Consider the following 241,668-nt stretch of genomic DNA (forward strand, 5'->3'; position numbering starts at 1 on the left):
TACCAACACCAGAAGCGGTAAGCTGATATGTAGTGCTTATACGAGTCCCGAGAACGCACGCACGTTTCATGAAGCCGTGTGCATGCGTGCAAGAAGTTCTTGACAGTTCTTGAACAAGGGCATCACCACCGTGATCAGTGAGCACCAGCAGCTGGTCATGACTTGTTATAGGATCCGGTCGTGATCGTGGTGACGAGGGGTCCATGTGTAGTGAAGTATGTGGTATAGTAGAGCTGTTGGAATTCGTGGATGCCTCGGTCATTTCGTCGACAAATTGTCTGTTGACGGAGCCGGTGACATGTCGCAACCCGAAGCCACCCTTCGCGTTGGTAAAGTATAGGCCGTCGAGGCTGGTAGGCCTGGATAGTGCTACGTAGACCAACATCAGTGGATGGCGTTTGTCGTATTTGTAGACTATCTGCGCGTATGTGGCCTACGTATCCTAGTCTGCAAAGCGGCTGTCAATCAATCTGGCATCATCCTCGGTCAGCATGAGGCCATCGTCCATCCTCATAAGAAATGAAGAGGACCCTGCGTCGTTCTGGTGGACGAAGTGCACTTTACGGTGCGGTGATGTAGATATCATATGTAACTTTCGTTAATGTATACCTCCGCGGTCGAGCAATGCTTCAATATAGCTTGCTGAATCATAGAATACTAACGTAATGTTTATGAGACTGCTATAAAAGCGGAGCCAACACTGGAACTACAGACGTTAATCTGATATGACGCCTGTATCGTAGGAGTACACATCGTAGGAGCATCATGTAGTGTTTATTGCTTTCTTGTAAAATTAGATAGCCAGCACCACAACCACAATTGACGTTGAACCGGTATTACGCCTGCGTTGGCTATTTTTCAAAACCAATTTATAGACCTGGCGTGGCTCAGTGGTAGAATACCTGATTGCCACGCAGAATGCTTGGGTTCGATTCCTGCTGGGATCCTAATTTTCATTCTTTCCAGTCGTTGAGTCAAATGTGCCGATGTTGGTTTTCCTTAACGCTCTAGCATTTAAGTTACCAATGTCTGTTCTTGCCGTTGCTGGCCAGATATAAACTGTCAATCACCTGTGGCGCATACCCGTGCACCGCGGCCCGGGGTAAACGGGTATGTGCCACACGTGTCTAGTGGAAAGGGTTTGACGACGTACGCGACAGGCTTTTAACGTTATTCATGTCATGACCCGGCAATCATATTTGTCAAATCCTCTTACCCTCTCATGCAAATTTTGGTCTACACCAAGTTAAGGAGGCGATCATGAGAGTAGCCAGACGTATGGGGCTAGATAGATAGATAGATAGATAGATAGATACGTAGATAGAAACGCTCAAAGTACCAGAGGTTCGCTAAGAAATGCTTCGCATTTAAAAGGTGCACCTTTACCAACCACCAACTGTAGAAACAAAGTTGCAGGTGCATTCACACCACTGATACACCCATGCGACATGAATGAAAGCAGTCATGCTGCTTCTCAAAACATTTCGCTTCTCTTTATCTACTCACCATGTAGAGTAGACGTATCCTTGTCATTGTATGTGCAAATATTGAACACTAGCAATCTGATGTAACCAGCAGTTGCAAATATTTCTTATTACCACCTGGCGTCTAAGGATCCTGCTCGGCTCTTTTTTTATAGAAGCATGGACACTTTCATTACTTTGAGTGCACGTGCCCTAGATTTTTAGCATCAACTATATTAAAATTCAATCACATGCGCGGGCAGAATAGCTATTGCAAGTACTACCGGTGACACGCAGGCAGTTTTGATTGCAGTCAAGGTTGACCCGGACCGGATTTCTTGATCACGATCATCAATCATTTGCTGCTGCTCGGTCCAGACTAATCCGGATCGAGTTTGACGCAGACATCAGTCAAATCGCGATCTGGGAGCCAGATATCGATGCGCAGATCGCAATTAAAAGTGACCGTGTAGGTACACCTGATCAGGATCGAGCCCAATCCCGATCGGTCGTGATCGCGATCAATTGCCCGCGTGACACCGGTATAACGATCAGCGAAGTGCTTTCGTTCATGCCAATTTCCAAAAAAAACGCACAATATTCTCAGCTACACTGATAATGGCAAAGAAAACGCATCTCGAGGCGTTCGACGGGATTAAAGACAAGGACGGACGGTAAGTGACAGCGCCAACAGCGCGACTATGGTGGCTACCATAGCGCGACAGGGCTACATGGGATCATACACACCCGGCGAGCACCGACGCGCCGTCCGCCAGCAACGTCAACAACACTAGAGTCACTGTAAAGGTAGCATATACAGTAACTCTAAACAACACAAACCTCGCGCGCCACAGCAAACAACGAGCAGCCATGGAGCAGCTGAGCAAAGCTCTCCTAGGGATAAAAAGAGCATTGCACGTGTTCCTAGGTAGTACCCAGACATAGGGAGATCTTCAAGAAGCAAACGGGGAAAATATCCCCAGATCCAAGTTACCCGGATGGAGTCTGTGAGAAAAGAAACGCTCGTGTCCTCACCCGCGAAGCGGTAACTCCAGGAGGGTGATCCTCGCTCTCATTGGCTAGTTCGATGCAGACGTCACCGCTCCGTATAACATCGCTTTCTGGGGAATTCTAGGGACGGTGCATCGTCAACCACGAGAGAAATCAAGAGCTCGATTATTCCCTATGAGGCGATGCCAAGTTTTCCCAGTTTACCTACAGTTCCTGCCGATACCGCAAAAAGTGAGCCTCGCGTTCCCGTCCCCCGAGTTAGCGGAGAGCGATTCTTTTCTCCTGTCGGACGCTCTCGATGGACGGCCTGTCCAGACAAACCGAACAGATTCTCGCCATGATGCGACGGGTTTCAAACAGGCGCTCGGGACTGCAAGAGCGGGACCTGCTGCGATTGGTACAAGCCTGTGTGATCAGTCGCATCACCTACCATCTCCCCTTCCACAGACTTACCCAGTCCGAGCAGATGCGGATTGACGTAATGCTGCGAAAGGCGACCAAGCTCGCTCACGGACTCCCACACTACACCGCCACGACACGTTTGCTAGCCCTAGGGACGCATAACACGCTCAGTGAGCTCCTGGAAGCTCAGTGGACCAGCCAAAGACAACGCCTTCTGCTCACACCCACTGGGCGGCACCTCCTCTCGAGACTGGGATACCCAGTCTTGCCCAATGACGTCGAGGACACCACCATCGCTCTCCCTCCCTGGGTCCGTAGAACCTTAAAGGTGCACCCGCTACCCCGGAACATGAGTCCTGAGCATGACGCGGGACGCCGGCGCGCTCGTGTTCGGTACCTGGTGCGCATGCTCGGTGACATCCCTGAAACAAATACGCTATACACCGATGCCGCACGTTGCTGCAACGGGTATTCTGCGGTAGTGTTGGACGGCGGTGAAACTTTACTTACGGCCGCCTCTCTGCGGAGTGCTACACCTACAGACGGCGAAGTCCTTGGTGTCGCGCTTGCTGTACAACAAGCTCTTCAGATTCCTGGAGAGGTGTACATATTAACCGATTCCCAGCAAGCATGCCGAGCCTTTTTGATGGGACGCGGAATCCCCAAGGCGGCTCACTACATCCTACACAAGTCGTCAAACATAAACATAGACACATCCAGCCCACAACGTATCCACTTGCTCTGGACTCCTGGCCATGCCTCATTGCCGGGTAATGACCACGCTCACGCGGTCGCTCGAGAAATTGCCCACCGAGCTGCCCGGCATGGCGAGGCCGAGAGTCCAGATCAAGTGGGTCCTCCACTCACATACCGAGACATATTAACATACTACACCAGAGCTAGACAAACCATGTCCCCGCCACCACCGTCGTTCTCGCGAGAGGAAGAGGTGGCACTCCGCCAACTTCAAACGAATACTTTCCCCAACCTCCTCTCCATGCATAAATTCTACCCTGACCGCTACGCAGACTCTTGTCCGGGCTGTGGCAGCTCCCCAACGGCGTTCCATGTCACGGTGGAGTGCACCGCAAAATTATTCCCTCCCCTTCCAGTCATCCTGTGCCCCTTCCGCACCAAAGAGCTGTGGGACGATGCCCTCTGCGACGGGCCTCCCGAGGTCCGCCAGGCATTGGTTGGACGGGCCCGTGTCGTCGCTGCGATCATCATAGGGACCCCGGACTAGGGTTCCCTCCCACATGCTTGGTTTATATATTTTAATAAAATGTTTTCTCTCTCTCTCTCGATGGACGGCAGCGAAAGCGCCGGGGCGCGCGCTAGCACCTCCACGAGACTTGACAAGATCTGCACTTTCTGCGACAAGGCTTTTTCAAATGCGAGCAATTTAAAAAGGCACATAAAAAATGTCCATGGAGAAGAGGCCTTGGCAACAGCAAAAACAAAGGAGTAAACAACCGGAGTAAACAACCGGTTAAACTGTGTCGGGAGCAAGGCGTAACGTATGAAGTCCTTCACTGGTCATGAAGCACTTGTTATGTCTGTGCATCATCAGATGCACTACCTTAGACATTTTCTATTGCACTGCGCTACTAGTACTCACGTCTGCAAAATACATATATCGCACATGTCCGCATCTGCCAATAACTTAGACCTAGCACGAGCAAGCGGAATAGCACATACTGAGACAGCGACGCAGCAAGCAAGACAACACACGCTCTCGTGTCGACTTGCTTACACCGTCCCTGCCTCGGTGTGAGCTATTCCGCTTGCGTTATGTATGTACACGAACAAGCCCAAGCTACTCTTCTTGCGTACAAGCATTTCTACGGGACACTTAAAATGTGTGCAGCTTCATGCAATACATGAAGGGAAAAAAAACGCAAAACACTTCTCAAACCATTCACGGAAACTACGTAGAGTCAGCACACATGACACCAATGAAAATGCCTCAACCTAGAGCTGTTGCCAGTACATTTGGTTCATAGGCGCATTTGGTTCATAGCACTGCACATTGCGTTTTCACACCTCACTTGCCTGTATTTCTTTTCCCAAGAATCGGTTTCAGTGCTAATGAAGACGTGCTTGAAACGACCTGCCACGTTTTAAGTGGTAACGAATTAACGCAACTTTACTAGCTCGGAAGCTGTGGACACACGCCCACCCCGTTCATGCCTCTCACACACACCCATCACGCACCACGCGATTGTACTACGTGTTCCGCGTGTTCGGTGGTTGTACCTAAACCGTCCCTAGACACACTCTCTGCTCCTAGGTGAAGATGTACCTAGATGAGCTATCGCTTTGATCACGTGACTTTATGCCCACGTGACCTGAGGATCGTTCTCCTGCATTTACCTCCTCGCTCCTCGCCCTCAGCGGAGCGCGCGGGCATCCACCCTAAGCTAGACTAAAATCACTGTAACGGGAAAAGTACCGCGTTCCTTTTCTCTTCGCCGCCGCGCCCTTTCGGCGGCTTCGCCACCTAAAGGGTCCAGCCCGCTCGCCTCGCTAGTGTCTCCCGGGCGCAGACGCACGGCGCTTTGGAGGGCGATTGTTTTTATAGGCTCAGGAAAGCGTGCAGGGACATTACGACATCCCGTATCGTTTTGAGACTTCATCGAAAGCCTAACGAGGCATCGAAGAATGCCCGGGTAAGGCCCTCTTTGCTATTCCCGGCGGCAAAAAGGATGCCAAACGACGGGCTGTGTGGCTGCACAGAATTAGGCGGGAAAAATTTGTTCCCACGACTGATACCCGCATTGTCAGGTAAACGCTTCATTGAGAATTCGTGAATGTTTCGGGGAATGTTTGCGCCTACCCTGCACTAGTGCAGCTTGTTTCGCGTGGTTGTTGCAGGAGGTTCATGCACAATAACATCTTATTTTGTTTGGCGTAAAATTGACGCCTTTGGGTTCACATATAATGATCAGCGCGCTATGAAAACTGACTGCTCCACATTGGTACTGCCTGACGTGACTGTATGACGAACACAAATAACAGGTGGTAGCATGAAAATAATGACTGATGCTCTCGCGGCCGGTTCGCTTGCTTGATATGCACCAAAATCGGTATTCCATGACGTGACTGTATGACGAACATAAATACCCTGCGGTAACATGAAAATAATCGTATGCATGTCATGTAAGGCATGATTTACATGTCATGCTCATGATTCTCTCGCGTCCGGTTCGCTTGCTTGATATGCACCAAAATCGGTATTGCGTGACGTGACTGTAATGCGAACGTGAATAACAGGTGGTAACATGAAAATAATGGCACGCATGTCATGTAAGGCATGATTTACATGCCATGCTCATGATGCTCTCGCGGCCGGTTCGCTTGTTTGACATGCACCAAAATCGTATTGCGTGACGTGACTGTATGACCAACATAAATACCGTCCTGATTTTCACGTTACCACTTGTCATTCGTGCTCGTCATACAGTCACCTCACGCTATACCAACTTGGGTGCATTTCAAGCTAGCGAACCACCCGCCATCGCAGCATGAGCGTGGCAAGTAAGTCATGCCGTACATGACATGGAAGTCATGATTTTCATGTTACCACATATCACTAACGTTCGTCATACAGAAATAGCTCGTCATAAAAGTTTTGGTATATATGCATTTCATTAAACGACCACGAGCGCCCCGAAACCATGTAATGTAAATCATGTTTTGCATGGCATGTCTGTCATGATTTGCACATTATAACCAGTCACTTATGTTCGTCATACACTCTTGTCACGCCATACCAATTTTGTTGTGTATCAAGCTATCGAAGCGGCCGCGATCGCACCCTGAGCGTGGCATGTAAATCGTGCCGTACATGGCATGCATGTCATTATTTTCATGTTATCACCTTAATTTAAATTCGTCATACAGTCATGTTATGCCATACCAAATTTGGTGTACTTCCCATTAACGAAGCGGCCAGGACAGCACAAAGTTGGGGGCGGATAGATAGATAGATAGATAGATAGATAGATAGATAGATAGATAGATAGATAGATAGATAGATAGATAGATAGATAGATAGATAGATAGATACGTACAAAGTCACAGAAATTCGCTAAGAAATGCTTTGCATTTAATAAATGCAGACAGCCGAGCGCGTAAATGCCGCGCAATTCGCATTTCTTTATCGCGTTAGTACGCGTGCGTGAGCATGTAGGCGAGTGAAAATTGCCGCTATTTCTTTGCTAATCAGTCAGAGAACAACGGTATGCTTCATTCGGGGCTGCAAAAGCGCACGCAATGCGTAAAACATGCGTTACTTCACGTCAAATCAACACCGCACCGCCGCAGCTTCTGCCGCGATGGACCAAATATGGCGGCGCGCACGACGGTCGCGGTACTTTTCCCATTCCAGTGATTTTAAGCTAGACGTGACTGCAGCGCCACTAGTTCTCACGCCACGCGGACCGCCTCTCCGGCGGAGCTATTAAACTGAGTTTGTTCTAGTAACGTTGTTTGAAGGTCTCGTGCCGTCATCGCAGCAAACCAATGGAAGAACGGTGGTCACTTTTGCGATGACGCCATCAGTAGGGCGCCACGAAAAAAAAAAAAAAACGGTGTGCTCAGCGCGCGAAATTTAAATCGGAATCGCGAGAATTTCTGACGTTCTTGGCTCAAATAGTCATGTAACACTATTGAAACTAAATATATTCGCAAGATTTAAACACTTAAACACATTTGGTTGCATTATTGCAATAAATAAAGATGCTTCTGTGTTGTCTGAGCTTGAACAATTTCTATCGCAGAGCAGCGTCCCGAATCGTCTGCATGCTTACTGTTTTGATTGCAAAAGGCACAAAAAAGCACATCGCTGTTCATTGCATGCATATGTATGCGTGTCTAGCTATCACAGTAATTTGAAGTCATGCGTCGAAACACACGAGGAGGTCCGGAAGGCTAACATTAACAGCATCAGGTGAGTTGCACGACCACCAGTTACCTGCATCAACCAGAAGAGCAGTCGCAAGGTTGTGGACAGAAAAAATACAACGCTCAATGACGAATGCTGCTCCATTTCGTTAGAGATTTTACTCCTCAAAGGGGCGCCAAAGCGCAGGAATGCACCGCGATGCATTCGGGGTGTTGGATTTATTTATGTGAATAAGTCCGTAATTCCAATCGGTCAGCAAAAACTTGAATGCATCAGGCTTCCTCAAACACTGAGCCTTCGAGGCAGAAGGGAACAATAAACAAATTTTCCACGTACACGCACGAGCAGCGCGGCAGCTACAACTACCGATCTCGGAGGCTTTGTACTTGCAGCTTACCATAAATTACTTCAGGGGACGGTGTCAGGTGGCGACACAGTAGTACGGTGTGCTCTGGCACTGCAGGCTGTCATCGCAAAAAGAGCCACGTTTCCGGTGCCAGACGGCACACTATAATATGCTACCAGGTCACGCTACCGTTTTCTAGAGTTACTGTATAATACAGTAACTCTACCGTTTTCTGTTGCACAGCGGTATCTCTTGGTCGGCCACGGCCGGGCTAGACCGCACGCGCGCGCTCGCTTCTTACGGCCTTCGCATCGGGTGTAGTACATACCTCTCGCCGCTGCTTTGAGGGGGGCGCTGCGACCCTGACCCTCCTCCGCCGCTCCGTGCAGCGCGCGCAACGTCGGCACATGAGTTCGGGAGCGCTTCTTCACTCACCGCGCGTTGAAAAACAAGTTGCCTAATCGTTGAAGACGCACAAATGGTTTATTCTGACTTCTTATATGCGCAATGTGCATCGAGCTTAAGCTTATCGAAAAACGTATAAATGCAAGAGCCGGGAGTACAGCGCTCCGCCATCAAACGTGTATATAGACATTCTGAGGTCTGGAAATAAATATCTATTGCTCGTAAGCACTCGCAAATAGTTGAACGCTTTCAAGTGAAAACTTTGTCGGACTTCACAAATGTCTCGTTGACAACCTAAAATGCTTCCTAGTCCGCTTGTGTGCGTAGGTGGAAGGCTTGTCGTTCGCGTCAGTCACTTGGTTTGTGTGATTGACGAGGAGAATTCTTAGGAATTTTTCGGCTCTGAGATCTGCGGATCGTCGGGATTGGCTGTCGTCAACGCCTTCAGGGCAACTTAAGATGGGAGCGCGTTGCAAGTAGGGCTGGACAGCTGTTTCCAAAACTCCTAGCACATTCCTGCGTGGCAGCTGTTCAGAGGCCTTATTGAAAAAGACCACTATCTTGTCCAAAAGAGCTAGAAACTCAGGCCTCGGGTTGTGTAGTTCGTTTCTGTCTTGTGCTCGCAGTAGCTTGTACAGCTGATGCTGCCTGTTGTTGGTCGTCAGTAGCGCAGTGGAAGAGTCAAATCCGAGGTAATAATAATAAGCGACGAGGAGAGTCTGAAAAGTGCGAGCGATTTGAGCGGTTGTGCGTTTTAGCGGTGCGATTAGAGCGGTTGTGCGTTGTTAGCAGTGCGATTTGAGCGAATATGCGTACGCGACTTTGTGTTATGAGTTTTGCGTTGTAACCAAGTTGTTGATAATTAAATGTAAACTTCTTTTTCCCTTTTAACTGTGTGTCGTGCGTTGCGTTTTCTATTGTGTCTTATTTTACGGCCCAGCCATCCTGACGCTAACAAAAGGAACGCAAAAGAGCTCGGAGTCCCTGGAATTAATGTTTCCAGGTGGTGTTAACACCAGGTACCACTCTCGGGGCGTGCCGTCCGAAGGGGTTATTCAGCAGCAAGAGTCCTCTCTGGTTTTTTTTTTACTTTCTTCCTCCCTATACGCAGTTATTTTCAACCATTAGATATACAACTCACGTACATATTTCAAGGAGCTGTCATGCTGCAGATCGCAGCATTTTGCCCTGAAAACCACTCCAAATGTATTTGGAAAAATAAAGAAATAGAAAATAGCTAGCAAAGGGAAGGCGAGCTCTCTTAATTGCGGCCTCATTGTCCAACAAGACCAAGGGCCAAAGGTATTTGGTGCTCTCTGCTTGCAGAACAGGTGCAGCGTTGTTTATCTCTTTCTCTGATCGTTGCCAGTGCTTCATGCCTCCTGCATTATGCCTCATGATGGTTAGCGCAAACGCAACACGGACGAAAAGAAGAAAAAACGACGACACAATTGAGCGCTATCTATAACAACTGAATGTTTATTGGAAAAATCAGAAATATATATGTCTAAGAAAGAGAACTGCGTGAGCTGCCCTTCTATCGCTTTGATTGATGAGGAAGTGTCTTTCCTGGAAAGGGCGTAGTTTTGTTAGCATACACGTTTTTATCTGTCAATTATCTTTGGCGCATGTGCGGGTTTGTTGTTTTTTCTCTTTCTTATACATATATATTTGTGATTTTTCCTATAAACATTCAGTTGTTAGATAGCGCTTGTGTCGTCCGTGTTGCGTTTGCGCTAACCATCGTGAGCAATTTCCAACTCGCCCACTTCGCTACCCTCCTGCATTATGCCTCGTTAGCCGATTCTTCCGTAGTTTTACTGAGTTTAAGCTTGTATTATCCACGAGCACATGCACACCGACATTATGCGGAGAGCCGTCTGATAACATTAGTTTTTTTTAAAGGAGACGATCCTCCCTCTACCCCTGACTTCTTGAATAATCCCCCTCCCCTTTCTCCGTCGAGAACCCCCCTTCCGCGGTTTCACATCGAGCACCGCTCTTGTGCCGAGTGCGCGGCGCAGGAGATGCACGGTCAGGGTCGCAGCGCCCCTACCGCCGACGGGCGGCGAAACATACTGAGAAACTCTCCCATTGCTTTCGCGACGGGTGAGAAGGCCGTAAGGAAAGGAGCGCGCGTGCGGTCTAGGGGTCGGCTACTTTAGTTCACAACGCCACCGCTACCCTTATTTCTGTTGCACTGTCAAAGGTACAGTTTCCGTTCTCTAATTGTATGGGTGTTGGTGGCGCACGTGTGCGGTCGGTGATGGGCTGAGTCGTTGGAATGCGCAGGCGACTTTTGCGGAGCACGGCGAGTCTACTGCTGACGTATTGTTGCTTCCTCGTGGATGTGCTGGCGAACTTGGGTGGGTAGTGGCAAATGCCGCCGCCGCGTAACTTCTCTGACGACAGCGTTCTTCTTTCAGTGTCATCTGATGGCCTAAAAGAGGACATCTTCTTCGAAATACTTGAACCAGAAAGCCTGCGGTACACGTTTCGTCTGAGACCCGCGCACGAGTTCGGTTCGTCGTTTGTAAGTTTTGGTTGATATTATTCAACAGTCCAGAGACATTCGTTCGGAGAGCAGATACTGCTGTTAAGAACAAGGTTATCAGCTTAAAAGCACAGAATCAAGGAGTGGTTGAAGTGTCACATTACAAAGTGGTACAAAAGTAACAATCGAGAAATGGTAAAGAAAGCTTAACGAATAAAAAAAAAACATAAAAAGGGTGAAAAACAATCGTACAACCATTTAACATGCAGCAGTGCAGAAGATATGTCTAGAAAGGGCAGCAGTCGATATCATCACAATGAGCATGCTCATGTAGCCGCCATTCAAGATGGGACGAGTCATCGACAAATGCACGCGACAGCGACGCGCGACGCGACGTAGATCGTCTTCGCGCAAGCGGTCGCTTGGATGGGCAAACTCCATTCACGTAATTCACGCGACGGCCTCGGCGAGCATGTCGGCGAGCGATCTCCACTGTTGCTGGCATGAGGGCGTTTACTCCTACCAAAAATGGCCCGTTGTCAGCGGTATGCAATGTAAAATACGATGTTTTGTTGCATAATAGTACATAAAATGTTTATCATTGTCTTGCAGCATTTTTTTCGAATGTCCCGTAACGCACGTTCGCGTTCAACAACGTCAACGTTGCGCTCGTCGCGGTTGGCCATGTTGATCAATGATGAACGTTGTTGCTGAAGCGCGTCGATAAGAAAGAGTGGCGGCAATCAGACACTTGCTGCTTCCCTAGTTCTGTATGGTTTGCTTTCTTAATGGTGCTGTTTTTATCGTTCCTGCCCATTATCATAAACACCAAAAACCATAGAATCACAAGTGCAGTGGTGTGGTAGCTGCGTCATTTGCGCTAAACTGTGCCAAGGAGTGAAGCCTGCTACGTCCTGCTTCATTTTTCCGAAAATCTCCTAATTTATGCCGAGCTTGTGCCAAGACTTGTGGTCTTTCAGAGAAAAAGAAGACTGAACCATCCTTAGGTTAGCACCTTAATATCTAGTGGTCATTGTAGCATACTGGTGAGTGCTGTGTAGTTGAAGTAGTTGTGAAACTGTTCATTCCATCATTTGGAATGCTGCTAGGTGCAACTCTGCCGAACAATTTAGAGTGGCCCATACTGTGTAAATAAAGTTTTCTACTGGTACTAGACCATTGTGTGAGATTACATTCTTAAGCTCACTAAACTAGCTTCTGTTGTGGACCAAACTAGACACCAAGCTCTTTGATTTATTCTCTTAACTACAGTGAGCATACGTGTATGTGCTTGTTATGGCTTGTTTGTTTTACAAAAAACTGTACTATTTGTCGTAATATACTTCCATGAAAGTTTGTGCAGGACGCTTAATTTTTAAGTCTGACCTTACAATGACCATTATGCCATGCACTGCAGTCAACTGTGGGATTTTGCCGAGAATGCATGGTGTCCCAGCATCCCGGTATCTTGGTTCTGTTTCTCAGCCGCAGCAACAGTGGGTGTTTGAGAACTTGCTGAATATGAAGCCTCCCATTGCTGCAAATTCCGTGCAGCACAACTGAGAACAAGACCAGGATCTGAATGATTTTCTCCATAAAGCAGAACAGCATGCACTTCACAAGAGCTTGTGTAGGGGCTACATGATGGATGAGGAAGGCAGTGCTTCACAGTTAGGAACAAAGTCTGTGTCGTTCCTGCCTGCCGTCTTTGTGAACTTTGCAGCGCTGCCTTTATCACCACACAGTGAAGCCCTAGGTTGTTCTTAAATGTCATCACAATAGTTCTTCTCGATGGTAAACAGAATTTGTGGGATATTTACATAGCTTGTGCTTCCAGTACTGTAACTGAAGCATCAGGGAAAGACATGTTCATTCACAAACATAACGTGGATTCCGGGAAAATGCTAGGTGGTCTCAAGTCACGCCCCTAAAGAAAACTTAGGGCTGTCTGTAGAAACGCGACGAGCAGTAAGTTAATTTCATCTTTTGGGGTGTCCTAACTAAGGAGGCCTGTATTTGTGCATAAATTGATTTTGTTAAATGTGTAGTACAACTGGTCTAGTTTAGAGACAAATATTTGGCTTTGAGAAAGTTTGTTTGGTAACTGCTCCAAACAGTTATGCTGCTCCAAAGTGAGATTCAGTCGATTGCATTGCTGCAGGTGGTATTTCTCGGCAGTGGTAACTGTCGCTGGTGCCGTTAACTGCTTGCTGATTTTTTGTATGTCTTTTTGATCAAGAAAGCGCAAGGAAATCATATTTCTGCTAATCGGCCCAGTCATTTTTGTTGTTCAAATGCAAAACAGTTATCTACCACTGGATGCTTTGAAGGGGACAGCAGAGTGCAGTGCAAGAAGAAAACATGACAAAGCACACCTTCAAGTACTTATGAGCCATATGCATAGTAATTTCATGCTTTGTGATAAACTCCCATTTCGTGCTAGCAATGCGGCGGCCATATCCCTAATGTGGTTCCATTCATGTACAGGCGGCCACTCGCCAACGGAGCACGCCTCTGGAACAATACAGCCATGATCTCCCTAGTGCATCTGTACTGGCGTTGGCTTGGGGCTTGCGTGGGGTGAATCTGAGCACTGTCGCAGGAGGGTTGCGCAGAACGTGCTGTGTATGCATGCGTGCAAGTGCTATCTTTTGATGAACCACACAATGCGAGTAAACAACGGGGACACAGGAAGGGAACGCACAGCGCTGACTTACAACAAAATTTATTGAAGCAACATTTCACATATATACAGGGGATCAGCCAACCACTGCGCATGTCATAGCAGATAACTTTCTGATCAACTTGGAAAAGCACAACGAAGAAATTGCATTTCTTTATCTGATAAAAATATCGACGCCGAACTAACACATTCGTCACCCAACCTTTGAATCATCTTTGCTTCAGTTATTTCTCGGACATAATTATTTCTGTGTTTACAAACCACGTCAGCTTCCTGAAAGACTGGTTTGCACGTGCAGTCATTACAGTGCAGAGCGAGAAGGCCTCCCTGTCCTTTTGTGACATTGTTGCTTGCTCATGGAACCTTTCATTGATACATCGGCCAAACGGGCCGATGTATCAATGCGCTTCACTTGAGTCAGATGTTGCTGACATTCTTCATATGACTCGGGATTGCTTCAATCCCTTTAAACATTACCCATGAACTTCCGGTTGATGGAAAACTGCGCTTTCTTGATTTGTTGTTGAATTTTGGTGCTGAGCACGTATGTTGGCAGTACGATCCTAGGGCCGGTAAACCACTACTACCTTTTCAGTCAGCTCACTCCAAATTGGTGAAAAGAAGTGTGGCTTGTTTTTGTTTCAGAAATGCTGTGTCAAAGTCATGTGCCCATCTAATGATAGAAGCAGTGCAGCTCCAATCTGAGCGCTTATCTCTAGCGGGCTATCCGATGCATCTGCAGTTTCAGTAGCTGAAGGACTACTCAAAAAACTGGTGCGACCACCTCAGGCGCGACCAGGTAACACGAAGAAGAAAGTGGTCATCCCTTACATTCAGAAGGTGGCACACAATCTTAAACGAATCGCTCAGAAGTCACATGTTCCAAATGCATTCTCGGCCCCGCTTAAGTTGGCCTCTTTGTGTAGATTAACTCAACCAGACAGAGCTATCGACGAAGAAGTTTCTTGTGCAAAGAAACAGCGAGCGGCTTTTCAAGACTGTGCAGTAGGCGTAGTTTATTCTATACCGCTAAGTTGTGGTAAACATTACATCGGCCAAACGGGCCGATGTATCAATGAAAGGTTCCATGAGCAAGCAACAATGTCACAAAAGGACAGGGAGGCCTTCTCGCTCTGCACTGTAATGACTGCACGTGGAAACCAGTCTTTCAGGAAGCTGACGTGGTTTGTAAACAGAGAAATAATTATGTCCGAGAAATAACTGAAGCAGAGATGAGTCAAAGGTTGGGTGACATATGTGTTAGTTCGGCGTCGATATTTTTATCAGATAAAGAATTGCAATTTCTTCGTTCTGCTTTTCCAAGTTGATCAGAAAGTTATCTGCTATGACATGCGCAGTGGTTGGCTGATCCCCTGTATAAATGTGAAATGTTGCTTCAATAAATTTTGTTGTAAGCCAGCGCTGTGTGTGTTCCCTTCCTGTGTTCCCATTGTTTACTCGCGCTGCGTGGTTCATCATGCTTAACCAACACGCCCAAGTTCACTCCATTGCTATCTTTTGTTGCCATTTATCTTGTCCTCATCACTATCTTTATTAGTCAATGTATTTATGGTACGCAACTGTGAATAGAACTGGCAAAGCCTGCCATTTTGCTTAGCGCTAAGAATCACTTAACACTAGCTTTATTGCACAATACCATTCCAAATGCACGGTGGAGTGAGGCTTGTTCACTAGGGATGCTGTGCACATTCACACCGTGGCACCATTTTTTTTTTCCGTCGGTGCGCTTCGCTGGCCAGTGCCTGCCTGTCCGTCATTCCAAATCTTTCTGTAAGCACCTGAGCTTTTTTCATTTGGGACGCAAGCTTATCACGTTTCTTGCTGCACAGTAACATAAATCGGAGGACAACTGTAGTATTAAAGGAGTCCTGACACAAAAATTTTCGCCCTGCGTTTTTTTGCTGCAATGTGTTGCTGGGTGCCTGTTAGTCATAACACGGCACATCGTTTGCTGCAACGCGCGACAGATAATTAATTACAAGCTCCTCATTACTGACACAGCCTCAGTTTCGGCTTGACAGAGCTCCAAAAACAAGCCGCCAGGTGCAACTATCACCCCCTAGCGAGTGAAACGCTCGGTCACGTGAGCACACAGAACAGTGATGCATTTCCCGCGGTCTGTCGTCGTCGGGCTCATCGTCGTCTGATGGCGACGATTTTTTTGCGGCGGGGATGGAAGGAATTTTCGACGTGGCGAATCACTTCAGGTTTGACCCGCCGGCGAGGAGCGATTGGTCGGGAAGCGCGTCAATACAGAAATGGCGGCTACGACGTCATCATAACTTGTACCGGCTGCAACGGTTACGTAGGGGAAGTAGGGGGGTCACCTCGGGTCACCTCCGAGGGTGTCAATGCACCAGGTGCGGCCTATAATGCTGGATCGCGCTCGCGAACTTCAAAATTCATATAAAATGCCTTCCAAGCTTTATTTGCTGTCGATATTTTGCAGATGGTACACGCACGTACACGGGAATCGATCCAGCAGGCTATCTCGGCCGCGAAATTTTATGTCAGTACCTCTTTAAAGGAAAGCTCTACCCACCACTGCATGTTGGTGGTGTTGCGATTGTGACTGCCATGTTGCACAGCTGCACCTCCTGTGGAAGTTTGGAATTTTGTATGCATTCACCTATTGACGAGATTTGATCTCTTGTTATTTGCAGCACTCGTCCTATTTTGTTTTTCATAGCTGCACCTAGCTATGAGAGCCTTACCGTACTGTCTGCCATGTTGTATAAACAGCTGGACCCAGGTAGCCATTACGAGGCAGACAATGGAAGTGTAGAAACAAAGCCAATGACGGAGTAGTTGCCTACGTAGAGCAATTTGTGACACTATTAGGGCACAAAAGGTGCTCTGCAAAGATCTATGCAAAGCTAAAATAACAATTTGGGAAAATTTTTGGAACCAAACGGAAGAATAATTCTAGATTATTGTCTGAGCTTTGTTCTGTAGAAAGAGCTCTAAATATTTCTGTGGTCTGCCTAAAGTAGTGTGTAATTTATTAAAGGTTTCAAATATGTGCATCGCTATGTATTTCCATGGTGCTGCCAGTTAAACTTTCAGCCGCTCCTGCCCGTGGCCTCTTTCATGGTTGAGCAACATCACAGATGACTGATCTGATTGGCTGTTTCACTAATGTGACGGATAATTTTTTCAGTTTGTCAGCAAAGGTTCGTAATAGTTTGAACACTTTATAATCTGTTGTATTTGAGAAAAAAGTAATGAAAAGTTAATGTGCAATCACCGTACAGTTCTAACACCTGGCAGTCAGCAAGTGTCATCGGCCTGTGTTACAATGTGCTCCATGTTGACGTGAGCTGTTTGACCACTGCTGATCTTCACAAAAAGGTTCAGGGGAAGATGGAAGAGATGACAAGTTCATGAGCTGACAAGTTGAGGCTGCCACTGCTTTCCTTATCTAACTCAAACAAAACATGAAGAGAGGGCAGTGTTCACATGCATACTTTACAACACAATGAAACCATTTGTGAGATGTCCAGCTGTGACATTGCGAGGTGGCTTTGCGCCAGGGTGAGCAGCACATTGGTATACTGAGATATCTGAAGTTTTTGCACTTGATGCCACCACTATTCCCATATCTTCACTGCCAGTGACCATTGTCTACAAGCTTGCCAGCGGCTTACTGCAGAGGCTGGGATTTTTGGGGAACCTGTAGAGGCTGAATTGGTGGGTGACCACTGATCTCCAGTGACCACCAAGAAGGAGGGTAACATTTCATTGCCTATATGACACAAGGTGTTTTGCCTAATTTGTAGTCAAAGAAATCCAAAGTTTGATGGAAACAAGAAAATGTATTACCGGCAATGGCAAATCGTTAGAAAGAAAAACACACTTTGGCCCCACTACAGGGGCCTTGTTCACAATCTCAAGGCCCACGTGGCGGGGCTCAAATGTCTTGTTATTTTAATGATTGGTTTGTGCTTGTCACTCCTTGCCTTAAACATTGAAAACGTCGTAGCTTAAGTGCTTGCACAAATTCAAAACTCTGCTTCATTATTTGTGGGTCCTTCCTAGTGAAAATGCCATATCATAGGCTCACCATGGTTGGTGTGGCAGTGCATCATGATTATTTTCATGTTAGATGAGGCACATTTGAACCGCATTCTCCTTGCTTGCGCACCATCATAGGGCTTTGTGGCGGCTGTTGCTTGGCGGCTTGTATTCTTTGAGGTGGTGCCTGTCTCAGACAGACCTATCGTATCAAGGGAAGGCTAAACTTTTTTCGACATGAAAAAGAAGAGGTACTTTTGAAGGAGCAGCATTTCATTGGTAGTGGGTATGCCAACTTTGAGAAACAGGTGCCTTTCTTCTCTATGCCAGGGGGTTGTTCATCCTGCCTTCATTTTGAGAGAATGCAATAATGCTTGTGTGCACTGAGTGGACACATCCAAATGGAAAGGTCAACAGGAACAAACATTCTGCTCTTTGTTGCACCTCGCCTCTGACACAAGCGCACCAGCTTGGGCAGGCCATTGTTGGCATTCTGTTTGTAATGAGAGGCACACTTGCTGGGTCTCTAACCAGCACCACACACCGTGTACTTAGATTTAGGTGCACGTTAAAGAACCCCAGGTGGTCGAAATTTCCGAAGCCCTCCACTACGGCGTCTCTCATAATCATATCTTGGTTTTGGGACGTTAAACCCCAGATATTATTATTATTTAACCAGCACCGCACACTGCATGTGTGCACCGGCACGATCTCATATGTGGCTGTCATCTCACACATAAGCCCTGCATGTCGGCATTGGCACATTGATGCCAGGATTGCCATGCTAAAACTGGTTATTCATTCTTGGCCTACAGTACAGTTGGGTGTAGTCCTTGATCATGGCATGATGTGTGCACAAGAGATATAAATAAAATGCCACAAATTTTAACCCTACCTTGTTTCTGTCATCCTTTCCATGTTGTCCTTGAAAAACGACTGTCGAATATTGCACAATATTTTGCTGCCACTGAATTGCCTTCAGGTACAGCTGCATGAGCAATGGCAGTTTTAAAACACATACTCTGTCTGACCTCCAGTGGGCCTGATCTGGGCCTGTTAATGCAGACAGTTTGGTCATCGGGCTACTTGGAACAAATTTATGATGGTAGGTAGCTTCTACAGAGGCACAAGCACTTACTTCAGTTGGGATTTACTGCAGAAACTGCTTGCCTATATATGGGTTCTACTAACAAAATGAGGCGGGAAGGTGGGCGTCCGACCTGCTCAAGTGGTGCGCCAGGGTAAAAGTGGCAAGCTACCATTTAGTCTAATAAGTGAGAAGGAAGGTCAACAATAAAGGTACTGTATAGGCTCCCCCCCCCCTTCCACCAAGCATAGCTGCATGGCTACGAAAGCAACCATGTAAAGTGGAGAAGCCACCACTAAGGTGATGGCATTTATTTATTTATTGATACGAGTGCCCTAAGGGGCACTGTAACCAACATCTTCCAAAATTAGCCTTTCTTTTATCGATCACATCATTAAGTGCAGGATGAACCCCAGTGACCTCTTAATATCTACTTGGATATTGGCTACCTTCTTAGAGTTTTCTATTTCTCCTGTGGGAATCGAGCGCGCCCTCCCCTTTGGCGCCTCGTTCCCCAGCTAGCGCGTGTGTTGGCCCCGCGCGGCTCGAGCGCCGGGGACCGCCGTTAATCGGCAGCGCCAGGCCTCTTTGTCTGGTGCGAGCCGTGCGCGCCGGCTTCCCGGCGCGCGGCCACGCGTCCGGGCATGCCTTGACATGCTCACGCCACCAAGCTAGCTTACGTCACTGCGCAACGCCTGTTCTCATTGGCCGCCAGTGACAACTCCCTTCCCCCTTGAGCTCGCTTCTGTCTGGCGCGGGCTTGCCCGCGTCAGATGCTCTCAGCACTCTCAGCGCGCGCGGCCTCCGCGGCCGGCGCGGGGTGCACGGCTTTGCCGGCACGGCGGCAGGCTGCCATTGGCTGCTTTAATTTTGAATCTCCATGAACACTAGCGCCAATTTCACCTTCAGTTACGGCCCCTTTCAAAAGGCCGCCGAACTAGCAAATTATTCAAGATGGTGTCGGTGACGTCATCATGACGTAATTCTTTGGGACGCCGGAGCGGCAGTGTTTCCGGGTATTGTCTCAGGCTAGCACGAGAGGTTGACGCGCTGCTCTAGCAGGCGGCTTCTCGTTCGTGTGCCCGACCGCTGCCCTTTGTGTGGTAGTCTTAGCGCCGCTGGCAAGCGTACTCGATCGGTCCTGCGGAGTTCCCCTTCCGGCCTGCAAGCCTGTGAGTGTCGTACTGTGCTGCATCTTGGGTTAATAAACCCGTTGTTGTTGTTACCCTGCCTCGTACGTGGTTTCTGCGCCGTGTCGGAGAAAACGACGAACCCGGCCGCAGCGTCGTCGCACGCAGCGGCAGTGGAGAACGTCGCGTCCCTGCACGGTCGCGCTCGTAGGGTAAGCGTCTCGCAATCCTACCTCCACATAACTGGCGCCCAACTTGGTTTCGGCATGGCTTCAGAGCAGACCCCCTCGAGGCGCTCGTTCCTGTTCGATCCTGTGGCGACGGACTTGATCTCGTTCGAGGCGGACGGCGGCGACAGCACGGGGTACGGCCCTCTCGGCGACCCTCTGCTTGCGTTCACCGGGAGAGATCCCTTTTTCGGGGCCCCCTACAGTGATGCGAGCCGCTTGAACGAGGACCACAGTCGTAGGCAAGCCAGTAACGGGCTGTATCAGCTGTTCTAGACTCACGCGCTTACGGGCCCGTCCCCGGCGCAGTCGCCGCTCGCTGGCCTTTCCTTGTCAGCAGCGCAGTTGACGGCCCAAACCGCCGCACCCGCGCCTTCCTTCCCAGGCCACTCAGGTGTCGGCACGCACGATCTCACTGACCCACCTTGGTCAGGAGCGCAAAGGGTTGACAACGTCGTGCGCGAGCCAGCTCGCTTGGCCGACAACGTCGCCGCGTTTCCCGACGCTTGCATGCCTCAGACTCACGTAGGCGGTACTTTCGACAGACGTGGGCCACCGTGCTCCGCGGTCGATCCGCTTGCCTGTCGTGTGAGGCCTCATGCGCCCGTCGGAGCGGAAACAACCCTACACTCCTCCATGCCGTTTATTGGCCCTTTTCGGTCTGACGTGCATGCCGGAGAACAGGCGCGCGACCCTGTTACGGCCGCGCCTGCGTCGGAGCAATCGCCGCTGCACGCAACTGTGGCACAGCTCCTAAACGTCCTGTTGGAAGCGGCGCGCTCGCAGCCTTGTGCTGTAAAGGGAGGCCTCGAGTCCCCTCAGCCAGGCGCACCGAGTAGCCTAAGGGTACCTCTGCCTGAGTACAGCGGTTATTCGGACCGCATGAGTGCCACAGAGTACCTCGAGGCGCTGCACCGCTATCAGCGGGCGATGGGGCTGAGCGACAGCGTTATGCTCGGTAGCGTATTGCCTGTATCGCTGACAGCCCAAGCGGCGCGGTGGTACCGACTTGTCGGCCACCAGGCTCGTTCGATGGAGGAGTTTAGGGTGCTCTTCCGTAGCGAATTCCTTCCTCCTGACTACGAGCGCCGCATGCGTCGCGAGCTAGAGCTTCGAACACAGCATCCCGACGAATCTCTTCTCGAGTACGTCCGGGCTTTGCAGGAGCTCTACCTCCTTGCCGATCCTACGGCATCAGACGCCGAGAAGGTGGAGCGAGTCATACGTCAGGCTCATCCAACCTTCGCCGCTTACCTTCGGAGCGCCCGTTATCGTGACCTAAACGAGCTGGCATCCGATGCGAAGCGTATTCAGGGCGACATACTGGCGGCGAGAGCCTACCGCCCGCCGCCACCGCCGTCCGCTTCTCTCGAGCCTCGTTGTGCGTCGGCTGGTGGTGACTCGTCACCCCGTAATCCCCCTAATCACGAGGTGGCCTCGGCCGTGAGAGAGCAACGAGACGCGCCGGACGTTTCGGACCGCGCTCTCGACCCGTACTCGTACGCCCGGGCGTGCCCCTTTGCACTGCAGGGCGAACGAGAACGGAACCCCCGTGCCCCAACGCACGAGAAGCGATCCGATCGCGGAGCCCCCCCTGCGGCTAGCGAACGGAGGCCTCCTAGCTGTCCTAGCTCTCAAGGGTCGCCAAAATCCCTCACTGATGGGGGAAAAGGCGTCGTCTGCTACCGTTGTCATGAGCGTGGCCACACCGCGCGATCATGCAACGCGCCCCACCCGACGCAAGGGCCTGCTCGCCCGTCGGGAAACGGGGTGAGCCGTCGGTGAGCTCCCCCTCGCCGGCGGCTACAGCAGTACGAGAGCATGGGGGTGTAACCCAACCTCTGGCACCGATGGCGTGTCGCGCTGGACATGACTTTCCAGCCACGCCGGCGCCGTTCATCGCCCTTACGATCGCTGGTCGAGAGTTTGCGGCGTTGCTGGATAGCGGGGCTTCGATCTCGCTGTTCGGCGAAGAGGTTATGGCTCATTTGCGCGACCGCTCTGTCCGCATTCGAGCTTGCGACACTGCCTTCCATCTCGCCAGCGGTACCGCCACCTCGTGCGGCGCTGTGCGGTTGGTTGTGCGCTGGGAGAATCGCGCGCGCCGACAGCGTTTCGTGCATCTCCCGGGTCTTTCCGTGCCCGTGATTCTTGGTCGCGACTTTCTCGCGCACACGGGTATCGTGATAGACGTCGCGAGCGGAGGCTACAGGAACGGCCCTTCCGGCGCCCTACGGCCATTCGCTACACCTCCCGTGGTCTCGGCTGCCCGTAAGTCGCCGGGCGCCACGAGAGAGCAGGAGGAGAGGAGACAAAGCGTGGCCCCCTCGGCCCGTGTCTCTCACTCCGGCGCCAAGACTGGCCCTTTGGCCGGCGCGGCGGAAAACGGTCCGTGCCTACCGCTTTCTCTCGAGCATAGCGCTACCGTGGTGGACGAGGTCTCGGCTACGCCGGTGACCACCCCGGTAAGCAGCAGCTCGGATCGCTCGCTGCCGCCTTTGCCGGACAGCTTGTCGACACATGAGAAGGCACGCCTGTCGTCGCTGTTGACACGTTTCAGTGACATGTTCACGGAACGCCCGGGTTGCACCTCTCTGGTGAGGCACCGGATTGACACAGGCGACGCACAACCGTGGAAATGCAATCCTCGCCCCGTCAGTGCGGCAAAGAGGAAAGCAATTGACCAGGCATTGGATGAGTTGATTGAGACCGGAGTTGTCCAACGCTCAAACAGTCCCTGGGGTTCACCGGTGGTAATGGTCCCCAAAAGAGACGGCTCTCACCGGCTCTGTGTGGACTACCGCCGGCTGAACGAGGTCACGAGGAAGGATGCCTATCCTATGCCTAACGTTGACTCGATCGTGGCTGCGCTAGGCGGTGCTTGCTACTTCAGCACCTTGGACGCTAGCCGCGGTTACCTGCAGGTTCAGATGGAGCCGGCTGACGCGGAGAAAACTGCGTTCACCTCCCACAGAGGTTTGTACGAGTTTACCCGCATGCCGTTTGGCTGTTCTGGAGCTGCAGCTACGTTCCAGAGACTGATAGACCGCGTTCTCGGGGACGCTAAATGGCAACACGCCATGGCGTACCTCGACGACATCGTCATCTTCTCTCGAACGTCCGAGGAGCACCTCCGCCACTTGGAGGACGTCCTCGAGAGGTTGCGTGCCGCCGGGTTGACCTTGAACCCGAAGAAAGCTCAAATAGCTGAGACTCGCATTTCACTGTTGGGCTTTACCATCGAGAGCGGTCGCGTTCTGCCGTGCGAGGAGAAGGTACGTGCCATTGTGGAGTACCCGTCGCCGGCAAACATTCAGGGCCTGAGGCGCTTTTTGGGCATGGTGAACTACTACCGGCAGTTCATCCCAAACTGCGCGGACCTCCAAGCGCCCTTGACCGCACTGTTGAAAAAGTCGGCACGATGGAGCTGGGGGCCAGAGCAAGAGCGAGCCTTCAAGGCTCTATTTCAAGCTCTAGTGGCCACAGCCGATCTGAAGCTGCCCGACCTCAACAGGGAGTTCGTTGTCCAAGCGGACGCAAGCGACCTGGGTCTCGGAGCGGTACTGCTTCAGGAGCACGACGGCGTCCTCCGGCCAGTCGCCTTTGCGAGCCGGTCACTTAACGCCGCCGAGCGCAACTACAGCGTGACTGAACGGGAATGTCTCGCTATAGTCTTTGCTCTTCGGAAGTTCGACTGCTACGTCGACGGCGTGTCATTCGTGGTGGAGACGGACCACATGGCACTCACCTGGCTTAAGCGCTTGCGCGAGCCCTCGGGCCGCCTCGCGCGCTGGGCGTTGACCTTGCAGCGGTACAACTTTGTTGTGCGCTACCGGAAAGGGAGTTCGAACGTCGTGGCCGACGCCTTGTCGCGTGCCCCCGTTCTGGCATCTGACACTTACGTCCGCCACTCCCAAGAGCACTCGCACAGAGTAGACTCTGGGGCCCCTGGCTCCAATGGGTCAAAAGGCGCGAACCCCGACGGCGCAGTGACCTTCGAGTCGACCGCCTCGGGTGAGGACGCATACCTGGTAGACCCTGTAACGTCCGCCGGTATCGTCTTCAGCAGAGAGGACCTACTTAAGGCACAACAGGACGATCCGTTTTGTCAGCAAATTGCTGACGGGCTCAAAGAGCTGAGCTCCCAAAAGGAGCGTGGCGGTCAAGCCGCCGGGCGCAAACGGACAGCTGGTATTGCTGTCGGCGCCGAGTGCCGGACGCAGACTGGTATTGCTGCGGGCACGTTGGATTCGTATCTGCTTGATGCTGATGGCGTTCTCCTGCGCTATGTCCCATCTGAAGAAGCTCCCCAGGAGTCTTTCAAGGTGGTGATACCCCGCAGTCTAAGGAAAGCCACCCTCGGCTATTTCCACGACTCGCGGTTGGCCGGACATGCGAGTGGCCTTAAGACTTTTCAAAAGTTGTGCCGCTCTGCTACCTGGCCTGGCATGAAGCGTGATGCCCTTCACTACGCCCGCTCATGCCGCGTGTGCCAATGCGTGAAGCCTCGTGGTGGCAAGCCTCCCGGGCTCATGCAGCCGATCGACAGCCAACAACCCTGGCAAGTCACGGCCTGTGACATTATGGGACCTTTCCCAAGAAGCCGGAGAGGCCATGTTTTTCTCCTGGCTGTCACAGATCACTTCACGAAGTGGGTCGAACTGTTTCCCCTTCGGAAGCTAACGGCACGCGCAATCTGGGACAAGTTGATCGAGGTCTTTACCCGGTTTGGCTTTCCGGCGGAGTTGATCACGGACAATGCGTCCTACTTCACGGCCAAGGTGTTTGTGGATGCGTGTGCTGCCTTTGGCATTAAGCACCGCAAAACAACCACGTATCACCCACAGGCCAACCCGACTGAGCGGATAAACCGAAACCTCAAGCCCTTGCTGACCGCCTTTGCGCAGCAACACAGGGATTGGGATGCCTGTCTTAACGAGATAGGCTTCTCCTTGCGGTCCACGGTGAACCGTTCAACCGGGTACACGCCCGCTTTCCTCAACTTTGGGAGAGAGCTGCCTAACCCCATGGACCGCGTTCTGCGGGGCGGCAGCGGGGCGTCCGCCACAAAAGCCGGCCCGTCTGGCTACGCGGCGGAACTGCGCTCACGGATGGACGCAGCCCTCGACCTGGCGCGTTCCAACCTGGCAAAAGCGCGAGCTGGACAGAAGGCCCAATACGACCGGTCGCATCGGGAAGTGCACTACGATGTCGGCGATCTTGTCCTCAGGCGCAATCACGTCTTGAGTGACGCCGCCAAAGGCATCTCGGCCTCCCTGTCGGCCAAGTGGTTGGGCCCATACCGAGTGCAGACCAAAGTGTCGCCTCTGGTGTACAAGCTGGCTGACTCCCAAGGGAGGCAAGTCGGCGGTCCAGTTAACGTCTCCGACCTCAAACCTTTCGTTGCCCGCAGCAACGACTTGGGAGGGGGGGAGGCGGTCACTGAACCGCAGGAAAGCCGTGAGAAGGCTGGCTCCAAGCCACGCCATCGGTACAACCTGCGGAAACGCACCTAAGCAACCTTTCTCCCACTGACAGGTAGCTGGACGTTATTCCATACCATGGCAGTGAATGGAAAAAAACCGCTAAGGTGCGGCGGCACACGTCTGGAAGTGGTAGAAGGCCCTCTTGGCTGAAAATACCCTCTTACGTGTTGTCCAAGCCATAACCTGGCAAGCGCCCCCTTTGGTGGGCAGCACTGTCAGGCAGGCACCATTTTTGGCAAGCCGGCTATGCCGGGGGCACTCCTGTCCACTCCTGCATCGCCCCGTCGTCTCCCTGCGCCTGGCTCTACCGTGCCACCAGCCTGTTCCTGACCAGCTGGCCTGCTGTTCCCTGGTACCTCCTGCGGTGGCCTGGTTCCTGCCTTTTGGCCTGCAGACACCTCCACCCTGCCTAACCCACCTGGCAGCTTCGGCAGCCGCCCTCGGCGGCTAGTCCGCCCACCGAAGCTTCGGCCCAGTCCCGAGCGTGGTCGCTCCGGCTCCCGTTTCCTGGCTGCCTGCTGTTCCTGTGAGGCCCCCCGCCCCAGCGACTTTCGGTGGTTGGCTGCCGCACGCAACTAGCAGCCACGACTCGTACGTTCCCGGCTGCCAACCTCTCCAGTCCGGCGAACTTCAAGCGGGCTGGCTGCCCGCCCTTGTGCAGTCTTCCCCGTTCCTCCTGGGCTGCGGACCTTCTCCCGGCAGTGGGCTCTCCCCGGTGGTGGAACTTGTGGTGAAACTTTCGGTGGAACTTTGGCGTGGCCATGGCCGACCTATGGACTTGTACCTTCGGGAAGACGGCACCCCCCTGTTGGACTTTGCCCCGTTGGCCAGCCCCCTTGCGGCTGAGCTGACCTTGCCACTTGGCCTCGGACAGCCTCTTTCACAGGCTGGCCTCGGTCTTTAGGAGGGGGGAATGTGGGAATCGAGCGCGCCCTCCCCTTTGGCGCCTCGTTCCCCAGCTAGCGCGTGTGTTGGCCCCGCGCGGCTCGAGCGCCGGGGACCGCCGTTAATCGGCAGCGCCAGGCCTCTTTGTCTGGTGCGAGCCGTGCGCGCCGGCTTCCCGGCGCGCGGCCACGCGTCCGGGCATGCCTTGACATGCTCACATGCTCACGCCACCAAGCTAGCTTACGTCACTGCGCAACGCCTGTTCTCATTGGCCGCCAGTGACAACTCCCTTCCCCCTTGAGCTCGCTTCTGTCTGGCGCGGGCTTGCCCGCGTCAGATGCTCTCAGGCTAGCACGAGAGGTTGACGCGCTGCTCTAGCAGGCGGCTTCTCGTTCGTGTGCCCGACCGCTGCCCTTTGTGTGGTAGTCTTAGCGCCGCTGGCAAGCGTACTCGATCGGTCTTGCGGAGTTCCCCTTCCGGCCTGCAAGCCTGTGAGTGTCGTACTGTGCTGCATCTTGGGTTAATAAACCCGTTGTTGTTGTTACCCTGCCTCGTACGTGGTTTCTGCGCCGTGTCGGAGAAAACGACGAACCCGGCCGCAGCGTCGTCGCACGCAGCGGCAGTGGAGAACGTCGCGTCCCTGCACGGTCGCGCTCGTAGGGTAAGCGTCTCGCAATCCTACCTCCACACTCCCCAATACTTCTAGACAAGCAGTGAATAACAGTTGAGAGATGGTACCTCCTTGACGGACCCCTTTCTCAATCAGGATTTGCCTGCTTTTCTTGAGGAGGAGCAGAGTAACTGTGGTATTCACATATGCTTCAAGTACACCTTGTCGACACTCCTCCAGAACCACTACTAAGTCGAATGCCTTTTTGTTACCTATGAATGCCATATAAAGGGGTTTTTTGTATTTGTCAGATTTATAAATTATACTGTTCGCATGAAGGTGATTCATGTACCCTTTCTTGTTCTCGAGTATGATTAAAGGAACCATGCCTCGGGCATTCTACAAACAGCAGACACTGCTATGAAGAACTCAGTCAAAATTTGTGGTCGTGCATGGCACGTAGAGTTTACACGTGGCACGTGAAGCTGCCACTTTGTCAAGCATTCTCTCTTCATTCAAAGGTCCGTCCCTGTGCTCTTGAGAAGTTGCCAGATTTCATCATTTAGCACGGGTCGGCAACCTTTTGAGGGCTGAACTTTGCAGGCAAGGAGAAAAAATTCGGTGACCTGACAATAATGTACGAAACTGCCTAAATTTTGGCTAAATTCTGGAGGCGATCTTTCATTGTTCCTGTCTTGCCCCATTTGATGCCAAAAATGCCCTGTGGGCTGTCAGATAGGAAGTGACCAGAGGAGGGGTCCTGACGTCGTGCCGGGGGCCACATAACACTGCCTCGCGGGTTGCGGACCTTTGGTTTCTGTTGGATGAGATGCGCTTATTGCCACAGGGTGCTGCCACATGCTAGTGCCACATTACAGAGGAGCAACTCGCACCCTGAGCGGGTGAACGCATTTCAAAACGGGTGCATGACGCATGCTGACGTAGCCTCTTGCCCCTGTGTTCCAGCACGCCCGTCGAGATGAAGGCGCTTCAAGCATGCGACAAATGCCCGCAACTCGTCTCGTTCTTGACAGATTCAAAAACTTTGTGACAGCGACTTGTGAGGCAATCAGTCAACTAGATACTGAGGTTGTTCGATGATTTCTTGCACAAGTGTTTCAGGACACCTTTTACGTTGAGCGTGGCTCTTATCCTATTCAAAATTTTCTTGTAAATAGACGCGTTCCGTCGTCACAATATTTTGTAAAATTCAGAGGGCTGATTGGTCTGTAGTTTTTCAAGTCTTTCAGGTTTGTGTATATTAGTAAAATACGGACATTTTCTTAACTCACTGGTACATTTCGATTCTTTAAAGGGGCCCTGCAACACTTTTCCAAGTGATCATTGAATGGCTCCATTAAAGGAGTTTTATTGCTTCATGAATTGACTGCAGCAAAAATTTTTACAATTTGTCGAGTACGAGCAGAGTTATTTGTAGCACGGTTTAATTGCTTTCTCCTTCCCAACTCGTACGAGTGGGTTGAAAGCTACGCAGTGGGGAGCGAGAAGCTACATCAGTACGCATCATGACCGTGACCTTTTCTTTTTTCTTCAAACGCGCACCTTAATTGCGAGGAAACGTGCAGGCACGACACGGCAGCCGCAGTAACTATGCAGCTTGCAATGCTCACTTCAAACAATGGTCGTGGACTTTGTGTTTATAGCACAGGTTTATGGCATCATTTGTCGAAAGCAGAGCGAGCGATTTCTAGCTGACTTTGAGAGTTAAGTGGAAATTTCAGGTTGCGCTTTAATGTTTGTCTCACATGTTCTCAGGAGCCTCGACTACCGATCAGCAGTGTTTTCTCACCATGTTGAAAAAGTGTTGCAGGGCACCTTTAAGGCATAGTATGTGGGGTGTTCTAAAATACAAGTCAAATCGATTGTTGTCTTCCCTGGTACGAGGGCCTTGTGGGGCCTCTCATCTATAGTTACGCTTGGGACGACATCAGCCTATTCTATGTCCACTGCAGGATGAAATCTCTTGTGCCAGCTGATTCCATTTTATCCTTGCGAACTTAATTTCGTTGGACCATCTAACTCGCTGCCGTCATTAGCAGCATTTCCCATTCCTTGGTGAGCATTCCGTTGCTCTAACTGGCCACTGGTTGCCTTTCCTACGCATTATGTGGCCGACCCAGCGCCAAGTCTTACGCTTAGAGGAGTAGTGACAAAATATCGCGGCCGAGATAGCATGCTGGATCGATTCTCCTGAACTGCGTTCATCATCTGTAAAATGTTGTCACGGGGTCATGACGTCGACAAAGGCAGCAGTCGGCGTGTCGATGATGAAACACTTTATTTGGCCGAACTTGTGGCCGGGAAACGGAAAGTCAAAGTACAGCAATACATGCTGTACACTGATAGCGGCGAACAGTGTCTGCCGTCGATAAAACTGATCATGGCTGGGACATGCCGTCTTTTATACATCACACGTCGAACTTTCTAGCCTTATCACTGGTGGTTGCGCAAGCTCTGGAATAATCTTGACTATTTGCGTCATGTGCGCAATCTTGACAAAATGATCTACTACAATCTGGAATGTTCCCAGACATTCTGGCGCGGCTCTCGCAAGACAGCGATCACACGTGCAAGGGACCAGTTACAAAAACATAGAAAAGAAACACGCGTGGCATTGCCCCCCTCTGAAAAAGCATCGTCCCAATGCTCGTAACAGAACATGGAAGGGGAAAAAGAAGTGCATACACATATAAAGTGCAATGATAAATGCAAAAGCAGACCTAAGGTTTGCTAACGCGTATAAAACGGCTTAAGGCGCACGACGTGGACGACTTCAGGTCGTGCGCGGCACCGCTGAGAGTTCGTGATGCCGTCCGGGATGACCTCGTAGTCTAGAGCGCCGAGATGTCGAACTTTGTATGGCCTGTAGTATCGCCGAAGGAGTTTTTCGCTAAGCCCACGTCGGCGTATCGGCGTCCAGACCCAAACACGGTCGCCGGGCTGGTATTCCACGAAGCGTCGTTGAAGATTGTAACGGCGGCTGTCGCTCGTCTGCTGATTCTTGTTGCGTAGGCGGGCGAGTTGTCGGGCTTCTTTGGCGCGCTGAAGGTAGACAATCACGTCGAGGTTTTTTTCGTCGGTGACGTTGGGTAGCATGGCGTCTAGCGTCGTTGCCGGGTTCCTTCCATATTCCAACTTGTATGGCCTCATTTGCGCCGTTTCTTGCACGGCCGTGTGTATGCGAAGGTCGCGTACGGAAGGATGGCATCCCACGTCTTGTGTTCTACGTCGACGTACATGGCCAGCATGTCGGCGATGGTCTTATTTAGACGCTCGGTGAGGCCATGAGTCTCACCGAGCGTGGTAGGCTGTGGTCTGGCGGTGGCTTGTTTCACTGTATTTCAAGATCACTTGAGTAAGGTCAGCAGTAAAGACCATACCTCTGTCCGTGATGAGGACTTCTGGGGCGCCATGACGCAGGACGATGTTCTCAACGAAGAACTTGGCTACCTCGGCGGCACTGCCTTTGGGCAGGGCCCTTGTTTTAGCGTACTGGGTGAGGTAGTCGATAGCTGCGACGATCCATTTGTTTTCGGAAGTCGACGTCGGGAACGGCCCCAGTAAGTCCATCCCGATTTGCTGGAACGGCCGGCAACGTGGCTCGATCGGCTGAAGAAGTCCGGCTGGCCTTTTCCACGGTGTCTTCCGTCGCTGACAGTTTCAGCAAGGCTTTACATAGTGGGTGACATCGGCAGTGAGGCGAGGCCAGTAGTACCTTTCTTGTATTCTCGCGAGCGTGCGGGAAATACCGAAGTGTCCAGCCGTCGGGTCGTCGTGTAAAGCTTCCAGAACCTCTAGACGTAATGCTGGAGGTACTACGAGGAGGTAGTTGGCCCGGAGTGGCGAGAAATTTTGTAGCGCACCTGCCTAGCCGGAGCCGATTTCGCATGGATCCTCATAAGCCATGCTGCGCATGCGCGAGGATCAGTGATGTCACACAGCTGGCTCACCGCTCTCCGCGCTCTCTGCCACCGCGCTCTCTCCGCCACCGTGAACTCACGCGCTCTCCGCCACCGCCGCGCGCGACTCGCCGCTGCTGGTGTGCGCATTCGAGAGGAGTGACGTTGTAGCCATGGTAGACACACTGGCGCCAGCGTGCGCGCAGCTATTCGCCTTCGCTGTGCAGTTGCCGTCTGACACTACGCTAGAGCCGATTGATAGCGCCTCTGACTGGCGTTTGGAGGTGATTAACGCCATGGAGAAGGAGAGCGCAAATGCTGCTCAACGGCGCAGAATTGCCGAGAAGCTTATCTCATCGGATCCCTGGCAATTAGCGGTTCAGCATACGAAGAATGAACAGAAGAAAGCTAATAATCCTAGACAACCTGGAAAGCTAAAAATAATCAGCTGAGCCTTTTCTAACGCTACGTATATCCTGGCATAGCCAAGCTAAGCCATTGCAATTTTTTTTCTTTAGGAGCACGCCATTCCGCAAGAAAAAAAACACCAGTCCTCGCTTGAATACCTTTGGCACAACAGTGGCGTTGTCCTCGAGGTATTCCACAAGACCCTTGAGTTCCGGGTCGGATCGCTGTTGTTCGGCGAAGTCACCAGCACTTAAGGCTCCCAAGAAGTAGTCACCATCCTGGTCGTCGTGTGGCGGTAGGTCAACGGAGGCACGGGACAGGCAGTCGGTATCGGAGTGCTTTCGTCCGGACTTGTAAATGACGGTAATGTCGAATTCCTAAAGTCGCAGACTCCACCGTGCGAGGCGACCTGAAGGGTCCTTCAAATTACCGTATTTACTCGATTCTACCGCGCCCTCGATTGTAACGCGCACCCATTTTTCGTGAGAGAAAAGAACAAAAAAAGTCCGTAGGAGTTAAACTTCGCACATTCAGAAGAACAAGTATTTGGGTTTTAAAAAACTGAAGTTTCAGAAAAGTAAAACACAAAGTCAAAAAGCAGGCCTTGCCGCTAAAACTGTCACCACTACGGCGGCGATACGAGTCGCGTAGGATCAGTCCTCGTCGCTGTCAACACTCTTCGATTTCGGGAAACCGGCCCTGCTTTGGTCCACTGAAACCTTTTCGTGAAGCTTTGCTGTAAAAAATCTTCTGCTTCTGTTTGCGCCAGTCTCGCACGCACGTTTTCGGGAACTCCGAACTATATCCGAACGACCGCGATGCGGCCCGATTTCCGTCCGTCTCTCTGCACATGTAAAAACTATTCTTTTAAATGCGGCATCGTGGTACACTCGTCGAGTATTGGAGTCGGCACTTCCATACCGTCGATGCGAACGCAGAACGGGATGACAATCTCCTCAGCACACGTACGAACTGAAAAAATGGCAGAAATGGCCAAGGCGCGTAGGAGGCGGCCATTTTGAAATGTCGATGGCAATACGATAACCGAGTTTCTTTTTTTTTTTGCGGTACTCGATTCTAACGCGCATGCGATTTTTGGACTCGTTTTTTCGGAAAAAAGGTGCGCGTTAGATTCGAGTAAATACGGTAGCTAGCCAACACAAGGCGTGGTGGTCGCTCACAACTTTGAAAGGCCTGCCGTAAAGATAGGGGCGGAACCTTGACGTAGCCCAGATGATGGCAAGGCACTCCTTTTCTGTTGTGGAATAGTTGTCTTCCGCCTTAGATAGCGACCGGCTAGCATAACTGAAAACCCTTTCTAGTCCATCAGTCCTCTGCACTAGGACGGCTCCGAGCCTTACGCTGTTTGCGTCAGTGTGGATTTCCGTGTCAGCATCTTCGTCGCAGTGCGCAAGTATCAGTGGCGTCTGCAGGCGTCGTTTAAATTCTTGAAATGCTTCTACTTGTGCCGTTACCCACTTGAATTCCACGTCGGTTTTCGTGAGGTGCGTCAGCGGCTCGGCAATCCTTGAAAATCCTTTGACGAAACGCCTTTAATAGGCACACAAGCCCAGAAATTGGAGTACGGCGCGGTGGACGGCAGAAAGGCAGTGATGGCAGCTGTTTTCCGCGGGTCCGGTTGAACTCCAGGCTTGCTAATCACATGGCCCAAGAACAAGAGCTCCTCATATGCGAAGCGGCACTTTTCTGGCTTCAGGGTTAGTCCAGAGGTTTTGATTGCTTGGAGTACAGCCTCAAGGCGCCGGAGATGCTCGTGGAAGGTTGTGGCAAACACAACGACGTCGTCCAAGTACACGAGGCAAGTTTGCCACTTCAAGCCGGCCAGTACTGTATTCATAACGCGTTTGAAAGTCGCAGGAGCCGAGCAAAGACCCAAGGGCATGACCTTGAACTCGAAGAGGCCGTCTGGTGTTATAAAGGCAGTCTTCTCTTGGTCTCCCTCGTCGACTTCGATTTGCCAGTAGCCAGTATTGAGGTCCATCGACAAAAAGTATATTGCGCTGTGCAGTCTGTCCAGGGTGTCGTCTATACGTGGGAGAGGATACATGTCCTTCTTTTGTTTGTGATTTTGTTCAGGCGACGATAATCGACGCAGAAACGTCCATCCTCCTTTTTCACTAACACCACGGGTGACGCCCATGGACTCTTGGACGGCTGGATGATGTCATCGCGCAGCATTTTGTCGACTTGTTTCTTTACGGCCTTGCCTTCTCGCGTCGAAACTCTGTACGGGCTCTGACGGAGTGGTCTGGCACTTTCCGCTGTAATGATGCTATGTTTTGCGACTGGGGTTTGCCAAATTCTTGACAACGAAAAGCAGCCCTTGTATTGCAAGAGCAGGGTTTTGAGCCGTTCTTGCTTATGCTTCGGAAGGCTAGGATTGACGTCGAAAGCTAGTTGAGGCGCTTTGTTTGTTGGAGTAGGCTCAGAAGAATCGGCGAGGGCGAGAGCATTGGTGGCTTCCACAATTTCTTCGATGTAGGCTACCGTCGTGCCTTTGCTCACGTGCTTATACTCGTTGGTGAAATTCGTGAGCATCACTGTTGCTTTCTCTCCCCGCAACTTGGCTACTCCTCTGGCGATGCAAACCTCGCGGTTAATCAACTGGTGCCGGTCGCCTTCAACGACGCCTTCCAGGTCTGCTGATTTCTGAGTGCCGACAGAAGTGATGACGCTGGAGCGAGGGGGAATGGTGACCTGGCTTTCCAGTACATTCAAGGTGTGCTTTTCTGGCGGAGTGTGCGGCAGTAGTGCTTTTTCTGTGGATAGTGTTATCGACTTAGATCTCAGGTCGATGACTGCACCACGAAGGCTTAAGAAGTCCATGCAAAGGATGACATCTCTCAAGCAACGCTGCATGACTACGAAGTTCGCGGGATTAATCCGGTTGTTACTGGTGAGTCTAACTGTGCAGACTCCCTCCGGCGTTACTAGATGACCTCCAGCTGTCCGGATTTCGGGGCTTTCCCTGCAAGCTGTCCTAACTTTATTCAGCTTCGTGGCGAATGGTCCACTGATGACAGAATAGTCGGCTCCGGTGTTGACGAGAGTTGTGACTGTGTGGCCATCGATAGGAACGTCGAGGTCACTAGTTTGTCGTCTCCCGTTGCAGTTAGGTCGTGGCGTCGGGTCACGGCTACGTCGGTCTGTTCCGCTGCTTCCCCGTTGCGTCGTCAGGTCTTTTTCTGGCCGCGAAGTTTCGACGTCAGGGCTTCGTTCGGCTTGTGCGTGTTATTTAGATTTTGTTGCGGCGGTGTCGGCGAAGGATCTTCGGTATTTCGTCGTACAGCAACTGCACCTCATCGGTTGCTGCCCTTAGTTTTCCGGATATGGGCTATGTGACCGGCCCCGGGTTGGGCTGGGCGGCGCTGTGGTGAGACATAGCGGCCTGGCGATGGCGAGCGGGAAGGTTGTCTTACACTTCGTTCCTGCGCGATAGTCAGTGATGTCGCGTGGTCTTTCACCCCACTGTGGACGTGGCGCGTCAATGGCGAACCCATGCAGTCCCATATGTCAATACTGGCAGTGGCGGTAGGTGTGGCCAGCTTTTCCGCAATGGTAGTAGAGTGAGCGGAGGTCGGGGGCGTGCCAAATGTCTGTCTTTCTCGGTGTGTATTGCTGGCCGGCTGCCGGGTGGTATGACGTCGGTGGTGGCGACGGTGGTGCCTGACGGCGGGACTCTGGGGCGCTGCGGCGTCTTGACATGGGCGAGGAGGTGGGTCGTTGCGTCGGGCTGCAGCAGCATTGCTGATTGCTTGCAGCTGCGGCTGCGCTGACTCGGGCGTGCCCAACGACTGCTGGATTTCCTCTCGGACTATGTCTGTGATCGAGGCAACTTGAGGCTGCCACGACGGGAACATTCGACGAAGTTCTTCGCGCACTACAGCCCTTACAGTCTCGCGCAGATCATCGAAGCCGATAGCTTGAACCGCTGCGCTGTCTTGGATCAAGCGGCGGCTGTACTGGCGGGTTCGCATTTCCAGCGTCGTCTTGATGGTTGTTGCTTCTGAGACGAATTCTTGGGTGCTGCTTGGTGGGTTTTGCATCAGCCCCGCGAAGAGCTCCTGCTTGACTGCTGGCATAAGGAAACAAACTTTCTTGTCCTCGGGCATGGCAGGGTCAGCATGGCGAAACAGTCTGGTCATTTCCTCTGCGAAGATGGCCACGCTTTCGTTCGGGAGTTGGACCCGTGTCTCCAGCAAGGCCCTTTCCTTTCGGACGACGCTCGTGAACGTCTCCAAGAAAGCGCTGCGAAAGATGTGCCAGGTTCGAAGGGTGGACTCCCGATTCTCGAACCAGTAGCCTTGCTGCATCTTCCAGGTAAAAGTAGACGTGGCGCAGCTTGTCCTCGGAGTCCCAGTTGTTGAATGTTGAGACCCTTTTGAACGTCTCGAGCCAGGTTTCGGGGTCTTCATTCGGCAATCCATAGAAGGTCGGCAGCTCTCTGGGTGGCTGCATCACAATCGCTGCAGCGGACACCGCGGCCGTCATCGTGCCTGTTGTCTTCGTCGCGGTCTTGGTCTTGTCGGGTAGGGGTCCGTATTCTGGTGGGAGACCTTGCTGCCTGCGGCTGGCCCACTGGTTGGGGTCGGATGTCTCTTTGACTGTGTGGACTTGGCTCACGGCTGGAGGGGGGCGTTCGGTACATGGACCGGGAAGCACCTCCACTAGAGGTTACGGGGTCGTGACGTCGACGAAGGCAGCAGTCGGCGTGTTGAAGATGAAACACTTTATTTGGCCGAACTTGTGGCCGGGAAACGGAAAATCAAACTAGAGCAATACACGCTGTACACTGATAGCGGCGAACAGAGCATCGGCCGTCGATAAAACTGATTGTGGCTGGGACGTGCCGTCTTATAGACATCATACGTCGAACTTCCTAGCCTTATCACTGGTGGTTGCACAAGCTCTGGAATAATCTCGACTTTTCGTGTCATGTGTGCCATCTTGACAAAATGATTTACTACAATCTAGAATGTTCCCAGACATTCTGGCGCGGCCCTCTCAAGACAGCGATCACACGTGCAACGGACCAGTTACAAAAACGTGGCAATATGAACAGCGAATATAGCTTGGAAGGTATTTTATTTGATCTTTAAAGTTTGCGTGCGCGATCCAGCGCTACACGGCGCACCTCGCGGCATTGACACCCGTGAAAGTGACTCGAAGTGACACTCCCTACTTGCCCGACGTCACCACGCTGCAACCCGTACAACATGTTATGATGACATCATAGTCACAATTTTTCTTTTGCCGCGTTTGCACGGGCAGACTACTTTTCTGCGGCTGTTTGCGTGTCCGTGGGCGCGGCGCACATATCGTAAGTTTTGTTTGGCAAGCTTTCGCGTTTCCTTTTCGAAAAGACTTCTTGATCGAGCAGACGATGCGGACTGCGTGGAAGTGCGTCTTCTGCGTGCTGACGTGGTCGAGCATTGCGCTCGCTAGGTGGCGATAGTTGCACCTGGCGGCTTGGCGTTTCTAGAGCTCTCTCAAACCGAAACTGAGACTGGTCGGTAATGAGGGGCCTCTAATTAATTATCTGTCGTGCACTGCAGCAAACGATGTGGCATGTTATAACAGGCCCCCAGCAACACATTGCAGCAGAAAAACGCGGGGCCAAATTTTTTTTGCAGTACCCCTTTAATGTCGGCTAGAATATCCGCTACTCCTGTTTCTTCCTCGACTGATTTTACTGTCTCCCGAGCTCTTAATGTTACGCCTACCATTTCTATTGCATGCTGCGTGGTCCTTAAAGGGGCCCTGTGACACAAATCAAGCATGTCATTTTCAAAGCTTGTTTCGGTACTGTGGAATGCGCCGACATCATTGTGCAAATGGCATCGCCAAAAACGAAGCTGTTATAATTTTACCGGATAAACTACCTTGATTTCAGACTACAGCAACACACATTGGCTATTTTTGTTATGGGAAGTGACGTTTCGTCATGTGGCAGTTACGACAAAGGCCGTGTGTTTTGATTGGTGACATGACAAGTACCATGTAATATTCATATGGTGGTAGCTAGGCCATATTACTGAGCCCTGAAAAGAATAAAACCCCTTTTTTGCTTACTCGAAACAAATCATTTCTGTCTCTAGCTGATGTACTTTCAAAACAACGGACATGACGCTAGGTGGGCTGCGGAACTGGTGGGAATGGTAATTGAACGATACTCTTCCGCGTTTTGCCTTTTGAGGCATCAGGTGACATCGGCCACACCGGCACCTGCGAAACACGCAACGCTCAGTTCGGCACATGCTGTCGACGAAAAAAGAAAAAAAAAAACTCTTGCCAACCGACGCCTTCCGCGTCATCGGGTGGTAGCATTTCGTCCGGGCCCTCGGAATGCATCCTCGCCTTGCGCGGGGCTCAGCGACGCACTTTCAATTTACATTTGTGTGTACGGATGCGGCACAACATTCAGGGCATCGCTACATTGCAAGAGCTCGTGCTCAAGGTTTGTTAGATCATCCAGACTCATTGTGTGCACTACACGACAAACCATGGAACCGTCTGCTAGTCGACGCACGTGGTTCGTCGTAGCTGTTGAATCTACCGCGGGAAAATGTTGGTGGGAAACGCCCTGCCACGCACAAGACACGCGAAGAAGCGGGCGTAAGGCGGGGTTGCTCGTGAGCACGCAATAAAAGAAAAAGAAGTGTTCAACCAAGGCAACACGGGTGTCGGCCATAAAAGAAAAAGAAGTGTTTAACCAAGGCAACACGGGTGTCGGCCACTTCTTTGTCTCTACAGTAGCCATGGTTGCAACGCCGTCAAAAAGAGCTGTGACAAGGCACTTTGTGTAGGCCACCATGAGGCGAGACTTCCGGTATGTCTCTGTAAGAGGTGCGCGGTGATTTGAAACGGCCTTTAACGTCAACAGGAAAGTGAGATGCGAAAGGGAACATTTCTTGTCGTCGTCTGCTCATGTTCTGAACTTTGAAGACCGATAACATCACTTTTCGTGCACCAATTTTCGTAATTCTTTTTTGCTTTTTTGTCTTGGCATTCATTACTGCATGCATTCCAGCGCAAAATAAGACAGTCGCAAAAGCGTCGCAGGGCCCCTTAAAGGGGTCCTGCAACACAAAATTTCGCGGCCGAGATAGTCTGCAGGATTGATTCTCTTGAACATGTGTATATCATCTGCAAAATATTAACAGTGAATATAGCTTGGAAGGTATTTTAAATGAATTTTGAAGTTTGCGTGAGTGATAGACACCCTCGCTCTATTGACACCCTCACAGGTGACCCCCCCTACTTTCCTCATGTGACCACGCTGCAGCAAGTTATGATGACATCATAGCAGCCATTTTTTTGTTTTTGCAGCATTCGCTCCAGCAGCCCATAGAGTTTCCGAAAATTAACTAGAGGAACAGTGTTTTAGAGGTGACTCTGGCACTGCGATCGTTCAGCCACCATGGGATTCATGTGTAGTACATGGATTTGCCTTCTCTTCATGCTTGCAGGCTTCGAACGCACTTGTGGCTTTGTTTATTGTTCTGTTTTGGTTTTCTTTCGGGTAAAAGAATGGATCGTTATGAACTTCGTGGCCAGATTTGAATTGGTGAGCGTAAAAAGGTAAAGGTAGTGAAGTGGAACTGCTGACTTTTGCTGAACTTCGTTTTGCGACAAAGCGGATGCAGGCGACGCGGAGCCAGACGGAGCTGAAAGAACGAAGTTTAGACAAATCCATGTACTACCCATCATTACCATCATTCCCATGCTGCAGTGCCTAGAATATACTGGCTAGTGTGCTGAGTGCGCGCTTTGGCGTGGCCACCGCGCTGATGCCTTCCCACGCTCACTGCATGGCGGCGCTGCGACTCGCTAAGGTCTAGAGTTACTGTATATGCTACCTTTAGGTAGCAGAGTTGCGCATAGGTCCGGCTAGCAACCACAGCCATGTGGTGAAGTCGCACTCCGCTTTTGCAGGCGGCATGCCTACCGTGTTGCAGATTAACCGGTCTGGCGTGTCGAAGACCGGCGATAAACATTGGCTGTCGATGACTAGCGTTACCTAAATCAGTTCGCTGCAGCGACGGCGTCGAGAAATACAAAAATACAAAAGTTAGCACCAACACAACCCTCAAAGGCGCTGACTGGGCGTCGCAGCAGCATCTGCGGTCCCTTGTCGTAGGCCTGTTTATTGCTGTCACATCTTTGGGGGCCCGACAGCCGTGTATAACCCCGATCTCACACAGTGACAAACCACTAGGCTCAAAGAAGAAGGCTGCCTTGTTCATTTCACGCTGCCATGTGGCTGCGAACCGCGCAAACACAAAGAAGTGTCCGCTACTGAACACTGAGACCTGCAAAGAAGCCCATTCAAGAGCAGCGGAAGGCTACCGAGTGTGAATTCGGCAGTCGGCGTTTCACTCACTTTTTTGTTGCCGCTAGCGTTGTGGCGGGAAGTGGGTTCCTCTGTCTCGTGTACGTCACAACACCAGATGCGCTCTGCCATCCCTGGCATTCAAAGACATCGCGGAACTGCGGCATCCGTAGTTCAGGCCCATGCGGTGGAACCCGCAAGCATGCTGCAAGGAAAGGAACGTCTGTACACGTAATATTGGTCGTTTCAAACTATCCTAGAGCGCAAGTGCCAAGTGCCCACCATGCCATAACTGTTCCTTTAGTGAATTCTCAAATTGCCCACCATGCTTCCATAAGGCAACACACGCACCTGCACAGCTGCATACTTTGCTAATGCCGTTGCTGATGAGACCGGAATTTAGGCAAATGCCTATTTTGTTCCTTGCGCTCCTGTCGTGCCACTTTGACATATGAGCATGAATTAGAGGTTAGGAAGTGCTTTTATATTGTTCTTATGGTGCTTGTAACGAATAACTGGTTCCCAGACGTGAAAGAGAGACGTCCGTTTAATGGCTATACTAACGGCGAACTGCTCATCTGGCCACGTGCGCGTGCCCTCGATGCCGCCTCGGTTTCATCCTCTTCGGTACAGTCTGGCACGCTCCAAGTTGCTCCGTTCTGCACTGTTTTGCAGTATCCTCCCAGGGGGGCCAAGGTGAATTGTACGCGTCGAGGGTGCAGCTTGAGCGGCGACAGTGTGGCCGCAACAGAAATAGGTAGGCTCGCTGGCATCTTTTTCACAGTTCAGTTGCTAGGAGCTGGCAGTGACAAACCTTGTATTGCAATACAGGTGCATTCGCGAGCCCTGAGGTGGAATCACGTTGTGGCAGTGAGATGTGTTGACTTCCCAGTAGGAAATGGGACGGGAGCAATTGCTGGAGCTCGTCGAGCTCGCTCTCGAGACGTCTTCTCGGTGTCAACTGAGAAGACGTCTCGCTTACAACTGAGCCGACTGTAGGGGGACGATTTAAACGGTCCGTTGCTGATCATGAGACGTATGAGGTTGAGGTTGTTGATTAACTGCGGCAGGCTGACGTATGAGTTCATGGCCTTCTCAGCAACCGTATTCTCATTGTTCTCGTTAATGTGTACGACGTTTGTGTCCATGCAAATCTCGCAGTTCACGTTGAGAAGTACTTGGCAGTTCCACAGTTCTGTCACCTTTGTCAAACTGTGAAACAGTTGATCCACTGAGCTGAACATTTCTTTCAGAGATTCCAGTTCCTCTAGGGGCTTTCCCTTTCGTTGGCTAATAATACTTTCCTTAGTCTTTGGGAATGATTGTTGCGAAATTTCCATGCACGTCTCTTTTAGTCGATCAGGACGTCTTGAGGTGCTAGTTGGTTCATACTATGCAGGAAAATTTGTGCTAAACTGGAAAAGGACAACACAAAGAAGGAACACTTCAACAGATCGAGCGCACACTGCCAACTGTTTTTATTGAACGTAGAGCATCGGTTAAATAGGGAATCCCGAACTGCGCAGACACCCCGTGGCTGCGCATAGCTGCACAGACACATCGAGGAACATCACATGCTAACGTACCTTATTCATCAAAAAAGACACTTCACCGTAGAGCACTACCGAGGCCTCACTTACACAGCTGTCTTTTTTCCCGTTAATGAAGAACGCTTCCAAAACCTCCTGAGCACACGTGTTTTTGCTATGTCCCAGTATCTTAGTCTGTTGGAATCGTGCTTCGCATCCACATACCTGCAGTTCCCACTCCATCCCGGTATGTTCATTGGCAGAGAACCACTTTTTAAATATCAGTCTCTCTTCGAATTTTTAAAAGATGTACATAACTTCAATGTTATTTTTCCAGGCGCTCCGTAGCGCGGCCTCATGATTGACGCTGCTGCTGTGGTTTCTATCAAAGGAAGCACCTGCCTCCCGGCCTTTGGGCTCAAAGGTCTTGAGGAGGCATTCGTGCTGTCATCCCGCCTCTCACTTGTAAATACCATGCTCACTCGTCATTTATCCTACACCCATAGATCACACCACTTGTCATGGCCATAATTTTATACTCTATACACATCTTTTACGCTTCTTTAAAGCGCTTGATTTTAGGCCTCTATACAGCCACAATACACCCGGTCATCGTAATCATTGGTCATCGCTAACACCACATAACAGACATGGCGCTCTTTGGCCACCCATGGCCCTTGCGCCACAAAACCCCATTAATTAATCAATCGTGCTTCACATCCACAGGCAGCGCAGTGAGCTTCCATCGCCATTTCTTTATTTTTGATCGACAGCTGGTGTTCACGTGCGCAGTCATTTACGCAGCGGCTTGTTTGGCCCACATAAGACCTGCCACAGGAAAGCGTAATCTCGTACACCACTCCTACATCGCATTGCACAACCGGGTTGGCATGCTTTTTGCTACACAGGCTACCGCGCTCTTCGTTGCTCGAAATGTGCGCGCACAGCTTCGAAAGCTTCTTAGGCGCAGAGAACACCATGCCAACGCCGTGGCGATTGGCAACCTTTTTCAGGTTGTGTGTCACCCGGTGTATATAGGGAGGAAAGAAGATGACTTTTTAAGGGCTCGTTTTTCTTTGTTAGACACAATATTAATGAAAACTAACAGACAATAATGCCAAGGAAAGTATAGGGGATGTTATTTGTAATATTGGAATATAAATGTGAAGAAAGTAAAGTGGATGAAAAGATAACTTGCCGCCGGCAGGGACCGAACCTGCGACCTTCGAATAATGCGTCCGATGCTCTACCACTGAGCTACGGCGGCGGTCATCCCCCCGTCCACTTTATAGGGTATATATGTGCATTTAAACCTAGGAATGTTAGTCAGCGCCGATCGCAGCCATGGCGGCGAGTGTGGAACACTCTTTTTCTGCCTTTTTGGTGTCACGTAGCACGTGATCTTTTTGCGAGCTGGCAGCTGACCAATAATCCCTCGCATACTATACTGAAGGCATGAAATCTGCCAGAACGAGACCCTTGCTATAAATGGAGGAAAGAAGATGACTTTCTAAGGGCTCGTTTTTCTTTGTTAGACACAACATTAATGAGAACTAACAGACAATAATGCCAAGGAAAGTAGAGGGGATGTTATTTGTAATATTGGAATATAAATGTGAAGAAAGTAAAGTGGACGAAAAGATAACTTGCCGCCGGCGAAGTAGTCGGTGTGAAGAATTTCGAAGATGCGGTCCTCGTCGTGGTAGTCGCACAGAAAGTGGCCGGTCTGGTACAAGTCTCTGTTGACGACGCGCGTGGCCAAGACGAGTGTCGACCTGCTCGCCTGATATCTCAGCCTCTTCCAAGTTCCTGCCGCTGGTGACGGCGTCGTCGACTTCATGACGCTTATTTCCTTTGGAGGTGCCTTGCTACAATGCAGATAGGTGGAGCTGACACTCTAAGGTTTGTAAATGTGTCCCATCAAACCTGATGGCGTCAAGATATGACATTTAAGAGCTGCGACTCGAGACGAACAGTGCGCTAGACGGGGAACGGATGTCGAACTGAATAGGGCCTTGCACCATCCATCCAAAGGCAGTGTCAGTCGCGGTTATACTTGTGCTGATGCGATCGATTTTCCCAGTGGTAACTTGCCAATAGGTGTCAGATCCGATGAGGACAATTATCTCTTCTGGTTGCCATGTATTTGGTTGAAAGCTGTCAGCTACGTTGTACTCCTTTTCGACAAGCGGTGCAAAATCTTGGGGTTGAGCGGTGGACTTGTTATGGCGCATATTTCAGGAATGGTTAATGCTTCCAGGGTGACTGTTGATTCGTCAAACTGGCTGCGGAGTCGCACATTGACGCGCTCGGTGCAGATTCGTCTTCGTGACTTGGTTCTTAAGGTGACGAGGGAGATATGACCGAGCACTTAAGAATCTTTGCCTCGTCTGCACGAAGGTACGTGCGCTGACTGCCGCTCTCCAACAGTATCCGCACAAGGAGGCGCCGATCTCCGGACTCTCCTGTCTGCAACAGTACAGGAGTAGATTTGACGTGACTACTCTGGGCGGTTGTGATGGTTCGCATGGTTGGCGGTGGTGGTTCATGAAACGCCGGGGATCCAGCGTTTGACTATGGATCTTCGGCTGGCCTCGATAACTCGCTGAGAATCGTCAGGTGGCGTCGCTGGCAGGTATCACACTTGAGGTTGATGGATTTTCTGCACAACCTGGCAATGTGGTTGCGTGTTCCACAGCGGAAGCAGCAATTGGTGTACCCTTGCCCGTTTCTCCTCAGCCGATAGGTTGGGGTTGCAGACAGTGATCATATGATCGTTGCTCTGGCATAGTGGGCACACTGGTCTGACAGGCAAGGTAGACCCGGTTAGGGCTGATGCTGACGCTACATAGTGATTCCACTCCTTCGCCAACTGCGCCAAAGTGCGCCTAATTGTATTTACTGTGCCATCCTGATAATATCGACGGAGATTGCACCAAACTGTGCCAGCCTTGAGTTTGGAGGTGTCTATCACTGGCAATCGCACCGCCAGTGCGTGCAGCTTCATCTTGGGCCACAACCACAGACCAAGAATTATTCCGCTGAATAAACAGTGCCCGTGCGTGCGTCCCGAGTAAACCACGGTGCCATGCACGGTGCCGACGCAGCTTCTGTTGTACAAGTCGGCTCGACGTCAAAACACGCTCTCTGCAGAGGCTCGTGGCATCTCCGCCAATCGATAGTGAGAAAGTGGGGCGGTGATTCATCGGTGGACGTCCTCTGTTCCAGAAACGCTGCTGGTAGCTCGTTTCAAGTGTTGCACGGCTCGTATAATTAATGTTCAGTAATAACTACACGCGTGCCGCTAAAATGTCTCTCACTTCTGTTTCTGGACACCGTGGAATGAAATTTGGGAACGCTGGCAATAGATATATGGAACAATATCGAATTTCTCGTGCTTCGCACGTCCATGGAAGGGCATGTGAACGGTGGGAACACGTTGACACTTTTCCTCAAATATAATTTATTCATGGATGTTCATCCAGGAGAGCTTTTTCGTAATTCCTTCCACCAGCACATAGACGTCGGACTCTGCCCAGGCGGCACTGCGAAGAACACCGCCACCAGCCCCCTCATCGCAGCCCTCGCTAACTGGGTTAGTACAAAGAGAGCAAGCGAATATCCATAGGCCCCTGTTTTTGTTGGAGTAGAGGCACGGTTTCCTGAAAATGAAGGACCTGGAAAGAGTCTTCCGCCAATCCACGCTTAAAAAAAAATAGGACGCTCATCAAAGCGAACTGCGGGTACTATTCAAAAGAAGCTTGTTATTCCGGCGCTCTGCAACTCCCAAGTACAAGTGAGCATCGCACGACATCGAGTTCGAGGCAAGCCCTCTGACGTCCATTCTCTCGTGCCTAAATGGGTTAAAATTGGGTATATACGTAATGCCAAAGCGATGACTTACATACACGACCAATTTACTTAGCTGTGTATCTTAGCGGTACAGAGCTAGTATTATCAGGGACGAATGGCCCCGGCAATTTTTGCCTTTTCAGTTGCATCCTGCCTTCATTTCTTGCTTCCCATGCGTTGGACTGTTTTATTACGCATCCTCAAATGGTCTCTTGATGGTTGTCTTCCGTTTGCAAACACGTGCGTGTCCATATCGCAGGGTACAACCAAAGGCAAAACCGTGGCCTCTGAGATGGCTACGGCAATCGCGGAGGCTACGGGCAAAACTAACCTGAAGGTGGTCACGACCAGCATTTTGCGATTTACTTGTATTACGCACGTGTTAGCTAGTTAGAACCGGAACTCTGAGCCTTCAAAAAGTACATGCGCGATGCTGTGTGGTGACAGCGTGCGCATCACGCATCTTCAGTCTGCCTCTAGCTGCTCACTCTGTGTTACACGGCACGCACCGCGGTCAGAGCCTCTGCTGAGCTTCATGGTCAAGGTTAACACTGTTTTCCGCCAGGGCAATGCAAAACAACAGCAGAGCTGGCAGAGCCACATTGTCACACTTTCTCATGCGACCGGCTGCGGAGAACGCGGGTATTTCGCTTACCCAACACGCTTGCTACGGCCCATCGCTTTTGCCTTTCTGCTTCGTATGACAACTGTGGAAATCGGTAAAACTGAACATTCTCGGTAAAACTGAACGTTCTTTAGTCCTTTACGTCCATGGCAATTCACAACGCAACAGTAGCGTCGACTGCGGCGTTTCTTAGCAGCATGCGGAGCGGTCTCGTCTGCTGTTGTTTTCACCGTAGTTCTGGCGAGTGATCCAGCAAGCACTTCATCGGGGTTCTGTGGCGCGTCCGACTTACGGAGAGAAATCCACAGCTCTCTTGTTGAGTGTTAAATGCGGCAACACACACAATATTAAGCTTTGCTCTGCACTCTCTAGTTGGACCTGCTCCTACAGCAAACTGCGAGGTAGTCGGTCTTTGTACTACCCAATACTGCTCCGACAGGTGGCGCCATGCATCTTGCGAAACTCCAGAGTCTGACGTCTATTCGGGATTGTATTCGCTCTTACGGTAAATACCCCCTAAAAGGCCTTGCCCTTTCGAGCTCGTGAGTGCTATAGTGCTTTTTTAAATGTAGTCTGATTAATAAAAGCATGCCTCCTGGTCGGAGGATCCGCAATTCGGTTTTAGTATGCGCAGCTGTCAGTAGCGGGCCCGTCGCTGACGGCCCTGGCGTCGAAAGGCCCACTGTGAATCGGCTACACCGTGTTACACGTCCGCCCCTCACTTTCCAGGGTCAATAGCTGATAGAAAAAAAATCAGTTTCGCTTAAGGGCGAAGCAATGAATGTGATACCAACAGATTGTATTGTTATACGAAGTAAGGCTAGCAGCTAACTCTTTTAGATCCGATCTCGCGTAACTCAATAAAACTCTGGTTTAAGGAAAAATGGCCGCTCCAGAGACTGAAGGGGTTTTTGTGCTGTCAGTTCTCTAAACTCGAAGTAAGTGTTGAGAGCCCAGCAAGCTGACAAGCAGTCTCCTGATGCCTCAAGTAAGCGCGCGCGCTAGCCACTGCGCCCTTCGAACGACGCAGCCCTCCCCCCCCTCCGCAGGCGTCCCTTTGTGTTACGAATGGCGGGCGGGGCGTTCCCTCTATGCCCTCCGTATGACAGACGGCTGGCTTGTTTCATCTCCTCTTCAGCCGCGTTCGTCGCCAGCGCTCGTGAGCTTTTACTCGTGGGTAGAACATACGATGCACGTGGTGATGTTATCAATTTGGACTTTATATAGAAAATGACGGCAATGCTACTGGCAACGGCAAAAACCTGCCAAGAGTGTCCATATAATTGATATCGCAATAAAAGAAAAAAAAAGATTGAGGAGCCATTTTGCTCTGTGAGGTGATGGTCACCGAAGCTGTTCATGGTGACATGGTGGAGGCCAGTTTGGTATGTAAGGCCTTGTTGTTAACGGCCAAGCTGTTAACGTTCAATACGCAATATTAATGCGAAAGCCTTACATGCCTCATCAAATACGAAAATTGACCGTCGGCGTCGGTGACGTCAACGCGAGTGATGCAAGAAATCATCACGTGATTACGTCAGCATGACTTCATAGACCCCTAACTAGTGACGTTATCATGATGGCATACACTGTGACATCACATGAAAATGTGATCACTAGAGACCGGATTTTAGGCAAATGCCTATTTTGTTCCTTACGCTCCTATCGTGCCATTTTGATATATGAGCATGAATTAGAGGCTAAAGAGGGCTTTTATAGTGTTTCTATAGTAGTGCCTATAAATGCCTATTTTCAAAACTAGCGCCTGTATGAACACCATTTAGGCCCAAGTTTCGCTTCCTGCTGCAGTTTGAGCCCGTTATTCATGTTACCGCGCAACGCTGGCTGTGTTGTGCGGTAACCTGGTCCTCTAGTTCAACCAATTCCCGGAAACAACCGATAGCAGCAGCGAAATGGGACGCGCCGGCGCATGTACGCCGCCGCGCTGACACGGGGCAAGCGGTTAGCGAATGCGCAATTGCGGATAGCCGTCAGGGGAGAGTGAAGAGCAAAAGAAGAAAGAAAAATGTTGTGTGCGCACGGCTTTTGTTTAGTTTATAATTTACTTTTTAACCCTTTCCCTACCGAAGACGAGCTGGGCTCATTCGCGCTGAAAAAAGAGCTTGCGGACAGAGAAGTTAAGCCACCCTGATTCATTCTGCCGAGTTCATCGCCTTAAACAGCTGATGCAGCAAAAAAAAATATAAAAACGCGCTCGAAGCATGCATTTTTGTCAAGGAAGTACTGAATTCTGGTAACCGGAATTAGAAAATGGCGTCTTCCTCTGGGCCGCTCGTGCCGGCAGCAGCTTTTTTCAGAAAAAAGAAGAACACTCTTGTTCGCCGAGGCTTTGTGGAATTAATATGTACGTACTTTCAGTTCTCCTGCGAGTGAAGCAGCAACTGCACAGAAAAGCACATTTTTTGTAAGTCATCAGATTGGGACGAAGACCGCGTCCCAACATTCTGACAGTAGGCGCCGACAGTTGTAAACAAACCCCCACCGACGCGTCCAAAACTTTTTTCCGCGGGCTTCCTTGTCCCTGCGCATTATCTTTTAAATTTCAGAGACGTTTTCTGCACCGAAAACAGGAGAGGTTGGGCACTTTTCGTGGTGCAGTGAAGTGAAGCTAATCCTCTGCATACTTTGAAAAAAGAATATACATACCTATATATATATATTGTGGGCATTTATTATACACATCTTCATCTGTACATTATCATCATCATAATGCATTTGGTTATGCATCCTCATCTTCGCCGTATATCATCATCATCGGGGTGGGTTGACCGTGCCTGTTCGCTGCTGCGTCTTCGGGCCAAATGTGTGTGTATATATATATATATATATATATGTATATATATATATATATTGCTTGTATCTTGTGAATAAAGTACCTTAAAATAGTTTTTTAGTTGTTTCAAGACACGCAGAATAAATTTTTGTTTCGTTTTTGGCAAAAAAACTCGGTAGGGAAATGGCTAAGGTGTTCACCGCCAGGGGAGAAACTGGTTGTACGCGATTCGACCTGACCAATAGGAAAAATCCCCTCCTGCTGGTCTTTTAGCGATCTGGATGTCTACTCCTGCTCTACTCTTCTGAGTCGTGCCGAAAAGAAAGGCACAGAGGTGTGTGTTGATTTGACAGTGGACACTTGAGTCACCAGGCTACAGAATAGGCGGAGATGCCGTAATCTTCAAAGCGTGCAAGTCAGAAGACAATTGCGCTGCTACGTTCAACTGCTGGTGCCTGTGTGCCACCTTAAACAATAACATTTCTTGTTTTCCTGTCGTAAATAGACGTCGCGCACGTCTTCCTTTGAAATTATTTGCATTTATGCAAAAACTTGTTGTGCCTATATTTACGATATTAGAGGCCTAAAACATTGTTTTGCCTGCCTATTTTAGGCGCCTAAAACGCGCTTTTTTAAGTGCCTAAAAATCCGGCCTCTAGTGATCACATGGCATCGTCGCTTTGCACTGCCTCCACGATCGGTGCACCGATCGTGAAGGCAGTGAGGTGCAGAAAGCTTGCAATGCCTCTGATTCTGGAGGTGGTGCAAAACCACGTTAGGTGCAGAAAGCTTTGAGAAGGGGAGGATCAATGCATCGGGTTAGATGAAAAAGAAGACATTAGCTTTCGCCTTCGTGTCGTCTTAGGCGAATGCATGAGTGACCCTGTGAGTTTTTTTTGCACTGGACCCCAGAGCACGCTAGAGGGTTTTCGGCATACAAACGGAATGTCCCAGGCATTGACAGCTTCGCTGTGAAAGGAAAACGAAGTTTGTTATATCATGTTGTCCCCCGCTGAACGCACTTCCAGACGCTTTCGTGGAATCTCGACCTGAAGCGGATCTCCATCTTCGAGGTAACCCGGCGCATGCGCTAACTATAGTCTGGAAACACTGCGAGAGTGCTCTTGCTACAACACAGATATGCCTCAGAAAGATGGAAGAAAGTGTCGGAGGAGGTTGGCTTTTTGAGGATAGCTAAGTGACGTCCTGTTGCACCCAGCACTACAATCAATCAAAAAGAACAAGAAACTGGCTTTTGCCTTGGAGTAGTCTTAGCAGAATGCATTGGGGCACTGTGACTCTTTAGCATCGAGGCACTGTTGTATGACGTGGTGTCTGTCTGCTGTGTCAGCTGATAACGACGTAGATGTATTTAGTGTTATTTCGTAAAGTACAATTTTATTGATGCAGTATTCCGTTTATTTGCTAGTGTCGAAAATAATTGCTGAAGGTGTTATTGCACAATACTCAACTGCATGACGCCCTTATTTTTGCATCATCGAGTGAAATATGGAATGCTCCTCAGATTATTTTCCCCATGAGTAAAGTGCGTTGTGGGGCTAGTTGGTATGACATTAGAACGGTAAGGAACTGCGCGACTGACGGAACACAAGAAGAAGTAGTACACAGGACAAGCGCAGACTAACAACTCCAGTTGTTAGTCTGCGCTTGTCCTGTGTACTACTTCTTCTTGTGTTCTGTCAGTCGCGCAGTTCCTTACCGTTCTAATTTCCCCATGAGGTTTGCAGTCAATCGAAATATTTCTAGCTCTTCATAAGAGCCCCATAATAATTATTCGGGTGCTTAAATGTAAATGCAACTTGTTTCTCCAGTGTACTCCAGGATGCGAAACTAGCTGCTCCAGAGTGCTCGCAGATGGAAATGTTTTGCTGCTCCAAAGTGCTACAATATGAAAATTTTGCTGCTCCAAAAATTGCTCCAAATCGGAAGTCCTGAGTACCATCACTGTACATGTTCCACGCCATACATTTCTTCAGATATGTGGGTCTTGCGCTCGTCTTGTGGTACACGACGTGACTGCAACCGGCCCTCCTTCCGAATTTTCACTTGGATGTGGAGGAAGGTTAACATCTCCTTGGCTAGCTGCGTTCTGTCTTCAGGAGTTTCGGCGTTGTTGGATGCGCAGTTCGTTTCTTTGGTCTTCTGCCTGTACATGATGGCGAGATCCTCTGGCAGACATCGCATAAAGACACGGTTTAACACTACGGTATACTGGTCTGCTGAAACTCCAAGGCCTTCTAAGGCACTGACGTGGAACTGGATGTTGTCGTGAAGAAGACGGAGCTTCAGGACCTCCGATGAGCTTTTCACGGGGCTTAGCATAAGGAGATGATGGACATGCTCGTTCACAAGCAGATGCCGGCATCCAAAGCGATCTGTGAGCGTCTTGATCGCGAGGTCGTAGTTTTGCTCGGCTAAGCGGATGCCTTCGATAGCCCGCTTCGCGCTGCCAGTTAAAGGGACTGTCTACCGCTTAGAAAAATTTTTCTGATTGGGCTGAAAATAAGAAGATCGTCACATCGGCGGCAACGAGCATGCTTTTGCCCCATAAAAAAGGCATTATATCTTTAATTTGATGTTGAAAATCGTGAAAGAATGACCGCTAGCGTCACCCAACGGCGATGTGGTTCAATGTACTGGTATGACAAGAAATCCTCGTAGGTAGGCTCATTTTGCTTAAAAACAAACAAGTATAACTTGAAATTGCATTTTATGCACTTGTGGCACCTTTCGGTTGTGTCAGACAGTAATTTTTTTGCTTTTTTTTCCTCACGCCTCCAAAAAGGCACCCGGTGGCGCTGCTTGCGGCGCCGTCTTCGATTTCGTCTGCTTCAACTTATGCGCTATGCCATGCGGCTCTCTGCGCTGGTCGTACTGTGCCGCTGTATTGTTGTTAGGATGTCTCACATGTGCTGCGCTGTGAAGGTGCGCATTTATTGTCTCTTTTTGATGGAGCGACTTGGCTTGGATTATGGCAGCAGTGCTAAAATAAACGCATAGACTGCGCTTACAGCAAAACAAGTGTTCTGTAATCGTATAATAAGGCTTCATTTAACCGCTAGCATGCTGAAAACGACTGTTACATTCATTACAATAGTGTTCAGCGAAAATAAAGTAATCCTACAGAAATCACACGTGCTTTCGGTTTTACTTTTTACTGGCACTATAGTCGTCATCGCGTCCACCAACCAGTGTTGTGGGCATGTTTCACGCCAATGGAAGAACAAACGCAGATCGAAAAATTCTGTTTTAAAAATTTCTACTCGCTTTCCGGATAAACCACTGTAAAGGTGGACACCTCAGACGGTACGCTTTCTATTGTGGTACAAAACAGAAAAGCGATGAAGGACGGTAGACAGTCCCTTTAAGTAGGTGAGGAGGTACTTAAACTTTCCAATGCGTGGCAGCTCGGTGTTCTTGTGGATTGTGGCGTCGAAATGATCCCAAAAAGACTGCCATCTGCACAGGCTACCATTGAAAGTTGGTATCTGGAGCATTGGTTGTTGAACTAAGCTGACGGTGCTCGCTCACCTGGCCTGTTGCGTCACCAGAGTTCGGAGATCCGAGGTTACTTGGCCCGGGTTTAGTTGCTCGAGCCTGCATTCTGGCTGTCCTCTCATGCTCTTGTAGCCATAACTTGGTGCGTGACACGGCGTAGAGAATCTTTTCGTTATAGTTGTGCATGCGCCGTTTCTACTTGATCGAGGTTTTTTTCGTCCGTGGTCGCAACGATGAGATCGTCAAGTCTCGGTAATCCATGTGGCTGCTAATCTGAGAGGCGTCCGGATCCAGTTGCTGCAGCAGGTCCGTTAGAAGTGCTCTCGTGACGCCAGCCTTGAGTGCACCACGCTTCTTGCGCAGCTCGCCGTGACGTGAAGGCGTCTCTCGAGTCCTGGGTTTTGCGGCACCAAGTGCAACGAATAACTGGTTCCCAGACATGAAATACTAAAGGCGAACTGCTGCACAGGCCACGTGCGCGTGCCTTTGATGCCGCCCCTGTTTCCTTCTCTTAGAAAGTCTGGCACGCTCCAAGTTGCTCTCTTCCGCACTATTTTGCAACAGTGCCTATAAATGCCTGTTTTTGGCGTTTGTGCCTAAATACTTATAAATGCCTATAAATGCCTATATTCAAATTTGGCACTTTTATGAACACTATTTAGCCTGAAGTTCCGCTCCCAGGTGCAGTTTAAGACTGTTATTCATGTTACCGCGCAATATTGCATGACTGTTCGGATCTACAGAGTTGAACCTAGTCCTTTAGTTCAACCAACTCCTGAAAACAACGGCTAGCAGCAGTGAAGTGGGACACACCATCAAGCATTCGCTGCCACACTGCCATGGCGCGAATGGTTGATGAATGCGAGACCGCGGAGAGCTGTCAGTGTAAAAGAGAGTGAAGAGCAAAAAAGGAAAGAAAAATGCGATGTGCACGTAGCTTTTTTTTTTTTGTAATTTACCTTGTCAGGTGTTCACTGCAGTAGTGTAGGCAGAAAACTATACATTATGTAATTTGTGCATCTGTTTGTATGTGTGTGTGTATATATACACATGCAAAACAAAAGTTTGGGGGGGGGGGTGTTGAACCTATAAGACCCCCCCACCCCCACCTCCCTGGCTGCACCAGTGGTGCACGGCAGGGCCTATATGCGATTCGACTCGGCCAGTAGGAGAAGTAGGACAAATTATTTTTAGGCATTAGGAACAGGTGCTCAGAGTGTGTGATTAATTCCCTGGCTAGAAAATCCGTGATTGTGTTTTCTATGCTATTACTATATTCTTGAGTCGGGTCCGAGGCTAATTTTCGATAGTGCGTGTTGTTGCTGCATACATACATACAGTAATAGCATATGTACAGTAATAGCATACAACACATGATCACGGATTTTCTAGCCAGGGAATTAATCACACACTCTGAGCACCGGTTCCTAATGCCTAAAAATAAGCAAGGAGGCCGCTTCTACTTCCGAAGATTCATAAGGTGTCTATAGATGAACCGCTTATCGCGCAAATCCCTGGCAGGCCTATAGTACCTAACAAGAATACACCTACTGAGTTGCTATCAACGTTTCTAAATCATCATTTATCTAAAATATCATCTAACCTATCGTCTTTTGTTCAAGATACACCTCATTTCCTTCGAATAATAGATTCTATTAACGAAACACACTCTCGGATCAGGCCATTCTGGTGACATTAGATGTCTGCTCCTTGTGTACGAATATACCTATCGCTGAAGGGAGTGAAGCGGTCTTGAAATCACTCATAGAAAGCAAGCAAACACATAATGCTGAAGTTTACCTGTCGTTACTGAAATTAGCCCTGACGCTAAATTATTTTGAATTTGATTCGTCTTACTACCTGCAAACTTTCGGCACTAGTATGGGAACCCCTTTTGCGCCTACATACGCCAACATTTTTATGGGACATTTAGAATCAGAGCTGTTGGAATCATGTCCAGTGAAGCCTTCCACCTATCTCAGTTACATAGACGACATATTTATCATCTGGGAACATGGCGTAAGTACACTAAATGCATTCATTGACCACTGTAACAAGTTTCACTCTAGTATTAAATTCACCATGCACCATTCTTCCAGTGAAATTAACTTCCTAGACACGACGGTATCTATTGAAGCAGGAAAATTAAAGACGACACTTTACAGAAAACCGACAGACAGCCAGCAATACCTAGATTACACTAGTCGTCACCCACGACACTGCAAACAAGGGATATTAGTAGGACAGGCGAGGCGTATAAGAAGGATCTGTAGCGATGACAGTGACTACGTTCACCACTTAAGCAACCTAAAGGAAACATTAGTTAAAAGAAATTACCCGCAAGATGCTCTAAACAAGGTCTACAACGAAGCATGTCAACTAGTTAGGAAATCATCACTAGCTCAAAGGGCCCCCGTAGCACAGCCCAACCAGCCGCCAGCATTTATAACCAAATACTCAAATGTGCTACCAAACATCAATAATATCCTCCGTAAGTATTACCCAATACTGGCAAGCAACGAGCGCCTTAGAAGAGCGTTTCCCGGAGCACCAAAGGTCGTGTATCGCCGCAATAGGAATTTTAAGGACATGTTAGTGCATGCAAAAGTAAAACCTCATTCTACTGCCCACATAACACCTTGCTGTCGTCCAAGATGTGAGACTTGTAAACACCTTCAAGATGACGTTATAGTTAAAAGCACTGGAAGTGATTACGTCCATCATATAAAATCTAGTTTTACCTGCACTAGTTCAAACGTTATCTACATGATCAAATATTCATATTGTCAAAAACGATACATTGGCGAAACGGGACAACCTGTTAATGTTAGATTAAACGAGCATCGCGCGGACATGGTGAAGAAGTTACCCAAAGCAGTGGCACAGCATTTTCATGTAGCAGGTCACAATTTCGAAGATCTCAAACTTTACTTCAGTCAAACTTCCGGTCCCCAAGGGACAGAAAATATACAGAGTCATACCTTATACAAGTTCAATACACTCCAGCCAGCAGGCATTAACGTTTCTAAGGGGGCTCTTGAATCGATTCGGTATGGTACACATACAACGAAAACCAATGAGATTTAAGCCCTTCTTCTAGGAATTTCGAACCTACTATTGTTAAAATGCCACGTGCTTCCACTGACAATCATTCAGTGAAACGTACACCCTCCCCTCTCCCGCCCCCTCCCCCGCTTTTTGTTCCTATTTTTTTTCCCTCCCATGCTCCCACTCTGGAGAGGGCACGAAGCATATACACACGATAGGTAAGGAAATCAGTTCCAGCCTTGAAGAAGACAAGTCCACTTGTCGAAACGTCGGCTCGAGCGCCCACCCCCTGTTTACGGATTTTTTCAAACATAAATGATGGGTCACAACATGAAAATAATGACATAATCGACATGCAGTGATCTTGGTGCTCTTGCGGCCACTTCGTTAACTTGATATATATCGAAATTGCTATGGCGTGACAAGAGTGCATGCCGAACATAAGCAACAGGTTCTAACGTGCAAATCGTGACGCACATGTCATGTAGAGCATGATTTGCATGACATGGTCTCAGGGAGCTCGTGGCCGTTCACTTAAATGGATATATACAAAAATTGGTATGATGAGATATTTCTGTATAAATGACAGTTGGTAACATGAAAATCATGACATGCATGTCATGTACGGGCTGCTTTACATGCCACGCTCATGGTGCGCTCGCGGCCAGTTCTCTAGCTTGATATTGTAACGCACAATTCAGGCAGGTTGAGAATAACTATTTATTAAGGGCTAACTTGTGTCCGAAAAGTAAACGAGAGATGTTGGTAGAGTTCCTTGCCGGAGACCAAGAAGAACAAATCTCATCAAAGTCCTCGAGCGGGGCGTCACTTCTTCTTCACCGCATCTCGCGCTGAGAAGGCGCGTGCTGTCACGCCCTTTTCTTGTTTTTTACCATCGGGCCGTTGTTCTCTTGGAGTGCGCACAAACCTGCGCGCGTAGTTTGAACATGGTGTCTGTCTTGCATCATTATCCCTCCTCCCAAAACGCATCGTCCCGATGCGTACAGCGGGAATGTTGTTGAGAAGGTCTGATGCGTGATCTCCATTGGGGAAAGTAGTATTTGTGCAGATTGGAGGTGTATAGTACAATATTCATTGCCTGTCATAGTATGGCTTCATCCTGACAACATGCACAGTTTCTGTGCGACGTCGGCATCTTGACGAGCTCACTTGTCCTTCGGGTGTAACCTCGTAGTTTAAGGGGCCAATTCGACGTAGGACTCGGTAAGGGCCGAAATAACGACGCAGAAGCTTTTCGGATAGGCCAGGCGTCCGTATGGGAGTCCATATCCAAACTCTGTCGCCTGGTGTGTAGTCGACTTCTCTCCGCCGCAGGTTGTATCGGTTTGCATCAATGCGTTGCTGTTGTTTAACGCGGTGTCGTGCCAACTGCCGTGCTTCTTCGGCTCTCTGAGTGAACTCGCTGATGTCAGGCTTGTGCTCTTCATTTTCACTTACAGGCAGCATTGCATCTAAGGGCGTGGTAACTATTCGACCATACACAAGCTGGAATGGCGTCACCTTAGTTGTTTCCTGCAATGCAGCATTGTAAGTGAATGTGGCATACGGCAGTATGTTGTCCCATGTACGGTACTCCAGGTCGACGTAAATGGACAACATATCAGTCAGCGTTCTGTTGAGTCGCTCGGTTAGCCCATTCGTTTGAGGGTGATAAGCAGTTGTTTTCCTATGACATGTGTGGGTAAGTTTCATAATCGACTGCGTCAAATCGGCTGTGAATGCAGTTCCTCGATCCGTGATAACAACCCTGGGGGCACCATGTCGTAGTACTATGTTAGTAACGAAGAATTCAGCTACTTCTATGGCTGTTCCCCTGATGAGAGAGGCTGTCTCGGCATATCGGGTTAAATAATCTGTCGCTACTACTATCCATCGTTTGCCTAATGACGACGTCGGAAATGGGCCAAGTAGATCCATTCCTACTTGTTCAAATGGGGCTTCTGGAGGTTCTATTGGTTGAAGGTGGCCTGCGGGTTTTAATGGAGGCGTTTTGAATCTCTGGCAATCCCAGCATGTCCTCACATAATGCTGTACACCATCCAACAACTTTGGCCAGTAATACTTGGCACGAATGCGAGCGAGTGTTCTACTCACTCCGAGGTGTCCTGCTGATGGGTCATCGTGGCAGGCTTCCAGGATTTCAGATCGCAAGGCCGAAGGGATGACGAATAGGAATTTCTCTCTGCTGTGCTCGAAGTTTCTCTTGTACAGGACGTTGTTTCTCATCAGGTAAGACGACAATCCCCGGGCGAAAACTCGTGGAACACACACGGGTTGTCCTTCCAGGTGCCTGATGAGTGAAAGCAACTCGGCGTCAGATCGTTGATATTTAGCCATGTCTGTTGTAGTGACGGCTCCAAGAAACGGAAAGTCGTCTCCATCTTCCACAGGTGCAGATTCGACCGGTGCGCGTGACAGGCAATCGGCATCGCTGTGTTTGCGGCCAGTCTTATTACGACTGTTACGTCGTATTCTTGCAACCTGAGGCTCCATCTAGCAAGTCGCCCAGAAGGGTCCTTTAGGCTTGCGAGCCAGCACAACGAGTGGTGGTCGCTCACTGCTCGGAATGGTCTACCATATAGGTACGGTCGGAATTTTCTTATGGCCCATATTACCGCCAGGCATTCTTTTTCCGTCGCCGAGTAGTTCGTTTCAGCCCTCGAAAGAGTGCGGCTAGCATATGCGACCACTCGTTCCTCTCCGTTTTGCCACTGAACCAGCACGGCACCGAGTCCCGAATTGCTTGCATCCGTGTGAATGTCTATGTCCGCTTCGTTGTCGAAGTGTGCAAGAATTGGATGGTTTTGGAGTCGCCGTCGTAGCTCATTGAAAGCATCTTCTTGTTCGCTTATCCAGACGAAAGGCGCATCTTCTTTTGTCAGTCGCGTGAGTGGTTCCGCTATCTTCGAAAAATTTTTGACGAAGCGCCTGTAATAGGGGCAGAGCCCTAAGAATCGTCTCACAGCCTTTTTATCTGTTAATCTAGGAAACTTTTCTACGGCTGCAGTCTTCTCAGGGTCAGGGCGAATGCTTTCAGAGCTAATGATATGACCGAGGAAAAGCAGTTCATGGAAACCGAAATGACACTTCTGTGGCTTGATCGTCAGTCCTGCTGAACTGATAGCTTTGAGCACGGTGCGTAGTCGTGCCACGTGCTGATCGAAGGTAGCCGAAAAAACCACGACATCATCGAGGTAAACAAGACAGGACTGCCATTTTAACCCGGACAGGACAGTGTCCATCATCTGCTGAAACGTGGCGGGTGCGGAACACAGGCCGAAATGGAGCACCTTGAACTCGTATAGCCCATCTGGGGTGACGAAGGCTGTTTTCTCGCGATCTCGTTCGTCCACCTCTATCTGCCAGTATCCGCTCTTGAGGTCCAGAGAGGAAAAGAACTTCGCATCCCGTAGTCTGTCAAGGGTGTCATCGATCCTTGGAAGTGGATAGACATCTCGCTTTGTGACAACATTCAACTTTCGGTAGTCAACGCAAAAGCGCAAAGTCTGGTCCTTTTTCTTTACCAGCACCACAGGCGAAGCCCACGGACTGGCAGACGGTTGAATTACGTCGTCCCTAAGCATCTCTTCAACTTGGTTTCTGATGACCTCTCTCTCTTTTGGTGACACTCGGTAGGGGTGCTGGCAAATAGGCCTCACAGATTCGTCGACTATGATGCGGTGTTTGGCGATCGATGTTCTCTGTACTTTCGATGACGTGGAGAAACGCGAGGCAAATTCTCGTACAAGGCCCTCGATTTGCTGCTTCTGGTTCGATGATAGCGCTGCTTCGATGTGGATGGATGCGAGTATGGAGTCTATGGTGTCAGAGTTGAGTGATGCAGTCTCGAAAGGATTCAAATCTGTAATCGGAACGTAATCATGCAGGCGGCCAATGACAGTTCCCTTCGCAAGATGTTGCACCTCATTTCCGAAATTTGTCATGCAGGCGGCCAATGACAGTTCCCTTCGCAAGATGTTGCACCTAATTACCGAAATTTGTCAGAAAAACATTCGCGCACCCATCACGCAGCCGAACAATACCTCTTGCCGCACATATCCCTTTTTCAAGCAAGAGTCCACTGTTGCTTTCTGCTATTCCTTCATAATCGGTGAATACGTTGCTTACTTCAACAGCGATGCTGGATCTTGGAGGTACAGTTACGTCGTCGTCTACAATCTGTAGCGCATCGAATAGTTCTTCACACTCAAACGTCGCGATGGCGTGCTTCGTTGAGAACGACACGCACGTTTCCTGCAAGTTTATAACTGCACCATTCGCCTGCAAAAAGTCCATTCCAATAATTACATCTCTTGAACATTCTGATAGAACAATGAAAGTGGCGACATAGGTGAAGCCACGTATTCCGATTCTAGAGGTGCACCTGCCTGCCGGGTCAATAAGATGTCCTCCTGCGGTTCGCACTTCAGATCCTGACCAAGGAGTCGGCACTTCCTTGAATTTTCTTGCAAGTTCTCTGCTCATGACTGAATGGTCTGCCCCTGTATCTACCAAAGCAGTAGTTTCGTGGCCGTCTATAATTACACACAAATCTGAAGCGACGTTACTGTTTCCGCCCATACACTCGTGTTCATCGTAATATTTCAGAATCGGCACTGGAGGTTGTTTTCTTGCGTTGGCAGCGGCCTTACCTCCACAGGTCGCCGATTCTAGTTTTCCCGAAGCGGGCTTTGGGAACGTCGCCTTGGAGAGTTTGAGGATGGACGCGGACTCGGTGATCGATACCTCAGTGGCGCCGTTGACCGAGGTTGATGCTGCTGCGAGGAGTGAAAACCTTGGCGCGTTGACAAGTACTCCTCGATTTCAAAAGGGCGTTCACCATTCCGTGGGCAAGGAGCGTTTACGGGAAAGCCCCGAAGTCCCGCTCGGCGATATTCGCACATCCGGTAAAGATGGCCAGCTTCGCCGCAGTGATAACAAAGCGGGATTCGATCAGGAGTGCGCCATATGTCAGCCTTCTGGAACCTCGTCTCAGGTGGGTGTGGCGAGAACCGAGGTTTGGGCAAATGGGTGGTTGCTGCGGCGAAAGTACGTCCAGGGGCGCCTCTGAGTACCTCGGCGTATGAGATCGCTGGCTGCACCGGAAATGACGCTTGAGGCTGTGCTTGTGGCTGCTGTTCCCAGACTACTTGTCTCACTTCCTCACGAACCACTTCCGCCAACGACGAGACCTGTGTCGGGTTGCTGTTGAGCCTCTGGAGCTCTTCTCGAACAACAGACCGAACGAGCTCTCGTAGTACGTCGGTGCTATCCCCGAAGACTGCTGACACCGCGCCTACAGATGCGACGTTCACATCCCGGTTGTAGTGCCTTGCTCTCTGTTGCAGTGTCTTTTCCACCGCTGTCGCCTCGGAGCGAAATTCGGCAACGGTTCGTGGAGGGCATCGAACCAAACCGGCGAAAATCTCCTGCTTGACACCACACATCAGATGCCGAAGCTTCTTCTCCTCACTCATATTTGGATCGGACCGGCGAATTAAGCGGGACATGTCTTCGACATACATTGCCACGCTTTCGTTGTTTCGCTGGTTTCTTGCTTGCAAAGCGGCTTCAGCTCTTTCTCTGCGGTCCGTGCTCAGGTACGTGGCCAGTAGCTCCCGTCGGAAAGCATCCCATGTGCGAAGGGCACCTTCATGGTTTTCGAACCACGTTCGTGCACTGTCCTGCAGAGCGAAATAAACGCGGCGGAGCTTCCGGTCTTCGGTCCATCTGTTGCAGTCAGCGACATGCTCAAAACCCTCCAGCCAGTCTTCCGCGTCTTCATAGGGGTCGCCATGGAAAGGCTCGGGCGTCCGCGGCTGATCAACAACGACATGTGTTGCGGCAGTCTGGGACGTCATTTCGGTACTCTCACTGCAGACAGCTGGTGCTACTCTAGGCTCTGGCAGAAGGGGAAATTCGGGTGGCTCACCACGTAGACGACGGCTTGCGCCGTCGTCTTCTTCAAACCAATCTTCTTCAAACGGTGGGATACCGAGTGCAGATAAGGGATAACAACGAACTTTTTTCCCTTATCCGAGTTCGTTGTTATCCCTTATCTGCACTCGGTATCCCACCGTTTGAAGAAGATTGGTGGTCATTATGACGTGAATGTTGTTTTTCGCGCCGGCAAGAAGCTAGGGAGCGTTTGCGCAAGAGTTGAAAAAAGAGCGCAGGAGAGGCAGGCCGCTGACAGCACTGAAGGTTGCACCATGAAGCACTCTAAGCGATTCACTGAATGCGCGAGCGGAGTGGTGTACGCCATCCCTTTGTCATGTGGTGGTGCGTACATTGGGCAGACGGGTCGTTGTCTCAACGTCCGTCTAAGGGAGCACGCTAGCTCTCTGAAAGGCACACCATCTACGCATCTTTCCCTCCATTGCCGGCAGTGCGGATGCGCAGCCGAGCTAAACAAAACCACCGTGATGATGAGGCACAGGGACCAGCGCACGCGTGAAATAGCTGAAGCGTTTGAAATTATAAAAGCAAGAGACAGATGCGTGAGCCAGCCTTCAATCGCTCTCACGGAGGCTGAGATTACCTATCTACAGCATACGTGAGTATACATGCCTGGTGGGGGATAAGATTTTCTGTTTGGTTTTTGTGGTTTTTTTGTTTTCTGTTTTTGTTTGTTTTTTTTTGTGCTTATATATGATACGTTTCTTCCATTAAAATTTCAGTTGTTAGACAGCGCTTGTGTCGTGCACTTCCTTGTGTTTCCGTGTTCCTTTTTTTGCGCTGAACATGGCGAGTATGTTCCAACTAGCCCAATTTGCCACCTTAATTAAGGGCTAACTTGTGTCCGAAAAGTAAACGAGAGATGTTGGTAGAGTTCCTTGCCGGAGACCAAGAAGAACAAATCTCATCAAAGTCCTCGAGCGAGGCGTCACTTCTTCTTCACCGCATCTCGCGCTGAGAAGGCGCGTGCTGTCACGCCCTTTTCTTGTTTTTTACCATCGGGCCGTTGTTCTCTTGGAGGGCGCACAAACCTGCGCGCGTAGTTTGAACATGGTGTCTGTCTTGGCGTCAATATACACGAAAATTGGTATTGCGCGATGGGACTGTATGGCGAACATGACAGGTCCCAACATGCAAATCATGACACGCATGTCATTTACAGCACAATCTACATGGCACTGTTGTGGTGCTCTTCCGGCCGTTTTGTTTACTGGATATATACCAAAATTGGTGTGGCATGGCGTGAGTGCATGATGAACATAATGACAGGTCGATCATGTATTGTATGTACCACAATATACGCTTCATTAGCATGGTATATACCAGATTGTACATGCACGTATGCATGACAGACATGCGATATATAGTGAACTAGATGTCATGACGGGAATGACTTCATTTGCCTCAAAGACAAACGAGGTGATGTATGCAGCTCTTTGCTGGCTGCTTTGCATTACATGGATTCCCACCGTGTGTGGGATCTGGCAGATTTTTTCGTCCATTTCTATTTACTTTAATTTTCGTCACAATTAGTTCAGAGACAAATTTATGTCCTCTATGCTTTCCCTGGCCTAACTGTCTGTTCAGTTTATTTGGTTGTCTCGCACTGCATGACTTTGCTATTTGTTTTTTTTGTTTTCGAAATAGCTCCAAGCACTGGCGTGGCTCTGTGGTGGAATGCCTGCTTGCCACGCAGAAGCCTGGGCTCAATCCCCACTCGAGCCAAAAATCTTTATTATTTATTTATGTACATCTTCTTTGAATTTTCACTTGCGGGAAACGCCGATTTCTCGCTCACAACCAATGATGCCGACACTGGAATTTCTGAAAAACAAGCTTCTTAATGCTAGAGCATTAAAGCGACTGCGACTTTTGAGTTGGCCGAACACAAACATCAACAATGTGCAAAAGAAAGCACATGCTTTTCAGATGACACTCTTAGACTAGTCACAAAAAAAAATATATATAACAGAGAACTCATGAAAAAAAAAACACGCACACCATAATCACGTGGCAGGCAAGCGGTAGTTCTTTGCGCGGTCGTGCATCCCCCTGCATGATGTGCTGCGTACATGTCTTTTCAGTGCCGTGAAAAGTTTACAGAAAGAACACTGTTCCCTCTGCCGTTCCTTCGTAATCGAAACGAATAACCGTTACAGTTCTACTGATCCTTAATGGAACAGTGGCATTCCTTCGTTCCTCCCAAAAGGAACTAGTTCCAGGAATGCCATTCCTTGGAACCCCGCTCCGTGCAACACTGATCCAAATTACTCACTGGCATATCTTAAGGGGGGACGTGGCAATGAGAATGGTAAATTTGGTCAAAATGTTCAATTTTTCAATTGATTTTTTTCTGCAATCCTAAGACCGTGTTTTACATTGTGGTGAAATATTAGACCGAAATAAGCAGTAGAAGTTGAAAAGAAAAGCATTTTACTATTGCGCTGTCATCAAAAACTGAGGAAATTGGGTTTTAGAAAATTCAAATATGCAGTTTCCCCTTGACACAGTGCCACCGTATTGGGGTCATCATTGGCGTCATCATAAAGAGGACAGATAGAGCTCAAGATAGCCGCAAAGCTGCGTTTCTCTAATGAAAAATAAAACCAGCTTCCTTCTGAGTTCCATTTTCTTAGCTTTCATTTTTTTAACAGTTGCTGTCAGTCATCCCTGTGGCATTTCACAACAGATAAGAATATAACCATTCCATTTTCTGCGCTTAGATCCTGAGACATTGGTGAGTACCGTAAAGCTGTCCATATTTGTCTGCACGTCATACAGATTTTTATAATTGGTTTTTTGTAAAAGTTGTTAGTAAGACAGCATGTAAAAGAAATTTCAAAAATTTTTGTGTATGCTTATCTGAATATTAAAAAATAAACCAACAGCTTTACGGCACAGAATGAGCCCTTGTGAATATCCTTACGCAAAAATCTTGATGAAATTATGTTTCATTCATTAATTAATTTTGGGATGACAATGAGAGCTTATCAAGTGTTGTAACTCAAAAACTGCAAAGATAGCTCAAAACCAGTTTCAGTTATGATATCAGCACAACATATCACATCTGCATGCCAAATTTCTTCACTCTATCACCATAAATAACAAAGATAGTTTTCATTGCCACATCCCCCCTTAAGTGGCAGTCCTCACAATCCTACACACACAACCCACAAACAAGTGTCTTTACGGCACAAGGTGGTAAAACAAATCGGCAAGTAAACAAAGCAGTAATATAAGGACTCATTAAGCGTTGTACAGGTTTTAATGGAACCCCATCATTTTTCTGCCTTACTCACTCTTTTGATGCATCTCGTCAACAAATAATACGGTGCCTGGCCATAGAGGCATCGAGGGCCAATCATATTGCCACGTACGTTAAGTACAAAACAGCATAATTTTGCTATAGGTATATTTGTAACACATTTGAAGGCTTTTATACAAAGGAAACTGAGAAGCTATTGGCAGTGTTTGTGGGATGCTGAAGGCAATGATAAGCTTCACATTGTCAAGCCAGACATTGGTCACCAGTAACAAAAGTTGGATGACCCAATGTGAGAATAGGCCACATCACTTGCTAACTTGTAGTGAACCTCCAAAGTGTAGCAGGTCTGGGGAGACACTTCTTGTGCTTTATGATTTCTCACCGTGTCGCGAAATGGAAGATGAAAGAAGAAAGCGCTTGTCATACATGCAACACATGCCTTTTCAACCAGTGTAATGTTCCTTGGCATTGAGTAATTATTTGACACTAAATTTGTTTTAAACTTTTTGCAAGAAGCTGGTTTATTGCAAGTTGAAAGCACAAGAGATTCCTGTCACAATGTTTCACATAGCACGTCTCTGTGCTGTTGCATTTCGGGTTTGTGGAGAGGCGTATATACTGGTTGTTGTGTGTGTGACTGCATCATCGTTTAGTAGTACTAATCACTACATACTAGTTTTACACAGTGTTTGAGATCCCTATACTGCCATAATTCACGTACCATTTTCCATTCTTTGTTATATTACATATTCATGATCATGTGCGTGGCGCACTTTGGCCAGACCTGGCCATAGCGCAATAAAAAATATATATCATCGTCACGCGATTTTCACTTACTGTCAATGGTACAGTAGACTCTCGATAATTCAAACTTGAGGGGACCTCAGGATTTTATTTGAATTATAAGAAGTTCTCATAAATATGACTCAGGGCAACACACCAACTAACACTGCGATGTTTATTGTTTCTCAGTGCCGCAGCAACATCATAGACTGCTCTGCATGATTGCCAGTAAAATTTTTATACATCGGTGATAATAGTACTGGTTTTTGTTATTATACAAGGCATGAACGGGTGTGTAATTAAGGGACGAAATATGTTGCGTCCCATGACAGTTGCTAGCCCCTTCTAATTCTTGGGACGCTTTCTCGCATGGCATACCGCAGACAAAGTGACTTTAAGAAATGTTTGGCATGCGATAGATCAAGGCCAGACCGTACATTTTTTTTTTCATTGGTCAGCAGGAGATTATTGGTGCGCAAGGTTCGGCTGGTTTGACCGTTTTGTAGGCAGGCAATCCGCTTTCTTTGCGCTTGTTAGTAGGAGAAAAACGTGAATGTTCAGCTAGAAGCAACAAAGGCAGCAGATATTTCCAGACGTGGACAAGCAAAAAGTTTGAATTAACCAAATTTGTGCAGTGAGGCAGTTTGAATTAAGCAGCTTTAAAATACATAGAAAACATAGTGGGCCAACCAAAAATTTAAGATTTGTTTGAATTATCAGAGTTTGAATTATCGCGAGTCTACTGTAGATATTTTCTGTACTTTTTTCCATAGTACTGTTACTACCCTCAACAACACATCTGTATTGTGTTTTTTTCTTGGGCATAATATTAGACCGTGCACGATGTTGTGCAAAGAATTAGTTTGTACCTGGTGCTGACTGTTGCAGTGCCAAGCCCTCCAGTAGAAATGGGCTGAGCTCGTGGTACTTACGCAGGCCACCCAGCTGTCCAATGTGGGCTTGGTGCTGTCTGAGCCACTGCAGGGCTGTGCCAGCCTCGTCAATCGTCTTGAGCTCCGCCACAATGTGGTGCTCGTCGAGCGCGGGTGAGTCCAGCATTTACTTTGCTCTGCACAATCGTATTGTCATGTGGCTGTGACCACCGGTAACGTTGAAACACTTTGTTGGGCAAGCACAGTACGGGACGCTTCAACACTCCAAGTGCAGCACAGATCTGATGTGTCAGGTTTTATACATGCGTCGCAGTACATTCGCGTGCAATCTGGAAATACACGCGCATCTGGCATGCAGTGTTTGTAGAATAGACGGCATCATTCGGGACGTTGAAGGGCGGCCTGCGCTGAGCAATAAAGCGCGTCACAAGAAAGTGAAAATGCGTTTCGTGTGAAATAAAAGAAAGTAAGTACGCATGTCAAGAACATGCATTGTTCTTTATATATAAATGATTAGAACTGTTATGTGTGTTCAGCGCCTTGATGTATCCAGACCTTCTAGACTGTTTTTGATGTTTCTAATCAGATTGCGTGCATGTGGTGGAGTGCATTTTGGAATGTATACGACCAGCAGAGGTTATGCTAGAATGACGCATTCATAAAGAAATCGCCACCTGAGATGCAGCCGCAAGCCCAAATATCCAAGCATCTAAAAGCTGCAGCTTTTATGGTGCACCATGGAACCCTCGGACACAGCACGCAATGCCGCCATGCTGCTGCGACGCGTACTTGTGTGCTTAGGTAATTTGACATTTGAGTTCTGCGGCCTCGTCCTATATGTCGCTACAGGAAAATCTGGCAGATCCCACGTACTGTGGCGCTGCTTACACTGCGTTGTTTGGCTTTGCGACAAGTCGAGGCATTCATGTCATGACATGTTGTTCACTGTCATATGTTTCTGATGCAAGCATGCATGTATATTCTCCAGATCAGTAGACTACAGTTATGTCATACTCGTGAAAACGAAAGCTCCAACAACCGAGGCGGCCTGATTGATCTCGGATATTGGCGAGTCAACAAAGCGAGTAGTGGTCACTGACCGCTCGAAATGGCTGGCCGTATAGATTGGGTCGAAACTTACTGATGGCCCAAACGACTGCTAAGCACTCTTTTCCGGTGGTAGAGTAGTTAGTCTCTGCTTTTGCGAGACCGCAGCTCACATAAGCGATCACACGTTCTGCGGCGTTCGGCCATTGAACTAGAATGGCTCCGAGCCTACGTTGCTTGCGTCCGTGTGAACTTCAGTTTCCGCAGTATCGTCTAAATGCACTAGCACTGGAACTGTTTGAGGTTGTTGCATAAGTCTACGAAGGCCTGTTGTTGCTCTTCTGTCCACCCGAACGGGACATCTTGTCACTTTAGTCTCGTAAGAGGTGCTGCAGTTTCGAAGAATCCTTCAACAAAATGACGGTAGTAGGCGCAGAGGCCGAGGAACCGCTGTACAGCCCTTTTGACTTCGGGATGAGGGAACTCGGCAGCAGCAGCCAGCTTCTCTGGGTCTTGTCGAACACCCCGAGGGCTCACCACGTGGCCTAGAAACTTGAGATCCTGATAGTGAGGTTTGCCTTGCGTATTGCAGTGAGGAGGCTTGTTAGTTGTGTGAGATGTTCGTCGACCGTGCTTGAAAATACAGTGATGTCGTCCAAGACACGTCTGCCACTTTAGTCCAGCGAGCACATCATTTGTTGAAATGTCCTTCATTGAAACAGAGACAGAAAGGCAGTACATTAAATTCATACAGCCTGTCAGGAGTCGCGAAAGCGGTTTTCTAGCAGTCGTGCTCGTCAACTTCAATTTGCCAGTACCCTGACTTGAGGTCTAACGATGTAAAGAACTGAGCATCGCGCAGGCGGTCCATGGGGTCATCAATCCGGGGCAGGGGATAAACATCGTGTTCAGTGTTCAATGCAGAAGCGATGTGCGATGTCTTTCTTCTTTACTTGTACAACAGGCAGTGGCGTAGCCAGGGGTGGGGGGTGCCCCTCCTCTCCCCGAAATTTTTTCTGCCATGTGTTACAGAGCACGAAATGACACTCGACTGCACTTACCTGCCCGGACCCCACGTCAGATCAAGGGCGTGCCCCCCCCCCTGCGAAAAAATTTCTGCCTACGCCACTGACAACAGGCGATGCCCATGAGCTTGTCGATGGTTCAATGGCATCATCATTAAGCATGTCTTGATGCTTAATCGCCTCCCTTTCTTTTGGGGACACGCGGTATGGATGTTCTCCGTAACAATGTGGTCTTTGGTAGCGAAAGTGTGCTGTACTTTTGATTCTGTAGAGAAGTAATTAGAGAATTCTGTCACAAGGCCTAGCAGCCGCTCTTTTTGCGGATCTCACAACACAGCATTGATGTGAATGCAGCTGCCCAGGTTAGCGCCTCCAGTTGTTGCATCCAGTGAAGTCACTTCCAGCGTCTGAGAAGTCGGCGATTTTGCTGAGAAAGGTGACAGCGGTGCCTTGCTGGAACTCCTCGCTGAAGTTTGTCAGCAGGCCTCGAGCTATGCAGATGTTGCGTTAGAGCGGAATATATGCCTCGGCAATGCCTTCATAGGCGTCGAATTGTAGACTGCTTCACAGCTTACGAGGGTCAGGATGCTACTCTTCAGCGGTAACGTGATGTAGGTCATCAACAGTCCTCCAGGCATTGACATAACTGTTGTCAGTGCTGCTCGCTAAGGCATGTGCCGTTGCAAGTTAATCACGGCTCCATTGGCCGGTAGAAAGTCCATCCCTCGAACACCTCGGCAGTATAGTAAAATCTCCCCGAGATACGTGAACCTGTGAATGCTGTTAATCTTCCCACCAGAGTTAGGTGGTGCCTCCTGCCGTGCGAATTTGCGACCCAGTCTGCTGGCTAGAAACCTTCTTCAGCTTGAAGGCCCATGCTCATAAATGAGGTGTCTGCTTCTGTATCAATTAGCGCAGTCACTTGTTTGTCATTCACTGTTACAGTAATGTTTTACGTTGCCACTTTTCGTACCATGTTTGACTGCATCTGTATGTCTGCCCAGCACCTCCTGTATTTCTTCAGTGCCTGGGCGAACGCTCTCCTCGGGCTGTCGAGCGCTCGCTCCATCTCCGCTCACCGCTGCCGTGTGGTGGCACTGTGCGAGTAGACTACGGGAAGCTGGCGCTGAACGGCCACGCATATTACGAAGCTCACGAATTCGTGTGTGCATCTGAGTTTAATTGCCCCCGCAGGGGCGTCTGCGCAAGCAGGCGTTTGGTGTGTAGCGACACCACGGACCCGAGCTAACGGGGGGTTTCGACCCCTCCCACGTCTCGCCGTGCGTGGCTTTGCCGTGTCCGGGGAAAAGGGGATCCTGGGGGTTGAGCCGACGCCGGGTGATTGGACCTTTAATGCCTCCCGGCAGAGGCAACACACCCCTTTGGCCCCGGCTTCACGTAGACGGCACCCCTGGGCTGACCCACCCAGGGGAATTCGGCAGTCGCCTTTTCCTATGTCTCTCTTCCTACATCTTCGTCTTTCGCTCTTACTTTAAATTTATCCTGTCATCTTCTCTCTTCCATTTACTTCCCAATTTTCCAGGCGGCGAGGGTTAACCTTGTGTAGTTATCCAACCTCGGATAGGTATATTTGGTTATAGCGGCGATGCATGGCTGACGTCTCCAAGTGTTATTCAACCTTGTAGCGTCCCCTTGTTGGGCTCGGTGGTGGGTGGCCACCATCGCCGCCGAACTTTACCAGTCCCTCATGGCAAACGCTCTGCCCTCACATCCTGATCGCTCCGTCAAAAGGTGGCGCACCGAAGATACATCACTTTTCGCTAAACAGAAGCAGGCTTTTCCCAAGTTCCACGTTGTGCACAGTAATCATGAAACCAAAACAGTCCGAGCTATGTCACCATTTCTTGTCTCAAAGTTGCTGACGGATGCAATTGGCCCAGGCTATAAAGCTACGAAGATGGGAAGCGGAGATCTTCTTCTTGAAGTCCGCGACAAAGAACAGTATGATAAACTAGGACACCTTGTGGCTTTTGGCAGTTTTCCGATCTCTGTGACAGCACATCGCACAATGAACACTGTGAAGGGCGTAGTGTCGGACGAAGACCTAGTAGAACTCACTGAAGCAGAACTCTTAGATGGATGGAGAGTTCAAGATGTAGTAAATGTCCAGCGCATCACAATCAGGCGAAACAACAACGAAATCCCGACGAAACATTTAATACTCACTTTTAATTCTACTACCCTACCTGAGACTCTAGAAACCGGCTATGTGAAACTTCATGTTAGACCATACATTCCAAACCCGCGACGTTGCTTTAAATGCCAACGGTTTGGTCATGCGTCACAGAGCTGCCGAGGGCAGCTTACTTGTCCTAAATGCGGAACAACGGGCCATTCTGCCGAAGAATGCACTCACGATGAGACACACTGCGCGAACTGCGATGGAGACCACCCTGCGTACTCCAGAGCCTGTCCAACTTGGAGAAAAGAAAAAGAAATAACGCTAAAAGTACAAGAGAACATAACGTTCCGTGAAGCGCGACAACGTCTTTCACCGTCCTTCGCTTTCAAAACGTCTTTTGCCGAAGTGGTGCGACAGGGGGCGGCACCACAACGGCCTATCGCAGTTGCCCGGACCACGAGCAGCGTGCCGAGGCAAACGCCACCCGCTCCCACGGTGGGAGTAGCTTGGCTGCCCTGCCCACTCCGAATACGACCACACCAAACCTGACCACACCGGTGGCCACTACAAGCTCTAGCACCGTAGAGGCTAAGGAGGGCACGTCGACCTCCGGCGCGGTGGGGTCCAAGACTTCGTCGCCTCAGACGAAGTCTACGCGAAGTAGACATCAGTCTTTGGAACGGGCGTCCAATGCCCCGCAAGAGGCTATGGACACCAGTCCAAGTCAAATGGCGCAGACAGCGCCGAAGGAGCGGCGAGCTTCGCTCGACCGCTCCAAGAAAGACAGAACACCAATTACAGGGCCTGGCAAGGGCCCTGTTAAGTAAGCCTTAATCTACCACTCTTGAGACACACAGCACAATTTTTATTTTTTTTATTTTTTTTTTCAACATGTACAAAATCATGCAGTGGAATGTCAGAGGATTACTGCATAACCTAGACGACATCCAAGAACTTCTAAGCGAATTTAATCCAAAGGTGCTGTGGGTCCAAGAAACACACTTAACATCTAGGCAGACAAACTTCCTCCGACAACGCTTAATTTTCCGAAAAGATCGCGAGGATGCTGTCGCATCTTCTGGCGGTGTAGCCATAATAGCTGACAAAAGTGTGGCATGTCAACATCTCAAGCTCCAAACGGCCCTTGAGGCAGTTGCCATCCGAGCCTTAATTTGTGATAAGCTTATTACCATCTGTTCCCTGTACATACCACCACATTATCACCTTCAGAAGTGCGAATTAGAATCATTAATAGGGGAACTCCCGGAACCATTTTTGGTTCTTGGAGACTACAACGCACACAGTAGCCTGTGGGGCGATTCTCGCTGCGATGCGCGAGGTCGTCTTATTGAGCAACTTCTGTATTCTTCTGGAACATGTCTACTGAACACGAAGGAGCCCACATACTTTAACCTCGCGAACAAATCATACTCTGCCATAGACCTTAGTATTTCATCACCGACGCTTTTACCGTATTTTAAATGGAGTGTTTTTAAAAACCCGTATGGGAGTGACCACTTCCCGATAATCCTAAGTATGCCGAAACAAAATCAACTTCCGCCGCAAGTTCCTCGATGGAAGCTGGACTCAGCCAATTGGGAAGAGTACCGAAATCTTACTCACGTGACATGGGCTGAGATGTCCGCACTAACCATAGATGATGCTGTAAAGTATTTTACAGCTCTTATAATTTATGCTGCCTCGAAATGCATTCCCGAAACGAGCAGCACATGTCCCAAACGGCGTGTTCCCTGGTGGAACGACGAATGCAAGAAAGCACGCAACAAGCAAAACAAAGCGTGGAGGATGCTTAGGGACTCTCCGACAGTGGAGAATTTAGAGAATTTTAAACATATAAAATCCCAAGGCAGGAGGACATGCCGACAGGCGCGAAAAGAGAGTTGGCAGAGGTTTTTGTCTAGTATAAACTCGTATACGGACGAAGGAAAAGTCTGGAATAGGTTTAATAAAGTAAGAGGGCGAGAAGCGTATTCACCCCCATTAGTAAACACAGAAGGCGACACCCTGGAAGACCAGGCGAACTTCCTGCGAGCACACTTTGAACATGTGTCCAGCTCGTCGCACTATTCCGAGGCTTTCCATCGCTACAAGACAACAATAGAAAAACAGAAATTAGAGCGCAAAACCACAAAACACGATGCGTATAACAGAGCTTTCTCCTTAGCTGTGCTGCAGTCATCGCTAAACTGCTGCAGTAATTCAGCCCCAGGCTCCGACCGTGTGGTATATGACATGCTGAAAAACCTACCTGCCGAAACACAAAAAACCTTACTGTCCTTGTACAATGCCATCTGGTTTTCCGGCGAGATCCCCTCGTCTTGGAAAGAGGCGATCGTCGTTCCCATTCTTAAACAGGGCAAGGATCCATCCTCCGTTGCGAGTTACAGGCCCATCGCTCTTACAAGCTGCCTGTGTAAACTTTTCGAAAAGATGATAAACCGCCGACTTATGCATTTCCTGGAAACAAACAATCTACTTGACCCGTACCAGTGCGGATTTCGCGAGGGTAGATCCACCACCGACCACCTATTACGTATCGAGGCACAAATCCATGACGCATTCGCCCACAAGCAGTTCTTTCTGTGTTCCTCGATATGGAAAAGGCTTACGACACAACATGGCGCTTCGGAATACTAAGAGACCTGTCCCACCTTGGTGTACGTGGTAGAATGCTAGATATAATAGAGAGCTACTTGTCAGATCGTACGTTCCGTGTCCGAGTAGGAAATGTTCTATCAAGACGATTCCTTCAAGAAACCGGAGTGCCACAGGGTGGTGTACTTAGCTGTACACTCTTTATAATCAAAATGAATTCCTTGCGTCTTTGCATCCCACGGAATATGTTTTATTGCACATATGTCGATGATGTACAGGTCGGCTTTAAATCGTGCAACCTCTCGATGTGTGAGCGGCAGGTCCAGCTAGGTTTAAACAAGATCTCTAGATGGGCAGACGAAAATGGCTTTACACTGAATGCACGAAAAAGTACTTGCGTCTTATTCTCCCGAAAGAGAGGCCTCCATCCCGATCCAGACATTGGGCTACATGGACAGCGTCTGTCGGTAAAAACGGAGCACAAGTTCCTAGGGCTTATCCTAGACACGAAACTCTCCTTTATAACACACATCAAGTACATAAAACACAAGTGCATAAAAACAATGAATGTTCTAAAAGTATTGTCACGCACTGCGTGGGGTAGTGACAAGAAATGTCTGATGAATTTGTATAAAAGCCTCATACACACTCGCCTAGACTACGGGGCAATAATCTACCAGTCTGCGACACCAAGCGCCCTAAAAATGCTTGACCCTGTCCACCATCTAGGCATTCGGCTATCTACGGGCGCCTTTCGCACCAGCCCCGTGGAAAGCCTCTACGTCGAATCGAACGAGTGGTCGCTACACCTCCAGAGATCTTACCTATCTTTTGTATATTTCCTCAAGGTGAACGCAAACAACGAACACCCCTCACACACTACAATCAATGAGTTGTGTGCTTCTGAACTCTTTCACAACCGTCCTTCGATGAGACAGCCGTACTCACTTCGTGTGAGGAGCCTAGCTGAAGAAATGGGTGTGCCACTTCTCGAACACTGTCTAATGGCTCCCGCTGCCTATCTCCCGCCGTGGCAGTGGCAGCTTATAGAGTGCGATCTTTCTTTCGTCGAAGTTACCAAGCATGCGCCACTTGCACATATCCGTACACACTTCCTTGAATTACAATACAAGTACCCTGTTGTGCCAGAGCACCTGACCGAACGTGGAAGCAGGGATCAACCCCTGCATGCTTTGTCTGCAATCCGGGGAAAACAGCGTCTTCACCCAGCCGGCCCCGTCAACTGACGCCTAGTCGTTCTTCAAAGCTGCCCAGCTATGGAAAGGCTGCTCAACTCCTGCGGTGTAAAGGAGATTCAGCACCTGCGGCCTAAAGGAGCATTGCTATCAGGCAACCAGGAGAGGAGTCAACAGCTGCGTGCTGTTGTGCCTGGGCATCTGCTTTCGGGCAACCAGGAGAGGAGTCAGCACCTGTGTGCTGTGTGCCAGAGCATTGCTATCAGGCAACCAGGAGAGGAGTCAGCACCTGTGTGCTGTGTGCCAGAGCATTGCTATCAGGCCACCAGGAGAGGAGTCAGCACCTGGACTTCGGTCAACACCTGCGTGTTGCTCATGCCGGCGCATCCCAGTTCGGAGAAAGGTCGACACCTACGTGCCGGCGGACGGTCAACAGGACAATGGACGGCTAGAGGATTTAAGGCCGTGCCGGTCCGTCGATCGAGGGAGAAGGAGAACGACTCGAACGGAGTCGACAGGTAGAACCAGCCGACGTGGTCGGGTTGGCAGTCATGTTGCCTAAAAGCGAAAATATGTAAATAATCTGTACATAAAACTTTTCCTTCTTCACCTTGCCCTTACTGACTACTCCGAGCACGATACACACCCGTGTTCGCACCGGCCACGCAACCCGAGTCCCAACAGCGGTTCCAGAGGAGGGATGCAACGACGCGTATTCCCAGCAGCGAGCCTGAGGGACGACATCGGAACATAAAGGTGGCGGTAGCGATGGGCCACGCTACCTCATTCCTAACAACCCACACCCTGAATTCTTTACAGATGCCTCAAAGTCTAACACTTCTGTGTCGTACGCAGCCGTTGGTCCATCCTTTTCCGATTCCGGTATTCTGCACCCTGATTCCAGTATCTTCACGGCAGAAGCCTACGCGATACTCACGGCAGTTAAACACATAAAACAATTAAAACTACAAAAGGCAGTGATATACACGGATTCATTAAGTGTAGTGAAAGCTTAAAAACTATGACAAAACACACAAATCCGGTCCTTGTCTCGCTCTACTCTATTTTATGCACGATCTACTCACTTAAACAACACGTCGTAGTGTGCTGGGTGCCAGGGCACCGCGAGATACAAGGCAACATGTTGGCGGATCAGCTAGCAGCATCCGCCCACGAAAACAGTCCCAATACATCTGTAGCTATCCCTCCAATAGACTTAAAACCATTCCTCAAAAGAAAGCTCAGGGCCTTTTGGCAGAGCACATGGGATAGGCACACACGAAATAAACTGCATGTTATCAAGCCGCAACTAGGTAATTGGCCGCCGGTATCAAAATCACGCCACACAGAAGTTACACTCTGCAGACTTAGGATTGGCCACACATACAGTACACATTCATACATTTTGTCCGGAGGCGATCCACCTGTGTGTGACCATTGTGGCGACCCCCTCACTGTACTCCACACCTTACTGCAATGCAGGGAGCTAGACGCTCTCAGAAAAAAGCATTTTTCATCTATATACCTGCAGTACCCACTCCATCCTGTTATGTTCATTGGCAGAGAACCCCATTTTAAATATCAGTCCCTCTTTGCATTCCTAAAAGATCTACACAATTTTAACGTTATTTTTCCAGGCGCTCTGTAGCGCGGCCTCATGATTGAGGCTGCTGCTACGGTTTCCATCAAAGTAAGCACCTGCCTCCCGGCCTTTGGGATCAAAGGCCTTGAGGAGGCACTCGTGCTGTTATCCCGCCTTTCACTTGTAAATACCATGATCACTCGTCGTTTATCCCACACCCATAGATCACACCACTTGTCACTGCCATAATTTTAGACTGTATACACATTTTTTTACGCTTCTTTATAGCGCGTGATTTTAGGCCTCTATACAGCCACAATACACCCGATCATCGTAATCACTGGTCATCGCCAACACCACATAAAAGACATGGCGCTCTTTGGCCACCCATGGCCCTTGCGCCACAAAACCCCACTAATCATCATCTGAGTTTAATTGCATTCAGGCTTCTCGCAGGCCTTCACAGATACAGGGGGGATGGAAAGAAGCAAAAACGTAGTGGCATGCTCTTTTCATCACGCTCTATAATATAATAATAATAATTGTTGGGGTTTAACGTCCCAAAACCTCGATATGATTGTGAGAGATGCCGTAGTGGAGGGCTCTGAAAATTTAGGCCGCCTGGGGTTCTTTAAAGGGACACTAAAGGCAAATATTAAGTCGACGTTGATTGTTGAAATAGCGGTCCAGAAACCTCGTAGTGCTACTTTTATGCCAAGGAAGTGCTTATTTTGAAATAAGATCACGTTTTTAGTGGTCCGCATCGCGTTAACGCGCTTCAAATCTCCCGCCTGAAAATACGTCTTTCATACGTCACTGCTGCCGTGCCCAACGTTGCCCGCTTTTACTGCACGTCTTTCATACGTCACTGCTGCCGTGCCCAATGTTGCCCGCTTTTACTGCGCGGCCGCCGACACTAGTGGCAGCAGAGCGGAAGTAGTGGGACCCACAGTAGCAACAACGGCCATCGAAGCCATTGAAGCTTGCCGCAGTCCCGCAGCGAGCACACACGCAGAGGTTTTGACTGTTCAGCACACTGGCGCCCGTGTGACAAGGGTATACCCCTGTCACATGGGCAGCGTTAACTGCGGTTATTCTTAACCGTAGTTAGCACGATTAACCGTAGTTAACGCGAACGCGGTTTGCCGGTGCTACACGGGCTCAGTTAAGCAAACCAACGCAATCACATGATCATCGTGTGAGCGGAAATTCACAGGCAATTTTTTTGGACGACAACAAGTAAAACATTACTAGAATACACTCTTATGGAGTGTAAGATCGTGCAATAACTGTTTGACTACTTTAAGCCTTCAATAAGGTGTAAGTAGTGAGAACTACAGCGGTTTTCAAAGAAAGTCTTCCAACCTTGGCAAACGTACACATCGCGAGAGCCAAGACTAGCCGGGACAATCTGTTGAACAGCGTAGTTGGTATGGCGTGCCAGAATCAACGTTATGGCGAATTCCATTGGGAGAGCAGGAGCACTCAAAAGCACGCTGAAAGTGCTCTCTTCAGAGCCGGCGTGTTTCAGTGGTCGAACAGGAGTTGGAACACCGTCATCCATTGGTAGAGCGAGAGCGCTTTTGCTGCGCCGAGAGCAGCGAAGAGCAGTTCAGTCTGCTCCCCGTTGAAAAGCGGAGTGAGCGGAGAACGCAGGAAGTCACGTGACTTGATAACGTCATATCTGCTCATACCCTCCCAACAATCCTCCTCACTTGTTTGTATTTCGCTTGCTCGTGTACGGCGGCAATGGCGTCAGCGAAGCGTGTGTGGTGCTCTGGCTCCAACAATTTTGACGTCGTTGCGGTAGATTCTGGTAGTGTTCGTCTACCTTGCCTGTCGTCAAATGCACGGTGGCAGCAAAGCGTCGTCGTCTTGCCGAAATACTTGACAATCTTGAATTTCGGTTCGGGACAAGCAAGCCCCCCCCTCCCCTTCAAGTCTGGTCGGATTATCCTTCCCCGTAAGGGGGGCGCTTGCTCGGTATTTTACGGTAAGACTAGTGGGCTAGGGTCCCTACAAACAATCACTAAACGCGTGGCCGCGCGCGCAAAAATGCATGTGCGACGTGCGCGCTCAAACAAGCAAAAAAAGCAATCAAATTCACTTTAACTTCTGTAGTAGACGGTGGCTGACATTGCATCAAAGAAAGCAGGATGCGCTGAGCTTGCGATTCCATCATGTAATAGTAGGAAGCGGCAACTTTGCAGGATGGCGAGCAAGCGAGTGCGTCCTACCGATCACTGCCACATGTGCTTTCCCCGACCTCCCGGCTCAGATCACACGTGCTTCGCAGCAGAGGATGCTGGGATGCATAACATTTCTCCTCACTCGTTTCTTTTTACTCCCTCCCACCTGCTCTCTGGAAGCGTGCTGCATTCCAGTGGCAGATCGAGTGACACTGCTCTCAGTGCTCTGCACCCCACTCCTCACTGCACGGCACCCCTTCTCCTGTTCTCTCAATGGAATTCGCCATTAGTCGGGGTAGAGTGTACTCTAGTCGGGGTCAGATTGTGTGAGCTCTTCGTGTTGTGGGTGCTTTATTTCTTTTTTTGTGTGTGTGTGATCGATAAGTTTGTGTGCGTTTACTGTACGTCCGTGAGCTGAGCGAGGACCCGGGAGGCTTTGTTGCGCCGGGAGTGCCTCACGTGGTGTTGCGTTTTTCTTTTTTTGTGTGTGTGTGTGACCGAGTCTGCGTGCGTGTACGTTTGTGTGCGACCGGAGAAGCTTCGTTCTGGCGAAAATTCACGTCGTGTTGTGTGTGTTTTTCTTTTTTTTTGTGTGTGACCGAGTCTGCGTGCGTGTACTTTTATGTGCGACCGGAGAAGCTTCGTTCTGGCGAAAATTCACGTCGTGTTGTGTGTGTCTGTGTGTGCGTGACTGACTAGTTTGTGCGTGGCCGTGCGATTTACGTGAGGACAAGATGGCCCTTGGTAGTGACCGTGACAGAATTTTGGGCCGCATTTTCTGTTTTCCAAGCTTCCGCGCAGCAGCGGCGCAGGCAGCAGCTGAGTGTCATCGTCGAACTAGAAGCTGTGGAGGCTGACCTAGAAAGTGCGCGGCGTAGGAGCCGACAGCTTTTATTGGCAGCTGCAGCACGTTACTCCAGCGAACGTTCTGTTTGGGCATACCCCCGGGAGGGGTCGTGGTACGAGACGACACTTCCGCACGTCCCCGACAATGTGTTCAAGGAGAACTTTCGTGTAAACCGCGCCACTTTCGACTATATAGTCAGTGTTTGCGAGTCCATGAGGCGTCTGGACACGAATATGCGGAAGGCCATTCCACTCAAAAAGCGTGTTGCAATAGCGCTCTACCGCCTCGCTACCTCTGCTGAGGACAGAAGTGTGGGCAATATTTTTGGTGTTGGCCGCTCCACAGTGAATCTTGTTTTCCGCGAGTTTTGCGCCACTGTTGTTCGCCGTCTAGAATCCCGCTACGTAAAATTTCCCAGGGAACGCGAAGTCGCCGAGCATGTACGCAGGTTTGCCGCAGTGACAGGGTTTCCTCAAGGCATGGGCGCCCTGGACGGGTGCCATATTGAAGTCTGTCCCCCAAAAGAGAATGCCGCTGATTACATTAATTATAAAGGGTGGTACAGCGTCATATTATTAGCTGTTGTGGACCACACCTACAAGTTTCAATACACTAATGTAGGAACACCTGGGAAAAACCACGATTCCAATGTCTTTCAGCGGTCACGGCTTCCTAAAGTGTTGGCTGGCAGCCGATTCACCAAAGACAAAAGGCTCCTTAAGGGGAGACACTGGTCTCGAAACGAAAAGTTTTATTATTGGAGATATTGTAATGAAATTGGGTGTGTATATGTATTTCTTCCTCCTGTTTTCAAAAATATAATTAGTTTTCATGTACTTCAATTAGTTATCAAATTGTGAGAGCATAAGTGAAATCTAATTAGGTAATTTCTTACGGGTCATTAAGACACTTTCCCTCAGTATTTTTAGGTTCTGTTTAAGATGCAGCTGTAGCCAAAGACCTGCCATGTGGAGCTATGCTATTTATATTGTCACTGAGATATATCATCATATAAGAACTTTCAATTGTATTGACATTGTGTAATCTTGAAATGCAATTAGCTCACATTATTGTTCACAAAATTTCATATGTTCATCTTAGCCACAAAAAAATAGCATAGCTCCACAGTCCTATTTCTTACGAATTCAACGGTATAAAATTTATCAAAATTACCTTACAAAAACATAATGAAAAGATCCGTAAGGCTGGTCAAGTTGGCAAAAAATGTGAAGCTGAGAAAATCGCGTTTGAAGATTGACACGCACTGTATAAATTTCTAAAAGGAACCTTTAACCATAAATTTTATTCACATGTTCCCCATCTGTTTCCCTTCAAAACAAAACAGAAAGTGTCTTGTTCCACCCAAGGAATCATATCTAAAAAAATTTTCCAATGTGCAAAGCATGATCAAAACCCCACCATGACAAGCGGCTGGGGGGTTCTGGAAAAGCCATGGGGTATGAGGCTCAAGCGACTGGCTGCTCATGTCTTTTCAGTCTTTAGGAAGAACCTTCTAGATGTTAGGCAGCATGTTACCCTGGGTAATAGGTTGCTATGCTTGAGAGAATACCTTCAAAGTAGTCCAGGACTGTAATCTTCAGTTGCACCCGTTTTGTGTCTCCTTGCAAGAGTCTTTTTGTGTTGGTGCTCTTCAGATGAGTTGCATTTGCCTTGCGTAAACGCAGAGAGTCTTTTTCTAGGCTGTGGTCCCAGGGCACAGCCGAGACAAAAGTTTGAGTAAACAACATGGTCAATTGCAAGGCCAGTGTAGAGCTCAATGATGCAGCCCACACCTATGTGTGAGCTCCGACCTCGCGTCATCCATGAGCCGTCGAACACAACATCGATGTTCCCTATGGGGTTCAGGAAGTCTGTATACAGCTCTTTTATTACTGCCACACTAGCAGCTTCACTTTCAGTCGCTGTGTTTTCGCAGGCTTTCACTAAACTTTTTAGGTGTCCCTGAAACGTCTTGTGGTGCAAGCCTCGGTGCGAAAGGTTCATACACGCACAAAAGTCCGAAAGGGCAGTAACACCTTTGCCTATCATCTGTATCCCCTTCATGGCCCTCATGTTGACTTCGAAGGGAGTGATGGTGGCAGTTCCGCTCACTCTCGGAGAAGAAATTGCTTCTTCTCGAAATCACAACTGCTGCAAGAAAAAATAAGCTTTACCGCAAGGCCGTACTCCTTGTCCGTTGCCTTCCTCACGCTGAGACTTTTTGCGTCGCATTTGTCGCACTTCGCTTGTGCAAAAAAGTTATTCAAAACTTTCATATCGACGAGCAAAAAATCGGTCCCGGCGTCACCGGTCTGGCACTCCGCGCTTACTCCAAGAAGGTCGAACTTGCGCTGGGTAGCCGACTTTCCAGACAGAACGGTCTTCGTTTGCGCCGATCTCTCAACTCGCTGCGCCTGCTCCGCCGTTGAGTAGTACGCGGCATCAACCCGAAGTGTTTCGCTAGTCGAACTTGGTCCCACGGTGTCGTCAGTTGAAGTTCCCGGCAGGTCCAAAGGGTCCGGCCGCGACTCCAACTCCGCTGCCGACGGTGCACTTGTAGCCGGCGCCTTCTTGTTCCAAGCCCGTTTTTTACGGCTTCCAAAAGCTCGTTGCGTCGATGGTTTCAGACGAGAGTCTCCAGGCATCTCGATCGCGTGGAAAAACTACCGGCACAAAGTAGAGACACGGTCCGTCGAGAAACACGCACGATCGCAAAAGCAGGCGCACACAAACGGACAGCCACGGCGGAGAACCAAACACAAAGAAAAAAAAAATGACGTGTCGGTCGCGCCAGCCAATGGGAGACTCGGAAAGGCGCGCTTGAAAAGCGCGCCGCGTGAGAGCCAATCAGTGGCCTGGAAACGACCTTCAGAAAACCCGCGACGGCGGCCGTTCTGCTTGAGCGACGCCATTTTGAGATGGCGCAAAATGTGCACAAAGAAAACAGCTTCAAATCTAGCCCAAGATGGCGGCGCTCGGCCCGCTGCAACGCTCATGGCGCGCGCGGGAAGTTCGAACAAATTTCGTCCTTTTGGGGACATTTTAGTGCTGCCGGGGTGCTTTGAAAGCCGATTTTATCGCGTTTCCCGACCGAATTTAGCGTTAGCAATTTGAGAGTAGGTGCTCAGAAGTACAAACGCCTCGAAAATAAGCTTTGCGAAAAATCGATTTTTTTGACCATTTTTGACCGTTCCAAGACCCGCGTCTCCCCTTAAGGGGAGACACTGGTCTCGAAACGAAAAGTTTTATTATTGGAGATATTGTAATGAAATTGGGTGTGTATATGTATTTCTTCCTCCTGTTTTCAAAAAATATAATTAGTTTTCATGTACTTCAATTAGTTATCAAATTGTGAGAGCATAAGTGAAATCTAATTAGGTAATTTCTTACGGGTCATTAAGACACTTTCCCTCAGTATTTTTAGGTTCTGTTTAAGATGCAGCTGTAGCCAAAGACCTGCCATGTGGAGCTATGCTATTTATATTGTCACTGAGATATATCATCATATAAGAACTTTCAATTGTATTGACATTGTGTAATCTTGAAATGCAATTAGCTCACATTATTGTTCACAAAATTTCATATGTTCATCTTAGCCACAAAAAAATAGCATAGCTCCACAGTCCTATTTCTTACGAATTCAACGGTATAAAATTTATCAAAATTACCTTACAAAAACATAATGAAAAGATCCGTAAGGCTGGTCAAGTTGGCAAAAAATGTGAAGCTGAGAAAATCGCGTTTGAAGATTGACACGCACTGTATAAATTTCTAAAAGGAACCTTTAACCATAAATTTTATTCACATGTTCCCCATCTGTTTCCCTTCAAAACAAAACAGAAAGTGTCTTGTTCCACCCAAGGAATCATATCTAAAAAAATTTTCCAATGTGCAAAGCATGATCAAAACCCCACCATGACAAGCGGCTGGGGGGTTCTGGAAAAGCCATGGGGTATGAGGCTCAAGCGACTGGCTGCTCATGTCTTTTCAGTCTTAGGAAGAACCTTCTAGATGTTAGGCAGCATGTTACCCTGGGTAATAGGTTGCTATGCTTGAGAGAATACCTTCAAAGTAGTCCAGGACTGTAATCTTCAGTTGCACCCGTTTTGTGTCTCCTTGCAAGAGTCTTTTTTGTGTTGGTGCTCTTCAGATGAGTTGCATTTGCCTTGCGTAAACGCAGAGAGTCTTTTTCTAGGCTGTGGTCCCAGGGCACAGCCGAGACAAAAGTTTGAGTAAACAACATGGTCAATTGCAAGGCCAGTGTAGAGCTCAATGATGCAGCCCACACCTATGTGTGAGCTCCGACCTCGCGTCATCCATGAGCCGTCGAACACAACATCGATGTTCCCTATGGGGTTCAGGAAGTCTGTATACAGCTCTTTTATTACTGCCACACTAGCAGCTTCACTTTCAGTCGCTGTGTTTTCGCAGGCTTTCACTAAACTTTTTAGGTGTCCCTGAAACGTCTTGTGGTGCAAGCCTCGGTGCGAAAGGTTCATACACGCACAAAAGTCCGAAAGGGCAGTAACACCTTTGCCTATCATCTGTATCCCCTTCATGGCCCTCATGTTGACTTCGAAGGGAGTGATGGTGGCAGTTCCGCTCACTCTCGGAGAAGAAAATTGCTTCTTCTCGAAATCACAACTGCTGCAAGAAAAAATAAGCTTTACCGCAAGGCCGTACTCCTTGTCCGTTGCCTTCCTCACGCTGAGACTTTTTGCGTCGCATTTGTCGCACTTCGCTTGTGCAAAAAAGTTATTCAAAACTTTCATATCGACGAGCAAAAAATCGGTCCCGGCGTCACCGGTCTGGCACTCCGCGCTTACTCCAAGAAGGTCGAACTTGCGCTGGGTAGCCGACTTTCCAGACAGAACGGTCTTCGTTTGCGCCGATCTCTCAACTCGCTGCGCCTGCTCCGCCGTTGAGTAGTACGCGGCATCAACCCGAAGTGTTTCGCTAGTCGAACTTGGTCCCACGGTGTCGTCAGTTGAAGTTCCCGGCAGGTCCAAAGGGTCCGGCCGCGACTCCAACTCCGCTGCCGACGGTGCACTTGTAGCCGGCGCCTTCTTGTTCCAAGCCCGTTTTTTACGGCTTCCAAAAGCTCGTTGCGTCGATGGTTTCAGACGAGAGTCTCCAGGCATCTCGATCGCGTGGAAAAACTACCGGCACAAAGTAGAGACACGGTCCGTCGAGAAACACGCACGATCGCAAAAGCAGGCGCACACAAACGGACAGCCACGGCGGAGAACCAAACACAAAGAAAAAAAAAATGACGTGTCGGTCGCGCCAGCCAATGGGAGACTCGGAAAGGCGCGCTTGAAAAGCGCGCCGCGTGAGAGCCAATCAGTGGCCTGGAAACGACCTTCAGAAAACCCGCGACGGCGGCCGTTCTGCTTGAGCGACGCCATTTTGAGATGGCGCAAAATGTGCACAAAGAAAACAGCTTCAAATCTAGCCCAAGATGGCGGCGCTCGGCCCGCTGCAACGCTCATGGCGCGCGCGGGAAGTTCGAACAAATTTCGTCCTTTTGGGGACATTTTAGTGCTGCCGGGGTGCTTTGAAAGCCGATTTTATCGCGTTTCCCGACCGAATTTAGCGTTAGCAATTTGAGAGTAGGTGCTCAGAAGTACAAACGCCTCGAAAATAAGCTTTGCGAAAAATCGATTTTTTTGACCATTTTTGACCGTTCCAAGACCCGCGTCTCCCCTTAAGAATGTGGAAATTGGTCCTGTGCTGCTTGCCGACCAGGCGTTCCCGTTACAGCCAACAATAATGAAGCCTTACCCTCACCCTGGCCCTAGAGGTTCCCCTACGCAGTACTTTAACTACCGTCTCTCGAGTGCCAGGCGTGTGGTAGAAAATGCATTTGGCCGGCTGAAGGCACGCTTCCAGATCTTGCACACGCTCGAGTGTGACATTGACAATGTCAACAGCATCATTCGTGCATGTTGTGTTCTGTACAACATTTGTGAACAGCTCAATGATCACTGCGATGTCTTGTGGGTGGATGCCGTCACAAATGAAGATCGAAGACGGCCTCAACCAGTTTGTACGACGAGACGGGTGGAACCATCTGGTGTGGCTGTGAGGAATGCGCTTGCTGAGCACTTGCACTCTACTAAATGAGAAAATGCTGCGAAAAGAAGGAATGATGTGCTCTTTGCGTGTGCTCCTATTAGAATTTTGCTGTGTAGTGACTTAGAAAGTTGTATGCCTTCTAGTTGAGATAGATGCGTTTTGGTATGAAGAAACCACGCAACTATGGCATATTCTAGCATTGGTTGAACCAGTAGCTTTGTTTTAGATGGTGCGAGTTGCAGTCGATGTCTAAGAACAAAAGGTCTTTTTAGGGCTGATGATGTGATGTTTTTTATGTGGGTTTCGCACCTGAGATCGTGTGACAGTGTCAAGGTATTTGTGTTCTTTCACCTGTGGAATTGTGATGTTGATTGTGTAGTTGAAGTCAGATTTCACATTTTTACGAGTAACTGAGAGTACTGCAGAGTTTTTGATGTTAATCTTCATTTGCCATTCCTGACACCAGTAATGAACACGGCTTAGGGCTTCGTTAAGTGTCTCTTGATCTGATGCTGAATTTATTTCGAGGTATAGGATGCAGTCATCTGCAAAGAGTCAGAATGTTACATTGCTTATGGACGGTAAATCATTTATGTACAAAAGGAACAACATAGGCGCGAGAACACTGCCGTGCAGTACTCCTGACGTGACGGGTTGCGATGAGGATGCAGCATCACGAATTCGCACAAACTGTTGCCGATCTGTTGAGTAGTCGTGGATCCAATGAACAATAGGACTGTCACCCAAAACGGAAAAAAGTTTTAAGACTAGCTTTCTATGGGACACGCAGTCAAATGCCTTGGTAAAATCTAGCAGTACTAGGTCTATTTGTTTCTGGTTGTCAATGGCCAGCTACATGTCATGCACAGACATGCGCAGACATAGGCACAGACATGCGCAGAAGCCTATATATGCCTATTATCTATGCCAGTATATTGCGCTGCTCTAAGTGTTGGATAAACAGTCGAAAGTTTGTGCTCCCCTAAACCCCTTCCCTCGTTATTTCTTTGCTCGCCACAACTGTGGCTTCCACTTGAACGTTAACCGACTAGCCCAGCAACATGTACTTCTAGATATGCATTTCACTATTTTGTTTAGTAACATAGCCCGTTGTGTTTGCAGTTTTGTGATTGAAGCTGTACCTTTCTTGGTTCTCCCTGAAACCAAAACCCGTGTGTGGGCACTGCGAGAAATCTTCAGAAATTTCACTGCAAATCTTACTACAAAACAAAATTTATTTGTCAGTGTCCTTTGACTCAAAGTACCTTTCCATCATGTGACACATGCTTGCATTTATGTCATTAGCTTCTCCTTGCAGCTTCACAATCTTTTTCATCAGCTTCTGCCTCTTCTGATTTTTTTGTGTGAGCTACCTCCTCTTTGTGGCTTTCAAGGAGCAGTCGGGCAGTGGTTAGTGGCCGCTTGCGTGCTTTTCTTGTGCCACCACTGTCATCATGAGGAGCGCTAGATTTGCTAGCGTCCCCTGATGTGTCTGTGCACGGCAAGGATGTCTCCTCTGGGGTTTCATTCGTTGTCCCAGCGTCATCGTCGGGCACCACATTCTCCTCGTTTCCATGGTCCTCCCATGAGGCAAGCAATTCCGCGCCTTCAGGCGGCTCTGTAACCTCTGGAATCTGGGCAGAAAAACGCACAAGAAAACATCGTGAAGACAGTACTCTATGCAGCTTGTTTTCAGATGTTTGACCAATATGCATTTTTGCGACACTTGTGGGTTGGTCAGTGAAGTGAGGTTACTGCACAATTTTCAATTGTTTGTATTCGAGCACAGAAATTGCTCATGTTTGTTCAGTACCATGAAAGATCAAAGAAAACATCTGTGAACGAGCCATGCGCTTAAATTATGAAGATATTTTCCAAGATTTTCACTGAAATTTTTTTGTCATTTTATGTCCTGCACAGTGCTGTATAAAGGCACTATAATGGCAAAAGTACTCCCTGTTTAGCAGCAGCACCAGTATAAGTGTACTTTTACATTTAGGTAAAGGTCAACAGTGAAATGTAACGTACTTTCAGGTCTTGAAAGCTCTCACAGACCTTCCATACAGTGTCACTCATAGCTAAGATATGAGCTCAACATTAAGTGTTAGTCACCACTTAATGATCATAAAATGTTTGCTGCGTTCCTAACAGTATTCGATGTACTTGCTTGTATGTTGTCGTTTGATTTCTATAGTACTGTTTTGTGGATTCAGCTATATCGGAATGACTTTCTGCTCTGACTTGGGGACTCGAAGCATGCTGGCACATGATGTTTACATGCTCAAAAGGAAAAAACTGCGAACGGCTTCTTAGGCCTTACACAAGTGCACCCACGTAATGAACCTAACTAGCAAAACTGTGCCTGGTGCTTTCACCGCATTGGATAAACCCTCTGACAAGCTCCCCGAGTATTGTGTTTTATATCTCTCTGGCCTCTTTAGCAGCACACACAAAATTCCACAAAGAATTTGTATTTTTTATGACCAAGAATGACATATTTCAGCTGTACATGTTTCAAACGTCAACATCAGTAAAAACATTGTGTGCCATACATGTACTTTTTCATTCAAACCTTCGCTCTCGCATGGTCATAAACAGCATACTGCTTTGTCACGAAAGGAAGAATTGTGCTTTACCTCAACGTTTTCCTCCACCAGGGGATCATCATTCATGGGCAGAGAGCCCAGAAAATTGTGCAGCAGCCAGTAGTATGGCCACTTTGAAGTGCTGGACCCTGTCCGTGTACAAAGAAGTCGCTCCTTGCTATAAAAAAAAAGTAATTTTAGAGAAAACATCTTGGCATTTATCTACATGAACATTTCACCTACGGGCACATCAATACTTATGCACTCTGGCTTTCTGTTACTGACTGGGACTCTGAAACTACTTGATAATCTAGAATGCAGCGACATTAAAAAAAAATAAAAGCACCAGAGAATGTTAGATAACATTTCGTCAACATTAGAATTTATTTCGCGTATACAGAGGTTGTACAGCAAGAGTGTTGCTCGAAAATCTCACCCACATATTTGCAACTTATCAGCAATTCGCGTCTCAGCTTAAGGGCGTCTGACGAATTAACTCAGCTTAACATATGTTCTACAGGCTCAAATAACAGAAGTTTGCGCCTCAGAATGGTCAAGTAAAAGATCAGTGTCTTTTTTACTGTGGGGGCAGCAGAGCGCTCTAGAAACAGAGCAAATGTAATCAAAGCAGTAAGTAAAAACTTCTGGGCACCGTAACGTACATCTGCTGAAATGTAGTTCATTTTGCGCAATACTTGCACCTTCCGTTTAGCGAAAGGCGTCGAGGTCTTTAGTTAATGCGGCATGGGCCCTAAAGAGCGCCCGCACACCGCGACGCGATAATGCTGGCGCTAGTGGGCACCGTACTGTACGTGTAACAGCAACAGAAACGCAACATGAACATTAAAAAGATTGCACACCAGTCCAGTTGTACGTGCGACACTTTGCCGATCGAGACAAACAAGCAACTACGTTAGGTTGCGCTCGCCACTCCCATTGCGCTGCCATATTTACTCCAGTAAATGTCATCGTTGGACATGTTATTACATTTATATTTTAAGTGAAAAACTTCAGTGCTTACCGATAGCGCTTGCCCAGGTTATCCATTTTCAGCCTCAGCTGTTTGGCGTTGTAGGGTCCTTCGCCATGTGGCAGACCGGCATTCAGCTCCTCGAGAATTCTAGCATAAATTCGCACATTGCGCATGTTTGAGCGCAGTGCTGCCAGATTGGCCTCCCATAAGCGTATCAGCGCTCGTGTTGTCGCGTCTGGCCAGCTGGTACGCCTGTGACGTTTCATCGTCGCCGATGCCGACTCACACGCCGCTGCAGGGGTGTCCGCCATCTTGCCTACTACTCGGTTTGCGGTTTGCGAGCATAAACCGAGGTTGCCTAGCTCGGTTAGCGATAACCATGGTTAAGAGACTAACTACGGTTACGTCTGCCGTGTAGCTACCTCTAACCGTGGTTAACCGTAACCGTAGTTAGCTTAACCGCGGTTAACGCTGCCCGTGTAAGGGTTCATTCCGCGGCACCCAGTGAAAAGACACACCGGTTTCCTTGCTGCAGCACTGGCGTTGTGCACCATTCGGGCATCCGGCAATATCACATGCATGCGGCATTTCGTCGAACTTTCGGTCAGAGCGACTTTCACGAGCGCGCAAAACACACGCGGCAGTACGCGATCCCGAAACTACCACTGAGACGCGACCGCGGCGTTTGTGGTGTCCTGACTTCTTTCTTGTGTCCGTGTTTGCACGCCCTGTCTTTTTAGAATGAATACTTACCAACTAGCTCAGCTCTCTGTTATTCTACGCGTGAGCGAAGCAAGGCGCCGGGCGAGGCGCAGTTCGTCGAAAACGGAACCTTTGAACCACGCGCGCCGTTCCCCATATGGCAACGCCACGGAGGTTCTTTTTTCCATGAATCAAGCGGAAACGAACAAACAGCATTTTATTACGTCTTTTGATGCTCGGAAGGTTCTTTTTTTACTGCTGCTAGTTTGATTACTAGTGATGTATTGTAGGCCGACTTCCATACGTCCTCGGGATCACTTCGAAAATGTCCCACCCGTGGCGCTCACCATGTGATACATGGTGGAAAAAGCGCTAGAAGGTAGCAACATTGGATTTAATTTGTCACACAAACAGGTCGGCACGATGGTTGAGCAGAAGCTTCCAGGTCTATTTTATGCTGATGATATTGTCTTATTTGCGGACAGTCAAGATGATATACAGCGACTGGCAGATATATGCGGAAGGGAATGTGAGGCTCTAGGACTAGGATTTAGTGCAACAAAATGTGGATTGATGGTATTCAATGATCACGAAGACCATGCGGTCTTCATACAGGGCCAAAAAATACCGAGGGTAAGCGAGTACAAGTACCTCGGAGTATGGGTAAATGAGGGGGATAGATATATGGAGGTACAAGAGAAAGCAGCGGTAGCAAAGGGAAAGAGGAATGCTGCAATTATGAAGCACAGAGCTTTATGGGGATACAATAGGTACGAGGTGCTTCGAGGGCTGTGGAAGGGTGTGATGGTCCCGGGGCTTACATTTGGGAACTCAGTGGTTTGCATGAAGTCAGAGGTACAATCAGGATTGGATGTAAATCAAAGGACGGTGGGCCGCCTCGCGTTGGGCGCTCACGGGAAGACGACAATTGAGGCTGTAAAGGGTGATATGGGATGGACAGGCTTTGAAGTGAGGGAAGCTCAGAGCAAAATGAGATTCGAAGAGAGGCTGAGGAAAATGAAGAAGAGTAGATGGGCAGAGAAGGTTTTCAGGTATTTGTATAGAAAAAGCGTTGACACGCAGTGGAGAAAGAGAACTAGGAGGCTCACCAGTAAATATACGGCTGGCAGTGCGGGCGATATGGCAACAGGGAGCATTAAGCGGAAGGTCAGGGAGGCGGAGAGGACTTATTGGATGACAGCGATGGAAAAGAAGCCGGCTCTGAGTAACTACCGAAAGGGAAAAAACGAAATAAGGAGGGAAAGGTTTTATGATAATTCAAGGGGAAGCGCTTTACTGTTTGAAGCAAGGTCGGGCTGCCTTAGAACGCGAAGTTATAAAGCGAGATTCAGTAACGAAGACGAACACTGTACATGCTGCGGGGGAACTAAGGAAACGATGGAACATGTACTGATTGAATGTGGCTATATTCACCCAGGTATACTTGTGGGCACGAGTCTACAGGAAGCCTTGGGTTTTAGGGACAACAATGGAAAGCTGAACACGTCCGCGATAGAAATAAGTAAGAGACGGTTAGAGTATTGGTGGCAGAAGAGTAGAGATAAAGTACAAAAATAAATAATGGGGGGGGGGGGGGGGAATAAGGTCATTCTGCGTTAAGAGGCAGAGAGATAGACCGTGAATTTATAAATATTTTTGGTATAATACGATAGATTTAATCAATGTAGACAAGGTATTAGGCCAGCATGAAACAAGGAAGTTTTTCTTTTTTCTTCGAGCATGGTGGCAGAGATGTCACCGCCCCGTTATAAAGGGGACGCTCATAGCATCCATCCATCCATTTAGCTTAATTTCTCGGTAAGTAGGGCACTGCTGTTGATAATATTGCAGTTTTAGAAGTTGTCATACATTGGGCTTTCACTCTGACATAAATTATTTGCCTTTAGTATCCCTTTAATGTGCACCTAACTCTAAGTACACGGGCCTCAAGCATTTTCGCGTCCATTTTCGAAAATGCGACTGCCGCGGCCTTCATCCCACTGTGACCCTGGTGGCAATAAAAAGATGCTAGATGGTCTTTGATTGTATCATGGATGACTCCATCTTTTCAGCAATCATCCAGGCGACAGCCACTTGCAAATAAATGTGAAACAGCAAAGAATGTAGATGTCGCATGTTCGTGTTTCTTTCCATCCCCACTGTACATATTCCGCATATCCCCACTGTACATATTCCGCAGGCAGTCTCTCAGCTAGTACTGCCGATTCGATATTTCCATTTTAGTTTGATAGCATTTGCGTTTTGTTTTCTATTTCAGGCTATTGCAACCACGTCATTCGCATGCCTTAGTATGTCATACTGTTGTGTTCCACTCTTCAGATGGAACGGAAATAAATCACGATTGTGTTCTTTTTATTTCCCTTTATTGATAAAGAAAAAAGAAATCTCACAGGGTCCCTTATGCATTCACCTAAGACGACTGAAAGGCGGAAGCCATCTTCTTTTTCTTCCCAGTCAATGTATTAAACACCCCCTGCCTCCTTCAGAGATATTTCTGCACCTAACATGGTTTTCTTACAGCCTCAAGGATCGGAGGCACTGCAAGCTTTCTGCACCTCAGCTGGTTATGCACTGCCTCCATGATTGGCCTATTTTAACCAAGCGAAGATGTAATATGATGACGTCACGATGATGTCACAAAATTTTAACGCGATAACGTTAAAGAGCTCGTTCCACAGAAATTCCGGCGCCGGTGTCAGCGTCGTTGGTTGTGAGCGAAAAATCATCTTGTATAAAATAAACAATAAAAAATAATAGCTTCGAGTGAGAATCGAACCAAGGCCGTCTGCGTGGCAAGCAGGTGTTCTACCGCAGAGCCACTCCATTGCTTGGAACTGCACTGAAATTAACTTTCATCATCATCATCAGCAGCCTGTCTACGCCCACTGCAGGGCAAAGGCCTCTCCCATGTTCCGCCAATCAACCCGGTCCTGTGCTTTCTGCTGTCACGTTATACCTACAAACTTCTTAATCTCATCTACCCACCTAATTTTCTGTCTCCCCCTCATGCGTTTGCCATCTCTTGGAATCCAGTCAGTTACCCTAAATGACCACCGGTTATCCTGCCGACGTGCTACGTGCCCGGCCCATATCCATTTCTTCTTCTTAATTTCAACTATGATATCCTTAACCCCCGTTTGTTCCCTGACCCACTCTGCTCTCTTCCTGTCTCTTAAGGTTACACCTATCATTTTCCTTTGCATCGCTCGCTGCGTCGTCCTCAATTTAAGTTGAACCCTCTTTGTAAGTCTCCAGGTTTCTGATCCGTAGGTAAGTACCGGTAAGATGCAGCTGTTATATACCTTCCTCTTGAGGGATAGTGGTAGATTACCATTCATGATTTGATAATGCTTGCCGAATGAACCCCATCCCATCCTTATTCTTCTAGTTATTTCACTCTCATGGTTCGGCTCCGCGGTTACTACCTGTCCTAAGTAGACGTACTCCTTTACAACTTCCAGTGTCTCGCCACCTATCGCAAAGCGCTGTTCTCTGCCAAGATTGTTCCACATTACTTTTTCTGCATATTAATTTTCAGACCTACTCTTCTACTTTCCGTATCCAGTTCAATAATCATGAGTTGTAATTCGTCTCCCGCGTTACTCATCAATGCAATGTCATCAGCGAATCGCAGGTTACTGAGATACTCTCCATTAACTCTTATCCCTAATCCTTCCCAATCTAGGGCCCTGAAAACCCCCTGTAAACACGCGGTGAATAGCATTGGAGAGATCGTGTCTCCCTGCCGTACGCCCTTCTTTATTGGGATTCTGTCGCTTTCTTTATGGAGGACTATAGTGGCTGTGGATCCGCTGTATATTTCTGCCATTATGTTTATATAGGCTTCGTCGATGCCCTGATTCCGCAGTGCCTGCATGACTGCTGATGTCTCGACCGAATCAAATTCCTTCTCGTAATCTATGAAGGCTATGTATAGGGCTTGGTTGTATTCCGCGCATTTCTCTATCACCTGATTGATAGTATGAATATGGTCTATTGTTGAGAAGCCTGTACGAAATCCTGCCTGGTCGTTTGGTTGATTGAACTCTAATGTCGTATTAATTCTGTTAGCAATTACTTTTGTAAATAGCTTGTGGACAACGGACAGTAAGCTGATGGGCCTGTAATTTTTCAGGTCCTTGACGTCCCCTTTCTTATGGATCAAGGTGATGTTGGCATTCTTCCAAGATTCTGGTATCCTCCCCGTCGAGAGACACTTCGTGTACAGGGTGGCCAGTTTTTCTAACATAATCTCTCCACCGTCTTTCAACAGGTCTGATGTTACCTGATCCTCACCAGCTGCTTTGCCTCTTTGCATTCCCTTTAGGGCTTGCTTTACTTCTCCTCTCAATACTGGTGGGATGTCAGATTCCTCTGGGCTATTACTGCTTCTCACGTTATCATCCTGACTGTGTCGGCTGCTGTACAGATCTCTGTAGAACTCTTCCGCTACCTCAACTATTCTATCCATATTGGTTGTGACCTTACCTTCCTTGTCCCTTAATGCATACATCTGATTTGTGCCTATGCACAGTTTTGTCTTCATAACTTTGAGGCTTCTTCCGTTCTTGAGAGCATGCTCAATTCTCTCCATGTTATACTTTCTTATGTCGGCTACTTTACGCCTATTGATTAATTTCGAAAGCTCCGCCAGCTCTATTTTGTCTGTTGCATTTGAGGCTTTCATGGCTTGACATTTCTTAATGAGGTTTTTCGTCTCTTGGGATAGCTTACCAGTGTTCTGTCTAACGACTGTACCCCTGACTTCCACTGCACACTCCTTAATGATACTAGTCAGATTATCATTCATTGCGTCAACGCTAAGGTCGGTTTCCTCGGTTAAAGCAGCGTACCTATTCTGAAGTGAAACTGTGAATTCCTGTACTTTCCCTCTCAGAGCTAGTTCATTAATCGGCTTCTTGCGTATCAGTTTCTGCCGTTCCTTCCTCAAGTCTAGTTGAATTCTAGATGTTACCATTCTATGGTCACTGCATCGGATTTTGTTAACTACTTCCACATTCTGTACAATGCCCGCGTGGACACACATTATGAAGTCTATTTCATTTTTAGTTTCGCCATTAGGACTCCTCCACGTCCACTTACGAGTAGCCCGTTTTCTGTAGAAGGTATTCAGGATCCGTAAATTATTGCGTTCTGAGAACTCTACTAGTAACTCCCCTCTGGCGTTTCTAGAGCCGATGCCATATTCCCCAACTGCATGATCTCCAGCCTGCTTCTTGCCTACTTTTGCATTAAACCCTTACGAAAATGTATTTAGACAATCTATAGGCACTCTAAAAATGGGTATAGACAGTCTATAGACTGTCTAAATGAATTTTTGTAAGGGAAGTCGCCCATCAGTACAGTATACTGTGTTTTTACCTTACTCATTGCTGATTGTACGTCTTCGTAGAAGCATTCAACCAGTTGATCATCATGGCTGGATGTAGGCGCGTAGGCCTGTACCACCTTCATCCTGTACCTCTTATTAAACTTAATCACGATACATATCACCCTCTCATTAATGCTATAGTATTCATCTATATTGCCAGCTATATTTTTATGAATAAGGAACCCCGCTCCTTGTTCTCTTCTGTCAGCTAAGCCACGATAGCATAGGACGTGTCCGTTCTTCAGCACTGTATAAGCCTTCTGTGGCCTCCTAACCTCACTGAGCCCTATTACATCTCATTTAACACCCTCTAATTCCTCGAATAGTACAGCTAGACTCGCCTCACTAGATAAAGTTCTAGCGTTATACGTAGCCAAGTTCAGATTCCAATGGCGGCCTGTCCGGACCCAGAGATTCTTAGCACCCTCTGCTGCGTCGCAGGTCTGACCGCCGCCTTCGTCACTTGCTTCGCAGCCGCTGGGCACTGAGGGCCGAGGGTTAATTGGTGTATTCATGTGGGAGGTAGGGGCCAAGTACTACACCAGGGTGGCCAATCCTGCTCTGGTGAGGGAGTGCATTGCTGGCTGTGGTCGCCAGTGAGGCGGCACCCCAGGCCTTTTTTACACAATTCCATCATCACGCGGATTTTCTTTTTAATCCGGTTGGGAATTGTCCGGCACTGGGATTCGAACCACGGACCTTTTGCATGCGAGGCTGATGCTCTACTACTACGCCATCGCTGCATCCTGAAATTAACTTTAATGCTTCACAAACATACGCGTCCTGTGCACAGGTGTCACAGTACTAGATGTAATATCGCAGTAAAACGGCGTACGAGCGTATATTGCCATCGGGCGTCACACCATGTGAACTGTGTGAACTGCATAACAAGTTGGTGGTTTAAGGGGGGACGCGGCTTTCGTATCGCGAAAAATGGCCAAAAAAAATCGATTTTTTGAAAATCAAATTTTCAGTTTCTGTAGCCCTTTTTATATCCGATTCCAAAATATCTTCACCGAAAACCGCGTAGAAGTGCTATAAAAAAATTTTGCGCCTGCCGAGGTGGCGAAAATTATTGGGGAAATCGCAAAAAACACTGATTTTCAAAAAATCATAGCTCCGCAACGACGCCACCGGGCGCCGATATCTTGGCCTCATCGGAAAGCGCATTTCTCCGTATTCAAATTCCCCGCCGCAGCTGGCTCCTCCCTTCGAAAACAAGCGCACAAAAAGCAAATGTTCGAAGGTCGTTTCGAGCCCTCCGATTGGCCGCGTCCGCCATGTTGGCCCAGCGTGCCTCGCCATTGGTCCGATGCTCGCTCCGGGAGATGGTCGTCTGCAGCTCGTGCGTCTCGAGCTCACGGCTGTCGAAAGTCGCGCTACTTCGTGGCGTATTCGCAATCACTCTGTGTTCACGGCTCGACGATAACTTTGAACAAGAACTGCGTTTTAGTTTGGAGCTACTAGCGGAAGCTCGGTGGGATTACGATGGCGCGCCGCACTCGTAGCGAACATCGCAAACGCGCGTCTCGGACCGACTCTCTAGCGTTGACTCGTCGGATCCGTGGTTGGAGGTTCTGCTTATGCGCACTTCGGACGTCGTGACGAAGATGATCGCAGGACGACTCGTTGTACTCGCGACCACGCATTACGTACTTTGAAACATCGGGCACCGCGGCCGGCGCGTCTACTGCTCGGAGTCGTCACTAGGCCTAACTCCGCTCACGGCGTCGGCATGCGAGACGAACCTCGAACTTTGCGGGCAAGACAACGCGTTAGCGGACTCGCGGCAGTGTGCTTCTTCGCAAGGAACGAAGCGCGTCCCCCGCTGGCTCCTCGGTACAGCGGATGGTCATTTTACGCATCGGCAGCGGACCCCACGGCCAAGCTCGTCGCGCAGCGGGCGCGCGTCGGCGTCCCGAAATGCGAGGCCAAACACGTTGCGCGCATATTTTTCGTCGCCGCACCTAGGCATATTGCGCATCGTCACCGAATGCCGCCACCCAGCACATCGCGTGCCGACTTCCCGGACTATGCGGCCGAGCACTTAGAGGTGAAATAAAGCACTGGTGATGCAATTTAGGCGCGCTAGGGGCCGTGCTTGGTATCGCCGTAAGCGCTCATGAATCATCTGAAAAAATAAAAGCCTCGCAGAAAACCGTGTCCGCGACCGGGTGAATGATGAAGCGCATCGCAGGCGAGGTTTACAAATTAGCTTGACGAGTGAAACAGGGAGATGAATTCATATCTGCCCAGTTCGCGTCTTGAATAAACTGCTAAGGAATTCCTATTCCACCAATGTCTTGGCCATAACTGCCTGTTATTTAGGAGGAAAGGATAGGTTGTCATGATGAGAGCCGCTCTTAGTATTCTATAAAAATGATTCAATGATCAATTGCAATCAAGACTGTTATGTTAATGAGATCATGAATACAAGAAAGCTGGCAAATCATCATAGTACATGACCTACTTGCATTAGAATATCTTGTTTTTTGTCATGTCTATTACACCACTTCATAGCTTCGTTTAAAATTCATGCTACATGTTCTTTGTATATCAGAAAAGGATTTTAAGAAAAAAGAAAGAAAACAAAGGCACAACAGACGAAAGGCCACATGTGCAGGAGGTCCAACCTTATAAAACACATTAAAGATCACAATCTTCTTGTGTTTTAGAGAAGCAAGGCACCTCAAACTAAAGACAGGGCACTCAAGAAACTGCACATTACGAAGGACTCAAAAGATTACGACCCCAGTGCCTTTTGATGAAGTAATATCGTTGGTACAACTTTAAAAGCCGTTTTCTCAAAACGACTTTTCTTGTTTCCTGCTTCGCTTGTTCCGCTGATTTCTCACTGACCGCTGGGTCTATTTCAGTTCCGTTTTTTGTTCTATATTCCTTGAAGCACAGTTCAGGGCGTGACATTCTTGCTTTTTCAGTATGGCCTTTTGATAAGCCTTAGCTTTAGTTAAGCGCCGGGCGAACGTATACGCTAAAGCAATCATCTGTCGAGCGCAGCGCTTTCTCTGAAGTGTGTGATCGAGTGTCGTGAATGTAGTTCATATAACTGCATCGAAAGAACTTATCAATCGCAACACACTATGACATTAGTATTAGTCTGATAATGACATCAACCTACTCTACCTGTCAGTCCTTCCATATGGGCTCGTACCGCTGAAAGCCGCACCATGGCCGCACGTCACCGGCAACAGCGAGCCAATGTAACGCTCAATCTCGGCGTTTTTAGCTTCGGATTTGTGTACTCGAAGGTGCATATATGGCCTCGCTTCAGTCAGGTATGATCGAAACTACATTTGAACGGCCATTAGATTCTTCGTAATTGAAGATCCACGTTCTTCACAGCGATCTTGGCGCACGGAGCCTAATGGTTGGTTCGGCTAGGGTTAACTACTGCGGCTGTATATTACGCGGAACGTAAACAAAGAGGACGGAAAATATGTTCAAACGGGCGACGAAAACTAAAGTGTTCAGTGTGCAGTTCAGATAAAACATTGTTTTCTACATAGGCATGACTAACTGTTTAGAGAGTCAGTGCGATCGGCGCAACACATCTGCAGTTACGCTAATGTTTTTTGCGGCAAAACGTGTCAGATAGACGTTCTGATTCTCGGCAGAACATAACAAACAAATGAACTAACTTCTGTTAGGTTCGCGCGAGCACGAAGAGACTGAAATCTGTGTTTCTAAACGAGAAAAATGAAAATACGGGCCACCGGAAGTAGTTATAACAAGAAGAAAAAAAGAGCTTGACTCTCGTCTTTCAGGTGTGGCGTAGAGGTAACGTGTCAGACTCGGGATACAAGGTGCGTCGAGGCGGTGGGTTCGACTCCCGCTCGCTCGCTCGTTTTTTTTTTTTTTTGAGGTGGTTTTTTGTCGCAGTGCTCGTGTTTCAGCCCTATAATTACGATCTGGGCATGACCGCAGTTTCTAAAAACAAATTAAAAGCCCGATATCGGCGCGTAACGGGTGTCCCAGTGTGCAGCGCTCCAGTGTGCCTGGTGCAGCGTGCCAGCGTCCCAGTACCCAGCACCACACTGGTGCAATAATCATGTAAGGCACTGGGAGAGTGCCACTGGGTTTTCCAATATGGTCACCGCCTCCAACACGACACCAGTACCACTACTGCTGCCAGAGGTGACCACTGTTGCCAGCATTATCGAAGAACCACCGGTATGTGTCGTCACTGTTTCACCTGCCTCGTGATTGCCACAGTGTACGCTTGCGGAAGGTTCCTCTTGTGGTCCCAAAGCCACTTTGAGTGCAGATTTCAATCCGACCGAGACTGATGCCTTGCTGACCATATTGATGAAACAAAACTTGATTTGAAGTTTCTTCCGATGGCCTGATCAAACAACGGTGGCCGCTCATCGCATCGACGCAGACGGATCTCGTGTCATGCGCCGCCGCCCTTACACTGTAAAAAGTAAGAACTCCCAGGTGGGAGTGAAATGCTTGTCTCTAGCAACCCCCATTGGGAGTTTTTTATACTCCGGACTTCCGGAGTAAAGCGTTTACTCCGGCTGGCCGGAGTTTTTTCGCGGCACCTCCAGAGTATTTTTAACACGAAAGTGTTTTATGCCGGGATCCACCATGTACATCCGTCACGGATATGACGTTGATAAAATGGACGCCAACGGGTAAGAAAGAAAAAAAAAAAACAAGAAAAAGATACACCGCTGGGAATCGAACCCACGACGTTGCGGCCGCGACGGCAAGCGCCCGACGCCCTACCGACTAAACTAAATCGGGAGATGCTACACACGGCGGGAACGCGCGTTATATCTTTCACACGTTCTCTTTCGCGGCGGGCGGAGCGGGGCGGTGCCGCCGTCTGTGAGATGTGAAAAGAAGTAATGCTTCACGATCGACACTTACTAGCGCTTACTCCGAGATTGCACGCGATATAGGAGGTCATGGTTAAAGCGTCTCGATACCAGAGAGGTAGACTGGCCGCGCTGGCGTCGCCGAGGCACCCTTGACGCAGTTACGTTCTCTGCCTTTGGCTTCGTGTTAGCGTGCGTCGGCTCATCGGAGTAGTGCAGCTTCCACGTGCACCAACGGGATTTCTCCGCCGCCGACTGCTTCAATTGCGAGAGCACCGACTAACAAAATTGCTGCAATATGCGTTGCAGAAAGGACGCGATTTCGACGGGCGAATGTCGTGCCTTGGTGGAGCGAGAGCAGCGCCTGCGAGACAGAGACCAGCGGGACGCACACGTTTGCGGCTCAGGCTACGAACCTCTACCTCCCGTGTTGCTGAAGCGCAGTGTGTGTTATGTATGCATGAGCACAGGCGTCGGCTACCCATTACTAGAAAGCGCACACCGTGCCGTTTCTCTCCTTAATTGACGACTCTTTGAAGAAGTGCATACCGGGTACCAGTGTTGATTATGAGCTTGTTGATATCCTTACGCGGGATTCACGATTCGCTGTGTCCAAATATATGTTCACACCATCAGCTACCACAACGGTTTAATCATGATCATGGGCGTTAGTCGTCGCGATAGAGACATGCTGTCAACATGGGTGCATCCACGTCAAACGGTGCTATAGCTGCCAAACACGAATAGACATTGTACAAGCTCTCATATATCACTACGCAATAAGCACTACTTCTGTGAAGACACGTTTCACTTTCGTGTTATACCGATTCCTATGACGGAGGGATCAGCCATGTTTTTTGCTGTTCTTTCACTCCGGCTGACCACAGTGACTGCGTGGCACCTTCGGAGTATTTTTCGCTGTTCTTTCACTCCGGCTATCCGGAGTTTTTTCGAGGCACCTCCGAAGTATTTTACGAATTTCCTTACTCCGTTCGGGCGGAATTTCAGTGAGGTTCATCGGGAGTATTTTTTTTCTTCGTGTCACGCGTTGGTTACATGAAGGCATTCTCATGCAAACACTGCAGAGTCGCTATTTTTTTTCCACAAAGCTCTAGCAGATCAAATTCAAGAGAGCACTCGAGTTCTTATTATTTCATTTATTTTCACAATAAGCTGCAGTTTTCGGTTCATGATCCAGCATTTGGGAATCCAATACAAGAAGAAACAGATACGAAAAGCCACGAAAAAACAAAGCGTCAGATCACGTGAAATCAACAGCACTCAAGTTTTAAGGGCAGCGTGTCGAAATGAAGCCCAAAATGCTGCAAAAGAATGCACAACAGACGAAGGAAGCGTTGGCGCCGGGAACAATCCACGAAGGACCATCCATCTGATCCACTGACGACGCAAGGGTTCAGCTGATTGCTTCCTGCATAGTTTAGCAAAAAAATTAGTACGTGACAACTCCAAGTCATGCTACAGATACGCAAACTGAGGACACTGAAACCACACTCATTAATTCACATACAGGGTGCCAGTCCATGACAACAACCAGATTCTTGCAGCGTAGTCAATACTAAAACTAACGACAAAGTTTGACAGAGCAGCGCTAATTAAACGGACCACACAAAGAAGTCAATATCAAGAAGCACATCCCATGTACTCTGGTGTCGGCCAGCGGCTCTGTGATAAAAACACCTCCGCGCCGCGAACAAAGTGCAAAACGCGCGAAACTTTTCCATAGATTTCTAAATCGATACATCTACATCTGCTCAATCTTTCAAAACCATTTTTTCACTAAAATGAGGGAATTTCGCTGCTGTCGATGACAGTATCATCAATACCTCTCCCGATTAGCGTGCTAATTTTATAAAATATTATTACTGTTTATTACAGTTGCATTTTAATCTGTGCTTATCGTCCTACTTCCCGCATATTAGGCGCTTCCAGTTAGTATGCTTCCGGCCGCTCCATAAAAAACGCGTACCTGTATTCTGCTTTGCAAAACGGGCTTCGGGGCAAGTTAGCGTTGTACCTTTCTTTCTTAATTTGCTGCGCGCGCGCTCTGTCATGACACTTTTCGTAACGGGCATTTTTCAAAATAGTTATTGCGTGAGCATGTATAGTTTCCAAACGTACAGCCTCGAGCACAAATTAAAGAAAAATTACTTCCACTTAACAAGACAAATTAACAATAACAGGTACAAACATTACACCACCTATGCCAATTGCATCTCCAGTACATAGTGACAGAAATGAGGGAATGTCGACAAGTCTGATCAACACACAGGTCCTTGCAAACGTCCGGCAGGAGGCCACGGATGGTGTTGCACACCGAGGCGTCACTATGTGTGCACCAGGATTCGAGGAATTTCCTTTTTCCCTGCTTTGTTCACGAGTCAGCATCGTTGCATTGTCCAGGTCTAAACTATGTCCTGTCTTCGAGCACTGTTCGTCAGAGAGAGATATAGAGAAATGTTTTATTCACAGAGACACTCTACTTGAAGATGAACACCTTCACGGTTTGAACTGTCTGGTCGGGGAGATAAACTGACATTTAACAGTGCCTCCAACCTCGCCCCCCCTCTCCAAAAAAACAAAAAACAAACAAACTACAAACTACGGCCTTGGCAGCAGGACGAAAAAGAGGAAAAAAAAAAGCCCCAGCGCAATTGTACCCTTCCCCCCTCAACAACACGCAAAAGGCTGCTAATTTCTGAAGAAGGTGCCTTCTCTTTCTCCTTAATTTTCTTTCATATACCATTTCCTTTCCCCCGCCCCAACGACGCTGAGCCGTGCTCTCTAATGGGTTGCAGAAATAAGCGTTGTTTTTATCCTCAAATCATTACTACTACAATAACCCCCAAACAAGGAAGGGGGGTCGACAGTCAATAGCCCCCCTTCCAACGACACGTCAAGTACCCCACAACCCGTTTTTGTGCCCAGCGACCCCTGCCTTCCTTTCGCATTCCCCGTCACCCACAAACTGGTCTCGTCAGCCTCCTCTCTCCCTTTCTTGTTATAGACGGACCACGTTCGCCGAAGTGTCAAGCACATTTCTGTATTGACACCTCGGATACCACTTATCATATCAAATAATTTTTCCACCAAAATGAGCGCGTATATGCGTTCTAAAATTCTGTACCGAACACCTTCCTCTAGCTCAATTCGCTAAATTTATGAAAAAAATAATACTGATTTCAGTGTTTTATTAGTTCAGTTTACCAGAAAGATCAAGATTATTTACACGTAGTGATTGACCTCGCCCTGGCGTTTACTAATATCGAAAGCGGACAAAAATTACCCTTTATTTATACTAACCAGACCAACATTATCTCTTTACCAATGAGGTTGACTTATAACACTTAACTCTTTATTGAATTAATCCAAAACTATGATGTTTTCCATCGATGCATATCTCTAGGGTCACTCAGCGCTCCAATTATTACAGTGCTGTGTTTACACTTACCATATTTTTTATTCATATCTTTTTAAAAACACGGTGCAAACGTGTTTTCGAAATTTCCGCTGGATTTTTTACTGCCATCTTGTAATGCTAGCCTTGTCTTGGTAACCTCTTCGGATATTAACATAACAGTACCCAATTTTAGCAGTTTTCGACAAAAATGACGCACATAATTCAACAAGAGGTCACTCACCAGGTTTGCGCCGCACCCGCGACCGTCCGCTTGTTCGCCACTCGCTAGATCACAATGTGTCGTTTGCTGCACGGCACCATCACACGATTAATGTTCCCGCAACTGCTGTCGATAACATGCCAACCTTCGTTGACGCTTCTAGTTGCGTGTAATGTCCGCAAGGTGCACGGAACGATTTCCTTTATCCGAACGCGGCCGAAGGCTTCGCACAATCCTCGCTGCACTTTGTGGGGTTGCACACGCAACCCATTGTCTTCAACGCGGCGGCACCTCGGCTTCGCGCTACGTTTGTACGCGCAGTGGCGAGGGGGCTTGCGTGGGAGAAGGCGCTGTGCCGCTCCCGCAGCCCTTCGCGCCCTGCTCCCTGGCCGAAGTAGAGATGCCTCGTTTTCCCTCCTTGCCCTTTTCTGAAGAGACTCCTCTGCAAACCCCAAGGAACGCGCGCCGGTTCCTTGGGGACCGCCTCGTCTTTGGACTCGAGCAGCGGTGACGACCACAGCTCAATCGAGTCGGGAGCCACCCAGACGCCATCACCCCCTGCGCAGCGCCCGGTCGATTGTGAGGTGACTTACTGCCTCAGGGCCGGACTGCGAAGCCACGAGAGGTGAGTCGAGCCTTATCGCCCTAATTAAATCTCGTGTGCTTCCCATTTTGTTGTTGTTTTCACGTTGTCGTGCGGAACCTCTCCGCCGCTTCGTTGTTATCTGTATTTTCGTTGCGTTGGTGGCGCTTTTGGCACAATAAACTGTGTCAGGAAAAGAAGTCGTCTCTGTTACCACTGGCCTGAAACCCGCCGTGGTCGCAACTCAACGCGAACCTCAGGATAGGGGGTCACAGCTCTGACTGTTAGGGCTGCTGCGTAGCGCCTAGTAGCGAGTAACTACACTCCTCTAGTGCGCGGTGTGATCCAAAGACGGGACAGTTTCGCACGCGCGGATCTGTTCGTTACAAAGTAACCCCTATAACTTGGATTTGGCTCGCTTGGCCTGTGCCATGTTAATTGTTATAAAAGGGTTCGATTTCAATAACTCGATGACGTTATGTAATCAAGAGTTCGACGAAAATTCGTCTGGTCAGGTATCATGATGAGGATGCGGTCACTGACCAAGTCAAGGTGAAGAACACAGAGACGTTTCGGTACCCATACGGCTTCCTTGTTTACATTAAGCAGGCAAGAGCCGTGTGTCGCTTTTTTATGCTAAAATGTGACGTAATGAACGGGTGTAACTGGCAGGTAGAGCACTCAGGCCGCAGGGCGACGCCCAAACTAAAACAGTCGTTCTCAACTTGTCTTCGTACATACCTACTACATCGGAAGTGGCCGTCCTGCGCAAAGGATTAAACTTCAATTCTGGCGCCTCACCCAAACCGTCGAGAGTGATCTGCGCCGTGGAGCGAGCCGTCACACAGCTCCCTCACGAAGTAAGAGACGAAGCTCGCACGCGCGCTATCGGTGTTCTGTCAAAGTGGCGGACGCACGGCCCTTGTGCCCGGTCTTCAACGACCGAGAAAGAGGCCATCAAGGGCCTACGGAACAATAGCTCCATTGCCATACTTCCTGCGGACAAGGGAAACGCCGTCGTGGTACTCAACAGAAGTGGGTACGATCAGAAGATGATGGATTTGCTCTCGGACGGCGATACTTACGTGGCGATGCGGAAAGATTTCGCGACAAGCCTTCAAACGAAGCTGCAGAAACTGCTCTCGAAGATTTTCCAATTTGTACCGCCTCAGCACAAGAACCTTTACTATCGCCTCCTGTGTACTAATGGATCTGCACCCGCAATTTACGGTCTACCAAAAGTACACAAGCCGGGGATTCCGCTACGGCCCATCGTCGACTTCACAAGGTCACCGCTGCACTGACTTTCGGGTTACCTACACCAAGTGTTGGGCCCACTCGCCAGAAAAACAGCTACACACATTGCCAACTCCTCAGCTTTAGTAGAAAAAGTGCGCGACATTGCCGTGGGTGAAAACGACGTAATGGTGTCCTTCGACGTCAAGTCGCTGTTCACTTCGGTCCCTGTCGACTTGGCCGTAGCAACATGCAGAGAGGCCCTGCTGGCGGACGAAACGCTCGCGGAGCGCACACCTTTGGAGGTAGCTGACTTATGTGAGTTGCTGGAATTTTGCTTAAGCAACATGTACTTCACCTACTGCGAGCAGTGTTACAAGCGTATCCACGGAACTGCCATGGGGGCTTCCATCTCGGTTACTACGGCAAACTTGGTCATGGAGGTCATTGAACAGAAAGCGCTCGCCGACTTTGTTCCCAAGCCCAAGATATTCGTCCGCTACGTGGACGACTGCTTCTGCATTGTCAATAAGAGCGATGCCCCACGGCTCCTGCGTCTGCTCAACTCTATAGAAGCCGCCATACAGTTTACCGCAGAATATGAGTGTGACAGCGGCCTTCCTTTCCTCGATGTCCAGGTGAGCCGTACCGGACCTAGCCTTTCGTTTACTGTGCACAGGAAAGCAACGCATACCGGACACTACCTGAATTTCAATTCGTTCCACCCAGCCTGCCACAAGCAATCTGTTGTTTCTTCCCTGGTGACTCGGGCAACACGCATTTGCTCAAGGGACGATGCAATGAGGAAAGAGCTTCAAACAGTACATCGAGAACTAGTGACGAACGGGTACCCGGAGAAGTTTATTAAGAATGTTGAAGATCGTGTCCTCCATCCCAAGCCATCCCAGGGCAAGTCGTTTCGAAGACGAGCCGGCGTCCCTTATGTTCCTGGGGTCAGCGAAGCCCTAAGCCGCATCTTTTCAAGACATGACCTTCGCGTTGCGCACATGCCGTCCAACATGCTTAGGAATCAGCTTGTGAACGTGAAGGATCGCTTAGATAGCAAGCGATACCCCGGTGTTGTTTATAAGGCGAAATGCGCAGACTGCACCTGCAGTTGCATCGGCGAAACTGGCAACTTCACCAGGAGATTAAAGGAACATCAAAGAGACGTCAGCAACAACAAGAAAGCGTCAAACGCCCTTGCTGAGCACTCCGATAATCACGGTCACTTCATCGATTGGGACAACGCTGCTATAAAAGGCAAGGAAAAGAATTCGACCACGAGACTACTTTTGAAATCTGTTTTTATCCAGGTGACTGACGACACTATCAACAGGACAGATGGGAATCTACCTGCCAGTTACACCCGTTCATTACGTCACATTTTAGCATAAAAAAACGACGCATTGCTCTTGCCTGGTTAGTGTGAACAAGGAACTCGTATAGGTACCGAAACGTCTGTGTTCTTCATCTTGACTTGGTCAGTGACCGCATCTACATCATCATCGATGACGTTATGTTTCCAAATGATACAGGAAGGTTTTTTACATATTTACATCTGTTAGAGAGCTAAAAAAGGATCCTTCACCTATCGTTGCTCAGACGCCGACCACCCCGTGCCGGTCACCCTATCTCCCTCTCTCCTTCTTCTTAGCTGCACCGTCCGGCCCAGCAAAGGGGGGTCACCATCCCGTTCCCAGATCATATACGCAGGTGTCCCAATAACCCAACCTCTACCGTGGGAAGGCAAGTGTCGATCAGAGACCACGCGACAGTTCGGGCGAAAGGGAAGATCTTTAACAATGGTTTCTGCGGAATAACGGAAAGGTGGGCGAGTTGGTTAGGGTTCATAGTGTAATGTATGGGGCAGCGCTAGAACGAATACAAGGACGAGAAAAGACAGGACATGCGCTGTACTCACAACTGAAATTTTATTGGAAAAAGCGCCACTTATATATCCAGCATGGTTCAAATCATTGTCATCAAATGTGCCACGTGAACCAGGTGAAGGCGATATCAGCAGGAAGACAGCCTCGTGGAAATCATACACAGCATAAAAACAGACAATAAGAAAAACATTACGAAGTGGCACTATACTATGCACGTGTGCCTGAGATAATCTAATTCTTTAGGTGACAGGTCTATGGATGCTTGGCTGATGCATTTTTCTTTTAATCTGTTGATGTGAAAGGCTTCTATTATTTCTCTTGTCGTTTTAATATGATGACGTGAAAGAATGACAGTGTCAATAAAGTGTGGATTACATCCACACGAACGGCAATGGTTGACTAGATGATACGAAGTGGCATTAGAGGAGGGGAGCGAGCGTAGGTGTTCTTGCAGTCTAATGTTGATGCAGCTCCCGCTTTGTCCAACATAAACTTTACCGCACGACAAAGGAATCATATATACTGAACCTATCTTGCAGGGTAGGAAGCTGTGGACATGTTTAGTATTACATCCAGCTTTAACAGAAGAGCCTGCTTTTTTTATAAGGGGACAAATCCTTCTAAACTTCTGGGGGGCGGAGAACACCAAATCGACCTTTTACCGGTTAGAAATACTTTTTAGACCATGGGAAAAGCGATGCAGATACGACACAACAGAGAATTTGCTGGCGCGACTTTTGTCATTCTTGACCCATTTAATGAGCTTATTACATGCAGTAGTGATCGCAGCATTGCCATAACCAGCCGTCTTCAGCCAAGGAGCTGGCTATTGAAGCTATCTTGAACCTGATGTTGGCATGACTTTTTGAGTGAAGAACACAAGGTAGAAAAAATAGTGCCGTTTTTGATGAGTTTAGAGTGGGCTGAATTACCGTGCAACAACGGTTTTTTAGATCTCGGTTGGTATTTTCGACATACATGCTGTGGAGTGAACAGCAGGCGTAAATCAAGATACTGCAACTGCTGCTGCTCCATGAACTCAGTGGTGAATCGTAGGCCATGCCCACATTCCTGAAAACATTTTGTAATCCTGTCGGTCATCTGACTGTAATCATGGTCGTTATCAAAGACCACCAGGTAATCATCCACATACCTACAGACATGGCGAATACTACACTCTAAAACTGGTCAGCGTATCGCAAGAGTAAGAAAGCAGAGTTACTCTTCAGAGCGTTCTCTTACTCTCGCAAAGCATCGCATAGAGTGAAATGCACGTTCACTCTGTACGAAAGGGGAGAGTGAAATGTGCCTATACTCCACCTCATCTGAGAGAGTGGAATGCCCGTATACTCTTCTGGCATGACAGAGTAGAACGCAGTTATACTCCTGCTCCTCACATATAGTATATGTCGATGTGCCGGCATACCGCGAGCGATGACCACTCATCATTAAGCACACGCACATACAGTAGAGAGCACTGCATTCGTCGCGGGGCTGGATACAATTAATAAAAAAAAGCAGCGTTTCCAGCGCCTCCCAGTGCTTTTCAGTGTACTGGAAGGCACTGGAATCCAGCGCCTCCCAGTGCTTTTCAGTGTACAGGAAGACACTGGAATAAAGCCTAATATCCGCGTTTTTAGCTTTGGATTTGTGCATTTAAATAAGCGAATATCACCTCATCGAGTCGGTCGACGATCGAAACTACATTCGAAAGGTTTTTAAGTTCTTCGTATTTCAGTATCCACGTTTTTCGCTACGAACGTCGCGCACGGAGTACACTGCCCTAAGCCAAATGGTCCATACGGCTAGAGTGCGCTATTACGGCTGTAGTCGCGGAACGTGGACAATAGTGACCGAAAATATGTCCAAGGGCGTGACGAAAACTGAAGTGTTCAATGTGCAGTTCAGAAGTACAGCGTTTTCTACACAGAAATGACTAACCGCTTAGCTGGTCAATGCGAATGCCGCACATATCCTCGGTTACGCTAATCTTGTTTGCTGAGAAATAGGCCGGTTTGACGTTCTGATACCGGGAAGCACAAAACAAACAAATGAACTATCTTGTGTTTGGTTGTCGCATGTACGGAGATACTCAAACCGGCGTTTCTAAACAAGAAAAGACAGATCACCGATATGGTCAGTGCAATCAGTGACAACATGAAAGAAAAAGGACGTGTTGGTCGTCTCCGAGTGTGGCGTTGTGGTAGCGCGTCGGACTCGCAATCTGAGGGTCGCTGGTTCGAATCTCACTTGCGCGTCTTTTTTTTTTTTCCTCACGTCTTTTTTTTTTGTCGCAGTGCTCGTTATTATGTCATCATTACGATCTACGCATGAATAAATTCTCAAATGCAATATTAAGGACCTATTTCGCCCGGGTTCTGCGATTTCTTTCTTGAGGTGTACCACTACTCCTTTCGGAAGGGTCCGGCTGCTCTGCTTCGGCAAGAGTTATGTTACTCTGTTGAGGTGGAGTACTATACCCTCTCAGGGGGCATTACTACTCTGCCTCAAGAAGAGGTGATTTACTCTGGAAAAGAGAGTTAAATATGGGACAAGAATATACTCTCCCAAAGAGAGTGCCCAGCACTCTCTTAGTTCTTAGAGTGTATCGCCAAGGCAGCGGCTAAGTTTCCTGTTAACGCGGCTCAAAAAGATGTCGCTTAAAACGGGTGCAACTTTTGATCCGATGCAGACGCCTGATTTTTGACGCAAAACTTTATCTTGCCAGCCAATGACGGTAGATTTTAGGTACATGGACAAGATTTCCAGGAAGGATGTTAGCGAAACGCCGCTCCTAGCCCTAAACTGAAGTTCGTCATTACACTGTGAAATGCAAATCTTAACACCTTCCATTTGTTCATTGTGCGGTAATGAAAAGAACAAATCCTACACGTCCACGCTCAGGGCGGCACAACCGTTTAGAGACTGCATCTCCAAGTGCTGAATCAAACAAGATGAGCTAGAAATAAAGTACGGGTCTTTTAGCTTTAGGCAGGACAAATTCTTTTGAAGGTATGACGACACAACGCTTTGCCAGGTATTTCTTTCAGACACTATGGAGCGAAAGGGCATATCTAACTTATGTGTTTTAACACTAAAAAATATTCCGAGGGTTTTCTATTTGGTTTTTTAATGTCTTTGACGAGATGATCAAGTTGTGCGTCGTTCAACAGAGGCACAGCTTGTTTTCTAATCCTCTCAGCTTTTTCTGAGACGCATGAAAAGTTTTTCCCTACGGCGCCCTGTGCCTTTTCATTGTACGTTCCCTGGTCTAAAACAACTAAAAAACCTTCTTTGTCTGACTCAAGAACAAACAAACCATTATCAAGTATATAGTTCATCACTGGAAGAATGCTAGGTGGCTTACGAGAACCGGATGCAGTGGTAGACACCACGTCCATGGCTTCCGAGACAAATCGTGGACGGAGATCTTGTTGGACTTGGCGGGCGATGTTGCGTACACAGGTTAGTCTTTCTGGCGGCGAGATGAAAGGTTCAGTGGCAAACTTGGGGCCTTTTTGAAGCACTCGAAGGTGTCGTTCCGGAACGCTGTGATCACCAAGCACCAACACTTTATTTTCGGGAGGAGTAGCCTTGGCTTTTTTACGTAGATGCTGCAGAAGTAGCGACCAAAGGAATTCTGTATTACGGTCCACCGTGCGGCTCCACTCACGGAAGTGCCGCTGTCCTCCAGGGTCGTCTCGATCCTTGTAGCATGCCACCCGCAGATGGTCCTTGTAGAGACGGGCCTGACACCACATTTCTGAAGACACAATGCGGCAGATTCGACGGGAATGGCCCAACGAAGGGCCATTTCTGGGGACCGGCCTCCCGGCGAGGCTGCCGATGTCACTCCTCCAGCAGCCAGTGAAAGCCGCTGAGCGATTGAGCCGGAGTATTTGCGGCATGAGCACTGGAGTATAATCAGGAAATGGGCGCCCTTTTTTTCTCCCTCCGTCGCCCGCGAGAGGAGAACGACGGTGCATGAACGCATATACTCCGGTATATTCCGATGTGTTCGAGTTGGGGAGTGGTCATCGGGGTTAGGCGGGAGTATCATCCTCCAAAACCTCCCAGCTGGATACATTTTCGTTTACAGTGTGGACGGCACCATCACACTATTAAGGTTCCCGCAACTTGCTGCTGTCGATGAGATGACAGCCTTGGTTGACGCTTTTAGTCGCTTGTAAAGGCGCGTTTAAGGCCCGAACACACGTACGCGTTGCAGCGCGTCAACGCGTGACTTTTTGACGCGGCGTCGCGCCCTCTCCCTGTAAAGAGGGAGGGCGCGCAGCTTCGCGTAGCCACGCGCCCTCTCTCCCCATAGGGAGAGGGCGCGACGCCGCGTCAAAAAGTCACGCGTTGACGCGCTGCAACGCGTACGTGTGTTCGGGCCTTTACACTAGAGCGACGCGACACCGACGCACACACGAGGTAGACGCAGACGGTCGGCCGACGAGTCGCCCGCCGACGATGTCGCCGGACCGTCTGGTCACACTTGGTCGACGACGACGCCGACGCCTCCAAAGACGGCATGTCGTAGTAGTGTAAAGGCCTGAACACGTACGCGTTGCAGCGTGTCAGCGCGTGACCTTTGACGCGGCGCCGCGCCCTCTCCCTTAGGGAGAGAGGGCGCGCGGCTACGCGAAGCTGTGCGCCCTCTCTCTGCAAACGGAGAGGGCGCGGCGCCGCGTCAGAAAGTCACGCGCTGACACGCTGCAACGCGTACGTGTGTTCAGGCCTTAACATGATGGCAGACCAAAAACACCAGCAAAATGCGTCGGCTGATTGGTCGTCGGCAGGTCGTGAGGAGATCTATGGCCGAGCAAAAATTTGCCCATGTCGCTTCGAGCGTCGAAGGGGGAGATCTTGGGGGAGATAACGGAGGCCCCCTCGAGATCCTCGGGGATTTGACAATGGGCATCTTGCACAGCCCTCCGACGTCTTCGCTTCCCTTTGTCTGTCCGCACCCCCGTCCCCCGACTCCGGAAGGGGTGGCGGGGGCTGCGTCGCTAGCCCGAGAGGGACAATGGTAAAGGAGGGAGGACGGCTTAAACGAGGAGCAGGTGGTCCCCCGTTTTCAATTTTTGCGCGCAGGTTTAGTCGGTGTCGCTGCGCGCGCCTTCTGCCGACGAGAATCGGCCGACGAGAGGCTGGGAGCGCGACAAGACGCAGACGGCGTCTTTCACAGACGATCGGCTGACTGTTGGCGTCGTTGCAGTGTAAATAGGACGACGACACGACAAGACACTCCCGGCGACAGTCGGCAGACCGAAATCGGTGTCGTGTCGCTCTAGTGTAAACGCGCCTGAATGTCCACAAGGTACACGGAACGATTTCCTTTTTCTGAACGTGGCCGAAGGCATCGCACAATCCACGCTGCACTTCGATTCGGGTGGCTTGGCCTGTACCATGTTGGTTGTTATAAAAGGGTTCGATTTCAATAACTCGATGACGCTAGCTTTCCAAATGATACAAATAGTTTATTTACACATTTACAACTGTTAGATGGCTAAAAAAGGATCCTTCATCTATCGTTGCTTGAACGTCTCTCTTCGCTCCTCGGCCGCCGACTCCCCCCGTGCCGGCTGCCCTCTCCTCCCTCTCTCCTTCTTAGCTGCACCGTCCGGCCCAGCAAAGGGGGGTCACCATCCCGTTCCCAGATCATATACGCAGGTGTCCCAATAACCCAACCTCTACCGTGGGAAGGCAAGTGCCGGTCAGAGACCCCGCGATGGTTCGGGCGAAAGGGAGGATCTTTAGCAGAGGTGGCCGGGGACCGGCCGGCCGGCGAGGCTACCTACGTCACTCCTGCAGCAGCCAATGAAAGCCGTTGAGCGATGCACCGGAGTATTTGCGGCATGATCACTGGAGTATAATCAGAGAATGGGCGCCCTTTTCCTCCCTCCATCGCCCGCGGGAGGAGAACGGCGGTGAATAAATGTATATACTCCGGTTGTGTTCGAGTTGGGGAGAGGTCACCGTAGTTAGGCGGGAGCATCATCCCCGAAGACCTCCCAGCTGGGTACATTTTCGTTAACAGTGTAGTGTACCGTGTATCAGCTTCTGAACGCAAGGTTATAGAAGAAGTCAACGACATGCTCGCACGCAACGTTATCAGGCCTTCGACTTCGGCAAGCCCATGGCCTTCTACTGCTGTGCTGGTAAAAAAAAAAAGATGGCTCGGTGCGATTTTGCGTTGATTATAGAGCACTGAATGAAATAACCCGTAAGGACGTCTATCCTATGCCTCGAATCGACGATGCCCTTGGTGCCTTACAAGGCGCCGAATACTTTTCGAGTCTCCACTTGCGCTCTGGTTATTGGCAGATCCCGATGCACGAGTCCGTTAAAGAGAAGACTGCGTTTGCTACACCTGATGGACTGTCTGAATTAAATGTAATGCCTTTTGGACTATGAAATGCCCCAGCCACATTCGAAAGAACGATAGATATTGTCACGTGGTCGTGACGTCGACGAAGACAGCAGTCAGCACGTCCGAGATAAAACGGTTTATTTGGCCGAACTTGCGGCCGGGAAACTGAAAGTCAAACTACCGCAACACACTGAGAGCGGCGAACAGGGCGTCGACCGTCGATCAACTGACAAGCGGTCAAGTGCGTCGGCTTTTATACAGGCGCTATCGAACTTTCCAGCGATATCGCTGGTGGCGGCGTTATCTCTCGATAAAGCTGGAACATTCGCGTGTGGCGCGGAATCTTAACAAAACGATCTACTACAATCGAGAGGCTTCTCGAGCACTGCTTCGCAGAGAGCCTCGAGCGTTGATAACCGTCCTTGCTGGTCAAACCCCAAAAAACATCAAAATAAGAACATCAAAATAAAATAAGAAGTGGGCGTGGCATTGCCCCCCTCTGAAAAAGCATCGTCCCGATGCTTGTGAAAGAACAAAGAAAAAAAACAAGTGCATACATAAATAAATTACAATAACAAAGGTAAAAGTAGAGTCCCCAGGTTCGCTAACGTGCAAAAAACGGCTTAAGGCGCACGACATGGACGACTTCAGGTCGTGCGCGGCGTCGCTGGGAGTTCGTAATGCCGTCCGGGATGACCTCGTAGTCAAGAGCGCCGAGACGTCGAAGAACCTTGTATGGTCCGAAGTATCGCGGAAGGAGTTTTTCGCTAAGCCCACGTCGGCGTATTGGCGTCCAGACCCAGACACCGTCGCCGGGCTGGTATTCTACGAAGCGTCGTCGAAGATTGTAGCGACGGCTGTCGGTGTGCTGCTGGGTCTTGAGGCGCAGGCGGGCGAGATGTCGAGCTTCCTCGGCACGTTGTAAGTAAGCGGCGGCGTCGAGGTTTTCTTCGTCGGTGCAGTTCGGTAGCATGGCGTCGAGCGTCGTCGTCGGGCTCCTTCCGTAGACCAACTTGTACGGCGTCATCTGTGTCGTTTCTTGGACGGCCGTGTTTTAAGCGAAGGTCACCTACGGAAGGACGGCGTCCCACGTCTTGTGCTCAACGTCGACGTACATGGCCAGCATGTCGGCGATGGTCTTATTTAGACGCTCGGTGAGGCCATTGGTCTGCGGGTGGTAGGCGGTGGTGCGGCGGTGGCTCGTCTCGCTGTATTTTAAGATCGCCTGAGTTAGGTCCGCAGTAAAGGTGGTACCTCTGTCTATGATGAGGACCTCTGGGGCGCCATGACGCAAGACGATGTTCTCCACGAAGAACTTGGCTACCTCGGCGGCACTGCCTTTGGGTAAGGCCTTTGTCTCGGCGTAGTGGGTGAGGTAGTCAGTTGCTACGACGATCCACATGTGCGGAAGTCGACGTCGGGAACGGCCCCAGTAGGTCCATCCCGATTTGCTGGAACGGCCGGTGAGGTGGTTCGATTGGCTGCAGAAGTCCCGCGGGCCTAGTCGGCGGTGTCTTCCCTCGCTGGCAATCTCGGCAAGTCTTAACGTAGTGGGCGACGTCGGCAGCAAGGCGTGGCCAGTAGTATTTTTCGTGTATTCTGGCGAGCGTGCGGGAAACACCGAGGTGCCCAGCCGTCGGGTCGTCGTGTAGGGCCTGGAGGACCTCTGGTCGCAATGATGAGGGCACGACAAGAAGGTAGTCGGTTCGAAGTGGCGAAAAGTTCTTCTTCATGAGAACGCCGTTCCGTAAGAAAAACGACGTCAGTGCTCGCTTGAATACCTTCGGAACAACCGCGGTCTTGCACTCGAGGTACTTCATAAGGCCCCCCAGTTCCGCGTCGGCCCGTTGCCTTTCGCCGAAATCGTCGGCACTTATAGTTCCGAGGAAGCAGTCGTCGTCGTCCTCTTGCGGCGGCGCGTCCTCTCGGACGGCGTCGTCCTCTCGGGACAGGCAGTCGGCGTCAGAGTTTTCGTCCGGACTTGTACACGACGGTAATGTCGAATTCTTGAAGCCTCAGACTCCATCGTGCGAGACGACCTGAAGGGTCCTTCAAGTTAGCTAGCCAACATAAGGCGTGATGGTCACTGACAACTTTGAAGGGCCTGCCATAGAGGTAGGGGCGAAACTTTGACGTAGCCCAGATGATGGCAAGGCATTCCTTTTCTGTTGTGGAATAGTTGGCTTCTGCCTTGGATAGTGACCGGCTAGCATAACTGATAACCCTTTCAAGCCCGTCAGTCTTTTGCACAAGGACGGCACCGAGTCCTACGCTGCTTGCGTCGGTGTGTATTTCCGTATCGGCGCAATCGTCGAAATACGCAAGTATGGGTGGCGTCTGCAGGCGTCGTTTAAGTTCCTGAAATGCTTGCACTTGCGCCGTTTCCCACCTGAATTCCACGTTAGTCTTCGTGAGAAGCGTCAGTGGTTCGGCGATCCGTGAAAAGTTTTCGACGAAGCGTCTGTAATATGCGCATAAGCCGAGAAATCGGCGCACGGCCTTCTTGTCGGTAGGTGGCGCGAAGTCGGCGATGGCAGCTGTTTTCCGCGGGTCTGGGCGCACTCCAGACTTGCTGATCACATGACCCAGAAACAGGAGCTCGTCGTATGCGAATCGGCACTTTTCTGGCTTCAGGGTCAGTCCAGAGGTCTTGATTGCTTGAAGTACTGCCTCAAACCGCCGGAGATGCTCATCGAAGGTCGAGGAAAACACAACGACGTCGTCCAAATACACCAGGCACGTCTGCCACTTCAATCCGGCCAGTACGGTGTCCATGACGCGCTGGAACGTCGCAGGTGCCGAGCAAAGACCGAAAGGCATGACCTTGAACTCAGAGGCCGTCGGGTGTTATAAAAGCGGTCTTTTCTCGGTCTCTTTCGTCTACTTCGATCTGCCAATAGCCGGTCTTGAGGTCCATCGAGGAAAAGTACGTCGCGTTGTGAAGTCGATCCAGTGTGTCGTCTATCCGTGGGAGGGGGTACACGTCCTTCGTGATTTTATTCAGGCGCCGATGATCAATGCAGAAGCGCAGTGTCCCGTCCTTCTTCACTAACACAACGGGTGACGCCCACGTACTCTTTGAAGGCTGGATGATGTCGTCGCATAGCATTTCGTCGACTTGTTTCTTTATGGCCTCACGTTCTCGCGTCGAAACTCTGTAGGGGCTCTGTCGGAGTGGTCGAGAATTTTCTTTTTATAATGCGGTGCTCAGCAAGGGGCGTTTGTCGGACCCGCGATGACGACGAGAAACAGGCCTTGTATTGCAGGAGCAGGGTTTTGAGCTGGTCTTGCTTGACCTTCGGAAGGCTCGGGTTGACGTCAAAATCCGGTTCGGGACCTCTATTCGTCGAAGCAGGTTCGGCAGCATCGAAGAGGGCGAAAGCATCGCTGGCGGCTACACATTCGTCGATGTAGGCAACCGTCGTACCCATGTTGAGGTGTCTATATTCATGGCTGAAGTTTGTCAGCAGTACCTTTGCTTTACCGTCATGCAGCTCGGCGATACCTCTTGCGACGCAAATTTGACGGTTCAGGAGTAGTTGCTGATCGCCGTCGATTACGCCTTCAAGGTTCGCAGGTTTTTCGGTGCCGACGGAAATAGTGACACTGGAGCGTGGCGGAACGGTCACCTGCTCTTCTATCACATTCCGTGCATGGTTCCTTGGCGTCGCGTGGGGCGGGAGCGCTTTGTCTGAGGTTAGTGTTATCGACTCGGACCTCAGGTCGATAACGGCGCCGTGGTCACTTAGGAAGTTCATTCCGAGTATCACATCCCTGGAGCAGTTTTGTAGGATTACAAAGCTCGCAGGATAAGTCCGGTTATTGATGGTGACTCTCGCCGTGCAGACACCAATCGGCGTTATCAGGTGGCCTCCAGCTGTCCGGATTTCGGGTCCACTCCAAGCGGTCTTTACTTTCTTCAGCTTGGTGGCGAATGGCCCACTGACGACGGAATAGTCGGCTCCGGTGTCGACGAGAGCTGTGATGTTGTGGCCGTCGATAAGAACATCGAGGTCGCTAGTTCGTCGTCTTGCGTTGCGGTTAGGTCGTGGCGTCGGATCACGGCTTCGTCGATTTGTCCCGCTGTTTCGACGTTGCGTCGTCAGGTTTTCTTCCGGCCGCGAAGTTTCGTCGTGAGGGCTCCGTCCGGTTTGCGTCGTGTTCTGAAGGCCTCGTCGCGTTGTCGTCGTCGGCGGCCGCGGAGGATCTTAGGCGTTTTGTCGTACAGCAACCGCACCTCCATCGGTTGCTGCCCTTAGTTTCCCGGATACGGGCTAGGCGAGCGGCCCCGGTTTGGGCCAGTGTACCGGGCCAGCGGCCGGGCGACGGCGAGCGGGAAGGTCGTCGTTCTTGCCACTGTGTTCCGGTGAGGTAGTCGTCAATGTCGCGAGGCCGTTCGCCTGGCTGCGGGTGCGGCGCGTTGATGGCGAATCCGCGTAGCCCCATCTGTCAGGTATTGGCAGCGGCGGTACGTGTGGCCGGCCTCCCCGCAGTGGTAGCAGAGCGGGCGGTTGTCAGGGGCACGCCAAACGTCGGTCTTTCGGGGGCCGCATCCTCGTCCTGTCGGCGGGCGGTATGGCGTCGGTGGTGGTGGCGGCGGTGCCTGACGGCGGAACTGCTGCGGCGGCGCGGCGTCTTGACGCGGTCGAGGAGGGGGCGCATTGCGTCGGGCTGCAGCAGCATAGCTTATTGCTTGCAGCTGCGGTGGTGTCGGCTGAGGAACACCCAGTGACTGGTGGATTTCCTCGCGTACAACATCAGCAATCGACGTCACTTCGGGCTGTGCAAAAGGTGCGAGCTTTCGCAGCTCCTCTCGCACGATGGCTCGGATCGTTTTGCGCAAGTCGTTGGATCCGAGGGCATGAACAGCTGCGCTGTCTTGAAATGCGCGGCGATTGTACTGCCGGGTGCGCATCTCCAGCGTCTTCTCGATGGTCGTGGCTTCTGAGACGAATTCCTGAACGGTATTCGGTGGATTCCTCATAAGTCCAGCGAAGAGCTGTTCCTTTACTCCTCGCATGAGGAAACGAACCTTCTCCTCTTCGGGCATGTCAGGGTCAGCATGGCGGAACAGTCGGTTCATCTCTTCCGCGAAGATTGTCACCTTTTCATTCGGGAGCTGCACCCGAGTTTGCAGTAATGCGGCGGCCCGTTCCTTTCCCACGACGCTTGTGAACGTTTCCAGGAAAGCGCTGCGAAAGATGTGCCAGGTTCGAAGATTGGATTCCCGATTCTCGAACCAAGTCCTTGCCGCGTCTTCCAGGTAAAAGTACACGTGGCGCAGTTTGTCCTCGGTGTTCCAGTTGTTGAATGTTGAGACCCTTTCGAACGTTTCCAGCCAGGTTTCGGGGTCATCGCTTGGCGATGCATGGAAGGTAGGCGGCTCTCTGGGCGGCTGCATCACGACAGCTGCAGGGCACACTGCGGCTGTCATCGTGCCCGTTGTCTTCGTCGCCGTGGTTCTTGGCTTGTCCGGTAGGAGTCCAAATTGAGGGGGTAGTCCTTTGAGTCTCCGGGTCAGTACCTCTCGCATCGATCCCAGTACCTCTCGCATGCGCAAGCTGTTACCTTCGCCGCAGCCTCAAGTGGATTCAATCGCAGACAGAAGGGGGGTGTAGCTCAGATGTTAGAGCTCTCGCTTGGCATGCGAGAGGTACTGGGATCGATACCCAGCACCTCCACCAGATGTCACGTGGTCGTGACGTCGCCGAAGACAGCAGTCAGCACGTCCGAGATGAAACGGTTTATTTGGCCGAACTTGCGGCCGGGAAACTGAAAGTCAAACTACCGCAACACACTGAGAGCGGCGAACAGGGCGTCGACCGTCGATCAACTGACAAGCGGTCAAGTGCGTCGGCTTTTATACAGGCGCTATCGAACTTTCCAGCGATATCGCTGGTGGCGGCGTTATCTCTCGATAAAGCTGGAACATTCGCGTACGGCGCGGAATCTTAACAGAACGATCTACTACAATCGAGAAGCTTCTCGAACACTGCTTCGCAGACAGCCTCGAGCGTTGATAACCGTCCTTGCTGCTCAAACCCAAAAAAACATCAAAATAAAATAAGAAGTGGGCGTGGTAATATGGTACTGCGTGGGTTAAAATGGAAGACCTGCCTTTGCTACCTGGACGACATCGTCATGTTTTCGTCGAGCTTCTCACAGCACTTGGAATGCCTTGACGAAGTTGTAATGTGTCTAGCTAATGCCGGTCTCCAGCTGAATACTAAGAAGTGTCGGTTCGCCAGTCGCAGCATCAAGGTACTAGGTCACGTTGTCAGTAAACATGGCATTGAGCCCCATCCCGTACACGGTTGCCGCAGTAGTGCACTTTCTTACACCAACCGCACCTAAAGACCTTCGCAGCTTCCTCGGCTTAGCGTCGTACTTCCGCCGCTTTGTGCATGATTTCGCCACTATCGCAGCTCCTATGCACAAACTTCTGACCGCGAGCGCACCTTTGTCTGGTCGCATGACTGCGAAGCCGCTTTTCACACTCAAGCAGTGTCTCACATCGGGGCCAGTGCTTCGCCATTTCGACCCAGCACCGTCTACACACGGACGCAAGTTGACGTGGCATCGGTGCTGCCCTACTGCAGCGGAACCACGCGCTCGAAGAACAAGTCGTGGCTTACTCGAGTCGTACTCTTTCTCCTGCCGAGCGAAATTATAGCATCACCGAACAAGAATGCCTCGCCATCGTGTGGTCCGTACAAAAGTTTCGCCCTCATTTATACGGCCGGCATTTCACAGTCGTCACTGCCTATCATGCTCTATGTTGGTTATCGTCCCTCAAGAATTTGTCGGGACTCCTTGGCCGTTGGGTGCTGCGTTTGCAGGAGTATGACTACAGTGTCCATAAATGTCGGGTCGGCAACACCAAGATGCCGATGCTTTGTCGCGCTGCCCGCTCTCGCCAAGTGCCGTCTTCCATCTGTTCGTCACCGACCAGCAGACGGTCGTTAGTCCTAAAAGAGTCCGTTGCGTCGATAGGCCTTCTTTCATCTGCAGATCTCACCTCGCTCCAACATGCAGATACATACTGCCGCTCATCGATCGGCTCGCTTGCTTATCCAGAGCTCCCAACAGCCGCTTAAGACGCCAGCTTGCACGTTTCAAGCTTTAAGATGGAACATGTCGGCAAATTTACCATCCTCTCACTAAAAAATGGGTCGCGGTCGTCCCTCGCTGACTTGGTCTCCAGGTTTTACAAGCCTTTCACGACGACGCGACAGCTGGCCACCTAGGTTTCCACAAGACCCACGACCTCATTAAAACTCGCTGTTTTTCCCTTGGCCTCTCCACTAGTGTGGCCAAGTACGCCAGTTCCTGCGCGTCATGCCCGCACCGAAAACGCACATCTCTTCCCGCTGGCCCTTTACAACCTCTGCCGTCCACTCCCTTTGAATTTGTGGGCATAGACTTACACGGACGCCTTCCGCTCATCCCTGACGGTCACCGCTTGATTGTTACTGCCGTGGACCACCTAACTCGATACACGGAGATGGCAGCTCTTCCCTCTGATGCTGCCTTTGAAGTCGCCGATTTTGTCCTGCGCGCCATTATTTTGTGCCACGGCGCCCCTCGTGTTCTCCTTGGCGACCGTGGCAATTCATTTCTTTCCCGTGTCCTTGCCGAAGTCTTCCAGGCCTCTAACAAGACCACATCAGCATATCATCCACAAACAAATGGTCTTACAGACCGAACTTTGTCCGATCTCCATGTATGTTTAACCAGATCACAAGAATTAGGACACCGTACTTCCTTTCGTCACGTTTGCCTATAATACTTCCGTACAACGCACGACAAGGCCGTTTTTCCTCGTGTATGGCCGTGCACCGTCTCTTGTTCTGGAGACTACCTTCTTTTCCATGCCCTCTGTTCTAGAGTTACTGTATATGCTACCTTTAGGTAGCAGAGTTGCGCATAGGTCCGCCATCTTGCCCGCCGTGGCATCCACGCTAAGCAGGAAAGCCACCTCTCAGGAATGTAGGAGCCGACGCGGCTGCCGTTGTTGCTGCTGTCCTCTCGGCCCAGCGGCTCTCGTTCGTTCATAACGTGTCGCTGGCGCAATGACTTTCGACTCGAAAAAAAAAAAAGAATGGAAAGCTCGGAGAAACAATAATTTGAGATGGATTAAGTGGAGATGGAACACTATCGCAACTAATAATTTTGTTTTAAATGGCAATTAGAAAAAGTGCGACGGTCACGATTCTGGACCAACTAAATTCAGCCTAATTATTCGTTTCACGTAGTTTTTGATACAGCGCTTCAAAGGATTAAGTGAATAGCTCGAGAAAACAAGTGCTAAAATTATCACTGTGTTTTACAAATAGCGCAAGCTAACGAGAATTTCGCGTACGCCTAGTAGATGTGGCATATAATAAACACTCGGTCATGCTTCAAACTTTATGCCGCACAGTGCTCGGAATGAATCGTGCTGTTTCGATAGACCTGTAAGGTTCATATTCACACACATCGCCTCTTTCACACAGTCACTCGCGCATATTTTTACCGTTTTGTCCCGCTCGATTTTTAGTCAACCTTTGACCAGTGAGAGAGAAGCGATATATATCTTGTTCGTTATCGCCGGCTCCTGACGTCTCATGCGCAGCACCACTTGAGACGGCGACGGACGACGGAGACAGACTTGCCACATGGAATCGAGAAGAAGGCCTTTTCGTGCTCTTGTCAGTTCGTGCAGTGGGGAGCGCAGCATCCTGTCATTGTCGCAACTTCGCAGCACTGAGTCAGGGCGTTGCGCCGCGCAGACGTTCTCAAAAACGTACTGCAGAAGACACCACCACAACAACGACAAACAATCCGAACTCAGCTGGACCGTCCTTCGCTTCGCCGGACGGCTTGATTTGGCTTGATACAGCGATGGTGGCGCGGCGATCGCCAGCACCCGCGCGGCCGTGAAGTTGGCTTTCCCTAAAACGGATGCTTTTTGCGCACGTGAGCGCGCTGGGCGAATGGTGGCGCGAGCGGCGAGTTCTATCAGAGGCGCAACTCTGCTACCTAAAGGTAGCATATACAGTAACTCTACTAAGAGTTCGCTGCTCGCGTCGCCCGCTGCCGTGAAATTTCCCGCGCCAACACGGCTACCATTCAGAACAAGAGGATAGTTGGGTTTGATGCGAAACCTCGGGTTGTGTCGTCCCGCCCAAGTACATGGCCCTCCAGCATTTTGCCTTTATCGGAATGCGGCCGGGATTCGATCGCGCGACCTTTGAGTCAGCACTGTAAACATGGCGGGTATAAACAAGCCGCGTGGAATCAAAATTTAATTTCATTGATATACCCTCGGCTCAGTACAGCGGTTGCAAGAGTGCTATGCAGGATAGTTAGGCGAGTACACCCCCTTTTGAAACAACTCTTGGTGCCAAAACTTCCAGCCCCAATGGTAACGCGGCCCATTTGTTCATCGTCATTCAAGTTGCCCATTGCCGTCAGTGGGGAACTTTAAAATTATTTTCTTCCGTAATGATAAAAGTTGCCGTATGAGAACACCTATTTATTGGCTTTCGATTGAGGTATAAAGCTGATTTTTAATTGGAGCTCCAGGTGGTGTAAATCGTGTCTCTGTGTGTCCCATAAGGAAGATTTTCTCAAATTCGTGATTTTTTCTCGTAATATTTACAAAGTCCCCGCAGACGCCCCGCAGGGGCGTCTGCGGGGACTTTGTAAAGGGACTTTGCAAGGAGGCGTCTGGTGTGTAGCGACACAACGGACCCGAGCTAACGGGGGGTTTCGACCCCTCCTACGCCTCGCCGTGCGTGGTTGAGGCGTGTCCGGGGAAAATGGGATCCTGGGGGTTGAGCCGACGCCGGGTGTTTGGACCTTTAAGCCCCCCCCCCCCCTCAGCAGAGGCAACACACCCCTTTGGCCCCAGCTTCACGTAGACGGCAGCCCTGCGCTGACCCACCCAGGGGAAATCGGCAGTCGCCTTTTCCTGTCTGTCTCTCCCTGCACCTTCGCCTTTGTCTCTCACTTTTCATCTGTCCTGTCTTCTCCTCACTTCTGTTTGCTTCCGTTTTCCCTGGCGGCAAGGGTTAGCCTTGTGTGGATGACCAGTCTTGGCTCACCATATATGGTTATAGCGGTGGTGTGCGGCTGGCGCTGGCAGACTTGTCTTCGCACATCTCCTGTCGCGTCCCCTTGTTGGGCTCGGTGGTGGGCGGTTGGCACCGTCGCCGACGCGTAAACGCATGTTATGTTCATCTTTTTCCAAACTCGATCGTACCCTCAAAAGGGTACGCACCGAAGCATCCCTGCAACTTTTTTCCAAGGCGCATGAACATTTTCCAAAGTACCACGTTGTCCACAGCGAGCACTCAGACGAAAAAGCCAGAACCATTTCACCATTTCTGGTGGAAAAAGCCCTACGGAAAAACTAGGACCAGGTTACAAGGCGACTAAGATGGCCAGTGGCTATCTACTTCTTGAGCTCAAAGACAGAAAACAGTACGAAAACCTTTCCAACCTTACATAATTCGGAAGCATCCCTGTCGCAGTCACCCCACATAGGTCCCTGAACACCGTCCGTGGTGTCGACTCACACGATCTCTTGAACCTCTCCGTACCTGAACTTCTTAAAGGATGAAAACACCAAAATGTCGTCAACTTACAAAGAATGAAAAGAAGGTACAACGTAGAGAAACCAACCAAGCACATAATACTCGGACCGAGCGAACTACCAGAGACCATAGAAGCAGGCTACACGAAACTAAGAGTCCGCCCATACATTCCCAATCCACGAAGATGTTTCATGTCAAAATGTACTTTTGGGCTAATTGGTTCATAATAGTAGTAGAACAGCGCCGGCGAAATCAACAGACAAGACGAGGAGAAGGACACGTAACACAAGGCGCACTAACAACTGAAAGTTTATTCGGTATCTGCACAGAATAAATACTGCCTTCACATGAATAAACAGAAGAAAGTAGTTTACAGAAGCTATGACACTGTATCACGTGGTCACTCCTACTGTGCGTGCAAAACGGTTCCTGAAAGAAATCTAAGGGAGGTTGTTGAAGCCCTAGAGATTAAAAAGCTCGGGGAATCTTGTGTCAGCATGCCTTCCGTTTTGATTTCAGAGAAGGATGTCAGATTTCTTTCAGGAACCGTTTTGCACGCACAGTAGGAGTGACCACGCGATACAGTGTCATAGCTTTTGCAACCTTCTTTCTTCTCTTTATTCATGTGAAGGCAGTATTTATTCTGTGCAGATACCGAATAAACTTTCAGTTGTTAGTGCGCCTTGTGTTACGTGTCCTTCTCCTCGTCTGGTCTGTTGTTTTCGCCGGCGCTGTTCTACTACGAAGATGTTTCAACTGCCAAAAGTACGGACACAGCTCTAACATGCAAAGGACAACCCACGTGTGCCAGGTGTGCCTCTAAAGACCACATGTCGGACAAATGTGAAGCTGCAGCTCACTGTGCCAACTGCGGTGATGACACCCCACATACTCACGGTCCTGTGTTGCGTGGAAGGAAGAAAATGACGTTGTTTCTCTGAAAGTGACAGAAAACATCTCTTTTAGAGAAGCGAGGAAGAGATGCGCACCCTTCTATGGCACAAATGCGGATGCGGCGCGTCAGGGGGCAGCGTCGCACCGACCTCCGCCACTCGCCCGGCCCGTCCTGAGCGGACCGTCGGCTGTGGCACCTGCCCCCAAGGCGGCAGTGGTTCAGGCTACTCCGCCAACTTGCGAACAGAGCCCCGCGACTCCAGGGTCGTCGGGCCTCAAGGCCTCGTCTCATCAGGCGAGGCCTCAAATCCGAAATGTGCCTGCTCGCAAGAGGCAAGGGACACAACGTTGGCACCTCTGGTGCCTAAAGAACGGCGCGGCCCTTCTGACTGTGCCAAGAAAGCAAAATAACTCATCACGGGGCCGGACGGCTGTCCTGTCTCCTGAAAGAGAATAATACACGTGAACACGCATCCCTTTCTTACAGTACACACGGCACCATTTCATGTACAATATGGATCCACAAATAATACAATGAAGCATAAGAGGTCTTCTTACGAACCTCGATGACATACAAGAACTCCTCCACGAATACAATCCAAAAATGCTGTGTGTACAGGATACACACTTAAAATCCAAACATACTAACTTTCTACGTCAATACGTCATTTTCCGAAAGGGCCGCGATGATGCCGTGGCGTCATCTGATGGCGTAGCCATTATAGTAAGCAGAAGTGTAGCGTGTACTCATCTAAAACTTCAAACATCCCTTGAGGCAGTTGCCATCCGAGCTGTTCTTTTAAATCGACTGATTACCATTTGCTCACTGTACATACCACCTCATCATCAGCTCCACAAAAGGGACCTACAATCATTAATAGATGAGCCCTATTAGCTTCTTGGGGATTTTAATGCACACAATGTTCTATGGGACGATTCTCGCTGCGACGCTCGATGACGTGTTATTGAAGAGCTCCGTTTTTCCTCTAAATTATGTCTTTAATACGAAGGAGCCCACATATTTTAGCCTCGCAAACAACTCATACTCCTCTATAGATCTTAGCATTTCATCGCTGTCGCTTTTAACCTATCTTAAGTGGAATGTTCTTAAAAACCATTATGGAAGTGGCCATTTCCAGATAATGCTAAGTGCGCCGAACCAAAAGAACCTTCTGCCACAGGCTCCTCGGTGGAAGCTCGACTCAGCCGATTGGGAACGGTTCCGAACTATTACGTGACGTGGGCGGAGATGTCCGGTCTTACAATAGAAGATGCTGTGAAATATTTTGCAGCTCTTCTGATTGATGCTGCTTCTCAATGTATTCCCGAAGCGAGCAGCTCCGGCTCTAAACGGCGTGTTCCCTGGTGGAAAGATGAGTGCAGAAAAGCGAGGAACAAGCAAAACAAAGCATGACGGTTGCTTCGGGATTCTCCGACAGCGAAGAACCTAACGAATTTTAAAAGTATAAAATCCCAATTAAGGAGGACACGCCGGCAAGCTCTAAGAGAGAGTTGGCAAAAGTTCCTGTCGGGGAATCAACTCGTCTACAGTCGAAGGCAAAGTCTGGAACAAGGTCAATAGAGTGCAGGGACGAGAAACACTCCCGCTTCCTTTGGCTAATATGCAGGGCTGGAGGACCAAGCAGGTTTCTCGGGAGCCGACTTCGAACACGTCTCCAGCTCGTTGCACTATTCTGGAAGTTTCCAACGCTATAGGGCAAGAATAGGACAGAAACTAGAACGCAAGTGTACAAAATACGAAGAATACAATAAACCTTTTTGCTTGGCTGAGTTGCAGGCATCGCTAAACTGCTGCAACAAATCCTCCCCAGGTTCCGACCGTGTAGTGTATGTTGGTACACCTACCTCTCGAAACACAGAAAACTCCTGTCCCTCTACAATGCCATATGGTTTTCCAGCGTAATTCCTGCCTCCTGGAAAGAGGCTGTTGTTGTTCCTATCTTGAAACAGGGCAAGGATCCATCCTCTGTTTCGAGCTACAGACGAATAGCTCTGGCAAGTTGCCTTTGTAAGCTTTTTGAGAAAATGATAAACCGTCGACTACAGTCGAAACCCGCGATAACGAAATCCCGAGGGAACGAAATTCTCGCCGCAACGAAATATTTTAGGAGCACCGGCGAACGCCCACAGGAGTCAATGCATTTCGTAACTCGCGACTACGAAAGATATTCATACCGCAGTCCCTCATTAACGAAATTTTTGAAACAGGAGTGCGCAAATCTACTCTCGCAACGTTAACTACATTCGAAAACTGCTGAAATGCATTCATGCTACACTTAAATTGTTCTTCTGAAGTGCGCTACAGCGCACTTAAGAAGCAGCCGCCATCGTTGTTTACAAAAAAAAAAAAAGCTGGAAACAATGATGATGATGATGGCTTGCCGAAACACGTGCTCGTTATCGCGGACTACGTAGCCAAATCCGCATTCCTCATGGAGTTTCGTTCGTTGGCTTGGCTCTGTGCTTGGCTTTGTCGCCTTTGCGCGCACATGGTCGCATGTGTAGAGCCAATTGTGGAGCGTTTTCTTGGTCGCTTGGTGCAACGTGAACTGTGTGTTGCGATTGCTTCGTCCGATTTCGCTGCCTGCGAAGATGCCGCCTCCAACGAAAAAGCGAAAATTCATCACGCTGGAAGAATAAGGCTGCAATCATCAGTGAGGTGGAAAAAGGCAGGAAAAAAATGGACATCGCCGAAGAATTCGGCGTTGCGTGCAGCTCGCTGTCCACGATTGTGCGCTGATCCCCGCTGATCCAGCGTAGCCGGAAGAATGTTCGCCTGTAGGCGCACTTGATGACGGTACTGGTGACAGCGCAGTGCCGCCGTCACTGACCAGTGGGCGAACTTTGTGCCGTTGCAAACGAGATTACCGATCGAGAGGCATGAAATTGCTGCATGGTAAGGCCCGCAAAAGACAAACTTACTGACTTTTGGAAATAAAATGTGTTTTTTATAAATTCCATGTCTTTTCTGCCGCATTCTCGCGCCAACGAAATTCCCGCAACAGCGAAATTCTGTGCTTTCCCTGCTGATTTCGTTATTGCGAGTTTCAACTGTAATACATTTCCCGGAATCAAAGTGCCTGCTTGATCCACATCATTGTGGCTTTCGAGGGGGCTGTCCACCACTGACCACCTCATACAGATTGAAACACAAATTCGTGACGCTTTCATTCACAATTTTTTCTAAGCGTACGACACTGCATGGCGATTTCGAATACTGAGAGACCTCTCGGAACTCGGTATTCGTGGTAAAATGCTGAACTTAATAGAGAGCTACTTGTCCGACCGCACTATCCGTGTTCAACTGGACAACGTTCTGTCGCTACCGTTTGTCCAGGAAACCGGAGTACCACAGGGTGTGCTTAGCTGCACGCTTTTTGTAATAAAACAATCACAGCATATCCACGGGGCGAATGATGATGAGTGAGGCGAAGCTCCGGAGGGAATAATCGGTAAACCGTGAAACTCTTCCGTGAAATTCGCCCAGAACATCATAGGAAGAGTGTGAAACACCGTGTATATATTAAACATCAAACTTTTATTGTACTGTTGGTTTGTGTTCCCTTCATTATCACCGCTTTGTGATCGGTGAAATGCAGGGAAAGTGTTCGCTCCCGAGCGAAAGAGAAAGCGCGCCAAGAGCGAGTGCCTTCTTGCCTCCATCCGGCGACTCCGAGCGAAAGAGGAAGCGCGCCAAGAGCGAGTGCCTTCTTGCCTCCATCCGGCGACTCCGAGCGAAAGAGGAAGCGCGCCAAGAGCGAGTGCCTTCTTGCCTCCATCCGGCAACTCCGAGCGAAAGAGGAAGCGCGCCAAGAGCGAGTGCCTTCTTGCCTCCATCCGGCGACTCCGAGCGAAAGAGGAAGTGCGCCAAGAGCGAGTGCCTTCTTGCCTCCATCCGGCGACTCCGAGCAAAAGAGGAAGCGCGCCAAGAGCGAGTGCCTTCTTGCCTCCATCCGGCGACTCCGAGCGAAAGAGGAAGCGCGCCAAGAGCGAGTGCCTTCTTGCCTCCATCCGGCGACTCCGAGCGAAAGAGGAAGCGCGCCAAGAGCGAGTGCCTTCTTGCCTCCATCCGGCGACTCCGAGCGAAAGAGGAAGCGCGCCAAGAGCGAGCGCCTTCCTGCCTCCATCCGGCGACTCCGAGCGAAAGAGGAAGTGCGCCAAGAGCGAGTGCCTTCCTGCCTCCATCCGGCGACTCCGAGCGAAAGAGGAAGCGCGCCTAGAGCGAGTGCTTCTTGCCTCCATCCGGCGACTCCGAGCGAAAGAGGAAGCGCGCCTAGAGCGAGTGCCTTCTTGCCTCCATCCGGCGACTCCGAGCGAAAGAGGAAGCGCGCCAAGAGCGAGTGGCTTCTTGCCTCCATCCGGCGACTCCGAGCGAAAGAGGAAGCGCGCCAAGAGCGAGTGCCTTCTTGCCTCCATCCGGCGACTCCGAGCGAAAGAGGAAGCGCGCCAAGAGCGAGTGCCTTCTTGCCTCCATCCGGCGACTCCGAGCGAAAGAGGAAGCGCGCCAAGAGCGAGTGCTTCTTGCCTCCATCCGGCGACTCCGAGCGAAAGATAAAGCGTGCCAAGAGCGAGCGCCTTTTACGATCGCAGGCATCCAATCACATGCGCCATTCGCATTATACAAGCGTCATGTGTCATCTTTAAAGGGCCAGTAAACAACCCCGATGTCCAAAAATTGTAATGAAAAGAAATATGCGCACTTTTGCTATGTGAACATGCGGCCGCAAGAATTTTGCGAGTACGTGCTATAATAAGGAAGTTACAGGGGTTAGAACATCCGTTTCAGCTGGTTTTAAATTTTCGCGCGGCCTCGCCACCCTTCTCCGCCACATGGAGGAAAAGGCGTAGCCCGTCGTCGTGACTCCGCCCACTTCGACAACGTGACACGACGTCAACAATTGACGTCATGGGCGAGCTCGATCAGTCGCAATGCACTTCCGCTTGCTGCGGCTCCTGGTTGTTTATTGTTTATATTGCCGCACGTGCTCCGTAACTTGACGGGCAGTTTTCGGCTCTTCACTATTTTAAAACCTTTGTGACAGTTCACAATGCAGCAGGAATGCGTGCTTGCTTTCCGAGACGTCGAAGGGGCGCGAGAGAAAAGCCTGGAGAACCCCGCTTGCCGCGCGAGCAAGCGCGACCCGTCCGAGCTACCGGAGGTTCCCCTCTCCCCGCTCGATTTGCAGCCGGCAACTGAACAACGCTTCGCCTCATGTCGAAGGCGAAGTGCGTGCAGGTGCTATGCAGTGCGAGGAATATACGCGCGACAACTGCGTGGCCGAAACCGCATCACCGCAGGGCCAAAAAACAAGGCGCAGTTTCGTAGCGGTGGGTGGGAACAGGAACTGACGTTAACTTGACAATTGTTTGTTGAGACCTGGTTTAGACCAATCGACGAGCTCAGTGCTACGTCAACTCGGCGATCGCCGAGTTGACGTAGCACTGAGCTCGTCGTAGAGCTCTTGAGATCTTGAGACCTCCTCGTACGCGCAGTACGCGCAATCCTCCTCGTACGCGCAGTGACGTCAACTCGGCGATCGCCGAGTTGACGTCACTGCGCGTACGAGGAGGATTGGTCAGGCGTAGGAAAGAAGCGCGGGAATTGTTTTTCGAAATGAAGGGCCTGCGCGGCGCGCAGCGCTGTAATATTCGGAAAACGTGATCGCCGCGGTCTACTGTACGGATTAGCGAGCTTGTTTGGCGGGTGTAAAAAAAAAAGTCGCAGCCTGTTTACGGGCCCTTTAAACAGCAACTCTAAGAAATACATGAAACGCCATCTAGTGAGCAATTCATTAAACTAGAGCTGGCTATATACTACTACTACTACAGAGGAGGGAACGACCCACACCCTAAGGAGCTTCGCCCCTAAAATGAATTCCTTGCGTCTATGTATCCCACGCACTATGTTCTACTCGACATACGTAGATGATGTTCAGATTGGCTTTAAATCGTGCAGCCGTGCAGTGTGCAAGAGGCAGGTACAGCTTGGTCTCAATAAGGTATCGAAATGGGCTGACGAAAATGGCTTCAGCCTCAACCCACAAAAAAACACCTGCGTCCTATTTTCAAGGAGGAGAGGCCTACATCCCGATCCCGATGTTGAACTGCAGGGCCATTGTCTGCCTGTAAAAACGGAACATAAGTTTCTAGGAGTCGTGCTGGACATGAAACTAACGTTTGTTTCACATATCAGATATATTAAAAACAAGTGCATGAAAACAATGAACATGTTAAAAGGTTTTGTCGCGCACAAATGGGGCCAGTGACAGAAAATGCCTCATGAATTTATAAATACAGGATCCTTATATGCACGCGCATAGACTACGGGGCTATAGCCTATCAGTTCGCCACACCAAGCACTTTGAAGATATTGGATCCGGTCCACCATCTAGGCATCCGCCTTTCTACAGGCGCCTTCAGGACAAGTCCAGTGCAAAGCCTTTACGTAGAAGCATACGAATGATCGCTGAAGTTGCAACAAGCATATTTGTCGTTCACGTATTAAAAACAAACGCAAACGACAAACATCCTGCATTCTATGCTGTAAAGGATCTGTCCAGCTCTGCTTTGTTCCATAACCGTCCTGCAGTGAGAGAGCCATACTCTCTGCGCTGAGAGCTCTTGCTGAGGAAATGAACGTCCCACTTCTCGAACACCAGCTGATGGCTCCTGTTGGAACAGCTCCCGACGTGACAATGGCAGCTTATAAACTGTGATTTGTCTTTCATAGAAGTCACAAAGAACGCGCCTGCTGCACATATCCGCATGCACGTTCTTGAACTGCAACACAAAGATTGTTGTCCTGAATTTTTCACACCCCCGCAGGGGCGTCTGCGCAAGCAGGTGTTTGGTGTGTAGCGACACCACGGACCCGAGCTAACGGGGGGGGGGGTTTCGACCCCCTCCCACGCCTCGCCGTGTGTGGCTTTGCCGTGTCCGGGGAAAAGGGGATCCTGGGGGTTGAGCCGACGCCGGGTGATTGGACCTTTAAGGCCCCCCGGCAGAGGCAACACACCCCTTTGGCCCCAGCTTCACGTAGACGGCACCCCTGGGCTGACCCACCCAGGGGAAACCGGCAGTCGCCTTTTCCTGTCTCTCTCTCCCCTCACATCTTCGTCTTTTCTCCCACTTTTCATCCTTCCTGTCTTCTCCTCACTTCTATTTACTTCCGTTTTCCTGGCGGCGAGGGTTAACCTTGTGTGCGTGTGCCCTCTCTTGGGCACATCATATTTGGTTATAGTGGCTGTGTACAGCTGACGTTGGCATGCCTTATATACATCTAAGTGCTGTCGCGTCCCCATGTTGGGCTCCATGGTGGGCGGCTGGCATAGCTGCCGAATTGATACATAATTTATGGCTTCCGCTTCCTTCCCCCGACTGCATGATCGTCCTCCTCTCACAAAGAGAGGGCGCACCGAAGACACCTTTTTTCAGAAACCAAAAGAAACTTTCCCACGATTCCACATCATCCATTGCGAAAACCTTGAAAAGAATGCAAGAAAGATTTCTCCTTTTGTTGTCTCAAGATGCCTGACCGATACACTCGGCCAAGGTTATAAGGTGACAAGAATGGCTAGTGGTGACCTTCTCCTTGAAATTCAAAACAAGACACAGTTTGAAAACCTCTCGAAACTCGTCTCTTTTGGAACGACACCTCTTTCTGTCACACCGCACCGTTCCCTAAACAGCTCCCGAGGTGTAGTGTCCGACCAAGACCTACTCGAACTGACAGAAACTGAGCTCCTCGAAGGCTGGAGTGAACAGCACGTGATAAATGTACAGCGGATCAAAATCAGGCGCGATGATAAAGAAATCCTCACAAAGCACCTAATCCTCACGTTTGGCACAAGCACCCTACCAGAACATATCGAAACAGGATACCTGAAACTAAAGGTCAGACCGTGCATACCAAACCCGCGGCGTTGCTTCAAGTGCCAGCGCTTCGGTCACGGCTCCCAGAGCTGCCGTGGCCGTCAAACCTGTGCTAAGTGCAGCTCACACGAACACCCTAGTGACAACTGTGCTGAAACTCCCCACTGTGCAAACTGCGATGGCGGACACGCAGCGTACTCTCGCACGTGTCCTTCATGGAAAAAGGAGAAAGAAATAATCACACTCAAGGTAACAGAAAACATCTCTTTTAGGGAGGCGCGCCAACGCCTTTCTATCGCACAGGGTCATTTGTACGCGGACGTGGCACGCAAGGGGGCAGTGCCACAAAGGTTCGCGGCGACCGCACGTACCACGCACAGTGGACGGGCGGTAGCGCCATCCGCCCCCTCAGCGGAAGCAGCCCGTGCTGCTCCGCAACCAAACGGCAGGCAGGCCTCCAGATCTGCAGGCCCAGGGCCTTCTGCTCAGGCAGAGAGCCCCAAAATTCCGACACCCGTGCGCGTAACACGCGAACGGGCATCCAGCGTCTCCACCGAGGCGATGGACACAATGGCAAGCCCAACGGCGTCTCAGGCGCCGAAGGAACGGCGCAGCTCGTTGGAGCGCGCCAAAAAAGAAAAAGCCCGCATCACAGGGCCTGGAAAAAGTTCTGTGACTTAAGGCAATAGTTTTTCAGTACACACAGCACTAATACACACCCAAAATGGGTACACAAATTATACAGTGGAACGTCAGAGGTCTTCTTAGAAACCTCGACGATATCCAAGAGCTGCTACATGAACACTCACCAAAAGTGCTGTGTGTACAAGAAACACACCTAAAATCCAAGAACACGAATTTTCTACGCCAATATGTCATATTCAGAAAGGACCGGGATGATGCCATCGCGTCATCCGGTGGTGTAGCTGTTATAGTAAATCAAGGAGTAGCGTGCACACATTTACCGCTCCGAACGTCCCTGGAGGCAGTGGCTGTTCGAGCGGTTCTTTTAAACAAACTCGTAACCATTTGCTCTCTCTACATACCACCACACTACCATCTTCACAAACATGAGTTCCAGTCCTTAATAGATGAACTACCAGAACCTTATCTGGTCCTTGGGGACTTCAATGCACATAGCAGTCTATGGGGCGATTCTCGGTGCGATGCGCGAGGTCGTCTAATTGAACAATTCCTTTTTTCTTCGGGCGCTTGCCTGTTGAATCAGAAAGATCCAACATATTATAGCCTCGCTAACAATACATACTCGTCTATAGATCTCAGCATTACATCTCCATCGCTTCTACCCTTACTTAAATGGAAAGTCATTAATAACCCTTACGGAAGTGACCACTTTCCTATTGTTCTGAGCACACAAATAGTAAATGAATGTCCCCCACAGGTTCCCAAATGGCGCATTGACAAAGCCGACTGGGAACAGTTTCGTAAGACTGCTCTCTTAAGCTGGACAGACATGTGTGATTTAAGCATAGGTGCAGCTGTAGACTACTTCACAGCTTTTTTGATTAATGCTGCCACCAAATGTATCCCACAAACAAGTGGACTGTCTGGCAAACGACGGGTCCCATGGTGGAACAATGAATGCCGGAAGGCGCGCAAAAAACAAAACAAAGCATGGAGGTTGCTTCGGGACTCTCCCACAGCCGAGAACCTTGACAGTTTCAAAAACATAAAATCTCAAGGCAGGAGAACGCGCCGACAGGCAAGAAGAGAAAGTTGGGAGAAGTTTTTAACGGGGATCAATTCGTATACACAGGAGGCTAAAGTCTGGAATATGGTTAGTAGGGTAGCAGGGCGGCAAGTACATTCACTTCCTCTAGTAAACACACAAGGCGACACCTTGGAAGACCAGGCAAACTTCCTCGGCGCACACTTCGAACAAGTGTCTAGTTCCGCGCATTACTCTGAAGTCTTCCAACGGTACAAAACAAGAATAGAAAAACAAAAACTAGAGCGGAAATGTACAAAACACGAGGCATACAACCAACTCTTCAGCTTAGCTGAGCTCCAGATTTCGCTTAACAGCTGCAGTAATTCCGCCCCAGGTTTTGACCGTGTGGTATACGACATGTTGAAAAACCTACCTGCCGAAACGCAAAGAACCTTACTTTCCTTGTACAATGCTATCTGGTTTTCCGGCGAAATCCCCTCGTCTTGGAAAGAGGCCATTGTCATTCCTATTCTAAAACAGGGCAAGGATCCATCCTCCGTTACGAGTTACAGGCCCATCGCACTAACGAGCTGCCTGTGCAAACTTTTTGAAAAGATGATAAACCTTCATCTTACACATTTCCTGGAAACAAACAATCTACTTGACCCGTACCAGTGCGGATTTCGCGAGGGTAGATCCACGACCGACCACCTGTTGCGTATCGAGGCACAAATCCGTGACGCATTCGTGCACAAACAGTTCTTCCTTTCTGTGTTCCTCGATATGGAAAAGGCTTACGACACCACATGGCGCTTTGGAATATGAAGAGACCTGTCCCACCTTGGTGTACGTGGTAGAATGCTAGATATATTACAGAGCTACTTGTCGGATCGTACGTTCCGTGTCCGAGTAGGAAATGTTCTGTCAATACCATTCCTTCAAGAAACTGGAGTGCCACAGGGTGGTGTACTTAGCTGTACACTCTTTGTTATCAAAATGAATTCCCTGCGTCTTTGCATTCCACGAAATATGTTTTACTGCACATATGTCGACGATGTCCAGGTCGGTTTTAAATCGTGCAACCTTTCCATGTGTGAGCGGCAGGTCCAGCTGGGGCTGAACAAGATCTCCAAGTGGGCAGACGAGAATGGTTTCACTCTTAATCCTCAAAAAAGCACCTGTGTCCTGTTCTCTCGAAAGAGAGGCCTTCATCCTGATCCAGATATTGACCTGCATGGTCAACATCTCTCCGTGAAGACGGAGCACAAATTCCTAGGCCTTATCCTGGATAGTAAGCTGACGTTCGTACCACACATTAAGCATTTAAAAAACAAATGCATAAAAACAATTAATGTTTTAAAGGTGTTGTCACGCACTACGTGGGGTAGTGACAAAAAGTGTCTGTTGAATCTGTACAAAAGCCTCATACGCACCCGCCTTGACTACGGGGCAATAATCTATCAGTCGGCGACAACAAGCGCCTTAAAGATGCTTGACCCTGTCCACCATCTAGGCATTCGACTGTCTACGGGCGCTTTTCGAACTAGCCCCGTAGAAAGCCTCTACGCCGAATCGAATGAGTGGTCGCTCCACCTACAGAGATCCTACTTATCATTTGTATATTTTCTGAAGGTGAACGCAAACAAGGAACACCCCTCACACTCCACAATGAATGATTTGTCCAGTTCTGCCCTTTTCGACAACCGACCTTCGATGACACAGCCCTACTCGCTTCGCGTGAGGGGCCTAGCTGTAGAAATGGGTGTGCCACTTCTCGAACACTCTCTAATGGCTCCCGCTCCACATCTCCCGCCGTGGCAGTGGCAGCTTATAGATTGTGATGTTTCTTTCGTGGAAGTAACCAAGCACGCGCCACTTGCACATATCCGTACACACTTCCTCGAACTCCAGCACAAATACACTTTTCCAGAATTCTTTACAGACGCCTCAAAGTCCAATACTTCCGTGTCGTACGCAGCGGTTGGTCCATCCTTTTCCGATTCCGGTATTCTGCACCCAAACTCAAGTATCTTCACAGCGGAAGCTTACGCGATACTTGCGGCCGTTAAGCACATAAAACAAACAAAACTACAAAAGTCAGTTATATACACGGATTCCCTAAGCGTGATAAAAGCTTTAAAAACTTTGAAAAAACACAAAAACCCTGTCCTTGACTCGCTATACTCTCTCTTATGCACGATCTATACACTGGAACAACATGTCGTAGTGTGCTGGGTGCCAGGGCACCGCGAGATTCAAGGCAACGTGCTGGCGGACCAACTAGCAGCATCCGCCCACGAAAACAGTCCCAATACACCCATAGCCATTCCCCCACTAGACCTAAAACCCTTCCTCAAAAGAAAACTCAGGACCTTTTGGCAGAGCACGTGGGACATGCAGACACGAAATAAACTACACGTTATCAAACCGCATCTGGGAAATTGGCCGCCGGTATCGAAGTCACGGCACACAGAAGTTACACTCTGCAGACTTAGGATCGGTCACACATACAGTACACACACACACCTTCTGTCCGGTGGCGATCCACCGTTGTGCGACAGATGCGGTGAACCACTCACCGTGCTTCACATTTTAATTCAATGTAAAGAATTAGACACCCTTAGAAAAAAACACTTTCCATTGCCCTACCGACAACAAATACCATTACACCCATCAATGTTCATCGGTAGGGAACCGGTTTTTAAACACCAATCACTATTCGCGTTTTTAGAAGAAGTTAGTAACTTTCACGTAATCTACCCAGGCATTCCGTAGCACGGCCTCCTAACAGAGGCTGCTGCTGCGGTAGCTGCACTTAAAGAAGCACCTGCCTCGCAGCCCTTGGTCTCAAGGGCGTTGCTGAGGCATTCGTGGTCATGCCATATACACGTAGTTTCAGTAAGCTATTCATTCTCTCGCCATTCATTCTCACTACCCATACATTTCACGTCACGCTCATGATCTTAATACTTATACGTTTTACCCGCCTTTAGCGCGAGGAATTTTAAGGCCCCTTTACAGCCACCTACCATAATCATTGTTCATATCAGTTACGATGACCTGGCGCTCTTTGGCCATCAAATAGCCCTTGCGCCAACAAACATCAGATATCATCATGAATTTTTCACAGACGCTTCGAAGTCTCACGTTGGCGCATCTTACGCGGCGGTCGACCTATCCCTGTCAGATGCTGGCGTACTGCACTCAAATGCAAGCATATTCACAGCAGAGGCCTACGCGATAATAGCGGCTATTAAGCACATTAAACAAGCAAACATGCCCAAGGCAGTTATATACACGGACTCTTTAAGCGTCGTGAAAGCGTTGAAAACTGAAAGAACACAAAAATCCAGTAATCATGCGGCTCTATTCAATTTGATGCACCATTTATTCGTCCCAGCACAACGTTGTGATATGCTGGGTGCCTGGACACCGAGATATCGAGCGCAGTGAACTGGCTGACAGGCTTGCCACATCTGCCCATGCAGACGGCTCTGACAAGTCCAGGGAGGTTCCTGTATTGGACTCAAAGCCCGCTCTGAAGAAAACACTCAAGTCACACTGGCAACATCTATGGGACAGCCAAACACGGATCAAACTACACATGGTTAAAGGGGTGGTGCCACCAAATTTGTGGCTTGCGCGTTCTTTGCTGTAAGCGTTTCCTATAGCTCCAGGAAGCATGATGCACGCAGCAAGATTCACGTATTCTCGCTAAATAATTTAATATCGCCTTTTGATGTCGACAACTTTCGGTTTCGGTTTCTGGGCGCCGAGGTTGGGCAGTGACGTAGAAGTGTAGGAGGCTTCGTCACGTGAGCACACAAGGCTGTGACGCACTTAGCCAGGAAGCGTTAGAAACGCGGCGAGTGATGTAGCAATCGATGCTTTGCCGGTACTATAGTGAACTAGAATATATTCTAGTTCACTACAGCCGGTACGTACGTTGCGGAGGTGGCGGAGGTCCGGAGGTCACTCACGTCACTACAGCAGATCTGGTGTGACGTCACTACAACTTTCGTTACCCTTCCTATAGATCTACGTCAGAGTTGGCGCGCTAGCGATGGGTTTCCATCGGAAGAATGGGCATTTAGGTACACTTTGGAAGTGAATTAAAATATATTCTAAACGTTTGCTGTGTCCGACCCTTCGTATGGAGTGTCCTTGCATACGGAGGAAACCCGGAACAGGCTTGTTATAGCCTCGAAATTTGATGGCACCACCCCTTTAAGCCAGACTTCAGTAACTGGCCACAAACATCAAGAACACGTCGTACAGAAGTCTCACTCTGCAGACTAAGAATAGGGCACACGTACAGTACACACGCACACCTTTTGTGAGTCGCCCAGCTGCGATAGATGCGGGGAGCCACTGACAGTGTTGCATGTCCTCCTACAATGCACAGAACTAGAGCCGTATAGAAGAAAGCATTTCCCATTGCTTTACAACATGCCTGCCAAGTCTCCCGGATTACCCGGGAGGCTCCCGGATTTTGAACGTTTCTCCCGGTTTACGGGTCATAGAGAAATCTCCCGGAAATCCAGTTTTGCCCCGCGCGTCCAGTGCTTTGTCTGGCCACATAAGCAAGGTTGTCTGGCCACGTAGTAGAAAGGATTCTTCTTCTTTTTAACGATGGTAGAAAGGTTCAACTCAGTTTCATTGCGCATGAAGTAGCTGTGCACTTTGCGCCGCAGTCCAGCACTTAAAAGGGTAGCCGATGTCTGTCGAGATAGCGCGTTCGCCAGCGCTCGCGACCGTCCCCGTCTCAACGGCGCCCCTTATTGCCGACGAAATAACTGGTAAGCGAGCGACGACAGGCCTCGCACGCGGAGCGATGTTATCGCACGTGCCCTTCGCGCGACGGTGACGGCCGGGTCGTTTCATCTACTGAAAAAACCTATATGGTTTCATACAGGATCCGTATGGTTTTATATAGGACTTACAGGACTAAATATAGGAATTGTATAGGACCGTGTGGGGGTATATAGGATCCAAACAGGATCCAAATGGGACCTAAACAGGACCCATATGGCGGTATATAGGACGCAAGTAGGACGTACAGAGGACCCATATGGCGGTATATAGGACTCAAATAGGACCTCCAGAGGACCCATATGGCGGTTATAGGATACAAATAGGGCCGCCCAGGACCTATATGGCGGCATATAGGATCAACACAGGAGTTTTCTTTCGTCCGCTCTCATTCAAACCTCTCACAATCTCTTCCTGATCAATAGTTCGGCTTTTTATCTTTATAAGTCGCAGGACAGCACTTAATTCTCAATGTTATCTTTCAAATTCCCTTTCATCTCAATCTAGCTCTCGAACCAGCTGGCTTTTTTTTTATCTTGACAAGTGGCAGTGCAGCACATAATCATCCGCTTTCATCTACACCTCTTACATCTTTTTGCACGCGCACCCCTTACAAAAATGCACTTTGCATGTCAATTGACCCCGAACCGATGCCTTTTTGACTCAATAGCTGGTCAATTAAACGGCAGCTTCTGATGAGTGCCCTCAATAAACATTGAATTGACATTAGGTTTGAAATATTCAGTTGACTCTCACTCATTTTATTTTTGATTGACATACATTAAGAAAGTTTTAATTGACCCACGGTCACTACACATTTAATTGACCTAGTATTGAGCGCTTCAATGAGGGATGTTGACACCTACATTAGCTTCTGGGGTAGAATTCACAAAGCTTATTGTGTGTGTGTGTGTGTGTGTGTGTGTGTGTGTGCGTGCGTGCGTGTGTGTGTGTGTGTGTCATATGGCCAGCACCACTATTGGCTGCAGTTTTCGCTTACGCATATTCCATTTTTCTGTAAGACACGTTCGTTAATAAGGGTCCTGAATTAGGCATAAACCAAACTTGAGGATACAGTTACAGCACTCAGTGGAGCAGCATTGTATTACATAAAACTGCATGCAAGCATATGCTTTCTGGCACTGAATGTGCGGCGTACGTGTTTCTGAACTGTGTAGACGGATCGTGTCGCGGTCAAGTGCGACACGTGCATTTGCTTCAATGATGCGCTAAAATGCTGCCTTCCAAAATTAGCAAAAATACCCTTGATTCAATGTTTATCGGAATGTGTATTCAATGCTTTGACAGGCAGTGTCTTTATTATTATTATTATTATTTTATTTCTATTTATTCATGAGAAGTACGATAAAAATGGGGATAAAACACGTCGTGGTAGCCGGCTTACGCGAAAAGAATGCGGATTCGACGAACGCGTCTTTCAACGGTCGTGCATTTTTAAGCCGCTCTCCTCCGTGGGGGGAAAAGGCGCGCCCTATTGTTCCGAAACTCGCCTGTCTGGTAAGTCGCGGGCGGTAGTCTTTGCACGGGGCGAGACCGTGAGGGGGGAAGAATTCTGAGAATGCATGTCGCAAACTTTCGCTGCACAGGTGCAAGGAGGCCCGTCTACTGTTGCGATCAAGAAAATAACGCGAGAAAAGATCAATTTGTATTTTATAGGGTGCTAATATTGCGCCATGAAAACTTGATAGTTCACAAATAAGCTTCGCAGAATTTATTGGCAGTTACACCTGTGTAAATTTCTGATGGTCACTTTAGTTCTTGTTGTGTATCCCTCCGCGCCGCACTTTCTTCTTCAGAATTGCTCACCAGCGTCACGAGTGCGGATCGTGTTCGTCACATGCGATCTCTCTTGCTCTGATTTCGTGGACATCGAGTACCGCGACGTGCACAGGCTATCAGCGAAAGAGTGAAGAACATACTTCGCTCATGTGCTGCAATTGTGGCCGTACATGGAAGTTTGTTTCGACGGAACGGTTGTTCACCAGACCCAGCATCGCAACTTTCCTGCGGAAAAATGGACACCTCAGCCTACATGCAAGACTCCATCGCAGCTTCCCTTCTGCAAAGCTGCAGAGACAGATACCGTCACCATGATGTGCCATCAACATTTTCTGTATTTGCTGGATCTCCAAACAACGCGCCTCTGTTGATTATCTTTGAAGGTAAGTTTATCATTTTCACTGCCTTCGTACGTTCTACTCGAAAGTCATGAAAACTGAAAAAAAGTATTGTGCGTTGGATGTTGTATCAGTATGCAACTACGTAACTATTGTGGTTTACATTATTAAACCGTCCCCTTCTAGCTATTTTTGTTATGACAAGATTTTCTCTCTTTTTTTAATTTCTTACAGGCAGGCCTTGCCCTGGTTATTCGGAAACAGGCGCTACGCCAACTAAATGATGGCATTCGTCCCTATTGGAGTTTTCGTAAAAATAAATATAGATGTTAACAGATCTGTGTTTTCCATTTTGACTTGAACACTTTACACAACACCGAAGGTCCGCTGCCGCTTACACAATGAAGAAATCACAGCATCTGCATCACTGTGCATGTGCGTGTATGGTGCCGTTTTATTGCGGAGATGCTTAAAGATTTAAATAAATAATCAATTACCAAATATTCTTGCCTGATCGTTTTTCTTCAAGTATATATGCAAGTGCAACAGTGGATTCCTACATTCTTATAATTAGACTGCTGCGAGATATCATTACAGCTTGAATTGCTCTATATATATTTGCTTTTATTACACGCTTCACAAACTGGCATGTCTTTATCAATATGTTCCTTTGCTGCACGTCATTTGTGACCCAGATCGCTGATTCGGCCCATGTTACCCATATCACCTGTAACACCCATATAATCAACCTACCTGTATCACCTATACGACCTATATCACCTATACAACCTATATCACATATAAACCTGTATCACCTATAAACCTGTATCACCTATAAAGCCGTATCCCCTATACGACCTGTATCCAATAACATCATATGTATGGGTCCTGTATATATAGGAATTTTCAGTAGTTTTCTTCAACAGCGTTAGTCCCTAGCGCTAGCGCGCATTTACTCGCACGTGAAACAGACGATGCGTAAGCGATGTTATCGGTTTGGACTCTCTACAGATCAGCGGCGACCGCAAAATCCCGCTGACAGTAGGCAGTTTTAGAATTGCGTACGCTAAGTTAGCGTTAGCGTTTGCGGCCCGCTATTTCCATCACTTACCGGAAGCCCGCAAGCGCTTAGCGTACGACGCACGCGCAGGCGCAGTTGCGCTAAAAGCCAGCGCAAAGCTTTGCGTACGCTGTTCTAAAACTGCCTAATGTACATATAATTGCTATCGCAGTACACCCCCCCCCCCGCGGTCGGCATACTTTATACCCCCTCCTCCCGCGGTCGAAATATTTTATACCCCCCCCCCCCCCCCCGTTGAGTAAATCTCCCGGATTCCGTTTCTCCAAACTTGGCAGGTATGTTACAAGCGGCAAATTCACTTCCTGTAATGTTTTTAGATAGAGAACCTCTCATTAAACACAAATCACTTTTAGAGTTTTTAAAATATGTGCATACTTTGAATGTCATATGCCCAGGCAATCCGTAGCACGGCCTCTCAACAGAGGCTGCTGTTGCGGTATCTGCGCTATAGAAAGCACCTGCCTCCCAGCCCTTGGTCTCAAGGGAATTGACGAGGCATTCGTGCTAATCCATTATTCTTAAAGTGCTATTTGTACGACCTCTCGCCACTCATTCTCATTATGCTCAATCATGCCCATCTCATGATTTTAACGCACTTTATTGCGCAGAATTTTAGGCCCCCATACAGCCACTTAACACCATCATCGTCCACGTGCCACATCATGTACTGGCGCTCTTTGGCCATCAGTGGCCCTTGCGCCATAAAGCACCATTTATCATCAAGATTTACCAACTTCTAGTGGTCTGAAAATACTTTTAAGGCAAAATATACCTTCCGTAGAGTAAGTATTGATTATTGGGATATTCACACGTAGTGCAGTATTACAAGGGAAAAATTGCAAACATGGAACATTTTGGCAAGATTTGTCAAGGGGTACATGGCAGAGAAATTGCAGTAGTATTACTGAGACACCTTACACAAACGCTTTTGCTTTAACACTTTCGTGACCGCGGAAAAATCGGTTGTTTTTTGGGTAGTCCAGGAAATATCTTTTTCCGGCCACAGAAAGTGGTTGATGCTAAAGGTATCAAATGATAGAGGAAGAATTGGTCTTTCCAACACTGTTAATTTCAGACAATAGATTTATTTCGAATATTATAAAATTTTATCAAAACAAAGAAATATGCAACAAAAAGAAAAAATTATCACAACATCAATACTACTCTCCACAGGGCAAACATTAAAGGGACCGACAACTGGTCACAACGTGTGATTACATACTGGCAAAAATGACAAGACTCTGAAATATAGTGACAGGTTCCAACATCCTTTTCGCCTTGCGAGTAGGATTTATATGTTTAAATCGTGCTTAAAAGTAACAAGAACCGGTACGTGGCGCAGCCTAGCGGAAGAGCCTTGAAGCTGGTATGGAGTCGATCACTTTTTTGCTGTACGTATAGTCTGATGCCGTCATGCGTGCCACAATTTGTCCTGAAAATTAGAGTATGTATAATATTATCTATCCCCGCTCTATCTTGTGCTGCTTACGAGATAAAATGAGTTGCACGGTGAGAAGCGGCGCTGCCTTCGCAATAACCAGTGGAACATGTCGAGCCGCGGCGCATGCGCGGCAAACCGCCACGCTCGAACGCGAACCGCTCTCGCTCTCACTGTTTGCAGCATGGGTTGTCACTTGTGTTTACGACTTCATATTCGCCGCAGACTGAAAAATTCTTATTACGAATGCTTCACAGCGTTTTCCACGTTACCGTGTGATTAGACACCCTCACCGGTAAGCTTACCTTTGCGCTAAAGAAAATGGGCACCCATAAAAATTGGTTCTCGGTCCCTTTAAAACAAATCCAAATATACGTTTTGGACACAAAATCTTATAGAATAATACGGCAAATATAAGCTCTGTAAGTACAAGAGTTATTTACATACATAGAAAAGGGTAATAACTAGTGCCTTTTATGCCACCGCGGGAAGCAGTTTCTCGACGCTGTGAAACAAACGTTGGCTCACTGTGCGTTGGCTTTTCGAAAATATGCATCCACGCATACTTATTTGTGTGGTTGCATATCTCGCTGACGACTTCTGCGCTAAAAAACACCACGAAGCAGGGGCGTAGCCAGAATTTTTTTCGGGGGGGGGGGGGGGGTTCAACCATACTTTATGTATGTTCGTGTGTGCGTTTGTATGTGTGCGTGTACATACACGCAAAATTGAAAAATTGGGGGGGGGGTTGAACCCCCCCCCCCAATTTTTAGCCAAGAGGGGGGGGGTTGAAACCCCCCACCCCCCTTTGCTACGCCTCTGCCATGAAGCCTTCGCGGGGCACTCCGGAGGTCAAGGGCCACTCCGCCCCGTCCTCGCGTAGAGAGCTCCGATCTTTCTGCAACTGGTGACAAATGCCCGAACAGAGTTGACACCTAGCAGATAAGAGCTGTGGCCTTAAAGGGCCCCTCACCAGGTTTCACAGTTTTCAGCTGACGAGCGCAATGCATACACTGGGCGTTCATGATCAGGTCTGCCAAAATTGGCAACGCTACGCGCCGCGGAAGTGGGTCAAATTTCAAGCTGAACGCTGCTTGCCCTTCTCGCGGGCGTGCGCCCAGAGAATGAGGGGATGACGTACGCGATGGAATAACCTTACGTAGATGGTAGAGCTGTGACATCGGTCCTCTGCGTAGACGACTGTGCTCTGACGTCGCCAACTGTAGCACGTGACATTGCGATAATTATTTGACACGGCATGTGTAGTAGTTTGTGCAATTTGTTGCTTGAATAGATGAACAAAACTTGAGAGAAATGATGAGACACACGAAGGGAATGTGTGCGTCTTTTCCATTTATTTTACCGTGAATTGCAGCGAGATGCAGGGCTAATGTGCCTCCGTTTCTCGTGCATTCGTGTCTCCGCGGTTATCGCATCGAGCAGACGCCAGCCCTGAAAACGAAAGTAATGTTCTGGCGCTTTCGAGCACTCATTAGGCTCATTTATTCTCCCGCGTCTACCTAAATGTTCATGCGGCACTGGCTCTTGATGCCGCTAGTCTCATGTCCGTACGAATGTCGCAACTTTCATGCCCGTCCCGCAGAAACAGGCAGTACACCACAGAGAACACTCACACAACGCCCTCGGACGCTACACTAAAAAAAAAAAAAGAAAGAAAGAAAGCGGCCGTGCCGCGCCGCTCGCGTGCTCGGGATGGCTCGGGCACGCCATGCGCACGTGAACATGCATGCGCATGACGTGTTCATGCGTATGCGTCATGCGATCCTCCGGCTCCGCTGCCAAACAGGGCAGGGCAGGGATTTGCCTTGCGAAGGCTGCACGGGGCGCGCGGCAAGGGTTTGAAACTCGCCTCCTCGCATCATGGTCTTGCGCCGCTACAAATTATTGTTTTTTTCAGCTCGTAATCAACCGATTTGAAAAATTCTTGCGGCATAATGCTCTTCGTTCGGCACACAACAACTTCCAGCGTCTAACTGAAATTCGCTATGTGGCCTAGCCCTTTAAGTACGGATACGTTTACATCAACGCGCAGCAGCGATAGAACGGCCCAAGGAGAGAGCGAAACTTGCTGGCGGATACCTCGCCCAGCCATCCTCACCTTTTGCTGCTGTCGGGGAAATAAGACTCGCTAATCCCATAGTTCTGATGTTCCGGGGCGGTTTGACGCACTATCGCTGTCCGTACTGAAGTGTGACGAATCTAAGTCGTCTTCCGTGTCTGTGCTGCCACCATCATCCAGAGTTGGTTGAGCACCCCGCGAGCGACCGAAACCGCTCACCTCCCCGACTGCTAAAGAGCTTCAAAAAATCCCCCTCAGCTGAAAAAGGAAACTGAAAAGCGAAACTCATAAAATACTGCCTCTTTTACCCTTGAAATGGCGTTAGCTGTCCAGAAGCGCTCAGAGAGCGCCAAAATTTCAAGTCATCGATAGCATATTAACGATGGGAATAGACGCGGTTACGAAAGTGTTAGTATGTAAACCAAATTTGTCATCGAAACATGAAACGATTCTTTCACAATTAATTTTTCTGTGAAATTCGGAAGGCTCCCGCGTTACCACAAGTATTTTTTCTATCGAAATATTCAGGCAATTCGCTGTTTTCAATGCATTAAATCGGCATGGTGTTTTTTTCGAATACATTTTAGATCGTCGCCAAGATGGCGTGGAATGAGCCAAATATGAAGTGTGTTGCGGGGAAGCGTTAGGTCAGAGGATTACAAAATCTTATGGCTCTCCGCAGGAAAACACTAACTTAAATCATCCTTTGGATACGAATGTATCTGCGCATATATCGAGCTCGTTAGAGATGTTCGCAAGTGAGGCTGTAGGTGCTTCATAAGGAGAGGCCAATCACATCACTGCGTGGATGAACGCGCGCTGTTCAACGGCGCATGCCATTCCTTGATTTTGGCAGTGGTGAAATCAGCCAGCTGTAAATAATGTGAACAAAGCGACAAGGCCCGATTTTATCAGTACGAAAGTGCAATACTGTATGCTTCCCGGTCATATTTGTGCGCTTTTTTTTTTAAATGCGAAGCATTTCTTAGCGAACTTCTGCGAGTTTGAGCGTATCTATCTATCTATCTATCTATCTATCTATCTATCTATCTATCTATCTATCTATCTATCTATCTATCTATCTATCTATCTATCTATCTATCTATCTATCTATCTATCTATCCAGCTATCTATCTATCTATCTATCTATCTATCTATCTATCTATCTATCTATCTATCTATCTATCTATCTATCTATCTATCTATCTATCTATCTATCTATCTATCTATCTATCTATCTATCTATCTATCTATCTATCTATCTATCTATCTATCTATCTATCTATCTATCTATCTATCTATCTATCTATCTATCTATCTATCTATCTACTATCTATCTATCTATCTATCTATCTATCTATCTATCTATCTATCTATCTATCTATCTATCTATCTATCTATCTATCTATCTATCTATCTATCTATCTATCTATCTATCTATCTATCTATCTATCTATCTAGCCGCCTACGACTTTGTGCTCTCCTGGCCGTTTCGTTAATCGGATGCATACCAAAATTGGTATATAATAACATCACCGTATTACGAACATAAATGACAGGTCATAACATGAAAATCATGACATGCATATCATGAACAGCATGATTTAGATTCCACGGCCTTGGGGCCCTTGCGGCCATTTCGTTAATTTCATATATACCAAAACTGGTATGACGTGACAAGAGTTCATGGCGAACATAATGACAGGTCCTAACGTGCAAATCGTGACACGCATGTCATGTGCGGCATGATTTACATGACATGGTCTCGGGGCGCTCGCGGCCGTTTAAATGAATGGATACATACGAAAACTGGTATGACAAGACATTTCGACATGACGAACATAACTGACACGTGGTAACATGAAACTCATGACACGCGTGTCATGCACGTCATGATTTACATGCCACGCTCATGACGCACTCGCGGCCGTTTCGCTAGGTTGATATACACCAAAATTGGTATCGCGCGATGTGACTGTATGAAGAACATGAATAACAGGTGGTAATATGAAAACCATGACATGCATGTCATGCTTTACATGCCACGCTCACGGTGCATTCGCGGCCGTTTCGCTGGCTTGATATACACCAAAATTCGTATAGACGTCAGACTCTGCCCAGGCGGCGCTGCGAAAAACACCGCCACCAGCGCCCTCATCGTAGCCCTGGCCCTAACTGGGTAGTGCAAAGAGAGCCGCCCGCAAGCGAATGTGCATAGGCCGCAATATAACCCTCCTCTTTCGTTGGTGTCGAGGCGCGGTTTCCTGAAAATCAAGGACCTGGAAACCTTCTTCCGCCAATCCACGCTTCAGAAACAAAGGAAGCTGATCAAAGCGAACTGCGAGTACAACAAAATAAGTTTTAGTTATTCCCGCGCGCTGCAACTCGCAAGTACAAGCGAGCATCACACGACACCGAGTTCGAGGCAAGCCCTCCGACATCCGTTCTCTAGAGCCTATATGCGTTAAAATCGGGTATATACGTATGCCACAGCGATAAAGTACCTACATACACGATCAATTTACTTAGCTATGCATCTTACGATCAGTGGTACAAAACTCGGTTCATCAGGGGCGAATGGCCCCGGCGATTTTCGCCTTTTCAGTTGCATTCTCCCTTAATTCATCTCTCGCTTCCTGTGCATAGGAGTGTTTTATTACGCATCCTCAAATGGTCTCTTGATGGTCGTCTTAACCGTGGCCTTCGAGATAGCTACGGCAACCGCGGAGGACACGGGCGAAACAAACCTGAAGCCTGAAGGGGGTCACGACCAACATTCTGCGATTTACTTGTATGACGCACGTCGTGTTAGCTAGTTAGAACCAGAACTCTGAGCCTTCAAAATGTACATACGTCTGCGATGCTGTGTTGTGACGACCAACTCGTCGCGGTGTGCGTATCACGCGTCTCCAATCTGCCTCTAGCTGCTCACTTCGTGTTACACGACAAGCACCGCGGTCAGAGCCTCTGCTGCGCTTCACAGTCAAGGTTACCACGGTTTTGCATCAGGGCTACGCAAAACAACAGCAGAGCCACACATTCATGCCACCGGCTGTGGAGAACGCGGGTACTTCGCTTACCGAACACGCTCGCAACGGCCCGTATCCAGCGCTCTCGCCTTTCTTCTTCGTACGACAACTATGGAAATCGGTAAAACTCAGTCTTTTACGTCCGTGGCAATTCACAACGCAACAGTGCGTCTTTTGCGGAGTTTCTTCGTAGCGTGCGGAGGGCTCTCGTCTGCTGCTGTTTTCGCCGTCGTTTAGGCGAATTATCCAGCAAGCACTTCACGACGGTTCGGTGGCGCGTCCGACTAGCGGAGAGCAATTCACAGCTCTCGTTCTGAGTGCTAAATGCGCAAACACACGCGACATTAAGCTCAATCGTTGTTTCGCACTCGCTAGTTGCACCTGGTCCCATAGCAAACTATGCGAGAGAGTCGGTCTATGCACTACTCAATACTTCTCCGACAGGTGGCGCCATACATCTTGGAAACTCCAGAGTCTGACGTCTATTGCGCGACGCGACTGTACGACGAACGCAAATTAGAGGTGGTAACATGAAAATCATGGCACGCGTGTCATGTATGACATGATTTACATGGCACGCTCATGGTGCGCTCGCGGCCGTTTCGCTAGATTTATATGCACCAAAATTGGTATTGCGCGATGTGACTGTATGAAGAACATGAATAACAGGTGGTAACATGAAAACCATGACATGCATGTCATGATTTACATGCCACGCTCATGGTGCATTCGCGGGCGTTTCACATAGCTTGATATACGCCAAAATTGGTTTTGCGCGACGCGCCTGTATGACGAACGTAAATGAGAGGTGGTAACATGAAAATCTTGGCAGGTAAGTCATGTGTGACATGATTTACATGCCACGCTCATGATGCGCTCGCGGCCGTTTCGCTCGCATGATATACACAAAATTGGTATTGTGCGATGTGACTGTATGACGAACATAAATGACAGGTCCTAACATGCGAATTATGTATGTCATGTATGGTATAACAGTCAAACCTCGCTAATACGTACCCGCTTTAAACGTACTAACGGTTAAAACGTAGTTGCGACGAATCCCCGACCGAGTCCCATAGAGCTCAATGCATTCGCTGACCGCATAAGCCGTAGTGGTTCGCCCTGTGCCTACCGGTTAGTGCGTACCCTGCGTACCGCGACAACTTTTTGTGCCATAAAATTTTACTGCGCCGCTCAACTTCCCGACGCCAGAATGTGCCGCCAAAGGTCTTCCGCCTTTTTGAGAAGTGCGCAGACCAGTCGATCCCCGATTCCGACTTCCGCGCGATTGCGTCGACGCCTTTGCGGGTAAGCATCGGGAAAGAACGAAGGCGAGGTGGCGGCCACCGACGAACGCGCCGACATGACTTATCGCCGACAACCTTATCACAATAAGTATCTTCAGCTATCTGCTCGGGCACGCGTGCGGCGCAGCGCTACTTTTTAAGCCTACCACACGCTTTTATTAGGCGACAACCTGAACGCGCTGGGTCGCCGATCGCTGACGCTTCGTTGTGCGCGGCCATCTTCAAGGCTGAAGTTGAATTGATGGCGCAAATGCTCGGGCAGGATCGAAGAACTTCAGCCATGTACCAACTAGCCCGACAGCAAACGCTGCTAAGCCGTCATCAGGCGCGCACCGCTTTGTAGAAGCGAAAGCAGATCGCTGTTGCGTAGTTAGCGTTGCGGGTCGCGGGCGGCGAGAAACCTCGCTGCATTAACGCTATCACACTAAACGCACGTGTACGATACAGCAAGCGTAGCGCGGTTGTAACCATACTGCACGCTTTTATTAGGCGACCACCCAACGCACCTCCGTCCGCTGCCAGGACCGCTAGAGCATTGCGGAGTGCGCATCGCTTGCATGAAGCTCGTCATCGCTGCGTTAACCGAACAAGCTACTCGCCGCATCTGTGCACGATCTGGAGCGAAGTGGGTACGAACAACATTCCCACGATAAATGCGCGCGTGCGGCACAGCAAGTGGCCCAGTAGTGACGGCGTGAGCCGAGTAGGCGACGCGCTGCACGCAACTAGTCGGGAGACGATCGGCTCCACGCAGCCGTACCGCGTTTCACTGGAACTGTGTCAGTTTTCGTTTAGTAGCAAATCGCGGTTAGACGCATGCACATATACCGCGGAAAGCAGACACTGTCCGTTCTGTCGCTATGTCGGTCACTGCGTTGACCGCGTATCCCGGACCCTGCAATAGTTTCGAAATGCTCTTCGGCGTCGCCACTGCGCGCTATCGGGCGGTCGTGCGAGTGTGCCAGGATCTTTTCTCCACTTTGGCAAAAAGAAAGAAAAGGCTTTGCGGTGGGTACTTTAGGCAATATTTGCTGTGGCACTCTATTAATTTGCTGGCGGCGATGGCGTACGCTAGGAGATGCAAATTTGTACTTGGTGTTTAATGCGTACTACCGTTTAGTGCGTAGTTATGCCGCGCTCCCGGCAGGTACGTATTGACGAGGTTTCACTGTACATGACACTGTTATGGTGCGCTTCCGGCCGTTTAGATAAGCGGATATATACCAAAATTGGTATGGCATGACAGGAGTGCGTGATGAACATGAATGACCGGTCATGCAGTTTATATACCAGAATATACGTTACATTGGCATGGTATATACCACATTGTGCATGCACGCGTGTATGGCAAACATGCGATATATGGTGAACTAGATGTCATGGCATGAATTATTTCATTTGGCTGAAAAATAAACAAAGCGATGTGTGCAGCTCTTTGCTGGCTGCTTCGCATTACATCGATTCCCACAGTGCGTGGGATCTGCCGGATTTTTCAGACTTTCAAACAAAAGAGCCAAATGCAGAAACCGAAACTGGGCTAAATTCAGTGATGCCACTCCTGCGCTCATATTAGATTTACTGCTTAAAATGTACTTGTGGGCTAGTTGGTTGGTCATATTCACGGTAAACGGCAGCGCACACCAGTTAACACAGATACACAAAACACGAAAAAAAGGACGACACTAGCGCTGAATTTAAGCCAGCGCTAGTGTCGTTCTTTTTTTCGTGTTTTGTGTATCTGTCTTAACCCGGTGTGCGCTGCCGTTTATCGTGAAGATTTACTGCGCCAGAGTCTCAGGTTTGGGGGCGTCTGTCACCAGCGATCGTAACGCCGGCGCGTGAAAACATGTGCAGCTTGATTTTGGGGCCGCCAAAGTCACAACCACGGACCAAAAATTATTCCGCTGAATAAACAGTGCTAGCACGTGCGTCCCTGGTAGGCCGCGATGCCATGCACGGTGCCGACACAGCTTCTGTTGTGCAAGTCGGCTCGACGGCAAAACGTGCTCTCCGCAGAGGCTCGAGACGTCTAGGCCAATAGGTAGCATGAAAGTGTGGCGGCGATTCATCGGCAGGCGTCGCCTGTTTCAGAAACGCCTCTGATAGCTCGTTTCTAGCGTCACACGGCACGTAATTAAAGCAATGATGTTCACTAATAGCCACATGCATGCCTCCAGAATGTCTGTCACTCGGGGAATGAAATCTGGGAACGCTAGCAATAGACGTATGGAACAATATGGAATTTTCCGTGCTTCGCGTCCATGAATGAGCACGTGTACGGTGGCAACGCGTTGATAGTTTTCCTCAAATATATTTATCCATGGATCTTCATCCAGAAGATCTTTTTCGTAATTCCTTCCACCCGAAGGTCGCGGGATCGAATCCCGGCCGCGGCGGCTGCATTTTCGATGGAGTCAAATATGTTCGAGGCCCGTCTACTTAGATTTAGGTGCACGTTAAAGAACCCCAGGTGATCGAAATTTCCGGAGCCCTCCACTACGGCGTCCCTCATAATCATATCGTGGTTTCGGGACGTGAAACCCCAGATATTATTAATTCCTTCCACCAGCACATCCGGGTTTGTAATCGCTCTTGCGGTAAATACCCCCAAAAGGCCCTGCCTTTTCGAGCTCGTGAGTGCTGGGGTCCCAATTAAAATTTTTAGGAGCTGGCTCGCCAGGTTCTTAAGCTGGGGCAAGGTCCCGCGCCGTAAGCGTAACCCTAGTACCAGAGGCGACCCCTACAGGCGCAGCTCGCGCGAAAGAGAAGTCTTCTTCCTCTTCAGGAGAACTTGCGTTTGGCCTAGTTGGTGCTTACTACGAGGACAGAGGGAGGTACGACGACACCGCCCGTGTCGTCGTACCTCCCTCTGTCCTCGTCTTTTTTGTGCGGTCAAAATGTCAAACAATCTTCTTCCTCTTGTTCTTCGAGCGCCTTCATGATGATAATAACGCAGGCAAAACCACATGTAGCATAGCCGACTGTAGCATGCGCACGCTCGCGCGAAAGACGTCTTCTTCCTCTTGTTCTTCCAGCGCCTTGATGATATTAACGCAGGCAAAACCACATATAGCATAGCCAACTGTAGCGCGCGCACGCGCGCGCGAAAGAGACGTCTTCTTTCTCTTGTTCTCCGAGCGCCTTGATGATGATAATAACGCAGGCAAAACCACATATAGCATAGCCAACTGTAGCGTGCGGCACCCGCTCCACTCCGGCAGTGGGATTCGATACTAATAATATGAACGAAGAACACAAGGCGGCGGAGCGGAGGGCTCGCAAGGCAGCAGCAACGCGGGCTCGCTGCCAAGACCCTACGGTGAGAGCTCGCGAGGCCGCAGAGAGACGTCAGCGCCGTGCGGACCCCGAGATACAAGCCTTCGAAGCCGAAGCAGCGCGGAAGCGGCGGCAACAGATCCTCGAAGAGGTACGGGCGCGGCATGCAGAGGCCAAGCGCCTAAGGCGGCCGCTACCTGAAGTTGGTGGCGCCGACGCGCGCTTCAAGCGCGATTTTCTTGACCACACGTTGGGCTACAGCTGCAAGGTCTGCGACCGCTTGTGGTTCGACAACAACCTGACCACAATCGCTACTACAACAACGCGTTATGTCTTTATATGACAGTAGAGGAATTGTACGGAGCATTCGCGGTTTACCAGATTATCTCCGAGCCAGCTCCTCAATCATGATTCACTTCGTGGATATGGCGTGATTTTTTTGCTTGCTCTTCAAAAGTGTCATCTCATTAAGAAAAGCATGCCTTTTGGTCGGAGCAGCCGCAATTCGGTTTTAATATGCGCAGCTGTCAGTAGCAGGCCCGTCGCTGACGGCCCTGGTGTCGGAAGACCCACTGTGAAGCGGCTACTCCATGTTTCAGGTCTGCCCCTCGCTTTCGAGGGTCAATAGCTGGCGGTTAAACAAAAATCACATTTTCGCATAAGGGCGAAGCCCTCAATGGGATAGCAACAGGTTTTAATGTTATACCCAGGGCTGGGCAAAGATACCTTGAAATTGTATCGCGATACAATACAAGATACTCAGGCTAGAAGTATTCGAGATACAGATACAAGATATTACAACACTGATTGTATCTGATCCGATAAATTCCAATTGTATATTAAGATACGTCGATACATTCGCAAATTTGTAATTATATATATGTCTAATGTAGCGGTAAATGCATATGCACGAAAATGTTCGCTTGAAAGTGTATTAACTGCGACCAATTTTGTTTCATTTGAATGAATGTGTGTTATTATCTCAAAAGTTTTGTACTTCTTGCTCAAGGTATATTCGTCCCATTCCGAAATAACTTACTGGCGTTGCTTTAGTTGCTTAACATGACAGCACTTTATACTCTTCGATAATAGAGGTTTTTGCTCGTCGCTTTTGTAATTGATGGGAGTCGCTGCTCTGCTTGCCGACCAGCTAGTGGGTTGCCATTTAATCATAAAACTTCAATAAGAAGCCTCCGCACGATGGTGCAAATACCACTGTGGAGTTCTACCTTGCCCGTAAACGCATTACGGTTTTCGCAATAACGGATCACCGGACAAGTACACATCACCGAGAACATGTGCCGCCCAGAAACGATTCAGACGTATTGTACAGTGGCACAAAGCGCCACAGGACACCACCGCTAGTCAGACTAATGCCACTTATAGCTCCGATTACCTGGTGATTAGTAACAGTAATAGAATTTAAGGAAGCCTACACAAGGAAAACAAATACATCTAAATAGAATAAAAAAGCGGTTGCGTATCAAGCACTGCGAATAAGCATAGAAACACGATGCAGGGAGCACCTTCAAGAGCTAATAGTAATAATTGTTGCGTTTGACGTCCCGAAGCCACGATATGATTATGAGAGACGCTTTAATGGAGGGCTCCGGAAATTTTGACCACCAGGGGTTCTAAAACCTAAAAAATTACACCATTTCCCGCTAAAGGGGACCATGAGGCGATGCGAAGCCGGAGCACTTGCACGATCGCGTTCCGTTGGCGTTCTTTGGGCATGCTACCGACCTCGCGTCGTGGAACGCGAAGAGGAACGCTACGCGCGTCTTGTCTTCCCTCTAGCCTGGCCGTTAATTTTCACAGGGCGAGCGGGAACGCAGTCGGCAGGCGTGCGAGAGAAGAGCAGCGTAGGAGAGAGAGGGGGAGGGGACGCGCATGCGCTGGTGCTCATCGCGGCGTTGCGCAGGAGAGAATTTCGGCATGTCTAGCCCGCGTTTCAGAGGAAGAGTGGAAAAGGGAGGAGAGAGGGGGAGGCGAGAGGAAAGTGGAAAGAGGGGGTGGGGAGAGGGGAAGTGGAGAGGGGAGGGGAGAGGGTGTGTGGAGAGGGTATGCGCATGCGCAGTAAGGGTGGTCAGGCCGCACACCACCACCACCACCACCGGATTGAACTCCGCCATAAGATACTTCGCATCTAATACAAGCACACGCGTCTCTAGCATTTTCCCTCCATCAGAATGCGGCCGCCGCGACCTTCGGGTCAGCAGTCAAGCACCATAACCACTAGACCACCGCGGCGGGTAACACCTAATAGCTATGAGAATTAAATTCAGTGCCTATAAAAAAATAGCGTAAAATGGCTCGTTGCCACGCTCATGAGAAAAACTGAGCATTTGGTATAACAATGTTTCTCGAATACCTTTGCTAAAATAGTGAAAATGGCTCCTAATGGTTTGTGTTAATATAATAGAAACTCAGTTTCGCAGTTCTACTTAGCAGTAAGCAGAATTTTTGTTACCCTGTACGCCAGGCGCGCCCAGTTTATAATATATTTGCTCTCAACATCGTCTTTATATAACAGTAATTGTAAGTGGGCTGTAAGTATGTACACAACAGCAGAAATTACGCAAGCAGTTAAAAGCAAGAATAAATCAGAGAGCTTACCTTGGCAGTACGTTAAAGGCGTATTGCAGTAAGCATACCAGAAAAAAAAAAACACTGTATATGGAATCATATGTAATGTATGGGATGGAAAAGAAGGACAGCTAAGAACATCTGCTAATATGATCTGCAAATTATGATTTAAAAAACTGTTTGAATAAAAGAAAAAGAGGCGTACGCCAAGATAGCGGTTGTTATGTGAATGCTTGCTCCGTTAGATCCAGCATCGGTACCGGAGTGCTATAGCTGTTGCAATATTATTTCCATATAGGTTGACCTTAGTGCATGTAAGTTAAACTTTCATTCACGAGATCCTTCTAATCGCCGATGGGTGAAAGCCACTAGACGCAAAGCAATCCCCCAAGCTTGCATTCTTCAGACTTCGTAACGAAGCACCACGCAAGAGAAACTTCGATTATGACACTACAGCGTCATCAGAATGTGTGCGAAAGACGCCGCGCGGATTGGAGTGCGCGGCACAGTAAGTGCCAAGTGTCACGGCAGTGACACAACTAAAAAGTAAAAGCGATAGGACGAAAGGTCGGCTGGGCGTAAGTAAGCGCGCTTGTCTATCGAGACAGCACGAGCGCCACCACGTGACTGCCCCACCCCAATAGAGACGCTCACAGCTCATCGCCTATCCTCGCTGCAAAACTCTGGTGGAAAGATCACGGCCTTTATTAAATGCGGAGCATTTCTTAGTCGCACCTGCGGCGTCGGCGGCGCCGTCCACACCCCTACTGCGCATGCTCGGCTCATCTCGTGCCGGCAGCAAGCCTCTCCTCTCCCTCCCTCCCTCCTCTCCGTCTCTCCCTCCTCCCCCTCGAACGCGGGCGGTGTGTATATAAGCGGCGGGGCGCGCGTTCGGAATTCAGTCAAGGGCGTCTTGGCTTTCGCTTGATTTGACGCTTTGCTTGACTCGAGTAGATGCGATGGAAGCAACAGCTAACTCTTTTCAATTCGATCTCGCGTAACTCAACAAAACGCTGGTTTAAGAGAATACAGCTGCCCCAGGGACTGAAGCGGTTTTCGTGCTGTCAATTCTCTAAACGCGAAGTAAGCGTTGAGAGTTTACAAGCCGTTTCCTGGTGCCTCGAGATAGCGCGCGACTGCGCCCTTCGAGTGTCATAGCCTCCCCCCACTCCTTTCCCCTGGCATCCCTTCATGATCCTTACGAAAGACGGGCGGGGCGATGAGCATAGATGTATTTAGAGTGCTATTTCATAAAGTACAATTTTTTTTATCCAGTATTCTGTTTATTTGCTAGTGTCGAAGATAATCGTTGAAGAGGTTGTTCTAGAACACTTATCTGCACGACGCCCTTATTCGGGCATTGTCGAGTGAGATAAGGAGTGCTCCTGAGATGATTTTTTTTCATAGATTTGCAATGAATCGAAATATTGCTGTTCATAAGAGTCCCATAATAATTATTCAGGTGCTTGCTTGAACGTATATGAAACTTGCTTCTCCAGTGTACTCCAAGATGTGAAATTAGCTGCTCCAGAGTGCTCTGAGGTGCATAATTACCGGCTCCAAAGTGCTCCATGGTGGATATTTTTGCTGTTCCAAAGATCTCCAAAATGAAAATTTTGCTGTTCCAAATATTGTTCCAAATCAGAAGTCCTCGGTAGCATCACTGTACGTGGCCATGCTATGCTTCACTCTCTTCCCTCCTCCTCACCCTCCTTCGCTACGCTTCAGTATGGCATGTTGTTGGGCTCATGGATCCAGCAGACAAGTTTAAACAGCATAGAAACACGCTCGCACACGAAGCGTGTGGGCGTGTTTCTATGTTCTCACGTGTTGTCTGCTTCACACAGTTTGAACTTGTCTCCTGTTTGGCCCGTTTGAGCTCGGCTTTAGCAGCTCCGCTATAAAACGCTGGTGTAAGGGAAGAGAAACGGTGCAGTCGGTTGTCTGAACGCGAGGCACATCACGTATACGAGCCGTTTGGTGATGTCTTCCGAGATAGCGCTCGGACCCGCGCCCTTATATTCAAAGTTCACACTTGCTGCTCGAGCGACCCAGCCCCCCCCCCCCCCCTGCCCCGTCGTCCATGCTGCTTCGCACGAGGAAAGACGGGCGTGGCGTTTCCTCTCTGCTTGAGTAGCAATCGAAGGCAGGCCTCGCACGCGGGGTGATTTTAGCGCATGCGCCCTCACTGCGACGGAAATGGCCGGCTCATTTCATCTCCGCTTCAGCCGCGTTCGTCTCACGCACCCGCGCGCTTTTACTCGCAGGTAGAACAGTGATGCACGCGCCTATACCTGCAAAAGAGCGGCGTTTGTATAAGTTCCTGTTTAGCGCCTTTTTTAAGTGACTTGTTTTTAGCTCGCGCTGGCAGGACCATTTCTAGCCTTCTCGAAGGTAGCGGTGTTATCAAGGTGTTTAGATTCGTAGATGATTTTTTAGTCCTCATGGACAAAAAGTTCATGGACACCGACCAAGTCGTCACAAACACCTTGACAACTTTTAGACATGTGTTATCTCCCTTAACAGTGACACGCGAACTTTCGGTAGATTCGACTATAAGATTTTTAGATCTAAGATTGTCTTTAGCAACTGACCATGCATGTTGGCAGTATGAGCCACGTGCAAACAAACCACTGCTGCCTTTTAGCTCGTCCCATTCCAAGCTTGTCAAACGTAGCATCACCAACATGTGCCTGCTGAATGCTTTCAAGAAATCCTGCCCACACAGAGCAGCTGACAGTTTCCTCAAGCAGGTTGACCGTCTTGAGGAGGCAGGCTACCCACAGCACATTCTGGTGTCTGTGGCGGAGAAGATGTTGAGGAAGTCGCGGAACCGCCACGTAAGTGAGGAGCCGCCCCAGAGCAATGTCAAACTTGCTGTGATTCCTTATGTACACCGCGTATCCCATAATTTGAAAAAGATTGCCGATCATGTTGATGTAAAGGTGGTCTTCTCTGCCCCGTTAAAACTCTCCAGGCTCTGTAAGATGACTAACCCTTTCGCTCAGGAAAGCTCCGGCCTGCATTATCAACCACAAGAAGTATGTAAGCTGTCAGAAGGGCGTGGTCTACGAGATCCTCTTGTCGTGTGGTAGAAGTTACGTTGGCCAGACCGAACAGTGCCTGAATGACAGGCTAAGACAGCATAATAATAATGTCAGAAATGGCAGAGAGGGCCACCTCACGATACATTGCCGGGATTGTCATTGCGTTCCGAACTTTAGCGCCTGCGCGGTAGTCGGCCGAAGTCCTGATAAATCAGTACGACTAATTATTGAGGCTAAGAAAATAATCGAATGAGGTGATCTAAGCGTCAGCGTTGCCTCCATTTCATTATCGCCAAAAGAGTTATGCTACTTGAATGCGACTGCGCATTGAGGCACGACAACGGCGCGCGTGGTGTATATGTTCTGTGCTCTTTCGGAATAAATCTGTGTTGGAAGTGGCGCTCCGTGTGTGTGTTCCTATTCTTCGTCCGTGTCTTATTCGCGCCTTAAAACTTCAAATATGTTAAACCAACAAGCCCAGTCTGCCATTCTTACATTATACGGAACATGACGGCGACGGCAGAAACCCGTCGAGAGTGTCCATATAATTACTGTCGCAATAAAAATAGGCTTCACACTGTGCGCACACCCTGGCATCGTGCAGGATGTGGAAGTGCTTGGCAAGGTGCGATGACCATAGTGACCATAAGATGGTAAGGTCTCGAATTCGCCTAGACTGTTGGAAGGAACGAAGAAACTGGTACTCAAGATGCCAATCAATGAGTGAGGTAAAGTACTACATGAGCGCAGGATCTCGCTCCAGAACAGATACACGGCTAAAGCCGAGGAAGCCGACCTTAGCATTTACGCAGTGAACGATTATCTGACTAGTACAATTACGGAGTGTGCAATAGAATTCCAAGGCATATGATCATTAGACAGGGCGCTGTAGTCCTGTAGTCCCTGAGGCTCTCCTGGGAGAGGAGATTTTTCGTCTCCTGGGAGAGGAGACGAAAAATCTGATCAAGAAATGTCAAGAAATGTCAAGATGTATCCATATGGTGTGTATACGCAGTGCCCGAGTAATGTAGTTAGTTGACTTCTGCTGCGCATGAGTGTTCTGTTCACTGTTTTGTGCCGTAACACTGTTGTTCAAGTGCACTATAAGTTGTCTGATTAAGTGCTGTGACATTGTACTTTTTTTGTTGTTGTTGCCCCTCCTGCTTGGGCCTAAGTACAGGCCTGCAGAACCTGTAAATAAATAAATAAATAAATAAGTATGGAAGCCTGAAACCCAACAGACCTTTGTCTGCGATAGGTAGCCATGCACTGGAAGTCATAAAAGAATACGCCTGCTGTAGGCAGGTAGTGACCGCAGATCCGAACCGTGAGTGTGAAGTACTAGACGAATAAAAATGGGGTGGAGCGCATTTGGCAGGCATTCTCAAATCATAATGCTAGTTTACCACTATTCCTCAAGACAAGCTGCTGTACCTTACCGGTACTTACCTTCGGGCAGAAACCTGGAGGCTTACGAAGACTGTTTAACTTAAATTGAGGACGTCGCAGTGAGCCATGGAATGGAAAATAAAGTTGTCTTTATTTTTTCCATACAGAAAGGACCACAGGGCTACAGAACTGTAGCTTGAGTGCGCCCGAAGCCTAACATAGTACATGTTACATGCGTGGTAGAAAAACAATCAAGATAGATTACATGATACATACAGATTCGCGCTTACATTAAAGACTAGAACTATGCAAGTTGCAATAAAAAGTGGAATACTCCACTGGTGTAATATACACACTAACAAAAACGAGAAGCCTATACACTGCATCTTACAAAATATTTTTTTGTAAGATGCAGTGTATAGTGCATCTGTTTCACGTGTGTTTAAGATTGTTGGCAGTAGGAATTGCAGAGTATAATTTCCGTAGTTTTTGTCTTTTAAGGTTAAAAATAGCTAGTGATATGAACAACGCATTTACGGCAGGTGGTGAAGTAATGCAAGAAAATGATAGGTATAATCTTGAAAGACTAGAAGAGAGTCAGGTGAAAAGCGGGTGACAAAATTGGCCTCGACCGGATTCCGAGAGAGAGCTGACGAATTTCTTTGCAGCGGCTGCTCGTTCCTGACCAAGTGCGTGGAGGTGAGGCGCCAGGGAGCGCTGGCCGTCATTGTGGCCGACAGCGACCCGAGCAACGACGACCAGTACGTGGACATGATGGACGACAGCACGCGGCGGAACTGTAGCATACCGGCGGCCTTCCTGCTGGGCAAGGACGGCTACATGATTCGCCGAGGCCTGGAGGCACATGGCCTTCGCCGAGCGCTCATCAACATCCCTGTGAACGTGAGCGGTGTGCCTGCCCACCGGCTGCGTCAGCCGCCGTGGCTTGTCTGGTGACAATAAACTCCCCGCTGAACAGACATGTGAATGCCCAAGTCATTGATGCCCAAAAACAAGACTTCGGCTTTTTGGCATCCACAGCTGAACAGTGTTGTCGTGCTTCTAAAATGCGTGCTTGATGACAGATGAGTGCTGCAGCACATGCAGATTCGCGTGAGAAAAATTCACCACACTGTGCGTCGTCTTGCCAGATCGTTTGTCAAGTGTTGTTGCTGGTTTAATCCACCGCCTCTGTCTCAGGCATGCTGTCCTGCAAGCAGGAAATTAAAATGCTTGATTTTTTGTGCAACAAAAATGGCAACTCTACTCTATGTGATATAGATGGTGTCACGTGGTTGTGGTGGTCAAGGACGCAGGTAAAGATGAAACATCTGTATTGGGCGAACTTATGCTCAGGGAAAGAAAGACTACAAGCGACACACGGTGTCCGCTGATAGCGCTCCAGAATGAACTAGACCATGGTTCTCAAACTGGGTTCTGTGAAGGACATCTGAGGGTTCCGCGCGCGGCCGGAACGAATGCAACCCGTTCCCGTTTTACACACATTAATTAATTTATTTAGACAAGGAAATTTGCATTGCATTTTGCATTTAACGAAGCCAACGTTGCCTGGATCGTCACTTCTGTGTGACTTTGTTCACTGGCCTCGTGTAAACAGTCTAAATCAACCTACTTTCTGACATCTCTGCAACAGCTTTGGTGGAGCTCCTCAGCACATCCAAAGCACATCTTAAAACTTCACGGCTGACATGTTGTGGGCCGTTATATCATGTCAGCTGAAAGGCCTGCTGGGCGCAGCTCAACCCAACCAGATTGCCCTGACCGAACTCTGAGATCCTGGCACTTTCTGCGGTACTGATGATGTGCATGTTAAAGGCCGTCTGGCCGAGTACAAGCGAGCCAGCAAGACTGACAGGTGTCACCGAGCTCATATAATGGCTAACATGGCATACTACCTGAATGGCCTGTGTGTGATTCTAAACACATCAGGAGGAATTAGCCATTTGGGGCTGCATATTAGCTTTATGTTGGTGAGTGGACAACGAAATGTCCGAAGCTGAGAAAGTGAACCACATGCTGAAAGGCATTGCCAGTGACTCCTTTAATTTACTTGTGCGCAAGGACTGTTTAATCATTGGCGACAAAAATGGACAGTGTTGATGCTTTAAAGCAGTGAAGAGCCTCCATGTCACACAGTTTGTGCGGATCCCTGAGACCACTGCATCATTTAAATGTAAGTTGACAAAACGTTGGCCAATGACAGATAATTGAACCATCTGTGAGTTCTTGGGCCACCTGTGTGGTTCTTGTATGAAAAAAGGGACAACACTTGGTCGTACTATGTCAACTCTTGGCACCTAATCAAGATTACCATGAAGGATGTCTACCCTTTGTCACAAATAGATGACACTCTTGACTCTCGTCATGGCTTATGGTACTTCTCTCTTGTAGACTTTTGGTCCAACTATCGGCCAATTGTCGTTGATGGAAGTAATCAGGAGATGCGCACCTTCATTACACCAAATTGACTATGCCACTTCAAGGCATGCCCTTTGTGTTGCCTAAAGTGCCATCATTTGAACTAATGATGGGCTCCCCAATTTGTGGTTTCATGTGGTCCACTTGCCTTTGCTGCCTTGATGTTGTTTTTCACCTGTGTTCACAAGTCATCCAGTCGACTATATCCATTCTACGGATTTTTCGCAATGTTGGTATTCAGCTAAACTTTTTAAAATGTCATTTTGGCTAGAGAGAGGTCACCATGTTTGACCATCTTGTTCATGCTGTCGGTAAGTGAGGGAAGCTTCGTGAAATCACAGCAACTGTATCATTCGCATCTGGAATGATTTTGTTAATGCAAAGAGGAATGACATGCAAGTGACCACCTTATATGTACTGCAAGGATAACACAGGGCATACGTTATCTAATGAATCAAGTTTGACTGGATTATGTAGTCCCCGACTGAGACGCTTAATGTTTGTGACTGTTAGCAGCTGGCTGGCAACGTGGTGTCGGTGGGTTGCGCCTCGCACTGACAGTACAGATGAGCATGTCATGGACTGATGGGAGGGTAGTCGTGGCACAAACAAGTTCCAGACAGCCAACAGAAGGCTCAAATCGGGAGTACGTCCCGAATCCAAGTACAGCAAACTGGAGCTAGCTACGCTAGTGCCAAGCAAAAGGGAGCCAGGCGAGTGGATTAACTAGGCAGTGGCTGTTTCAGCAGATGTTGACCGCATGGGGTGTCCCACGAAAAAAAAATGCTTGAGACCAGTCATGTCTGTGTATCTTACCGGAATAAACTAAGCGTTATTAATTACAATAAGTGACACAATGATGCGGGTGTCATTTGGCAAAGTCATAAAACTTCATTCCTCGTGAAGCACAAAATAAGGGCTAAACACGTTGACTTGATGCCTCGTAACGCTAAGCTGTGACGAGAGCAGAAATGCCCACATTAACTCCTTGTGCGGAGGCGATCCTCATAGTCGATCGCAGCTGTTCATCCTCAAATGGACTTGCTCACTTTCAGCAAGGAGAACAGTTGTTTGCACAAGTAGGTAGTACTTCCAAACGGTCAGTGAACCTAGCAGCCTGTCGACCTCGTGCTGGGCCGCTAGCTAAAGGTCCGCGGCCGTGTGTTTGTGACCCCTGCTTTATCGAATAAGAGTTTTTCACACACACACACGAAAGCTCTGAACTGACTATGGCGGGCAATTTCTTTCCAAGATCATAAGTGACATTTTGAAGTTTTGCGCGACACAACACAAGCTGACCACGGCCTACCATCCACAGAGTGGCTTGACAGCGTGACTGAACCCAGACAATTACAGACGTACTGGCAATGCAAGTGTCTGCCAAACACCATGATTAGTGTACTGCATTGTCTTTTGTGACACTCGCGTATAACATGCCCTTACTTGAGACTGCTGGTCATTTCCCTTTCCTTCTGTTAATCGGCTCAAATCCAACTTTGCCTATGGACACACTGATCGTCGTTTCGTGTGTCCACCACTCGGTATGCTCGAGATTATGCTCGAGTGCCTGTGCTAACCATGAAGATGAGCACGCACCTGTTTTCGTTGTCCCAAGTGAACCTACAATTTTGGCTAACATAGAAGAAAAAAAATGGGCGAATTGGCAATAATAGTTATCTATAATCAATAGAGATAGTTATCAATAGATAAAATAATCGTTAACTATAGTCAGTAGAATAGGCGAATTATAAATAATCGTAAGATGTTGCGTGGTTAAGTGTGAAGACAGTTTACAATACCAGCCGGAAGCGATTTCTTTCTGTCCAATCCCATTTGATGACAAAACTGCCATGTCGGCCTTCAGATAGGAAGTGACAAGGAGAGGGGTGTAGTTTAGGGGTGTGCGAATATTCGAAAGTTTCGAATATTCGTCGAATAATACATTCGAAATATTCGTATTCGATCCGAAAATCGGGTATTCGAAAAGTTTCGAATATTCGATAACTTCGAATAGTCGAAAAATTCGAATATGCGATTCGATTATCATGCATAAAATAACTCGTCTTCCACATTTCTGCTGCGTTCGTATCAATAAAAACGTTGCCGAGAGGAGCGATAAACATCGTAAGTACACGGAGGCACGATATCTGCCTGCGACGAGCGCCCCAATACGTACGATTTATTGCTGGTGCATCTCCGACGTGCAGCGCTCTTGGCGATCATGTAACCGTACATTTTCAATATTATACGGCCGTAACGTGCCGCACTACCACTCGTTCACTATGCGGGACCACTTCTGAAGAAAGACAGAGCCACTTCCGTTCCAAGCGAGCGTGCCTTTTCAGTGGCAGGGGGGAGGGGGTTGTCTCTGTTACAAGGGAGCGCCTGCTGCCTGATCATGTGGAGCAACTCATATTGCTTCATGATAACATGTAGTCATTACTTTCATTGTGCCGTGATATTTGCTTGTGTTGTGATGTGCATTGTGCTAGCCTGGACATTGTGTTCTGGAGATAGCAGTGTATGTTGTGTTGCCAGTCAGGCTGTTAATGTTTTTTTTTTCTTCAAATAGCTACATGTTAAATAAAATATCGTTACTGTGGAGGCATTTTTCCTTTGATATTCGATATTCGATTCGATATTCGAAGGTGGATATTCGTATTCGATTCGTATTCGAAAAATTTGATATTCGCACACCCCTAGTGTAGTTCAGACATTGTGCCGGGGACCGCATAATACTGCCGCACGGGTTGCCGACCCCCGACTTATAGCAACAAGCTAATAAGCTTGTCAAGTTACTGAACAGGGTTACTAAATATCTTATCCAACTTGCAACTCCAGAACATCATGTCAGGTGTACAATATTTGAGTATTCCTGGATATTTACGGTTCCATATAATTACTTTGTAAGGAAAAAAAGATGTTGACAGGTGTTATGGTGATTGGCATCCATTTGCTCAGGAGAGATCAGTGTTTCATACAGGCTTGTTGCTGTGGCATCTCTGAATAATATTGTAGTGTATATGAGATGGAGCACAAGCAAGGCACACACACAAAACTACACTTCCAAAAAAATTTTGTTGGAAGTGTAAAACTGTCTGCGTGTTCTCGTTATATGCCTTGCAGTATTATCCAAAGGAGACCACTACTTCTGCACATTTGTGACGAGAAAGCAGTGTTAGAGCAAATTTCAGGCACGATGTCCTCTTGTTTATAAATGTTCGTTTTTATTTTTCTATTCTGATTATTTAAGTTTTTCTTTGAACAGCATAACAGCTTTTGAACAGCATAACAGCAGTCTCCTTCAAGGGGCCCTGCAACAGTTTTTCAAGCAATTGTTGAATGACTTCACAAGCAGGGAGAGTTGGTACAAATTTATATTCATAGAAGGCACAAGAAGAACCGCAACACAGAGAAACAAAGGGAACAGGACAGTTCCTACTAGCGCGTCGTCCTGTTCTCTTCGTTTCTCTGTGTTGTGGTTTTTTTCGTGCCTTCTACAGACATGGCTTTCTAGCTACCCTTGAAAATTAATTGTAAATTCTGGGCCGCGTGCTGCGCTATATCGTTTGGCTCACATGTTCTCGGGTCCCTTGACTACCGATCGGCAGCATTTTCTGACCATGCTCAGAAATTGTTGCAGGGCCCCCTTACACTGCTTACTTGATTGGCTAACCACATTCAGGCAAACACTTAAAAATACCTTGAGTGTTTTTGCCAGGAGAGTGAATTTGCGTACTCATGCTGAAAGCTTTTGCTGCTGAAACAGCTTTTGTAGTTTATTAACTTGCAATATCCCAGTGTCTTCAAAGGAGTGCGACATCTCGTCGGACGCATTTCTGTGCAATATCCCTGCATCTTGAACAATCAACGTGCGGTGTCTGGAGGAGTGATTTGCACCTATTGTGCATGTTGAGGAAAGTATGTTGCCGACATCTGTAGAGGCCAAGGCAGCTACTGTCTGAAAGCGAAAAAAACAGGATGTCATTAGTATAGGAAGCAAAAAAATAAATGTACAAATAGCCTTAATGAACTGTTCAGGACCCTAAATTAATATTTACGAGGAAGCAAACATGCAAAAACATCGCGACTGATCAGACAGAAAACAGGATGAGCTGCTGAAACCTCACTTTGGAGCAGCATAACAACCTTCTGAAGCAATTACTCAGCACACATTTTCTAATGGAAATATTTGTCTTTAAGCTGCAGCATTTGTACCGCATGTTTAACAAAATCAATTTTTGCACAAATACCATGCACATTTACTTAGAATATCCACTTTACCTCTTTCCGAGTGCTTGGTGGCAAACCGGATATTTATATTCTGGTTAACCTTCCTGTGTTTCACTTAGCCTACAGAACAATAGCTGCAAATAATAGCCCAGGGGATTAAATGAAGGTACTGCTCTTCGTTTTTCTGTGCAAAGTACTAAGTTTCTTTATGATGCTTTAGTTACAGTACAGGAAGCACAAGCTGTGTAAATTTTCCATGCCTTGTGTTTACAATCCAGAACAACCTGCATGGTGAAGTGCCTGCTGCTGTGCTTCATAGGGAGACATAATAAAGGGGTTGCTGTGGTTCTTGGGTGGTTAATAAAATACAGGGTTTAATAACTTGTCCCTTGTGCACGAAATCAAGTGCTCCATGAAATTTTCGGTAATGGCAGTCTTCAAACCCGAATTGTTGCTGCAGTCGAGAAACAGAACAGAGGTACCGGGATGCTGGTACACCATGCTTTCTTTGCAAAATCCCACAGTCCACTGCAGTGCATGGAATTGTTGATAGTCTATGATGGTATGCTAAGACTTGACTTAAGAATTAAGCATGTTGCATGAACACTTATTTAGTCCCTTGCTTTATGTTTTGATATATACACATTTCTCATTTATCTTCCATGGCCTGTAATTCACCTTGGATTAATCACCTTGTTTTGCAGCACACACAAGGGCAGAGGTCCCAGACAATGCTGTTTGTCAGCATGGATGATTTCATTAATGTGAGAGACGATTCCGGCAGTTTAGAGAAGTGCAGTTGCAGAGGCTGTGATAAAGAGTATACGAGAGGACAGTGCGACGGTGTGATGAAAGTGCAAGTGCAAGAAGTGGTGAAATATTCATGACAGTAGCCCTTGCAGAGGCTGTGATAAAAGAGTGTACGAGAGGAAAGTGCGACGGTGTGATGTTGAAAGTGCAAGAAGTGGTGACATCTACTTGACAGCAGCCCTTGCAGAGGCTGTGATAAAAGAGTGTACGAGAGGACAGTGCGACGGTGTGATGTTGAAAGTGCAAGAAGTGGTGAAATCTACATGACAGTAACCCTGTGCAGCAGACACGTGCATGCGACAAAAGAGGACTACGTTGGCAGGAGGTGGCACAAACAAGTAGATGAAGGAGAGAAGAGATGCAGCCAATGACAAGGTTGTCAGATTCTAGACTGAAACACGAGAATGCTGGCAGCGTCAGAGACCCCAAACATTCTCGGAAGAACCTAGTGCACATGGGTTTCAGGCGCTCTTGCTGTTCCAGCCACTGGTCTTAGAAATTCCCGAATCTCTCTCTGGAGGATGAACTTTGCCGTCAAACTTGGTGACATGTGCAATAGGACCACTAAGGGTTCCAGTCGAAAGCCACCGTGGTAGCTGCGTGGACAGATCTTTTTGATTTAACTCGGAGGCCGTCTGCCTGCTACAATTAAAAGATGCCGACTGTGACGTGTGTAGACTCATCACCCTATCCACATCAATAAAACTGGCTGAAAAGTGCTTTTGTCTGAACATTATAACGGAACATCGTTTAATCGCAGTGCCTCATTTGTTTCATTAGTTTGTATTCAGGGTGCACCCGGTTCTTTTTCCCATTGTTCTTCCTTCTTAATGAATGTGTTGTTTCTCTGTGAAAACTGCATTCATGTTTTCCTGTTCCGAGGCTGTTTCTCAGTCGAACAAGGTAATACTGCACAAACGTATCATCACAAGGTGTACTGTTGAATATTACAATGCTGTACTTTTCCATAGGACTTTCTGTGGGCATTAAAGTTGTTCTACACACACAGGAATTCGATATACCTGCGTTCAGTTTACGTGGGCTTCACATTATAAAACTTTAAAGCTTGTACAAGTGCACGTGCACAACTTGAAGGTGCCCAGAGGGAGACGGCAGCAACACCAGTGCTTGGCGCTAGTTCTTTCCTCTGTTTGCACTAGTTGTTCATTTCACTTTGTCTCTTGGCTTATGACACGTTTGTGCTGAAATCTCCTGCACTTTTTTTCTTCCTTCTTTTTGTCAAGCAAGCGGTGCACAAAAGTGAAGTCCATTGGACTTAAAGGTAAACATTCGGCAGAAGTCTGCCTGGTTGGGTGAAAGACTAAAGACAAAAAGAGAAATCTCCAAGCAGAAGGTTTATTTTAAGAAACCCGACGTTTCAAAGCCTGACCGGCTTCTTCTTCAGGGGTGAGATGGCCCGAGGTGCACGGCGCTTATATGCGTTTTCTTGCCGTCAGTTGCCGCAAGCCTTGACAATAGAGGGGGGGGGGGGGCAAGGTCCCCGTGGTGCGGTTGATGTTTTCCGCTGTATTCTGTATGTGCCACGACTCGAGGAGAAGCCGCCGGCGCCAACAGCTTTCCTGTTCCAGGATCACCGCATCGTCAGGACTAATGCGGTGGTCACATTTTTCGTAGTGTTCCGCTACTGCACTCCTTTCGCTGTTCAGCTGGCGCAGATCGTTCTTATGCTGCCGCATCCTTTCGCGGAAGTTCTTTGTTTCCCCGACGTACGCGGCGGGGCAGTCTGAACACGAGATCTTATACACGACGCCCTGCGCTTTTTCCGCAGGCGCGCGATCTTTGGGAAGGGCGAAAAAACGGCCGATGGTGGTGGTTGGCTTGTGTGCCACGCCGACCCCCGCCTTTCCCAGAATGCGCGCTAACGTTTCGCTGGTTCCCGCGATGTAGGGAATTGGCACACGGCGTCGCTGAGGCGGCGCCGCTGGCTCGCTACCCCCACCGCCCTTATTCCTGCGCAGGGCCTTGCGAATGAACGCCTTTGTATAGCCGTTGTCGCCGAGATCACAGATTATTTTTCGTTTTTCTTCCTTCTGCCGTCGTGGAGACGAGCAGATTCTCGCCAATCATCCCGATTTCAAAAACCTCTACCTGAAGTTGATTTGCAGAAACGGATCCGCCCCGAGTTTCTACGGCCTCCCAAAGGTCCATAAAACGGGAATTCCTCTCCGACCCATCGTCGATTTCACCCGCTCCCCCCTACGGGCTCTGTCATCCTATCTTCACAGGGTAATCGTGACTCTGACCGGGAAGACGGACACATACATCAGCCACCCGGGACATTTCGTAGAACTGGCGTCCAACGTTGCGCTTGAGGAAACCGATCGCATGGTGTCTTTCGACGTGGTTTCCCTTTTCACCAGCGTGCCCGTGCCCCTCGCACTGACTGTGACGCGCCGGGCCCTCGAAGACGACCCCACCCTGAACGACCGAACTCCACTTTCGGTAGACCAGATATGCCAGCTGTTGGAATTTTGCCTCTCAAGCACTTATTTCTCTTTCAACAACGTGTTTTACAGACAGACCAGTGGGACAGCCATGGGGACCTCGATATCGGCAACAGTGGCAGCTCTCGTAATGGAGGATATTGAAAAGCGAGCGCTTGCCGTGTGTGACCCGAAGCCCAAGTTGTTTGTTCGCTACGTAGATGATTGCTTCTGCGTGGTGAAGTCCGGCGAGGCCAGCAACCTGCTCGCCCATTTGAACTCCGTGGATCCCCACATTCAGTTCACAGCGGAAATGGAGACCCATTCAACCCTCCCGTTCCTGGATGTGTTGGTGAGAAGACAACGTCAGAGCCTCTCTTTCTCCGTCTTCAGGAAGCCAATACACACAGGGCGCTACCTCCACTTCAGCTCAAATCACCCCGCCTGCCACAAGTTTCCGTTGTACAGAGCCTCGTGAAAAGGGCCGAAAGAATCTGCTCGTCTCCACGACGGCGGAAGAAAGAAAAATAATCCGTGATCTCGGCGACAACGGCTACACAAAGGCGTTCATTCGCAAGGCCCTGCGCAGGAATAAGGGCGGTGGGGGTAGAGAGCCAGCGGCGCCACCTCAGCGACGCCGTGTGCCGATTCCCTACGTCGCGGGAACCAGCGAAACTTTAGCGCGCATTCTGGGAAAGGCGAGGGTCGGCGTGGCACACAAGCCAACCACCACCATCGGCCGTTTTTTCCCCCTTCCCAAAGATCGCGCGCCTGCGGAAAAAGCGCAGGGCGTCGTGTATAGGATCTCGTGTTCAGACTGCCCCGCCGCGTACGTCGGGGAAACAAAGAACATCCGCGAAAGGATGCGGCAGCATAAGAACGATCTGCGTCAGCTGAACAGCGAAAGGAGTGCAGTAGCGGAACACTGCGAAAAATGTGACCACCGCATTAGTCCTGACGATGCGGTGATCCTGGAACAGGAAAGCTGTTGGCGCCGGCGGCTTCTCCTCGAGTCGTGGCACATACAGAATACAGCGGAAAACATCAACCGCACCACGGGGACCTTGCCCCCCCCCCCCCCTCTATTGTCAAGGCTTGCGGCAACTGACGGCAAGAAAACGCATATAAGCGCCGTGCACCTCGGGCCATCTCACCCCTGAAGAAGAAGCCGGTCAGGCTTTGAAACGTCGGGTTTCTTAAGATAAACCTTCTGGTTGGAGATTTCGCTTTTTGTCTTCATTGGACTTGTTCCGATGCTTGCTTGTGAAATACATACTTCAAAAGGCCAAGTGGGAGAACTCGTGAACATCGCCTGATACAAGGAAGTCCCAGCAGGTTTTTGTATTTCTAGCGTAGTGTTATGGAATTCCGCATAGTAAAGGAACGCTACATGCACTGCTGATTCGCACCCTTGCATTCGTGCCTCTGAAACGTGCATATTGTATTTTATTTTCTTATGAATAAGTGAACCAATAATTGTGCTTTCACTGAAGTAATCAAAAGTTAGTGCTCTTAAAGGGCACGGTATATAACATGAATTTCTTTTAGCATTAAATTGCACTGAAGACTTCTGTGTAGTGTGCTTCCCCACATTACGTGCAGCACTTTAGATGGGAATACAAAAAAAGTCAATCTACACGAAGATTTCACATTTTCAGCAAAGTATGCCATAACCAGCTAACACAAGTGCTTTTAGCTAGTCTTGATTAGCTATTCTATATGAGGTTCTGATGACATGTTAGTGGAAGAAACCACACTAAGCTATTGCATAATGGAAGTTATAACTATTAATTTGAAAGCAGCACAGTGTTCGTACATCTCTGCTTAAATGATGAATAACCCTGAAAGTATTCTGAAATTAACTGGTGCTCTTTGTTGTAATCCCCAGCATTCTTTAGCATCAAATTTCACGTTTGCGTCACTTGCACCATCAGCAGTAACTGGTGTCTGCACGTGGCTCATCAATATATGTTATATATTTTTATGAGGGTCTTAAGTGATCTTTAGGCCAGTTATATAGGATACATACAGCACACACGTGTTACCGCATGCGAGGAACATACTTGATGGCTGCTTTTTATGCAACTGTTCTACTGTGTGTACAACCGCAGATTCCCGCAAAGTGAAGTCCTTAGCTTTACTATATACGAGACTGCCCATTTTGTAGCGCCTGTTTTTGTCTTTTTTATTTATGTGATACTTCAGTTATACTGCTGATCATTTAGTGCACTAAAGAATTCATTTAGAAGCGTCACAAAATAGGACAGCTTCAGCACAATTAAGTTGTGTAAGTTAGCAATGTTGTACTTAAGCAGAGGTAATTACTGTTTGTGTCACTATCTAAACTACTGAATGACAGAAGTAATAAACTTCATCAAAAGAAATAACACTTGCCAGGCCTTGTGTGAGCGGCAAAAATATCTGCGATTCTGAAGATTTATGGAGTAAATTCAGACATAAAAGCTGTATTGTAAACAATATGTGAAGCGGTAATAACTTGCGTGTGCCATAAACAATACTTTACCCTATCAGTGACAATGCAAGTAGGTAAAGCACTACATCACGCTGTTACCATATTGTTGCACCTCCCACTACACAGGATACAACGCGTGATTTTAAACAAACAATTTGCGTACTGCTGGTCTACAAAAAATGCGTCATTTGAACAAGAATGAAAACGCCGTAAATAAAAATGGACAAACAACGTCAGCGCTCTAGGTGCCGGCCAAAAACGACTTCTGCACGGTAACATAACCATCGCGACGTATAGTGTCCCACATAAAAGAAGCATGCGTGCATTATCGTTACACAAAAACAAGAAAAGTGACATCCGTGCACGAGGGCTCCAGAAAGTGGAGGTCATTTAGGCAGGACGCGCGCTCACTTTCAACTGTTTATTATTATTATTTTCCAGACAGGAAGCATGTGCTGTAATCATTTGTGTTTGACAATGATTGCACACGTGAAATCGCACATGCAAGGACATAAACAGTGGAATGTGAGCACCTGTCTAGTCTATGTTCTCGCCTCTCAGAAACCGTGTTTTCTTCGGCTAGATATTTTTACTAAGCAAGCACAAGTAACTTTAACAACTTCTACTTGCCGACGATTGCGCTGGTGGCGCGGTAATGCGCCGAAAGTTCACAATCCCAAGGATTACGACTCGCCTTCGCCGTGACAACATCCGACTACTGCGAGACGCTTACAAGCAAGGAATGCTGACGTGCAATGACGAAGATGCAGGAAAAGCAGATTTTTATTTTATACAAATAGGAGAAAAACTAATGTTTCTGCATGCGAATCTAAAAAATCTAGTAATTAAAAAAAATTGAGAGACAACAGCTCAGTTACCACGACAAAACCATGATGCAAAAAGGTTTCGGTTTCAGTTTCTTGCTGCGCGAAGCGCCATCTGCTTCCTGTGAAAACATGCGGTGGCGGCTTCCTGTTTCGACTTTCGAATTCAAGTTTTCCTCTCAAGCTCGAAGGTCCACTGAAACCACAACACAGTGCTGTAAAACACACATGTGTGCGGGAGTGTACGCTACAAGCATTACGGGCACCTCAAGAAAGGCGATCGTGGATATTAGTGCAAATCTGAAAGGTAAGCAAGCCACTCATGACGTGATCCAACTTTCTTGTTATTCTTGCTTTAACACCATGCTTTATCGGTTTACGGCAGCATACAGTGCTCACTGTCATTTCTTGTGGGCATGATAAGGGGTTATATGAGCACACTACACGGGTATTCTTGGAAAAATCAGCCCGAACACGACGACAAGGGCATAGTACAAGCGCTGATGTTTCTATTACCGCGACCGCCAACCCGCAACTTGCATTTGAGTTTGCAACATTTTTTTCCGTTTTCGGCACGATATCGCATTTGTTGATACGCATAACTCGCTATATAATTAACACGTCGGCTATACTGTTCTTTGTCCTCCATGTCATATGCACTTCTAGCGTGTACCTTGCCATCGGAGCATCTCGCGAGTCCATACGGTTCGCTGCCTTTTGTGATACTGTATGAATGTTTTTTTTTTTCCTTTCAAATAACGTGGAGTGAAGAAATGCGGTACTGCTGTAGCACTTAAGCGCGCGTACCGCTACTTTTATACGAAAGGAACTGTACGCGCGAGTTGCGATTCTGCTTCTTACATTCCAGACATTCACCTCTTGTTAAATCAGTAGTAGTAATAGAAAGATGGTATTAGCATATCAAACGGCAGGAGGTTGGCGCAAAGTGCACATCAGAAGAGCCACTATTGGTATGCATCTAGTGAGGTCCTCTACAACTGCTACTTGTAAGAATGATAGTACATGCACACAAAAATGGATGCACATTTTTAGGAGCAGTAGAACCTGCTGACCCTTCTGGCTTTAAGGGCGAAGGCATGGCTGGCCTTTCAGGTAAACATTACCATACAATCGCCTACTTTTTTTAACGGCACCCTGTCATTTCCCACATGATAGGGTGCGAAACGACAGGTATGATGCCTGTCCTACATGCAATAATTTAATCAAACTTGGTATTGTACCTATAAGCTTTTTTTCTCCCAAGGGAAAAAAAAAGCAGCCCGCAGCCATACTATCGTCATATTGTTGGTCTTATCTACACCATCACCTGTAACTGTCGGACTATGCTACCTACGAATAAAAAAGAAATCCAGTGGCTTGAAAAGTGCTAGAGCGCTTCTTTGCAATAAAAGCGACACACCATGCCACGTACAGGATGCTCACGATCGACGTTTTGTTATGTTTATGCATGAAGTCGTTTGGTTCTGTTTCTATGCTTTTTTGTTCAGATAGGCACTCAGATGGACCGTTGCTTAGATCTCCAAACGATGCCAGAATTTATTTAGTCGCTCTGGTTGCCTGGCAGAACTTGCAATGTGTATCTGCAAACACTTGACTCCTTCCGAACCATGCCTTTATATTTGCAGTCGGCTCTTTCACTGTTTCGTTTGTTGTAGATAGATCTTTCAAAATTCTGAGTGTGAAAACAATATGGGGGCTTAGTGGCAGGGTTACAGCATCATCTCAACAGTGACAAAGTGAATATGGAAATGCTCATTTATGCATTATTTGGTTCCCCATTGCTCAATAGTCAGCTCTTTCTAAAAACACAGGGCGTGCAAACACGGACACAAAAAAGTCAGGACACCACAAACGCCGACTAACAACTGAATAGATGCACAACGCGGAAAAAAAAGAAGGCACGAATACTTATCTGCGCATGCCCATGCAATAGGTGAACCTATCAATCCGGCAAGCGTGGGGGCCTACGCGAAAGATAACTGTTAAGGCCTTTGATTTCATTTTTATGCAAGTTAATCGACGGTTGGCTCACGCATGTGCTACCACTATTCTCGATATGCCACGCCTCAATCATCAGACGCGTTTCTTAATTCGTATGTCGGTACAAAACTGCGCATTCATAGAATTTTGGCGTGCACTTACAATCTCCACAATGTAACGATAGATTAGAAGGTGAGCCTCCAGTTAGTGATCTTTTATGTTCTAATAATCTCTTGTTAATGCAGCGGCCCGTCTGTCCTACGTAGAAGCGGCCGCAGCTGAAAGGAACCTTCAGGGTTGCCACTGATTTTCGAGTAAATGTCGCCAAACGAAGAGCAAAAAGTCGCCAAAAGTCGCCATTTTTTTACAAATGTCGCCAAAGAAGTCGCCATTCTCGATATATGCGGCATACCTATTAATAAAAGTTTCCACTCACGTATAGCCCCGTAGAATACAGTACCATCCAAGACCTTGAAATTATGTTGACGTTTCTCAATGCTAGTCGTTTCGCCCGCTTCACCATGGGAGTGCATAGTGCTACTTCGCCGACTAGCCGCAAGATGTGCGTGGTGGCGCAAGGGTGGATGAATGAAACGCTCATGATATCCTTCCATCCCTGTCCGCTCGTTTCAAAGGTAAAAGTGTGGTAAACCTTGGGCGAAAACCGTGAAAGCGTTGTTTGTAGACAGCTTTACGTACCCTTATATGAATTAAAAGTATTAAAAGGTTTATTGAAGGTAACACGACGGAATTCTTACAGGAACCGATCATTAGTGAGTCTTACACCTTTTCAGTGTGAACTAATATGATACCGGACGCCACTGACCCTTTCTTATAGTCACCTATATCTTGTCAAAATGTACTTTTGGGCTAGTTGGTTCATAATCGTAGTAGAACACCTATATCCACACGCGGCAATCTGACGCGTTATTAATGATCAGGTAGACAGTGTAAAACGTTACATAGCAATTGTTTTCATTGCACACGCTCACCGAGAACAGTGGAAAATGCCTCAATAAATATTTTTTTATTGCACGAATAGCCGCGTATCCGCCTCTCTTCGCTATTCCAAAACAGTCTTTACGAGCTGAATTGGGGGTACTGCAACAGTGAATAAGTCACCAAGCTATTCAGAACAGTTGGAGCTTTGGCGGAAGACATGGTCGGAACAGGCGGCCAACCCGTCATCTAGGCCCTTCAGAAGCGAAACTTTAGAGAATCTTAAAGCACCTAAAGCCATAAACTTATAGTCAAACACTGCCCCCTCGCGGTTTGCAAGGCAGTCCGCTGACTTACATTTTGCTAGAATGTCGCTGGGGGACTTTCCCAGTACCTCCTGCATCTAGATGAATTGAGGAGATACACACGAGTTACAGGACGGACATACCGAATGACGCGTAATATGCACATACTACTCGTGGGTCTAACTAAACCCAAGAAAAATACAGAGAATGTTGCCGCTCAATAGTTGGGAAGACACTGAGCTTAGGTTGTAATCATCATCATCATTTGTAATCTTCCGCAAAGATAGGACTGTCTCTAGAGGTGGTGGTGTGCTAATTGCTGTGAAAGAGTACTATGAGCCGTCCATCATTGCAGTCGACTCTCCCCTAGAGGCCCTCGGGTCTCACTAAAGTTCGGTCATTTGCGGTGCGTTTTAGGGGTCTGCTATCGGCCACCGGACTGCCGTCCAGATTTCGCTGAACTATTCAACGAAGCACTCGAGCTAGTTACAAACAGGTTTCCCGACTGCCTCCTAATAATAGGTGGTGATTTCAATTACCCTGCATTAGACTGGTCATCAACATCGAGTAGGTCACACTCTTGCCGTGCTGAATACCTTGGTTTTGTTAACTCACTTCACTATCATAACCTCACACAACTAGTTCAACGACCCCACGCGTGGTAATCACATTTTAGACCTCTTATTCACAACAACCCCGATATTGCCAAATCGCACGTCCTAGAATCCATTAGTGACCACAAAGTAGTGCAGTGCTCTTTTTCACTTCCTTGTGCTGACAAAACAAGAACAAAAAAATGTATCCTTAACTACGCGCGAGCCGAAACTCAGAAGATCAACCAAATGCTGCAAGAATTTACAATCGACTTCCAAGAGAACTTCGAGAACCGTTCGACTAATCATAACTGGTGCCTATTTCGAGATAAGTTAAAAGAGATAGAAGACTCCTGCGTGCCCAAACATATCATAAAATCACGAGAAGACGATCCTTGGTTCACACAAGAAGTAAAGAGATGTTTAAACAAGAAAAAAAGGGCGTACAAGAAGGCGTCACAAACAAACACGCCCTCTGACTGGCAGAATTACAAATCCATATCTGTGCGGGTAGAAAAAACTATTCATGACGCCAAACTCGAGTACTTTAACTTCACGCTTCCTAACATGTTAAAAACGATCCTCAAAAATTTTGGAAAGTCGTAAATCCAAAAAATAATCACTCTGTGCCAACGCTCCAAGGGGACGATGGCAGTGCATTACCGGTAGCTGAATGCGCCAATGTTTTCAACAATAGCTTTGCCGCGGTATTTACAGACGAACTACCTCTGGATAGTTCACTTACGCTCGTTCAACCTCACATTACACTTCCTTTTGCACCCATTATAGTTACAGCACACGGCGTACAGTGTGCAATAGAACGCCTCCCGCTTAAAACAAGTCCAGGTCCCGACGGAATTCAGCGCTAAACTTTTTGAAGCTTACCAAGCATCACTCAGCCTACTTACTTTCTCTAATATTTCAGCAATCCATCGACACCGGATGCGTGCCAGACGACTGGAGGTCAGCGTTCATTATACCTATACTTAAATCCGGTGACAGCTCGCTTCCAGGCAACTACAGGCCTATATCATTAACCTCAATCAGCTGCAAGTTACTGGAACATATAATACACAAACATATCATGATATATCTTAACGAAAACAACCTTCTTCTCATAAACCAGCATGGCTTTCGCAAAAACCTGTCCTGCCAATCTCAACTCTTCGAATTAGTAACCGATCTTTCTATTTTTGAAATGGACAAAATAAAGTTGATTGATTGATTGATTGATTGATCTTCATCAATCACTGCACTCGTCTCTGTATGTCAACGCAATCTTCGTCGATTTTTCGAAGGCATTCGATCGCGTCCCTCACAACCGTTTAATCCTAAAAATACGCAATCTCCAACTTGACCACAAAACGACATGGATCGAACAGTTCCTATCAAACCGCAAGCAGTTTGTGAAAATACAAAGTCATATCTCGAACGGCGAACGCGTCATATCAGGGGTACCACAGGGGTCAGTGCTGGGACCACTTTTGTTCCTAATCTACATTAATGACATATCAACCGACATAAATGCCTCAATAAGACTGTTTGCAGACGACTGCATAATATGCAAGGAAATAAGGACTTCTACCGACATTGTTCACTTACAGTCTGCCCTCAGTAAACTAACAGATTGGTGTTCCTTATGGCAGATGCAAATCAACATAGATAAAACAAAACACCTTAAGTTTAGCATGAAAACGAATTCTCAGACCAATCCATACACAATTGACAACATCATAATTGACTCAATTTTGACATATAAATACTTAGGTGTTATATTCAACTCGACCTTGACCTGGAATGACCACATAGAATACATAACCTCTAAAGCCTTAAAAAAGCTCGGTCTCTTGAAGCGACGCCTTTATCTCGCGAAGCATGACACCAGGTTATTAGCTTACAACTCACTCATTCGTCCCTCGTTAGAATACGCATCTATTATTTGGCATCCCCATCACATCACCTGGACAGATCAGCTCGAAGCGGTCCAAAACAAAGCAGCCCGGTTCATCTTATCATCTTATTCTAGATTTCAAAGTGTCACAAAACTAAAAAGCACCCTTGATATGCATTCACTTGCCTTGCGCCGAACACTTGCCCGGTTATCCTTCTTTCACACCCTCTACCATAGCGGCACACCCTTTTCGAGATCTCACATTTATCCCGCGCACCACATCTCTTCTAGATTAGACCACGCCTATAAAGTCAAACCAATTTTTTCTCACACCGATAAATACCGCAATTCACCTCTCGCACTCTCAATAGATCAATGGAATTCACTTCCATCTAGCATTGCCACCATCAACGATCACCAGTCCTTCCAGTTAGCGCTCCACTCGTCTCTCGAGCGCGATACCACTTTTTTATAAATCATTTTTTGTACGTATACCGCATGGGTTCATTCATTGTGATCATCTCAGAAATTGTACAAACATGGAAAATAATCACCCCGACACCATTGATATTTGTAAGTCATGTGGTTTGCATTGTATTAATAATATTTTTTTTTCCTGTATGCCTGATATTTGTTAATCATGTGGTTAGCATTGTATTTATATTACTTCTTTTTTTGTATGCCTGAATTATCATCTTTTCATTTTCGTATTGTGTTGAAAGTATTACCGTTTCAATTACTGTATGCCTGAATTGTGACTATCTTTCACTTCCAATTAATCCCCCCCTATGTAATGCCCACCGGGCCCTTAGGGTATCCAAATAAAAAAACTCAGTGGAGACATAAGCCGAAAATCGCCAAAAATTCGCCATGTCGCCATTCATAATTTTAGGTCGCCACGGGCCTCTCAAATTCGCCAAATTGGCGAAAAGTAGCCACCATTGGCAACACTGGGAACCTTATACACCACACTTGTACGACAATCAGTAAATTTGTTTGTGTGTTTTAAGAAACAAATATCGGTTCCCTTCTTGTATTTCACTCGCTCATTCTTGCTCTGCACAGCGGCACATATCTTACCTAGCTTACTGGCAGCCGTTAAAACAACATTAACGCCATATCTACTTTCTACTTTCTTTAGCCTGTGAGATACGCAATGAATGTACAGTATACCTACGACACGTTTCTTCCTATCGCTTTCTGCAACCATGCTCGGACTTAATGGATTTCTTTAAACGCTCAGCGACAGTGGCCGGGGATAACCTACATCTAAAAGACGCGTAAGCTGTGCGTTTAAGCTATCACTCATTTTGTGCTCACACGACTTGGTGAGGGCAGACTTAAGGCAAGATATGGCGATACCGTTTTTTACAACCTTCGAGTGCTTCGACGAAAAAATTAATAGCGGTTTTGAAGATCTAGGAGCATACTGCCAGCACACGTGGTTCTTCTGAAACGTTTGGGAAATGCCTAGAAATTGTATTTCATTATTCTGAGGCAACTCTTTAGTAAAGTTCAGCCCTCCTCCATTTAATTCAAATTTTTCGCCCACTGAGGTTACCACGTTTTCAAAGCCCTCACCACTACAAAAAAGTAATCGTCCACATAATGAAAAACCTTAATCACAGAATTACCTAAGGCACCTTCCAAAAGTTTGTCAATCTTGCTAAGGTATAAATCACTAAGACCCGGAGCAACCTTAGTGTGGTGTCGCGCCTTACCAGTTTCGGTTTCGATTGTGTGATGCAGAGCGCCACACAACGGGCATTTCATGTACGAAATCGTATGACCAATCTCTTCGTTAATAAACTTCAGCCCCATCGCCGTTCTCGGCCTGTCTTGACGCAGCTGCGTGCGCTCCGGCGCTGAGCCACCCTTCTTATCCCGCCGGACGGTACCTCCGGCGGCGACACTACACTTAGAACCAATACATATCCCTTATTTCTGTACATAAACGCCTTCTTCCCAACCTACCAGCGTCGACTTTAAATACATGGAAAGAATTTCTAGAAAAGCCCCGGTAGAAACACCACATTTATCGGTGAAAACCGTCTCGTGTGCTTGTTAGTTAATACATTCATTGACACATTTTAACAAGTACTCATGCGGCAAGGAGTAATAAAGGTCTTCAATATCCATACTAAAAGCTTTACAACAGCCGGGGTTCTCCTCTGAAGGAACTGAACTAGCGCCTGAGAATCACGCATGCGAAAAGGGTCTGGAAAACTCAACGAAGTTAAGCAATTCTGCAAATAACTAGATACAACGACTTGCCAGGTGCCTTTCTCTGAAACAATTGCTCGAAATGGAACCTCGTTCTTATGTGTTTTCGCTGAAAAAAAAAAACAATTCTAAAGTAAGTGATTTAGCCTTTTTGACATTACAAGCTATTCTCTCAAGATTATGTCTTAACAAAGGTCGACAGCACGTTGCATAACTACTGATGGTTTAAGTTTTACCGTCCTAAAAGTTTTTGTTATGGCTGTTAATGCTTTTTCCGAGAACAAACTGTCCGGCATAATTACAAAATACCCTTCCTTATCTGAAATTACTGGCCTGAGTTTCTTCTCAACACAATAATTAACCAAAAGCCGGATAGGATCAGGACACTTCAGATGCATATTACATCCCTTGATACTAGCGACGCAGTCTGAAATGCAGCGGGAGCGCTCTTCTTCAGGAACTAGTCTAGTGATTGTACGCGGCAAACTTAAAACGTCTATTGGTTTCAGGTTCGGCTTGAAACAGCATTTGGGACCTAAGGCTACGGTTTTACAGTGACTATCTTCTAAGGCAGCTCCTCCAAGGACTAGCAAGTTATTTTGCGGTGAAACAGTAGAAAAAATCTTCCTCTTACATGGTTGAAGTTCTCGAAGTTTTACCCTCCATATGAATTCCGCATGCTGGTTAGCTACCCTCATCCGGTCGGCGTATAGCTGTTTCTGGCGGGGATCGTCACGCGGAGTACAGCAACGGACGTTGAGGCAGTCCTGGTAAAATCTGACTTGACGCCAAGATTCCGCGGTCAAAATGGCACATATCCACCTGGCAGGTCCGGTAGATGGTTGCAGACAGTGGCGTACCAACTCGTTCACGAGTGGGGGGGGGGGGGGGGGCTGCGTCTCTCACTCTGTCCGCCGTGTGTGTGTGTGTGTATACATATACAGTGAAACCTCGGTGATACGATCTCAGCTCATACGAATATCGGGGTGATACAAATTTTTTTTTGGTCCCGGCCAAGGTCCATTGGCCTGCAATGTAATGGAGTACGGTTGTTGCGAATTGATTTTCACCCAGCGACGTTTGATACGAACGTACGCTACCGCACAGGTACGAAGAGGAGCTGTCCGCGCTGTCGCGGCAGACGCGCCAAGTACGTGCGAGCGCGGGAACGCAAGTGTGGGCATACGCGCCGCACCGCCAAATCGTCAGAATCACGGTGTAAAAAAAGACTTTTCTTACGGTCAGAATAAACCTTCAGAGACGCGTCACGACCTGCGACATTGTGTGCGCGTATTTTTGAGGCTCTGATGTGCCTCCGTGTGCCTTCGCGTTTAGATTACAGATGACATTAGCGCCATGCTTTTTTTTTTCTAACGCGTCGACGCGGGCTGCTGTCGTTGTGCTGTGTTTACACGTACCTGCCTCGTGCATGAGACATCCTATGAAAGGTGGACGAGGACCGAAAGGCGACGACGGTTTTGGCGAAGGAGTCTATCAGGCCTCACAACGTCAACATGTGCGACCGTTGAGGTCGCACTTGTGCGGGCACGGCCGTAAATCTCCCAAAAAACATCCCCGACACCTCCGCGATAACAAAATCATAACACAGGACCGTGTTCCTGTAATTTTGTGGCCTTGATCCATCGCGTCAAAGCGCTTCTTTTCTTACTTTTGCTGCAGTACTCTGGTGTCATGCAAAAATGCATACTAAAATTTGTTAGGGGCTACTGCTGTCGCGGGTCACAGCGCACCTGGTTCATTAATTAAATACGCGCGTACGGGCCGTATATTTACGAGTGCTGGTATGATTGTCGACATCTAAAAAATTAAATTGACAATCATTCAAGGTTCTTCCTGACGTTGCTGCGGCCCTGAAAAATAATAAATAAAATGTACGCCAGCTTTCTTTTGTCGCATGCTAATTTTCCATGCTTTCTGGTGATACGAATTTCGGATGATACGAATATTTTTGGTGGTCCTGTGAGATTCGTATCACCGAGGTTTCACTGTATATATATATATATATATATATATATATATATATATATATATATATGTAGAGAGAGAGAGAGAGAGGGGGGGGGGGTGGGGGGGACCTACATTTTCTCTGAATTTGACGTGTTTTTTCTATTCATAGAGATGATTAGATGATTTGCTTTTTCAACACTGTTTGTTTTCAATCAAGGAAGAATTAGCAGAAACAGATTGCGCAGGCTGGGCCGTCCTATACCGTGACAACACAGCAGTGTTTAATAACATTTTGGAAATATTACCGTGAAGTTTAAAAAGTACAGCCACATTTAACTTGTTCTTCATCTGAGCATTCCATATGCAAACTTCACAGTCTCACTTTGGCGTTGTAAATACGATGAGTATGAAGAACCTGCTATGACTCTAGTGCCTTAAATTGTCACTTACTAAACAAAACATGTGGCTGACAAAGCAAGGTAATTCGCTGAAGTCTTTAGGATAAGCCGAGGGCCAATTTCTTTCCTCTTAGAGTCCTCTAATATAAAGTATTTCTAAAGAAGACCACGTTCAGTCGATCAATATTTATGGAAACGCATTGAGCTGGTTGTGCATAGTTACAAGAATATAAGAACTACGAATTTATATACTAGGTGTCGTTCCTTGCCCTCCTACTTTTCCCAGCTTGGGTGGAAGGTGGACGGAAAAGCGGTGAAGTGGCCCCTTTACTTCTCCCCTCCGGCTCGTTCAAGTAAATAGCCTACGCAAATTGTGTAAGCTCAAATTTTATTTGAGAAAATGTGGGCGATTATAACGTTAAACTACTCCGCATTGGCTCCTTCCGTATGGGTCGTTAGCTGTTAATGATTATTTGGTCGAAATTTTCTGGGCCACGCTCACAGCACCTGCTCGTAACACGACGCAACAAATGGACGCGCAAGTGATCCACCGCGTAATTATCCCTTACGCATGACTGCGTAAAGAAGAATTATTACTAAACTATTTTCAATACGGCGTATAATTGGTCATTGGTTCTTTGCTATTCGTCAAAAATTTTCGGTGTGCCGTAAGATCGCCTCCGTGTTATGCGATGTTACAAGTGTGCGAAAACTCGCTGCGTTAAAATGAAGTCTGCACAATAAGGAGCGTGTTACTGTGCTGAACAATAGTTTTTTTTTTTCGGAATAGCCAGACAGTGTCTCCTTCTGAACATAATTCAGGAAGGCTGCCCGCCAATCTCACTGGTAGCAGCTACTTATAGCAGCAGGCGAGATGGATTCATATGTGTATAATAGATACTTTCACAAGGTAATATGTTGGAAGATACTTTCAGTTGGAAGATACTTTCAGTTGTGGTATAACGATGTTGAGCTGTTTTTGCGCGTATACAGCCTTCTGTGAACTCATCGTTGCTGACAGAGAGGTAAAGAGAGAAATAAACATTATTAGGAACAGGCACAATCCTTTGCAGGTGGGCAGCATTCTTAGCCCAGAAAACCGTGGACGCTGATCAGGGGCGTAGCCAGGGGGGGTTGGGGGAGGTTGAAACTAAATTTCCTGAAAAAAAAAAGCGTTTGATCGGGCTATAAAACGTTTACTGGTTCCCGCCCGTATATGCGTCGCCGATTATGTAAATTTCAGGCCAGGCAGAACGAAATAAAATCATAACAGATTGCTGTAATGTTATAGAGCGCCAGCTGAGCGATAGCCTCCTCTGCAATGCTCGAGCTAAAGACGCGAAAGCGTGGAATAGGCAGTCCGCACCGCGGGTAGCCTACAGTGCGTGGTCATGGCACACGGAGGAGAGTCGTCAAAGCTGAATCGGAGGGCAAATTTTATTACATGATTACGTTATTGCTGCGTTCAAGTAAAGCTTTGCCTGACTTAGTTTCCGGTCTGCAGCCGACAATGACCACTGTCGAAAGTGGGGGGGCTCCGCCCCCCTAACTTTTCACAGTGGGAGGGCTAGCGCCCCCCTTGCCCCCCCCCCCCCCCCCGGTAGATACGCCTATGGTTGCAGAAAGCCGCACAAAAGTGGAACTTCAACTAGGCAAATTCTATTCTTAAAGAACGCCAGGCCTGCGCTGAAACCGCAGCACAGTCACAGCGAAAGCTGGAAGAGCGGCGTTTCTAGAGCCCGTTGTAAGCTCTCTTGGGGCTACAATACAAGTACACTAGAAAGGTACCCACTACGCCATAAATCACAATTTTTGTGAAGTTGGGAAGCACCTACTAAGCCATTATTCGTCATTCTGCGGAGAAGCGAGGCACCAGCTACACGTCTGTAAGGCATTATGTGGACTTTGTTGACGCGACGACTGATGATGACGAAGAATTATGGCTCAGCCCTTTGTAATGGGTTGGAAACTTTAAGCGGCCCACCAGTTATGTAATTTGCATTGCGTGACGCCCGGTCACTTTTTTACTCTCCCGTCAATCTGTGTAACCTGCGTTGACGTGGGAGAGAGACGGGGGAGGGGGCGAAGAACTTTACTGAGACCCCGAGGAAATGGATCATGCGCTTATGGGCTTCTTTGACAACCAATACAAGTGCACTTGCGAGGAACCCACTACGCTATAAATCATTGTAATTTTTGAGAAGTAGGGCAGCAGGCACTGTGCCATTTTTCGTCATTCTACGGAGAGCGTTGGTACCTGCTAGACGCATGTAAGGCATTATGCGCACTTTGTTGATGCTGTGCCTGATGACGATGAAGAATTAGGGCAGAACCCTTTGTAATGGGTTGGAAGCATTCAACAACCTACTCGTTGCGCAATGCGCATTGTGTGACGCCTGGTTACAGAATTCGCGTTGTGCGACGCTTGGTGCTTATTTTACTCTTCTACCACGCTATATTGTATATGCTAATGTGGTTCCTTCCCGACATGAAGCCTGTATAGGAGCTTTTTGCAAAGCAGTTTCAAACACCGGCATGGCTCGGAGAAAGACGAAGACGCCGTTTGGAACGGTTGTTTTTTGATGTTCTCCGCTACAAAGGATCAATCGGCTTCAAGCCGAGGTACTGCCCAGATTTCTACCAGCAGTAATGACTACCGTATCGTCCTGCCCCGTTTTCCTACTGGTAAGCTCGTCGCTGACTCCGTTTTCCTGCATGCAGACCTTGCTGGCCGTCCATACCGAGCGCAGGACTTTCGAGATGCCCTCCGGAATATCATAGATCTTGCTGATATAACCTCGATCGGAGAGTTTCAAATGTCACATGTCTGGATGGTGACTTGCAGGACTGCGCTATCTAAAGTGAAGATAGTAACCTGTGGTGAATTCTTTGTTCGAGGACGAAGATGCGTCGTTATAGACCCTGAACCCACGGAAGTTAAAATGAAGCTGTTATGGCTCCCTGAACGCCTGGCAGATATTTATGTGCACGAAGCCTTTCAGCCTTTTGGAAAGATCAAGTCGATTTCAGCGGAAACTTGGAGGGTGTCAGAAGTGGAACAGATGAGGACCCTTAATCGAGACGTTGTACTGGCACTTGGTGACGGAGTCCGTGTCTCCGACATCCCGCACCTACTCTCAGTTTGTGGTCTACAAAGCCTAGTGCTGATTCCCGGCAGGCCACCTTTATGCCTTCGTTGCAATAAAGTAGGACATATTCGTCGACACTGCAGGACACCACGCTGCGATGATTGTCGGCGGTTTGGACATACGGCTGAAGAATGTGTGGCGACGTATGCCAATAAATTACGACATCGCATGCGACCACCTGAAGATGCGTTTCCAGAACATATCATGGACGCTACGGAAGTCCTCGATGCAACGGGAGACCTTCCATGTGCTGCCGTCGCTGAGCCCTGTGCTGTTGACAAAGACGCAGCTAGTGACTGTGCCGGAGCGGAGAAATCTAAACAAGCGTCAAACACCGTAGATGTGACAGACAGCGGAGAGAAGGAAGCGGTACCTGCACATGAGTCAGTCTTGACACAAAAGGAAAGCCGCAGCAGTAATGCTGATGTAGAAACGCCACGTGAGAAGCTAACTAGTGCCGATGTGCGAGAATCCGTCGATGTTTCCATAAGTAAGCGCCCTGCATCGTCAAACCCTGAGACGAGTGAGGAAAGTGATTCGGCGGTTGGCCCAAGACAATCACGACGTCGGAGGTCATCAAAGCATGCAGGAAAGTGCAGACGTTCAAGGTCAAGGAGGCCTGGTGGCGGTAACGGGGAGCATTCACGCGCCCCTTCCCCACCAGACCGGCGTATGCAGCTCTGATAAAAGTGTAGACACCATGGCGCTGCCTCAGAAAGTCACGTTTGCAACGATCAACGTATGTGGACTTCGATCCAAGCAGAAGCAGGTGCAGCTCCGCCGGTTGCTGTTCAGCCATCACCTTGACTTCGTCGCCGTTCAAGAAACGAAGATCGAGAGTGAAGTGGATACGGAGAGGGCCTTGCGGCCATATCTCTCCGTATTTGATGTAATTGTTTCGCACGCTGTAGGCCTATCGGCGGGCTGCCTTTTGTTTCTTAGGAAGAGTTTACCTTACTACGAAAAATTGCGCAAAATAAACAGGGACAAGTGAGACACACGCACAAGCGCAGACTAGCAACTGGAAGTTTATTGAAGGAAACACAAAAATATAAGTAACAAGAAAAACCACGTGAGCGATTAGAGGTTGGCGGTTAGATAATCTATCTCTAGTTTATGTAACGTAAGCGAAGGCCTTGCAACACACATGCTGCCATACTTATGGATGTAGAATGCCTCAGCCACTTCTCGCGCTGTCCTATCTTTATGCCTTGACAACACCTTTGTTTCATGCAACAACGGGTGACATTTGCAAACTTTACAATGCAAGCACATATTTGATGAAGGCTGCGCTTTCAACGAAGCCCTGTGATCCATTAGACGATTGTTCACACACCTCCCGGTTTGCCCGATGTAGCATTTTCCGCAAGACAAGGGGATGTGATAGACAACACCCTTGCCGCATGCAACTAACGCCTCCCGATGATTAACTTCACATTCATTCCACTTCTTTCCTTTGCCTTCGACTTTCCTATCCACTGCTGCGCAGACTCGGCCCAACTTGTTCCTAGAAGAAAACACCACCTTAACACCATACCGGCTTCCCACCTTTTTCATACGGTGGGAGAAAGCATGAAGATACGGGATGCAGGCGATGGGCATATCTTTATCAGTGGCCACCCTGTCGCCACCACCCTTTCCTTCCTGTTTGAATTTATTCAATAATCTTTCACTTATACAGGCTAAGTTTCCTTCAGGAAAGTTTGATAACTTAAGTCTTTTGATCTGGTTATCGAAAGCCACCGACATCTGATGCGGGCACGACTTGCGCAATGCAGATTCTAAGCACGATGCGGCTATACCGTTCTTTACTAACTTGGAGTGGGAAGAACGGAAATCGAGAATGCGCTTAACCGACCGAGGCGAATACAACCAACACGTGTGCTCCTGCCCAATCTTGATTTTCAAGTCCAAAAATTGAATACAATCGTCTTTTGGGACCTCAAAAGTAAATTTCAAACCCCGCCCCTTCTCCTTGAACATTTTGAGCACATTGATTCTAGCATTCACGCAGTTGTTCTTTTCAACAAAAACAAGAAAATCATCGACGTAACGCATAGTCTTAAGTGCTACACATCCCAAGGCCACTTCGAGGTCACAATCAATCCTACCTAGGTACACTTCACTCAGTATAGGCGCAACACGGGAACCGATCGGTTCCCGTGTTGCGCCTATACTAAGTGGCCTTGGGATGTGTAGCACTTAAGACTATGCGTTACGTCGATGATTTTCTTGTTTTTGTTGAAAAGAACAACTGCGTGAATGCTAGAATCAATGTGCTCAAAATGTTCAAGGAGAAGGGGCGGGGTTTGAAATTTACTTTTGAGGTCCCAAAAGACGATTGTATTCAATTTTTGGACTTGAAAATCAAGATTGGGCAGGAGCACACGTGTTGGTTGTATTCGCCTCGGTCGGTTAAGCGCATTCTCGATTTCCGTTCTTCCCACTCCAAGTTAGTAAAGAACGGTATAGCCGCATCGTGCTTAGAATCTGCATTGCGCAAGTCGTGCCCGCATCAGATGTCGGTGGCTTTCGATAACCAGATCAAAAGACAAGTTATCAAACTTTCCTGAAGGAAACTTAGCCTGTATAAGTGAAAGATTATTGAATAAATTCAAACAGGAAGGAAAGGGTGGTGGCGACAGGGTGGCCACTGATAAAGATATGCCCATCGCCTGCATCCCGTATCTTCATGCTTTCTCCCACCGTATGAAAAAGGTGGGAAGCCGGTATGGTGTTAAGGTGGTTTTTTCTTCTAGGAACAAGTTGGGCCGAGTCTGCGCAGCAGTGGATAGGAAAGTCGAAGGCAAAGGAAAGAAGTGGAATGAATGTGAAGTTAATCATCGGGAGGCGTTAGTTGCATGCGGCAAGGGTGTTGTCTATCACATCCCCTTGTCTTGCGGAAAATGCTACATCGGGCAAACCGGGAGGTGTGTGAACAATCGTCTAATGGATCACAGGGCTTCGCTGAAAGCGCAGCCTTCATCAAATCTGTGCTTGCATTGTAAAGTTTGCAAATGTCACCCGTTGTTGCATGAAACAAAGGTGTTGTCAAGGCATAAAGATAGGACAGCGCGAGAAGTGGCTGAGGCATTCTACATCCATAAGTATGGCAGCATGTGTGTTGCAAGGCCTTCGCTTACGTTACATAAACTAGAGATAGATTATCTAACCGCCAACCTCTAATCGCTCACGTGGTTTTTCTTGTTACTTATATTTTTGTGTTTCCTTCAATAAACTTCCAGTTGCTAGTCTGCGCTTGTGCATGTGTCTCACTTGTCCCTGTTTATTTTGCGCAGTTTTTCGTAGTAATGGAGTACCAACTCGCCCAACACTCAGTCCTTTTAAAGTTTACCTTATTCTTCTGTTGCTTATAATGTTGACGCAGAGGGGCGGCTTATACAATGCGACTTTGTGCTGTATGGTTTGCCGTGGCGCCTAATCAATGTATATGCCTTCAATGATGCACCGCGGTGCACTAATTTCTTTGAAAGCTTGGCCACTTTGCTAGATCCTGACCGTAACATTCTGCTCATGGGTGATTTCAACTGTGTTTGCAGTCCGTATGATCGTACTGGATTTAGCCGCAGCGATAAGAGTGCTGAAGTGCTATCTCTGATTGTTTAAAATGCGGGACTTGTTGACATAGGAGCAATGAATAGATTACCCTCATATACACATGCACAGGGTAGTACTCACACTAGAATTGATCGCATTTATGTTTCAGCGCCTCTTATTTCTCGTGACCTGTCATGCAAAACGGAGCCTATTTCGTTCTCAGATCACTGCATTGTTGTGGGGCACATTGGTCATAACACTCGGATCATATTTCAGACCGCAGTGGGCACTCTGGAAACTCAACTCTTCAATTGTGAGTGACCAGGAATTTACTGTTCGCGTGCACGTAGCCCTGAGGCGTTGCTTGTCGGCTGACATGCCTTTGTTTGCCTCTTGGGAATTCTTCAAACAAGAAGTTCGGACAGTAGCTATCGAAATCGGATCAGTGCGGGGCTTTTACAGAAGGTTAGAACAAAAGATGTTACTAAAGAATCTTGAAAACTTATATGAATTTGAATGTGAGGCGCCTGGTTGTTACACAGACGAAATTGCTAATGCCAAATGCTCACTCCAGAGGTACGACACCTTACGCTACAGAGGTGCCCGTGTTCGATCACGCAATGCTCGTACTTTGCATTCAGAGGAACCCACACGTCAAGCCTTACTCGATGAATGCCGCAACGCAAAAAGCAAATTTATACCAGATTTATATTCGCAAGGGTCATTGGTAACTAATACAAGTGAAATCATGACAGAATTTGAAGCTTATTACAAAGCATTGTTAAGTGATTCCTATGAAAAACAGAATGAAGATCTCGTAACGCAGTTTCTGTCATTTGTGACCCCTTTATCTGACGAAGTGTGTGAGTCTATTAGTGGGCCTATCACTTTAAAAGAAATAGAACTCGCCGTTGACCAGTTACCGATGTCGAAAACGCCAGGACCCGACGGAATGTCGGGCGAGTTTTACAAAACCTTTAAATCCTTACTGTGCCCGGTACTGCTGGACATTTTCACGCAGAGTTTGAATCTGGGGACCCTTCCTCAATCTTTTACAAGAAGCCACACCGTCCTAATTCCGAAATACTCAGATAGAGAAAAGCTTCGTCATGTTGACGGCTACAGACCGATTACACTGTGTAACGTTGACTATAAAATTTTTGCAAGAATACTATCAAACAGACTACAATTTGCAATGTCAATTCTTATTGGCGCCCACCAGACCTGCGGCCTGAAAGGTCGTTTAATACAAACCAACATACACATTGCCCGCACAGTATTGGAACATTCTTCCCACTCGTATGACCAACTGGCTATGTTACAAGTAGATTTAGCGAAGGCGTTTGATCGGGTTCGTCATTCCTTTCTATTTTCTCTTTTAGACCATGCTAACATTGGTTCCACTATATTCAAAGGTATAAAACTATGCTACAGTGATTGTTCAACTCGTTTGATTGTTAATGGCCACCTGTCAAAACCTGTCTCGATTCACTTTTCTGTGAAGCAAGGCTGTCCGTTGTCGCCACTGCTTTTTGCCCTCTATTTGGAACCACTGTGCTTAAGCGTGATTCGATCTTGCAATGTTCATGGTTTCAGTGTTTATGGAAACGAGGTGAAAGTATTAGCGTATGCAGATGACCTGGCGTTTTTTTGTACAGACATTTCCAGCATAACAACAGTGGTGTCCACTATTCGGGAATTCGGAACCATTTCTGATGCACGAATGAACTTTGCTAAAAGTTTAGGACTGTGGTATGGCCCGTGGGCTTATAAACCAACGAATTTCGAGGGTATTGCATGGTCTTGTGTGCCACCGAAATACCTTGGCGTTCCATTGGATGCATATAAGTCAAGCGCACATTATTGGAAAGAACGTGTACCCAGCCTAAAGCGTTACGCCCAGACGTTTATTCCCCATAACCTCTCAATTTTTGGCAGAGCTAAAGCATGCAGTCTATTCCTGGCAACAAAATTATTCTACGTACTGCAAATACTACATTGTTCCAGGGTTTACATTCAGAAGTTTCACCGAATCGTTTTGTACCTTTATTTGGTCATCAAGTTACGAGCCGATGAGGCGTGACAATGTTTTGAGAGCAGTTTGTGCAGGTGGTCTTGGGTTGGTGCATCTCTTTATTAGACAATTGGTGTCCCGTTTTTTCTATTTTCGGGACTGCGATCATCCGCTGCTTCGAACATTTTTACAAGTGAATCTCGTCGATGTTTTACCAAGTTTAGTGGTATCTGCTAATTGTGCCTCGCCTCCCTATTTGCAAGGATTCATGCGTGAAGTGTATGAATCAGTGTGGTTTTTGACAGTAAGATTCTCTAATGACTATTTATTCTCTAGTTCACGAAAAGATCTATATAATGCCATATTAGATATGTTGTTTCCTGGACCTTTGTACCGCTCACTATATGCTGGATTGCCTGGACACGACGTGCTTGTGCGTGTGAAGAAAATGCCTATTTCACAAGCATCCAAGACATTCTTCTACAAAGTGCATACAGAGACGCTGCCTGTGAAGACCTGGTGAAGCAGCAAAGGCATCTTTGTATCTTCAGTTAACTGTCGCCTCTGTGAAGTTCCGGAAACTATAGAACATTGCTTCATCAGCTGTAAGACGCCATACTCTTCTGGGACGTTCTACAAAGGGCCTTTAAAAAACAACTCGATTTAAATTCGTATAGCATACGTTATCTCATGCCACCCAAAAGCCATTCTATTCCTGTTGACATGCTATTACTAATGGGTATGCACAGTTTATGGAAAACTCGCATGCTAGACAGACATGCGGAACCCATGGTATCATCGCGGTTACATCTCATTCAAATGGCTCGTCAGCTAAAAGACGTTTACAAACAATTAGAGTTTCAACCGGACTGGTATCCACTCTTCATGAAATGTATAGCTTTAATACCCTTTTAGGGCTTCTGTGTAACGCTTGTACGCTGGTAGAGACCGCCTTGAATATTTTGTTCGCTATGTATGCTAGTTACACACATTTGTAATAAATACCATGAAAGAAAAAAAAAACCGGCATGGCTCAGAGGTTGAATACTGGGCTCCCACGCAGAGGGCCCAGGTTCGAACCTCGTTCCATCCTGGAATTTTTTTTCTTATTTCGTTTTTTTTTTCTTATTTCGAGCAATACTGGTTACTGACACCGGCGGCGGCGGCGGACAACTACGGCGCCAAAAACGGCCGGTGAAATTATCTCATAACAGCTTTCGCTGTAAAACCATGAAAAAGTCCTAGCACGGACCAAGCAAATAGCAATTAAAGAAGCCAAAGAGAATAACAGAGAGGTGAGCTAGTTGGTAAGTATTCATTCTAAAAAGACAGGGCGTGCAAACACGGACACAAGAAGGAAATCAGGACACCACAAACGCCGACTAACAACTGAATAGATGCACAACGGCGGAAAAGAAAGAAGGCACGAAAACTTATCTGCGCATGCCCATGCAATAGGCGAACCTTTCAATCCGGCACGCGTGGGGGCCTACGCGAAAGGTAACTGTTAAGGCATTTGATTTCATCTTTATGCAAGTTAATCGACGGTTGGCTCACGCATGCGCTACCACTATTCTCGATATGCCGTGCCTCAATCATCAGACGCGTTTCTTAATTCCTATGTCGGTACAAAACTGCGCATTCATTGAATTTTGGCGAGCAGTTACAATCTCTACAACGTTACGATATATTAGAAGCTGAGCCTCCAGTTAGTGATCTTTTATGTTCTAATAATCTCTTGTTAATGCAGCGGCCCGTCTGTCCTACGTAGAAGCGGCCGCAGCTGAAAGGAACCTTATTACACCACACTTGTACGACAATCAGTGAATTTGTTTGTGTGTTTTACGAAACAAATATCGGTTCGCTTCTTGCCTTTTACTCCCTCATTCTTCCTCTGCACAGCAGCACATATCTTACCTAGCTTATTGGCAGCCGTGAAAACAACATTAATTCCGTATCTGCTTCGTACTTTCTTTAGCCTGTGAGATAGGCGATGAATGTACGGTATACCTGCAACGGGCAATCAACAAGGCAACACTGTGCACAACCAATAGAGCAACGCCTGGGAACGCTGTACGCAAGCGTTCCTTTTGTTATCAATAAACCAGTCTTATTGTGTCCACCAACGTGTGCAGACGCTTCCTACAAGACGCTCGATACATGGTGTCAGAAGTGGGACGCCACGATGACTGAACTACGCCCGCCTGAGCCACTGCAATTGGGCGACAACGCAGCGGCGTCCTGGCAGACATTCAAGCAACGCATCGAGCTGTACCTGATAGGTACGGAGCCCATCAAACCACGCAGTAAGGAGCAGAAAGCTGCAATTTTTTTCACGTAGCCGGACAAGAAGCAATTGATGTGTTCAATACCCTGAACCTGACGCCGGAGGAAGCTAAAGACTACGACGCTTTGGTTAAAGCGTTTTAAGCCTGCTGCTTGCTTAAGTGTAATGAGACTTACGAACACTGTGTGTTTCGCTCGCGTCGTCAGGCACACGGAAAGCCATTTGAACAGTTCTTTCGGGATTTGCAGCAAGAACGTGCAACTTTGGTGATTTACGAGACTCCATGCTGAGGGACCAAATCGTGTATGGCATTTCTAGCGCTTTCCTGCGTGAAAAACTTCTTCGCAAGAAGGACCTGACCCTCGTCACAGCAGTGGAATACTGCAAGGCTGAGGAACTTGCTGAATCGCAAAATAAAGCGTGGGCTGAGGAAAACAAGATTGAACCTGTTTCAAGAACGCCACTTAAAAAGGGACGAAAAAAAAATGCCGGTACTGCAACTTGTCACTCGCGCCAAGAAAGTGTCCGGCGTACGGCAAGATATGCAACAACTGCATGAAGCCTAATCACATGCCGCCTGCTGTACGAGCAACCGAGCAGCTGTCGATGACGCGGTCGACGGAGTGGAAAGCGACGGTGACTTGGACGTTCTGGGGATCAGGACAACGGAAAGCAAGCGGGGTCACGAAAGTCGCGATTGGGTTGTAACAACGAGCATTGAAGGAAAGCAGGTGCAGCTGAAGGTCGACACCGGAGCGCAGGCCAACTTGCTGCCGCGTTCGCTGTTCTACAGGCTCGGTACTAAACAGCAGCCGTACCCCACGAGGAGCGTCTTGCGTCATTATGGGGGTGGTGAAATACCACACTGTGGAAAGGTTCACCTCGCCGTGCAGTTAGACAAGCGACATGTTATGAGAGCAGCATTTCGGGCTAGTTGGTGATCCATGGCGTCAAAGAAATTGCGCGACGAAAACACGGACAGGAGACAAGTACAAACACAGCGCTGTGTTTGTACTTGTCTTCTGTCCGTGTTTTCGTCGCGCAATTTCTTTGACGACATGTTATGCTTGAGTTCTTCACAGTAAAGAAGTAAGCAATTTTGGGCCTCGAGGCTAGTGAGCAACTTGGTCTAGTCAACAGAGTCAACGTGGTGGACAACAGCGACGGATACGCAAGCCTAAAGCAGACATACCCAAGACTATTCATCGGCATTGGAAGGACGCGGCGCGAGTACAAAATGGTGCTTCGTGAGGACGCTGTCCCTGTAGTACAGCCAACCCGGCGTGTGCCTTACGCGCTCAGAAAGCCACTCAAGAAAGAGCTCGACCGGGTGTGTGCCGCGAACATCATTGAGAAAGTTGAAGAGCCGTCAGACGGGGTAAGTCCCTTGGTTATCGTGAGGAAGAAAAATGGAGACTTAAGAGTTTGCATGGACCCGCGGGCAATTAACAGGGCAGTGAAAAGAGAACACTTTCAGTTGCCATGCCGAGAAGAAATCGAGGGTGAGCTAGCGCAAGCAAAGTTTTTCAGCAGACTTGATGCAAACAGCGGTTTTCATCAAATTCCTCTAGATAGAAAAGTGTTGTGTATCAACATAACAAGGTTTATTACTGCTTAGTTACATCGTGGGAAGTCACGGAGAGACCGTGCGTAGCTTCGCCTCCGGCTCCGAGTGTTCGACGCGCGACCGTCCCCCCATCTGCCGGAACGCGCACAACATTCTCCCAAGGCGGCAGTGCCATCTACCCAAGCACATCACAACTGCATACACAGCACTCCTCCTCCCTAAAGTTTATTGGTATCGTAGGGGCTTGCGGATAGTTCGGGTTGAACGTCTTGCTGATGGCACTGTTGCGGCCTCTATGTTGCCCGAGGTGCTGGCTACACAGTTTTCCTTGGTGGGTGTTGTATCCGCAGAACTGGGTGCTGGAGGGTCCAAGTGCATTTTCACTTGGTCATTGTGGCGACGAACCTTCCCTTGGGGAGTTGAAACAGTTACCATAGAAGATCCATTTATTTCTTCAACTTCGCCTAACCACCACTTGGGACCTCTGCCGAAATTTCGAACTGCCACCTTGTCTCCTTTCTTGAACCTTGGTCCCTTTTTCTTCTTTTCAGCATGCTCCTTGGACTCTGTGACTGTTTTCGCCTCACCTCTTCCCCCCTTCTGGGAATGCAAAGGTCCATCTTTGCTTTCATTGGGCGATGTTCCCTTTGGGCGGGGTGCTCTGCGGTACATAAGCAGCCATCTTGCAAGCCGGAGCTTGAGATCTCCGCCAGTTGTCTTTTTGAGACCGTCCTTCACTGTTCTGACAGCACGCTCAGCTATGCCATTTGACGCTGGATGGAAGGGAGCTGTTCGCAGGTGCTTAATGCCATTTCCCAGAACGAAGTCCTGGAACGCTTTACCAGTAAATGGTGTTCCGTTGTCAGTAACAATACACCTTGGTAGTCCAAACCTTGCAAAAATATCCCTCAAGTGCTCTACTGTTTGTTCAGCTGTGGCACTTGGCACGATGGCAACTTCAAGCCACTTTGACTTCGCATCCACCAGTATAAGGAGCATTCTTCCTTCAAATGGGCCTGCGTAATCTAAATGTACCCGCTCCCAGCACTCACTTGGCTCAGGCCATGACACTGGTTCTGCTTTTGCCGGTAACGGAGAGTTCTGAAGACAATGTGTGCACTGCCGGGCGCATCTTTCTATTTCAGCATCTGGCCACCAGATCAACGACCTTGCCATGCCTTTCATGATGACCATTCCCTGGTGCGCCTCATGTAGCAGCTCCAAGATATGCTTCTGAGCAGGATGTGGCACTACAACTCGATTTCCCCAGTACAGCAGATTGCTGTGCACGCTCAGCTCGTCCCGTCTTTGCCAGAATGGTTGGAAAGCTTTGTCTGGGGGACTCTGCGGCCACCCAACTCTGACCCACTGCAGCACTTGGCTTAGAGTCTGGTCACTGTCAGTGAACTGCTGCAGTTGCTTCAACGATACTGCTAGCTTTTCCAGCTTTGAGATTGCATTGACCAGCTCCGGTGGTTCAGGTGGCTCTGCATAAAGCTCTGTCAGTGGTAATCTACTCATGGCATCAGCATTTCCATTGAGACGTCCTGGTCGGTGCTCAATCGTATAAGTGTAGGCTCCCAGTGTGAGGGCCCAACGCTGAATGCGAGAAGCAGTCATCGCTGGAATTGCTTTGTCTTCACGAAATATGCCAACCAATGGCTTATGATCAGTGATTAGGACAAAGCTTCGACACAGCAAGTAGTCTCTGAAGCGTGTGACACCAAAGATGATGGCCAGGGCCTCCTTCTCCAGATGCGAGTAGTTTCGCTCAACTGCTGTGAGTGTGCGATATGCAAATGCCAGCGGTTTCTCCACCCCATTTTCACGGTGTGAAAGCACTGCACCAACTCCATATGGCGAAGCGTCACATGCGAGCACCAATTCCTTAGATGGGTCGTAGTGTGCCAACACCTTTGCTTCCATGATGACTTTCTTGCTTTTGATGAAGGCTGTTTGTTCTTCATCTGTCCACCTCCAGGGGCTGTTCTTGTGGAGCAGAGCATACAAGGGTGCTAGTAGTGTAGACAAGTTCGGGAGGAATTTTCCATAGTATGACAAGAGTCCAATGAAGGATCTCAGCTCACCGACGTCTTTTGGCTCGGGTGCTTCCATGATGGCTTCAACATTTTTCTTTGATGGCTGAAGACCAGTTGCACTGATTTCATTGCCCAAGTAAACGAGAGATGGTTTGAAGAATTCGCACTTCTCCTGTTTCAATCTCAACCCAGACTCTTTGATTCTCTGTAGAACTTTGCGCAGATTCTGGAGGTGTTCATCATCCGTTCTGCCAGTCACCAAGACATCATCTAGGTATACGGACGTGCCAGGAATGTCACGAAGGATTTCTTCCATTCTTCTTTGGAAGAGGGCAGGGGCTGAGGATACGCCGTATGCCAGGCGATTGTAGGCAAAGAGACCTCTGTGCGTGTTGATGACCAGTAGCTTGCTGGTCTCTTCATCCACTGGGACTTGGTTGTAAGCCTCTCGAAAATCCAGTTTGGAAAACTTGACCCCACCTTGCAATGACGCAAATATATCTTCCACTTTAGGTAATGGGTACTGTGTTGTCACCACTGCTGGATTGACTCCGATCTTATAGTCGCCGCAGATCCTGACACTTTGCCCATCCGCTTTTAGAACTGGCACTATTGGTGAAGCCCAATCGGAATGGTCCACTGGCGTGATGATGTTTTCGTGTTCCAGCCGCTGAAGTTCTTCTTCAACCTTGACTCGAAGTGCATATGGCACTGAACGAGGCCTGTAGTTCCGTGGTTCCGCATCAGGTCGAACCTTGACATGCACTGGTGGTCCTTTTAGTGTCCCACACCCCGGTTTGAAAATGTCTTCAAATTCCAAGAGCATCGCACGTACGATCTCTACTGTGGCACAATCAATCTGCGTTGCGTTTACTTGGCGTGGCAGAAGATTGAAGGTTGCAAGCCAATCTCTACCGCATAAGCTGGGACTCTTGCAAGCTACCACAAGCAGTGTCTGCTGACTTGCAGTTTTGCCTAGACGTACATGAACAGACAACGTTCCCTGCACCGGTGTGGTTCCACGTATGCAGTTGAGCTTGACGTCTGTCTGCGAAAGCACTGGCAAAGCTCCTTGGTGCTGCAGGTAGGTGTCCTTCGAGATTATAGAAACTGGAGAACCTGAGTCTAACTCCATTTCCAATGGCACTCCGTTGACAATGAATGTCATTGTAATGGGCTTCAAGGATTCCTGCGTCCGCAGAGAATGCAGGTAGTACTCAGGTGGCTTGTCCGCAGACTGCACCGTGTTCACTTGAGAACCCCGCTGCTGCTTCCCCTTCTCATCACTAGACAAACAGCAGCTCGCCAAGTGACCTACTTTGTCGCACTTGTAGCACCTCGTGTTTATATGTTTGCACTCCGGAGGCCTGTGATCGCGGGATCCACAGCGTATACACGGCTTGAACTTCTCGTGATGTCCGGCCTTGGGTTTGCCTCTCGGATTCAATTCTTGCACCTTATGACCCTTGGGTGCGTGCGCGTGCCTTTTCTTGAACTTGAGATGGTTCGCCAAGCCTTCTTGAGCAGGAGAAGCGGGTCTGTCGGAGTGGCCCTTGCGCAGCTCGCTTGCGTTGAGTTCTGCCGCCTCTGCCGTTCTTGCAACTTCTACGGCTTTGTCCAGAGTGAGGTTTTTCCCAACTAACAACCGCTGTTGCACGCCTCTGTCACGAATTCCACACACAAGTCTGTCCCTCAACATCCGGTTCAGCGCTGTGCCGAAATTGCAATGTTCTGCAATTTGCCGGAGCTCGGCGACAAACTCTGCGACGCTTTCGTTCTCAAGTTGAACCCTGGAGTGAAAACGAAAGCTTTCGGCTATCTCCGAAGGCGCGGGGCTGAAGTGGCTGTTGAGCGTTGATATAAGTTCTTTGAAAGTTTTCTCCTTAGGCTTATCGGGAGCCTACAGACTGCGAAGCGTTGCATACGTACTTGTGCCGACTGTTGACAGGAATATCCACTTCTTTTTTTCATCGTCCTCGATGCCGTTGGCGTTAAAGAACGCATCGAGCCGCTCCGTGTATGACGGCCATGGCTCTTTGTTGTCATACACCTCGACTCGACCAAACGTCGCCATGTTTGCGCGGGAAGGACGTGCTTCACTCCGCCGGTCGTAAATTCACTTGCCTGCGCGCATCACCATATGATGTCTTCGCTTCGGCTTGCCCCCGGGTCCGACGCAATCCTCTCTCGTCGCCAGATGTTGTGTATCAACATAACAAGGTTTATTACTGCTTAGTTACATCGTGGGAAGTCACGGAGAGACCGTGCGTAGCTTCGCCTCCGGCTCCGAGCTGGCGACGAGGATGGGATGGTAGATGGCACTGCCGCCTTGGGAGAATGTTGTGCGCGTTCCGGCAGATGGGGGGACGGTCGCGCGTCGAACACTCGGAGCCGGAGGCGAAGCTACACACGGTCTCTCCGTGACTTCCCACGATGTAACTAAGCAGCAATAAACCTTGTTATGTTGATACACAACAGATATACTTCAGAAATCTGCACATTCAGTTCCCCGTTCGGTCGTTATCGGTATCTCCGATTACCGTTCGATCGATATTGCATCTGCACCCGAAGTTTTCCAGCGTATCATGAGCCAGATATTCGATGACATCCCAGGAACGCGTGTGTACATCGACGACGTGCTTGTGTGGGGTTCTAGCAAAAAGGAACACGATGAACGCCTGCACAAAGCACTAGCGAGGGCACAGGCTTAAAGCCTTACTTTGAATGCGAAAAAGTGCATTTTTGGACAAACTGAAATCACCTTCTTGGGCGGTAAAATTAGCTCCAAAGGTATTGAGCCTAATCCCGACCTGATAAAGTGCATCTTAAACCAACCTGCGCCAAAGACCAAGAAAGACGTCCAGCGCTTCCTTGGAGCAGTGAACTATTTCGGAAAGTACTTGCCACTGTTGTCAGCCCACACTGAGGCCTTGCGCAGCCTAATTAGGAACGATACAGTTTACGAGTGGACGCAGGTTCACGAGCGTGAGTGGGAGCAACTCAAGATGATGCTGACGAAAGTGCCAGTCCTGGCTGTTTTTAATTTCGAGCTTCCCGCGAAACTGTCGACGGACGCGTCTGCGTTTGCACTCGGAGCAGTCCTTTTCCAACAACACGGACGCGATTGGCGTCCCGTCGGATACGCGTCGCGAGCACTCACAGAAACCGAGCGAAGGTATGCTCAAATAGAAAAAGAGGCATTAGGCATAACATTCGGCTGTGAAAAGTTTAACGATTATGTCAGTGGAAGACATATTGCTATCGAAACTGACCACAGCCCATTGTTGGCGATTTCAAAGAAAGAAATAGGTGACATGCCACCGCGTCCGCAGCGGCTATTTCTTCGGCTGCTGAAATATGAATTTGATTTGCAGTATGTTCCAGGCAGCAAGTTAGTTGTTGCTGACACCTTGTCAAGAATCCCAGCACAGGAACACCCAGGCAAGGGCACAACAGATGTTGAAGTTCATGCTGTGGGCGTCCTCACTTCAAGTGTGGGTCCAGCCACCCTCTCCCGTCTGCAGGCAGCAACGGCCAGTGATGAAACGCTGCAAGATGTCATTTCGAGATTGCAGTCGTCAATCCCAGTAGAGGGTGAGCTAAAGTCCTCCACAGCAGAGCTTTCTGTGGTCAACGGAATACTGCTAAAGGGAACCAGAGTAGTGGTACCTGCAAACATGCGAACGGAGATGCTGAGACGAGTGCACCAAGGGCATCTCGGGTTAGGGAAATGCAAATCGAGGGCCCGTAAGTTGATGTATTGGCCAGGAATGGCTACAGATATTGCCCATTTTATTGACAGGTGTGACGTCTGCAAGAAGTTTGCTTATCGGCAACCTGACGAGCCCCTTCTTCAGCGCGCCGTCCCTGACTTGCCGTGGGCTAGAGTTGGTGCAGATCTTTTTCAGCATGCTGGAAATAATTTCTTGGTTGTCTATGACGCCTACTCTAATTTTCCTGAAGTCGAACAGCTAAAGGAGACCTCAGCAACAGCTGTCATTCAGAAACTACGTCAGATCTTTGCAAGGCACGGGTTACCATTAGAAGTTTGTAGTGATGGCGGTCCTCAGTTCGCGTCAAAAGAGTTTAAAGATATTGCGGCTCGATATGACTTCAAGCATACATTTTCAAGTCCGCATTTTCCCAGATCCAATGGACTCGCCGAGAAGGGCGTCCAAGTGGACAAGCGAATTCTGGACAAGACGGAGAGGAGTAAACAGGATTTCTATTTGGGCCTTCTGAACTACAGGGTGTGTCCTCTTGAGGATGGCCGGTCGCCAGCAGAGCTGCTGATGGGACGAAGTCTCAGAACGCCGATTCCAGATTTCTCAGTGTCACCCCCAAGGCCCGTGCGAAAACATGTGCAAGCAAAGACCCCAAGAAGATCACTTGCTCTATTACAGAAGGGAGACGTCGTCCGCGTTCTCAATGACGGTAGATGGTGTGATGAGTGAAGTGCGCGTTCGAATTGTGCGCCTTTGAAAAGGGCGCGTCATAAAAAAGAAGGACGACAAGGAGTGCGCGCGCGGAGATGAGAACAGTACTGAATGGAAGACAACGACGACGAATATCTTCACGAGGGCGCGAGGCGCAAGGGTTCGACGGACAAGTGGCCCAATAAGAAAACAACACGGATCATCTCAGGGGCCAATCACTTGCCAACACCGAGATCCAGCAGTCTCCAATGAGGAGTGGACAAGTGTGCCCGAGGGCAGAAAAAGCCTGGCCTCAGAGGGTTCCGGTGGGAGTTCGAGGATACGTGGCGAGCAGAAGGTTGTCTCCGGACCGGGCGCTGAAGACGGGCAGTCGGGTTGCGGACCCGAGCCTCCAGGGCTTCAACCGGCCGGAGCCTCCTGCCGCCTTGCTCCTGTGCGAGGAGACCTTAAGCATGGTACTCGAACACCATCTCAAGGCCAGCGGACTTCGGTTCCGGCAGGCAAGCAGCAGCAGTTGGGCTACGGGCCCGAGCTGTGCGTTCAGGCGCCTAGCCCTGCTCCTCCGGGCATCTCAAGGGGTCGCCCAGTAGCCACCTTTTCCACGTCACAGCCAGCCAGCCCGCGTCCACTCCACAAGCGGCAGCCACAGCGTTCCAGTTTCTCAGACGTCAGCCAGCATAAACGACATGGTGAGACTGACCACCAGTTATTCCGCCGCTCATCCGCGATGAACTGCAAGGCTTAGTTTGAGTCTCTAAACTTTCATTTTGCTTGTTGTTAGGAGTGTTTTATTGTGTGCATTGACTTTTTTGTAAAATGTTTAACTTTATGTAGATAAATAGTTGTTCGCTTTATTTGTTTATTAAAAGTTTTGTGTGGTTTCTGTTAAACAAGCGGCCTTGTCCTTATTAAAACTCTCGAATGCTCGGCCACAGAGAGCTATTACCAACAATAAGAAGAACCTGCATCACAGATGGGAAATAAAAGCACAAGTCCAAGATCTCGTGGCGCCAAGGTCGTACACTGTTCTGACAGAAGATGGCCGGGTTTTCCGTCAAAATAGACAACACCTCCGCAAAACGCCAGAAGCGTTCTCTCGATTCTCCCATAAACACCGACGACAGCGACGACACCTCCGATTCATCTACAAGTGGAGCCATACCGCAGGGGCCAGAACCTCCGCAGGCTACGCAGGGCCGACCGGCAGCCGGCACATCAGGCTCACCGAACACTGACGATTTCTGCCGACGATCCACCAGACCCCAAAGACCACCATCTCCCCTGGCCTACACTCACGGATTCCAGCAGAGTGAAACAGCCTAGGAGAGAGGACAGTTACCGACCGGCGTTAAATGTTTTCTGTGTTTTCAGTGTTTTTGTGTGATCGCCTTCAAAGAAAGGAGGATGCAACGGGCAATCAACAAGGCAACACTGTGCACAACCAGTAGAGCAACGCCTGGCAACGCTGTACGCAAGCATTCATTTTGTTATCAATAAACCAGTCTTCTTGTGTCCACCACCGTGTGCAGACGCTTCCTATAAGACGCTCGATACATACCTACGACACGTTTCTTCCTATCGCTTTCTCAGTCAGCTCTGCTACAGTACAATTATGCTATGCAGTATTGCACTAACAGTGAAAAGGCAAAAGAGTCAATGTACCTAGCATGTGTTACAGAGCATTGCATGTGCTCGTGCCAACACAAACCAGGGTTGGAGAGGGTAAAGTAGTTTTCATAAAAGGCCTAGGCCTGCAAAGCCTAAATCCCTAAGTGCAAAAATCCATGCGCCAGCAACGAGTGACGAAACAGGCCATCTGCATGGCGAGTCACCTCGTCAAAAGCACTCTGTCACTTGGGTCACCAGTATGAGGCCGCATCCCAGGCCTCTCTATGCAAATCAATCAATGCACGGATTTTTTTTAATCTGGTGGGAAATCGCATGGCACTGAGATTCGAACCACGGTCATCTTGAAAGTGTGGCTACCTCTCCGTCATCACTGCTCCTATTAAAAATAATTATTAAAATATTCAGAGCAACATGTGCGTCACGCTACAGCCATTTTTCTTGTCTGTATCTGATGTTCAGTCCCTGCATATTACAAATATATCATAATTGTTGAGGTTTTACGTCCCAAAACCACAATATGATTAGGAGAGAAGCCATAGTGGAGGGCTCCGGATATTTCGATCACCTGGGGTTCCTAAATGTGCACCCAAATCTAAGCAAATGGGCCTGTAGCATTGCACCCATAGATCGGCAAAAAATGTGGAGCTCACTCACTCACGAAATATATTTTTCTCAACCGGACTCACTCGGACTCAAACTCAGCAAAATATTGCTCGCTCGGACTCACTCTGTCTCAGACCCACGGCTCAATCTGAGTCTGAGTGAGTCCACTCATGCGTCCATTAGCGTATAATTTACTTTTTCGACAATAGTGTCAATGCTCTTTAACATCAATGTCTCATATAACTGGTGTACCGTAGTGTCAATGCTCTTTAACATCAATACCTCATATAACTGGTATTCTACTTAGTGCATTTTCATCCCATGCCTTCAAATACGAGTTTAAATGATTACAATGCAGTAAGGACATTTTTATCGAAAGAGATGACTCACACGAGATATTTTATGAAGCCCTTCCCATAAAAGGTTTTGCCAGAGGGAGGTCAAATCCCCCTCCCCTCGCCCCCCTCCGTAACTCACGCCTCTGATCAATAAATATTGAGATGGCTTATGAACGCTAGTGCTTTGAAGTATGTGTGAGCAGACGTGAGTATAAACGTGAGTCATCGTAAGGCTCATAGTAATGCTGAAGTTGAGTAGGTAGGACCATAGGTCGGCAAACAAATGTGAAGCTCACTCAGGCTCACTCATGAAATATATTTTGCCCTTAGGGCTCACTCGTACTCAGGCTCACCAAAATTTTCCTCATTCGGACTCACTCGGACTCAGACTCACTGAAATTTTTCTCAGCCGGACTCACTCGTACTCAGACTCACGAAAATATTACTCGGCCTGACTCACTCAGACTTGATCCGAGTCAGAGTGGGTTGATTCATAAGTGAGTTTGCCGAGCTATGATTTCACCTCTATCGAAATGTGGCCACTGCAGCCGGGATTTGATCCCGTGACCTTTGGGTCAGCAGTCAAGCACCTTAACCACTAATCGCCGTGGCGGGTATATATTACAACTGAAGCACACCACCAATGTGCTTGAGCATCCTACTAATAAAGGTAAATACACTGTTTATTTAGGCACATCAACATTCTTGCAATAAAACTGTCTCCGGAAGAAATAAGGCTCACCAATGCAGTGTTTAAAAGGGGTCCTGCAACACTTTTTCAGCAGGGTCAGAAAACGCTGCCGATTGGTAGTCGAGGCTCCTGAAAGCATTGGGGCCGAAGGTTATAGCTCAGTTCGCGACCTAGAACCTACAATTAATTCTCAAAGTCTGCTAGAAATCGCTCCCTCTTCTTTTTACAAATGATGCCATATGCCCAAATTCATGGCCATCAGCTCATTTGAGCATAGTTACGCGTGGCCGCCGCGGCAGACCACCATGAGCCCACACGTGTGCTCACCATCACACTGAAAGTAAGCTGCGTGCTTGAAAACAAAGAAAAAGTTCTCAAGGTCATGACGTGCGGGCGACGCAACTAGGGCCACTGGGGTCGCCACGGTCAACGCGGGGGCATTCGTGCGCGCGCGCTGCGCTCGGCTGAATGCTGTGCCGGTTCGAGGCAATCGTTTAACCTGCACCAAACCGCAATATTTCAACTACCAATCATACTTCACCTGACATACGATGTGTTAGTCGCGTACGCATGTAAAAAACTTACTTTTGCGTTTATTTTTTTTAAATATGTTAAGGCTGCGATGCATACAGACGTGCCGACAGCCGACGCAGCAATATTACCTGTATATGTTGTTCCAGCGAGGTTCCTTACCTCAGGCAGTGGAGCATGAGAGTATTTATTCAGGCACGGGATATTTACGTACACTTGTGACGCTGCACAAGCCTTACACACCCACCAATTTGCACACTGAACTCTCGTAGCGGGAGTTGAGCCAGCGCCGATCGCGCTATTTACAATCAGGCCGTCTACGCCGCGGGAGTTTAACACGGCCGCATTACAAAAAAGAAAAGCTCTAAATCGCTGTGTTTGCACTTTATAAAAGCTAACGTCACTCCGCTGCAGCCTACCTCACAGAGCTTCGACAACACTTGAAATCGGGAGCGACGAAGCTTTCGCAAGGTATAACGTCCGTTTGCCGCGTGAACACCAGCTGATCTCTAGGACCTAACCTAGCCTTAACTCCGAGTTTGTAACCACGTTTTGTCCATTTTCTACGAGTAACTTTGGCACTTTCATGTTACGTGGACATTGCACGAGCGAAAGTGTGTCGCACTTTACAGCAAACAAAGCAAGAATGCTACGATTGAAAGAGAAAGATAGAAAAATTTTATTTGAAAAGTACCTCAGAAAACAGAAAGCTACGAGCGACAGCGTAGGGAAACTCCCTGCACGGCCAGTACATGGAAGGAGCAAGCTAATGCAAAAAACAAAGAAACGAAAGTAAAGCGTGCCCTTACAGAAGTAACTGAATGTTTACTGTACATTGATATAAGAGTTTGCACAATGTATATTATGTCTGGCAGCTAATGGCACCATTTAACGTGTATGCACCCGCTTTGATGATTGGTGGTACATCTCCATTCCGACGACTAACGTCCATGTTAAATGATTAAACAAACCCTTGTGGTAGCTGTAGTAGTCAACGGTGAAAGCGTAATCAAAGAACGAGGTGTGATAGCCAGAAGAGCATCGATTATTAGACGCAGAACTTGGTCGCCATCCCGCGTCATGTTAAAATGTGATTGAACACCACGGCCGGACTAGAGGGAAACGCAAAGCGCGTCGTACCACCCCGGTAGCCCGGTCGCGATTCTTTACGGGGTGAGCGGGCGCGCGTCGCAGAGCTATTTTTGGTTTGGATTATCGTGATGCTATGAACGAGGCCGACGCTTTTACGACGCTTGGGCCAATGTCGCCACCTCGCGGGGCGTTAAGGCATTGACAAAATTGAACTTTTATTGAAAATGCGCCGAATGGTACGGACGTGTAACGCGTTGCAGGTGCTAATCGCGGAGTTCATAGTAATGACGAATTACTTTACCTTACCGCTCCCAGAGGGCAAGACCACCCCGCCGACCGGGAGAGTGGTAGATATAAAAGGCGCGTTTGTAAAGCCTCTAGAGTCTGTGACCGTGGCGCAGTGGACTGCGTGCACGGCATCTATTGTTGCGGACCGAGTGGTCATGGGTTCGATGCCCGGTGGCGGAACCTTTTTTTCTTTGCCATCTGATTGTGTACCTTTCTTCCGCGTCATTTCCGTGACGGAAATACGTCATTGAAATCTTGGTGGACCCCGGCATAAAACACTTTCGTGTTAAAAAAAAATTAGCTTCGTTGACATTCAGTCAATAGAAATAAAAAAAAAAACTTTTTTAACAATGGCAAACAAGGAAACAATGAAAAGCATTTCCTAAGCTGGAAAGAACCTAAAAAATATTCTAAAAAGACAGGGCGTGCAAACACGGACACAAGAAAGAAGTCACGACACCACAAACGCCAACACAGACGGCGTATGTGGTGCCGTGACTTCTTTCTTGTGTCCTTGTTTGCACGCCGTGTCTTTTTAGAACGAATACTAACCAGCTAGCTCAGCTCTCTGCTGTTCTAAATAACTATCAAGCGAAAGAAACAGCGCCGGCCCGCAACTTTGCCTTCTCGCGTTGCAAAGACACATTTTTTCCTTTCACTATGAAGTAGTCCGTTCGAATAACGTCGGTGGCGTCAAAATGTTTCTCGCACACTTTAACGTGTTCAGAATCGAAGGTAAATCCGCCAGCTTCCTGTCGCAGTATTGCATGTTTCTATCCATCGCTCTCGTCGCCGTCCCTCGGCAAACTAAACAACGACACCTTTCCGCTCATACCTCTGTAGCCGGAGCGACAACCCGGTAGCCTACACAGCAAGTTTTCGGCATCGTCACTCACGTACACCATCCGTGTCCTCGCACACATTTCTCACACCCGTCAGTCACACAAATTAAGAAACGACGAGAAAAACTGAACGCCGATGCCGCCGGATTTCTCGGGCCCCCAGCTACCCCTAGGCAGCGAAGCTCTCCTAAATGCCCCCCGCGCGCTCCTAGCGCCGCCACGCGGCCGCTGCGGCGGCATAGCAAGCTCTCCCCATAACGTTACGGAGGAGTTTCGTGACCAGAAAAGCATTGAAGGACTCTGCTTGGACTCAGACTCACAGAAATTTTCCTCATTCGGACTCACTCGGACTCAGACTCACTGAAATTTTTATCAGCCGGACTCACTCGTACTCAGACTCACGAAAACAATACTCGGCCTGACTCACTCAGACTTACGGCTTGATCCGAGTCTGAGTGAGTCGACTCATAGTGAGTTTTCCGACCTATGATTTCACCTCTATCAAACTGGCCACTACAGCCAGGATTTGATCCCGCGACCTTTGGGTCAGCAGTCAAGCACCTTAACCACTAATCGCCGTGGCGGGTATATATTACAACTGAAGCACACCACCAATGTACTTGAGCATCCTACTAATAAAGGTAAGTACACTGTTTATTTAGGCACATCAACATTCTTGCAATAAACCTGTCTCCCGAAGAAAGGCTTACCAATGCAGTGCTTAAAAGGGGTCCTGGAACACTTTTTCAGCAGAGTCAGAAAACGCTACCGAACCGGTAGTCGAGGTTCCTGAAAACATTGGAGCCGAACGTTATAGCTCAGTTCGCGGCCTGGAGCTTACAATTAAATCTCAAAGTCAGCTAGAAATCGCTCCCTCTTCTTTCTACAAATGACGTCATATACCCAAATTCATGGCCATCGGCTGATTTGAGCATAGTTACCGTGGCCGCCATGAGCCCAGACGTGTGCTCACCATCACACTGAAAGTAAGCTGCGTGCTCGAAGGAAAACAAAGAAAAAGTTCTTAAGGTCATGACGTGCGGGTGACGTAACTTCTTTTTCCCGTGCCATCCCTCCTTGCCTAGCTTTCAGCACGCTCGCAGGGACGAGAGAAGAGGGAAAGCCATTACAGCGTGCGACAGATCTTTTTAACTCCTCTCGTATTTGACGGATTCTGAAAATATTTGGAGCGGTCGATTCGTGAGGCAATAAACTGCTTCAATGAAGCCGTTCGATGGTTACTTTGAAAAGTGCTCCAGGGCCCCTTTAAAAGTCAGAGGTGTCTCAGGACCCTACCAATACCGACAAGAGATCTGTGAACCCCTTGCTAGAATGTAGGGTTGTGTATTGGTAAAATATAAATTTCATTTAATGTACTGGCAGCCATACATACCATTGAACAAAGTTATACAAGGCTGTCCTTGCTAATAAAGCCTGCATTTAGCTGCAAATTCTAATTAAAGCACATTAATTAAGCACAAATGGAAATCTCTTAAATGGAAGTGTTGCCTAAATGGCGCAACTGTCTCTAATATGTTTGGTTTTGCATTTGAATTCTGCACACCTTTTTAACTCTCTGTAAATGGAATGCCTGTTAAATGGAACACACTTTTCTGGTCCCTTCAGTTTCCGTTTAATGAGAGTCTACTGTATTTCACCCGTTTGTACGAAACGATGTTTACAACAAGATGCCTTTTATGTTTCCGTCTTTATTTCCCTCTCCACCTTTGCTCTAATCACTACAGACCCCTTGAAGCAGTGTAGGCACCAAAACCTTGTATGGCTATTTTCAGACCCGTGTTAAGACATAAATTAGTTTCATATGAGAGCAAGAACACGTGGAGTACCAAATCAGTGGAGTTAGCAAACCGACATGCCATTTGCTACATTAACCACATGAACCTCCACTCTGCAGTCACAGTTCTACCGAGATGGGCAGATGCATCTCGTGGCAGTGAGACCACGTCGTTGCCGCTATCCCCGTTGGGGGAATTCAACCAGGACTTGAGCGAGTGGACGTCGCAAACCATTTCGTTTTTTCTACCTTCACAACAGATGCCAAAGTGTTTTCTTACTACACGTGGTCACAGTCATCATATTTGCCATACATATCTCCAACGTCACACCTGATGCAACTCTCTTTTGATCTTTTTGCTAATGGCTATTGTGATCAGTCTGGAAAAGGAGCCACATTTATTTCTAGGTTTCAAAATTCAAATAAATAAGTGTGAACTCAGTCCTCTGTCAAAATTCGTCACAGCATTCCTTGCAAGCACGCAAACCTCAGTTTCGTGTGAGGTTACCATCCAAATTTGGGCATGATTCTCAGCCTGGGCCTGGCCTGGAAACATCGTAGTTTACTCCTTCGAATCTGGCTTGGTGACTTCAAGCAAGACCCGGGCCCGTCCCGAATTCGAAAAAAACATGGCTGAACCCTCCGTCATAGGAATCGGTGTAACACGAAAGTGAAACGTGTCTTCACAGAAGTAGTGTTTATTGTGTAGTGATATATGAGAGCTTGTACAATGTCTATTCGTGTTTGGCAGCTATAGCACCGTTTGACGTGGATGCACCCATGTTGACAGCATGTCTCTATCGCGACGACTAACGCTCATGATCATGATTAAACCGTTGTGGTAGCTGACGGTGTGAACATATATTTGGACACAGCGAATCGTGAATCCCGCGTAAGGATATCAACAAGCTCATAATCAACACTGGTACCGGTATGCACTTCTTCAAAGAGTCGTCAGTTAAGGAGAGAAACGGCACAGTGTGCGCTTTCCAGTAATGGGTAGTCGACGCCTGTGCTCATGCATACATAACACACACTGCGCTTCAGCAACACGGGAGGTAGAGGTTCATAGCCTGAGCCGCAAACGTGTGCGTCCCGCTGGCCTCTGTCTCGCAGGCGCTGCTCTCGCTCCACCAAGGCACGACATTCGCCCGTCGAAATCGCGTCCTTTCTGCAACGCATATTGCAGCAATTTTGTTAGCCGGTGCTCTCGCAATTGAAGCAGTCGGCGGTGGAGAAATCCCGTTGGTGCACGTGGAAGCTGCACTACTCCGATGAGCCGACGCACGCTAACACGAATCCAAAGGCGAAGATCGTAACGGCGTCAAGGGTGCCTCGGCGACGCCAGTGACACCAGCGCGGCCAGTCTACCTCTCTGGTATCGAGACGCTTTAACCATGACCTCCGATATCGCGTGCAATCTCAGAGTAAGCGCTAGTAAGTGTCGATCGTGCAGCATTACTTCTTTTCACATCTCACAAACGGCGGCACCGCCCCGCTCCGCCCGCCGCGAAAGAGAATGTGTGAAAGATATAACGCGCGTTCGCGCCGTGTCTAGCATCTCCCGAGTTAGCTTAGTCGGTAGGGCGTCGGGCGCTTGCCGTCGCGGCCGCAACTTCGTGGGTTCGATTCCCAGCGGGGTACCTTTTTCTTGTTTTTTTTCTTTCTCACCCGTTGGGGTCCATTTTATCAACGCCATATCCGTGACGGATGTACTTGGTGGACCCCGGCATAAAACACTTTCGTGTTAAAAACATTTCACCTACCCGGCCCAATCCAGCCCACCTGAGGCCCGAGCCAGTAAACTAAGTGGTGGTGTCCAAACACGGAATCGAGAGCAAGGCGTTTTAAGTAGCAACAATCTAGATTTTGTTGGTACATGGTTTGCTAACAAACATACTTTAACCTGCGATAATTCGTTGCGTAAAAAGGACCACACCGTGGAAATAGTTGGGCATACAGGATACGATGAATGTTTGTTCAAAAGTGGCATACCGTACCTATTTTTTCTGCAAATGCAGGTCGGGGTCGTTAAGAGCGTTTTGCAGCAGATAGTGTAGCAAGGAATGTGATTTGCAGCATAACTTAAAGTTGCAATAGGGAGTGCAATAAAAACAGAGGGGACAGAGAACAGAATGCTCTGTTCTTTTGTTTTTATTGCACTCGGTATTGAACTTCGAAGAATGCTCTACCCACACACCCAACCGTAAACCCTTCTGGATTTGTAGTGCCTGCAGCGTAGTAGCACCTTGCCCTAGCAAGAAAAGTACAGGGAAAAGGCCGGATTTACTATGTTTGTTGTCAGTACACCAGCCTAGATAAAAATTATAACAAACCGCGTGCACTATGTGTGCTTTTTCACGGACAGCCGAAAGGAAAAAAAAAGCTATTCGTGACACCATTCTTTTCATAGATCGTACTACTGCTAGTATTTACAGTCTATAAGGTTTGTGGCATGGTTTACGTTGTATTTTCTCACATGTTATTGTGCAAAAAAGCAAATTATCAGGAGATTTCGGCTTTAAGCACACCCTGCGCTGGTGCATCAGATATCCTACCATTCTAAAGTTTTTCTCTCTGCTTGCACTAGCTGCAGGGGCACACAAAATTTGTCTCGTGTGTTGTGAGGGCGTCAGCACTTGTTCTTGAACTTCCAACACTGGAAAAAACTCCCGAATGTCTTTGTGGACTTCTGCAGTAAGAACGTAGCTGTCCAGCTCATCCATTCATATCTTTTGTTTTCGAACATCATGCCACTCTTAAATATCATCTATAAAACTACTTTTTTGTTGGCTTCTCATTGAAGGTCCCAGCAGTGTACGTTATGCACGTTTTGTGCTGTGTTTTTTGTTCCCTATTACTAAGGTGCATGCCTTCCTAACAGTGTCGTGCCAGTAGAAGGTGGCTATTGCACTATGCGGGTAGGAATAGCAGGAGGTGAACACAGAGATTTTGATTTATTTTCGGGCTTCGTTCTATTTCTTTTGGGCCATCATGACCCAGTGCCTGCTAGATCACTGGGTCATGATAATTTGTTAGCTCACCCATATTGAGATTACCTTGTTCGGCAGCATGTATAAATGAGCGTGGTTTCTGTTAACAGTACGAAGTTGGCGCCCGTGTTTGTAGTTTTGTGTCTTCACTTAGCCCCAGTGCCTTGAGCGTCATACCTATTTACTTCAATTATATATGCCATTATACACGCACATAAAGGTGTGTAGAAGCTTCCCGATGCTTACTGATTGGGTGAATATGGTTCAAGGCAAGGGGACATCTCCCGACATGGAATTCATAATTGTCCTTTTCCACGCCAGATATTTGGTCAAATGAAGAGACCGTGCCCCAGGCTTTGTTTAATGGACCTATAGCAACAGCGTCAAGCGAGCGTGCGGGACTCGGAGTCCACGTTCGCATCGTGTTGTGTTTACTGTGCGAGCGAGGAGTGCGGCCTGGGAACCCGAGTTACAGCGGCCGGGTGTTGGAAACACAGCAGCCGGGCCGAAGCTACGTCAGTCGCCCCGTCGCTGCTGCCTCGTTCACCTCGCAGGGCTTTTGCTTAAATATACGAGTTATTATTGTAGACGTGCCTTTGTTTCTCTTTACTTGGGAATACGCAATATCATTACGCAACCAACGCCCTGGACGTCTACAAATTGGATCACGCCCGGTCGCCAATTTGTAGACGTCCGGGCGTTGGTTGCGTGATGATATTGCGTATTCTCAAGTAAAGAGAAACAAAGGCACGTCTACAATAATAACTCGCATATTTAAGCAAAAGCGCTGCGAGATGAACGAGGCAGCAGCGATGGGGCGACTGACGTAGCTTCGGCCCGGCTGCTGTGTTTCCAACACCCGGCCGCTGTAACTCGGGTTCCCAGGCCGCACTCCGCGCTCGCACAGTAAACACAACATGATGCGAACGTGGACTCCGAACCCCGCTCGCTCGCTTGGCGCTGTTGCTATAGGCCTATACTATTCATACACATTGCAATGCGGTTGCGGCAATATCATGTAGCTTTTGCACCATATAGTGGAATAAGATGAAAGCTCACGCGTTAATGTGGATACACAAAGCAGGTTGTGCATGTCCATATCGCATCACATGACCACTGGGTGCCATGACGGAGCCACAGCAAAAGGATGTTTCCCTATAGTGATTCTGTGCAACAAGATTCCACGCAGATCTTTTGTTTTAGTGGGCAGGTGAAACTCTCAAGGCTTCCCCGCAGTTGGTCTTGCGGTGACGAGTTGTAGGTATGTATAAATGTATTATGTTAATCTATTAATGCGATAACAAAATGACATTTCATATGTAAATTACAATCAGTTCACATAAAGCACACAACAGTGAGATGTTAAACATAGTTCCAATGAGTTAGCTCTTTTCACAAGGCTACCACAGGTCACTTTTTCTCTAGAGAAGGTTCCTCTAAATGTTTATGTATACATGCTACAACAGGGCTTGTTGCCGAGCATTTGGTTCAATACTCGAGGAAAATAAGTATGGTATGATTGCCCAGTTCAGGTGAATGCAGTTTCTGTCGCATGTCTTTCGACTCTGCTAGATCACTGGGTCATGATGATTTGTTAGCACACCCATATTGAGATTACCTTGTTCGGCAGCATGTATAAATGAGCGTGGTTTCTGTTAACAGTACGAAGTTGGCGCCCGTGTTTGTAGTTTTGTGTCTTCACTTAGCCCCAGTGCCTTGAGCGTCATACCTATTTACTTCAATTATATATGCCATTATACAAGCACATGTTCACGCTTTTTATCAAGCTCTTAAATGTCAAACACACGCATACCTTATCCTCCATATTCATATAAAATCGATGAAAAGCTACTCCTCATTAGGACGCACTCGCCAAGCGTTGTCAAAATCACCGCAGATTAATCCGTACATCGCATTCATAAAATACTGCGATAAAGGTTCTGGCACGGTCTATGCCCATGAAATTTTGAATCGGCACGGCGTCTGCGAGTTACCAACGTTAAGTGGTCTCTTTGCGACCACACCGCTTTCATATGCTAACATTGCAAACGAAATAATGAGAAATGGCACGGTACTCACCTCGGCTGCAGCTTTTATACCACGCTGTGCAAAATATTCCCGTGCTGCCACCCAATACAAGCCAAACAAACGGCACGGTGGTCGGTGCCGCCGTGAGAACTAACGGATCTAGGCAGATCTAGGGACGAACGGACAAAACGTCGTTTTTCTTAGTTGTACCTAGGCGAAAACAGACGTTCAAGACGCAGACGTCCCTAGATTTCTCGCGCATGCGCAAGCCGAGCGCCACTTCTTGATGGGCAACATTGTGCAACACTTTTTAGTTGGCAACATTGACGGTTCCGCCTAGGTTCGAAGGTCTCGTGGAGCTTTGAACATGGCGCGCTGGGTAGTTACTGCGGCCGCCGCGGGAAGCCGTCATTTGCCCGCGCGCGCGCGCGATCGCACTGAAAGTACGCTGCGCGTTCGAAGAACAACAAAGTGCTCAAGGTCGCGAGGTGCGCGTCACGTACCTTCTTCCCCCGTGCCACCCCTCCCTGCTTAGCTTCCAGCGCTTTTAAAGACGATAGTCTTTCTTGGGGAACTTAAACGCAGAAATTTTGGTCTGTCTTTCTGTTTGTCGGCACGTCCCTCGATTTAGCCACTCGGCCAAAGTTGAACCACTTGCACAAGGGCCAGCCATCGTGAACGGCTCACTAGGTTCATACTTGTGTACATGGTTGATCAAAAAGCAAACATTACGCATATCTGAGGCGCAACATCACTAGGTAAGTATTGGGTGGTGTGTTACTTTAATAGAAAATACATGGATACGTAATTCTAGAGACCCTAGTTTCTTAAGCTGCGCTGAAAATGCGACTGCGCCGAAACCTGGCTTCCTCCGTGCCCTCTGCGCGAGCTCATTGTTGTGTTTCGGTTTCAGTTCAGTATTGCACTGTACGAGTGCCATGGGGCGCCGCTCTGGCATTCCTTCTTTACCCAGGCGACGTGAATATAAAAGAGTGTGTGGAGAGTACTCGTTGAGTGTGGACGTTTCTTCTGCTTCGGCGCTTCGCGCCAAACCGCGTGTTCGGGCTGGCTGGCGTCCCCGCCGGTCGCGCTGGTCACCGCCGGTCTTGCTTGCTGCTGCGCCGGGACTACCAGCCCGCAACACAACATTCACGTTTCCCGACGTATTGCCAGATGGCGTTCATATCTCACGCAGCGCCTCTTCTATCGTCTTTAGGCGACATTTGCAGCGAAGCACGCAGATACGCGGCCAATTTTTTCAGAAAGCAATTACAACGTGGCACAAATCTTTGTAACTCCGCTCGTACGAATTCTGAAAATTTTTGCGGTGGTCGATTCGTGCGGAAATGAGCTCCTTTAATGAAGCCATTCCATGGCTACACGAAAAAGTGTTGCAGGCAGTAGCGCACCCAGGATTTCTGTCGGGGGGGAGGGTTCAAATTTTGACGACAAAGTTATGTGATTGCATATTTGGTGTGTATGTCGAAGGGGGGGACCTTGCGTAACATGCCGTTTCCTTGCTTCCGCTGGAAAAATCGTAGAGCAAATCAAATGCCAAATAGTAAGATCAATGATTATTATTATTATTATTATTACTTCTTCGGCGTTTTCCAGAGACATCTTAATTGTTATCTTGCAAGGCATTGACCGGGCCATTAATCCATTCAGCGAAGCAGTTCGCATGGAAAATAAATGGCAAATTTATTAAACCAACGCATAACAGTTGCCAAAGACAAAAGACAAAAAGAGAAATCTCCAACCAGAAGGTTTATTTTAAGAAACCCGACGTTTCAAAGCCTGACCGGCTTCTTCTTCAGGGGTGAGATGGCCCGAGGTGCACGGCGCTTATATGCGCTTTCTTGCCGTCAGTTGCCGCAAGCCTTGGCAATAGAGGGGGGGCAAGGTCCCCGTGGTTGTCCGGCACATAATTAGTTTTGCCGCTCCGCGCAGTGAGAAGGGTGGCGATATGCCGGCCGGTTGGTGGTCGCGCAATGCTGTTAAGCAAAACTCTGCAGGTCAGGGTGTTCTAAATTATGAGAGCGGAACATCATATATTATGTTTCCTTTGAGCCTCGTGAAACTATATCTCGAAGTGAACTGTCAGCCTTAACTAGCTGCATTTGTACGAATAGCATAGTCTGAATAAATACACTGACACCATGACAACAGTTCATAAAGAGTTCATATAATATCAAGGGAATAAATCATTGCATAGAAACACTGTGACTGGGGTTAAAAAAAAAGAGAAATGACGCCACACAGATTGAGACACTGAGAAACTTTTTTATTCGGGTCTACAAGAGGTCTATAAATTTAATTCTTTCAAGGTCATCTCGTATGGTTGAAATGTGAAAGTTAACCTGACATCATGAAAAATACTTCAGAAATTCGTTTGGGTAGGCTAGGAAAATCAGTTGGCCGTTGGCGCGTATTATCATAGCTTGGTTGGCAAAATTAAAGTCGAATCAGGTAAGTGCCTCAGTCATGCTGGCCAACATTTCGACAGAAAGATTTGCCTCTGTCAAGGCAGCTGCGTCATCACAACGTGCTTGGTGCAGTTGTGTGATCGTTCTTTTGTCTTGCTGCTGATGTTGGCAACCCGAGGAACAAAACTCAGAGAGAAGTAACTATTATCCATTATTTAAGTCACCAGCAAGGGCACAAGAATCGCTTCTGATGGTAGAAAGGGGCTTAGGGTCAGAGAGAAAGTCTGATCAAAATTCATACGCAGGGACAGCACGCAAGTCGCACTGGTGACAGACACGATAGCGGCGCCGATGGTTACATCACAGAAGACGGCAAGTTGTACAGAAGTGGCCATCCGTTTAAACTCTTACCTATACAGCTGTGGCAGCGGTGAATTTTGTAAGCATTTTAGCAGGTTACTAATGACTAGCGGAGTGGACTAACTCTAGGAATGCGCAAGCTATGTCAGTTGGAACGACGAAGAGAATGCGCGAGCCAGACAGGTTGACCTACAGTCCGAAACTAACATTAGGAATGCGTTAATAATGAACAGGCGAAGTGAGCGAAGAGCAAGATAATATATAGTGTGGACAGAGCCCGAAAGTTGTAATCTGTATGATTAAGCACAAGTGAAATAGCTAACCAAGTCAAGAAAAATTTTAAACAAACAACTACAGGTGTACGCGTGTTGTAGAAGCTGGTGTAAAACCACTCAATTCAGTAGGCAGCGTACATAGGTCTGTTCTCAAGCAGGCATTTGTAGCAGTGGCGCGTTTGTGGATGACACACTCTACAGCTTAATGTCCAGCCGTCGTGGCTTCGTTGCCAGTTCGTCCAAAATCTCCTCAGGTGATAGAGGAACTTTTCGGTGAATATTTAGCGAAGCTAGACCGTTTAACCTTAGTGCCCTAGTCGTGTTGCGAAAATAGGTTTTAAAACGTCTCAGAGTTGAGAAGGACCTCTCACTTGTAGAAGTCGTTACTGGGAGAGTAGCCATAATTTGAAGAAGTTTTCGGATCACACGAAAAATACCAGGCGGTCAGGACTCCAGGGCTTCCAAAGGACCCATTGGGCGCTTGTCAAGCCGCTGAAGCTTTCTGTACCAGAGATGTAGCTCCCCCACAGCAGACGACACGGAGTCCCCGACATCAGAATGGTAGCTCTCACAGAGAATGCGCATTGCATTCCCTTGCTTGGTAACAGGCTTAATGAAGGAAGGAGAACTCTAAATTCAGTAAGAATGCTTCACGAATCTCTCATCGATTTGTTCTGTGAAAGCTTCGAGAAATGAAAGGAATACATAACGACGGAAGTACTCCTCCGGAGTCGACGAAGGCACATTTGAGCGCATCCTTTGCTGACCAACAATCCTTGGCATTTCAATAACCAAGCCAACCTCTTCACAAACTGACGTAATATGTTCAAAAAGTTCACGAAATACCTCGTGAGCTCGGGATCTAAGGTTACGTGCAGTAAACAAAACGTTAGCAGCCAATGTTAGAGCGGATGAAAGATCCATGTTTACAGTTTGCAAGTATTTGCTTAACGGCAAGGTTATGGAGAAAATTTTTCCGCCACAAAAAGACACAAGAAATTCGCTTCTCTGCAAAGCTCACAGTAGGATTTGAGCGTTCGACGAAGATTCCCGATCATTCCCAGCTGTCGCTAATGTTTTGGAGAGTAGACAAAACGGGGCGGGGGATATTTACAAACACATTGAGAGCATCGTGTCTCTGAACCCATCGTGTTGGACAGAGCGACTTCAAGCGCGTCACGCGAGCTGTTGGTATTCACTTCTCAATTTGGTCACCTAGAGCAGCTTGGCGTTTTGGACTCGCATGAAAAAACTCACAAACTTTCGCCACAGTTCCCATGCAATTTCTAATCTGAGGCACAGAGCATGCACTGGACAGACTTAAATTCAGGCTGTGAGAGACACAGTGAACATAAATGGCGTTAGAACACTGCTGTGGGACGTGTGCTTGAACGCTGTTGTAAGCACCACTCATTGAGGCTGCACCGTCATACCCTTGAGCTCTGATGTACTCGGTAGCAATGCCTATATCATTTAAGCTTTTTAAAATTGTATCGGCCAGGCCCCTTCCCGTTAGGTCAGTAACAGGAACAAACTGAAGAAATTTCTCCCGAATTTCGATTTTTTCCATATCCACGTAGCGTGCGCAAAGCGAAAGCTGCTCAACGCCGGCTATATCGGCTGTCTCATCAGCCAATACTGCAAAGCACTTAGCACCATTTACTTTAGAAACTAGCTTTCGCAGAATAATGCTATGACATGCTGAAATAATCTCATTTTGGGTTCTCCAACTCGTGTAAGTTGCATTAGCGCCGCATTCTTCTAGGTGACTCTTTAGAGAATCATCGCCGTTGCAGGCGCGCGACTTAAGCAGGGCCTTGAAATTTCCTTTGTTCTCTAGACGCTCACACGACAAATACATTCGCCCGCCATCTCTATGACCTCGAAAAGCAACTCCCTGCCTTCCGCACCACACTACCGTTGTATTAACAGGAGTCGGGTTTTTTCTGTTTTTGGCTATTTGCTCTCTTAGCCCGCGGTCAAGGTCCTGGTCAATAGGGTTCTTCTTGCCTTCTAAAATTTCTAGAATATTGTCCGCACCAACGACGCTGTTTCTGTGAAACGACTTTTTCTCGTGCTCGTTAAAAGCCTCAATCGCATTCTTCCAGTGGTCGAACTTTGACATCACAAGTTTTCCAGAGGGCAAGCCTCGCGCACCGACCCCAGATGGAGCGAAAAGGACGCAATACTTACAAAAGGCGCCGTTCTCCTTTTTTGAATAGACGAGCCAGTTCCATCGCTGCAGCCACCGGTACTGAAACTTCAGATTCCTTGTTCCCGTTGGCCTGAATGGATAGGTTGCGGCAGGCGTCCATGCGCTCGTCAGTAGCTCCTTTTTCTTGACATCGGTAAGCTACAAAAAATTTTTGTAATTAATGTAGAGGCACTCGCCATAAATGCTCGCAATTGCAGCGTCAAGGCTTGAATCCTTTATTCCGTGTTATCATAGCACAATATGTTTTTTAAAAAGAGGCTAAGAGAATGATTGCTTTTATACACGCAGTTATTGTCGCTTGCATTAGGAAGTAACAAGCACCACTATGAGACATGTACACATAAACATTAATTCTTAGACAGGAAATATGCATATTGAATGTAAGTTTGTTCATTCCCTTCCAAAGTAATAGTCTGAGGGCACTGGGGGGGGGGGGGGGGCGTTTGTTTTTTGCTCGTAAATAACAAATCGACGCCTTGAGTTTGATCTCGAAAATTGAATAAACTCTGGGGTTTTACGTGCTAAACCACGATGTGATCATGAGGCACACCGTAGAGGAGGGCTCCAGAAATTTCCACTACCTATGTGGCTCTAGTTTGTGTTTTTTAACATTGCGCATGAATTATTTATTTCGTGGGCGCTCCACAACATAAAAAAGCAGCTGCAGTTTTAAACTGCGTAGAAATGTGCCATCCTTCTTCTGTAATTTTCCTTTTCGACGTTCTTTAAGCGCTGGAAATGCACGAAAAGTCAGTTTACAACTAACCGCGAGCTATCACCTTTCAGTAATGCCGCTTCAGCTACACTCATAAACAGTCAAATCCACGTGAGAATTTATGAGCATAAAACGGTACGGCGTCACGAACATCCTCCGAATTCGCCAAGGTCTACAAGGGCCACGAGGCAAATCTGACAAACCTCAGACTCTGCAGGAGTGGCTACAGCCATGCACATATGACATAAGCAGATTAGGCCTGATGGCTTTCCCCATTTCACTCGCCATTCTAGACTGTAGTTAACATAGAGTTTAACGATTGATTCAATTTCAGTTTGTGCCTGGCGCGTCAGAAAGACGAAAGGAACAAAATACATGGCTGAACCCACGACACATTTCCGTGTATGGGAAGTGAGGGACAGAACGTGCTCACAACTGGAAAAGCATCCCAACTTCATAAACCCATTTTGAACAGAAACCAAGCAGTGGCATCGGATCGAATAAAACAAGTGACATTATGCAAAGAGCTAAAATCTGGCAACTAGAGTCAGTCTAATTTTTTAAATAGGACCTCAGTGTAATTTGAACATATTGCGATAATCAAAAAATCTTGAGCCTCAAGAATTTATTTTTACGAGTTGGTAATTCGAAGAAAAAATATAGATTTAGGAATTGATGAGATTATTCTGCGTAAATCCACTAAATTAAGAGAAGTAATTAAGCAACGGAAAATGAGACAGCTACCCAATCATTAGAGTGCCGAGGCCCCCAAACAACTTGCCTACGCAAGGTACTGCGCTCTCTTGTACTCGCGTTGGGGGCAGCTGCAGGCGAACAAAAAAAAAAAAAAACAAAACGGGCCGAGTACAAAACAGTACATACCATATAGATTGCTTCGATGACTCATTTCCAATCTTTAATATTGGAAGCCGGAAGATTGCGTGTAATAAACCACATGCCAAAGGGAAATTTTGTATTTCCGTTTAGCAGGTTGCTTTGTCATTAGGTACATACTGTAAGTTTTGCCAATGTGACAAATACCAAACTGTCTACATGTTTTGCAGGATAAACTCAATACATACGAGTCACGTATGTAAAAGACCAATATTTAGCAGTTAAAGATTGCCGATAGCTATGATTGTTGTCGAGTTGTGCCGCTGTAAGAATGAATTTTCGAGATATCGAAACGGCGGTTGTTGCCATAGACAGAAAAACCCGCAATAGTAATTAAGTGACCTATAGTAGATAGAACCATCTGTCTCATTGCACTTGAATGAATGCATACCGGGTACTACTGCGCCAGTTTCTACACTCTGTAAATATTGATTATGTATAAACATCATGTACAGTTCAATGCCGCACACGTACAATTCTCACACCATTGGTAAACTGCATTATAGCCACACTTACCGGCTTGCCGGCGTAGATCCCCAGGACATTTGGGTGGGCAGCAGGGGCGTAGCCAGGGGGGGGGGGGGGGGGGCTTATGGGGCTTCAGCCTCCCCCGAAATTTTTCGTGCTCTCATACACCACCGACCAGAGGCGCCACCCGGGGGGTGGGATTTATTGGGCTTCAGCCTCCCCGCCACCTCCCCCCTTGAAAAAAATTTTTTTTTTCGTTCTATTATACACCGCCGTCCGAAATAACCACCTTCACCGAAAACCACCCAGGATGTCGTCTAAAATGTGTTATTTTTTTTCGACCACGACAATGCCGTGGACAGTTGAAAGGTTCCGGAAGGTGGCTTTTCTACAAGATTTTTTCAACCATGCAGTTTGTGAAACATGGTATCACTCTTATTTCTTTTTTGAACAATAAAAAGAAAACTGACTCTGGCACAATTATTCCTATTTTTACCTTACTCTCACGCAGCCGGCGTCTGCCATTGTGTTTTTCCTAACCAAGAAGGTCTACACGGCGACGCACGTTTAAGTACATTATTTTTTTTAAGGACTAACGTCCCCGGGTCTAACATTTACTCTCCGTGCAGTTACTTCTACAAAGCAAGGTGTGGGAGCGGGCTAGTTGGTATTCCGTACTGCTAAAACTTTAGCGCAAAAAGTGCACAGCGGACAAAGAAACGACGAGTACAAGCGCTAACGTCCAACTATCGTTTCTTAAAGCAACACACAGATATATACATGTCACATGTGATTACAACGATATCAGTCAACGCACAAGAGGAAAACCTAAACAAACAACAGCAAAATTACGCGGGACCAACACGTGCGGGTGAATTTAAATAATCTAGTTCCTTTTTTGTTAGTGTGATGGATGGCTTGCTGACGCAGCTTCCATTAGCAATCGCTGCCGCCTCAATGATGATCCTGGTGCTATCCTTAGGGTGACAACACTGTTGTACTGTCAAATAAAGGCACGCATTTGCATTCCGCGCAATGAGCCGCCAAGAAACCATCACAACCTTTTTTCACTTTCTGGTTGTGTTCGAGCAATCTCACATTCAGGCATCTGCCTGTCTGTCCGACGTAACTTTGACCGCAGGACAAAGGTGTGTTATACACTACGCCCTTCACACATTCCACAAATTCATTTCGGTGCCTAATTTTACAGCTGTTGGAAGGCCTTACCGGACTGGTTCTGGCACATAACTGCGACAACTTATTAGGCGCAGAAAACGCGACTGAAATCCCCGCTCTTAGACCAATCTTTTTGAGATTGTGTGATATACCATGCAGGTATGGAATCACAACCACCTTCTTACGAACTGTTGCCTGCGAATCAGTGCACGTGTCACTGATCTTCGAAAACTTGCGCAACTTCTCTGAAACAGATACCAGCAGGCGGCGTGGATATCCAGCTGCCTTTAAACGAGCAATTTGCCCGCAGAAGCTTTCCTTCATCGAATAGTAGCAAGGCTTGGTCGATGCGTTGTGTAAAACAGGCACGAGCAATTCCGCGCTGGACCAGCTTGTTGTGTGCAGAGGCAAAAGGCAACACAGGTTTCTTTACACGAGGCTCATATCTCCAGCATACATGGCTACTCGAAAAGGTCGAATAGTCGGTGCGCTCACACACTGCTTGCGAATGATCTTTTTTATCCCCAGTTCAGATGAGCTGTTAATCCCCAGGGATTATTTTTCACATTTATTTAGCGCAAGGCGCGAATACTTTTTTTCGCGTGTTGTTTTCCGTGGTTACAAAAAATCGCGCGGAAAAGAACACAGCAAAACAATATTTAGCACTCCGTGCCTCAATTTTTTCGCTGTGAATGCGACAACTAAATACAAAATACTAAATACAAAACGAATGGTGTTCAAGCTGCTGTTCGTGAGACATATCCAGCCGCACTCTACACTCACTGCACCAGTCACTCCCTTAATCTACTTCTGTGTGCGGCATGCTCCATCACAGACATCCGAAACTGTTCTCGGACTCTACAGGCGACGTCAGTATTTTTCCGTAAATCTTCTAGCCGCTCACACGTCTTGCGACAAATGATAAGCTTGAGCTGTACTGAGTCTACAAGGCAGTGCCTCCTGGCACTATGGGAAACGCGCTGGGTCGCGAAGCACGATGCAGTGCTTCTCGACCCAGCATCGAGAAGCACCAGCCGTCACCTGATCACCAGCCGTCGAGCCGGTGTCCGGAAGCAAAACCTTGGGAGTAATGCATTCGAAAGCGCGGAAGAATATTTTCGCAGAACCCTGTTCATTAAGTTCATGGGCCACGTACTCGCCCAGTTAAACCAACGGTTCGAAAAACACAGGACACTTCTAAAGTACTTTTCAGTAATTGTACCATCCTCAATACCACCAATTCAAGATGATCGGGAGAAAGGAGCAGAAAATCCCCTGACAGTTTTTGCGCATGACGTCGAAACGGGGGCTGCTTTGGGAGAACTGCGACTATGGTGGACAAAGTGGAGAAACGAAGCAGCAAACCATCGCCGAAGTACAGGAACCGATGCCCTCTCCCATTGCGACAGCAGGTTCTATCCGAATGTGTACAAGCTACTCCATACTCCAGCCACCCTTCCAGTGACCACTGCCAGCGCAGAGAGAACGTTTTCAAGCATGAGGTTACTTAAGAACTACTCACGCTCCACGATGTCTGAGGAACGCATGGTAGGCCTGGCACTTCTGTACGCCCACAGAAATGTCCATATCAGCGTGTCGGAAGTCATTGACCACTTCGCCAAGCTTCCTCGCCGGGTCAACTTTGTCCTTTGGTACCGAGCAGGACAAAAATCAGCGCAAACGAAAGGAAAAGACACTGCTGTTCCAGAGTTCAGGTCAATGAGCCTGTAATTCTGATGTAATATTATTGTTCACCAACTTTTAAAGCTGTGAGGATTTTGTACCTTTTAGCAGTTAACACCGTGACCTAATATAAACATACGAATACGGGCATCAGGTGGACATTAACAACGAATCGACAGCTTCACCTTGTTCACCGAGAGGTCGGCATACGCGGCGTTACCAAACAAATTCAGCTATCGGGAAGCCGTACTAGCGGCATTGTTTGTTACTTTCATTTGTCGGTTTTGTTCTTTATTGCTTTTTGAACTAGAAGCGACAACCCTGCTTTTATATTGAGTGCACAATAGTGGTTGGCACTTTTAAAACAGTTTTGAAATAGTTTCTTTTGTTATTTCTGCTCTCTTCCATAATATGTCTCTCCACATGGTGCGTCCGAGAGAGCAGCTTGGCCCAAGGACATATCACTATCTGTGATTGTGCAGCAGGTTCTTTTGCCTTATTTTGGGCATTATGCATAGTGATCATTGCTAAGTTCCGTATATTGATTGCATATTTAAATGTACATTTGTGATGTTTTGTGTAAGCATACTGCGCACTGTTTCCGGTGACTTATGTTTTGCCCGTATTCGAGGTGTACTTTCCCATTTTTGTTTTTCCCTGGCCGCATCATTTGTGCAAAAAGATGAACATTTCGCGTAAACAATCTGCATTAAGATATTTGATCTCGTCCTGGTTATTTTGTGGACTTTATTTTGTTGTTCTCAGGCGCTTCTTTAGTTTAAAAATGATGCAGTTCAAAAGTTTACGTGATATTTCCTGTACCTCTTACAAACAAAAAATTAAAAATTTGAAAAGATTGACGACAGCTATTCCTGAAAAGATTTTGCGGGCATGGTGACATAATATTTTTATGAAATAACACATTCTTACTCGTTCTTGACAGTGCGCAGCATTCAAGAAGTGATTTGCAGCATCTTATACAAATTGTCACCGGTAATACATGTTATTCATATATTTAGTCGTTCGAACAATTCAATGAGGAGGTCGCGCTGCAACGTGAGCACCCCCCCCCCCGAACAAAATTCCTGGCTACGCCACTAGTGCGCAGGTTCGTGGACTTGCTGACCGATGGACTCATCTGACGACGATATCTGATCAGTCACCGGTTCCTCTAAGGCTGGAATTTGGCATTGCGGCGTTGTCCCTAAAAAGAATCAGCACACGGACTCTTTTTGGGGAAGTGAGGAGCGTGTTCGACTGGCGCTTCAGCGAGGAGGCTTTGGCGAGGTAGCTCATTGTCGACGCTGATTCACGCAGCAGACACAAAAAGAAGTTCCAACAAGCGAACTAAACGTAGGTGTGGGTGCACACCAAACTTTATAGCTTCCGTCGGCTATAAAAAAAAGAAATGGTAAAGAGAGAGAGAGGTGTTTATTGAAAAAGGGAAACGTGGAGCCCGAAATACCTTTCGCACTTGCCCAAAATCCTTTTCTTTCCTTGCTGAACGTACCCAAAAACATTGACTCATTGTGCCACGGCTTCTTGCTCCGCCCAGACACAGACGCGGTGCAAAAAAGCACTCTGGGTAGGTGGGGTCATGCGATGCTGATGGCGCACACGCTACGGTTTTCCTAACTTACCGCACGTCGGTGCGTTGATACCGCACCGTCGGTGCGTTGACAGATGAAAAATGACACTCGTGCACTGAACATGCGTACTAAAAGCAAGGCTTGCTAAAAAAAAACGCTGTTGATCCCTCCGTCATAGGAATCGCAGTAACACGAAAGTAAAGCGTGCCCTTACAGAAGTAACTGAATGTTTACTGTACATTGATATAAGAGAGTTTGCACTATGTATATTGATGTCTGGCAGCTAATGGCGCCGTTTAACGTGTACGCACCCACTTTGATGATTGGTGGTACATATCCATCCCGACGACTGATAACGTCCACGTTAAATGATTAAACAAACCCTTGTGGTAGCTGTAGTAGTTAACGCTGAAAGCGTAATCAGAGAACGAGGTGTGATAGCCAGAAGAGCGTCGCATATTGTACGCAGAACTTGGTCGCCATCCCGCGGCGTGTTAAAATGTGATTGAACAACGCTGCCGGACTAGAGCGAAACGCAAAGCGCGTCGCGCCGCCCGGTTGCCCGGACGCCATTTTTCTCGGGGCGAGCGCGTGAGTATGGAACGCGGTGTTACAGCCAGATGAGGCAGGCGGGCGTCGCAGAGCTATTTTTGATTTCTATTAGCGCGATGCTGAGCGAGGCCGACGCTTTTACAACGCTTGGGCAAAGGTCGCCACCTTGCGGTGTGTTAAGGCACTGACGAAATTCAAGTTCTGTTGAAAACACGCCGAATAGGACGGACGCGTAACGCGTTGCAGGTGCTAGTCGCGGAGGCCACAGCAATGACGAATTACTTTACCTTACAACTCCCAGAGGTCAACACCGCCCAGCCGACCGGGAGAGTGGTAGATATAAAAGGCGCGTTCGTAAAGCCTCCAGAGTCTGTGACCGTGGCGGAGTGGTTAGCGTGCCCGGCATGTGTTGTTGGGGACCGAGCGGTTGTGGGTTCGATGCCCGTTTGCGGTACCTTTTTTTCTTTGCCATCTGATTGTGTATATTTTTTCGGCGTCATTTCCGTGACGGAAATACGTCACTGAAGTCTTGGTGGACCCCGGCATAAAACACTTTCGTGTTAAAATGCAGGAACCAGTATGAATGTGCTTAAGGTAATTTCGTCGTGTGGCCGTGCTATGCAGCCTCCGTGGGGTCGCGGTCGCTTCGACAAACGAGCCGTGTGTGAGGTCGCCTTTCTTCTCGCCGCACTAACGCACCACGTTCAGGAAAAATGCACGATCACTCCGCTGCAGCCATTAAGGGAGAGATGACACGATTCGCCTGCCTGCGCCGCAGCAGCTGTATTATAACAAGCACACATAAGGAATACCCTTGAAGGAGTGGCTCATTGTTTCCCTGATGTACGCAGCGGGGCATGGCTGGTTCGTGGCAACACCCCCCCCCCCTCTTCGTCTTGCATTTCTTCAGCGGCTGCAACGTCCGAATCGAGGTGGGTGATTCCAGACGATGAGCCTGCAGTAAACACAAGCTCCTAAGAAAATAGAAAACATGTGTGTCGTCGGGTCGAAACTTGCTTCAATATTGAAAACATGTGCCTAAAAGCTCGGCGGATGGATCGGCCGCCGCCGCCGGTACGAACGCCGGCGACGCCTTCTTATCTTTGGAACTTAATAGAACTTTTTGTTGGGCTAGTTGGTACATGCTTACTGAAAAACCAAAAAGACGCGTACCATCAAGGAAAAAAGTAAGGACAGGACAGAAAGGGCGTCACTCGCAACTAACTTTATTCTCAGAACATCAGCATCATATATAACCACAGCGACCCTGCGCGCGCACATCGCCTCACAAGCTCGTCAAAAACCCGCGATAACAAGATTAACTAATCGAAAAATGAATCGATGAAACTAAATTCACCCCCACGCAGAGCAACAGATGTGTCACTAACACAGCATTCTTTCTTCTTTCTAATATAGTATGCTTCCATAATTTCACGCGCTAAGACATCGTTACTCTTTCCAAGAACGGAAACACTGGCAAACCCAGGCTCACACTTGCAGGAACCACAATGCACAGGCAAATGTGCTGAAAGTTTATTTTTCACCGAAAGTTCGTGCTCCCTCATCCTGTCGTTTATGCAACGGCCTGTTTGGCCGATATATCTTACCGCAACTAAGCGGGATCTCGTACACCACGCCAACCGAGCAGGCGACAAAAGGCCTTGCGTGCTTCTTCCCACACGGGGAGGGCCTCGGTGCAGAAGAAATGCGTGGGCACAGGCTAGCCAACTTGCGGGGCGCCGAGAACACCAAGGGTACCTTGTACCTGTTGGCCACATTCTTAAGGTTGTGAGCAACCTTGTGCACATATGGCATAACCATGGGCCTTTTTTCCATAGGCTGCCTATTTCTTCTCGATCCCTTCAGTTTCTGAAGGAGGGTTTCCGAGACTGCAACAACGACAGAACCAGGGTAGCCGGCTGAATACAGCCTCGTGACCTGATTATTGAAACTTTCCTGCATTAGATGAGGACAAGATTTCACCAGCGCTCCTTCCAGGCACATGGAAGCAACGGCCCTCTTGACAAGTTTCGAATGCGAGGCATCATAAGGAAGAAGTGCCTTGCGTGAACGTGGGCAATATGCCCAACATATGTGCGTCTCCGAGAAAGTGAGACTCAGGTCTAAAAATTGCAGCACACCACCAACAGGAAGCTCATGCGTGAATAAAAGACCCTTGGCGTGTTGTCTAAAAACAGCTAAAACCTCATCCACTGAGTTAGTGGTTGTCAAAGAAGCGTTAGCTTTAAAAATGATTAAAAAGTCATCAACATACCTAAAAATCTTCACTTCAGCATTGTCAATAACCTGAGCCACTTCTCTGTCAAAATCCGCTAAAAATATGTTACAAAGCGCAGGTGCCACGCATGAACCTATACAGATTCCTTTTCTTTGAATATAAAACTGATTATCGTGACACACGAACGTGGAACATAGATAAAATTCGAGCAACGTCATAAAGTTGTCAAGGGAAATGCCAGTGGCGCGCTCAAAGGCAAGAACACCGTTCTGCTCAATACAGCTTCTAACAACTAAAAACAACTCTGCATGGGGAACCGAATAAAACAAATCTTCAACATCAATAGAAAAAGCATTGCCACCTTCGTTTAGGCCTATCAAGAACTGTGTAACATCATTCGACTTCTTAACAAGAAAAGGGTCATCCACAGTAAGCGCTTTAAGATGCTTCAGTAAAAACTTGCTCACATTTTGTTGCCAAGATTCCCGTTCGCTGACAATACACCTGAATGGCATGTCGACCTTATGAGTTTTTACACTGAAAAACACAGACAGCGCGGTTCGCTTCGAGGAACTGATGGCTTTTGAAAGAGCGTGAAGCTGCAGATCCTTGCAGAGCAAGATCGCCTTAGCTTTTACCTTGTTTGGCTGTGTCTTCGTTCGGGCAAAGTTCTTGGCTATAGCTTGTGCAGCTTTTTCACGAAACGCCTCGGCCGACAGGACGACAAAGCCACCCTCTTTGTCGGACTGCAGAAGTTGGAGGTTATTTGTCCTGAAGTCTGAGAATAAAGTTAGTTGCGAGTGACGCCCTTTCTGTCCTGTCCTTACTTTTTTCCTTGATGGTACGCGTCTTTTTGGTTTTTCAGTTATCTTTGGAAGTTTGGGTGGGCACTGTGCAGACGTTTGGGAAACGTTCCTTCAAAGTTTGAGGAAAGGAGACGCATGAAGAGGGCTTCTTTTCTTGTTCGGCGTGTACGAAAGGGTGCGTCGGGCGGCGGTGGTGCACGTCGGCAAGAACACAGGAGTTCGAGTGCTTGACGGGTGTTGAAGGTAGGAAACTGTATGGCTGCGTGTGGCTGTGTCGGTGAGATGGGGGACAGAGAAAGGGGGATACTTGAAGTGCCGGGCTGTGCGAGGCATTACGCCCATGTCTTTTTTTTTGCACTGCGCAGAGAGGAGAGAAGGCCCAACGTGTACACAAGAAACAGGTTGCCTTGAGTGAGGTTAGCGTTGTTTGGGGCCCTTTGGATATGCCAGGATTCATTTCCGGTAATTGGTTTCAATTGCGAGGACTGCCGTTTCAGTAAGATTGACTCAGTGGTATACGTCTTGGAATGTTCGGCTATGAGGTTGCGATCTCTTGCAAAATTGGGGACGACGTTTCCGTCTTTCTTTGAGCTTCTCGGTTTCGCTTATGGAGCTGGCGTCGGAGACATAGCAAGCAACTTTTTAAACAATGCCTTGGGTTCTCTCTTTCGGCGGCCGGTCTTTGGAAGCAGGAAGAGAACGCGCTATTATGTTCGTAGACTTGCACGCTACTCGGATGCCTTATTTTCTGAGACTACGAGCGACTGTTTCGCTGGCGCCTCGGACATAGCGGAAAGTGACGTATTTCTGTGGTGGTGTTGATTGGGAGGGCCTGTTGCGGGATTTCTCAGCTTGCGTGGCTGTGTTTGTGGAAGTGAATTGCTTTCTGAATAAAAGATTTTAAGTAGCCGTTGTTGGTGATTGTCCGGATATGGTGTCTTTTTCCTTTTTTTTCTTTCTTTCAAATTGTGTGCAGTGGTGTGTTTCGGCCCCTTGCATTAACGTCTTTACGACTGACGTATTGTGTTTTTTTAAATGGCTAGAAGTGAATTGAACATATCGACTAGTGTAGGTGTGTTTCCATAGTGTTTTTTTTTTAACACGAAAGTGTTTTATGCCGGGGTCCACCAAGACTTTCATGACGGAAATGCGTCAGCAAAATGAACGCCATCAAATGGCAAAGAAAAAAAACATTTTTACGAAAAAAAGTTCCGTTGACAGGAGTCGAACCCATGACCTCTCGGTCCGCGACGATGGCTGGCGGGAGTTAAGCCCACTGAGCTACCGCCAAACACATGGCGGAGGCTACATGAACGCGCCTTTTATCTTTCACACTTTCCTCTCGCAATGCTCTTGCATTGATGGATGGATGGATGCTATGAGCGTCCCCTTTATAATGGGGTGGTGACATGTGTGCCACCCGGCTCGAAAAACAAAACAATAAAACGCGCCCGTTGCTGCGACCGTCCCATTCGGCGCGTTTCCAGTAGAAGTGTAATTTCGTTTAACACACTGCGAGATGGTTGCTTCAGCCGAAACCACGTTCATAGCGTCCATCCATATCAAAAAACAGCTCTCCGACGCTCGCCTGGCTGCCGCACCGCGTTCCCCGCTCGACCTGTGAGAATTAACTGCCAGGCTATAGGGAATACACAACGCGCGTAGCGTTTCTCTTCGCGTTTCACGATGCTTTGGAGGAGCGCATATCAAGTATCAGTGTTTATTATGTGCTTGTTGATGCCATATTTGCGCGGGATTTACCACATGCGGTGTCCACGTATATGTTAAGAACTTCAGCTACTGCAAGGGTTAAATCATGATCATGGGCGTTAGTCGTCGGTACGGAGATGTGCCACTAGGCGTCAACGTGAGTGCGTCCACATCAGGCGGTGCTACATCTGCGTAATAATAGACATTATACAAGCTCTGATATATCAATGCACTAAAGCAATCGACTACTTCTGTGATGACACGTTTCACTTTCGTGCTGTACCGATTCCTATGACAGAGGGATCAACCATCTTTTTTCAGGTTACGGGAACTTGCGAAAACGGCAGGGAGTGTTCTATTTCAAGGGTGAACGAAATTCTAGTGCGATAGAATTTAGATGAGAGAGGAAATTCATGACTTACCATCTCTTGACGATCAAAAAACAGTCGCTGAGAGTATCTGAGAAAGATTTTCGGCTGCGGCTGGAATGAGTTGAGAGCTCGTTCCTCGGTGTGTTTCATAGTTATATTTGCATGATGACAGAGATGGACACAGAATTTCAAATAGTCAAACATTTGTGTGGAAGATTTTATATTTAGCAAACTTAATGTGATGCGATAAGCACAGAAAAGGAAGGTTCTCACTACATATACCTGGAAAGTCGCACGTGCTTTTTTTTCGTGGATCGATAGTTACTTTGATTTGGTCCTGCCAAATAGAACCGTATTGTGCCTCGTTCGCACATTGAAGGCGGTGCTAATTGCTAAGACCTTTAATATAAAGCGGTGGCACGTGGCTTCACAATTTAGGGCTTGATAGCATGCATTTACAGCCAGATAAGCTCCCTGAACTCAAGTTGGCCGTCGAATGAGTGCCCTCGTTCTCAGTTTGTGTTTTGCAGAGCTGTGATGCAAAAAGAATATATGTTGGCAAGGAGATCGCATATTATTGACTAATTAAAAGACAACAAGGATGCTGCTTGACGGACACAATTCACGTTCACTATAATATCAAGGATTTTAAACGAAGTGCCGAAAATGCCGCCGGCAGCGACACCGGAAATGTGCATAATTAAGCGTTTTATTTCCAGAGCGAGTAAAGCAATAAAATATAATGCGCCCAATAAAATGCGCTTTATGAAATCGAATTTGAAGAAGCATGCACATTCAAGGCAAAATGAACATAACCTGTTTGTTGCGCAACTATCGCTCTCGCGCCTTTAATACCAATAAATCTTGCCGTGCGGCAATTTGATGGCATTTATTAGGTGCCCGAGGCCTTAAACACGTTAGGAGCGTCCCAGTGAACCAGGTATTATTTGAATATATGCAAGTCAGTGCAATAGATTTCTTGGTGGGAACAGCATATATGTGACACTGCGTGCACAGCTGTATGAGTGGCTACATGTAATATATTTTCGTGTCACATACATTGTGCACCGAAGCCTGTGGCTAAGTAAGGCAACGCATTACCATTGTACGCCGACAATAGTTTGTTTCGAATGTTCCGGGATGTCTCCGTGCGCTGTGGCAGTAATCAAAAAGGAACAAGAAAAGGAAAGGGGTCCGACTGACAGCCCGTGAAAGCATCTTTTTCGTCCAAAGCTGCGTCACTAGAATTCAACGCAGAGCCACAAACCATGCGGTTTGCACTCATTCAGTTCATGTAAGTGAATACAGCGCATTTCTGGAGTCAATCAGGAAAAATCCGCCTCAAGCCACATCCTGAATTAAAATTACAACGTCAACAGGGCCCTTGAAGGTGTACGTTGGGCCCTCGGCCACGATTGGGCCAGTTACGAAGGGGTGGGGGTTAGGTCGGCCTCAGGGGGGGAGGTCACAACCCCCTAACCCCCCCCCCCCCGTCGGTGCGCCACTGGTTGCAGGGCCCCTTTAACGCTCGCACCTGCTGTACTTGGTGGTGGGACTTGCCTAATTCTTGTGGCGCATACCTACCTGAGGAGTTCTGCACGACAGTGACCGACAGCTTAATAGCCAGCTTCGCCGTTAAAAAATGAAGTTACACCATCTCCCGCGAACCATGTGTGGATGCGAAGCAGCGCCGCTCGACGTTTCGATTCGGCTTCGCGTTGCCGCGCCGCCTCGAGATCCGCCGCTCGAGGTCCGCCATAAGCTGCTTTGCATCTGATAAGTCATCCCAGTTTACAAGCTGGACCGCCAGCGAAGCTGTTGAGCGCATGGCACAGATATGACATGGTGGACGCCAGTATGGTATGTAAGGCCAAGTTGTTTACGGTCGGGGTGTTAACGTTCAATACGCATTATTTTTTGCACTGCTCCCTAGAGGGCACTAGGGAATGCCATAGCCATAGCTATGGAATGCCATAGCTGGTTCCGCGGCGGTCATCGAAGAGGACGGACGTGTTTTTCGTGGGCTCCGGAATGACAGCGTCAGATAAGTTTTTTTTTGCATGATTCGAGCTTGTTTTTTTAGTTATATGAGTACATAAGCCACTAGATTGAAGCGTAATAGGGCTTACAACTTTGTACTGTTTCCTGTGTGACAGTCACCTGGGTTTTTTTATTATTATTTGTTTGTTCGGCCACCACGTGGCTGAAAGGTACACATGTGCTTTGGAGTGTAGCATACTTGCGGAGTTTTGTGATACCATTAGGCTTTAAGTGTATCTAATCCGCCGTGTGAACGATCTAGCCATGGTCAAAAAGACCGTAAAGTGTTCAAGGTGCGGAATGGGATGGAAAATAGAGGTTTGTACGGATGAGAAGACAGAGGGAGTTGACGCCAAGTGTAAGCAATGCTAGTTAGAGGCGAAAATGGAAATAATGATGGCTGCCCACAATAAGCTCATGGTAAGAATCACCGAGCTGGAGAATGCGTTGGCGACAGAGCGGGAAAAAACGATGGCTATGGGGGAAAGGCTTAAGTCAGCCGAGGAGAAGTTAGCAAAGGTAGTAATGGTGAACAAGGAAGCAAGCGACAGCGGGAACAGCGGGGCATCGACCCCCACAGTGGTAGACGCGAAGGGGGAAACAGGTTTGGAAAAGACAGGTGCAAGGATCACAGGACCCAGCTTCCGCGAAGTAGTTTTGGGAAGGGGAGGGGACAAAGCTAGTAACCGAGGCAGTGGCCAGGTGCGGGACAGTCCTGCAGAAAAGTCGGAGCATGTGATAATCGCCGGGGACTCGAATTTAGTTAGATGCGCAGAAGCAGTCAAGGAAAGGGTGAGAGGCGACAAACGAGTTTTAATAGGGAAGTTCCCGGGACATGGGCTGGGATCAGTGATGAGACAAGCTAGCGCAAAACTCGCAACTAAGGCTAATGGACGTAACCTCGTGACAATCGCGGGAGGTCTAAACGACGTCTTGAATGAAGAATCAGCCGAACTAGCGACCACATTGGCGAAAGGGGTCGATGACATGCGCGCCATTTCCCTTCAGGTGCAGATAGTGGTATGCACAATACCGGAGGTACCGGTGCGTGACTGCAACCTGCAAAGAGCGGTTGTCGACGCAAACAAAGAGATATGGCAGATGAGTCGAGAGAAAGGCATCGAGGTAGTGGAAATAAACAGAGAGGTGCACAGGTGGGGTGGTTTTTCAAGAAACGGAATACACTTCGATAGGAGGCTTGGTCATGAGGTGGGTTGGCGACTGGCAGGACGCGCAGTAGCTTTTTTAGGGGGCACGCGGGCCCTTCGGTGCCCAGGGTAGCTTGTAATGAGGAAAACAACCAGGGGGACTCTGACAGGCAGTATAGGGTGATTCCACGTAAGATCGAACAAACGATGGCTGGTCGACCTCTCAAATTTATTTCAAAATTTTATATATTATTGCCTGATGAGTGGAAAGAAGAGATCCGCAATTTGTTTTGCCGACAAAAATTTTTTCGAGCCACAGGAAATCGATAATGACGAAGAGGTGGAGTGGAGCGCCCATCCGCTCTGCTGTTTTGGCCAACTTTCGTTATGAATTGCACAAAATATATTAAAGTTAGGTAGCTGAAATTTATTTACCTAAATATATGTATGTTTTTGCTCCTGCTCAAGTATTTTTAGTTTTATGTGGAGTGTAGATGTTTTTATAAAAAACCTCGAAAATGGCCCAATCGGCAAAATTTTCTTTACTTTGAAGGTCTTTATCTCAAAAATGCCTCGTAGCAGAGGTACGAAAATTCCGCATTACGTTCTTCGCATGCGTATCTACCAAACTGCCAAATCTTGTATTTATATAACTTTTCAGTAAAGAGATATGATCGGGCTAAGTTCAAGAAAACACCGAACAATGAAAACTTCTGACGACAATTAAAAAAAAACCCATTTTTTAAATTTCTTAAACTTGTCCACTTATTCTCCTCCACATCAGCTTTCACAATCATTAAAAACATGTTGCATAATGTCGTTGCACTAATAGTTACGGACCCTCCAATGAGACCCTTAGGCAAGGATGGGCAATTCCGACTTCTTGCCCAGCAAGTGTATAAAATGCAGGCAGGATTGAATTTCTTTTTATTAAAAGGTCAGCAGGTACCTAAAAAGGTGTCGCCGGCACTGAAGACGTTAATTTTGAAATTATTTCGTCACTGCAGCGGCCACGAGCGCGGAGCTACCGAGTAGGCGCGCGCGCACCCGAGATGCTCGTTGTAAGAGAAGGCGCAGTGAGGGCTCGTTCTCGCGTCCTCAGACCGATTGAGTTCGAAACAGCAACACCTCTCGGGTGACTTGAACGCACGTGCACTGGAGCTTCGCTATTCTATCCGCCCTCTGTTCGCATCTCAGCTAGGCGCTGATAACACGGCGGAGATGGAAGCAAGATGAAAACTCTATAAGGGAGCTATGAGCGCTCGCTTCACGCACGCTGCTGCCACAGAAACTGCGCTGCGCCAGTTGCGATCAGTGGAAAGCATGAACGTGGCGCTCCAGTGGCAAAGCAAAATATGGATTGTCAAAGGAAAGAAAAGCAAAACTATCGGTAACCGGATGCGCTTGTCTATATTAGATGTCGGCAGCAGACGGCGTGAACTGGCCGCGCGTTGGGTGCGCTGTTCACACTTCATTCGGCGCGGATAGTTCTTGTGCTTTGCTCTTACTCTACTCCTCCTGTGCGTCTCATGACGAGAAAGTATAGCTCTGAATGAGTCTATTGTGGAGACTACCTTTCGAAGCACAAGAAGCTTAAAGGAGTACTGACACGAATTTAAAAAAATTTCGGATTGTTGCTCTAAATAAAAATACTGGTGTCGAGAAACGTAAAACGACTATTGTGGTGCCTGGGATAGCATCCTATATATTTTAATTAGCGCCACCTTAAAAAGACACTTTCGGTTTCGATATCGAGGGGGTGGCTTCTCAGTGTCGTTTCATAGCAGTGTTACGTCACGGAGATACAGAAATTCGCGACGTACTAGCGGGAAATCCGTCATCTGCTCGTGGTGCAATAGATAACGATGAGTGAATTGTCGTCCAGTGACCCTGACAGTGATTTCTACGATTTAGGCTGCATGCAGGACGCAGAACTCGCGAACTCGGAGGAACTGTCTTGACTAGTCGGGATAATGTCCTTGCAGTGTGGCTGGCTTGCAAATGCTCAGCGACGAATACTTCAAAGTCAAATTAAAATATTTTATACGTGTTCTCCGAAGTGCGTGGCCAGCGTGGACACTGCATACCAACGAAGCAAAAAATGTCCCTTTTGCGATGTCTCAAAATCATGTCAGTACTCGTTTAATTATTGCAATGAAGCCAAAATTTCGCAGAGTTACCGATCTAGACATAAATGCTTTGAAGGAACGTTTAACGCCCGGAAGATCAGTGACTGTCAGTGAGATGGACTACTTGTGCTACGCGTGCTTTTGCTACCACTTCACGGAAGATCTTCACGGAACGCACAGTTTAACGATGACGTTCTTATGCCCCCTGAAAAAGAAATCGACGCAATTAACCAGATCACTGCGACTACCGGTGTACGTGCGTTCAAGTCACCCGAGAGGTGTTGCTGTTTCGAACTCAATCGGTCTGAGGACGCGAAAACGAGCTCTCACTGCGCCGTCTCTTACAACGAGCATCTCGGGTGCGCGCGCGCCTACTCGGTAGCCCCGCGCTCGTGGCCGCTGCAGTGACGAAATAATTTCAAAATTAACGTCTTCAGTGCCGGCGACACCTTTTTAGGTACCTGCTGACCTTTTAATAAAAAGAAATTCAATCCTGCCTGCATTTTATACACTTGCTTGGCAAGAAGTCGGAATTGCCCATCCTTGCCTAAGGGTCTCATTGGAGGGTCCGTAAGTATTAGTGCAACGACATTATGCAACATGTTTTTAATGATTGTGAAAGCTGATGTGGAGGAGAATAAGTGGACAAAGTTTAAGAAATTTAAAAAATGGGTTTTTTTTTTTTAATTGTCGTCAGAAGTTTCATTGTTCGGTGTTTTCTTGAACTTAGCCCGATCATATCTCTTTACTGAAAGCTATATAAATACAAGATTTGGCAGTTTGGTAGATACGCATGCGAAAGAACGTAATGCGGAATTTCGTACCTCTGCTACAAGGCATTTTTGAGATAAAGACCTTCAAAGTAAAGAAAATTTTGCCGATTGGGCCATTTTTGAGGTTTTTTATAAAAACATCTACACTCCACATAAAACTAAAAATACTTGAGCAGGAGCAAAAACATACATATATTTAGGTAAATAAATTTCAGCTACCTAACTTTAATATATTTTGTGCAATTCATAACGAAAGTTGGCCAAAACAGCAGAGCGGATGAGCGCTCCACTCCACCTCTTCGTCATTATCGATTTCCTGTGGCTCGAAAAAATTTTTGTCGGCAAAACAAATTGCGGATCTCTTCTTTCCACTCATCAGGCAATAATATATAAAATTTTGAAATAAATTTGAGAGGTCGACCAGCCATCGTTTGTTCGATCTTACGTGGAATCACCCTATAGCGAAAAACCAGAGAAAAGGTAAAAGAAGGGAGAAGGCGCGTGTTGCAACCCTGCCACCCTGCATTAACATGCAGGGTGGCAGAAAAAAAGGCAAAATGGTTAGAGATTGAGGAACAGTTAAACAAGGAACAGATAGGTGTTTATGCGGTTACAGAAACACACCTTAGAGACTTGGAAGAGCCACCGCATATTGACAATTATATTTGGGAAGGATGTAGCAGGATCACATCAGAAAGGAGAGGTGGGGGTGTTGGAATGCTAATTCATAGCAGAACAAAATGGGATAGAGTAAAACAAACGGCTTCAGAGCACATATGGGTTTCGGGCACAGTAGGTGGAAAGAAAACGTGGCTAGGTGTAGCTTACTTGTGGACGGGGAATAACTGCAGAGAAAAGAATCTGAAGATAAGGAAATGCATAAGCACCGATATTAAAGAATTTGGTCACGATGCCGAAATAATCCTTCTAGGGGACATGAACGCTCACATTCATGACCTTGACGGTTATTCAGACACCAATGCAAATTGTTACTAGATCTCTGCGAGCAACACAGTCTTGAGATAGTTAACGTGGGGCCTAAGTGTGAGGGGCAGATCACGTGGGAAATCGGAAACAGGCAATCGAGCATTGATTATTGTCTCATGACAGAAGGAATATATGACAAACTTAGAGAGATGAGAATAGACGAGGAAGGCATTAACACCTTGGGTAGTGATCATAAAGGCATAATATTACAAATGGGATATAAAACTGAAAATAAGACCATAGAATCAAAGTTTGGCAGCTTGCATCTGAATGACAAACAAAGAACAAATATAGCCGCAAGAGTCGAGGAAAAAGTAGACGAACTACCAGGCAAGGACTGGAAGTATAGCGAGCTGCTACATGTAATCACGAAAGAAGCGCAAAAAGAGAAGAAAACTATTCGTTGGAAAGGAAAGAGAAAGCCAAAAAGTTGGTGGAACAAAGAAATACGGGAGGCGATCGAGAAGCGACGTGAGGCATACGGGAGTACAGACAGGCAAGAAAGGAGAAGCGGCCACAGGACGAAGTCAACCAAATATGGGAAATATATTTAGAGCAAAAATCTATTGTACAGAAATTAGTCGAGGCAAAAATTAAAGGTGAAAGTGAACGCTGGATGACAGAGATTCGCGAAAAGAAGAAGGCCGCGCCTAGGATATTTTGGAGCCACCTAAAAGCGCTGGGTAGGAAGTCTGTCACAATGCAACAAGGTTTAGTAGATGAAGGAGGAAATCAATTGGAAGGGTATGAAGTGCTAGGTTACATCCGAAAGATAACAGCCGACGCGTTTAAAAAGGTCGCCCAGGGGATTCCCCCGGTGAGTAAAAGTACGCAAAGGAGTGCAACCGACGAAGATGTAGTACTAGAGAATTTCAATTGGAAGAAGGCCGAAGGAAAAATTCCTAAGCGCACTACTCCGGGCTTAGATGGGGTTCCCGTCAGCCTCATTAACGAACTCGGACATAAAACTAAAGAAGCACTGCTGAAAGCCGTAGGAAAGTGCTTACAGGAGAGGGAAATACCAGATAGTTGGCGAAAAAGTAGAATGAACTTAATCTATAAGGCAGGGAGAAAAGGATAACATTCGCTCGTATAGACCGCTAACCATTACATCGGTGCTATACAGGTTGGCCATGCAGGCATTAAAATTAAAAATAGAAGCGTGGGTAGAACAAAATGATGTTTTGGGAGAACTTCAGAATGGATTTCGAATCGACAGGCGGTTAGACGATAATCTGTTTGCTCTGACCCAGTGTATAGAAATATCGAAAATAGAAAACAGGCCCTTATACGTTGCTTATCTAGGTATCACCGGGGCGTATGACAACGTTAATCAGGAAATTTTGTGGGGTATTTTGAAAGA

General features: G+C 48.1%; 3 protein-coding genes, 1 long non-coding RNA gene and 2 other non-coding genes across 7 annotated transcripts; 4 read left to right on the plus strand and 2 right to left on the minus strand.

The window, feature by feature from the left end:
• The first annotated feature begins 10,758 nt into the window (after positions 1-10,758).
• LOC119379531 (protease-associated domain-containing protein 1) lies at positions 10,759-161,291 on the plus strand. 2 transcript variants are annotated; one of them, XM_037648825.2, is made up of 4 exons: positions 10,759-10,899; positions 10,960-11,066; positions 66,182-66,291; positions 160,997-161,291. In XM_037648825.2, exons 1-4 carry the CDS (start codon positions 10,818-10,820, stop codon positions 161,283-161,285), a joined length of 588 nt encoding a protein of 195 aa, XP_037504753.1. In that variant the 5' UTR covers positions 10,759-10,817; the 3' UTR covers positions 161,286-161,291. The 2 variants fall into 2 exon arrangements, with proteins under 2 accessions (XP_037504753.1, XP_037504754.1); XM_037648826.2 differs by lacking the exon at positions 10,960-11,066 and having other exon boundaries at positions 10,775-10,899.
• Trnam-cau (transfer RNA methionine (anticodon CAU)) lies at positions 42,576-42,647 on the minus strand. Its single transcript has one exon. It is a non-coding gene; the product is annotated as a tRNA-Met (tRNA).
• Positions 118,712-118,784, plus strand: Trnaa-ggc (transfer RNA alanine (anticodon GGC)). The gene has a single exon. It is a non-coding gene; the product is annotated as a tRNA-Ala (tRNA).
• Positions 161,292-165,436: 4,145 nt separating the features above from the next.
• LOC125756944 (uncharacterized) lies at positions 165,437-168,549 on the plus strand. Its single transcript, XR_007414949.1, has 2 exons — positions 165,437-167,820; positions 167,918-168,549. It is a non-coding gene; the product is annotated as an uncharacterized LOC125756944 (long non-coding RNA).
• Positions 168,550-186,451: 17,902 nt separating this feature from the next.
• LOC119384005 (uncharacterized) lies at positions 186,452-187,702 on the plus strand. The gene has a single exon (XM_037652282.1). It carries the CDS (start codon positions 186,452-186,454, stop codon positions 187,700-187,702), a length of 1,251 nt encoding a protein of 416 aa, XP_037508210.1.
• Positions 187,703-196,669: 8,967 nt separating this feature from the next.
• Positions 196,670-200,182, minus strand: LOC119384010 (uncharacterized protein K02A2.6-like). The gene has a single exon (XM_037652296.1). The coding sequence runs from the start codon at positions 200,180-200,182 to the stop codon at positions 196,670-196,672; it is 3,513 nt and encodes a 1,170-aa protein (XP_037508224.1).
• Between the last annotated feature and the right edge of the window lie 41,486 nt (positions 200,183-241,668).

The sequence above is a fragment of the Rhipicephalus sanguineus genome, chromosome 1 (genome assembly GCF_013339695.2).
Source record: "Rhipicephalus sanguineus isolate Rsan-2018 chromosome 1, BIME_Rsan_1.4, whole genome shotgun sequence".
NCBI classification, from domain to species: domain Eukaryota; kingdom Metazoa; phylum Arthropoda; class Arachnida; order Ixodida; family Ixodidae; genus Rhipicephalus; species Rhipicephalus sanguineus.

What these genes read in the sequence shown, in the direction of transcription:
- LOC119379531 (XM_037648825.2), top strand. Translation starts at nt 10,818, where the DNA reads ATGCGCAGGCGACTTTTGCGGAGCACGGCGAGTCTACTGCTGACGTAT. An exon ending in ACGAGTTCGGTTCGTCGTTT is followed by an intron (nt 11,067 to 66,181) that starts GTAAGTTTTGGT and finishes GTACTTACGCAG; the next exon opens with GCCACCCAGCTGTCCAATGT. An exon ending in GTGGTGCTCGTCGAGCGCGG is followed by an intron (nt 66,292 to 160,996) that starts GTGAGTCCAGCA and finishes ATTTCTTTGCAG; the next exon opens with CGGCTGCTCGTTCCTGACCA.
- LOC119384005 (XM_037652282.1), top strand. Translation starts at nt 186,452, where the DNA reads ATGTTCTCCGCTACAAAGGATCAATCGGCTTCAAGCCGAGGTACTGCC.
- LOC119384010 (XM_037652296.1), bottom strand. Translation starts at nt 200,182, where the DNA reads ATGTTGAGGGACAGACTTGTGTGTGGAATTCGTGACAGAGGCGTGCAA.